This window comes from Abramis brama, assembly GCF_963993115.1.
Source record: "Abramis brama genome assembly, chromosome: 21".
In the NCBI taxonomy this organism is placed as follows: domain Eukaryota; kingdom Metazoa; phylum Chordata; class Actinopteri; order Cypriniformes; family Leuciscidae; genus Abramis; species Abramis brama.
In genome coordinates this window covers 20,099,395-20,347,890 of record NC_139983.1, presented here as the reverse complement: position 1 = coordinate 20,347,890, position 248,496 = coordinate 20,099,395, and the positions used below count along the sequence as shown (strand labels likewise).

Here is a 248,496-nt window from a genome sequence, read left to right as displayed (position 1 = left end):
AGCTAAATAGATTCTCGCTGCAATTTCTCAACATTAGCAGAAGATGGAGACATTCTGTTATAAAACAGTTGCAAAGAAAAGACTCAAGTTTGTTGCAGGCGCGATGACTGGTTGATAGACAAAAAGTGTGAGCGAGCTTTGGGCCACAAGATTAGTGGTTACATCAGTTAAAGATTTACTGTCATTTCACAGTTGCCTTTGTGAAACCATATTGTTTGATGAAAACTGTCTGTCCTGGAACCTAACACTTTTTTCACTTTAGCCTATGTGATTTATTTGTGAGGTGTGTGAGAAGCTGTTTACTATAGGTTTTACTATAGCCAGTGACCCTGTGCCACTTCAATAGTTTCACATGGGAACTCGAAATGTTGCGGCCGGCCGCAACATAGCCTACAAGTTCAGACTGTATAAAGTTCTCCGATTAAACACTGATCATGACATTAGGCTGCAGGACATGGGCGGTCACTTTTCTGTCTATATAAACATGAGCTCAGCACACCTCTTGAGATTAATCACTAGTGCATGATCAGGCACAGCACACATGTCTGAACAGCCACAAGTCACAGTCTCGCCAAGCTGGAGTGAAAGCAGCTCAGTGATGGAGTTCAGAGAGCTGGGAGCAGACGAGAGTTCTGAGGGAGATATGGTGGATCTGGATAGTGTGAAAGCCCTGACAGAGAAACTCAAACTCCAAACGCGCAGACCGTCGTATTTAGAATGGAAGGAGCGACTGCAGGCTCACCCGTGGATTGATGCTACACAGAGTTCAAATGTCAGCAGCCCAGGATCTGTGCAGGAGGACACCCAGCCATCCGACATCTGGAAAGATGGGATGCCTTTTAAGAATATATGCGGCTTTGATACTATAGACGACGCGTTACAGTGGCTCAGAAACGAACTGGTATTGTTTTTATATTTCATAAGCTTTATTTATAAGTTAGACATGGTCATTGTCTTTGGGCTATAAATGATCTATCTATCTATCTATCTATCTATCTATCTATCTATCTATCTATCTATCTATCTATACACCAACAGTGGTTTTGGGATTTTAAAAATTTCTACATGTCTTTAGGTCATTTTAGGTACTCAAAACATTTTTTCAAGTTCTTCTTAAACATTCAAGAAACAATACCATTCGAATTCAGCAAGTACGTATTAATATAATCAAAAGGGACAGTAGTTTATGTTGTAGAATATTTTTATTTTTATTTTTCTATTCCATCCTGAAGATGCATCACGTCGTCCACAAAAATATTAAAGCACATGTAACGCTGCAGTGGCATCTGAAAATTCAGCTTTAATATCACAGGAGGAAAAATACATTTTCAAAATATATTCAAATAGAAAACAGTTATTTTTAGTTGAAATAATATTATTTCAGAATATTACTGTTTTTTTTTTACTATATTTTTGATCAAATAAATGCAGACTTATTGAGCATCTTAAAAAAAATGTAAAAATCATATCGACCCCAAACATTTGAACAGTAGTGTATGAAAATGCCAAATTACTTATGTTAAATAAGTATATATATATATATATATATATATATATATATATATATATATATATATACAGATTATAAAAGTTAAGCAAGCAATTTTATTTGGCTAATAAGCCAGACTGCTGTGACGTGAGATACATGTCAACTCATATTGAAATCTTCAGCATATATACTGTAACACAGGTGACATGTTTCTTGGCATATTACAATTAAATGCCACAGAAACTTGAATATGACTGCTGTTCTGAATAATTTAATCTGATGTACTGCTGGTTAGCAAAGAATCTGGTTTTAGCTGTAGTCCACCAGCGATGTATAAGCTATAAAATCATTCTCTCTCTCTCTCTCTCTCTCTCTCTCTCTCTCTCTCTCTCTCTCTCTCTCTCTCTCACACACATTTTTTTTCTCAGAGGGAGATGCAGATGCAGGATAACCGTCTTGCACGGCAGTTGATTCGCTTACGAGTGGAGATCCACAGGCTGAAGGTGGAACAGGTGTGTCACCGTCACAAAGAGATGTTGGATGACGCCACGTATGAGCTGGAGGAGTGCGAGGAGGACTCAGACCTGCTGTGTGACATCCCCATGAAAGCCGCCTTCACACTTTCCACAACTCTCAAACATATTGGTCTCACCAAAATGAACCTCAACTCCAGACGATTCTCACTCTGTTGAGAGGCTGGGCGATGAGAGATGCCCCTCAAGAAAACTCAATGCAGAACTTTTAATGTATCACTGACACTGGAAGCCAAAGTTTTATTTCATTAAATTTGGACTATAATAATAATAATAATAATAACGTCCTTTTTCTTCAAATCACTTAGCTTCATTGAACTTTTTTAAACTAGACTACTGGTGGTCATATCTGGAAATGAAACCATATCTTTAAACTATTAAACCACTTGTGTAAGGGGACTCACCACACGTCTGAGAAAGTCCTCAGAGTTGGGAAAGAGTTTATTTGAATATATCTGAACTGATCTAAGAATCAGGAGGAACCTGCTTCTGTGTCAAAAGGCGTGTGATTGGCACACACTCCCATCAGTGTTCCTGACTGCTCAGGGGATAGAACACTCTCCCGTCGGCTTGGCTGTGATCCCGAGCTACAGCCTCACAGGAAGTGTGAGTTTGTGTTCAGGCATTTTGTCACCTTGTCTATTAAAACCTAAAAATAACACACACTCTCTGCAGCAAGTAAAAAGCTGTTCAGCCCAGTTTCAGTGGTTGGTCTAACATACGTTTTTGCTGGATGTTCGAGAATGTTGTGCTTGGGAAACTTTCATTTACACAGTAAGGTTATAGATTTAAATGAGTTTAGTGTTCTTTGTACTTCCACAGAACCCATTAAAGTTCAGTTTATTACAAGCACTGGAAATATAGCACTACTTTTGTGCATATACTGTATACTGTAAGTGCTAAAAGCTTCATGATAAGATCAAAACAAATCAAAGAGGACCTTTATATTTTTTACAAATTTCATCTTGGGACTGAATGTGCGTTAACAATTTTTAAAAATATATTATATATGAAATTAATACTTCTATTCAGATGCATTAAATTGATCAAAAGTAAAAGAAAGGGCTTTTACATTGTAATAATATTTCAGTTTTATATATTTACTATATTTTCTGTATTTTAGATCAAAGAAATGCAGCCTTCACTCTAAAAAATTCTGGGTTGTTTCAACCCATGTTTGGGTCAAATATGGACAAACCCAACCATTGGGTTTAAAATTTTAATTAAATTTGACCCAACCATTTTTTTTGGAGTGTTGGTAAGAATAAGAGACTTAATTCGAAAACATTAAAAAATCTTACAGACTCCAAACTTTTGAACAGTAATGTATGTTTTTTGATTAATCAAATACTGTAATTGATGTACAAACTAAAAAATGCTTTAAAAGTTGCCTGAAATTAATAAAGATGCCTTAAAATGACTTTGAAGAGATATTGTGATATCATCCATCCATCCTTATTGAGAAAAACATCCTTCACTGTAACTCATTCACTATAATGAAAATTGATAAATCTTTTGAACATTATTGATGCTTTAAATTTGTAAATATTTGTAAATACATGCATTTAAAATCTTCAAAATGTATTCACAATATTGTGTTGATTTATCAATTTGTGTAATTATCCAAACAGTTCTTTGCAGTTCTTATCTTGCTTTGCCTCTTCCGTCTCGCACATCCTGACAAGAATAAACTCACAGAGTTTTTATGCAGTGTTGTCACATGAATGAACATAGATGGCATTTCTCAGACAAGGCTGAATTTACATTTATATAACAATGGACCAACTGCTTTATCGATTGTAACTGCAGAGACAGGACTGGCTGTCAGAAGGAGCCATGTGACTGCCAAGAAATGATCTCATGCTAGATAAATGCATGGAGAGAGAGAGCGAGCTTTTTCTGCTTTTTTCCCTAAAGCTGTTCTCAACACTGATAATACAAGTTTTTATAGTTTATATCTCATAAGGCATTATGGCAAGTAGGCTACATTCATTGAACATCTCACATGAGGATTACTCCTTTGAAGAGAAACATGAACTATTTTTGTCACCTGAGAAGACACAAAAAGTGGTTAGTTGTGTTCCACATACAGATTCCCTCGAGGCCTAGAATAGAAACAAACACTATACCATGAAAGTGCCCGTATGCTTTGTAGAGTTTAAATGAAACCATCATGATAACCTACCTAAACGTACTTTTATTTTTGACGTGAATTCAAAATGTTGGATTGTTTTGTTACATATATAGATCTGCATATAGAATGAATAATTTCCTGCAAAAAAAATTGGTTGATATTCATAAAGCATGGCCTGCAAAATCCTGCTATAACAAGTTTTTCAAAAGTTTTAAGGCCAAGGACTACCAAATATAATGTGAGGGACCCCTTTTCTAACAAAGCCAAAAATAAACGATTTAAATATTATCTGAAAAAAAGTATTTACTTTATTTTTTTAAGTATCTACATGCAATATGTTTTCAACCCAGTATTAGAATATAAATGAAAAATATTCAAAAAATATTTGCAAAGCAATATGTATAATAATTTATATTACTTAAAATTTTAACAATTATTATAATAATGATAAAAAATTTATTTCTAATTTTTTTTTTTTCAAAAGCAGCTTTACAGAAAATAGTACCGTATAATTAGTGCGCAAGCTAAAGACAACATGGCGAAGAAAATCTCCCTAGAAAGATAAAATTCTTGAATTATTGTTGTACGTGTATGTTGTAAAGAAGGAGAAATGATCATCTATCACATAACTATGCATATTTGCTTAGTTTAGTTTTTGTGTTAAAACACATCAAATATTTTGAATATTTAAAATTTTCCACAGATCTCCTAGAACCCCAGTTTGAAAAGTTTTGGTATGGATTCACAATCTCAAATCATCAAATGAACATTTGCTCTCACAAGAGATGTAACTGTGAATATGTAACTGTCTGTTAAGATGATCTGCCCCCCTCAACATCCCCCCTCCTTCAAACCCCCCTCTTCTCAACCACAAGACCGCCAAAGAATGGAAAAACAATTGTTTCAGTCTTTTACTCAAATTGAGAACCAAAAACGAAACAAGAAATCCAGGATTCGACGTACTGTTGCAAAACTGACCCCATATGTGGTTCATTTTTTTTAGGGATTCTCATTGAGTAATAGGCCAATATATGATTAATTTATTCACTGTATAACATCCCCACCCCTCAACCACAATGAAACTCATATTTTTGCTGTGATCAGTGGACTGCACCACATGAAGAACCTGGTCAAACGTTTCATTTGAATGACATAAATCAAAATAAATAGAAATGACAGAGGAGGCTTGGGCGTCAGTGTCTAAATTAAGATGAGTGTTCCTGCAGTCGAAAAGTTAAGAATGTACCTCATTTCCTTTGAATGTTTGGGCTGCGACTTCCTGCAAATGCATGCACTATCTGCAGCCTGATGCCACAACAAAAGTGTGCGGTCTGCTCGAAGAAAGAGCAAGAAACAGAGAGAGAGACACCGAACGGGTTTAAGAGACAGATAATGAAGAGAGACATGAGATGGGTTAGCATCATCTCCAAGAAGCTGATTGAAAAAAAAAGTAAAATTGACTTTACCTCAAAAAAAACCATTTGCATATTAGTTTATTGCATATACTGTTGCAAATTGCATATTAGGCCTACTCTGTAACAGAGCAAATGATGCTTGATTCAAAGTGAATCAGAGGCTTGATTTGTTTTGTGTGCAAATGGGCACAAATGCTGCATAGAATAGCAATGTACGTAACACTTTTAAGCATGAGTATTCAAATGTTACGTTTTGTGGCTCTATTTAGTACAAGTACAAGCCAAAAACCCATGAGTGCCGTTAACATTTCCACTCTTTGACATAATGGTGCAAAAAAAACAGGTGACAAGTGGAGTCCTGACCCAGAATCCTTCACTCCAATGACACCAGCTGCTCAGAGTAGTGTGCACCTGCTTAAAAAAATGTTAAATATCAGCTCAAACACCTCAACGACAGGAAGCTCTATCATCAGCTTGCTCTGCACCACTGTGGTGTGTGTGCGTGTGTGTGTGAGAGCAAGAGTGATGCTTTCACAAATTATGTGCCTTTGTTAAGGTGGGAAGTCAAACTCTGACGTGACTTACTTGACACTTTAGCAGCACATGTCATCGAAACACGCCGAAGATTTACAGATCTCGTTGTTTTGTTCGTAATCTTGGTTAAAATGCTCTGTGGAAAAATGTGTTCTTCATAAAATATAAAGCTAAAGACATGGCAATGCCTGCTGAACTGGCCCATCACTGATATCAGCATCTTCTGTCAACAGAAAAGGTGAGTTTTACTAGCGGTTGCTACTTTTTCTTCACTTAAATCGAGGCCCGGATGAATTTGAATGAGTACAGGTTATCAGACCGGTAGGCTACTCTCGGCAGTCTACTTTAAATCATTGAATGATTTATTGGATGAGACTTTTTTCAAGGTAAACCTAAACCCTGAGACAGTCTGAGATAGATGGGGCAGATTAGACTATTTAAAAAATCATTTTATAAGGCTTAAAATATAAGAAAAAAAGAAAAAAAATCAAAAAGAGTTTTAAGATTAGCTCATAATATATTTGCTATTTTATTTTCTCAAAAAAATGCAGCAGAACACTCAGTGAATTAATAATGTAAAGTTTAAATGCAGGTATAAAATATTACTATTCTGAAGCAGAAAAGTAGATGTGAGTGTGTTCGGATTGAAATAATATCTCTGCCCAGTTCAAATCGAAATTTCTAGAACACGTTTGCGCTGTCGGCTGCTTAGCGATTAAAATGTGTTAAAATTGTTATTTAATTTGCAAAGTAATTCACAAAGGAAAAAGGACATAGTGATAATATAATGTATGTCATCACTGGTCGTGTTGTTTTCGTATTCGACCTAAAGGTCAGTCAAGAACAATCGCATGATTTTACATTTAAATTTTGATTCCATCACTAGGGGTGATTTTGGATGGAGTTTTCACATAATATTAAAACAGTAAAATAGAAAATCCTCAAAGATTAACAATGGTGGCATTTTTTTTATTTTTTATTTTTTATTTTTTTTTGAAAATGGGATTTTCATAAATGCTGGGGAAGCGATTATAAGAAGGAAAATCCCTGCCTTCCTACTAGGTAAAGGCAGTTACTTTAAATTTTCATTTACAAATTACATTCTTGCCTTATTCCTAATCCAAATCAATATGTGAAAAACTTGTGATTGGGATTCCAGAGGCATTTGATATCTTTGACTTTATTTCAAACCTATAAAAACACATTTTATGCAACAGGAGAATCTGGAGGCCTATGAACACAAAATCATTTGTCATCAGCACCCTCATGTCGTTCGTATGACTTTCTTTGTCCTGCATTTTTTATTTTGAAAAATATCTTAGTGTTTTTTGTCCATATAATAAAGCAAAAACAACATTGGACCCCATTGACTATCCCTTTAAGTGATTGGGAACACCTATGTCATACAAACTATTAACTATGCTTGGTTCTTCATAAAGCAATCTGAACCCAAAACATTTGACCTAGCTGTGCATCTCTCGAGACTCATTCGCACTGATACTGGTCGGGTCAGCTACAGGCCGGAGGTCAGTGGAAAGTCTTGTCTCTGTTTAGAGATCCTGCTTTGATTTGGGCTGTTCTCTCAAACAGTCCCAGGAGCTCAGTGTTCAGTTTGACCCAGAGGGTTGAGCGTTTCCTGACCCAACAACACAGTTTCTCACGGGTCCAAAGCCCACAGAGACATACACATTGTGTTAGCACATGAACTCTGATTATTTGTCTGTTTAATGGAAATGAAAATGCTTTTGGGCTTGTGTGTTTACATATGGATAAACTACATCGCTGCAGTCTTACAAACACTTATGTACATGGATTTTTAAATGAATGTTCTATATTCGTAATACAAAACACATAATGTTCAAGACAAGTGAAAATACACCCAAATCGTTCACTAAGAAAACTGTCTGAAACTTATGTGTCTGAGTTGGAAAAAGGGTCTAGAATTCATTAAGAGGATTAACCTCCTTTACAGATCTGGTCCAGAACTTTGTGTTAATTTTTTTTAACAGACAGCTTAACCCACGGACACAAAGAAACGGTAAAATATATAAACTGAATGTTTTTGGCTCTATTTTTTTCTGATAAAACAGGAAATACACTCTCCATTAATTCCCTCTTTGTTTTAAAGTGAGCAGTAATGTAACTACAGTAATTAAACTCAAAGAGAAAGCATGCCAACAAATAAAAAATATAGCCTACACACAATACATTTCAAAACATTGATTTATTACCCATTTGTTTATTTAGCCACTACCTTTGTTTGCCAGAAGCTAGATCGATTGCATTTACGAATGTATATCCATGAATTTATTTAGGCTATATTACAGTCAGAATTATGAAAGTTGTCATCTTCATCTTCTGTTTTCTCTCATTTTTAGTAAATATGGGGAACTGCGGCTCTTTTGATCCTGATGACGAATTCTCCTACCATCCAGATGAATGGTGTGATCAATGTAACTGTCCAAAGCCTCCAGCCAGTCAGGTACGTTCGTGTCTGCTAAAGAGAATATTATGGCACAGTTAACTACAATACTTCTTTTTTTTCTTTTCACATGCAATTTATATCAATAACCACTAAGTTAGATTATAATTTGGGTTAAACAGACGCTTGCGAAAAGTAATTAACCATAGCAACTCTTGGCTCTAGGATCCGTTTCAAAGTGGAAGGGAAAAAGTATCGGCAGGTATAGCGACAAAGCCTACAGTGCTTTCCTTGTTTTCCACAATATTATAGATTTACACATCACAAAAACACTATATTAAAATTTTTGGATATAAAAAATTATATTTGCCATCATCTCTCACCGCTATAATAGAAGTTTAGACAAAATGGTGATTTCCGCTTCTGAGAACCTCGGAAATGCGAGAAGGGTCTATTCAGTGGTTTGTTATCTAAACCTATGTAAGATCGTTTACGGTTAGCAAGCTGTGCTAGTGTCGTTACAGCTTGAAGAACCAAGATCTCTGCACCCCACAAAAATACCGGTAGGAATCCCCATGGTAGTCATTGAATAATTCACACACTGAGCATTAGAAAAAGTTGCAGGTTTTTTTCTTCTTTTTTTTCTTCAATTGATATATTGTTTAGGAATTGTAAGACTGTTAAGAGCAGGCAGGTTGTAATGTAAGACAGTGACAGAAGTCACTAAATATGTAGGGAGACGAGAGAGAAAGGAAGTGGTGGAGCCGTTCTCTACACTTAAGACATGCATTACAAATTTCTGTGGTTTATAACATAAGGCAAAACACAACAATGTCTCACAAAGTGCTACACAAAGCATTTTTTGAAAAATGCCTTTAGCTGAAACTGAAATGGAATATGCGTGTTTTCAGGTGATCTTTCAATATGAAACGGCAAGATGTTTAATTTAGTCGAGTAAAAAAAATTGGAAAAAGATTTATGATACTGATAAACGACGACCTTTGGTTTGAGAAGGGGAAAAGATGAAAGTCCTTAATGCGTAAGCAAGGCCTACAGTATGTTAACAGACTGACAATCTCAGTAGATCTTCTAAACATGGTTAAATATGGTTGACCACTGACCCCACACTCTTAAAACTGGTGTGATAAAAATAACACAACCCAAGTTATTTTTTTACACATCTGTATAGGGCAACACATTTTGTTTTACTTTTAACTCAAGCAGTGTATTATCCCTTCTTAACACAGGTAGTTTTTAGATTTTACAGACTAATGTTATAATCACACAATTTGTCAGGGGATATCTTAATCTGAAATTGCCTGATGTTTAATTTAGTGTAGTTAAAAAATGTGGATTTCATTTAATTTAATGATTAAATTAGGCTCGAATACACATTCTTTGTGGCTAAAACACTTCCAAAAAAAAAAAAAAATTAATTGTATCTGTTCCTTCTGTGGTCTGTCTGCGATGATGTGACTCTTTGTTTAGATGGGTCAACCCATTCAGGGTTACATAATTTGAGGGAAATGTGCCTTTGTGTTGGTTATCAATTGGAGACTAAAACTTCTAGCTATAAATCTGAGACACATTTCCTCGTGATTTGTTTTTAGAAATTAAAGAGAACAACACATGTTGTTATTGCATAATGAGAAGAACGACGGAATGTTCACTTTTACTGTGGTAGTTGTTTCATAGGCTGTGAGAGAAGTAAATAAGAACAGCTCCACCCTGTTTAAAGGGAAGTGGCTTTGTTTGGTTTATGACATTATTAAATTATTGACATTGATGAAAGGATCCAGATTTTGAGGTTTTGATATCATAAAGAGCTCATTACGGAAATTGCTAATCATAATCAAATAACTAAAACTGCTATCCCTCAGTATTTTTTTTAATAGCTTATTCAATATTTGAGTTTTTACAATTTTAAGCATTATATATATATATATATATATATATATAAAATATTATTATTATTATTATTATTATTTATATATATATATATAATATTATTATTATTATTATTTTTGACATTGTGCTCTCTTCTCTCTCTCACACAGAACTTTGATCCTCTGATTCCGTATCCATCCCAGTACACGCCTCCACCATCATCTCCTCTTCCAGGTGAGATGATACGTTAAACACCTGTCCTACATTTTTCTCTTTAATGTGTGTTTCAGATAGCTCACTCTTGTCATCTTTGTATTCCAGAAAACATAGTGGTAGCCGTATACAAATATGAGCCATGCCACAGTGACGACCTTGGGTTTGAGAAAGGGGAGAAGATGAAAATCCTAAATGCGTAAGCAAAGCCTATGTTAAAACAGACTGACACTTAGTGAACTAAATGTTTCCCTGTTTAAATTTTTATGTGCTTTAAAACACTGTCCTGGTATGTGTATATGTGTGTTTCTTAGCGATGATCCTGAATGGTACATGGCAGAGTCTCTGTTTACCGGGCAGAAGGGATACATACCACAGAATTTTGTAGCAAAACTGAACAGTATTGAGACAGAACCGTAAGTAATGTAAAGTTCAATTGTATTCAGAGCGCACACACATGTATACCCAAACAAATCCACAAATATATGTTTACCCAAACATATCCACAAAATCACAATTAAATGTATGCAGATCAGCTGCTGTGGGTTTTGAAAAGAAAAGATCAAATCAGCTTCCCCCACAATGAGATTTGGGAAATGACGTCCAAAACTGTGGCTGAAAGGTGATTCATTCAGGGTATCCCTTGTCGCTTATGACAGATGATTTACGGGGTGTCAGTAATGGAAAGAGAAGAGAACAAATACTCCCACAAATCACACAAGTTTCTGAGCATCACTATGCTAAACCACTCCAGTACATGCTGATGCCACATTTCTGAGTATGTTCAGTGTCTCTCTTCTGAGCGTGGGAGGAGTGAAACGCCCCAACCCTGTAAACTCAAAATAAATTATCCAAATGAGATACTTAATGAGCCAAAGCCCTAAAAAAATGACAATAATGTTGTGTTGCAGGTGGTTCTTTAAAAATCTCTCCAGGAACGACGCCATGAGGCAATTACTGGCCCCTGGTAACACGCAGGGCTCCTTCCTCATCAGAGAGAGTGAGACCAACCCAGGTGTGAAACAACGCATTGCTTCTCACACAACAACAAAAACAAACACAAAAGCATGAGGCCACATCAGACAGTCCCATAGTCCCGGTGCCAAGACACATGACTTGGGGGGGAGAGGGGGTTACTATATTTCTAAAAAATTCTAAATTCAAGTAAATAATAATATTTAAATAAGTTATTGTGTCAGGAAACCTTTTAGGATAATTCAAGGGTGAATTTTAGAACATTTTCTACACGTCATTAACTGTAAAATGCCTCCAGTCAAGAAATTCTCAGTGTTGTGAAAGTAGATGTGTGACTGTATGTGCACTTGGCAGCCTCTGATTCTCTTCTTGTTCTGGTGCCTCAGGTAGTTTTTCCCTATCTGTGCGAGACCTTGACCAAACACAGGGTGACATCATCAAGCACTACAGAATCCGCAACCTGGACGCAGGTGGATTCTACATCACCACCAAGATCTCCTTCACTTCCCTCTCAGAGCTGGTCAAACATTATTCACGTATGTTTGGGTGTTCATATGTGCCTTAGACAAATCGCTTGTCAGGTTATTTATAAAAGACGTAAGACAAGAACAGTTCGATCAGGCTGTTTATAAGAGCTCAAATGTAGTGTTGTTGATCTGTTTATCTTTGTTTATGTGCAGGAGAGGCTGATGGACTATGCACCCGCCTGGTGAAACCGTGTCAGACCCGAGCCCCTCAGAAGCCCTGGTGGCAGGATGAGTGGGAAGTTCCCCGTGAGTCTCTCAATCTAGAGCGCAGGCTGGGGCAGGGGCAGTTTGGAGAAGTATGGATGGGTAAGAAGCTTTTTACTTCCTATTTCTCAACAACTGAATTGAGTATTTTTACAGTGGGGATTAATGGTAATCGATTTAGTTACTTTCTTGATGAATAAACATAAAGCATATTTTCACATATTTTTATGGACATTGAGACCATGTCAGACCACTTGGAACACCAGTATAAGAATACCCCCCCACCCCCCAAAAAATGCATTTCAGCATCCAGGTGCCTGGCCAGGTCTGTCTGTGCTTGTCTGGAAATGTTTGTGAGTGTGAGCAAACATTGTGAATTGGACCATCATAAAAGGGTATTGATAAACATGCATCTACAGGCTAAAGAATATGTGCTGCTCTTTGAGTGTCTCAGCAACCGCCGGGCATATCATAACTGTAAATACAGTAAGCTTGTTGAAACGTTTGACAAATGTTCAGCATTGAAGTCAGTCAGAGCACTGTAAATTGGCAGATTCAGCATTTTGGTCTCACTCATCCTGTGATCTAAGACAATCATACTCATGGGTGTGCTTAAACTCACTTTACACACAACACAACTAACAACAGGCATTCGTAACTCACCTTGAATAACTTTTAAAGATGAATTTTGGGTGAAATGAACACATTTGTGGTAGCTATTGTATTTATCTATCTAGAACAGAGATTCTCAAACGTTTAGACCGTTTTTGTGTTGGACAAAATTCCTAGCCCCTCCATATAGGCTAAGATATTTTCCTTATTTCTGATGTAATTATGACAAAGCTGCTTGTTTTACAAACAGAAACTCGTAGTATTAATATGTTATAATACGTCATAAAACGAAAGTTCTTTTCTTCTCAATTGTGACGTATATCTGAGTGAAATAAACAAGAATAGATGTAGGGCGGGGCTTGATTTTGTCCACTGAGAATTGAATGGTTTGTTGTGGTTTGCTATAGCTGTGATCTCATGAGTGACAAGTTGTCTTGGGGCCAGTTGCTTAAACAGTCACTAAGTTAAGACTGTGTCTGAACTAGCAATTAGTTAGGGCTAATCAGTCTTTCTTTTTGGATTCAAGTTAGACCAATTTATCTTTTAATGTAATTGACCAGTCTTGAAGAAAAAAATGAGAAGACATTTGGTTCTCAGTGGTTCTCAACCAATGGACCTGAACAGTTGAGAACTGATCTAGAATATTATTAATTATGATGCACATTTTTGTTAGTTACCAACAGGATGCTGCAGTTTTGTGATTACAGTAACATCATCATATACGGTCTATACTCTATATGTTCATATGTCGAGAAGATTTAAATGTGTCCAGTTTTCAAACATAAACAAACAGCAGTGAAATCATGCTTGTCTTGTGTTGACCCTAAAAATAGAACTATGGAAGTCACATCAATACTTGAGTTTTTACCACTTCCTGTCCCTGGTTGCCATAGCAACTGACTTGTTATCATCACTGCCTGTCAGCTCCGTGACCACGAGAGCCTGCATCATAGCTGCCATTTTGTTTTATTTTTTTGCAGTGAATGACTTTCTTTATTCAAATGAAAGAACTGTTCCGTGTAATGGACCGTTCTGTTCATTAAACCTCAGTTATTTTTGTTGGTGAGATAATATCACACAAATCAAGCCCACAGAAATAAAGTCAACCGGTTATCAAGCATTCAGACAATGTGAAGCCAAAGAAACTCAGTGAAGGAAAACATTGTGAATTTCTCACACGGCAAATTCTTTACAAACACCCTTATGCAAAAACACTCTCGTGATAAGGAAGTAGCAGTAGTTTTCACATGGCCACTTATTTCTAAAATCTTTTCTCCAAACTTTTGATCCAAACAGAAAGATTAAATTCAGACCTTAATGAAATAGTTTGTTTCAAGTAAACCATTCTTGGTGAATGAGCTTCTACATTATAGTTCATATGGATAGTTCAAACACACAAAAAATAAAATTCTATCATAATTTACTCTGAGAAATTCTGAGATTTTTTTTTTGTCCATTTACAACGAAAATCAATGGGCATGGTTGGCAACATTTTTCTTTTGTGTCATACAGGTTTGAAACAACATGAGAAACTTGATGACAGAATTTTCATATGGGTGAACTACCCCTTTAAAATAAGACATAAATCACTTATTCTCTCTCTCCTTTTATAGGGCTGTATAACAACAACCGTCGAGTGGCTATCAAGAGTCTCAAGCCAGGTACCATGTCCATGAGTGCTTTCCTGGCTGAAGCAAACCTGATGAAGACCCTGCAGCACCCTCGACTGGTGCGACTTTTCGCTGTAGTCACACAGGAGCCCATTTATATCATCACAGAGTACATGGAGAACGGTGAGACACACAGATGCACTTACACACTCGTTCAAACAAAGGAGGGGAGAGCTCAATGAAATGACAAATCCTTCATAGTACTAAATGATTCATCCCTGCATTTCACCTGAACATTCTTTACAAAACACAGACAATTTCATTGAGTGACTTCCATTTAAATTTTCAGCAGGTTTTCATGATCTAACAAGTCTAACAAGAAGCAGTTCAACAGTTGTGTTCGCTCTATGAAAACAAAGCTTTCTCACGGCTTTGAAGATACTGGCATCTCAAAATGCGTCCCTCACTCACCTGAATGACTCTGTGCAGTATTTTTGAGGGGCAACTTTTTTCGGTCTCTTTCATTGACCGCAGTGTTTTTACATTTACAAACATGTGGTCTGCCTATTTTTCTTACATGGATGAATGCACAGCCAGTGTTGGGGAAAGTTACTTTGAAAAGTAATGCGCTAAAGTAGAGGGCGCTGCTCAAGTAAACCTTTCAGCTGTGCTGCCAGTCTGGATAATAGAAGAATAGGATGCAGGAGAAAAAAACTTTTTCTTATACTTACCTACTTAGATTAAAATCTATAGTCATTTTTGCTTAAGGTTTTACCTGAATCATCGGAGGTCTGAAGCAAGTACATTGGTCAATAAATTTAAATTAAATGCATAAAAAATTATGTTTTATTTAACATATTTAGTTATTGGAGGTTCGCATAGTATTCTGATTCTATATTACACTGATTGTATTCATTTTGAGGAAACTGAATTTTTTTTGTGCAAGTGAGATGAGTAAATGCACGCTCACATTTAGTCTAGAAGTACAATAACCATCATGTTTACACACAACGCCACTGCACTTCAGTTAATTTACCAAATATTAATCTCAAACGGGCGTTGGACATATTTTGTAAAGAGAGAACTAACCCTTCAATATTTTTTTGGGAAACCATGATACATTTTTGGGGGATTATTATTTGTAACAATGTAAAAGTTTCAGTCCATTTAATTTGATTCTTGCTAAATAAATAAAAAATCTTGACCCCAAACCTTTGAACGGTAGCTAGTGTGAATTTTCAAGATTAAGAAGGGACAGGGACCAAAAGTAAAACTTACAGATAATGTCAAACTTACAGTAAAACTCAACCTCTAATCTAAATATTTGGGGGGACATGTCCCCGTCAAGGTGGTAGTTACGGCCCTGATGTTTATTCCTTCATAATGCCAGTCATTGTTCACTAAGCGGTTCTGACGTCTCTCGTAACACTCTTGTAAATAGCATGCATGCAGAGCTTGTGTTTCATATCTGGCATTCCCACCTTGAGTGTTTTATCTAGAACATAAAATGACCCACTTCAGTTTTGTAGAACGCATGTCCAATTCCTTGTGTTTTGTCACATCATTCTATTTTAGTTCTCAGAATGTTGTTGTTGTTGTTGTAATACTCAGGTCTGATGCACATTTGAGAAATTCAATTTCTTCAAAACATTTTTAAACAATTTTCCACCCCTGTTACCACTCCTTTCTTCAGTATTAGTTCACCCAAAATTGAAAATTCTGTCATCATTCACTTAGCCTTGTTCATAACCAATATGACTTTCTTTCTTCTGTAGAACACCAAAGATGTTTAACAGAATGTTTATGCTGCTTTTTTCTGTTGTCAGGCTCAAAAAAGGCATAAAACCACTTCAAATGAAATGGAAAATGTTGCACAAGTCCTAAGGACTACTTTTATGGGGCTTTTAGAATAGTTCTGTCATTTTTGGAGCTTGACAGCCGTTGGTTTCCATTCGCTTTCACTATACTGAAAAGTGCAGCGTGAACCTTCCTCAAAATGTCTCCTTCAGAGAGAAAAATGTGTTCCACTAAAGAAAGAAAACCATGCAGGTTTAAAGCACCATGATGAGCTTTTAAGTCTAGGTGAGCCATTTCTTTAAACTAAAGCTATAATATTGTTTGGTTCCCTTTTATTTTTGCGATATCTCCTGAGAAACCTTTAATCATGAGAAGCAAATGCGCCCTTACAGCAGTTTGTCTCAGAGGAGCTAAAGATCTTAGCTGTTGCGTTATGTTTCTCTAACTACTAATGCATAATAAAACCCTCATACAAGCACAGCATCTCACTGCAACCTACTTAGAACAATGGACAGCACCATCAAAACAGGCCTCACATAGGGTCACAGTTATAGCGTGAATTCCATCACATTAAAAAGAGACAGAGCGAGGCAGAAAGCAGACGGACAGAGAAAGTGAGAGAGCGAGCGAGAGAGAGAGAGGAAAGGGCAGATACAATGCGAGGTATAGAAAGAAAGTCTTTGTTCCATATAAGGCTAGTATCGGGAATGCTTTCTAATTCAGAGCCAACCCAGAAACTCACTATAACAAATCAGACTCCTAAATGGCCACCATGGTCACAGGTGTTCACAGAAAAGACATCCACACCCTATCTTTTCTCTTTTTAACGCAACAATAGCACCTTGGGTCGTCATCACAAGCGTACTGCGATGCACGTTATTCCATATGTAACCCAGTATGGATTGTTTGTTGGTCTCATTGCCCTAAGAGGATTGTTGAGCCTCCAGAATGTCATATTGACGCCGACAGTAACAAAAGACTCTAAGAGGAACAGCCACGTTACTACAACGTCAGCGAGCTGATGGCAGAGCTTGTGAATGCTCCCGCTTTGTGTTCCCTCTTAAAGGAAGCTGATGGAACACTATGCTCAGCTTGTAAACCTCCCAATTGTTTGTTTGGAATCAATGTGATGTGTTTAAAAGTCCAATTGTTGTCTGTGTTGTTATTTTAAAGAAGAGGTTGATGTGCCCCTTTTCCACCCCTCTGTTATTTTAACAATGGAGACAATGACAGAATGATTCAAAAACACTGGAACTTCATCTAAACTTAACCCACGACCTTGTATTTTACACCCTAATGCGATCTGAGATCAAAGGAATGTGTACGGCGCATGATATTAGAGTTCCTAACGGGGCATTTTCCGCTGCACCTTTGTGGGAATTTCCTTCAGGGTCAGTCAGTTCTTCTTTTTCCAACACAGCCTGTCGTCTCAAAAGCAACAACTTTGGCCTTTAACATTAAACGTCTCGCCGACTGATCCAAACCGGCTACACTAATTTCCTGCAGTTGTTATGTTCTAGTTCTTGGATCTAATCTGAGTGCCGTTGTTTGCGCTTCTCGGTAACTTTGAGAAGAGCTTACAGAACGTTTTAAGCACCAAAATAACAGCATTCATCCATCTGCTGTTTCCTTTTGCCTTTGAACTAAAATGACTGATGGTGAGAGCGTGTTTCCGGTAACATTCAGTTGTGGTAAAAGAATGTTTAAAAAAAGGCTGCTGAAGACAAGACAGAAGACTTACGAACTATAAATAAAATGTTTTTAACATTTAACCTTCTATTCAGACTATTGCAGTGCATGCCGGGAGTGGAAAATACCCTGGTCAATCTCACTAGCGCCAACTAGTGTCTAGGTTTCCTAGTTTCAAGCCAATTTAGTTATTCAAGCACATTTAACATTTTATGGTTTACGGTGCAAAGTTTCTGTCATAGCTTGTTTTGCTGTATATAAAATATATGTATGTTAAAATGTCGTGTTGACTTTTAGGCAGCCTGGTGGATTTTTTGAAGACTCCAGAAGGATGTAATTTAACCATCAATGCGCTGATCGACATGTCCGCCCAGGTAGGCTGACCATATCATTTTTGGTGGGGGTGGGGGTGTCAATACTGCGCTCAAAACATCAGGGGTGAGACATTTGTGCCCCACAGGAAACAAACTGTCCTAAATTTCTACTTATTACAAGCTCAAGTCTACATTTCAGACCCTTATATAGTCAGTTTATCACTCATTCCTCTATTTGCCCGCTGTTTCTAAGCTGGTGACGTCAGCATTACTCAGCTACTGTTCTGCTTCCTAATCTTATGGTTAACAATGAGCATGACTGTGTGTGCTGGAACAAGTCTAGACTTTTTAATACAACAACTACCCACACCAATCTATAAACCGACTAGATGAACAGACAATATAAATGTGTTCACATATACTGTAGAAAATAAATTATTTCTTACTTTACATTTACATTCACTGGGCAAACATACAGTTCTTTGACTGTTTGCAGGGAAATATTGTACACAGATTGTGAGGACCTGATTTAGGTTACAGTAATTCTTGACCTAATTAATGACACTCCATGCTTCATTGAGAATATCTAATTACTATGGGAACAGTTCTGGTTGGAACGGTGTAGAGTCCATGAACTATTGACAAACAGACTGTAATTTTCTTAGTAGAGAGTTTGCGCTTTGATTCAGCTCTGGGTTTACTCCTAGAATCGACTGATTGGGTTAAAAATTAGGCTATCAGATGGTCTTGATCACTCATGGTATGAATGTCTTTAATAGTGTCTCATGCGCTCAGTGTGTAAGTGATTGGAGTGTGAAGATGAGAAAACTGATGTTTTTGAGCAGTGTTGCAGGTCAGAGGTTCACAGGGATCGTGTGAAATGGGATAGATGTAAGGAGATGGTCTCTCTCTTTCTTGGTAATGTGAAGAAACGATGGTATCGTTTTTCAAGATATTCAATGAAATTTTGGCGGAGAAAGGATAAGAGGGAAAGTGAGAGATGGAATGTTTTAAAGCATTAAAAAGAGACGTTTTGCTTTATGGATCAGCTTAGATGCCGTGTGATATTTTTCAGCTATTCTTCTCCATAAAGTGAATGAGATCATTCAGGGCTTTTAAAAGGCCCTGCGAACTGACTCTTACATGCCTCTTATCAACACACAGGCACACATTTATGCAAAACTGTCAGGCACTTTCACATTAAACCAACACGTTTTTGACGGTCTGTGTAACACTTCCTTGAACAAGCATGCACATGGTGTCATAGTGCAACATCCTCTATAAAAAAATCTGTACGGCGTTGCAACAAATGCACAATCACACTACCATCATGCATCACCCATAACGCATCTGCACACACACACACGATAGTGTCTGGCCACTATCACAGATCACAGTCTAATTTTATGTGAAAGAGTTTTAGAGCATGGCAGGAACAGCTGATCTGGGAGAACCGTTGTCCTTCCCTCTCATTCTGTGCATCTGGGTCAGAAATAACAGACCTCTGAGAAGCTCAGCAGCCATCACTGTTCTGAGATCAGTCAAGACTGGAGCTAGCTTAAACATGGGGAAAATAAGAAAGATGCAGCATCAGGCATCAGGAAGTATAGCATCAGGCATCAGGAAGTATAGCAGCAAACCAACCTTCTGAATGAAACCTATGGGTTTGTGCAGGGTGGAGAGGAGCAGTGGAGGTTAAAAGTCAAATCAAAGGAAGTTAAAGCAAAACCCTCCCTGTTTCAGGAACTGACCTCTGTCTGTCTGTGCAACGTGTGTTATGTTCGGAATGAAATGCCTACTGCGTACGGTTTTGTAAAAATAGTATGTGAAACTTTTATGCAACAATAAACTGTTATAGAATGCAATATTGCTGTCACTTGACCATGTTGTTGCACATTCCATCATTTACACAAAAAAAAAAAAAAAAAAGGAATTTAATACTTTTATTCAGCAAGGATGTGTTAAACTGATCAAAAGTGAGAGTAAAGACACTTATAATTTTACAAAAGATTTCCATTTCAAATAAATGCTGTTCTATTGGACTTTGTTCATCAAAGAATCATGCATCACGGCTGGTATCAAATCAGCTTTGTCATCGCAGGAATAAATAACATTTAAAAAATATTAAGACACAAAAAAACTGTTGTTTGAATTGTAATAATATTTAACAGTATTACTGATTTTATTGTATTTTTGATCAAATGAATGCAGCCTTGGTGAGAATAAGAGGGGGGTAATTAAAATAAAATGTGTTTTACAGTCATTTGACTGTTTTCTAAAATAATGATTCAAGGAGGAGATATACGATTTTTTTTAGCAAATATTAATTGCAGTTTTTTTTTTACACTGGAAATAGAAGGTCAAGTAAAGCACAGCACATTGTGAGATACAGCATCTAGTGCAGTATTCTCTATTATATACACCAAATGTCGTATGTCATCTTAGTATTTCATGAATACTTTGCATGGTATACATAAATACTGCAGAAATAATTGCATGGTAGTATGCTATTCTAAACATAGCCATAAATCACACACAGCCTTATCATTAACACTTTACTGCTCCCTGCAGGTCGCAGAGGGAATGGCTTACATAGAGCAGAAGAACTATATCCATAGAGACCTGAGAGCTGCCAACATTTTGGTGTCTGATGAGCTCATTTGCAAGATCGCTGACTTTGGCCTCGCCCGCCTCATCGAAAATAACGAATACACTGCCAGAGAGGGTAAGTAGCATCAGCTGCATCATGCTTTGTTCTGTCAATTTACCTTAGGATTACATCACCACAGAATCTCCGTTTATGCGAGAAAGTCTGGCTGCTAAACTTTAAAAGACACCTAAAAATATGCCTTTTTAAAATCGCACAGGTGCAAAGTTTCCTATCAAATGGACTGCACCTGAGGCCATAAACTACGGCACCTTTTCGATCAAATCAGATGTCTGGTCGTTTGGAGTACTGCTGACAGAGATTGTTACTTATGGAAGAATCCCATATCCAGGTAACAAACCACCTTCCTGTTTGACCTCATTTTGCCATATCTCAGAATTTCTTTTCACTGTTACTTCTGATCTTTCAGGGATGACAAACCCAGAGGTGATCGCAAACCTTGAGAGAGGGTACCGCATGCCTTGCCCCGATAACTGCCCAGAGGCTCTCTATAACGTCATGAAACACTGCTGGACAGAGAGCCCAGACAACCGGCCCACCTTTGAGTACCTGCGCAGTGTTCTAGAGGACTTTTTCACTGCCACAGAGAGACAGTACCAGGAGCAGCCCTGCTGAAAAGATTCATCTTATGAACAGCAGAATTTGAAAAAAAATGACAGCCCATGGGGTCACATTAAAGACTCAATGTTGTTAATGTAATATTTCAAAATACAGTTTTAAGTGTAGTAAAAAGACAAAAGAAACAGACATTTTGATGAGAATAAGCCAATGATTAACAGTGAAAATGAAAATTGGGTCATTAATTACCAGACTTTCGTTCATCTTTGGAACACAAATGAAGACCTTTTTGATGAAATCTGAGCAATTTCTGTCTCTCAGTTGACAGCTTCAAAGCTTCAAAAAGATCATAAAATGAATCCATGCGAATTGAGTGGTTTAGTCCAAATTTTCTGAAGACACTCGATCAGTTTATGAACAGATTGAATTTAGGCTTTTATTTCACATATAAACATTGATCAGCGAACAAAAACAGAAGCTCAACCAAACATGATTGACATGCGAGCTTATGCGGAAGCTCAAACGTGCTGCGTAACACGAGAATGAATCTCATTGGTTCTTGCTGAAGCTCATACGTGCTGCGTAACACGAGAATGAATCTCATTGGTTGTTGCTGAAGCTCAAACGTGCTGCGTAACACGAGAATGAACCTCAACGGTTCTTCTCACACGTAAGTGAACATGCTTGAGCTTCCGTTTACCACAAACGATGTGCGAGTTGATGAATGTTTATATGTGAATAAAAGCCTAAATTCAATCTGTTTATCATATAAAACGATTGTCTCTCTTCAGAAAATTTTGGACTAAACTGCTCAATTCATATGGATTTGTTTTATGATCGCTTTATGAACTTTTTGTAGCAGTCAATGGAGGGACAGAAATCAACATTTTTGGATGATCTATACCTTTAAACATGGATTTGTGGAAAAACTTTGGCTACAATTCATCAGTTGTAAGTGTGCTCTCAATGCATGAGTGAATGTCCTGCTTTGTGTTCACCCTTTGAGCTTTTAGTATTTCTGCTTTCTGTGCATTCTGCTATTTTACTTGTCTTTTTATTTTTTTATAAATAACTGCATCATGAACTACTGAACCAGTAAAACAGTCCAAGAGATAAATTGGCCTCATTCTGTCTCGTTTCATCCATTTAGACAACTCTTAAACAGATTCACTGACCGCTGCTTGTTTTATTTAACAGACTTAAAGTGAAATTTCTATTAGTTTCATTCTCGACCTCACAACTTTGATGTTAACAGGTTATCAAAAGGTCATAGGAAAATCTAGAGTGGGTCAAGATCAAGCATCAACAACCCAACAATTCTTACAAGGGCTGCGTTTCCCAAAAGCATCATAAGTTTATCGTAGAGATCATTGGTGGTAATTGTTCTACGATCAACTTAGGCTTACGATGCTTTTGGGAAACACAACCCAGGCTAAAAATTAAACCAGGGAACATCACTTCCTAAGCATAGCCAATTATATTCCTATGAAACAACAGAGCCACACAGCCTTTGAAGAAGAAAAAAAACAACTGTTTTTAAATATAAATATGTAGGCCTAGTAATTTTATAATATAAAATAGTTTTATAAATATTTATCAAAAATTATAGAGACTGTGTCCAAGCAATTCAGTTTTGAATAGAAAAGTCTTTTTTTAATATAAATGTAACAAGGAAACCCATCAGTGCAGAAAATGTAACAAACACGCACATCAAACATGTTCATGAGGTTAATAAAACATGCACTTTACAATAGTACTTGGTCACGCAGTCTGACCCTTTAAGACTGAAGAATAACACTCATCATTAGTGCTTCATTAGATGCCGGAGCACCGCCTCCCTTCACCTGCTAGCCACTGGTCCACTGTCATGTAGTGGTTTTGAAAAGCATGTATTGTTCATGTAATGTTTACTCTTGAATTACAGTTCACTCGTCTCCACAGCAAGTAGGTCATGTTGTTCTGCTGGGTCCACTTCATTTGGATCATCTCCTGGTGGCAGTGAGGTTTCTTCTGGCAGCTGGACACGCACCTAAACCCCAACATTTACATTACATTCAAAGAACACAAAAGGTTTATCAAGTTTAATGTGGAGCTGGCATGCAAAATTGCTCTTAAAACAATCTGTAACCCAAAATGATTTTTTTATATCGAATTCTGATTTGTCTTGATTACACACATATAGTTCTATTTACCCTTTTAGAGACAGTTCTTCTCCACGGGCAGCGCATCCGGAGGAACGACGTGCAGGCCAAGAAACAGCGGCAGGAGAACACAACCTCCACCACTGACATCAGAATCAATGGAAACCATAGGATTAATGTAGTACCCTGGAGAGAGAAATATATTTTAAATATTGTTTTAAATATTGTAAATATATATGGTCTTCATTTCTTTTTTTTAGGAGTTCCTTTCATTTGCTTATTTTGCATTATGTCCCATGGGGTTCCAACACCATTTTACCAATGAATTTCCATGACTTTTGCATGACATTTTATGCATTTGTGAATAGATTTTTTTTTTTTAATAATGAATAAGCAATTTTAGCCAAATTTTTAGAGCCAAGAATAAATACATTTTTCAATTTTAAAATTACATGGCGAAACCTAAGGCCTTATTTATAAAGTCGTGCATAGAATCATCCTAAATGTTAGCATATGTAAGGGATAATGTACATCCAGCCAGTTGTTATCTCAGAATAAACCCAGACAGGTTGATCAGGACCCCGACGTGAAGCGGATGCAAGTTTCAATGATGTGACGATGCCTCAGTTCTTCTAGATTTAGACCGTCTCAGTTTTTTCTGTTTCTTTATGCAATCACAGACTTGATGATTGTGAGATCAGATCTCCGTGTGGAGCACAGGCTGTTGACAGACTCCTTGTGCATACAAAAATCTCACTGGATTAATGGTAAAAGGAATGTTTGGTAATGTAAACTGACATTTCCTACTGACTCACTACAGCAAAAGATATAAATAACTGGCTTAAAACCTTTTTTTTTTTTTTTGGTGTAAATACTAATGTTTTTATTTTAATTAACGATGTTGTAATATTTTAATACTGGTATATGAGTGCAAAAGGTTTATACACATGCACTTAAGTTGGCATACACATTATAACATTTGCACATTTGTTTTTACCTTTATTCCTCACTTTTAACATAGGATCAAATTCAGGATAAAATCTGATCGTACATGAGTTTTATAATATATTTACTTTGCATCTCAAGCCACTAAAGCATTCAAGTCACCAAAACTGTTGCACACTAAAACAGAGAAAGAACTTAAAGGCATTTATGAGACATTTGCATTTGATTACACAAGGACTCATCAGACTGCAGATAAATTGACTTACATAGATGCGTGTGGGGTCAAAGGGGCATTCATTTGTGATGCTGTACAAATTTATGATGGCAGACTGGTTGCAGTGGGCAAACAGATTCTCCCCATCCAGATGTATGACCCTCACTGTAGCAACACTGATTCCCACTGCAGAGGCGGCACCCAAAAGAATAGCCAGGACACTCATAACAAGTAGAAACCAACTCTGCAACAAAGATAGAATGTGTTCAGAAATAAATAATACATGAATACTCCATTTTGTTCTATAGAAAGACTCGTTTTAAAGTGAATGTTTTGAAGTGGCAGCAAATAAACCTCATGTAGCAAAAACACATAAATAACAAATGTGATCATAACAAAAAGGACAGCATTGAGTGTGGGTATGTGTACTCACCAGCAGCTGGTTTTTCTTGTTTTTTGAGAGAACAATAGCTGAAATTCCACCAATGATTGCCTGCAGGTTACAACATGATCCGATGTATGAATTACAGTGTGGATTCATTCAGTGCAAGGGGTTAGTTTAAAGTTTCAACTAACACACCTGGTTATGCCTCATCTACCACATCACTGGCAACTGGATAATGATCACAAACAAAATCTAATGTCCATAACAGAAATGTGGAGATAATAAGCAAGCAATAGGATACAGTTTTGAGGACAGACATACCATGAGTCCTGCCACAAGAGCAATGACATTGGAGATGGGGTAGACGAGTTTCCGGTTCCAAGTGAACACACTTATGTGTCGGAGCACAGCTCCGTGTACCAGTGCCCCCAACAAGAAGTTCACATGACCAACCAGCACCAGTCCCAAACCCATCTTCATCAGGATCTTGTCATCCTTCAGACTGCCACAACAAAGACCTAAAGCAAACACACACAACATCAAGGAACCATAAACACAGAAACAGCAGGACATTGATGATAAAGGACCAGACAACATATCATCATTTAAATTAAATGTCAAGGAACTTTGTGCACGATGAAATCCAGATGAACTTGAGACTACAGTTTTTATGTGCCATGCCCATAACTTCACTAAAAAGCAAATAACTGTTGCTTAATTGTAGACAACTGATTAAATATTTTAAACCAGTAAATGAATGAAGGAAATAATAAATTAATTAAATATTTTTATTAAATAATATTATAAATATTAAATATATTTATCACAATTTACATCTGTATTGTACACTTTCAACCAGGTCATAATTTAGATTTTTAGGAGATAATTTAGGAGAATAATACTATTAAATCCTCACTGTAATGGTTTAATCGTCATTTACTCCACCTCATGTTGTTCCTTTTATGGCACAATAAAAAATAAAAAAATCGTAAATCGTTAAATGCAATAACAGATAAATGGTGATTGAAAAAGTCAATCATCAAAAGGGATGCAAACCCATCATTAGCGACAGCGCAATGTTTACGAACAAGCAAAGATGCGTTACGATTATCAGATTTTACTGCTGAATAAAATATGTTATTGACAAGCGGTCTTTAGGCTTTTTTCTAGAAGAGGAGCTGTACTTGCAATATGACTGGAAATCGAAAGAGTTGGATCGGTTTTGGAGTTTGCATAGACTGTTTTGAGTCAGCGTAAATGTCTGTTTTTAAGGCTCCAGGGGCCTGTTTCAATAAGGAGGTTCAACCAACTCGGAGTTAAAACTTGAACTCTGAGTTGACTTACCCTGAGATGGGAAACTCTGAGTTTTTGGTTTCAGAACAGCTGAAATTAGTTAGTTCAATCAACTCTGAGTTGACTGACTCTGAGTTAAGCGCGTGCACCACAACTATAAAAAGTCATTATCAATGGAGCACAGATATTATGAGTCACCATGGCAACAGCGCCAGACAAAAAGAGGTCTTCATATTTCTTCACATTTTAATTACTGTTATACAGTGATGGGTGTAATTAATTACCAAGTAATCTAAATACTGTAATTTAATTAAAGGGATTACTCTTAATTCTTCCGTAATTTAATTTAAAGTTAAATCTGATGTAATTGTATTAGACTATAGAACAATTCTGTATAGGCTATTTAACATACATTTTTAAAAAGTATATTTTTAATGTAACCTTCTCCCTCTACACACTTTGGTCAATTCAAGAATTATTCATGCAATTGTATATTGTTTATTTGAAAGCATTAAAAGTGCAGTTTCTTGTCTCTCCCTGTATTGTTCAAGTGTTTAAGGTTGACATGGGATTTAGTAATTAGTAATAAGTAGACCAATCATTTCTAAAGATAGTAATTATTACATTAATCTAATTACACTGTTGAAGATGTCATTTGTAGTTAGTAATACAAGTAACTTGCCAAACTGTTATAATATCAGAGTTGAAACTGGAAGAACAGCATGTTATTCAACCTAATTTTAATTTTCATGTAGGTGCATTCAGTCAAGTAAGGCTTGAGCATATCATGGGTATAGGCTACCTGGCTTTACAAACATGTGACATATTAAATAACTAAAGCATCCAGTGTCTAGCAGAGCAGCAGCATTTTTGGCTGAGGGAATTCCTGGACAGACTTCAGAGCCAGTCACTTCCGAAAATCCAAGGGTCTTCATAAAATGTAAGAGGTTTACATGTGTCATTTTTTATATAGGCTATTTTTGATATTTCCATTTATCTTTGGGTTAGGATTTTTGTTGGTCCCAATAGATTCTGATGGTAATATCTGTCTTTTGGAGCCTCCTGTCCCAACAGAACCCCAGGCAGTTGTAAGTCACCTACTCAATACACCAGAAATGATGACAAATAGTGTTATAAAGTGTACTCAACCAAATGCTCATCACATGGGGATAAAGAGTTTCTGCTGCCACAGAGAGGCCTAATGTTAATATTATGTGTCTACACATCAAACAATCTACACATTCAGATTTTTTCACATTTTTATGTGGAGTAACCTATAGAATCTAAGTTTAAATCTAAGTATAAACGGGTATTCTTATCTCTACCCCCGCCCCCAGAGTGTTGAAGAACAGCAGGAGGAGGGTCCATCAACTTCTGTTGCACAGATTAACAGTTCAGTGATTTTCAGTAAATGCCACAGTTTAATTCTGTAGAATTTATTTAGAACTACATTATGTAACTAATCTACTACTGTGTTTTCAGTTGCCAGTTAAAAAAACAAACAAACAAACAAAAAAACAATATTTTATTTATTAATAAAAGATTAATTTTATTAATAAAAATGTACTGAAAGACTGAATGAGGCGTTTAAACACCACTTCCACTTTAAAAAGGGGAGGAGACCGAAAGAAACTCTGGGTTTACTGAAGAAAACCTGCTCCCGACCAGGTTAGGTTCACAGAGTAAGTTACCATGGTAACTGACTCTGAGTATAAGTTACCTCTCTTTCTGAAACAGGCTTGACTTACTCTGCTTTCTCAGGTTTAACATACCTCCCATTCTGAAACAGAAAACTCAGAGTTTCCCTCATTTCAGGGTTAACATACTCAGAGTTTTCACTTAACCTCCTTTCTGAAACAGGCCCCAGAAGGCTTGATGTGTGGACATGAATATGGACTACGTCTATGGTGTTTTTGCTCCACATTTTCAGTTAATTGCATGAAAAAAAATATAGGCTATTATTTATTGTGCTCCACAGAAGTCCTAGGACAGACGTAGCTAAGGGTGAGTAAATGAAGACGGAATTTTCATTTTCTGTGAAGTGCATTTATAATAACACAAAACAAAACAAATCTATAAAAAGACATCAGGTCCGAAATAAACATCATTTATGTTGTAGGCAACATTAGTAGAAATGCCGGCCATTACTAAACTCGAAACATTCAGCGAGAGAGCGCTGCGTTATATATTATCAAGATAAACATGACCACACCCGACCACGTTCGCGAGCCTGTTCATACTCCCTCCTCATGAAATGAAATGTAAAACACTTTACTTGAGTAATGATGCCCAACTCACCCGAATTCACCATTCTGAAGTCCTTCTTTCAGACGAAGTCATAATTAAAGGTTTAACATGTTCAAGGATCTTCTCCTCTTACCGTGCCTCTCAGGCTGTGTTCCTTCTTCCCGTTCACCTGCGTTTGCGTGCATGACCACTCCCTCTCCGCGCGCTCACCTGATGCTGGCCGCCCTGCAGGTGTCGCTGTAACTTACACGAGTTTATAGCGTCTCCAAGGCGAGCACTGTGATGTCATTAGATTGTTGTTTTACATTTTGCTGTTAATTTAGCCTATGTGAATCAGAATTTGCCATATAGGCCTATGTAATATTCTTGGTGGGTTTGCCGGTTTTTTTAAAACAATGAAAATAAGGTTTAGTTTTAATTTATGAATGACAAAATTGGTGTTTACTTCTGAAAATGCTGTCTAGTTTATTAAAAAATCAAATAAACAAAAGATTTAATAAGACAAATAAAGAAGCCCAATCAGTAGCCAGCGTTGATGAGTTGATGAGGTAAACCTGAACACCTGGACTTGATAAGCTGACTCTCATTAATGCATTAACCTGCACGTTGTAATCCTCCTCTCAGCTTCAGTTTAAAGGAAGGCAGGACAAGGAAGACAAGGAAAGTAGCTGTGTAAATTACTTTGTACTTGTTCTCTCTCAGATCAAAACTAAAGGATTGGGATGGCGATGGTTTTTGTCGTCTTCTGTTGCGCTATAGCGTGTCTAGCGCTGCCAGTTACATCTAACGGGAATGATTTTAATGGCCGCATCTCAGCATATTCACCGGGAATGGTAAATGATGTCTGGCATGTTTCTGACTTTCCTGGCATTGCTGAAGATGGACCTTTCTTGGATGGATTTCCTCAGCCTCACACTTTTGATGGGTTTGCATCTGGTTTCCCAATGCCATATGATATACTAGGTCTACTGGAGAGAAGAAATGGTTTTTCATTAAGGATCATGAACTGTATGTTATTAATTATCTTTATCCTATTAGGTGTAGTTAAGTGTCTCGCTATCTAATATTTGTTTTGCTTTAGCATCTTGGAGTGATCCAGCAGATACTAACGTGTTCTACAAAGGAGAGCAGTTGCATCTACAGGTGTCTGCCTCACCTGCCCCTGGTCAACAGCTTTACATCCAGTCCTGCCATGCTTCCTCCTCTCCAAACCCTGCTGAGAAACCCGAAGTTGCCCTTATCATTAACAAAGGGTAGATCAACTCAACAAATGCTGTTTTCTCTACATTTACTTCTGAAATAATTTAGCCTTCACTTTTATGTTTACCAGCTGTGTGGCCTCCAAAGCGTCTTTGGTGAAGTTTGTGTTGCGACGTAGTGATTTAGTCAATTTGGTTGTTCGTACGTCTAGTTTAAAGTCTTCTGAGGTGAGTGTTGATTCCCAGTTAGGATTATTACAATCCTACAAACTGACAATAGCTTGCTCTGTAATGCTCTCCTGTTTGCTTTAGATTTATCTTCACTGCAGAGTCTATCTGTCTGATGTGGGTCTGACATCAACCACTAAATTCTGCAATTACAACAAACTCAAATCAAGGTAAGTTTGAATCTGATATTGCTCTTATTTGGTCTTTGACCTTTGTCCTAATAGGCTTTTGGAACTTAAATAAAAAATAAGCCTCCTGTTTTCAGATGGGTTGACCTGAGTGGCCAAACCTCCATATGTGATTGTTGTGGGAAAAGGTGCAGAAGCTTGGAGCTTGCAGAACTTCCTGGTTGGTATATAGTGATTTGAATCGGAACTCAAATGAACAAAGTACCCATGTCCAGGCTCAAGATTAAGGATGGCCTGCTGAGTTTCAAGCCAGTTAACCATACTATCACTTGCCATTTTGGTTAAATGTTACATTTTGTTTATCTCCTAGTAAAAAAAAAAATCCATATTGGCTCACAGTGCATCAATGTGAAGATGCAACTCCTAGTTGATACTACATTTAAGTAAAGTTAATACATTTAAAAATGTATATGAGAAATTAAACTGCTCATTCACCAAGTATTAGAGCTGCTGGACCAACAAAAAAAAAGCCTGCTTAGCCCTGTATATTTTGCTTTGAAATGAACCTCCACTGTCTCTTTTATGGTTTCTCTAGACCTGAGTGCAGTAGTAAGCACCGGCCCCCTGATTATTAAGGATCAGCCATCTGCACCACAGGCCATATCACTGTCAGACTACAGTGCTACAAAGTCCAGCCCTACAGCCAGAAACTTGTCTGATAAAAGATTGATCATGGCAGGTGCCTCTTTCTCTGGGAGCTCAGTGCAAAACATTGATGTCTCCCCCTGGCCTGTTCAGCCTAGCTTTGGAGGAGGTTTGGTTATAATCAGCCAGGGACAGGGAGGGGATTTCTCAATGTGGCTACCAGACATCATGGAGCTTGAGTTGCCACCAGTGGTGCAAGTGGGAATTGGTTATCCAGAAAACCATGCTGTTGATGTAACCCTTCAAAGTGACGAACCCTTTGGAAAGCTGAAACCAGATGAAAGCACTGAGATGAGTCCGATGGTTGCTGTGGATGAAGGAAAAGCTCAAGTAGAAGCTGTGGATTTGCATGATGTTGCAGAAGACCGATTGGGTATGTGGCATCTTAAAGACGTTGCCCACTTGCATGAGATTGAGGGAAAACCTGTTGTGACTGATGTACGTCACCTAGTGCAGCCTCAACTGAATCTTGAATTTGACTTTCCTTCTAATGACAACTCCCTGGTCAACCCTACATCAGATAAGCTCTCTGAGAGTGCTGAGGATAAGGGTAAAGTTATTTTCAGACAGGCTGAGATGGTCTTTAAGAGCTCTAAAGGAGCCAAATTATTGGAGCCGGTTCTCTACTCTAAACTAAGTCTGAAACAAGCTGCAGATGGATCCAGTTCTCTCAATTATGAAGAACAGAAAAGGCCCAGCATGAGCAAACAGGACAAGACTCCGCAATTAAAGGATGGTGAGAAAAGAGAAAAGGATGAGCGGGTGGAGGACTCCTCTGAAATTAAAGGTCTAGTTTCATCCCTATTAGATCAACTGAGGTCAATGGACTGGTGATTATGATCTTATTAAAGATGCATCAGTGACCTGTGTTTTGCCTTTGTGTGAAATGATTCCAATGCATTTACTGAAATTTCAACCAAAATAAAGCTTTTTTTTTCCATTCAATTTTTCCTTTGTCATTTTATACCTGGATTTCAGGGCACCTTTATTTAGGGTTTTACATGAAATTTGGTAGGGGGAAAAGTAACTTCAAATTGGTTAACATATAGGTGTCTTGTAATGTTGAGTCTTTATGCAGCTTTTCACGTTGCTCTTCAGATGTTCAGCAAACACTGAAGGTTAGTGCTTCTAATGGTTGTTTATAATCTTGACATACTGGTCATAAAGGACAAATTATGTTCTACAATCTAGATTACCCTCTCAAATTCATAGACCAATGTCAGTACATTTTGATTCCACTTCTCAGTAATTTCCAATGCTTAATTGCTTATGTGCAAAACAGCCATGCTGTAGTAGGCCTACTTTAATTTTAACCTTGGAAGTACTTTTCCTAGACTTTGTTTTGTCAGTGACATGTAAATTATCGGGACAGATCTCTTTTTTCTTTTTTCTTTTTTTTTAAGCTGCAAATTTCTTGGAGTAATGCAAAAACATGTTATGCCTTATCACGTCCTTTACATGAAATATCTAAACAACTGTAAATGTCATGGTAAAGTCTACCTGGTGAACTTGGTTTCTTTTTCTGATTTGCAAATATGCTGAACTTTAGCATAAAAGATCAGGTCAGAGAATTATGCTATTTATGTGGGGGTTAATTTTATTTATAAGTCTTTATGATTCAATGAATGTTTGTCAGTATTTTGAGGATGACTCGTGTTCATGTAAAAGAAACCTTGTGCTGTAGACTGCTGCACCCAGATGTCGCTGTTGGATGTTCCTTGTTGAATGTAGGCTACTGTCATGTTACACCGCATGCTCGGTGCGCGTTTTTTTTCTGTTATCCAGAGTGCGACCCTGGCTGCTATTTCCTCCGCTCGAGCTATAAAGTGCCCGTGCGTTTCCCACGCACCCTCTTTCCCCGGCCACCACACCGTGAGTGTATAACTCACTGTTCTTCAGTACCTTTAAAAAAGAAAAAAATAAACATAAAAAATACAAAATACCAAAAACCTCAAAAAATAACTACTTTAAAACAACTTTTTTTTTTTAAAAGGGCAAACTTTTTTTTTTTTAAAGACAAGGTCTCCAACTACCTGGACGATTTCTGAAGCCAGTTCCTCGCGACCGGACTCCATATGCTGTAGCTGTCAGTGATACCGACATCGTTTATCTGGAGAGTAGCGTAAAAGTTTAATAGACTAATTTGTCCCTCTGGTTCTAGGACACTCTTTACGCACTGTCATTTCAGCACTAGACAAAACACACGAGCTCAAAGGCTTGAACGACACCGAGATATGAACGCAGCGACCGCGGGGAGTTATCCGATGGCTTCTCTCTATGTGGGCGACCTGCACCCTGATATCACGGAGGCTATGCTGTATGAGAAATTCAGTCCGGCCGGCCCGGTGCTGTCCATCCGCGTGTGTCGGGATATGATCACGCGGCGCTCGCTGGGCTATGCCTACGTCAACTTCCAGCAGCCTGCGGACGGTAAGACATGAAAGACAGGCGCCCTGTCGTCCTGGGTGACTTTAAACGTGATGCACAGGGCTGTCAGAGTAACGGGAATAATGTGACATGCTTCGTGCGTAAATGTAGGGACACTGGAGGGAGGTGATATGTAACGTGTGTGCGGGCGAGCTGTCTCGATCTCCTGTGTGCTGCTGTCACATGTATTTCTGAGATACCCACAGCACGCTGTTCTTCCCTGCTATAACCATCTTTAACAAATTAAAGAGATCGCTTTATTCTCCTAATATGGCCTATTGTGTGAAAGTCAGGGTTTAGTGACTGCACTGTCACACCGCATTAGCCTATGTCCAGCCATTATGGCAAGCTGCTTTAACATTTTCCTTTAAACGAATTAGTAGGCTATCTTTTTATTATTATTAAGTAATTAACACTAGATTTAGTTTGATTCTGTTTTCAAAAATGGTCTTGAATCCATTAGGTCTGTCACATATTCAGATATAACGTGTTCATACTAGTCGCCATTTAGTGACAAGAACCTATTTCATTGTTATTATTAGTAATAGTTTTGCCATTGAAATCTATGGGGATCAGTGGTTCAGAAATCAACTAATTACTTACAAATATATTCCAGTTGTTGCTGATACATATTCCAGTTTAACTATCCATAAGATACTAGTACTTCTTTCTTAGTTACTAGTAACCATACCAATAGTTACAACTATCTATTCCAATTTCATGTTTCTAGTATTATTTAATATTTTACTCTAGTACTATTTAAAAGAGTAAAAGCAAAATACTAGCAATTCTTTCTCAGTTATAATATTTATAGACTAATATAATTTGAAGACTAATAGTACTAGTATTTTATGTAAAAAGTAAAAAATAAAGTAGCTACTAGCACTTTTTTCTTAGTTACTAGTATCCCAATATACAATAGTTATGACTCTATATTTTCTGTAGCTCAAACAGTAGAGCATGGTGCTAGCAATACCAAGGTCATAGGTTTGATTCCCTGGGAATGTATGAACCAATAAATGTGAACCTTCAATGTGATGTAAGTCGCTTTGGATAAAACCATCTGCCGAATGTTAATCTATTCCAGTTTTATTCATCAGTAGCCTATAGTAACATAAAATAGATGTTATGTTGCTGAAATTAACCAGTATCCAAGGAAGATTTTGTTGCCATTATCACACTTGGTTTGCTCACTCTGGGATTTGTAAGGCACTCACATTATGCGTTGTGAAAAGCACCATACAAATAAACTCAATTGCTTTTAAAGGAGCAAATATTAAATAGAGCTACAGGCTGTATCATTTCCCTTGTCCTGATTTAATATCATCACTTCGATATAAGTACGTGATACAAAGTTTTAATATGCAGCATGGCATGTGTGTATGTATCATTTAAGCTGAGCACCCTGTGAAGGACTGATATTTTGTTCTGTTGAGCTTGCCTTGCCTAGCATGTCCATTCCTGGAAAACATCAAGTTCCAGAGAAAAACATTCAGACATTCTGTTCAGATTCTTCCTTAAAATAATGGCAAAATTGTGAACATTTTAATGGAAAAGCTCAAGACTCAATAAGGCTTAATTATAGCCTATAATCGGAATAAAGAACTAGAATAGAATTGAATGTACTGGTTGACCCACATAGTCAAAGTGGCCTAAATCTACCATAAACCTTGATATGAGACATTCTACACAGAAGCAAACATGAACATTAGGATACCTCAATTTTTTAGTTATATGACAAACTCTAGGGGAACGGTGCTAGTGTGTGTGTGTGTGTGTGTGTGTGTGTGTGTGTGTGTGTGTGTGTGTGTGTTAGCCCACATTTTGCAACCTGGCATGACCTATTTGTGCTATTTAAAGTGTCAGGAGGGGATAATACCATTGTGGAGCACCTTCAGCTTTATTTCAGAATCTAATGATTCAAAGAAGACAAGAATAAGTGTTAACTGGCCATTTTTGTTCATTTTTGTCCTGTCCTTCCTACATTTCAACTTACCTGCACAGTTTTACAACTTTTGAGTAACATACTAAATATGTTTTGTTTTTTTCATTCCTTTCTGAGTTAATAGTCTTCAGGGTAAAACATTTGTTTGTTCAATCAGCTCAAATTATGCAATACATAATGAATTAATGTACATTACTGTTCAAAAGTTTGGGGTCGGTATGTTTTTTGTAAGGTTTTTGAAAGAAGTCTCTTATGCTCTCCAAGGCAGCATTTATTTGATCAAAAATTAAATAAAAACACTAATACTGTGAAAAATTATTACAATTTAAAAAACCTGTATTGTATATTATTATATTTTAAAGTGTAATTTATTTAACAGATAGGTAGTTTGCTGGATCTGAAATATCTGTTTTCTGTGCTATTAAATGCTCGATTCTGTCCTCTTCTTTCACAGCAGAAAGGTTAAAAGGTCAGAGTTGAACTCACTCACCTCCATTTAGAAACTCAGAATGGCAACTGATAGTAAACATGTTTACATATAAGAGACAAAAAACAGTTTGTGATCACAGGATGCACATCTAGAATTCAGGACTTGAGATTGTATTGCGCATGTTTTTGCACAGTGTTTCAGTGCAATAGTATATTGCAACATGCTTGGCAAATGAGCTCAAGCATATGGTTCGGTTTTCAGCATGTAACAGCTGCATTTGTAAACAGTTGCCGGCACTGGTAAGCTTCAGCCACACACATTCCAGTGTCTCAGCCCCATCAATGGACACAGAGCCTTGAACACATGCTGCCTGCCAGCACATTGCTCAAAGGACCCAAACTGCTAAATATAGAGCCAGTGAGGGCTGCCTTCACTGTGCCTGTCTTTTCTGAGGGGTGCTTTGAAGAAACAAGCAGACAGGCAAATTTATGGGACAGCCACACCATGTTTCTGCTTATTCTGTTTTATCCAACGATGAAAGCTTACTACTATTACTTTGACAACAATATGCTGTAAATGCATGTGCATCCTAACTAATAATTCTAAATCCTCATAAAATATAACAAATTTTTGCTTGAAACCAGAAATCGCTACATTGGTGGTAAAAAAAAGTTTGTGTGTCCTGACCTATGTTGGCTGAAAGTTGTTATTTGCTCTCTCTCTCTCTCTCTCTCTCTCTCTCTCTCTCTCTCTCTCTCTCTCTCTCTCTCTCTCTCTCCCTCCCTCTCTCTCTCTCTCTCTCTCTCTCTCTCTCTCTCTCTCTGGATGATCCCACCAGCCCTGAGCTCCATGTTCAATACAATTACACTGCAAACTGCTGAGTGCAGCAGACACAAGGCTGCTCCATTTTGTTCACCAGACATTTTTAGTGCTTAGTGTGTGTGTATGTCGGGGGGAGGGCTATGAGGAACAGAAAGAGAGAGAGAGAGAGAGAAACAGATCATAATGCATTACAATAGGTGACAGGTCCCTCACAGTTTCATATGCCATCAATTTGATTCGAAATTTAGAAAAAACTGACAAACCTTAAACCTGACATTCATGTTTCAGTCATGACTTTTCCAGACGTGTATATTTAAATTTATATTTAGTTAAAGAAATGTCTATGAATGTTAAAGATCTGTAAAAATGTTTTCTTAGACCTATCCACCACCAATACTTTGCCCTGCTGTTGGTTATAAATATGGCGGATGAGTGGAAAAACAATTCACATGATTTAAACAGATAAATATATGTAACTGTAATTGTGCCATCAGTCCACACCAGTAATGAAATACATTTAGCTTAAAGTCCCCCTGTAGTCAATAATGTTATCCCTTAAAACTCATCTTTGATCACCAAAATTACATATTTAAATGTTTTTTGTTTTTTTCTGTGACATTTTATTTATGCGTTAAAATAGCTTGAATGTAACTCTATACCCTTGCTTCATTTAGTATACGCGGATCCATGAATATGCAAATCAGCCCTGCCTACACTCAATCACTCACACCAGCACAGAGATCCACTTGGTCAACTTTACTGTAGTAGACGCTGCGCAATGGCAACTTGAAATACTGGTTTAATTCATCCATATATGTTTGAACCAGAAACTGATTCAGAAGAAGAAATGGAAGAGTGAATTATACAGGCTCGTATACAAGTCGATGTATCAGAATGGTAATGCGTTTTATGTAACTGTATGACACATAACATCAGTTAATATGATTAGCCTTTTGCTTGACTACGTTATTAAACAGCTAATAATGTGTTGCTAATGTTACACGTTACTGTTCGCCATCTCAGAGTCAGACATCTGCCTTCTAAAAATCAGCATCCTCACAAACGCTTTGAACAACTTAGAACATAAGTGGAGAAAGGCATATAGTTTATCATAACATTGTAATATACATCACATAATTCACTCGCTATATTGCTAAATGTACCCGATTTTTCATATCAACAGAAAGGTATAGCGGGATAACCTGGCTTCTCTCGAGACTCCTGCTTCGCAGTCATAGTTAATGATATGCTAAAGCCCTCCGGTACGTTGATGTAATTGGTTACAAGGTGGTTTGTAACGTAAGAAACACCGGCAATTTCAAATCATGTTTCAAACTGTTTTGAAACTATTTTTTCACTGCAGTTTTAAGGTTAAAATACTCAGCAATGGTGTTGACTTATGACTTTGCACATGGTTTGTCTTAAAACATATTAAAAACACCATATAGACATATAAACAACATTAAAAACTTGAGTTTTAGTAACCTATTTGAGTCAATGTGATAAAATAAGGAAATTCGTATACTTAAAAATGAGCAGATCATCCTAAAATATCTGGGCAGTAGCACCTCAACAGTCCTGTAATTATTAGATTACAGTTTCATGAGACTCTCTATGATATGCTAGAATTAGCAAAGTCTCAGCTAACAAGCTTCAAGAAGAAGTGGTTAATATGTTTGAGTATCTCAACATGTATCAATTCAGATTTGCTGGTTAAGACATGTCTTAATCCTCTAGTAATTGTTAGTCATTTAAGTGCTAAGGTAGAGACCAGAGATGTCTTATGTCTCATGTTTTTTTGGTTTCAGCGGAGAGAGCTTTAGACACAATGAACTTCGATGTGGTCAAAGGAAAACCAATCAGAATCATGTGGTCACAAAGAGATCCATCCCTTAGGAAATCCGGGGTTGGAAACGTCTTCATCAAAAATCTGGACAAGTCCATTGACAACAAGGCCCTGTATGATACCTTCTCTGCTTTCGGAAACATCCTGTCCTGCAAGGTGAGGAGTGGCTTTTAGATTTTTGAAAGCTGGAAAAAATAATTGATACATCAAAGGTACACTATGCAACTTTTGGTCCTCTTATAAACAAAACTGCATGCATGGAAGAACATTGTTTTGGTTGTGCTTCGGCTCTGCGTGACTGTGTGGATATAAAACATTCACTACTAGGCTTAAGAGATATAGCCAGTTTAGATGGAAAGGATCTTAAGCTGACTAGCTGAAGACGTTACTGTAGCTATACCCATTGAGAAGCTGTGTAGATCAGCTGTATAAGAAAAGACTGAGGGTATAGACAGCTGTCTTCTCTGAAACACATGGAGTCTTTAACCACTGTGCACCTGATGTGAGCAAAACATTTTAAAAAAATGTAACAATTGATTAAACATTTATGAAACGCAGTCATGTTTTGTAAATGATTAGTTAATCATTAACTAATCAAATGTAAATGACTTATAACTGAATCTACAAAACATACATAAAATAATGAACATATCACTTATTAATCATTTATGAATGCATAGTCATGTTTCGTAAATGATTAGTTAATCATTTACTAATCACTTGCATATGACTTGTAACTGAATTTACAAAACATACATAAAAAGTTAGTATATCACTTGCTAATCATTTATGAATGTTTTGTAAATTATTAGTTCATCATTAACTAACCACTTATAAATGACTTACAACTGAACGTTATTATAAAGTGTTACTTTTAAAATTATTTATAGAAAAAAAAAAAAAATGTATGATTCAATTACTCATGAACCCCAGTCTGGGAAACCCTGACGTAATGTAATATTCAAAGCACTTCATGCATGGTGTAACAAAGAATGGAATATATTTTCTCTCTCTTTATATTTTTATGTCAATATGGTACGGATTATCCTATTCAAATCAATGTGATTAACGAGTAAGGTAAAAAGTGATCTAAAATGTAATCAAAAAGTAGTCAGAATACATAAAATGAGTAGAGATTACATTACTTCTACAATTTTTGTCATGTAATTTGGAATTAGTAACCAACCATCTTACTACAGTAGCCTACTGGGTTGTTTCAACCCATGCTTGTGTCAAATATGGACAGACTTAAAAAATAATAATAATAATCAAAAATTTTAAACGGTTAAAAATTTAAACCAACGGTTGGGTTTGTCCATATTTGACCCAAACATGGATTAAATTTAATGTATTTATTAAAATCTTTCATATTAACAGATTACGATTAAGACAGCTGAGGTTGTCTCATCCCATGTCTGTTTTCAGGTGGTGTGCGACGAGAATGGATCTAAGGGCTACGCCTTTGTGCATTTTGAAACTCAGGACGCAGCCGACCGTGCCATCGAGAAGATGAACGGCATGCTGCTGAACGACCGCAAGGTGTGAGTGTCTGAGCATGAGTCATGTGACAGGAAGGATGGTCATTGGTTTGTAGATTGACCAGGACGATAAGTTGTCAATTACAGATGTTCCAGAGAGGAACTCTAAGTGAAAGTTTGTTGACCAATCAGAGTCAAAGGATCAGAATCATTTACTCAAATTCATGTTGATCCAAAACTGAGTGACTTTCTTATTTCTGTGGAACACAAAAGAAGATATTTTGAAAAAGGTTTTTTTTGCCTGTACAGTGAAATTTAGTGTTTAAATTTAAAGTCAGATTTGTCCCTGCTGCAGCTGTTTCTTGTCTGTGGTTGGTCCACAGCTGTTTCTTGTCTGTGGTTGGTCCACAGCTGTCGGTCTGAGACTGTATTGCATTTCTGTATCAGTCACATTTCTGTCTCCATTGTTATTTGTAGGTTTGTGGGCCGATTCAAGTCCAGGAAGGAGAGGGAAGCAGAGATGGGCGCCAAAGCCAAGGAGTTCACCAATGTTTACATCAAGAACTTCGGCGACGACATGGACGATGAGAGACTGAAGGAGCTCTTTGATAAATACGGTGAGTTTGAGAGTATAAAGGGGTTGTGGTGGTAGTCTTGAGATCTATAATTTTTCTCTGAAGATTTTGTTTCTACCTGCAGGTAAAACACTGAGTGTTAAGGTCATGACTGACCCCACAGGAAAATCTCGCGGATTTGGGTTTGTTAGCTACGAGATGCATGAGGATGCTAACAAGGTACAGTGAATTTGTATTATGATTTGCTGATAATGCCAATCAGCTGAAGCTAAAACATGTTTAAAATTAGCATTAGTGTAAATGACTATATTGATACACTGACATTTTCATTGAACTGGGAGATTGGCTAGATGGATGGATGGACTGACAGTTAAGCGGATGAACAGAAAGGTGATTGATTGTGATGCTGTTTCAGGCTGTGGAAGAGATGAACGGTACGGAGCTTAACGGCAAGACAGTGTTTGTTGGCCGAGCACAGAAAAAGATGGAGAGACAAGCAGAACTCAAGAGAAAGTTTGAACAGCTCAAACAGGAAAGAATCAGCAGATATCAGGTAAATGAATTGCTGTGTTTTGTCTTTGTGTGTGCGCTTGTGTTTAGTTTAGTAATAAAAAACTATTCATTTTGATCAATTAATTTTGATATATTTGTGTTTACAGGGTGTAAACTTGTATATAAAGAATCTTGATGACACCATCGATGATGAGAAACTGCGTAAAGAGTTCTCTCCTTTTGGCTCCATTACCAGTACCAAGGTGGGTCAAAAGTCTATTTCTTAGAGATGCACCGGTCAACTAGCCTGGTAATACCAAACTCTGCTACTTCGCTTTGCTTCGTAGACAGAGTCTGGAAGGGCATAATAGAAAAGCATTTTCTTTCTCGCGGGGGGCGCTTGTCTGAAGTTTAAAATCATTGGTTACCCGTAAGCCAATCACATAACGTTTGGTTATGACGTGTGTTATTCCACTGTAAACACATGTATGATGCGAAAACAAAACCATCGAGCGAAATACCGGAGTAAACATGGCTGTGAACGACTTTTGCAGATTATGTAAATCTACACATCCAAGGTACAATCAGCGTCTACGTCACGGCTCTCAGCCCGCCCTCTGTTCGTTGATTGGCTGGCTGTTTTGAGGCCGGAGGAAAACTGAGAGATAGGTCGCTATCTCAGACTGAGTACAGAAGCGAACTGAAATTGAGCGGAAGTGCGAAGTCTGACGTAGTCAGGCTACCGGTCAACCAGCCAGGGACCAGAATCAGACGATTTTCCGCATGATCCGTTTTGTTGTCAGCGGCACAGGTAATAACGTTAACTGCGCGTTCTCGCTCTCTTCTCTCCGACGGTGAAGTGACACACAAACCCGCCTCCTCTCACTCACTTGTCTCATTCGCTTCGGTTAAATAGTGCTTGTATTGACCTTATGTATCTCCGCCCATTTTCAGCGCTGCGCTCGATGTCTTTTGACTTCCGGTCTGTATTTTCACAGCGATTCTGCGTGTTTATTAATGAACGGCTCGTTTTAAAATATTCCCAGTCGACTGACATTTGTTAAGACATCTGCTTTAAACATTACAGTCCTCAAGATAACTTTCGTTAACTTTACATTAAGTAAATCCACTTCAAAAGCTAATTACTCCTGGACAGCAATGCCATAGAAATATACAGAGCGACCGCAAAAACGGAAGTTCAAAGACAATATTCTAAAGATGGCGGCGCCCTCGTTTCTCTGGCGCATAAGGTCTATAGCGCATCATTTTACTAATTCACACAGGTTTCGTGTTCACACCAAAAACACGCGAAACACTGATCTATATAAGTGGAGCACACATAAGCCGCCTCTCAGTCTCAAGCAACTTTTGAGTCACAAGTACCAAAATGAGTGGCTTACTGTGCTTAAACGGTCAAATACACACAAAATGATGTCAAAATGCCTGTCTTGGCGAGTATTCAGTTAAACACAGTCAGTTTTGGAACCTAGCAATTAGTTGTGATTGTAACTTACTGTAATGCAAGTTACAGTAACAGTATATTGTATCTGTGCAGTAGCTCTTAAAGTGACATCAGCCTAATAAACCTGCTGCTGTCTGTCATGTTAATCAAAGAACAAAAGACAAAGAGAATCACCCTCTGCTCTTGAAGTTTTGTAACTAACTGTAAGCATTGATCTGTATCTAATTTTTACAACAAAGACTATCTAATGTTATTTTACATTTGATTCCTAATTTCTGTAGTATTTCATACCTGAATATACTGTATACCCACCTGAAAAACTTAAAACTTTGTTTATTTCATATTTCTCTTTATTCTATTGCATTTATTTGTGCTGTTGTTTTAAATTTGTTTATTTGTTCTTATTTTATTAGTATTTTTACTATGAAAATAAAATTTTGATCACTGATCCAATTCAGTAAATAATTTTTTCTGGCAGCAAAGGATAGAATATTATAAAATGTTTCTACTAGAAGATGTAGCAATGTGTCCATTAGTTATACCCAACACCAGTAGGACTGGGTCAAAATCCAACTGAAATCATTGAATTTCTCCATTTCACCAGCACCAAAAACGAATACCTTTGCAGTCTATTACATGGCCACAAACAATGCGTTAAAGTACCTATTTTATATTTTTATATTTTAGACACTTAGGCGCTAGAAAGGGGTTGAATTATGCAGTATTCTGCTTTATGAGATTTATATTTTTGGTTTAAACTGTTCTCTGATGGAGGTGAGATCTCATACAATGTACTTCTTGTTGTAGGTGATGTTGGAGGACGGCAGGTCCAAAGGTTTTGGCTTTGTGTGTTTCTCCTCACCTGAGGAGGCCACAAAGGCTGTGACAGAGATGAATGGGCGTATTGTGGGCTCCAAACCATTGTACGTGGCCCTGGCCCAACGTAAAGAAGAACGCAAAGCTCATCTGACCAACCAGTACATGCAGCGCATCGCTGGCATGAGAGCCATGCCCGCCAACGCCATCATCAACCAGTTCCAACCTGCCGGTGGTTACTTCATGCCAGCTGTGCCTCAGGTGGGTGAGCTACAAAAGTCTGAGACAACAATAAAATCTGGGATTTAATTCCATTTAAACCTGGAAAAATGAAATGGTTTAGAAAATACAGAAAAATTAAGTTTTAAGATACATTTTTATTATTTTCTTTCGATATTTTCATTATTTTTACACAACCTCACTGTATATTATGGAATGCCAATTTCTGTCAAACAAGAAAAAGTCATAATTAAGACTTCTATGTCAAAATTATAATTTAAAAAAACTTTTAGATGTTAAGATGTTCAATTAAAAGATTAATAATCTTTAGATGTTCAGTTAAGAGATGTTCAATTAAAAGATTAATAATCTCTCTGATTAATTATATATATATTTTCAAATGCATCAAATGAATTCTATCATGCTTCACAGGCCCAGAACAGAACAACATACTACGCACCAAACCAGCTGACCCAGATTCGTCCGAACCCTCGCTGGCAGCAGCAGGGTGGCAGAGGTCAGGGTGGCTTCCAGGGCATGCCCGGCTCCTTGCGCCAGCCAGGGCCCCGTGCCAACATTCGCCACCTGGCACCCAACGCATCCGGCCAAGGCCCACGCGGGATCCCCACAGGTGCACAGAGAGTGGGTGAGAAAACCCACCCACTAATGATGTGATGCCCTATTATGACAAACTTTGACCTGTTTTACAGACCCAGAGGCCTGAAAAGTTTTTCTGTATCATCTCAGATTCAATTTTTAATCTAAACTTGCATAGTTGGTTGAAGGTGTCAGAGATTATAATTCAAGTTTTAGTTTATTTTAATGTTTCATAATAATAATAATAATAATAAATAATGTATATAAATAATATATCTATTGGTTTTAGTTCATATTTAACTGATCATTATGTAATTCCCTTGAATAACACCACAAACTACACATTTAATGATTACAAGTGTGTTTGGTGTTCATTCTGTCCTGATCATAGCTTTAATACTAATTTCCTCTTCCCACTTGCCCTCTTCCTATTTCCCACTAGGAGGCACTGGCCAACCAATGGGTCCTCGCCCTGCCATGGGGGTGACGACCCCACGTGCCATGCCCCCATACAAGTACGCCACCACCATACGAAACACTCAGCCTCAGGTAGTGCAGCCCATTACACTGCAACAGGTAATATATGCTGATAGATGTAAATAAAAACTACACCAAATATTCACAAATACAAAGCTGCTAAATATGTAAGAGATAATCCATGGCTAGCTGTGCATTAAACGACTTTAATGTACTGACAACTTAAAGCTGTTATTAATGTTTGCAGCACAATATTTGATCAATCCTTGCTGAGAAATATAATGTAGCTATTCAATAGCGAAGCTACATTATTACTAAATATTGGTATTGGATATATATATCTGATATATCTATATATACTGTATGTCTGTCAAAATTTAATTGTGCTAAATTTTTTCATTAAGATTACCTTTGCCATCATCCATTTAAAGTTATTAATCTTTAAAAACACTGTTAAATGTAATATTTATCAAATCTCAATTTTTTTTTTCATAATGTACATTATAATGTAATGCCTAATTCATTTAAAACTGTTGCATTTTAAATGATTGATTTTATTTTTTATTTGTTTATACAGAATTGTATGAATTTTAATACTGGCCATTTGACAGTTATTGGCCAGAATGTGAAAATTATTATTGGCTTCGACAAACACACTAATATTTTGCGGTTTATTGTCTTGGTCAGGCACAGCCAGCCGTTCATGTGCAGGGTCAGGAGCCTCTCACTGCCTCCATGTTAGCTGCCGCCCCTCCTCAGGAACAGAAACAGATGCTTGGTGAGATGAGGAGGCTGTAAGCACGTTCAGCCTTTCTAAACATATCTTTACACTCTCAAGGACGTTTTTGGGCATGCCTAATGAGTATTTTTGGGCAGCCTGAGTATTAATTACTTGCTTATTGTACTCTTCCCTGTAACCATCTCAAACTGTTTATTGTCTGTCTTGCGTGTGCCTGTTCTGTTTTCCCCTTTAGGTGAGCGATTGTTCCCTCTCATCCAGGCAATGCACCCCAGTCTAGCCGGGAAGATCACAGGAATGCTGCTTGAGATCGACAACTCTGAGCTGCTCCACATGCTGGAGTCCCACGAGTCTCTGCGCTCCAAGGTGACAGTCGTTAACTATGATAAAAGCCTCCAGCAACCGACACTAGCTCTGCTGTTATGTGCAATAATGGGAAAAGTCACAAGCTTTTAACAATGCAAAGCATATTGACTGAACCAGGGACATAATATGCATTCATTTATTAAGATTTATGCCTTGCCTAGCACAGACTAGAGATGTAATCTATATATAATAATGGCATTTTATCAGTTAAAGGATTAGTTCACTAAAAAAATTCTGTCATTAGTTACTCACCCTCATGTCGTCCCAAACCCGTAAGACTTCCGTTCATCCTCGAAACACAAATGAAGATATATTTAATGAAATCTGAGATTTATGTCCCTCCATTGACAGTCTACGCAAAAACCACTTTGACGTTCATAAAGAGATCATAAAACTAATCCATATGAATTGAATAAATGAAATTTTCTGAAGAGACACAATTGCTTTATATGATGAACATATTTAATTTAGGCTTTTATTCACATATAAACATTAATCAGCGAACATAAACAGAAGCTCAAACGAAACTGCTTGACATGCAAGAACAAACCTCTTGCAGAAGCTCAAACGTGCTGCTTAACACAATAATTAATCTCACTGGTTCTTGAAGCTCAAACGTGCTGCTTAACACGAGAAGAACCTCATTGGTTCTTGCAGAAGCTCAAACGTGCTGCGTAACAAGAGAATGAACCTCATTGGTTCTTGCTGAAGCTCAAACGTGCTGTGTAACACGAGAATGAATCTCATTGGTTCTTGCTGAAGCTCAAACATGCTGTGTAACACGAGAATGAATCTCATTGGTTCTTGCTGAAGCTCAAACATGCTGTGTAACACGAGAATGAACCTCATTGGTTCTTGCATGTCAAGTGAACATGCTTGAGCTTCCGTTTACCACAAATTATGTGTGAGTTGAATGTTTATATGTGAATTAAAGCCTAAATTCAATCTTTTCATTTAAAATCGATCGTGTCTCTTCGGAAAATTTGGACTAAACCGCTCAATTCATATGGATTAGTTTTACAATCTCTTTATGAACTTTTTTAAAGCATCAAAGTGTCAGTTAGACTGTCAATGGAGGATGGAGGAACAGAAATCTCTCAGATTTCATTAAAAATATCTTCATCTGTGTTCCGAGGATGTACGAAAGTTTTACGGCAACATGAGGGTGAGTAAATGATGACAGAATTTTATGAGAGCCATGAATCTTTGTGGTTAAGATGGCGAGGGCGTTGCAGGACTGATGATTTGTTTGTGCTGTCAGGTGGAGGAGGCTGTTGCAGTTCTTCAGGCTCATCAGGCCAAGAAAGACGCGACACAGAAAGTGGGAGTCACTGCTGTGACTGCAGCTGCAACATCCTGACGAGTAAGTCAGGTTTATTAATTATCAGTAGTATTATAATTACTGTGCTTATAATGGCCAGGCTATTTCTCTGTTTGTTTAAAATTATTCTGAAAAACTAAATTGTTTTAATTTGAAATTGTTTTCTGTAGGGTGAAGCTGAAAGACTGAAGAGAGATCATCCCTGTCTGGTGTCGTCTGGTGGCAACCAATAGGAACACAAAAAAGAAAACATGAAAAAAAAAAGAAAAATACAAAATAATACTTGAACATAAAGAAAACAATTTTGTTGCAGGGTTAATATTTTTTACCTCTGTGATGATTTTTATCACCTAAAGTTAATAAATAAAATAAAAAGTCAATTCTGTGAGGGAAGAGCCTCTGTATTGTGGCCAGGACTGACTTTTTCTATGAGGAAGTGGAAGCTTGGTTCTTCTGTGAGATGTGTGTTTGCTGGTTTGATTGGACCTCACTTGTCCCATGACAATAACCCGAGTGGTGTGGCACTCTAAATAAAGGAATGACTATTTAAAATTAACTATGCTGTGTTCTTCATTTTTATTTACTTAGCAAAGACAAAGGCCATGTTACAGACACTTTTTATCCAAAATGACTTGCGGTAGGACCTTCAGAGGTTAAATGTTCTGCTCAAGGACCCAATAGTGACAGAAATGTAAATAAACATTCCATTTCACCTTTACCTGGGACTACTCACATGACCAAAGCCATTTAACTCCAGTTTGCCTCCTTCTGAATGTTGATGTCTGTCAAACTACTGTAAAATGATATAGGCTACATAGAGCTACCATATTTAATGGGTCTGTCAATTATACAATTATATCAATAATCAATTAATGCATATAAGTTAGTGCATCAATTATATGCATTATCAAGATATAAATCATGATCACAAAACATGTAAACATCATCCAATTTAAGTAACAAATTGATTCACATAAAAAAAAAAAAATTTAGAGAATTGTTACATAAAATAAAAACTAAGCTTTTTGGACTCTGTGGTTTACCAACTTTTACATTAGTGACTGGTAAATATATTTTAAATAAAAACGTTTTACTTTTATATAGAATGGTATGTAGTTTGTTTCACAGAGCGAGCCAATAAGTAAAATATATATGTTTCCACTTAGCTAGGAAAATTCAAGTAAAAAACTAACTAACTAAAAAAAGTAAAGCTGTTAATCCAGAGCTGAACAATTGACACTTATGCCGCGTTCCAGGCAACCTGTGTAACCCGTGTTTTTCCAACTCGTAACTGGGAGTACATCGATCTAGTACGAGTTCACGGGTGGGAAGTCACGGGTTTGACTGCCGTTCCAGTGCACTTTCACGGGTATAAGGTTGGAAAAACACGGGTTACAGGTTGCCTGGAACGCGGCCTTAGTCTTGTGAAATGAATGCCAGTGATGTTATTTGTCCTCCGCATCACTAGAGGGCGAGACAACGACCCGCACTGGCGAACAAAACAGTCAAAAGTCAAAGGTTACAAGCAAGATGGCGTCGAGCAAACGTGTTCTTTATGTTGGTAAGAAAAGCATCAAAATTATAATCAAAATAACAAACCCTTCGTTCTTACATTGCGCTAGTTTAACCCTACAGCCTCGTGCATGTTTAGGGATGCGATTCCGGTTATCAGCTGTAGCCAGGAAAGGGGCAAAGGATTAAATATCAGCTTGAATTGCACGGTCAATGAGTTTTTAACATGAAATATTAAAATTATTGGAATATGTTTTGTTTTTCTCAGGGGGTCTCGCGGAGGAGGTGGACGAGAAAGTGCTGCACGCGGCATTCATTCCCTTCGGTGACATCACGGATATTCAGATCCCGTTAGATTATGAGACGGGTAACTAACACACATAAATCAAAATACACTCCCATCATTATAAATCAAAAACACACTTTAACAAACAACAGAAACAGTTTTACGACTTGAAAATATCGCATCATGCGATGACTCTTTGTATCATGTTTGACTCTTTTTGTCCACAGAGAAACACAGGGGCTTTGCATTCATCGAGTTTGAGCTGGCAGAGGTGAATACGTGCTAAATCTGTCTTCAGTTAAGAACACATCCTCGAATATGGAAAATATTAAGCATTGGAACAACTTGTATCTTTTATTGTTAATTAATTCTGGTTCACTTCTGTAACCAATGTTCCTTCTCATAGTTTACACAAGTCACCCATACATGACTGGTTTGTTTGCCTCTACAAAAAAAAAAGGATGCTTAAATACACCAATAATTCACTTTCTCAAACTTCTGTCTGCTTTTTCCAAGGATGCAGCTGCTGCCATTGATAATATGGTGAGTTAATGAACCACTAATTTCTGTAGTCTCAGAAAACCTGATGTATGTCAGTCTTCCTCAGAGCTGGAAGTCTAGGTTAATATCTATTCGACTTCGTGTCCTGCAGAATGAGTCGGAGCTGTTCGGGAGAACCATCAGGGTGAACATCGCCAAACCCATGAGAATTAAAGAGGGCTCCTCTCGACCAGGTGAGGTTTTTTCATTGCAATGGGTTGCTATAATAAACTCTCACTCATTATGCTGTTAACTTATTTCTTGCAATTCCTTGAAACACAAATCTGAATTACATTTCTGCTCTGCTCATAGTGTGGTCTGAAGATGACTGGTTGAAGAAGTTCTCAGGGAAGACTGTTGAGGAGAGTGAGGAAGCGGAGTCAGCTGCGGAATCAGCCAGTACAAACACTCAGGAGGTGGGAATGTTGTAATAACATTGGTTGGTTTTAGTATGAAATTATATTAAATGTCTTGCATGCCATATTTGTATAACAGTTTATATAAATTTTTGCTCAGTGTCGTATGATCTGTTTAGGTTTCATATTCTGATATTTATCATTAATGTTTTCTGATTGGTATTTTGTGTTTCTGAACAGGGAGAGCCTCCAGCTAAAAAAGGCAGAACTAACCCTCAGGTCTACATGGACATCAAGATTGGCAACAAACCTGCAGGTCGACTGCGCTTCCTTCTACGAGCAGACGTTGTGCCTATGACTGCAGGTCAGACTCTGTAAATTATCTTTAGAGGCTCCTATTTTCAAAATGTACTGTGAACAATTCAGCCATGCATATTTCATTTTAAATTTTTTGGCCTGATGTTTTTTAATCAATTTGAAAACTGGTGAAATGACAGACTCTGGTGACGTATACTGAACTTCTCTAATCATTTAGTCCACATAAACTCCACCTGTTTCTTACAATTGACTTTAAGCTTGCTTTCAGATCTGCCTCCATCCCATCAACAATTGATGGACAGAGCCAAGTACTTTTTTCCGTTTTCGATAAGCTGTTGCACGGTCCTGTTCAGGACATCACAGCACATTATAGTGATGTGCATATCTGAATTCTAAGGATAATCTGCGAGTAATAAAAACTTTCCTTACATCCAAACTTTCCTTGCTTACCACCTAATCTGGTATGGGAAGATTTTCTTATGATTAATAGTTTTCAAAAGGCACTTATTTCCAGGATTTATTGTCAGCTTTTTGACTTATTGATGATTGCTCTATTGCTAACTTAAAGTGCCTGGGAACATGAGTCGGGTTAAGAGTTTGTGGATGACTGGTGGGTGAATGCTATTAATAGAATCCATTCAAGCTCAATATGTGCACAGCTTGGGCTCATACAGTTTAAAATACTGCATAGGGTTCATTATTCCAAAGCTTGGTTCTCTGCAATTTACTTCAACATTGATGACAGTTGTGCTAGCCTACATGTCACGTCATATGTCATTTTTTTTCTGTCCAATGCTTCATAACTATTGGAACAACTATTTCGAGACTGTCCAAAAAACTTTAAATCAAGATTGATGTCTGCCCTACTACTGCATTCTTTGGGGTTCTTAAAGTTTGGACTCTGTTTTCATCAAAACAGTTAGATATACGTGGCTTCACTTCTTTATTGACTAGATGGTGGATTTGATTTTTTTGGAAGTCCACCAATCCTCTGGGTATTTCACAATGGCTTGTTGATACTATGTTTTTTTTTAAACCAGAAAAGATAAGATGTTCTCGGTATGCCAGCTGAGGTTCTTCCCATGATAAATGGCAACACTTTAGAACATATGTTCACTCCCTTCAAACTTTGCCTGTTGACTGAATTTCTTTGAATCATCAGTCCCCTCCCCCCAAATTGTATTGTGCCGATCAGGTGTGGAAATCTAAATCAGAGAAAATCATAGGTTCGGGCGGGTGTATGATTTATTTTTAACAGTGGATTCGGGTGACATTTCAGCTGATCAGCGCGTCTCTATCACATTAGCAGTTTGCCAATTAAATGTTTGGTGCTTTGCTGAAAAGAGAAACTTCTGTTTTGTTTTTGTTCTGCAGAAAATTTCCGCTGTCTGTGCACACATGAGAAGGGCTTTGGATTCAAGGGCAGCAGTTTCCACAGAATCATCCCTCAGTTTATGTGCCAGGGTGGAGATTTCACCAATCACAATGGCACTGGGGGGAAATCCATATATGGAGGCAAGTTTGAGGATGAGAACTTTGTCCTCAAGCACACCGAACCAGGTGAGATGAGTCCTCAGCTTGAGAGAAGTTAGATGTGTGTGTGTTTTGAAAGGTCTTTATTCACAAAAGCCTTTGAGAACCAATGTGTGTTTCACACATACTCCGTTTGCCCATGTTAACTGGTTATACTTATAGCATTCACACTGCAATGCCAGTGCATTGAAGGATTGGTGCGGTGCAGGGATCGTTTCCTCAGTCTGTTTTTTTTTTTTTTTTTTTGTGCTTCACACGCTGAATTAAAGTTATATAGCGCTTGGTTCATGGTCAAAATGAACGTGGATTGACATGAAAATGTAGGCTAGTAATTTTACCATAAATGCATAGAAGTAAAGTACAGTACTATTTTTTTCACAGTCATCTTATAATGGGAGGGAATTTCATTGGATATTGGTGTGGATTGTAAGTTAGTTTAAAATGTTTATGATAGTTTCCCGTAAGAGAAGTAACTTGTTTAAAGGTTTTGCTTCATGCTTGAGCATCTTAACATATAAGTCTATATAGAAATAATAAATTGATTCTAACAGTGAAGCGCACTGCAAACATGTCTCGTGTGAAAGCTCAGTGAGTGTGTGCTGCTACTGCACTACAATACGTAATGCATACATACTGCAAACGGATCATGTGTATGTTCAGGATCAGTTAGTATATTTGTTGATGTTGATCTCATGTTCTCTGACTATGCACTCAGGTCAGCTGTCGATGGCAAACTCTGGTCCCAATACTAACGGCTCTCAGTTCTTCATAACTGTTGATAAGACAGACTGGCTGGATGGCAAACATGTGGTATTCGGAGAACTTGTAGAGGGCATGGACGTACTCCGGGCCATGGAGGTAAGCTGAGGGAGATTGGATTTGCAATCGCTTATGACTTGACTATTAAAAAGTTGGTAGTCAGTAAGATTAAATGTTTTTGAAAGATGTTTCTTATGCTTTCTGAGGCTGCATTTAAAAAAAATGAGAAATACAGTAAAAGCTTTAATATTGTGAAATATTATAATTTACAATAACTGTTTTCTATCATAAAATGTAATTTGTAATGTAAAATGTAAAATGTGATGGCAAAGCTGAAAAACATTTTTGATCCTTCAGAAATCATTCTAATATGCTTGTTTAGTGCTTAAGAAACATTTCTTATCAATGTTATCAAAAATTGATGTTTTTTCAGGATTTTTTGACGAATAGAAAGTTCAATAGAACAGCATTAATTTGAAATAATCTTTTGTAACATTAGAAATTCTTTACTGTCACTTTTGATCAAAAGGAATTTAAAATGCTTTGTTTAAAATATTAAAATTACTTTTTGTCCTGTTTTTTAATGACTTTGTATCTGTACTGTTTCCTCAGGCTCAGGGATCAAAAGATGGCAAAACCAAACAGAAAGTCATCATCTCTAATTGTGGAGAGTATGTGTGAGATCAACATAATGTGTGTGTCTGTCTGTGTGTTTGGGAGTGAGAGAGAGTGTAAAGAAAAGCTGTTCATTTTTTTGTAGTACTTTGTAAATATCTAAATAAAACTTTTATACATATCCTTGTGATTTTTGTCCTGCTAATTATTGGCCTGTATTTAAAGGTGGGGTAAGCTATATTTAAAAGAACTCTTGGACATTTGAAATAAGAAATGGCTGAAGACGCATCATTTTCGACAGCACTTTATCCAGTAATACTAACACATATTCTATTCTATTCTATTCTATTCTATTCTATTATTAAAAAAAAAAAATTACATGTACTGCGTTGGATTAAACTGAGAAGGGTCATAGCACTTGCATATTGTTGTCCTACTGTTAGTTTAACTGCTTCTATTGTTCTCATTTGTAAGTCGCTTTGGGTACGACTGCGAGGTGAGTGCACTAACAATGACGCTAAACACCAGAATGACCTGGCTGGAGCATGCAGATCGTGGTGGTGCTGCACCTGGGCGGGGCTACACCTGTCACCCCGCCCCATACCTACTCTGATTGGCTCCATCGTCTTTCACAGGCATACACAATAGAAAGTGTGTTCATTGTGTAGAAAGGAGTGTAAAACTGGAAAAGCTGTGCAGTTTCACAAAGCCTTCATTATAATGCACAGAAGAAGAAAAAAACATTATCCTGTAACTCGCAATGTCCCTGAAATTGTTTTGGTAACACAAACTTTGTTTAAGGTCTTTGGGCGAAAGCAACGACCCCACAACAAACAAAAAAAATAATTGGTTTATTATCCACAGCAGGAGGGTCAGTGTCTTTAGGTAGAGGAATGAATTATGAATTAGGCAAAATCATTTATGGCATTTTGGTTATTTCATATCATTAGTATGAGAATAGAAATGAAATCGTTATCAGTAACATAAGACATAGGCAGCCTACCGAGTTACAGAAGGTTTATTGTTCATGCAGAGTTGTATGATAATTAAATGACACTGCAATAGGCTAATATGACGAAATCGAGAACATTTTATCTGTAATATTATTTATAGTAGTATTTATAATGATTTGGAAAGAACGCGATGGAGTCTGTTGCTAATGAACGCAACTTCCACGCGCATCTGACTGACAGGTCACTACAGCGCGTTTTTAGTTCAGTGCTGTTGTTAATGTTGTGGTTCAGCAAACAGTTTCGTAAATTCAGCTTAACAGCATCAGATACATTTTTTATTTATCATTCAACTGAACTGTGCGCACGCTCTAGACAATTTGTTTTTGCAGTACGTCCTTGAATAAGCGATGTTTTACTTCTGTTTCCGTTTCAGGTGCGGCCAAAATTAAATGTGAAAACATCACATTTCGACTCAAATTGTATCCGAAAATCTCACAGCCTCCGCGGTCAAATATTGTGATTCACTCTTAGAAGTAGCCTATATTAAATCGAGATCTCCGAGACCCGTGACCGAATCTTTTGAACCGATTATTTTAAATCAAACCATGCACTACTCTGACCTACACCAACTACACAACAACTAGGCTACATCATGTTTGTGTACTTTATTGAAGACGAATGAGCCAATCAGAGTTGACTCCCATTATAAGGCTTGGAAGAGCCAGGACATTTTTTTAATATAACTCCGATTGTATTCGTCTGAAAGAAGAATGTCATAGGATGGCTTCAGGGTGAGTAAATCATGGGCTAATTTTAATTTTTGGGTGAACTATCTCTTTAAGTTAAATTCCCCTGGTGGGATTTTTTTCATTGTGTCTGTTAAATCTGAGAATAACACTATAAAGTTATATTTTAGTAATATTTAGGTCTTCAAGACATATATTTGTTGGATTTAAATTCAGAGCATCTGGTTCTCATGGTTTTTCTGTCATTGGATTAACAATTTGGTAGAAGTTTAGGATGTTTAATTTCTTAAATGTATAATGAATATTACTGACTCCATCCTCTAGATGGCATCAGTGCTCCAGGAAAACCACTGCAGTAATGACACACCCAACAACAGTAGAGCAGTTAACCGTATGATCAGATCTCTCTACAAAGAATATTTCATTTTAATTATTATTAGCATAGTGAATAATAGTTGAGGACCTGAGCTATTGACACTAGGTTTGTGGGTTCAGTCCTAATAAGGAATGACTCTTCTGTCAATTTATTAGCATGGCGCCCTTGAGTAAGGCACTTCACCTCAGGTCAACACTTCCCATAAAGTGTAACAGCTGAATTGAACATGTTCTGCTTCCTTAGATCCCAGAGCTGCATTTATATATATTTTAAAAACTTGGTGAAAAATGAACACAGCTAAAATAATGAACCAGGAAACCAAAAGATATTTTATTGCAACACAGAAACTTTAGTTTGTGAGATATTAAAATGACATAGAGACACTAAAAAGCCATCAAGCCATTTGTTTTAAAAGTATATTAGCTTTAAACACATCAGCAACTCAGCAAGCAATGCCCCACCCACACCCCCCCCATGTGACACTTTGGTTGCCTTGCCAAAAGCATCTTGATTTCAGCTGAATATCTGAAGAGTTTTCCAGTTACAGAATATTAAAAAAAAAAAAACAACTAGATCACGGGTTCTCAACTCTGGCCCTCGAGGTCCACTTTCCTGCAGAGTTTAACGCCAACCTTGATCAAACCCTCCTACCTATAACTTTTTAGTAATCCTGAATAGCTTGATTAGGGTAGGAACAAAACTCTGCAGGAAAGTGGACTTTGAGGGTCAGCGCTGAGAACCCCTGATTTAAAGCTGCAGTCCGTAGTTTTTCCTCTTTGTCGCCATCTCTGTTCGAAATCTGCAATTGCAGTTATTCGCGGAATTATCAACTTTACGTGGGTTGTGCCTCGGCACGGCACAGCGCGGATGAATCCAATGTTTTGAGGAGAATGTGCGGCTGTCAGTCACCGTGCCGGTGTTACGGATCAACTGGGGATCATGTTAACTGGGGGAACGCGCGTGCACGCAGATAGTTTTACCTGGATTTCCAGACGGCTACAGATTCGTCGCAGCCATTTTTCACGGATCCATGATTAAAAACGTATGTTTCACCAGTTGTATACACACTGGTATGCACAATAAAGCGATTTGTTTTTGAAGTGTATATTCCTGCGTATTTGACGCAATTTCAAAGAAGTTTAACATACTTTAGTGTCAAGCTCAGAAACCACGCATATGTTAACATGGGGCATTCGGTTTCATTGGATGAACAGACTTGTCCGCGCACTTCACGTGTAAGAATCTTCTTCTCAACATTAGTGTATCATATTTTCTGTAGTGTGTTGTCATGAGTTCTAATCACAAATAACAACAGATGTAGATTAAATTAAAGTAGCTAGACTACCTAAAAGAAACATAAATTGCAAAGTCATTTACATTTTTTCCAGTTGCATTTATTGATCTGCATATAGCCTTTTATAATGGATTATTATTTTGTATATAAAAACACTTATCAGCTTATTTTACTCTGCTGATTATATTAAGATCTCTTTTCTTAACCAGCTCTGACGCCTCCGTATCCTTTTCCCTGGACATAAAGCAGCTATGCTTATAGGGTCATGAAGTTAATTATCTCATGAACTTGTAACATTTTCAACAGATTTATAAAATAAAAAATAAATAAATAAAAAATAAAAACTAATTTTGACTCTTCTTCTTTCAGAACAATTCTATATAGCAAATATAGTAATATTGAATTGTACATTGTGTCGAGTTTTCCTGTAGCTCAAACAGTAGAACGTTGGTGCTTGCAACGTCAAGTCCATGGGTTCGATTCCCAGGGAAAGCAAGAACTGATAAGAATGTAAATGTGTACCTTGAAATGCAATGTAAGTTGCTTTGGATAAAAGCGTCTGCCACATGTGTACATGTACATTATGCTCAGTAGGAGCATGAACTTGAATGTTGTGTATCTAATGTCTTGTATTGGACATGTAGAGAACACTTTGTCTTTAGTGATTAAAGTCATGTGAAAAACACTGAGAGGCAACCACAAATTGTATTACTGAAATAAGCAAAACATATGATATAGTGATAATGAATTATTACAAATATATACTGATATTCTCTATGGCTAATATTCTCATAGGCCTACATCACTAACCTCTTAATCATTTGTCACCTCACACGATTAGCATGACCCTAGCTCTCTAAAACAATAGGAAATGCTTTGTTTACTTTTTTGCTGACCTCTTTAACAAAAGAAATATGACACAATCTTTTTATGTAATATACATTTAGATTATGCCAGTTCTCTTCATTTGACTGGTACCATGAATATCATTAACATATTCTCTTTACTTGTTATTCATCACATCATGTGCTTTCATTATTGTCGTCTGCTAACCGTTAGGAACAGATTAAAAGGTCTATAAATTAAGTGTCGTTGTTAGGCCATATACTGCCACAGCAAATGGACGCAATTAAAGTTAGACAGATCAAAAACTTTGCAGGATAACCAACATCCCGATCGCTGCTCAAGAAAGGAGCGTGATTATATAAAGAAGGAGATGTGAACATTTCACAATGAAGAGTGATGGTGTGTTAAATTGTTCTTAAAAAGATAATACAACTGTGACATTTATTTACTAATATAACATGATTATATTAAATGGAGAGCAGCATAGGTATGAAGGCCAAACTGGCCAATGGGTAAGAAAAATTTATACATATACATTGCAAAACAAGTAACTGTTCTTCATTAACGTAACTTATTCTATAGTTTGTTCTCCCTTAGATTGAATGTTCAGGATGTTGAAGGTGGGACTGTGTGGTCAGACCTTCCACTGTTGGCAAATACGTCTGTCCTGCATGCATGCACATTTGCCTATTTTTCTTTTCTTCCTTTTGTTATTGTTGCTTTCATACCTGTTAGCTAATAAATATGTTTGTTGAACATTCCCCTGAATAAATTGTTATGATTGTTAAATCATAACAATAATCTGCGAATACACACGCACTGCAAAGACACAATGTCAATAGCATAATTTATTTAATCTACTTACAGTTGTCGTCAGATATTCAATTTCATTGAAACGAATGTAACAAAATAATGTGGGCGTGGTCTGTGTCGTGAAATTAAAACACATTAAAACTTCCCTTAAATGCGTCTGAAACATTCAGCGGAGCAGCGACAGAGTAAACAACAGTGTCCTAATATGATACAAACATTTACCAATAACGTGGAAAGCTTTTAAATCTGCTCAGTGAAAGATTCGCTGTGACGAATCTGTCACCGGCGTTCAACATCTGCTGGAAATCCAGGGCTGCGTTCAGCCCCGACAAAACGTTGCACAACGTTTTTTAAACAGAAACGGTGATGCGTTGAACACACTGTTCTGATGACGCAAGAGTTGCAACTATGGCAGCAGAGAAGGCCATTCTTTGTGTTCTTTGTGAAGAATTTTCGGAGCCTGATGAAGTCGGTATAAATATGTGTTTAATACTACAAAATATGCCCGATGTTACAGTAACTGCACTTGCCGCCCAGAACAAAAGAGAACATCCCAATCGAGTGAAGGGATTGCTGAAACTGAAATGGAAGCACACACCTAATTCAGACTAAAACACATCTATTTAGCCTCACATACTGACTTTATTTGTAGTTCATACTGTTTTAATACCCTGTATTTTCTTTCTCATTTTTAGGAAAAACACTTAATTACCATTGTTTATTTCTATACTTGCAATGAAGCTAAAAATATAAACAACTACATCATTATGTTGATATCCTATATTTTTTACAATAAAACTTTCGACAAACATGTCTTCTAATATCCTCAGTTGTTGCGTATACCGAACTGCATCAAACACATTTGTAAATTACTTTCCTTGAACCCATTTTGCGAGTTCACTTTAATACCGCGTGCTTTATATACATGTTGCTGCTGATTGGACTTTAGTTCTGACACACCCACCAAACAAGAGAAAACGTATCTCAAACCCCGTTGCACACCGGTGCACGCCGTTTCCAGGAAACATGACGTTCAACCCGGAAACCGTAGCAAAACGTTGCGCACCGTTTTGAACTTGAACATGCCCCAGGTAAAACTATCTGCGTGCACGCGCGCGTCCCCAGTTAACATGATCCCCAGTTGATCCGTAACACCGGTGGTGTGGATACTGTCATTTGGAATCACAGATTCTACTTTTTGGAAGTATGACCAACATAAGAATTTTCACCGAAAAATGTCATCTGAACAAGTAAGTAACATCCACTTTTTTTCTGACCAACTAAGGGGGAAAAAAGCATTGCAGTAAATCGCACTGATTAAATCTAACGATCGCTTATGTCTTACCTGTCTAAAAAAGCTGTCTCTGCGTCCGTTTTGAACCCCTTCAAAACATGGAGTTCACGCCACCTTTCAAAAGCCCTTCCGATATTTATCCTTGTTTTCGCATGGGCCCGGTTGCAGTCTCTTTTTTTCTGAAGCCACTCCAAAGTCCGAAGTTTTTTGCATTTTACAACGGGTGAATCTCCAGTTGTCACTGGTGATTGTCGTTTGAACCTTTCTGGATCCACCATCAAACTGATAAGTTTAATTATATCAAGTGCTGTGAGAAAAGGCTATAAATCTCCACCTCCAACATCCTCACACGCAATATAGCCTACTAGCCGAGACTCCTTCTTTATGTGTACAGATGTGACGTAATGACGCAAAGACATGCTCGAATTTCCCACAGAAATCCACCAGTACCACTGGAATTAAAAACATTATTACAAGCTTACTGTTATGAACCGAGCTAAGGCAAGCAGATAGTTTTGAACACTGGCTGTTTATGTACTTGCTCAAAAATTTATTTTGGATAATTTTTAACCCAAAAAAGATACAGACTGCAGCTTTAAATACTTCAAAAGTGAACAGTTGGAGAGCATTTATGGATAATTTGTCAGTGACTTTGAGATGTTTACTGGAATGATGTTGTCTGTATTTATTCAGCTTTGTTAAAAGTGATTAAAGCACATAGGGTTGAGTAAAAAAAAAAGTGAGCAAAACATTCACATTCAAGTTCATAATCATACCAACATTCATGCTCATAATTCAAATTCCCTTAAGATTTTTTCAACAGAATTGCACTACAGAAACATTTGTAAATCCACACCCTCGAACCATTATTCATCTCATTTCCTCCAGAAATGTCTGTTCAGAAATGTCTAGGGAAATACTGAAGCGTGAACAATTATATCTCAGTAAAATACTCCTGGATGCTGAATATCACAATGTGTCTACACAGAATGCAACATCCAAGTTATAAATTACACTATGATGCCTCATAACATGCTATGGACACAATATGAATGTTTTGTTTTGTGATAGTGTCTGTCTCTCATGGGTTCAGCCTGAATTCATAAAATACAACACTCCCTTCTGTTCAAGATTTCGACCAAGTGTGTTTCTCGGGGATAAATGTTAATGTAATTGTAGTCTTCATTAACAGCAGGCTTAATTGCAGTATGATTCTAAATTCATTAATGATTTATACATATCGCATACAGAAAATGTATTTCTAATGAGAATGTAATTTATCTTAATGTTTGTCTGTTGCTAAATCTTAACTGTTATCTTTGGCAATGATTCAGAAACAAGGAACAGACACTCATTTTTTTATTTTGCCTTCTGGACTTTCCTTAATGAAAGTGTTAAAATATCACCCAGAAGAGTCTCAGGAGTAAAAAGCCACTGTGCACGCTGTAATGCAAATACACAGGGTTGAATTTTAAAGTAATATTTGAGTAGCAGCAGTTACAGAAGTCAAAGTCAAGTGCTCTGTGCTCTTAATGTTTCCCTAATGATACTCTAATGTTAGTAAAGGTTATGGCTTCTCCTTCAGCTGCTTTAAGATGTTTTGCTTATTGACCCTGGCTGTAGCAAAGTTCTATAATTAAGAGCTTTTTTTATGTGGTTCAAGAATGTTTTTTTTATTTTTATATTTACTTCAAAATCTATTTGCATAGAACCTGTTGGTAGGAAACAGGGTCGCATTATTACACCATGTGCTTCAGTTGTTTATTTGTGCTATTCATCGCCATTTTAAGGCTAATTCACACTATACGAGACGCCGACCAACAGCAACAGAAACATTTGTTGGGTTTAGTCGGTTTTTAGTAGGTTTAAGTGGAGTGTGTCAGGTTGCGGAATGTCTGGTGATTGTTGGCATTGGTCAGCATCTGTTGATGCAGTATGAACTAGCCTAAATGGATGTTTTAGGGTTTTTTTGCAAATTCCTGTGGCAAAGTTCATTCTAAATGACTATCCAATACCAATTCCACAAAACAAATGAAGGATAAGACTGCACAAATGAGCTATAAATGTACGACTTTCTTCGTCTCCAAAGTTGGAGAGGGGCTATGATTTTAAGGCGCCAAACATACATTTGTTTTTCTTACCATGCAAAGAAACACATTCCAGTTTCAAGCACTACGTGCTGGCTCCTTGAACTTCTCTGGAGACGATGTTTAATCTATAAATATTGACCAGGCATTCTCTTTCTCAAGCGACTCCGAAGGGTCATCAGAGGGATGAAATATCCTACTCATGCAATTCTTCCACCTCTCTCAGGCAAACTGAGAATGAAAGGGAATAAGATCCCTTTGGCCTCCACAGGTGCTTTTAGAGACTCGTCTTTGAATCGACCTCCATCCTCTTCCACAACAAACTGAAGAGTCTGAGATTTATTCACACAGTAGATGCAATTATCGATGACGGCGCATCGAAATGGCAGCATGCAGCCCTGCTGCTGGGAGGCACAGTCATGCCACATCTTCACAATGGTGTTGTATTTAAAGACGCTGATGCCCTGTTCGCGGTTAACGTCGAATCGGTAGATGAAGCTCTTGAGAGCCACCATGTCTGTGGATTTTTTCCTGCTGTTGTTGTAGGGACACTCCTGCCATTCGTCTCTCTTGGGGTCATATTTCAGCAACCGATAGAAAAGAGACCCTCCCGATACATACAGCTCACCGTTACACGTAGTGGCTTCGTGAGCCACTGCAAATGCCCCTTTAGGTAGAGGAGCCACCGCCGTCCAGCGGTCCATTCGAGGGTCATACTTCTCCACCGTGAAAAGACATTCACCGCCAATGGCATACAGGTTCCCATCCATGGAGACAAGCTTGAGTTGCGATCGTGCTTGGTTCATAGGTCGGACTTCGCTCCAGCGGTCTGTGATGGGATTGTAGCAGAACACTTTGTCTGAGACTTTGCTTTTCTCCCCAGTTCCCCTGATCCCGCCGGCCACAAATAAGTAGTTGTACATGGTACAGATACCACAGCCCCTGGTGTTGATGTCGTCCGGCATGACGGTCAGGGTGTGCCAGTCCTTACTGCTCGTGTTGTAGTAGTAGATCATGTGATTGTCCTCAAACGACGTGATGGAGAGGGGACTCTGGGGACGGCTGCTGTTTCTGCTGGGCGGTCTACTTCCTACACGTTCAAACACATCGTTAAGTTCCGCCACCATCAGGCACTTGCGGCTCTCCATCCGTTTGCGCAGGATGAGATCTCTCTCTGAGCCTGTGAGGCGCCCGTAGACCGCTGGATCTCTCAGGACCTGGAGATAGTTGTCGCTCATGAATCGATAGGCGGTTTCTTTCAGTTCATTTAGTCGCTGCTTTTTGGCGATAGTTAGGATTTCGTAGCAGTTCTCAGGTGTGATCTGTGTGGATATGGTATCAATAGCAGCCTGTACCGCACAGGGCATCTGCAGGATCTTTGCCCCTGTGATGACATCCACAACATTGTCTTTGCTTACGCTCATCTGGGAGGTGTAAACATAATCTACAAGCACCAATAAAGTCTTGTAGCTCATTCCTTTTACCTTCAGGATGTCTCTAGAAAGCCTGGCTTTAAAATAATCACTTTTCTCAGCTAATACTGATTTGTGTGCTTGTATTTTCTGTCCACCCACCTCTATGACTAAATTCGGCTCTTCTTTTGCAGAGAGAGCTTCTCTTACTGCAGATCCACTCTGCTTTAACCCTTGGCTCGATTCCAGCCCAGTCTGTCCAAATGATGTTCTGTAGCGGGTCTGATCTGCTTCTTCAGAGGAACTTATAAAGCATCCCAGGGTTTTCTCAAGTGACCTCGTTTCCTGGGAGCTTGAATAGGAATGATTTCTGTCTTCTGTGAAGGAGACATTTTTAATGTCAAACTGACTCGGAACAACCTCCCCATCTCTTAGGGCGTTGGATAATTTGTCAATTTCCTCCTTGTTCTCTGGTCTGAAGCACAGAGAGGGTGCCAAACTGCAAGATACCTTTGTTCCATTCGTTTCTTCTCTAATATTCCCTTGACTTGAAGCTTGACTAATATTTCTCAAACTGAGGTCTAGATTTTGTGCTCTTCTTGAGTCCAGAGACTGAATGTGCTCTTGAAATCCACTGTCGCTAGACACAGTGTCTTGTGCGTATTCGGCACCTGTTATAGCACCGTAGTGTCCCAAGCTCCTGTTGTCAGTCAAACCTCCTGATTCAGACGTATTCCAAGTACCCTGGAGATCCTGCAGTATTTCCATGCTAGGGATACCTGTTTTCCCCATAGATGGGACATTGTTGTTGTTCCCTTCAGTGGGGATTGGTGATTCTGGAGAGTCAGGGTTTGCAGCGTGAAATATAACGTCTGCTTGTACTGTGAACATGTTTCTGTCTTGCAGAGTGTTGTTCATCTTTCTGTAGTTGCGGCACACTGTCACTCATTTAGTGCTTTCAGAGCAATAAGAACAACTTAATTTGTCAGAAGTGTCTCCTTTGCCGACTGTAGAGCTAAATTAATCCCAATGAGCCGCATGAATGACTGGCAGATCCTAATTATTGGGGTAATGATATTTCAGAGACAGCATTGCTAGGAATGTCCTAGTCAGACAGGTCTTATGTTTGTTCCATCAGAGTACATTTCACCCAAGTAAACAAGAAAAATAAACAAAGTTTTCTTATACTGAGAGAAGATTGTGTTCTCAGCTCTGGGTCCAAACCTTCCAAGAAAAGAAAACAATGTTATTAATTTACATAATTACAAACATATAACCACAATTTATATTCCTCGTTCCTAGTATATAACTATCATGTAATCCAAATGATTAGAAAAAAAATGGTAAATATAAAATGAAACATATCTTCTTTTGGGGGGAAGCCTCCTATTTATTTCTTCTAACAAGGCAAATTATCTGTCTGCTGCAATGACAGTAACATATATCGTAAGCAAGGCATAATGAGATACTGTTCAAATACTCCTCGCAGATCAACACCAAAACGCTAAGACACTATAATGCGCACGCGCACTATTCGCAAACCTACTAACAGCTTTAAGGATTAAATCTTAAAGACGTCGAGAAACAGAGAGATTCATTAGTACCTTAAGTTAATATTCTGTCATTAAATAGTCGTTACATGACCTGTTTTATAGATTTGATAAACGAAGGCAAATAGAGAAATTATTGATCACGCCAAGAAAAAGGTGAGGCAGTTTCAGACAAATAAAGTAATCCTTGAAATAATAATATTGAATACATTATAAATTGTTCAATATACAAGGCCCTAGAACCCCAGTACGTGATAATTGGCAGCATTTCTTTGAGCAATTCCTTACACAAAGCGCTATGCAAGTCAGTGACTGTCTATCCAAATGCACCGCGCTGCAGGGAGTCTAACGTTAGACATTTGTCTGAGATTGTCTTGAGTTTTTCTAAATGTAGACCACTTACCCATTCACGTGAATGTACTATCCATCCCCATAATGTAATAAAACGGCAGTTCAGCAAGAACTTATCCTCCTCGACCAACTGTATGCGTCTGAAAGCCTCGACTGGAGAATCAATATATCATTATTTATGCAGATGAAGCGAAATATATTCCACAAAAGCCATCCTGTGCTCCGGATCTGATCGACACCACCTCTCTACCCTCGGAGTGTTTTGCAGTATTTGGATTTTACTGTTAACGGAGAGGTAGTTATTGATCTAAACCACACCCCCGTTTGTGTTCACCCTCTACACATCAGCTGCTGATCAAATCCGCGGTTAGCGCGCGACGTTCCTATAGTCTCGACGCGACGCGCGCGGCCAAATGAAGGATGTTGCGCAACGGTCTACGGGAACTCCCAGCAGCGCAAAGAGCATTTGAACGTTTATTGCATAAAAAAATACGGACGTGCCAAAGCATTTTAGGAGTTTCATTGAACGTTTTAAACACCATTATGCTGCAATAAAATGTAGTGGTTTTCTAAAGCAGAGAAACTAGCCCAATCCGTAATGACAGTGTTTTGTAAAAAAAAAAAAAAAAAAGTCACCATATATTCTATATAAAAAAGCCCACAAAATAGGAAAATTTGTCATTTCAGGCTTTAAATTGTCTAGAACAGATTGACTTGATCTGGCCTTCTCAAATGTGGTGAAGTTTTATGGGCGCATTATAGAGGAGAGGATCATTACTCTCCATCCTGATATTATGGGCTGGACTGCTCTTCAAAAGAGTTACTATGGTAACCACTCAGAGAGAGCAACACATCAGAGTTAAGACTGTCTGTCAGCCTGACAGCACATGGTCATACTGAGATGTCACTATTAGCCCTCTAAATACACACATCAGCTGTTCTCAGTCTGAGGGGACTCACAAATATCCCTGAGCCCGCAAAGGCTGAAAGCATCACATATATATAAGTGTGGCATCCTGTGAGGGAGGAAGTGGAGGGACAGCCTCCTGCAGAACAACTAAATCTCACCCTTTTTTCTTTTTTTTTGGAGGATGCCTATTGCTTTCATAGCATTTTGAGGACTTTGTATCTCAAACATCAGAAGTTTCATCCACTATTAATATGACAAGTAGATATCAGATCAAATATTCTTACAAACACTGAAATATCAGCAATTTTCCTTTGTTAAAGAACTGTAAATACAAGTATAAGAACTCATTTACTTAGGCATTTTGCTAAATGATTATTTTTAGGGGTTGTCTTGATAATTTTTCCATTGTGCAAAAATCTGTATTTCATATAAATCTTAAAATTCTCACCAAGTGCATAGATCAAGTGAGAATATCGAAGCATCCAATAGTAATCAACCATCACAGTCAAGGGATAAACATTACTTTTTTTAATTTCCCTTTTAGGCAGACAACTTGCAAAATGAATATTTGAAGACCATTTTCTCTGAAACATTTGCACCGGGAATATGAAGGGGAAAACAAACACAACCATACATTTTCATCTTTTTTAAATAAGTTCTTTCCTTCCGTCCTTCTTTCCACGTCCAGGTCAATTTTACCGTAAGCTCTAAAATCAGTGTTGTTATTGGTAAAGTGCATTTCATAGAAATCCATCCAACTCCTCTTTCAACCTCTATTCTTCTTGGGTCATTCCCTTATGTGTGAGCTGGCAGTTATAGTCCATCAGAAGGAAAAAGGAAATAAAAGAAGCAAGTGGAAAACAAAACAAAAAATAAAATAAACATGGTTATCTAGTACACTTGCACAGATATACAAAGAATGTTGGTTAAAACAATGGTATATATTTGTTAAGTCAGAAATACATATCACAATGTGTCAATATAAAGCTTTTCCATTACTTTAAATATCGATAAGCATAAACCTTAAATTATAATTATGGAGGAACGCCATTTCTCTTTTAACCGGTAACAGTCGACACCAACTTCACTTTAGCACCCAAAAGAATCTCTGGCCCGCCAGAGAAACCCATACAAGTCATTCAGTCACAGGTTGTAGGCAATCACAGAGGCCAATCTGAAGGCCATGAAACCTCAGATGAGCTGCTGATGCAGCCAGTGTTTTAAGCCCTCTTTTACAAGCACTATTCTAGTGTTGAGATGCTTTTCACAAAACGTCTTCAAGAAAAACAACTAAAATTAAATGAATAACTGAACAGATGCAGGTAAGAGTGTTTAAAATGAGACAAATTAAACAGATTTCTGCTGTTATACTAAAGCATGGCTAGATTTTTTTTTTCTTTGCAAAATGTAATTATTTAACAGTTAGACCTGAATATTTTCACACTGCAGTGGTGCTGACATATTTTCACGAATGTATCTTTTAATTTAGGTGAATGTGCCAAGTGGTAAAACACATTTCTCTGATGCATGGCCGAGTACTTGGTAACACAATCTTTTTCCCTTCATTCATGAATCTTTTTTTTCCCAGTCAGCCCATGACTGAAAGCAAGGTCGGTCTATGGAACTGCTCTCTCTGACATGCAATGCCCTGGAAGGAAGACACACACAGTAAAAGCATCATTAGAAAAGTGAAAGAAAGAAAAGATTGATGGATACTGGTGTTTGTGCAGCTGCATCCAAACTAAACCCTGATCCTCACCGTTGACACATCCATCTTTCTCTCTCACAGGTTGGGCAGTGGTATTTGCCACACCATAATGGTGGACACCATCTCCTCGTGCTTAGACTGTTTTGTTTTTCTGTTGATTCTGCGGTGTCCCAGCCCTCCAGACACCACCAACAATGAGCTCACATTCGCTCTCTCAGTCTGCTTGGCCTTCTGGAAGTGCGCTGGCTCGTTCAGCAAGTCATATATCGCCCCGTCTTCTGGCCCGTGCTCTAAAGAGCCCTGAGACAGAGCCAGAGACCCACATGAGGAGGACAGGGAGTCCTGGAGAACTGGAGCATGTGAGGGAGAGCTCAGCCCAGAGCAGTTTTCGTCGAGTTGGGTTCCCTGCACCTCCTGGGCCCCAGGCTGGCATTGGCTGGGTGTGCTGGAGGTAAGAGTCGCCATGGTTGCTTGGGAGACATTACACACTGCTGTTGCCATGGTGAGGAACTTGACTGGGCCATGGTGAGCATGAAAAGAGACCATTCCTCGACCTGGAGCGAGAGATTCAAACGTTTACAAGAAGTATTCTCAAGCAGAATAAAAAAATAAATTAATTAATTTAAATGCCAGAAGGCAAAAACATGTAGTAAAATATATTTCTCTTCATAAAAACAAAATATATACGTTTTTGATTTTTAGTAATGACATAATATATTACGCAAATTTTAATGTTTTAAAAAACAGATGTCAATAAAAGTATTCATTTAGTATAATTTATATTCTATTATCGTATTTATTCATATTTTAAAACATTTTATTAACATTTATTTAGCTTTAATTTATTTTACTTCAGCTAGTTGTCAGGCTTCATTTAAATAAATGAAAACTATTTTTAATAGTTTTAGTAACAATACTGGTCATAAACTGCATGAAAAATGGAAGTGGTTATCAAAAGCTGAGGCAGAAGGTCATTTCGTTGTTGGGTGTGGTTTGTTCCTGAACTTGTGCTGAGCTGCAGTTTTCGAAGGCCCTTAAAGTACTACAGACTACTGAGTAGCCAATAAACATCTGCCGTTTACACAATTCCACAGCTATGCATTAAAAACGGTATTAATGAATTTCTAAATGCACTGCCAGATGCCAACAGACTCTTTGTCAGGTTTTGTCTGATCAGGGTGTTGCCATGTTGGCATCTGTCGGAGCTTGTTTTCACCAATTGAACACTATGAATCGGCACTTGGCATTTCTGAGAAATGACGTACTGTAATCTGGTGATTGTCTGCATTTGTCTGTGCGGTGTGAATTGGCCTTAAAGGGATAGCGCACCCTAAAATTAAAATTAAGTCATCATTTACTCACCTTGGTGTTTTTTTTAATGTCTCGCTCGTCCATATAATGGCAGTAAAAGGCAAATTATTTTTAATTTTTTTTTATTTATTCTCCTTTTGCAGTCCATAAAAGAAAGAAGGGCATACGGCATTAGAACAACACCAGGGTGAGTAAACGATGACTTCATTTTTCATTTTAGGGTGAACTATCCCTTTAAGTCCTCCACGTGGCAGAATGAATTAAACCCACCTGTAACTTTTGGGATGCCCTGTAGTCTGGGCACAGACAGGGCCACTGTGACCCCGAGATTTGTCCCCACTAACAGCAGACCGTGACTGACTAACAGACTGCTCACAGAGACTCTCTGCTGTCCTGAAGGTGGAAACACACATGTGATAAAGAATTATTTTATGACTTGCACTGCAACCTAAATCAGAGAAAATGCATACTACTAAACACTTGTGGCAAGCATTCATGACTAGAGGTACTTGGTGAAATATTCACCCAGTGGAATAATAACATCATCCACACATGCTAGGCTGTGTGGGTAGGAACACGACAGCATGTGTGGGTAGGTTACTATGGGGATGATGCTGAACAGCAGTTGGTTTCCGAGGAAACCTGACACTATGCGCTCTTAGAAATGAGAGAAAGGTCTCATTAGAAAGAGAAGAATGACAGATGCTCAGATAATTGGTTAAACAAACAACTCTAAATCTGTCAAACACAATGAACATGTACATAAACTGGAATAATTTCAATGAAATAAAAATGATCAAAAGTTCTATTTTCCATAAAATAGCTTCTGAAGTCCAGTCCAGTCACAATCTGGTGAATGATATTAAATCTATTTCAAAATAATTTGGTGATTAAATAAAAGCAATTTAATGTTTAACACTTTTAGCCATTTCTTACCCATTATCAGTAAAGAACATTAAATAAATTGACGCTGAGAAATATATCTAAATAAATACCATAAAAGCAAATCTGTAATTCTTTTATTAATTAAATAGTTCCAAAGTTGGTTGGATGGATGGAAATATAATATTTAATATAACCTTTGGGACCGGTTGAATTCATGAAGTTATGAGGGACAATTAAGCGATAAAGGGATTTTATACACTAGACAGAACAATAATGTGCTTGCAAAGAAAGAATGGCATCAGGCACAGATAAGTTCTTTTGCCACTTATTACACATGAGCAAACAGAACTGCAGGTAAAAAGGAACAACATATAACTTGACCCTGACTATACTCTCACACTGATCTGTGGGTTAACCATCCTCCAAACACCTGACTGGTCAGAACCAGACTGCAGGATTGAAAAGTCAGAGAACAATGTCCTATTGAGCTGTTCCAGTGCTCACTGACTCGTTAGGAAAGGGTTGGCTCATATTTCTGAGCATCGCAGATCATTACATTAGTCATGGAAACTGCTCTAATAGGCGCCGTTACTAAACAATTGAGGAATGAATGAGTTTGCAAAAACATTACTCTGCACAGTTTTGAAGTTTTTTTTTTTTTTTTTACTGCATATCCTGAATATTAGCAGGCCAAATCTGTCACAAATAAACTTTTCAAGGGCCACCTTGTCAATAACTGTTCAGTCCACCTAATGGCTGATGGAGAAAGACCTAATTAGCTTAATAGACTATGTCAATATGCATAAAATCAACCAGTTTTATTTGAGAGTGCTTAAAGGGATAGTTCACCCAAAAATGAAAATTCTGTCATCATTTACTCACCCTCATGTTGTTCCAAACCTGTGCGAGTTTCTTTCTTTTGTTGAACACAAAAGAAGATATTTTGAAGAATGTTGGTAGCCATTGACTTCCATATAATTTAATTTCTTTTTTCCTTCTCTGGAAGTCAATGGCCACCATCAACTGTCTGCTTACCAACATTCTTCAAAATATCTTCTTTTGTGTTCAACAGAAGAAAGAAATTCATACAGGTCTGGAACAACTTGAGGGTGAGTAAGTGATGCCAATTTTCATTTTTGGGTGCACTATCCCACCCCATTTTGGGTGCACTAAAAAAAGAGGGTCCTGTTTATAAAATGAGCCTGTGGTGCATTCTTCTCAACTGGCTGCTGTGGTGTAGCTCCACATCTCCAACATCCAAGAATAGATTTAGCTACGGGCTGCGTGTGTATGTGTGTCTGCAGTCTGACCTTCTGAAGAGGGACAAGAAAGACATGTACATGGAATTGAACTGTTTAAGGTCTCATCCTATTCAACCTCAATATAATAATAATAATAATAATAATAATAATAATAAAAAAAAATAGGATAATGTTAATAAGTGTCATTATTATTGTTATTATAACAATCAATGATGATCATTTAGAAGATGATGTTATTGTAATATAAATGACTGTAGTTGTCTTAATGTTTAATCTAACTCAAGCTGTTGTGATCAGTTAATCGTCTGCTGGTTGAGTGATATTGTAGCTGATGTCTTTGTATCACCATCAAAATACTGACACACTTCACTATAAATCATGTCAAGGACAATCAAAAATGATTTGTCAATTATCAATTATGGGGGTAGATCTAATAAACAGCATGAAAAAAAGACTCTCTGTAACCTATTTTTTAAAATAATATTTAAACAAATGAAATCATAATAACCAGTAGCAACATGGCAGAATTTAATAAGCAGGATGTTAATAATCTAACAGGATGGCAGACAATCTGAAATTGTGAAATTTTTCTGACACTGGGAGAAAAAAAAACATCTGTCCAAGCATTAACCACTAAAGGGGCTAAAAGAGTTTCTAAACCAAAATCCTTTCAATTAAAAAATGAAACGCATCATCCATACACAATTTATGTGATAATGATGACCTCTTTGAACCCCAAGAGTCAATGCAGCTGTTTTTGTGGTGGCTGCTTTGTTTGTGCCATTACTGCACACATGAGTGAGTATTTAGGTCACAAGAGACAAAGCCATCGGAGACAAAGACCACTGTCTGTACCTTCACACACAAACACACACACACACTGATATCAGTCTCATTAATTTTCACGAATGTCACAATATGCATTTCAAGATTTTCAATCCACTCTTAATAGAGGATGACTGTTCTGCATCTCAGACTAAGATTAGGATGATAAATTGACACAAAGAGCTTTGGTACATTACTAATATAATAGGCAAACAACAAATCTTTTACCAGTCGTACGGTTATATCCATTACCAGGCGAAGGGATCACGACCATGTCTGCCAGCCATTTCAACAAATGTTACATAAGACAGCATAATACAGCCCATGCGACGTGTGACCGTCTCCATCTCTACAAGGTCAGGACACAACACAAAGGAATTATGCAACAAAGCCCTCATCCTAAAATCTGCTCTTGCTTTACTGAACACAAATCGAACTAAAAAGGGTTTTAGGTTCCCTCTGTCTGAGGTAACTGCTAGCCATGCAAAATGACTGTATTCAGCTGTACTGAAGTGAAACTACAGAAACATGATACAGCAAATTTCTCTCCTTTTGTAATACACACGTGAGGGAAATAAATGCTTTACCTTGTAAAATAAATGTTTAACAGCAAGGTATTTTTTAGTTTGAGTGTTGAGACTGAATGACTTAACTATAGTGTCAGTTTCACTAAGCAGCAATAGATGTTTCTGTCTTTTAAGGTGATTCAAACTTCACCTCATTCCACTAATGAGCCACTAAACTGCCAACAGAATGATAGAAGATACTCTAAAATCCCAAAGAAAACCTCAGAACAAGTAAAGACACAACACGGCACAGGAGACAACCAGCAGTGCCTTTCATGAACGAAATCCTGCCCTGACAAATAAGCCCCTGAGCTTAAGGAATAGCCGGGCATGATCCAACACACTCAGCACAATAAAGCTGAAGGATTCTGGTGCTGGAATTTAAAAGACAATATCCTGTATTTTAGATACTCAACCAGTACCATTCAAAAAAGTCGCTTGAGTTTAGTCAGATTCTTCCATTCAAAACCCAGTCTGATGTATTCAATGATGCCATATGTCATTATAGAGCAATCCTGATAGTAATCAGTGCTTTTTTGTGTATACCTTGAATAAAATGATTTAAAAAATAACCAAATAAAGCTTGATGGATAGTTTGTAGGCACTTCAAATAACATATTTCTGCAGGGAATTACAGTAATCTGGCAGGTTCAGATCCACCCAGGTGTTTAAATGAGCCTTTCAAAGCCATTAACTGTTAGTCATCAAATCTAGGAAGTTTTCATTGTAACAATAGGCAAGGAAATATGCCAACAGATCACAGAAATCTGAACAATCAGATCAAAGGAAACTCCAGCAGGACTCATCTTGTCCAGAGTGTTGTGTTATACAGCATACGATACAATGATAAGAATCAGGAAGTGTGAATTCACATTAATGATACTAAATGCTAAAAGAAATGGCTCAAATAACCTTTATGGACTATTTTATTGAACTATTAAGTAGATATATGAAAACTATTAAGCTATTAAACTAAAATATTAAGGGTCCTAATTATCACTTAGATAAAATCTGAAATGAACATGTTAAAATACATGACTTTAATGCACTGCTGCAAGTAGCAGTGAATCAGTTTCAGGGAACTACAGTTGTGGTCAGAGACACACCCTTTTTCTCTCACACAGGAAGTCCTTCTTGTGGCTGATGTCTGCATGAAGACAGTTTCCTGTGTGGCAAACTACTGCATGAGTTCATGGTGAGGGACTGCTGAACTCTCCTCGACCCATCCACATTTTCCTTCAAACATTTGATCTTAGGGGAAAAAACCCTCCCAATCCAAACAAAACACTGTGAAAGAGCTGATAAAGCAGTTTCCTCTTCTAATGAAGGTCAGGATGAATATTATTATCACGGACCGTTCTAAACAAATCCCTGATGTATCAAATAGTGGATAAGAAAAACACTGTTCTACAGCTATACAGGAGCATGACATCTAAAAGAGGCCTCTTGCAATGTTCCTAACTTCCTGCTGAACATACGATAAGGAGTGGGGATCATTATTATTAGTGCTGTAATATCGATTAATCGCGATTAATTGCGTCTAACATAAAAGTTTTTGTTTATATAATATATAACACACACACACACTATATATAAACAAAAACGTTTATGTTAGATGCGATTAATCAAGATTAATTGATTTGAAAGCATATTAATTATTATTACTACTAAATACAAATATTAAACAAAATAAGAAATATTACTATTGTGTTTCCTTGTAAAATAGCAAAAAAAAAAAAAAGTATTTAAGAAAAATATAAAAAATTTATTTTACAGTACAGCTGTAAGTCTTAATTTCTTAATTTTTAAGCAATTATTTTGGTGGAAAACTACAGGAAGCCCTTAAAGCGTGATTTTTTGTTGACAGCGGCAAGTTTCCGCATTGTTTTGTATTGAAATGTATTAGAAGTTATTTTGAAAAACGTTCCCTTTTTTGGATGAACTCACAGCACTAAAGACATTAATGATTAAAGTTCAGTCAACTACCCTGGTGACCAATCAATTTGCATATAAATAACAGACTGCTTTCAGACAGCCTGAAGAGTTTGCCGTCATTTATTTAAATTCCCCAAAGTAACGTAGTTACGAATAATGATTCTATCAATTTCCAGGTCTAGAGCATTATACAGACATTAGACATAAAGAGAGAACAAGATACAACATATTCAGTGAGGAACCCCCAACACACAATCAGAGAGTGCCTGGAGTCTCCAGTCACTATGGAGATTTAAATAAAGCTCCTTTATTCAGCTCTGGAGAATAAAGAAACAGCTCTCTTCTTAACAGAGCACGTGCACTGAGTGACTCAAACCCCATCTATACATTTAATGCTTCTGATTTAATTACCAGATAAGCTGTCCTGTTAAAACACACCTCTACATCTCTCAATTCTAAATTTGATCATAGATAGATGATAAAGTCAGATGATGTTACAGTGCACATGTGCCAGAAAAAACACAATATCACTCCAGTGTGCCATTTCCATTTTCTACTATTGTGTTAAATATTTCAGATGAACCTGCCCCCTAAATGGTACATGAAAATGATATAAGATGCAATATGGACCAAAACTAATGCTGTTTAATCAAACGTCTGACTATGCAAGACTATGTTCTCTTTGACTGCATTTTACCAATCACTCAAGAGAAGACATTTCAACAGAGATTACAGATTACAGATTACAGCTTCAGTCCTAAACCCAGCTGGTGTTAAAGTGGCCACCATGCCTGCTGCCTGACTGACATGCGACTGACGCTGGGGGTTATTTTGGGAATATTTGGTGAGGATTATTAAAGCCTGATGTGGACTTTTTAATCACTGAGATCTGAACAGTCAAACAAAACGACACACACACATGCATACAAGCATTAAAGCTATTACGAAGCTACCATAAAAACCAGAAAGACAGAGAGAAAAAAAGCAATGCTGAGGTCTTCTCAGTGTACTGCTCTTTGAATGGCTTCCTGAACACGTTGACTTGTGTTGAGCTACACAAACGGCCCATTCAGAACTACTAATGAAAATGAAACAAAACCAAATGCTGGAAGAGATCCAAACAACACAATGAGTAGAAATGTGAAATACTGCCACACTAAGGAGAGTCCACCTCTGATTTCCCCTAAAAAGCCTAACTGCAAATAAGGTGTAAAAATCTACATGCTTTTTGTAGAAGGGCAAAAAACACTTTTTATGACATTCTTATTTGGCTCTAAGGGAAAACAAAATCAGACCAACATGACCTCATTGGAGTAAGAGAACGAACAAAATCTGGTTTTAAAATGTTATACAAGAGGTTACACAATGTTCTGTGATTCTAGAGGAGATGCTGTAATTGACCTCCACATGAAAGAAAATCACATGAGAAAGAGACACCCACTCATGATGTCATGTTATGATGTAAACACAGAGCTGTAAATCAGCAGAGACACCTGTAATCTGCCTCTGTCTGGGGACTACAAATGACAGGGAGCTGCCTCTGAGTCTGAGGGCTAATCTTTGTGAATCATCGTGTAGAAGGCATTCATTTTAAACTGATATCATTTGAGTGTGCAGTTGAGGAAACAAGAAGTTAAGCGTTGAATTATCACTTCTACTGGTCATCCCTAAACGGATAGTTCACCCAAAAATGAAAATTGTCATCATTTACTCACCTCATGCTGTTCCAAACCCATAAGACTTTTGTTCATCTTCGGAACACAAATGAAGACATTTCTGTCCCTCCTTCGAAAGTCTGTTTACCCGAAAGTCTGATGCTTTAAAATGTTCATATAGAGAAAAAGTAAAATAAATCCTTATGAATTGAGTGGCTTAATCCAAGTCTTCTGAAGAGACACGATCATGATGTATGATGAAGGAATTTAAGTTACTTAAAAACTGCTGTGCTGTGTTAAGTTACGGCACTGCTGTCATTTATGAATATTTTGAGGTGTGAGTTTTGGGTGAAAGACCTTCAAATGGAAAGATTAAAAATACTGTATCTTCATTTGAGTTCTGAAAATGAACAAAAGTCTTATGGGTTTGAAACGACATGAGGGTGAGTAAATGATGACAGAATTTTAATTTTTAGGTGAACTATCCCTTTAAGACCTTGTGTAACCCCTCCTGTTCTACTCGCACCACATGGGATTTAAACCGAGGTTTCCGGCATGGGAGACGGCGTGCTAACAAGGACACTAAAGACCACAGATTCTAGTGTCAGTCGCTAGTGCGCCTCTTGAGGCCAGGGGAGGGAGGTTTGCCTGCGCAACCTTTACTAACTGGCCTCCGTTACCCTAACCCCCCTAAACCTCACTCCCATCTGGGTCACGGCACTTAAGTTACCCCTCCGGTTCTACTCGCATCGCACCGAGCAGGATTTGAACCGCCGTGTCCGGCATGGGAGGCAGGTGCGCTGACAAGGATGCTAAAGACATCAGCCACTAGCGTCAGTTGATAGTGCACCTCAAAGCCAGGGAAGTGAGGTTTACCTGCACAACTCTTACTAGCCGGCCTCCGTTACACTTGGAATATGTATAGGTGAATATTTACAGCACCATCTGTTATGGGTGAGTTTTTGTGTTGAGATATCGTACTATACCTGGGAGTATGTTGTTGACGGCTGTGGTTATGTTGATGTCTTGCAGGTGGTCGAGAGTTTCAGTGTGGAAGAGTCGGAGAGTGGAGCCACTGCTAAAGGATATCCAGATCCCCACACCGGCCACCACCATATGGGACACGATCATTCCCTCTTCTTGATGGGCTTCAAACTGACGCTGTCAACACACATACACACAGTTTTTATTATTTATTTATAAATAAGCATCTAAACTCAAACATACTTTTATACACCAGATTCTGGACTGGGCTGGAAAACACTGGTCTGACTTTGCTTGGCTTCATTTTTGGAAAAGTCTGCCTGTGTAACCTACTCATCTGACGAATGAGGTAACCCAAAAGAAGGTCCAGAGAAGGAAAAGCTGATTCTGATCTGACCCACTTCAGGACGACATTTAGATTCTCATATACTAACTACAGCTTGACGTATTTGCTGGAGCAAACAAATTAACAGGGAACTGCAATGGGAAATTTAACAGGGTTTGTGGAATGCAAATCCCACAAGCACATCAGAACCACAACATTATTAGACTGGAAAAAACAGAGAAACAATCTGGCTCATGCATTTCTGCATATCAGAATCTGTGCTTTTCATCTCATTAAAGATGATCTGAAATTTCACTTTCTATTTGCATCACTGATTCAGATTTCTTTCCAGCACACCTCACACATATTCGTCCGTCACTCTCTTCCATTTGAGCCAGTCATTTGACAGTAAGCAGAGCTGTTGAAGGCTAATGAGCTTAGTGATGTTGGCTGGATAACAGGTCAGTGTGTCAGTGTCTGCGTGTAGGACAGAGAAGACATGGCTTTAATATTCTGAGATCACAGCAGGCCTCTCTGTCCCCATGTACTGTGAGAGTGAATGAAGAAAGAAAGAGTTCTCTCTCTCATAAGATAAACTGCATAGCTGTTAGTAGCATCACAGCTTTAGGTCACAAAAATTTAGACCCACACATATCTTTAAATATGCAAATAATAGCCTATTGCCATTCAGAACCTTTTTCTTATGTTGACTTTTTTTGACTGGTGTTTCCAGTAAAATATGCCTAACAGAATGAAGTACTACAGATATTTGGATTTTATAGTAAGAAAGGGATTATGGTAGACTGTCCCACTGTTTGCTGAACAAAAACTTGGTCGTCTAAGTAGAAACGCTGATCAAAACTGTGAGTGTAAAGTGCTGTACTACCTCCACAGTGTGTGTCTGTGTGCTGATGATGAAGATCTGCCCTCCTGATGAGGCCCAGACGTGTTCACCCACCACCAGCAGGGCTTTAACCGGCAACACTCCCAACTTCAGCACACGGGCCCCTGACTCGACCCAGGAACCGTCTGTGAGGGCGAGAAAAGACATGAAAACAATCTGAATCTCAGATATTACTGTTTATAAATGCAAAGAGAAGATAAGGGCTTGTGAACACTGAATGTGAGAGATTTTGTGTGAGAAAGAAATCAGGTTAAAGGTTACAGTGATGTTTGACACACAAAGGGTAGGGCAGATACTACATCCTGTGTTCCTCACCCACACTGTGTGTGTGGGTTTCCTGCAGAAATATAATGACCTCACAGCATTCAGAGAGCAGAATGGAGGCGTGTTGAGTGTTTGTTTAATTCACAAAGGCACGACTGAAGAGAGACCTGACAATCATTGAGGTGAAAGAACTCCTCTCACAGTGGAAATACTAGTACCACTTTTCCATCAAAATTGTGTTGGATCATCTTTTTTTGGAGCTGGTACCTATGAACCTCTTTATTTTGAGACACATTCTGACATCCAAAGTAAGCTGATTCAGCAGCACATGCTGCTTTTAATGCAATAGACTGAAGTGTAAATATACAATGGATAATATAATGGCAATCAATTAACACACAGGATATTTATAAGTTAAATCATTTTTATTAAAGACAGATGGACGAAAAGTGGCTACAGTCGCTGTGCAATGTGACACTATCATTCAAAAGTTTGTGGTTTTTTTTAAACGTTTTTAAAAGAAAAAAGATTCTCACAAAGCCTACATTTATTTGATCAAAAAGTAATACGGTAAAACAGTAATATTAAACATGTTTGATAACATTGACCCACAATAATCTCCACAAATCACTGATAGCCAGCATGTGTTTCTGCCTGTATCATCCCACCCTCCAGCGTATTTGAGTGGATCTTTATTCAGCTTGTTTGCCTCAAGAGAGTTACATAACACCAGCGCCTACACAGCATTCCCGCTCTGTCTCTTGCTCTGATTCAAATACACTTGTGATGAGAAGTGATGTAAGAGGAAAAGAAGAGTTTTAATGAGGACATACATTTTACTGATCAAATGCCTAGTCATTCTGTATTCAGCTGAATTAGTAAAATGTAAACAAAGACATAGTTTAATTCAAAACACAACCTTCATAATCTGATAATGCTACTGCCGGACGAAAATATCATTGCGTAACTGTGTTCATCTGAAACTGTGCTGCATTTCCGAAATTACTCATCCTGTGAGTATTACTAAACATTAAGTATTACATTACATTAGTTATTACATTATGTGAATGTTAAAGAGCACACTAACTATTTTTATATGCAGTATTTTTGTACAAATTAGCAGTTTTTATACATGCTGATTTGGTGTTCAAGAAACATTTCTCCTTATTATCAATGTTGAAAATATTGCTTAATCAGTTGCTTAATATTTTTTGTGGAAACCGATACAAATTTGTAGGATTCTTTGATGAATAGAAAGTTCAAAGGAACAGCATTTATTTGAAATATAAATGTTTTGTAATGTAACATTATAAGAAAATGTCTTTACCGTCACTTTTGATCAATTTACTGTAATGCGACTGCTGAATAAATGTTTTAATTTATTTTAAAAAAGACTGACTTTTCAACATTATATACTGTATATACTGTAATAATGCATGTGTTCCAACAGTGTTAACCTCATTTGTAACTGTTTTCACCACAGTAAAAAATTGTATGATAAATTACGACAACATAAGTTATCACACAGTTATACAAGATTCAACTCTTTTTTAAGTCAATTTAATTGAATTTAAGTTGAAATGACTTACATTTTTAAGTACAATCAACTTGGATGTTTAAGGCAGCAACTTATATAATATATATATATATATATATAAAAACACTGCTCATTGTATATGGCTAATCCTAAAACAACAGCATCATTACCAAGTCTGTTAAATAAAATTAATCAGAATATTAGAAATATTACCCAGAAATATTACCCAATAGTACCCAGAAATATTTATTAAATATCTGTGTCTCTGGCAGCAGAAAACTGGAGTGAGAGTGAAATGGAATATGAGCTTTCCAGAGAGAAAAACAGCTGTGGAAAGAATTAATGAGAGATGGGGTAAAATATTTTTAAACGTCTCGCTTTCCTTGAGAACTTTCCAGAGCACTCCCCGGTGACACCAACTTATATCAGCATGAATTCTGAAGGCTGGTTTATTATTTTCTGGTTATTTAATGGCATAGCCATGCTGTTAACCAGCAAAACTTAGCTTTGACTGGTTGATCAAGAAAGCCTTGCTGGTTAAGCTAGTCAAGAAGCACACCAGCAACCCATACTGGGTTTTTTACTTTTCCTAATGCCAAAAAAAAGCATTCAACCAAATTTTCAGCATTCATACAACAATCACAGCAGAAAGAAACTCCTTACCATCTGCCCTGGAGAAGACGACCAGAGAACCGCTGACCAGGCCTGCATACAGACACCCACTCTTGTACACTAGGCACGTGACGCTGGACTTATCAGGGGAGAAGAAGTGCTGCAGACGAACCTTCTTAGCGCGTTGGCTGCTCTTATACACAGATATACTAAAAAGAAAACATCATTTTATCAGGTTAATAGACTGAGCATCACAAGACAATGGAGGGCATCACACCTCCTTTTCATCTATATGGTGTTTGTGGATGTTTTGGATGATGTACACACCTGCCTTCCTCCATGCCCAAGCACACAGTCGGTGTGTCATTGGCTTTCCGATCCTCAGGCTTTCCCTCTTCGTTTTCCACGGGCTCATCCAGAGGCACAAACGTCATGCAGAGAATACGCGACTCAACATTAAAACACTCTGTCACTTTGGGATTGGAGTTCTGCAACGCCACAATGGAGACCTGACCCATGTGATTGGTGCAGCTGGCCACCTGAAAAGAAAGAGAAGTTGATTTCAGAATCTACACCCCAGTAAAAACTATTCATTGTCCTGCTGAACTGCTAAACAAAACTGATATGAGTACTAAAGTCTGAGGCTTTTTCCAGAGGCAAAATGGAAAAAAAATTCTCAGATTGATGGGACACTTAAAGGAGTGCAGCTCATCACTATAGGCTCTTACGCGTCTTAGAAAAGGGAATGTTTTACGACCTTTTATACAAAAACCTACAGCATAAAAGCCTCTAATGCAACCTTGAACTCTCACTGCCCACACAGAACAGTGTTTAAAGGGGTCATATAATGCCATTTTTGTACAAGCTAATATGATTCTTTAGGGTCTAAATTAAAAGTTTGTAATATACTTTAATTAAAAATTCTCATTAGTATTGTAAGAAAACACTCATTTTACCTGGTCAAAAACAGCTCTGTTTTCAGCACGCCGTTTAAGTGCATGTGTCTTTAAATGATAATGAGCTTTGCTCACCCCGCCCCTCTGTTCTGTGCGTACACCGTTTGTAACACAATAACACAATACCCATAACGCGTTGTTCATTATAAACGTGGGATTATGAATTATATTGAGAACGTCGTACATCGAAAACATGCCGTAATGTACCCTGAGTGTAAACAGCCGCATTCATCGTGAAGCGTGCAGCAAGCGATTTGCAAAGAGTAATATAAAGATTAATATAAAGGTTAATAAAACGTTACACTCTTCTGGAGGTGCAGCACGAACACAAATAGTTGGTACTGATCCTTTTTTCAGGAGCAGCTTCTTAGCAAAACCAGTTTTATACTGATCCTCGTTTGTAAAGCAGTCTGGTGAAATGATTCGCGCAAACATGACAGCATGGACATTGATCGTGGGGAATCCCGAGGGAATCCCCGCGTCAATGCTTTGGGAATATTCCATCAAAACATCAAAATGACTGCTGTGTTCCTTATTACACCCAAGAACAGAACGCCACAATCGCTTAGACGACGCCATTCTTCTCCAGCATATCAATGCACTATGATGACAGACAGCTCGCTCACGAGCGAGGGCGGGTCTGTGTTGAAACGCTGCTGTCAATCACAATAGTGGGAGGGGCGTCGATTTTGTGACGTCACAAAATCGAACGGCTTGATTTCAGAGAGGGTCAAACATAGAAGGAGATTAAAAAAAAACCACTGGATGGATTTTTATCATTTTATGATGGTTGTGTACAGGCACTGCCAACACACATTTCAGTACAATCAACTTGTAAAAGTGCATGTACCATTATATGACCCCTTTAATGATGCTTTTAGTCTTCAAAACTTCTTTAAAAATAATTGAAAAAAACTTTCAGGTCAAGTACAATTTGGCAACAAACATATACACACCAGACTGACATATTTGCTCCATAGTGAACTCTAATAAGGAAGCTGGACTGATTTAATATACAAGAATTTGATGTTTAAACTGTAAATTGTCTCCCGACTCACCCACACACATCCATGACCCATAACAGGCAGATCCGCAGTGCTGTCAGTGTTCACGTGAGGCTCTGGGTTGTGAACTGCACACTCCACCTAACACAAATACACATTGGTTTCATTTAAACCATTTTTGTTATTATGAGCAATAATGATAATGTAGACATTGTGTGTCACCTTGAACTCCTGTAGTTTGGACATGACCACAGCCATCTGTCTGAGTAAGAGAGGATGGTTCTGCTTCCTCATTTGATTACCATCATCTTCAGCACAAAACCAGCCTTGGATGTTGTCTTCCTCTGTACAAAAACATTACATTAGTGAAGCATTCCTCAGATTCTACAAACCAATGATATTCCCATATGCGTCCTCCAGTTGCCAGTATTATAATCCATTTGTCTGCACTGAAATTTCAGTTCTGGCTCGGCTGAGCGATGATTCACACACTGAACAATATGAATCCAGATGGCACATTTTTTTTTATATTTTACGAACACGTTTATTTACAAAATATGTTGGGAACATCATATTAAGATATGTTTAAATGCATTTTCAGACGTTTTTGAAGCAGTTTTTAGCCCTAGATCTATAATTATAGAAGAGTAAAAGACAAAGACAGAATACGGATACAGGAAATGACACGTACGTAGAGCCAATTTAGCCATCTGCAGATTACTGATCCAAGCTTGCTTGATGGATGGACTGAAAGTATTAAAGACCGCAGTGAAGAACGTGGGTCTACCGTACCTGAAAAGTGAAAATCACAAACAAAGTTCCGATTTTTCTCAGGAAAAGCTTTCACAATAGAAACAATACATGTTTGTCTAGATTCACAGGACATGCATTAGGCGGTATACAAATCTCCTGGGCAGTCTAAATATCTCAGCATGGATTCAGCTGGTCAGACAGCTGGAGAAACAGACAAGGTCCCTTCTGGTTTATAAGGTAACATTGCAGGATATGATTTAACAATTGGCCAGTTTCAATACTAAATCAACAGAACACAGAATTTATAACTTTTCCATATTTTTAAATTGGCAATGAATTTATATTTCTATGACTGTCTACACAACTTCATAGTGTAGATATAAATAATAGATAACGACCAGAAGCATAAGAGTGAGGTCATGTAATCCAGTCAGACCACTCCCACCACAAACTCAAAAAGAAAAGTCAACTGCATACATTTTCCAGCAGTCACAGTGCGTGAGAGAGATTTATGTTATCAGAGAGATTAGTTTGACAGCTGGGAGTCTAAAGATACTCCTATAATCCAGACACTAAAATCCAAACATACAGTGACAATTAATCGGTGTGTGCGTATGTTTGTGACAACTGCACACTACAAAGCCTCTGATCCACAGGAGGAGGATAATAACAGCACAATATTTCTTTGGGGTCTGATTAGGGATTTGAGGTCATTCTTAAACCACATAAAGTCACATGAGACATGGAAGTTTGATCATTTAAAAGCCTGAGTTCCACAGTTTTAAGAAGTGAATTAAGAAGCCTAAATAAATCTGTTTTGGCATATTTGTGCACCCTAATTAATAATAATAATAAAAATGGCCCCTAAAATTAACACATGCACATGACACTATTAAAAACATTAATACTTTAATTTTTGTCTTGTATGAATAAATTCAGCAATGCAGAAACCAATAGACCCCAATGAATACTAAATACATTAAAACTTAATATTCAGCAGTATTACTGATTTGACTGCAGTGACACTATTGAATGAGTCACACTAACTGAACTGAGCTGGATGATGACATCACTGTTACTCCAGAGCTGCTTTATAGCAGAATTGAACTCATTTCATAATTGATGTACTTTACACAGTTATTGACGGAAATTAATCAACCCTGAACTGATTTCAACTGAATAATGACTGTTTACTATTGTCTTTTTAGAGCTGCTTTACAGCAGAATTGAATTCTGTTTGCATCATTGAATTCTTATTTTCCTGTTTATCACTGTAAAGCTGGTTTGAAACAATCTAAATATAAAGCGCTATATAAATAAAGCTGATTGACTTAAAATACATTTGTTATTTTAAATAATATTTTTTTCATGTTTTAATAATAAGAATAATAAGAATAATTCATTACATTTATATAGTGCTTTTCTCTGCACTCAAAGCACTTCACATGGAAGGGGGGAATCTCCTCACCACCACCAATGTGGAGCATCCAGCTGGATGAAGTGACGGCAGCCATACTGCGTGATAAAGCCAATCAGTATATGGGGATGATTAGGAGGCCATGATGATGGACAGAGGCCAATGGGCAAATTTGGCAGGATTCCAGGGTTAAACCCCTCTTTTTCGAAGGACCTGGGATTTTTAATGACCACAGAGAGTCAGGGCCTCGGTTTAATGTCTCATCCAAAGAACGGTGCTTTTTGACAGTATAGTGTCCCCATCACTATACTGGGGCATTAGGACCCAGTAAAATTCAGCTTTGCCATCACAAGAAACAAATTACATTATAAAAATATATTAAAATAGAAAACAGTTATTTAAAAATTGTAATAACATTTCACATCATTACTGTTTTGACTGTATTTTTAATCAAGTAAATGCAGCCTTTGTGAATATAAGAGACTTCTTTCATGAACGTAAAAAAAAAAAAAAAATGTATCAACCCCAAACTTTTGGATGGTAGTGTATGAAGGGTCAAGCTGAGGTCACACATACTTGTCTTGCTTCCCTGGTAACTGTAGTTGTATCCTACAGCGATCAGCTGCACGAATCTCCTCCTCTTTCTTTAAAATGAGTCGCTGGAGACCTGAAACCCAATCCTGAGCAACTGTCCCATTAACATTCTGGAGAGAGAGAGAGAGAGAGAGAGAGAGAGTGTGTGTTAAATTGACATAAGTGGCAAGAACTGCGTGCATCCTGGTTTCAGCAAAACAGTGAAATGAACACCTCACCTGATAGTTCCCCTTCAGACTGCTGATCATGGTAGAGATCTGGTTCACCAAACTCAGGTCATGGATCAGGTTCTGTAGGTCCTGGTACAGCTGCCCTGGACCCATATACAATTTATCTGCAAATGAGACAAAGCCGATTGAAGAAGTTAAAGTCAAAGTAGTATTGATCATCATCTGAGGATTTTATCCAGCTTATAAAATATCACCATCACAGTACTATTTGTTTAGTTTGGCTCCATTTTCTACTTTACTAGCTTTGAGCATTACAGTTGAAACTGATTGATATTATACAGCGAATCATTAAACACTTGTTCAAATTAGAGTCATAAAGACTGTCCTGTGTGGATCTGACTATCTCCCAAATTTTGTCCCATATAATAGACTGCTTTGTGCTGCTCTGCTCTTTCAAGATAAAGAGATCGAGAGAGAGAGAGAGAGAGAGAGAGAGAGACAGACAGAAATGTTGAGTAGAGAGTGAGGGGGAACAGGAGATAAAGAGAGAAAGACAAAAAGAGTGTATTTTCTTTTAGGTTAAGCTGAAGTAAAATGGGAGTCTCACATATACACAAATTTTCTAAAGTAAATTAAAAACATTTGTAAGCATTTTGAAGTAACTGAAGTGACATGTTCGCTAATAAATATATAAAAATAATGTTGCCATTAGACAGTATTCTATGAAGAGCATCTAAATGAGTCCAATAATGTCTGGCAGTACTATACATCAGCATGCAGGAGGACAAGCATAAGCAAGTTTTTTTTGTGAGTTTCAGGTTGCTTTAGCATGGATACACTAAAGAAACATGAGACATGAGGCTCAGGAGGCAGGGGCAGCCATAGACTCTGTGTCAATATAAGAACACACAGTCTGTATTTGGCTGCGTTTGTGCGTTTACGTTTGTTCAGAAGTGTCAGGCTCTGCAAGTATACAACATTTATCTTTTGAAGAGGTGCTTAAAGATGTGTGGGGGAAAAAGGATGTTTTATTCTCCCTAATGTCAAAGTTTTCTAAAAGGAGGACAAAACTAACTCCTTGTGCTTAAAACCGTAAACTAAAACCAAACCTTTCTGAAAATTGCTTTCAGTAAACTGAAATAAATAAATATTAAACGAAAAACTTAAACTTAAAAAAATGACTAATAATAAAAACATCAATGCTAAGAAGATAAGATTACTAAACTTAAACTAAAATTAAAATGAAAACTGAAAATATAAAAATAAAAGCTTATTCAAAATATTAATAAACACTATAATAGTATATAAATAATTCTAAAATAACATTGACGAAGACTAAGGCGGTACTTCAGCACTTAATTCAGTCTTACATACTAATAAACTTAACTAGAAAACTAGACAGAACATTTAAACATTTTCAATTTGAATAAAGTTTCTGCAAAATGAATACATGTAAAATGGTGCTCTGGAACTTCTCTGAACCTTTTTCACAGAGTTTCCAACAGTGACATCACTCTTGGCAGCTTTATTCTCCATGGTTAATTAGAATAGGAAAAGTAAAACGAGAGAGAATAAAGAAAGAAAGGGTCTGGGAATGCAAGAGCTCTTGATTCAGTGCTCTAGTCTGAATCAGAGCAGCTCCTGCACACAGAATGTGTTTTCAGTAACCATAGAGACAACACCAGTCTTTTTCGACCACGCTGAAAAGTGATTTTTCTATCTTCCAACATTAGAGGAATGGCACAGAGAGTTCGGTGCGTTTCATCTGTCTAAAACTGTAAAAGTTAAACTAGCATTCAGATGAGATTTACTTCTACAGTGTGGGTTTTTTGCATAATGTCTTGTAAAATCCCACCGGAGTCCCTTCTTTTGTCACCTCAGCTGTGCTGAATAGAGCAGACACAGTGAAACAGGAAAAACAGTCTTTCCTCTTTTGTTCAGTTTCATGAGTCAGTGTGACCCGTTTCCTTCAAACCACAAAAACAGAGCAGACTGCCTCCGAGGAGAGAAAAGACGTCCTCAACGGCAGATGATTTTGAGAAGAATTGTTGTGTTATTAGGGGTCAAGCACTGAAGGGCTGTTTTATTATTATTCTGCGTTTTCTGCATTGGAGTCTATAACAGCTGCTAGAATCCACAAAAAACACATCTCTGTAAATCAGGACAACATTATGAATATTCATCATGCATTGCATTAAAACCCCTATTTACAGATGCGCTGGAACAGCAAGAGGTCTGAAACAACTCTGTCTGAAATCCCAGAGGAAACAGGCAATTTACCAAAACAGACGACTTCTAGCTGACTAGCACAGCACTAGCGCTAGCTAGGCGAACACTTCAAAGAATCCTGTTTTGCTAGGTATAATGAGGAGAAATGTTGTGTATAACATCCCTTCTTTAAGCAGAAAGAGTTCTCTCTATTATCTTTTCCTCTCCCTATCCCCATCTCTCTTGCTCTCTCTCTAGTTATCTCGGTCTTTCCCGTTCTCCTGACATATTTCCATCAATAATTCATTTTTAAGATCTAACATTAAAAGCCAGACTTCGATGACGATTTTGTCAGATGTGACACTGTCTGGAAAGCACAGTAAACAGTGTCTAACACCAGTGTTTTCAGTGTCATATTTTCCATGGAAACTTTATCTGTATGTGTCAGAAATCTGACCATGTATTTTTCTGAATAATTGTGAGGTTTTTTAAATGTCACATCTCTGCTCGTGCACGTTTAAAATAACACGAGTGTATTTTTGCTTAAGAATGGATATCTCTCTGAGCACTTCCTCCTATTGCTTCAATCACTTGGCTATGTTAAGTTGTTTGATTATTTTTGAATCAAGCAGACATTTATATCCAAAACAACTTCCAGCACACAACAGCGACAGCAATATTTCATCTGGAAAGCCTCATTTAAGGACACAGTCGGTGGTCTTGGTGGTGATCTCGGTAGTAGATGGACCATAAGCTCTGTACTGCGATATATTACATAATATATTTCCATATATAGGAAACTAGTGCTTATATTTTTCAATATACTGCAATATATGCATTGACCAAATATTTATAAATGAATATAAAAATAGCATTACATGTAATATTCACAAAGTTTTATCCTTTAATGTGTACATATATTGCACATACATGTTCCCATATAAATGTGAATGCATGTTCACACATATATATACACACACACACATTCAAGGAATGAGTTACAACAGATTTCTAGTTCCCAGCATGCTTTGCTTCCGACTGTTAAAGGAGAGCAAATGTTAAAATTAAGTGTTATTTAATGTGTTTTGCTCAACATTAATATACGGGGAATCTGTTAAATCTGTTAGTGTTTAATGCTCTATTATTTTAATTAAAAATGTTTTCTGGTATGTCTGAGTTTTTGGGGTTACCATTGTCCTGAAGAGTAGAACCTGTGGTGAAGTTGACGATTGGCCGAAGACCATTACGACTATAATTACTATATTTTAATAGTGATGGTTGTGCACTCCTCAGCACAGTGATAGTCTCTTGGTTAAATACTTTAGTACATGCAGGTGTGCTTGTGCTTTTGACAACTAGCTTGAAAATATGAAACATTTATAATGTAGATAATTAAAAAATATAAGAAATATAATACATTATATATTTCTCTATATATTTGTGATTACACATGCAGTACCATATCTGATCACATATACATCTATATATTATGAAGTGTATCACTGAATATAAAATTACATAAATTATGATATAGTAGTAAATATATTGTCACATATTTTTCAATATATGAAAGGCGGCAATTCCTTATGTATTATTCAATATATTGTAATATATTAACACAATATTAACACTATATTTTTCTGTATATTTTCAAATATACCATTAAACCATTTAATATATTGATCATTCATATGTGGGAAATATATTTTCATTCCGCAAGGGCAGCAAGTGCTTGAATGTGAAAACTTTGAGTTTTTAACCCAGAACCTGAACCACCATTTGACCTTGACCTCCAGTAATACCTGAAAATAACTCTTTGCACCCAGATTCAGACAGATTTTTAGTTAACTACTGAAATCTGGCGCAGAGTAGATGTGTTTGAATACATATTTTTGTGTGTATAACAAGAACTTACTAGGTTTAGCATTGATGACGACTTTATCTCCTGAGTGCAAGGGGGGAAATCTGGAGTCGCCCATCTCTTCGCTGGAGCCAAACTCCACGACCTCCACAAAACTCAAAGGCACACTCCACTTGAGCAGGAAGCGCTGTCCTGAGGGAACACCTTCACCTCCAGCTCCCACACTCACACCATCCTGAGAGGGGCTGGAGGAGAGAAACACTGGTTTACTCAGATGGAGGAGGGATTTGTGTGGAGGAAGAAGGTTTAACTCTAAATATCCAGGATTAGATGTTTTCTGAGTGATGCTGTGCTAAACAGTTTAGACTGACAGTAATTGCAGATAATGTGTAATGGTCATACCGCTGATTGGGGGTGGCACACATGAGAACATCATTCAGAAGAAAGACTCTGCGTTCTTTAGTCTTAATGATCTCCCCACGATCATTATAAACGGTTTCCACCACGTCATCAGAACAAATAAGATAACGACTGCCGCTGCTTAGCAGCTGAGAGAGAGAGAGAGAGAGAGAGAGAGAGAGAGAAAGATGAATGGAGAGAGAAGCAGAAACAGCAATAAAAGGGTTGAGCTGGGGATTAAATATTTAAGGGTCCTACTTTGTCACAGTCACTCATCAGATGATCCTGACCACACACATATTTGTCCAATATGGACTGCGGGATGATTTGAGGTGAATAAAATGGACAGTAAAATATGCTAAATATACCTACTTATTATTTCATTATGAAATATTCATAATGTTATATTATTAGCTAAAACAGGTCACAGAAGTATTTTAATCTGTTTGCAACAGAAACTTTCTATTTTTTTCTACTTTCAATTTTTATGAATTCATGCTTAGCTTAAGAAAAAAATATTCCCCCCTCCACTGAGTGATTATTAGATATGATACATCAATACAGATTCAGAGGCAGGGACGTGCACAGGGGGGTTGCTCAGGTTGCCCGGGCAACTGCCCATATGCCCTTCTCGACTCACGTTGCCCTTCCGAGGGGGGGAAATAAATAAATCGTACAATGGATGCAGAATTTCACATAGGCCTAGATAAAAAAAAATCGCAAAGCCTCATTCACTTCCATTCGGGCACCGAAAATGAAAGTCAGTAGGGGAAGGGCAAACTCTGTTTACGTGGCTGCAACGCTGCACGCGACCGGTGTAGCAGTCGATTCTGTTCCCTACCGGAATTCCTGTTCCCTTTACGCAATCATTCTACAAATCATGCGTAGTTGCCCAGTTACCATATGTACCATCAGAACTGAATACAAGCAAGATGCACAACTGAATGTACGGGAAGCCAAAAGGTTAAAAAAGGATTGTATTTTTTCCTGAAATTTAAGCTTTTTTTTTTTTTTTTAATTAGAAGCGAGTTTTTCCCCATCTGTCAATTCAATCCAGATTATTTCTTCTCAAATTTAAAACAATAAAAAGCAACAACAAAAAATAATAAAAAAAAACAATAAACAATAATATGAGGAACTCTTTTTCTCGTGTATTTTGGTGACATTTAACATATTGTTAATACATTTTGTATACTGTTTACAATCTCTGACGTTTTGCAATCTTTATAAATAATAATAAGACCATAATATGACTCAAGTCATGTTTTTCTGTGTTATTATTAGTAGTAGTTAAGGTGATTGAGTGCTGTATTTCAGTGTTTTACTTCTTTGTGTATATATATTTTAATAAAGACCCTGTTATTCTCAGTCCTTCATATAGCCCATATAACCTTTTTTCAGGTTAGAGCAACTGCCCCTCAAAATTCCTGTGCACGTCCCTGTTCAGAGGTGTCAGAATTTAACTAAGAAGCAGGCTTGTAAAGGCTAGTTAGGCTTAACTTTCTTCATGTTTGGCTTCAAATGGCTTATTGAAGCTAAAATTATGCAGTGAAGAGAGATAAATGTTTTCAGTATTATAACAGTATTAAAACAGTATATTATATTAAAACAGTAATACTGTGAATTAATGTCAATTTTGATCAATTTAATGCACTCTGAATAAAAGTATTAATTTCTTTAAAAAAAATAATTAAAAAAAACTTGCTAACCCCTAACTGTTGAAATGTATGTAATCTAAAATAGTCTGGTATATGACATCTTTTTGTTTTACTCCAGTGTTGGTTCTTGAAGCTGCTAGTTAATAGTTGATTAAAGCCTTTATTAGCTGTAGGAGAGCATGTGTCATGTATGTGCTCCTCATGGGTATACTATAGTTTAACAAAAATAATTGGATGCTATTTTGTCCATCTAAAATCCAAAATGCGTTTCGTACCTTATGTTAGATGGAAATTAAACTTACTGTAAGTATATTTAGAGAATAAAAAACACCTATCCATCCACAAGAAAGAGCAAGCAGTCAAAGAGTGCAAAGTTAAGCAAAATATATCAGAGCCCCAGATGGTGTGGACCGTTCAAGCTGGTTCTGTTTACAGTATTGGCTCAGTACTGACTTCATATGAGTGACAGCAGGGCTCAGACACACTCTAGGTTTAACTGCGCTGTGTGAAACTCCCAAATGTCAAATGACATATCTGACTAAGCACCCACACGTTCATGCAACGGGTTTGAGGTGTACAACTGCGATCAATCAGCAGAGGGGCTTCAGTACCTTGTTGAGGTAATGTTCATTCATAGCCTTAGCAATGTGTCTGATCTCACAGCGCTGGTCGGCCTCTCTTTTCCTCTCGTTTAATTTTTCGGCAAGCGTTTCCAGTTCAGTGAGAGCCATCTGAAGCGGAAGACGATCGGGATGGCCCACTGGAGTGTTTTTTAACATGTCCTACAAAGAGACGCAGAAGATGTTATAGTAGCCTGTGAAAATTACACCAAAAGAAAAATGGAGTGAATGAAAACTTAATCGTCAATGAAAGTTTTGCCTTTTATGCGAGTTCATGAACTACATGAAAGTGACTCTTGATGTGATGTGGATGAGAAAGAAAGAGGCGCCCTCTTCAGGAGATGTCAAGATTTTTTTGTGTAACTGGAGCACATGTATTTTCTTAATATTTACAGTACTGAAAGAGCGTGTGAGGTAAGACGCACTTGCAGCAGCAGTATAAACTGAGGGAACCGTTGAATAGGCTTCATCATCAGTCCATAGAGGGTCAGATGGTCTTTATTAGTCTCCTGACGGTGCTGTGAACATAACACAAACAGCATGAATAATCTTGGAGCTTCTTCTGCTTACCAAAGCTGCACTTATTTTATCAAAAATACAGTACAAACAGAAATATTGCAAATTATTATTCTTATTATTTAAAATAACTGCTTTTCTATTTGAATATATTTCAAAATGTAATTTATTCCTGTGATGCAAAGCTGAATTTTCAGCATCATTACTCATGATCATGATCCTTCAGAAATCATTCTAATATGCTGATTTGGTGCTGAAGTAACATTTCTTATTATTATCAATTGTGAAAACACTTGTGCCGCTTAATATATTTGTGGGAAAGGTGAAGCATTTTTTCAAGATTCTTCGATGAATTAAAAGTTATTTATTAAATTTTTTGTAACAATGTAAATGCTTTTACTATCACTTTTGATCAATTTAACGCATCCTTGCCAAATTTTTACTTTTTGATCACATTGATTTATTGTTTAAAGGAACAATATTACATTTACACTGAGTAGTTGTTATTTTTGCAATCCAGTCAAACACTGCCGGCACCCACTTTTGATGAGCATTTGACCTGAATGTGTAAATTCACCATTGAGATCATCATCATATTTTGCCACCATATTGGCCGATTTTGGATATTTATTTTAATTCTGCCTGTTTTAGGATTTAGATCATCATCTAAATAAGATTTAAAACTTATTATTGTGAATTACATAACAGAAAAGTGCAAAACTGTTTGACATGTAATTACTGCACCACAGGAACATTCTGGACTCTTTTGGGATGTCTAACCTTGAGAAAGTCGAGGAAACAGGGCTTAGATGCACACGCCTTCCGCACCACTCCCATCGCCAAGCTGAAGTTATTCACATACTCACTGTAAGCGTCCAACACCATAGACTTAGAAAACTGCAGAAGAGACAGAGGTGACGGCACAAATATAAGAGTGGAAACCATGATACTTTTAAATTGGATAATTTCTCTCATGAACTATAGGTTTTTTACTGTTGAAGATTACTTTGAGACAACAGATGGTTAAGGGTGGAGAAGGTTTGTACATGTAAAAAACATAAAAGTTTAGGATTTAAGACTTTAGATGCATGATGTTCATGCAGTTGTTTTCGCTTAGAAATAGAGGCATTAAAACTCTTAAACTCTAAAACTTGAAAAAGTAACTGAATCTTCAAGATGATCAGTGCTGTGTATGTCCTCCCACAACAAATCAATTAAATCATAAAATCAGATATCTCACCGATGCTACAAACACATCTCCGATCATCTCCAGCTCGTCCCAGTCAGACACACGACTGGCCAGCGCCATCTGGAACAGGGCATGGCACTGCAAGATCTCCCGAATCCGATAAAACACCACCTTAAGCTTGCGGTCGCTCAGTAACCGAGGCTCAATCTCTACCAGTGGTTTCTCATATTGCTGTTTTGTGCAAAGAAAAAAAAAAATTTACATTATTGGATGATGAATATGTGCAGACAGTCAAATGACAAAAGGTTTTAAATTATAATGCATTTAAAAACAAATTCTCCACTGCAATGTAAAGTAGCACAGGTAAAACAGACAAAAATAGTAAACCTCTAAAATTCTCTTCAGAGCTTCCAGATAGTTCTTCTCACTCTCTAGAATCATCTCCAGAATACATCTCCTCATCAACTGTTCATGCACACACAAAAACAATGTACAAGGGCACTTCAGTCAGACTCAGAAAATGTATGAACGTTTGCACATTAAATAACAAAACATAAAAAACAACTGGCTTTTAAAAAAAAAAGAAATATTGCACAAACACTTTTTAAGCAAAACCTAAACTTTAAGCAGAAGGATTACTTCATTCACTACTGATGGCGTCTGAACAATGTTTTTAATGTTTTGCAAAGAAGCTGCATTTAACTGAGCAAAAATACTGTAAAAAACATAATATTTTCAAATATTACAATGAAAAATAGCTGTTTTCTGTTTTTATACATTTTAAAATGTAATTTATTCCTGTGATTGAAAAGCCGTAATTTTAGCAGCCATTACTCCAATATGCTGATTTGGTGCTTAAGAAACATTTCTTATTATTATCAATGTTGAAAATAAAATCCTTAGTGGCGCCAACCTTTTATGTGTAAAAGTTGGTAAAAAGTACCTGGTGTTGAGAAAGCCCATCAGGTGCGGGTCTCAGCACTGGGTCAACATTAAAACACTCCACCTCTATGAACAGATCTGACTCTTCATCAAAACAGCTGGGTTTCTTCTCTGAGGAAAGAATGATGGATTCATCAAATAAATTAAACAGAAGAGGCATATTAATCAATCCTCTGTGAATTCATTACATTGGAGGTTGTGCTCTTACCATAACAGAGAGATCTGGTGCGGATGAAAGACCGTCCCTTTCTCACCGCGGCTTTGGTTTTTTGCAGACCATCTTTAGTTCCATCTTTAGCTGCTTTTACAAGCCGCTGCATCTGTAGCACATGCAACATTGTTTTTGGAGTGAGCTCACAAAATCTGTGCAGAAAAATGTACACAGTGTAATGTTTATTGAATAAGATGGAGGTTTTGTGCAGAAAACCCAGACGCAAAAGCGGAGCAACTCTTTAGTGAATTCACCCTTGATATTTCATATCAATTTGATAGGAATTAACAAGATGAACCCATCACCATGGAGAAGAACTATCCAACTTGAACATAGGATCTCAAAAAACAACAAAAAAACATGCATCCTAACTAAATTATGTTGTGAATAAACACACAATGAAAAGATCGACACAGACACCACATGGGTAAAATGAGAGATGAGGGAACATTAAGTTTGATGGATAAATAAGAGAAACAACAACTGCAACTGCAAATCTGTGCATGCAGAACTCAACAGATTTTTCTGATTCAAAATCCCTTTATTCAAATATTTAATAAATGTTGTGCCCTGCTGTGGCAGTCACTGAGGGAGAAAAAATCATATACCAACAATTTTAAACACAGAATGACATGCGAAGCCACACATGAAGTGAGGATGAATGAGGTCAAAATGTGTACAACATTCAGTCGCCACAGATGACAACAGCTATATCTATGGAGATGCAAACAGATGTTTAGTGGGGATGACGGAGGTCAGAAGAAGCCCAACACCAGCACTAGCACAGAGAAGAAAGAGCACCTCTAGAGACGTCAGGCTAACATACACGCTCTTGTTCTTTTACCTTCTGCTCGTGTTTGTGTTTGAGCTGCTGTAGCTCTACTGTTCCCACTGTGTTTGCCATGAGATCTCGCATCTTTCTCTCATAGTGCTCTTTCAAACGCGTCAGATCTTCAGACAGCTGAACAGGGGGCAGAGAACGAGTTACTGCATAACTCCATCATTCCCTTGTTTGATTTAGAAACTCACTCCGTTAATATTCATAATGTCTATGTGGCATGCTATTGTTTACCATACAAAATAACAGGGGTGCACTGACAATAAAATTCCATAATATTTCAATAATAATTTGACAATTATTTCTATAATAATTTTTTTCCCCTGTTATGGGTCAATGATCAATATTAAAAATACTATTAAAAACACTACCATAAAAAACAAATAAATAAACAAACAAACAAACATCAAAAGAATCAAATTAATTCTGAAATAAATGTTTAAAAAAAACCTATGTATGTTAAGTAGTGCTATCAAATCGATTAATCCTGATTAATAGCATCTAATAAAAGTTTGTTTGTATAATATAAAATATGTGCATATATATATATTATATATTTGTGTGTGCATGCTTGTCTGTGTATGTACATCTACACACATGCTATATATATATATATATATATATATATATATATATATATATATATATATATATATATATATATATATATATATATATATATAAACATATATATAAACAGGTGTGCACACACACATATAATATAAAATAATATATAATATAAAAACACACATATAATATATATATATATATATATATATATATATATATATATATATATATATATATATATATATATATATAAAAAAAATAATTTTATATATATATATATATATATATATATATGCTATATATATATATATATATATATATATATATATATATATATATATATATGCTATATATACACACACATATATTATATAAACAAAAACTTTTGTTAGATTCAATTAATCACAATTAATCGAATTGAAAGAGCATTCATTTTAAGTAATATTAAGTATAAAATTGTGACATAAGAAAAAACTTTTGTTGGTTGCAAACAATGGCATGCCAGACATATGATTCATAAATATTACATATGATTCTAAATATTAAAATCTTTGTATATTCCTTTAAAAGAATTTCATTTTGGGCGCTTCCTAACAATGAATCTTAGACCTTACTCTTTGTAAGAGTTTAAGAGTGTGTATGTGTGTGCGTGTGGCACACACATACACACTCTTAAACTCTTACAAATCCCTCTCTCAAAAAAGGTTTCAAATGATCTGACTCTAAATTTGTTCTGCCAGTTCAAAAATAAACCAATTCCCTGGCCAGACTTTGAAATAAACACATACACACACTCACTCAAATAAACCTCATCTACTAAATCAGCGCCTACACATACAAACAAAACCAAAACCATTATGGGCAGATTAAAGACTTTTCTCATTGTTTTTAAATATTACTGTGGGCAAATGTTAAAAAAAACTAATGATCCAGACATCAGATCTGACTACACTGACACAATGTTCACACCAAAGAAACAGCTGCATTTTATACTACAGAGAAAAAAAGAAGAAGAGAGAGAGAATGAGAGTGAGACAGTGGTAGTGTAAATACACACATGTGTTTTCTTGCTGGGTGCACGGCCCCTGACGAAGGCATCTGGGAGACCGTTCTCTCCATGTCCGTTCTCTGTGTCACTGGCTTCCTCATAGCTCTCAAACTCACTGGAGCTCCAGCCGTTGTCCAGCGAGCTGCTGCCGCCCTCCTCCCCGAACTCAACATCATCATAGATCATCTCATCTGGGTCTGACATGCACACAGTTTTCACATTTTACAAAAAAACAGTCCAAATTCATTCCCTCATGACTGTCATCAGCCGTAACAGCAGAGCTGTCAGTCACATGACACTGTCTTATTGCTGAGAGGGCAAATTTTACTCTCAGTTTTCATTTCACTCACATTTCCATAGCCAGGCTGCAGGGGTGGGGGATTTACAGATACAATTCTGGATCTATCAACTAATCTGAATTTGAATATAATTATTAATAATTGTAGTTATTAAAAATAATATGCAGGCCAAAACAGATACAAATACTGTATATGCTATGTGGTGTGGAACCACAACATGAACGTATTGTGTACCAGTAATATAATTACTGTAAACAGTAATAGTAATATATCAGTACAACTATTATATTACAGTAATACACACACACACACACACACTCATACATATACACTGACCCCTATTAGGCTGTACATGCACTGCATTTTGGCAGTTAGCTGATAGGTTAATAAATATCTTAACAGACATGAACAAATGCATCACACAGTAAGTTAAGATAAAGAAAATGACCAGATACTAAACCTGTAGTGGATCCAGAGTTTTCTCTCGGTACATCATCATAAATCACTTCATCTGGACCTAAAACAAACAGAAACATGCAAACAAACACACATGGCTTACAATTTCATATGTGCAACCGAGCCAAAACAGCGCAGTGGGCATTAATATGCGTTAATGAAAAAGGCTGAGCAGTTCTTCAGAGAGAAGGAAGGAAATGTCTGAGATTCTCTACAGTAACAGGAAACACAGCTGAACAAGGCAAACAAGCCTTCATTCATACATTCACAAACTAAATCCAAGCATTTTATCAGCCTAGCAAAATGCTAAGTACTTACTCTCCATCCAGGCTGTGTTTGCTGGGTCTGATACCCACTTAGTAAGAGCATCTTCCTCTCTGATGACTGGACACTCTTCACTAAAAACACTGGACAAAACATTGGAATTGGTATATATATACAAACTTCCCTTCAAATTTCTATATTTGTTTGCATCAGAATATTGACAACAACAACACACAAATACAGAAAAAAAGTACTTTATATACAAGATGTTTCATACAGCATAAGGACAGTAATATGCATCAGACATCTTAGTAAAGCAGTACTACACTGCATCTGTGCGGTCTCACTCACCTGTCCACTGGGGTATTTCCAGCTCCCACCACAGTCACTGCAGGACACATCAAAACAGTTCATGCATTAACAGATAAACATTCAACTGAGTCTCAAAAATGTTCCAATCGGATCAAGTTTACAGCTTGAAAAACATTACACCACAAGGGGACAGTAATGTGTTACTGAGAGTCTCCTATAAAATTCAAGCCAATACTTTTGTTTTTCTCCCTCTCATCTCTACCTACACTCGCAGTTTGGACACACTTCCCTGAATATATAATTCTCATAACTCTAAAAACTTTAAAACTAAAAGGATAAAGCTTAAATGGTTGGAATTATAATTATCAATTGTGCATACATATGAATTTAAAATGGTAATAAAACACTCACACACACACACACACACACACACACACACACACACACAGTATATTGCATATACATTATATACAGTGTTATTTTATATATATATATATATATATATTATATATATATATATATATATAAATAATTTCATTTGAGAACGCAAATGTAGAAGTTTAGTTAATATATATCTATATCTATCTATCTATCTATCTATCTATATATATATATATATATATTTCAAAAACAGATACTAATTATGTCTGCCAAGAATGGTTTTGTGAAATATGTATACATTTGAGAATGGCTCTCCAACTGTTCGCTTATGCTACTGAGGTTCGTTTATTATAATAGAGGTTTATGGACCTAGCAAGCTTTTTGACGTTGGAATGTATATATATATATATATACACACATTTGGCACTGCATTACTTTCTTCATCATCATTTCATTTGAGAACGCAAATGTAGAAGTTTAGTTAACATTCAGGCCACTTTAGAGAAAAAACAGGAAACTTCATCGCAGCCAAAGCCACAGCTAAATTTATCCCCAACTTCCTCATGGCAAAACTTCAGAAAAAGAAGAGACAGAGAGCATGAAACAAGACAGAAAGTGTAAAGAGAGAGGGTATGTATGGTGAGTGAACCCCTATTCCAACCAGACCAGCAGAGAGAATAAATGAAAGGGTAACAGATGAGAATAATCTCTCGTTTTACCATCTTCATCCATAGAGAAGTGTCGGATGATAACTGGGGTTGTGTAGGTTGGCCGGATCGCCGGCACATTTGAGGGCGTTGCATAACCACAGGGCACTGGCACTGAATACCCAGAGGGCAACCCTGGGCTACTGGGTACATCCTGAATGTCTCTTTCACTCTCATTGGCTGGGGGAGAGGAGGGAGGGCCGCTCTGCTCTGACAGCAGCTGCTGCTGCATAGGGGCGATGTCAATCACAGAGTAGGGGCTGACTTTGGACACAGAGGTGGGAACCACACCGGCACCTCTGCTCTCTATTGATCAGAAAGTACAGGGACTTGTCAAGAAAGTTTGAAGTTTGTAGGAGAGCAGGACATAGAAATCTCACGTGTTGTTTGTTTAGAGTTTAAGCAGCTATTCTAGTGAATTATCTTTGTCCATTTATATTATCTTAGGTGGGACGGATTCATGATACAAATAAATAACTCAAGATTATATCTACATTAACAGTCAGAAAGAAAGAGAAAGACTGAAGGAAAGAAAGAGAAAGATGTAACCTCAGAAACCGTGCAAGCATTTACAAAACAAATAGCAATTTGATGCAAAGGGCGACCACCCAAACGGCTGTAGATTTGATTTCCAGTCAGTAATACACATAGACATCATTGTAGAGGGCAATCAATAACTGTACACAACATACTTTTTTTTTTCCAGACAGCCAACAGTTCATTGCATAAAACTCATTGTAGTCGATACTAGAGTTTTTAATGGCAAGGACACACAAATATGATGATCGCCCTGTGAGGAACTCTTCTCATTACAGACAAAAAAAAAAAAAAAAAACATTTTCATGTAAAGAAACCCCATTTATACTGTGTGAGAAAAATATTGTTTAATATTTTGCGGAAGATAAAATAAAATAATTGTTTCCAAAATTAAATAATTGTTACTGTATTAAAGCAAATTGTTAAAAAATACTATCTGGAAAATAAGTATTTTTTGAAGCGTATCTGAAGCGTTTTGAAGCGGGTTTTTTTTTTAAATCATAATCTTGCGGGTTCTTAGCAGTCGTTAGAAAGCAGAATTAACAAATACATTTTTAATAAATCTCATAGATAAAAATCATAATTTTAGTATCCACTGTACACTCACCGTCCTGCTGTCTGTGTGCAGCAGCTCCTGTAGCGCCCTCTAGTGCTGGTGGAGGGTCTCTGTCTTGGCCTTCTGCTGCATTGTGACAGAGCTCTATGGGAGGAGGAGGTAGATCACCCTGTGGGAAGGGTTCATGAGACAAAGGGCTGTTATTAGTGTGGCAGTTATGGGGTGGAGGGGGCAGATCAGCCTCTGCAGTGAGTAAGTTCTCTGGGTATGGACTTGTTCCATTCACGGGTGCGTCTCTGGCTGCTGATGAGCAGGGTGGAGTCACGGAGATTCCCTCAGGGTCAGGGGGTGGCCGATCCGCCTCGGGGACTTCATCACTACTGCTGTCAAACTCAAACCTCTCACCTTCATCTACGTCATCCAACACTAAAGAGAGACAGAGAGACAGATACATGATACATATACACACACACACATATATATATATATATATATATATATATATATATATAATTATATATGATTTCTTTTTTTATATTTCGTAATAGAAATACTTCATTATCTAAAATATATTATACACTCTGAACTTGTGGTCACATGAAAATATGTAGTTTTGCACATTTCTACTAGGAGAGCACCACTAAAACAGACAAATGATAAGTTAGAAATGGCCCAGCAAAGTCTGTGAATGGAGTATTTTGTGGTTGAGGTTTGTTCCCACCCTCCTCTTTGCCCACCCAGGGTTCACGCAGACACATGTTCAGATTTCTGAGAGCAAACTCTAATTTTAGGGCATGTACAAGAACCCTCTGCTCAAACTGCCTCTCAAAGTCAGAGTTACACATGGCACAAAGTTGTAAGGGAACAGAGAAGAAGAAGAAAAAAAAAAGAAAAGAAAAAATCAAACACCAAAACCGACTACAGGAAGCACATTTATGCTGAAAGGAAACGGGGTCAAAACATCACACTGCTTATTTTCCACAGCTTTGAAGTGATAAAGAGAAAACATGTCTACTGGGAGCAGAGGACAAAAGACAGAGAAAAAAAAGAAGTAAAATATAAATTCATTGATCAAACAGGTCTTACTCATGTGGTTTGGTTTGTACATTACAGGCTAGCTATGACAAAAAAGAAAATGCTAACACTAAATTTAAAGAAGGGGTGTCCAAACTTGGTTCTGGAGGGTTACTGTCCTGCAGTTTAGCTCCAACACCTGCCTGATGTTTCTAGTATGCCAATAGACCTTGATTAACTGGTTCAGGTGTGTTTAAATGGGGTTTGAGCTGAACTCTGCAGGACAGTGGCCCTCCAGGAGCAGGATTGGACAGCCCTGATTTAAAGGGATAGTTCATCCAAAAATGGCCAAAAAATCTTGGTTTGTGTTCATCTGAAGAAAGAAAGTCATACACATCTGGAACGGCATGAGGGTAATCAAATGATGAGAGAATTTTCATTTTTGGGTGAATTATCCCATTAAATTCAACTATTGACTTGCTAGTTGAATGAACTACTTTTAGGATCCTTTCATGGTACTTTTGTTCCCTTTTAAGCTTTTAAAACTTAGTTAATTTTAGTTAATTGTTAACACTATAATTCTTGTCCTTTTGTGTAAGATAAAAAAAGTCACAAGTTTGGAACGACATGGAGCTGAGCAAATGGCAGAATTTGAATTTCTGTGTGAACTGTCTCTTTAAGGAAACTGAGTTAGTTTTTTTCCTTCTGTCTTTAATGATTCTAGATCAGAAACTCAATGGCAGCTTTACAGTATAGATGAAAGATGTGCAAGGTAGAAAGAATGGAGGGCTGATGAATAAGAGAAGAGACCGGGAGGGAGATTTACGGGGTGAGGCTATTATGAAGCAAGCACTTGGCAGTTCATGGATTCTCTTGACCCAGTGACTCACTCTTCAGAAATGTGAGTAATGTGAGAGTTCTTTTCCTCCATTCAGCTCTGGACCCCCTGTCCAATCGCAGCCTCCCTCACAGGGCTGAAGCACACACAGTGACCATTATACTACACTACAGTAATTAAGCCTGTTACAGTTTATTTACAAAACAAGACAGTATCCGGACAGTAAGATCTCTAAACCACTGAAATTCATTACATGGAGTCTTAAATAATGTTTGTTTTTCCTCTCACAGGGATAATGTGAGGAGTGGTAAAACTGAAAGACTCTGGAACACTGCCCAGGAAACCATGTTTCCGCTGACGGAAACAGTTATCTCTTAAAGTCGATAAATCCACCGTGGCGCGCTGGTAAGAGTTTGTTCACTGGAATAGCAGAGATTCCAAACATAGTGAAAACATGTCGTCCTCCCACTTCAGGCTGCAAAGTCCAAAAACAACTGACAGACCAATTTCCTTCGCTGACTTCCATAAGCTAAGCATTTCTCAGTCTAAGCCACTTAAAGCCAGGTGCACACGTCTCGCTTCATTGCCATCTTCTGAGAAAAACTTTGTGGAGCACAATTTGTGAATACATTCTCTTTCCATAATGCAATAAAACATGTCAAATAAAAAATTATTTTACATTAGTTATTGCTCTTTATAATGTTATTTCAGGAGCTCATGTTTTGATAAGGAGATTTTCTTTTCAACATTTGTGTTGTTTAAAGTGTTACATTTCACATTATTACATTATATTGTTGTATACACTACCATTCAAAAGTTTGGTGTCAGTTATTTTTTAAGAAATTACTTTTACTTAGCAAGGACACATTAAATTGATCAAAAGTGACAGTAAAGACATTTATAATGTACCAAAAGATTTGTATTTCAAATAAATGTCATTCTATTAAACTTTCTATTCATCAAAGAATTCTGGAAAAAAAAGTCATGGCTTAGACAAAATTATTATGCAGCACAACTGTTTTCAATATTTATAATAATATGAAATGTTTCTTGAGCACCAAATCAGCATATTAGAATGATTTCTGAGCGATCATGTGACACTGATGATAGAAACAAAAAGAAAACACTTATTTTAAATTGTATGAATATATATTATTTCATAACATTACTGTTTTAGTGTATTTTTAATCAAATAAAATTAGCCTTGGTGAGCTTCTTTAAAAACTTTTTTTTTTTTCAACTTAGACACCAAACTTTTGATCAGTACATGTTACATAAAATAATATTTTATTATATAAAGTTTGATCTGGTTCAATTCTACACAATATCCTAAAACAAAAAATGTTGTGGAAATGCACACTTGCTTCCACCCATGATCTCACGGGAATCACATCGTACAATCTGACAAGCAACAATTTTAAAGGACAATAAAACTGTACAATGTGAACCCATCTTAAAGTAGTTTGGTTTACCACTGTTACTTGTTGACAGATGAGATGTCATCTTTATTCAGTGTGAGCTAGTAGGAGCGCCGTCCTTGCATGCCTTACAGCTACACATGACAGTCGGCATGCAAACAAAAACAATCTCCATGTACCCATTAACATGACATTCAGTAATGTGAATGAACAATTTACAACTAAACAATCTGACTCCATGTTAAAACAGCATCAAAACTACGACCTTTGACCCCCCATGAACTTCGTTCAATAGAGTGCCAGATTTCTATAGAGACTTCCAGACGAAAACCCGGCTAAAACACACCGTAAACCGGCCTTAATATGTAGCGGAAAAAACACCCAATCTGGCAACACCAGCCACCAGTGTCCACTGACTCTCTTGTTCGATCTCGTTCATCAAAATGAACAAATCTTTTTTCGAGTCATTTCGTTCATTTAAGGGGCTTTAAATGTTATACTATTAACTGACAAATTCCCCGAACACATCCACCTACGCAATCTTGATCATATACTGAATTAAGAAATCATTATAATGCAGTAAAAATCGTTTACAGGGAACATAAATAATTACTTTACCTTCCGAGTCTTTCGTTCATTTGTCACGTGACAGACGCAATGAATGGATCGTTCATGAACGACTCATCACTTACGTTACAAATCAAAACAAAAAGCAGCAAGGAGGCGTCGTATGATCATTTAAACGAGTTTTATGACAAGGTCGGTGAGGATGGGAAAAATCTGACGCATATCTTCAGTGTTAAAACTGATAAAATAATTGTCTGTGGTTCTATATGGGCCGTGGCAATCATTTTGAAAAATAATATCTCGCAGCAACATGGAAAAAAAGAAATATGAACTAGTTAATTTTTGGAACTGTGAACTTAGTTCAAAATTTTGAAGTATGAACTGAACTAGTTCATTTTAAAATTTGTGAACTGAACTTTGAACTAGTTCATGTAGAAAGTGAACTTTCCCAACACTGCTGGAGTCACATGGACTTTTTTAATGATGTCTTTACTACCTTTCTGGGCCTTGAAAGTGGTCGTTGCTTTGCTGTCTATGGAGGGCACAGAAAGCTCTCGGATTTCATCAAAAATATCTTCATTTATGTTCTGAAGATGAACAAAGGTCTTACGAGTCTGGAAAGACATGAGGCTGAGTAATTAATGACAGAATTTTCATTTTTGGGTGAACTAGCCTTTTAACTGTGTAATGGGAAAAAAACACTAGTTTGAGAAAGAATCACTGAGGCATGAACAGAGAGATTTGAAAGTGGCTTTATCAGCTCTCAGTGTTAATGAATGGAGTAAGAGAGAGATAAAGCACGAGGGAGTTTCCGTATATTCCCAAAAACTTGAACGACGGTGAATATTCATGCAGTAATAATGTGGAATGTGTGCAGTTTTAGTTTAAACTTTAACATTAGCTTATCGACTCAAATGGGTCTCATTCCTTACGATGCAGATTATTCAGTTGCTGTTTTGGAAAAGATCTGCTGACAAAAATTAACCTTTTATGGTTAAAAGGGCTTATGGTTTTAAAATGTTATACTGAATAGCGGCAGACAGATATATCACATTTTACGGAAATATTGGCTTTCTTAATTTATCGATAGACAGCGCTGAGAATGCCAGTGCCGGAGTGCAGACGCACAGGACCTCCATTCTCTTCCTATAAATTATTAGACAAAACTTTAAAAAATAGAGAAATTAAATGGTCTAATACTTTCTCATATACTGTCGGCATTTAGCAAATAAGAATCTTTATCATTTAAACAAGTCTTTAAAGACCGAATACATATTTAGTTCATTAATTTATTCATTATCATTTTTAGTAAATATAAATCATTTAAATTCAAAGTTTAAAATCAAACTTCCTCATACCAATGTGTGTAGACTATTGCACAACGAAAATTACCTCATAGAATCAAAGTGTCTAAGTTGTGAATAGGTATGTACGAAGACATACAGATCTGGAATGATATGAGCGAGCAAATGACAATCATTTTCAACAATCCCTTTAATTACAGCACTACTTTAATTAGTTAAACTAATATTTCGCTCTTCTGTCATTCTCTCTGCATCAAGACACACTCTCTGTTTTCTGGCTGCTTTTTTTCCACCTCCCCTGCATTCGTTCTGGCGTTCCTCCACTCTTCAACCCACACGCTTAGTGGCTGAGCCATGGAATGTGTTTACACTGTTCATTCTCTTCTCCTCTCCTCTCTACCCTTCAGGCTCCTATAAGCATGACATTCCTGTGCATTCGACACAGTGAGAGTGAATATGACCATGATACTCGCCCTGCTGCTTTTAGATGCTTTGACAAAAATTGGCATTCACATTTTTGTGCCAGAAACACACGGTCCTCTTGTCAAAGTGAACAGTCTGTGTGCTGAGAGCTGTGAGAGGACGGATCTGCTTACAGTCTGGTGGAGGAGGGGGGAAATCCTCCACGTCCATGCTGAACACGCTCTTCTGAGACACACACTGATGATCAGGGAGAGATCCTTAGCCAACTTTAACAAACCTACAGGAACAGAGAGACAGCGGTTAGCCACAGAGACAGAGTTCACCCACACAAACACACACAAGAATGACCTCATAGCTTAAAGCAATAGCTCATGCAAAATCACAATTATGCTATTATTTACCCATCGTCCTCATATTTGTTTCAAAATCATATGATGTTGTATTTTCCAGGAACACAAAAGTTAAAAATTTTAAATAATCGTTATGCAGCACTTTGCATACAATGGCAGTTCATTGTGATGATCAGGGACCATCAAGCTCCAAAAGGACAGAAAAAGCACCATAAAAGTTGTCATCATATGATTTCTTTGAATATTTAAATTTATATAAACATTATAAATGGGAGACACTGGGAATCATTCACTAATAATTGCGTACACTGTTCGCATTTGTACGCACATTTGAGCTTCTCACGAAAACTCTCTGCCTAATTGAATTTGTTCTTAAAGGGATAGTTCACCCAAACATGATGGGTGAACTGACTGCAAGTTTGTATTTGTTTTTGAGTGCAATGCCCACATCAAAATCCAATTAACAAGCGATAGACAGAACCAAGTAACACAGATAATCTGTTGCACTAGGGATGTATTTCACAATATGGAAGTATTGAAAAATATCTGCCCTTACTTCCATTTCACTGCAATTTTAAGGTTTTCTTTTTAATAATTTCCTTCTTTTAAAGAGGCTTTTTTTCTTCATTGTGATATCAGGACACTTTTACTTCCGTGACATTTTATGCCACCCAAAAATATCAAATTGAATTTTAATTCAAAAATTACAAACATTAAAACAAATAATAAAAGACTCATCCTGACACAGAAACAATGGGTCAACCAATGGTGTCAGTTAGGGGCGGGACTATCTGTTTTACTAAACAATAACTTTAACCCTAAGCGGAGTGTTTGGAGAAACCTGAATGGAAACAGTATTTTTTTTCCATTTGGTGCACAATTACACACGCATCAGCTTTAAATTTCCAAGTTAACAAAAACTCAGCTTTAAGTTTACAAATACAAAATTAGCATACCTACCAAATTTAAATAGTTTTATTAAATGAATTTGATCTTAACTGTGCTGATAACTCGGAGCAAATCATCTCAGTCTCCTCACAATTCACCAAACCATCACTTCTGCTCTGACTTACCGCAGTCGTATTCAACCCTGATGACTCTCATAAGCTTAACCTTCAGTCCACAATCACTCAGAATCTGGCCTCTGTTTGTTCATTTTGCACTGATATAACTTCTGTTATCATTGCAGAACACTACACCACCAGAACATACTGGGCTAAAGATTTCTCCCCACCCCATCAGAAAGCGACACAGTATGTCAAAGTCAGATATGTAATCAAGTGTACCAGGACATTGGAGTGGCAGTTCGTCACTGTTGGCCAACTTATTACATCCAAACTGGAAAAGCACGCACATGCACAGACATGAGTGACACCGGACAATCTGTGACAGGGAGGGATAGAAAAACCCTTTATCTTTTTCTGCATCTCTCTCTCTCTCTCTCTCTCTCACACACACACACACACACACACACACACACACACACACACACACACACACACACACACACACACACGCAACAGTGCTTTCCTCTCAGCTGTGTTTTCAGACGAGGGTCAGTGGAACAGTGAAGTCATTCTGTGGAATAGAGGAGTTTCTCATGAGGCTCATGTGTGTGCGACAATGAAGGTCAGCGAGAGACGAGGCGGACCGACTGACGCACGACTATTATCACACACAATAAGATCCTGGCACAGACACGCAAGCTGTTCTCTCGTTATCACAGTACTTTCTACACATAACGACTCACGAGTCACGAACAAAACATGACGAGAAGAAAATCTGTTTTGCTGTTCAGTCATTGTAATCATTTGGAATGACAGCAAAACTACAAGTGACAGCCCAAATTGTTTAGCAGCATTGGATTCAGGAGTATTTTTTCCCCAATCAATTAATAAATAAAAACAAAAATGTATGTAAACAAACATGTATATATGAAATATATTGTAATGCATCTAACTGAATTTTGATTTATTGACCAAAATTGACAGTAAAGACTTTTCCTAACTTTCTGTTCATCAAAGAATCCTGGAAAAAAAAATGTATCACAGTTTCACACAAAAAATATTAACAAGCAAAACGATTTCAACTTTGATATTAAGAAGAATTGTTCTTATTCTTGAGCAAATGATCATATTAGAATGATTTCTGAAGAATCATGTCACACTGAAGACTGGAGTAATGATGCTGAAAATTCGGCTTTGCAATCATACATGTTTTATATTACTGTATGCTGCCTTGAGCATAAAAGACTACTTCTTACCTACCAACTTTTGAACTGTAGTACACACACCCACACACACACACACACATTCTTGTACATCTATCTTTATGAGGATATTAATTGACACAATGCAATCTCTAGCCGCTTACCCTAACCTTACCCATCACAACTGAGTGCCTAACCCGAACCCTGACCCTAAAACTACCCTTAACCTAATTATAACCTTATCCCTAAAACCAAGTTTTGACCCTCAAACAGGCCTTTAAAGGAGTCTCAGAAAGTGAGGACTGGCCAAAATGTCCTCACTTCAATGGTCTAAAACTCAAACTGGTCCTCACAAAGTCAATAGTTGTACAAGTACACACACACACACACACACGGCTTCAATACAGTGGCATATACCATGTATTAAACTGAGAACTCATTGTAACTCAAGGTTATGAAAGTAATTTTCTCTATGGAGAAGATGAATGACATTTTTTACTTCCAGAACTTGTGCACTATAACAGCATATCCTCATGACACAGTCTGTCAATGAGCGGGAAAAAAAGTCAGGATGGTGACTGCTTGTTTAGTCTACACACTCTTTTAAGCTTATCTTTTTCTCTCACCCCACAGACTCCATATGCCATAACAACGAAGAAAAGAGATAAGAACAGATGTCTGCCTAACTCTGAGTGGAAAAATCAGACAGACAATAAAAAAATAAGTCAAGGTGCAAGTATTCTGCATGTTAACTTGTTAGTAACAACTATTACAACCATCTAAGAGTTTGATAAAAACTCTGTAGTGTAAAAAATTTGTCCCCTGATATCAAATACTTAGATCTGACAAAACGTATCTTTATAGACATTTTGACATTTATAGAATGTATTCTTGAAAAAAAATATTTCTAAATAAGGAAAAACAATAAAAAAAAGAATAGTTTTTTTTTTAATAGTGACCTGTAGCGTTTATAATTTTATTACCTTCTTATTAAAACTATAGAAATGTATAGTATAATATAACATAATCATAATATGACTACATAAATGCGTGTGAAACAATTCCTGATCAACTGTATTTTGAGGGAAGAGAGCAAACACACACAGACACACAAAAACTGTGTTTTCATGTTTTAAACATATACATAAAAATATTTATTTTTATACTGTACAAACTGTATTCTATTCCCTAACCCTAAACAACCCTCACAGAAAACGCTCTGCATTTTTACATAAAAAAAAAATAACATTTAGTATTTATAAGCCGTTTTCCTCATAGGGAGCAAACAATTTCTCCAAGGCCAAAATTTCAGGTATTACGCCCCACAACACAGGGTTTACCTGAACCACGCACACACAACCAACAGGAAACAGAGCTATGACAGAATGTGTGAAGCTTGAAATAACAAACAACACAAGAATCAGAGCCGTGTGTGCAGAAACACTAATTTATGGATCAACCTTAACAAAGCACATTTGCCTTCAGAGCATTATGACACCATGACAATATATCACTTAAATGACAAGTAGTTAACAAGAGGGAGCTTTAAATGACAAGTTTCAGAGGTCTGTGGCTTAGGAAAAGGCTGCGATGGGATATAAATTCAATCCTACATGACAGTCTCAAGCTTTATTTCTCTGTTCTGATGACACAACAGACAGTAAGTTTTACAGACCACACTACTAAACAAACTCACAACCACACCGCTGGTGTGAAACTATACTCAAACAGCGTTCATTATAGGAATCATAAGGATATTTTAATTACAATTATATTAATAATTGTCTGAATTTTTACTTCAAATATTACCCTGAAAATGTTTTTACAAAACACATAAGATCAATTGTGTTTACTGGGCTTGTGCAATGTGCATGAAACATCCAGAGAGTTGGGAGTGTCAGCATTGACCATGATGAGCTGATCAATGTTTAGTTTGAGCTTGACTTCAGGGTGTGTAATTGTGCAGGGCAAGGGAAAAAACCCTGATGTTGAAATGTGGCTTCAGGGCTTCTGCCAGTCTGCTGCTTCCTGAATCACTTCAGACATGTCTGAGAAAATGAAGTCTGTTCGTTAGTGTAATACACACTGCATTACGCACTCATTGCGCACATTTACCTTAATTTTTAACACAAATCTATGGAATGTGTGAGTCCAAACCATCAGAATTCATCTTATCATGCCACACAAATTTAATTCATACAGAGTAAACAAAGTCAAAGAGGACAACAGACACGTGATACAGAGCGAAATTTAAGTCATCGTTCACTGATAATCTTCTCCTACACCAGACGTGAGCTGCATGACACAACGCAACTAAATATAATAGAACCCATTATAATCAGTTATGCCATCCACACTGGATGTGAAATGACACAACATGACAGGACAAATTCCTGACAGTGAACTGATGCTCCGTTCTTTTCTGATGTACTCCAAGCGCTGTGTTACTTCTGACAGGAAGGACAAATTAATTTGCGACGGTCGGTTTGCCACGTCCAGTATGGACAGTTTCCAATTCTTGCAGAACTGGGAACCGCTGCAATGGGAACAAGGGAACTGGATTTGTGTACTAATGATTCAGAGCGATTTTGTGAACTAAGATCAGACCCAAAAGAACAACTTTTGCATAATGTTCTTTTGTTTTTTACAGAAAAAAGATAGTTATACCACAACATAAATGTGAGCGAATAATGAAGGAATTTGGGGTTTTGGGGTGAACTTTAACATTAGCAAACAACTGATACTTAAAATCTCTATGTAGTGAAAGTAGCAGCCGCTATTTTCTTCTGCATTGTGACGTACCATATAGCCTATTAAACGGATTATCAAAAAAAAAAAAAAAAAAATGTAGGGCGGGATGTGGTACAACCCACCAATTGTTCATTGGACAGAGAGATCAAAATCAAACCAGAGAGAAGTCACCGAAAGATCCAGTTATGAAGTTTTGATTAAAAATTATTATTATGGCTTATTGGAGCCTTGTGGTGCTTCAGCCGACCCGAGTTCGAGTCCCGACTCGAGGTCTTTTCCCAATCCTGTTCCCCTCTCTCCTCCCATTGCTTCCGGTCTCCTCTATCCAATAAAGGAAAAAGGCCAAAAATAAATAATAAAATTATTTAAAATTATGGGATCAAAAAATTTAAAAAAAAGGAAATAAGATAAGATCAAAAACATGCATGTAGAAAATAGAATGAATTTCCATTTCATGTGAACTTTAAGGAATGACTGCTAACGGTATGTAAACATCTCACATAACACATTATCACAATAAATGCCTTAAAGTCTTACCATTGAGTCTGCAAATATGTCTAGACTGCTGTTCAGGGTCAAAAGTTTAATTCACAGTTAGAATTCCTGACAGAAGTACACTTTACAAACCACTAAATAATGACCTGGAAGAGCAAACGCCACATGCCATCCATCTATTTTCTCCTATAAACCAGCTTGAAATGTGTTAAATACGGACCTGTAAAGCAAACTCTGCGACCTCAAGCAAACACACCCAATGAGAACACACACACAGGCAGGTCAAAGCTAGTCTAAAATCCTGCTGGGTTAGACATTAAAGACAGAGGATGAGGAGGCGAGAAATTAAAGTTCACTCAAAAATGTTCACAAATGAAAACGATATTTTGAAGAATGTTGGTAACCAGACAGTTGACGGTAGCCATTGACTTCCATAGTAGGAAAAAAAAAAATACTATGGAAGTCAATGGCTCAACTGTCTGGTTACCAACATTCTTTAAAATATCTTCTTTTGTGTTCAACAGAAGAAACTCATACAGGGATGCGTTTCACAAAGCCAACAATATGGTCGCAAGTTCTGTCGTTACCAACAGAGTTCAATGGAAATTGCGATCATAGTTGGTTTACAATGCTTTTGGGAAACACACACCAGGTTTGGAACAACATGAGGGTGAGTAAATGATGACAGAATTTTCATTTTTGGGTGAAATATCCCTTTAAGTTTGATGAAGTCTAACATAACACATCCATGATATACTGTTATCAGCATCACCATGTTAACAAAAGAACTGCAAATCAGATATGAAGGCTAATAATGTTTAGATTCCAAGTTCACATACATCTTTTATGTATCATTATTTACTCATCATCAAGTCATTCCAAAACTGTATGACTTCTGTGGACCACAAAAGAAGATATTTAGAAAAGTTTCTCTTTTTTGTCAATAGAATGAAAGTCAGTGGAACTCAGGGCTGTTTTGGGCTCCACTGACTTTCATTATATGAAAAAACCCCCACAAAATTCCACAAAATAAGAAAGTCATACAGGTTTGGAACAACATGAGAGTAAGTAAATGATGATAGAATTTTTATTTTTGAGAACTATCCCTTTAAAAGTTTCAGAGAAGGCAAATCCGTAGTGCTTAACTGAATGAACTTTGAGAAGCTGCATCCCTCCTGGCATGTTTGGCATCTCTGTGGTTTCTCAGCGGATTTCAGTAATTCTTCACAGAACACACAAGCACATAGATGGACACGGGAGATCTAACAATTAACAAACATGGATCCCAAGTGTACTGCTTGACCACAATGTTAGATCACCCAACAAAACATCTGCCCTGACTCTGTTAAAACAACCCAATGAATATGAAGCAAACTAAGGGTTTTTTTCCTCTAACTTCTGTCTCCTTCTCCCACTGTTTCAAGTCCCCCCATCATAAATTCCATTTTCCTTGCAGATTCCTGAAGGAAAGCCGTGCCACTCATTCGTTCCTAAAGAGCACACTTATACATCAACCTCTGCACATGTGTAAGCACTTCTAGAGAACAACTCAAAGAAGCTGCAAACAAATGTTCGTTTGGATGCGGATTGAACCAATGTTCAGCAAGCTTGAAAACAAAGCTTGTAATCCACAGTCTTTATTTACGGAGCAGATCACTGTGGGAGGAGAAGCCCCCTGCTCCAGTGGTGTGGCTATTTGCTAAGCAAATTGCCTGCAATCTGAGCAAATCCTGTCCTCTCCTGCGCTCTGATGCAAAGTGAGTCGGACAAGCATGGAGCCAAACAATGCAGTCGCACATGAGAGGGCTCTTCCCCCGTAACACACACACTCATCTAGGAAAAGGCCAGAGGGCCTCAGATTCCTGAAAGCACTGCAGCTCCCAGGGAAGGAAATGATGCCATAAAACTGAGAGGAAGTGGAAAAGTTTGACTAATTAAAAAGAGCATTCCTTAAACGTTTCCAAACTTTTGATCCATGTTTAATGGGAGGTATGAAGCTAAGAACTGAATAACACACTGTGTGCATGAGAGCTCAGCCCTTTACTTGGGAACTGTTCGGCAACCTTCTCTCCAACAGGCACGCTCTAGTAAAGAATGCCAGAAACTTCCAAAAATGTCAAGAATGAGTAGTCAAACTAAATTTATGTTTTCATACTGAAAGACACTATGATAAGCATTTGTGGTATTAATTTTTATTTTTGGAAAAGTAAATTGATTGTTGTATTCTAGCAGGGTTTTTTTGAGCAATTGATTTCCAAGATTTTTTTCAGATTTTTTCCAATTATTTCTTTAAAAGTACGGTGCAGTTGTCGTCTACATTTGACAGGTTCTAATGTATCCAAGTATCAGCACCCATTAGTGTGGATGCATCTAGTGTGTGTGGACTTGCTGCTGCTGGTTTTGCCGTGGGCTATATTTTTTTATTTTGTTTCATTTCATCTGCATTTTCTTCTTTACTGCACACATCCATATAATAGATGGTTTCTAACAGATCTTTATATGGTTCGTTTGAAATTGTTTCATCGCTCCAGCAGGTGTCTTGTTTGGACATTTGGACTCATTCTGTTCAAATGACTTCTATAAAGTAAATATAGGAGTAATATTTCAGACATTCAGTCAATTACATGACAGGACGGGTTACTGTATGTGATGTCAACATTTCGGGGACCAAGAGGAGGGAGCCCCTCCATTCAAAATAAAAAAAAAAAATTTCTAGAAGACTGATATGATTGGAGTCTTCATCTTACATGAGTGTAAATCATATTAGTCACATTTCTCAAAAGTTTGGTTAATTTTTAAACTTTTTAATAAGATGGATTTTTAAAATAAAATGGAGTGCACCTTTAAATCACCACAACGAGCCATTACTAGGTCATAACTGGAACGATTCCTAATCATGAAAAGAATCCAAGACCACATTAGAATATTTTTTTCCTAACTTTTCCAGGCTTGTAAATCACAATTTTATAATTCACTGATATTTCCAAGACGTCTTTGAACGTGCATCAGCATCACTGTACAACACGTTTTAGATTAGATTACACGATCACCAGGTATCAGGCGGTTCTTGTGAAAGCTCGATGTTTACTGAATTATATAGATTTTTAATATAATCTAACATGACTGTGCGGAGTTGTCACTTGCCACGTAAAGCGGAATCCAACAGGAAAAGCGCAGCCGCCCCATCAGGCGCAGATGTTGAACACTTCTCAGTTTATGTTATTAAAAAGATCTGATCACTGCGACAGCGCTCAGACAATAAGCTTCATTGCAGGGTGAAATCTGCACAAAGGTAAATCAGCATCACGCTGAATTTGCGCGTTACAAATTAAAAACTTATTTCACTCATAACAGACTTTCAGTGGAAGTGTTTGGAAATTTCATACGCATGCTTTACCTACTCACCATCTTTCTGGATCTTTGAAGTAAATTAAGTTTAAATCCCGTCTATGGTGCGCAACACCGGTTAGTTGCAGAACAGACCCCAACTTCGTAAATATTCACTGTATCATTTTTAAAGACAGTAGGCAACTTTTCCACTGCTTTTCCCAAACGCGAGCCAACCGCTCCATGTCTCCGCCCTCCACTCCGTCCTCATTGGTGGAGGCTTTTGTTGCCCGGTCTCTCATTGGTTTCAAGACACGTCAGTCAAATTTCTTGCGTTTCTCCGTGTGGATGGACACACGCGTTCCAATGTGTGTCACGTGATGCGTGTGAACTAACCGCTCCGCTGCACCTTCTGCTTCACTCACATCCAGAGTCCCACATTAATTAGTATAAATAAATGAACGCATTTGCTGGGAAAAACAGTGCTTGTTGTAATAAATAGGTGAAATAAACACAAATTAAATGCAGGATTACCGCATTTCACATAATTACTTGTTTTCCTAGCGCCTAATGAAAACAAATTATAATCAAATCATGATTATTTTGAAGTAGGTTGTGAAACGACTCTAAATACAAAAACACACTAAATCGTTTCATTCAGTAGTATAATATTATTAGGTTATCTTGCTCTAGCTCCGAAATCACACAATTTTTTTTTTAAATAATTTGTTGCCAAAAATATATTTCGTGCTAGTAGATCCCTTTCACAAATGTCCAAAGTTACATAAATACAGTTTGGCAAATATTTGCAATGTTTTTGTGGTACTGTACTGCAGCCTAGTGGTCACACACAAACTGCTGTATGCTTTCAAACTTTAGTTAGTGCCGAGTGATCAGTGTTTACCACTCATCATACCCTTATCGCTGATCCTAATTCGGTATTGTTTCCTAGGTATATTTGTTGGCTAGCCTATTTCAGCTGCCCTTTTTTCATTTCAATTTGTGTGGGGGATTACATTTCTGAATTAAATGAAATAATAGTAATAATAATAATTATTATTATTTATGTAGTAAATAACAATAATCATTTGAACAAATCGAACAATTTGAAAGTTTAAAAAAAATAACAATGTTTTGACACAAGTAGCCGAATTAAAGGGATAGTTCACCCATAAATAAAAATTCTGTCATCATTTATTCACCCTCAAGTTGTTCCAAACCTGTATAAATGTATTTGTTCTGCTGCACACAAAGGAAGATATTTTGAAGAATGTTTGTAGTTTGTAACTGTTGTGGGGCACCATTGACTTCCATAGTATTTGATTTTTTATTTATTTCATACTATGGAAGTCAGAGGTGCCCCACCACAACTCTTTGGTTACCCATTCTTCAAAATTTATTTTGTGTTCAGCAGAAGAAAGAAACTCAAACAGGTTTGGAACAACTTGAGGGTGAGTAAATTATGACCGAATTTTCTTTCTTTTTGGGGGGTGAATTATCCCTTTAAGGGTGATTGGACTTTGAAACAGGACATTGACCCTGAAATGCATCAAGTGACAATGACACACACACACACACACACACACGCAAAAAAAAAAAAGACAAGAGTTTGCTAGTTTTCATAAGGTCATAAAATGGTCATAACTATTTGACACAAACCTTTGATGGAAACATGAATATGATGCACTACAGCAACAAAAATAAGTTTGGTCGATGGAACCAAAAAGGTTTGTGACCGCATTATGAAAACTAGAAAAGCTTGTCATTTTCCTTCATGCATTTCAGGGTCAACGTCCTGTTTGACGCCTGCCCGTCCACCTACATGATGTCACAAATGAGGACATCCAATTTTGGCTCAGTTTACATAAAAGGGTATGTCAGACATCCTTTCATTATAATAACTGGTTCCCTGGTCAAATGGATAGGTAGCATCTTCAGTTTTACAGAAACGTATCGTGTGTTGGGCTGATGTTTCTAATTTATGGAAAGAAGCCTTAAACAAGACGGAAATTCTGTCCCAGTCACCCTTGATTCACACTAATGAAATGGAATCCAAAACTATTGGTATCTTTGATAATTAATAATTGTACAGCTGATAAAACACTGTGGATCATTCACTTGTCTAAAGTTGGTAAGTGCAATCGAGTCGCACCTGCTGCATTGAACTGTAAAGTTTTAAAATGGACACAACACTTCTGCAAGGCAACGAAAAGTTTCTATAGTGAGAAAACAAACAAACATATTTTGGGGTAAAACTTTTATTAGTTCTCTTTTTTTTAAACAATAAATCCTAAGAGCATCAACAGCTTACGAGCTTTAAACCTATATTTTAATTAAAACAAAGACATTTCAACAGAAATGTGCACCCAATATAACACTGATTAATATTTAAATATACAACAGATTTCCAGTCAACATACTATAGTCAATTGTGGAAACACAGGCAGTAGTTTGTTGTTACAGTTTAATATTGTTGAAACTTAGAATTTGAAATTAACTATGAAATGTAACAGGAATTTAAATATAAATAATCAAGCATGACTTTGGTATGCATTGGGGGGGGGGGGGGGGGGGGGGGGGGCATCACCCTCACAGCACCCTGAGCTGATACAGAGGTCAAGCACTGTTTTTTTCCTTTATTCATATCTGGCAGTAGCATTGTATGTATACATACACATACATTTGACACTATCATGTTTTGCCTTGTCTGTTGTATTTGCTTGAAATATGCTGTATGCCATTAATGTGAATTTTCTGCTTTTTTGGCTCTATAGCGCCTTCTAAAGAAACAAAAAATATGACAAAAAAGGAAGTATCAAGTTTAACAAAAACATATACACTGAGGAACTCTACACCAATATCTAGTCCTCAAAATGAAATAAAACAACTCTTTTCCATCCCTTATCCTTCCCTGGTACGCACATACACACACATTCCTTCCTTCAAAGATAATTCAGTCAGTCAGAACAAACCCTATTTATGGAGAACACAAAGAGTATAGTCAAACATCCACAAATGCTCACTAAACGAAGCCTACAGCCATTGAACACCAATGCACTCTCTGAAAGAAAAATCCTTAGAAAAACAAAAAAAAAGGTCTGATGGCTTTGAACTGAAGTTTCCAAAGCAGATACTGAGTGACGTTTAGTGAGGTAGAGAGTGTTTGAGTTGACCGATCATGTTTGGTCATGATGCAGTTACGATTTTCTTCATCATAAGACAATGAATTTCTGGGAGTAACAAATACGAGCCTATGAGATCTCCTGTACTGCACCTACTGCCAGTGTACAAAGAGATAAGAGACTCAAACAGCCCCTCCCAAAACACTCAAACACACGTACAGTAAATGGCTTTTTCAGGACACCCAAGTAAGTTGCATGAAACAAGTTGCAAGTTGCATGAAACGGATCTCATGATATTTACAGGCCCATAGAAGTCCCCCTGAAACATGCATCAGAATTGTAATACTTTTTAAATAGTTAATAATAAATTAATTAAAAAAAATTAAAATACAATTTTAATTGTCATGATTTACTCACCTTCATGTTGTTACAAACCTGTATGACTTTCTTTGTTCTGTAAAACACAAAAGATGACATGACACAAGGCTTTTTGTTCCATAAAATAAAAGTCCACTTGAGGTGTTGTTTTGGACCCCATTGACTTTCATTGTACAGACAAAAAGAGTTCCACAGAAGAAAGCAAGTCATCCAGGTTTGGAACGACATGACGTTGATATAATGATGACAAAATTTTCATTTTTGGGTGAACTAATCCTTTAAATATAGAAACTTTACCAAACATGCAATCTGTGTGCTTACGTTGTAGTGGTTAGTGTAGTTGTTAGTTGTAGTAGTTAGTGCTAAACCTAAAGCTCTTAAACAAACCTTCAAAACAATACACACTAAAAGCAACACACCTGCACAAAATTGCCTAATATCTCTCTGCTCCCATCTGACATTTATAGCTGCAGTCTTCCTCAGACTGTATTTCCCATAAGGCCTTAAGCTTGCCAGTAATCAGCTGGCATGGGGTTTGTGTCGTGCCTGGTCTTGGATTGGTCTGTTCTCTGATGTGGGCATGTTGTCAAAGTTCCAGTCCACAGGATTGAGAAGCTGCAGGGTTTTCTTATGCATCCAAATGGGGTTCAGGAAGAACGTGAGCAGGAAGAGGCCTATGAAGAACAGAAATCTCTGAACCAGAGGGATGTGTGTGTTCATCTCCTCCCAGTGATTCCAACATACCAACCACATGTAGTAGGACAGAACCATCCGGCAGTGGAACATGTGAATCATTATCCACTGGTTAGCTTTCCAGAACAGAGTTCTGGACCAGCCCGCCTTAGAAAAGAAGAGAAGGAATGTGAGAATTCATTTATAACCAAGTTTAAAACAGGGTCTTATTAATTCAAATGTGGTTTATTCATAATTAGCTTCACAGGGGGAATATCTGAATCACTGAGCTCTAATAATCTCAAAAAATCTAAAGCGAATGACAGAACAATTAAACTCGGTGTAGTTCATCCAAAATTAAAATTGTCATCATTTACTCACCCTCACCCTCAAACCTGTATGCCTTTCTTTCTTTTGTGGAACATAAAAGAAGATATTTTGTAGAAAGTTTCATACATTTTTGTCCATACAATGAAAGTCAATAGGGTCCAAAACAACTTTTATTGTATGGATTTTTTAATTATTATTATTTTTCTAAATATCTTCTTTTTTTAAAATCCACAGAAACTCATACAAATTAATAACAACATGAAGGTAAGTAAATGACTGAATTTTCTTTTTTGGGTGAACTATCCCTTTAAGTCACTCAGCAAGAGTGTCTTCAAACTGTTGATCCATCAAGACAATAGTTGACTTGAAAAAGAAAACTTATAGATAATATACTATCCCTTGCGCCAATGAAGAGAATGCAATGCATATTTATGTTACGAGTCCAGAGACTAGGTCTAGACATTTTTTTCTTTAAAAGTCAATTTTCTTTTAACTTCTTCGCTGTCTTTTTAGAATGCTGTGTCACGCATGAGACTCTGCAAGACGGAAGGTGATAAGTTCACAGCTGTTCACACCATCACAGCTTTCCTGAAGACATTGATTAGCTTGTTCAGGTGTTTGATTAGGGTTGGAGTTAAACTCTGCAGGACCGAAGTTGCCCATCCCTTGTCTAGCACCTGCAACACCTTAAATGGCTAAAACTTGTCAGCGAAAAAGAAAAAGTTCCTCTTTCTAAGAACATTGTACAAATATTGCAGAACTATAAAAGTGTTCTCAGCGACCAAGCATGATAAATTGCTGAGTAGAGGAAGAAAAACATGTTTCCCCCCAGACCAAAATAAAAGTGAAACTGCCCAACAGGTGAGAAAGCAGAGGCGTTTCATAAGATCACTACAGTCTTCAGTTTATTTGCTCACAAAATTTTTCCCTGCACAAACATTATCAATTAACAAACTGCACTAAATCTCACAAACTGATTAAGTTTTCAAGAAAAAACATTTTCTCTTGACTGTTGCGTCTCACCTTAAGCAGCATCCAGGAGATGCAGGTGAAGGGTGTGCTCATCTCCATCAGCAGGGTTACCATAGGCAAGAAATGACCCAGCCTGTCCCACACAACTGCCCCAACAAACCCTGACAGGGCAAAGAAGTGGTGCATAGCTAACGGCAGATCGAAGGACCGGAACGCCGCGTTTGACCCATGAAGGGCCACGTTTTCAAACAGAAAAAAGCCAGTAGCGGACAGCACGTTGAACCATGACCAGTCCTCCTGTCCGAGAATCTTATCAGAAAAGACAGCAGAGTCCTCCATGAGCGCTCGAAGCCCTGCCACCATGCTTTGGATGCCAAACACAGCCCGTGTCGCAGCTAGATCCCAGAAGACCTTGAAGCAAAGATAAAGATTGTAATGTTAGGAAAATAATCCAAATGGCAGAATATCATATCAACAAAAACTGAATCTTTTATGAAAAGCCAACCATTACATTAACATATTAATGGGCACCTTTTCTTTGGCTGACAATGAGCGGTAGGTGCGAAACAGCAGTTTAGACAGGATGTGACAGAGGATGAAGATGAAGGTGTAGAAGATGAAGCTCAGGCAGATGATTTTCAGTCGAATGTCCATGGAGGAGTAGTCCATGCTTAAGCTGTGACCCGAGGACAGTATTGAGTTATCTGGCTGGGAAGACATAGCTCAGATTTCAGTCAGTTCCTAATGGAACCAATTACTAGTCTAGAAAGAGAAAAACAATAATTACATTATACAGACACACCCTCTGTCCCATTTATCTGCATTACTCACTAAGAGAAAATACTCTGCCCTTTACTGCCGTGTGAAACCAAATCTTGACTTTAAACACCATGTGGAGTAAAAAGTAGATGATGGAGACTAAACATCATTCATATGTTCAGTCTGCTCTCAGATGTATGCCTTCTACAGCTCATTTACTAACTAAACATCTTTTCGACGTTACAAGTTTCTGCTTAGTCTGTTGTTTTTAAAAGTGTTGTCTTTGTTCTTACCTCTTGTAGACGAAATAATGGCCAAGAAACTCATTCTTTCCTGCGTATGAAAGAGTTAAACTAATAATGTTTTCTTTTGACAGGAGCTCGACAATAACATTGCTCACATTCCTTCACCGGCGTTCTCACACTGTCTGCTTCATATTCAAACGCCCCATATACCGACAGACATCACGTGACACCATCTAGTCACATGACTATAAACGCTGCTCTGTCGCCGTCTGCTGGCAGGGAAAAGCAGAAACGGAAGTGCGATTTTTAATAATTTATTTTATTTTCCAGTATGAATTAGGCTACCCATAAACATTCAAGGATTTTTTTCTTCCAGAAACATTAAATTAATAAATGTTAAATTAAAGTGTCACTTACGTATGTTTCATTTTGATTTCATTATATTGAATTAACTTTAAATTTAAATACTTTCCTCAATTTTAAATATATTTACATATATTATATAGTTAATACATTCAAATTAATATTTCAATATTTATTTTTATTAAGTAAAAAAAATTACGGTGGAAACTGTGTAGTGCTAAATGTCTTTGATGGATGTATTGCTTTGAACTTGTTTAGTTAATGTGTTTAGTCAGATTAGATTTGTATTTATTTATTTATTTTTACTCAGATCAGGGTTTAAATTAGTGATAATTTTTCTGTTTTGTCAAAACCGGTAATAAAACAACTCTGAGACAATTCTGTTAGGAAAAGTTAAAATCATTGTGTTGATAATGTTGTGTTGTGTTAAAGCAATTCAGTTAATTCAAGACAATCCACATAACTCATTTCCTTCAAAAATTTAATGACTGAATTATTTACAATGTATGATCATAGCAATAATCAAGTCATGAAAAGAAACACAAATAATCCAGATGACCAAGAACAAAAAGTCAAATTCGTAACACAAATTAATAACACAATTTAAACATTTCATGAATACATACAAAATAAACTAAACTGATAAATGTAACAATAAACAACATTCAAAAAAGGGATTTGGAAAAGCATAAAGCAATGAAGCAGAAAAACCCACATTCAGCATCAGAATGGTGCATGCCACCCAAAGAAACTCAACTCAACCAATAAGGAAGAGCAGAAAAAAGTTTTGCTTCAACAAAGGATCAATTATGTATTTATATTATATATATATATATATATATATATATATATATAACTATTTATATAATTCTGTACAAATAATGAATATTTGGTATTATATTCACCCTTCATATAGATATGATATACAGTTTAATAAATTAAAATATTCTCAGCTAAACAACTACCTTTTTCATTTGTTATTTTCACTAAGATTTTATAATCTTTTCACATTCTGAGATCCAGGATTAGTCCAGTCCCAAGAAGAAGAAACCAAGAACTGGGGCATCTCAGTCCGCGCCGGTACCAAAGGCCCGTTGGCTGTTTTTCAAATACTGTGGTTCGGAGGCTAAATCATTTTGAATGAATCATTTCTTTTTGATAAATACTGACATACTGTATGATTTAGATGGAAATAAATGAAGCAAATGTACAAATGAGTAGCGTAAATGTACATGAGGTTAAACAAGATGACCACCCAGTGCAACCCTGTTGAGGAAAATATGGCCATCATACAAACAAATCAACATTTGATAATTGACTCCACTGTTTTAAAAGGTGGGGAAGTGAGCATTTATTCTTCCAGGTGGTTTATTAAAGGTCAGCTCAGAAACATGGGGAAGATGGTGTGTGTGAGGATCTATAAACAGCAGAAGCTGTTCTAACATGTGGCACATAAGCATATTTGGCATATAAACACTGCCTGCATTACTGGCATGTTTGCATATTGATAATTGAGCAGAAAGGACAGCTGCCACACTGCAGGACCGGATAATCAACCATAATTACTCATGATATAGAGAAAAAAAGAAAAGTAAAACATGATTTAAAATAATCATCTCAGAATCCACTGACTTCGCCATGATGAAAAATGAAATATCATATAATCAGGATGAACAAACAATGACCAACTATATCTTAAGCAAACTTTAACAAAGTATATTGCTCATTGTTAGCTCATGTTAGTTAACGCATTAACTAATGTTAACAAATGAGACCTTATTTTAAAGTGTAACCCATCAGTTTAGAGTGTATTTCAACAGTCTTGACTAGTTTGTAAGGCCAGGAAAGCGTCAGCAATGACCTTTGGATTTCTGTAAACGCTGAGGGCCACGAGTCACACTACAAAGCCGTAATTTGTTTCAAATAATGACTAGCGAAATAATCAATCAAAACTTTTGTTGGTGTAAAATCGTGACTTTAGATGCAATCTACAACTGAAACGTTGTGTTTTGGCTCACGTTTCGAGAAAATACTTCCAAAATTTCCTCTAACGTGAAGTCATCTTCCTCGATTACAAGCCTCTCTTGGATGAAATGCTGTAATTGTGTTTGAACTATGACTTAAAGCAGAAAAGTACAGAGCGCAGAGAAATTAAAAGAAAATATTTGCTCCTAAAGGAAAGCTCTTCTCAAGGTCATCTCGTGAAGGAAATTGAGAATATAAAGCTACATGGAATTCGTGTGGAAGTTATCAAACTAATCTCCTCTAATCTTTGGCCTCTTCGCCTTTTATGACGCCAAGGCAAAAACCACAGAAAGTGGGGGAAATAGTTTGACATTTGAAATGAAATGTGACCGTGCTTGATAGACAGTCCATTTCTGTAATGATATGTTGTGGATAAAATATGGCAATTAAAAAAAAAGTGTTACGGCTGAACTGCTGGATGTTTAAGCAGAAACTAAAATCTCAGGAACAGAAAGTGGGTATCTTTAGTGATATATTCTGAATGAAACCTACATTTTAAAACAAATTCAATGATTGTATAACAATCCAAAGCAGCATTGACCTTCGGTTTTGATCATCTAATATAATTAACCATCCTCCTGTGTACTGAAGTCACCTGTTCGGACAAATGCCATCAAATAGACTCAAGAACAGTTCTACTTTGATTATAGAGTTAAATTTAACTTATCATTCTGCACACTCTCACAGATGTGTGGTATTTGGACCACAGGCAGTCCAATAGATAAAACATATATCACCAACCGCCAAGCCATCTAGATAATTATGGGAACACCCGACATCACCTTCAACCGAGACAGAATCATTGATTCTCTGTCAAGACATACAGAAAGGACATAAAAATAAGTTTTTTTTTTGTTTTTTTTTGTGCAGAACATGGGTCAGATGCTTGATAACAGCATATGGAGAGAAAAATGGTTCAGTAAAAATAAATGCAAACTGATGAATGACCATGTGAGGCATGAAAACATTCAGAGACCTGAAACGATAAATCGATAGTCTCACAAAACCTTGCAATTCAACTGCAACAATATCTTTTAGAACTTCATTTCCCTTGGAAATACATACAAACATACATTTAGAAGAAGAAAGTGCAAAAATGCATTTTTGAACCTTTACATTGTTGAATTTAGGGTTTAAGCAACTGCACCCAAAATCCTACAGTAATTCCTCTAGAATGACATAAACCATAAACATCAAATATGTAGTAGTGTGACAGCTGTATATTTGATATCAGTAAGTAGGAGAATAATAAAAACTAATCTCTAATCTCTCTGACAGTGTAAACCCTCAGGCTGAGATTTAAGTTTGCCCATAACAGTGTGACCAACAATGTTTTTTAAAAGGCTGTGATTGTGACTGTCCGCTCTGGCCTACGGCTTCAGTCTAAAATGTATGATTGAGGTATTTCAGCACTGGCACTTACATAAATGCTCACAAGAGAGTTCATGAGAAAAATACTATGAACTTCAATGGGAAGAGAGAAGGAAAGAAAAAAAAAGAAATACATAGATAAAGAAAGAGAGAGAGAGAGAAATGAAATGTAACCATGGAAATATAAAGCTACAAAACTTGAATGGATGGAACCAGATGGAACCGGACCTAAAGACTTTTCTTCAGGTTTCTTCATTTAATGAAAATAAATAAATAGTTTAGATTTGAGGCGTAAAAATGCCATTTTTTCCATTTTGAAAGTGCTAAATGGATGTCATAAAGACAAAGGGATCATCAGATTGGACTTGATATTCCGCTGTGATTAAAGCTTAAATCTAAAGTTTTGCTTTATCAAGCAATGTCATTATCACGTGGGTCTACAATTGCGATATGTTGTGCAATATGTTTATTTTGGTGAAGTATGTTTCCCTAAAAAGGATAAACTTCACATGGATGTTTTAGGCAGTTCTGAAACAAGTTACAAAACCCTTTTGACAGGTACGAAACCCTTGTTTCTTTTGATTCGCTTGATGAATGTATTGTGATAGTTCGAACTGGCTCTGTTACTGAGAATGATGATGATGGTATTATAAAGGTGTTCCCTGTGACTCTCAGAGCCGTGTTTGGGCCTCCGGTATATAGATCTCGATGCTGTCGGCCCGCTCTGATGCTGAGTTTTGGCGGAATGAAGCTGCGCGTTTGGCCGCCATTAGGCGTCGTCGTGCCTCCAGTCTCTGACGATCAGGGAGATCCAAAGATTTTTCCCTCGTCACACTCTTACGCAATGTCTTCTTTGGTACTGGCGGTGGGAGCTGGAACAACAACAAATAATATCCAAACACAAGATTTGAATGTACAAATAAATGTGTGTCAGGTAATATCTGCAGCAGACTAGAGATATAGATACATTACATATTTGATTTAATTAATAAACTATACACTACTGTTCAAAAGTTTGCACCAAGACTGCAAACTGAAATATTACCCTTTAAAACAACTGTTTTCTATTTTAATATATTTTAAAATGTAATCTATTCCTATGATGGCAAAGCTGAATTACTGAAAACAGTTGCGCTTCTTAAAGGGATAGTTCACCCTAAAATGAAAATTAAGTCATCATTTACTCACCCTGGTGTTGTTCTAATGCCATATTACTTTATTTATTTTTCAGACCACAAAATGAGATTTTTTTTTAATTTCCTTCTCGCACTCGTCCATATAATGGTAGTTAATAGAGTGTCGCAGGGATGACTTCAAAACCTGGAATACTAATTCGCCAGTGGTTTCCTCTTATCTAGTTACCTATTAGAAACATTTTTATTTATTTTTAATAAACATAACAACTTCAAAATTTGTGTTTTCAATATGGGTGTGTGTAATTTACGTTTTAGACCATAAGTATCGTCAAGTTATGTTCACCATAGACCTTATTTTACTCATAAATTGAAAAACCCATAGGAAAATTTTTAGGGGACCAGGGGTGAATTGTTCTTCCGGGTTTTGACTGTAGTGCTAATAGAGTCTAACGAACGCATAGCCGTTCACAGAAGACTAAAAACAGAAAACTTTTAATGCATTCTGGCCGTTCATTTACACAACAATGGCGTTTTGATGGCCTGAGAACACAAACTTTGAAATAGGTTTTAAAGTGCACATTTTTGAAAACCAGTTTTGAAAGCGATAGCGTTATCATCTCTGTGTAAACTTCAAAAACGTGAATCTGTGAAAATGGTGACAGCGCGTTTGAATGCGTATGTGCGTGGGTGCGTAGTCTTTCTTAACAAAATGACATTGCCAATTACTTGTCTGGGATGCATAATACAGCATACAGTTTTATTTAATAAATATTCACTTTAATTTTGAACCCTGATCGTCTTCATCTTCATTGGACTTTAATATAGCGTTACAATCATATACCCCTTAGAACACTTGGAATATATGAGACGTGTAGCATCGGACCATTTTGTGCTACTTTTGTGTCTTTTTTAAAAGCTTGATGCTGGTCGCTATTCACTGCCATTATATGGACGAGTGTGAGTGGAACATTGTTTTTTAATTTCTCCTATTGTGTTCTGAAAAAGAAAGAACATCATACTGCATTTAAACAACACTAGAGTGAGTAAATTATGATTAAAATTAATAATTTTAGGGTGAACTACCCCTTTAATATATTTTTTTGGAAACTGTGATTTAAAAAACTCAGGATTCTTTGATGACTAGAAAGCTAAAAAAAACAGCATCTTGAGATAGATTTTTTTGTAACATAATTAATGTAAATATAAAAAAATCTTACTGACCCCAAACTTTTGAACAGTAGTATATGTGCCAATAAAAAATTTTTTATCAGTACAATCAGAAGCATGAAATTAGGTTTGATGACATTCAAAAGTCCTTTAACCAATCAGTTCTCACCTTCTTCACAGGACTCTCAATAAGCCTCCAATCGTTGGACTTGATCTTCTGCAGCTCATTGAATTTGGAGGTAACATCATCGATGGAGAGCTGCAGCAGGTCCCAGAACCCGGCCAGGTCCTGAGAGGTGGGCCGAGGCATGGCACTGGGGTCCTGCAACGAAAAGTTGACATAAACATATTTGTTCAAATTCATGTTAAAATAGTTAAATATAACAATAAATAATAATAAACTGGAACATACTTTTTCAAATAAAAAAATTACCAAATACTTTTCCTTCTCCATTTGCTGATGGAGTTTGCATGAGTGAACTGCATAATGACATTTTTTAAGTTATAAATGTATAAACAAAAGCATTTGGCAAATACATAAAGAAAACTAATTTAAATGCTTTATTAAATGCCATTTAAAGACGGCATTTATCAAATTATTATGTACTGTTTTGTGAAATTTTATTTTTAATGTGAATTTTAAAAAATGTAACATGGTAATTTAATTTAATTTGTTTATTAGTACTTATAAAGCACATATTAATGCCTCATTCTGCATGACCATATTCTATATCCCTTAACCCTACCCCATGCCTAAACAACCACTACAGCAACTACCTTACTTACTGTACTATCAAACTATTATAAGTTTATTGAGGGAAAATAGTGAATATGTGTTCCATAATCTAAAGTGTTTCCTTTACTTTGAAGTGGCACATCTAATCCTCCACAGATTGCACAGCTTTATAATGTGTACAGATTTCAGGGCTGAAAACTGTAAGAGCTTGAAGTCAAGCTGAAGTGTTACCATTTTTATTTGATGCAATGACTACATTTTTTATCATTTGTTGTTATTTCATAAATCTGTATGTGGCCTAATCAACCACTGTGAGTGTATGCCACTGAATAGAGTATTTTATTCAGGAGAATTTAGGTTGTTTTCTAAAACATCGCTCTACTTTGTATGCCACGGTACTTGGTCATTTATGTTCTCTGCATGCCTGGCTCAGATCAGCTTATGTGCTGCTGTGTATCATATCTAATAAATATGACAGCAGAACAAAAGGCCGTCAAGTACACCACGATTACTCCAGCACAGACAGCCCCCGTGGAAGTGCAGTGGTGCGTCGTGGGTAGAGCTGCCGTGAGTACAAAGCGCAGCACAATAACATAAATAGAACACAAACTCGTGTACAAATTGGCATATGTGCACTGATGTTACTTACTAGGTTCTGCTGGCAAAGCCAATAAAATTGCTGGAATTTCTGGGACATCAAGAGCTGTGCGCTTCCTACAGCACTCCGGATCTTCCCCAGGACTAATACACAAACAGGGAAAGAGAGATAAATATTTAATAATCATGAGAGCTATTGAAAATCTCACACATTTATACAGTTAATAGATTTCATACAGTGTCTGACTGTACACTCATATACCGGCGAACTTGCACATGATCATGCATATGTTTCTGCTAGAAAGCAGAAAATGTGAAATCTGTAAGTATTCATGTAGGCAAAAAATACATGTACACAACTGTTCAAAAGTTAGGGGTCAGTAAGATTCGATAGATAATACTTTTAGATAACACTTGTATTTAGTAGGGATGCATTAAATTGAATAAAACTGACAGTAAAGACATTTATAGTGTTATAAAAGATTTCTATTTCAAATAAATGCTGTTCTTCAGAGTCCTACATTTTTTTTAATCATGGTTTACATAAAATATTAAGCAGCACAACTGAATGTTTCTCGAGCACCAAATCAGCATATTAGAATGATTTGAGTAATGATGCTGAAAACTCAGCTTTGCCATCAAAGGAATAAATTACATTTTAAACTATATTAAAATAGTTTTTATATTAAAAATGTTTTTAACATATTTTTTTTTTTACAAAATAGGCCAATCTTGGTTGGCATAAGAGACGTTTTTCAAAAACATTTAATAAAAACTGACCACAAACTTCTGAAAGACAGTGTACTACATTTGCTGTTTTCAAGTTTAAGTGCTGTAGGTAACAAGAATGTTGTTGCTTATGGAGAAATTGTACTTAACACCCAATTAAATGGTCTTCATGGATTTTAAACCAGCTTAACCTAGTTTGTTGGTGTTGGCTGGTCTCGCAGTCTTGGGTACTTTTCAGCTGGTCAGGCTGGGAGACCAGTTGGCCGACCAGCAAAACACAAACTGGAAAGCCATGTTTAACCATCTGAGATCAGTAAACCAGCTTTTTCAACAGGGTCAAAGTACAATGGGAACATGACAGATGCAGTGCGTAGTAATTGTGACTGCCAAGAAGCAAGCTCTTCTTCAAATTCAGTATGTGAATACTCTCATAAACTCCACAACACAAGTGATTCACACTTTCACACTCATACTCCAATGCATTCTTACACATTGATTTCTGTGCATTGTCTCTCTTCTCAGTCTGTTGTTCAGAGCCTCAGCGCTGCTTTGAGCTCTTTGCCATGGAAACTTGACAGATGTTGACAGAAATAATTGCTCACATGGCAGCACTCTCAGTGTGAGGCTCTAATAACCTGGAGCTCTGCAAAAACGTTTCATGGTTAAATGTGACACTTCTTTGGATTCATACCTGACACTTTGAAACCTGGAGCCAAACTCTCCCCCAAACAAATATTATAATATAAAGATTTAACGGCTCATGAAATCGGGGCTGTTAACTCACTTTCCTCTGACATATCGTTCTCTTCCGCCTCTCCCTCCAGCTCTTTGCACCACCCCTCCATCTTTTTCGTCTCCGTGTGCAGCAGCTGCATGAACCAGCTTCCGTCCCTCCTGCATGAGGGTGACGCTCTCCCCGAATCCGAAGGTTGGGGCGGCGTCACTGTAACCGCCACGGTGGCGACAGGTTCCCGTGGCGAGGGCTCCAGCCAGGGCTCGGGGCTACGCTGGGGACTCGGAGGCTCCGTGGGGGTGCGGTAGTCCTCACGGTAGCTGAAGAGACCCTGGGTGCGGACGGTCCGTACGGCGCCGTACTGCGTAGGGGTGCTGGGCTCGCTGTGACGCTGGAAACCTCCGCCAAACTGAAGACCTTTATCCTCCATTAAAGGAAAACCCTCCAACTCCAGATCAGCCTGAACGGCGGCGGTGACACTGTTGGACCGCTTAAATCGCCCCTGTCTGTATAAGAGAGAAAGATCTCAAATGAGACAGTATTTCACACTCAGAGACAACAACATTTCACACTCAGAGACAACAACATTTCACACTCAGCTAGTACTTCAGCAAATCGCACCTCACAAACCCTTCAGACATAGAGATAAAACAGATGTGCTCTGTATTTACCGTCTCTCGTCTTCCACTTGAATCCCAACAGACTGATACTCTCTAGAGCCTTTGCTTTCACACTCAGAATCAGTCGCTGCTTCCACCTACAATGACAAAACAGACCTTTAACTGATGATTATTGACCATGTTCACACTTATAATGCTTCATCACAAATTATTTGATTAGCATTACTCTTGTGATCTATAAATTGTGCAGAATATGTTGCATCATAACGTTTTTGTTTATTAACTCCTCAAACAAATTTTTAATTCTGTATTTATAATTCAGTGTCAGACTTTTGCATCCCATTGTATGTGCACATGAATGGGGTAGCCACTGATCCTAAAATTGTAAGTTCAGTCCCAAGTCACGAACCAGTGCAACCTGCTAATGCAAAAAATAACAGCTCAGTGTGATATACCAGGTTGAGTCTATAGAAACTTAGAGATAAAAACTGCACACCCACATAGTTTCAAGTCCACAAGTAGCTCAATAAATAATGCATAATGTGCTATCCAAACATTTCAAAAAGAGTAGGAGAGGCTCATTTTTAAATAATTGTATTCATTATGTAATGTGGCATAATAAATAAGAAGGTTTTAAACATTGATTTAGTGAAAAATTCTCTTTCAAGTACAAAAAAATGCCCCATGCCCAGTCAAGAGCCACTGAGGAAGCTGGTGGAAACTCAAGCCAGGCGGTAATAAACTATGAGAAATGCATTTAACTCTCGAGAAACTTAGAGTGACTGTTTTGGAGTGAGAGTTGTTAGTCAAGTGAACCATAGGTCCAAACAACTGCAGCACAGACAAAATATTTTAAATAATTGTGTCTGTGTGTGTGTGTACATATACATTTACAGTACACTATATATTGCCTATGTAAGGATGCATTAAATTGAGACTAAAGACTTTTAAATTGATACAAAAAAGGGCCAAGTTCAAATAAATGCTGTTCTTTAGAACTTTCTGGTCATAAAAGAATATGACTGTATCATGTTTTTCACAAAAAACGTTCACAAAAATATTAAGCAGCACAACTGTTTTCGACACTGATCATAAGAAATGTTTCTTAAGCACCAAATCAGCATATTAGAATGATTTCTGAAGGATCATGTGACACTGAAAATTCAACTTGTTATTTTAAAATTGTAATATTTCACAATGTTTTTACTGTATTTTGACCGAATGCAGCCTTTGGTGAGCAGAAGAAACACTCTTACCAACAGCAAACATTTGAGCAGTAGTATGTATTATTGATTTTATTTTTAGCAGTTATTTCTAACAATTATCACTAAATGACAATTAAAATGATCTGCAGGCAGTTATAATACATTCCTGAGATGGTAAATACATTTAATTATGTAGCTAAAAATACATTCTGTAATAACTTGAATACTGTAATAACGAACTGAAGGTCAATCTTTCAAGTATATCAAAAAAAGATGTCTGTTGCTTAGAAGTGTCTGTCACTACTAAGAACATCAGACCATCTGAAGAAAGTGTGACTCACACAAGCGATGGAGAAGGACAGGAAGGGAAGGGTGACCTCACAATCAGAGAACAAGATGATTCACATCACAGATCAGACAAATCAGCTGACCCTGATCTAACGGTCTGACCACTGAAAACGTCAAAAAGCAGGAAGGCTGAGCACAGGAATTCTGTTTGAGTGAGTCAGACTGTCAGGCATGAAAGAACAAGGGTCAGGGTATGAGGTTTCTTCAGACACAATTCACTCCATAGGGATTACGGCTAGGTGAGCAGTGCTTCCCTCCACTGTTTGATAATGTGTGAGTAGAGCACACTGTGGTCTCGGTTGCTTCATAGATACAAAACTGTATTTTGGACTGCAGCACTCTGGAGTGTCACTTCATTCATTGTGTCACATTTAAACAAATCTCAAAACTGGTGTGGTAAAGGTGCAAAGGGTTGACAGTAACCAGGGGCTGTCAGTGTCAAAGTAAAAAAGGACAAAAAAGCACCATATGACTCATGCACTATATTCAAAGTCTTCTGAAGTCATTTGATAACTTTATGTGAGGAAGAAAATGACAAGAAAGCAATTATGGGGCTTCAGGTGACTTGGAATCAGTGTTAATCTTGTCGATAAACAAGTAAAGTTGCGATGTAACAGAAGTAGCAACAGATCTTTTCATCCATATTGTGATGTAGATCTGAGTAAAACGGCTTATCAAAAAAATTAAATAATAATCCATCAGTTGTTGATTGGATGGAGGCAGTTGCTCCATGGGTTGACCCTGGAAGAGGTGTTAGTGAGGCCAGCAGGGGGTGCCGGGGACACTATACTGTACCAAGCACAGTCCTACAGAAGAGACATTAAACCCAGGTCCTAGCTCTCTGTGGTCATTAAAAATCCTATGGCACTTCTCGTAAAGAGTAGGGGTGAAACCCCGGTGTCCTGGCCAAGTATCCTGGCGCACTGGCGCTGTTGTTCTGTGGCTGCCGTTGCATCATCCAAGTGGATGCTACACACTGGAGGCGGTTGAGGACAGAAACCCTCATTTGACTGGAAAACGCTTTGGGTGAAGAGTAAAGTGCTATATAAATGCCTCATTCATTAAATAGTCAACTACTGTATAATTAGATGCCATTTTTGTCAGAATAAAATGGCCTAAAATGAATTAATATGTCGAAGACATTTGGACAAAATCTAAAGGCTATTTTCATCAAAAGTTAATGTACAAAAAAGCGATTTACTTTTGATGTTCCACCAAAAAGTAAAAGTATGGATTTGTTGTGACAAGAGGCTGAGTAAATAATGGCTCAATTTTCATCATTGGGTGATATATTCCTTTACTAAACGATAGGAATGAGTCAACGCAAAGTGAATTTTGAATAAATTGAATGATTTCCAGCTAGGAAGGAATGATTTCAAACTAGGAATCAGGAAATAGTGGATTATCATCAGTAGACTGGCCGGGGAAATGAGTTTCAGTCAGGCAGGATAAAAAAGGGGGATGACAACTGACGTCTGCTTGCTTTTCTTTTCCTGTAGATCTGATCACATTCATGACACAATCCAACACAGCTCACAAACTACAACCCCTCTGCGTCTACCTGAAAGGATACACCAAGGCTTTCCACTCTGCACAATCTGAAAAATATTCACATAATATTGACGTTTAGTGTAGTATTTCTAAATTCTACACCAGTTTTGGAGAGAAAAAATTGGTAAATAAACCACGGGCTGGTCACTTTATTAGAAAATGCAACATGATGCATGATTAAATCCAGACGTATTAAATCAACCAAAATAGTCCCAAATAGCACACTTCATGTGCACTTGCAGTCTTGTGAACTTACAATGGTCGTCGCGTATGCATGTACTTTAAGTCCACAAGACTGTAGAGTGTCCCGTTTGTCATTTTAGGTTTCAGAGGGGTGCTTTCGAGCGCTCCCTTTGCCAATATGCGCCTTCGATGCACACTTTTCCAGAGCCCGCGAAACCCGCAGACTTCGAAAGTGTGGACTCGAAGGAAGATTTTGAGGGTTTAGTGTTCCATTTGGGACAGGGCCATTGAACAACAGAGACTGGCTCATCTTGTGCAGTGAGTGACAGAGACTTGTGCTGTATATGCAAGGAAAACAGCTAAATAATTGCAGTCTGGCGGGCAAACATATTTTATTATAAAAATAATAATGCAAAATTCTGTTTCATGCTCGGTAATAAATATTTATGGACTCAATTCACCCCCATTGGCAGTTAATTGTGCTCCCTCTACGCATAACCTCTAGGGGGCAGTGTGGACAATGAATGGAGGACAGATGCACCAAAGGGCTGAGGGAGGCAAACCCATTTAACATTATTAGGACATGATCTCAACACAGATATTCACAAGGCAAAGTCAGATAACTGCTGGCGAGAGACAGCAAGAGAGAAAGGGAGGGAGGATGAAAGAAATAGAGATGGGGAAATAGGGAGATTAAGGGAAGAAGAGAGAGGGAGAGCCCATTCAGTGAAGCCTGAGTTGAATGTTAATTAATGGATTGCGGTATGATGACTCACAGGAAGCTATTTTTAGCATGACAACACAGACTGGAGGTGTATGGGTTTGTATATACTTCAGTGTTTGGACTTCAAAATAACCTACATTGCTTTGGTTAGGTAAGATTCAGTTTGCATGGGTGCTTGTGGGTTACATTTATCATTAGTCAGCACATTCAAGAATATTTTGCTCACAACAGACAGACGGGAGCTCAAAACAGCAGAGAAGTGGTAAGAAAAAGCAGCTTCCTATTCAGACCAGTTAAAGCTGAAGTCACTAAGAAGAACTGCAAAAAAGTAACAAACAAAAAACAATGACTGTCTGCAAACAGGTTTTCCAAACACCCTCCATTTCCCATTGGTCAACAAAATGGGGAGCCCCGCCCCCAAAACTCATGCTATTGGTTAAGCCAATATTGTTGTTGTCGGGCTGAGAGAAATGTTTCAAGACCACCTATAGACTTCTCAATGAAATGAACCTATGAATGGCATACCTGTGGTTGTCTGAATATTAAATAGGGAAAAGATAAAGCTTTTAGAATGTATATAATATATAAACACTGTATATATGATATATATTTCACTCAAAAATGATAATTCCAATGAAAAATGAAAGTTCCAAATCTATATGACACCATGTCTACTCCGGACGTGAGCGGCACAATGCGACGAGACAAAAGACTATCGAACCCATTATAATCAGTGATGTTGTCTACACTGGATGCGACGCAGCGCAACAAATCCCCGACAGTAAACTGATGCCTCGTTCTATTTATGACGTACCCCAAGCACTCGCAATACTTCTCATAGGAAGGACAAATGGATTTGAAACAGTCGCTTTGTCGTGTCCAGTGTAGACACAGTTTTACTTTCTTCTGTGGAACACAAAAGAAGATATTTTGAAAATGTCTTCTTTTTTTTGATGCAGGATTTTCACACTTCACCTGTATTCCTATTGAAGACCTTGGTGTTTTTAGGTACTCTTCCGCCCTGGACACCAGCACAGCTTTATCACAGGTCATTACTGAGCTGTGGCTGTCTGTGGAGGGGTGTCTCTTTCCTGCCATCGCCATGGCAGCCGCTTCCATGGCAATAGTGACGGCCTTGGCGCTGTCCAGACTGTCAGTGGAGTTATAAAGTGCTCGACCCAAACTCAGACTCAACCCATCAGAACCCCAGAGGCCTGTGGGATAAGCATAAAGAGAAGATGGTGTTATTTTGAGGACATATAAAGAGACAGTGAGGTTGTGAATGATGCAATGTTCAGAATTAAAGGAAAATTCCTTAAAAATTAAAGAAATATATTAGTGGAAAAAAATTATACCTTTATTGCGTATCAACGTGATTTTAGTATGAAGGAAATCGCTTACTAGCCTTTACGTTAAATTTTACAACTTCATTACCTGGACAACATAAAGGCTAAAAACCTAAAATGATAAGAACATTACAGCTCAAATTTTAATGTAAGTGCTTTTATTAAATGATAAAGCTTCACAGTTTCCCAAAATTTGCCTTTTTGCTGTATATATTACAAATGCCTCACTATAACCAACTATAGCCATGTTTGTTTTGTTTGTTTTTAAAGCAAGGGGTGGGTAGAATTATTTTGTGTGGTGATCAACATTACACAACAAATGCTGTCGATTGAGCTTAACTTGTATTTCTATCATGGCAACTCTCAGAGAGATTGGCATGGTAATGGTAATGGATATGGTAATGTTAATGTATTTGGTCTTGGCGGTATAGATCTGCCACACTGCTGCTGCTGCTGCTGCAGAGGAAGTACTGAGACTTGCTATTGCCAATACTTTCACAAACATGCTGCTGTGTGAGCATGTAAGACATGCTGCAGCTGCACATGTAACATACATGAAATAACCACCGCAGCAGATCTATACAGGTGGAGCTGGGGAAGGTGGAGGGTTTCTGAAAGCACGCTGAAGACTTGCAAACATTACCCGTATTTGAATGTTGAGCCGCAGCTCATTGGCCGCTGATGCAACAGCAACCAATCAGCTGCGCTATGTAGATAACGATGTGATCCCTACCAAATTAGTTAAGGACCTATCAGCTTGCGCCATCTAGAGTTGCATGCCAGGTTGGTATTAAACCTGGACGTTCCCTCAAAGTTTGCATAGTCAGAAGTATGGTAAACGCATGTATTATTTAGCTGTTATAATACAGAGTTGTTATTGTAAACTAAAACTAAAACTATTAAAATTTGTATTCGGGTAACTGAAATAAAGCTAAAATAAAATATTAGATGAAAAACTTAAACTTAAAAAAACCCCATAAAAATAGAAATGCTGCCTTGGCAACAAAGTTGAAGTACTAAAATTACTAAAAATACAATTTAAAAAAATTAAAAGCTATGTAAGATTTTTATTAAATGAATAGAAAAAACATAAAATCACACAATAAAATTAAAATTAAAGCTGATAATAAAATAAAAAGCTAATAAATAATGCTACAATAGCACTGTCCACCTCTGGCCAGCTGTCCCTCGTGGTAGGCATCCTGCGTGGACTCTGTGCTGCTCTGCGCTGTGATGGAGATGAGGGGTTTCGAGGTGGAACGAGGGGGCACGGGTGGAGGGGTCCTCTTATAGGTGGGTGTACTGGGTGTGTAGGTGACCGCTGTTAGAGGGAGAGGTTTAAAGTCAAATATCTCCTGTATATCAACATGATGGTACCAAATATTCAAGATCGGCGGTAGACCAAATGTAAAACTTTAAGAAACGGCCAACACCAAATTAATCGGCAACTATTCTGAATATTGAACATATTGTAGTACAAAAATCTTTAGAGCTGATAACTCATTCAGAATGAAGAAAATGTGTCATAAATGAGCCTACTGACTTAATTATAGCTAGTTATATATATACATAATTATAGCAAAAACTCCCTCTTCATTAATAAGGGAGAAAAACAGTGAGAAATGGCACTCTGATTACTCTTGTAAACAGACTGTGAACCCTGCCATGCGTTCTGATGAGCAAAAGGTTATCCACAAATCTTTTTCTGCTCTAATCCACACAGCTGGACCAGGCAGATAAATGGATCTTTGATTTGGATGTGTCCTCTAATTGAGTTAAGTGTTTCGAGGAGAAAATGAAATATGCACAACCATTCAAAAGTTTGGGGTCAGTATGTTTTTGTTTTCCTTTCTTTCTTTTTTTTTTAAAGAAATTGACAGAAAAGACATTTAAAATGTATTCATCAAAGAATCCTGAACAAAATGTATTAAACCCTGCTAAACCACGTCTCATCACATCAGCCAGCTTTAAAAACTCACAGAAAGGTCATGTGAACAACTGAATCAGAAAGACTGCTTGAATGAAGGAGAGATAAGGAGAGATTGAAAGAGAAAGATGGATCGTAACAAAGTGGTAGTGGAAGAGAGAGCGAGGGAGCGAGAGAGAGAGAGAGAGAGAGAGAGAGAGTTTGAAGGGCCGAGAATGAATGAGAAAGGAGGAGAAGGAGAGAGCAGAGTGATTCAGCAGCACTGGTACAAAAATAGATGTTACAGCCAAACAAATAACGCAACAGGGACTCATAACTCTCTCTGTGCTGCCCGTTTTATCAAATGAGCTAAGAGTGATGACACCGTGCTTTCATCGTTACAAAGAGAGAGGAAGGGAGGAAGGGGGAAATGAGAGAGAACGAGTTTGTGAGAGTGCTTCACACTGACTAAACTAGTGATTACAAGGTTGCAAAAGAACAGTTTTAAAGTTAATGACACTCATCTTGTTTTAAGTTCGATGCACTCAAGAATCATTAGACAGCTGTACATGGTGAAATTTAGGCAAGGGAGACCTGACCAATCACAATTCAGTATCCAAATAGATGTGAAGAAATTAAACCAATCACAGTTCTGTATACAAATACCACAGCGACATCACTGTCAGTTAGAATATGAATGCTGAACATTCTTATCAATAGTCTGTAGAGTGCAACAGTCGGGTCCCGGAAGTAAAAATTCCATAATTAAATTTTTTTTGGACAGTGGATTTTTTTTTTTTTTTTTTTAAGCCATCAGTCCGCAATAAAAAAAAAAAAAAATAATTGATTGATTATTAAATGATTCCTGGTGAAAAACTATATAACCCATGATCCTGCAAGAAAATCCACCAGAAATTTTCCACCAATCAGAGAACTGAGACAAACAAATCTTGCCAAAATAATTCTTCATGGAAGTGTGTGGGAACACTCCCAAGAATTATTTTGACTAATTATTTTGGCACCGTGAATGGCATAGTCTATCTTTATGCTCCTAAACTACTAAAATATTTGTATAAACATTTATTGTTTCTTTACATAATCAACATCTTTAAATCAAAAGTTTTTATATTTATCCAAGGTTTTTACTTTGATTATATCATTCATAATAATTCATGGGATTATAAGTCTTTCCCTCATTAAAGATTTTTTTTAATTAAATTTTTGCTTCAAATTTACGTTTGTAATGCTGTGATTCACCTCTTAGCTGGTTAGTTTGGTTTGTGGCTTATAACTCTTAAACAAAGGCTGTTTTAAAATTCAGAATAGGCACAATGATATACAGTATTTAATTATGTTGATGCTGGTACTTGAACATGAACCCTATTGAAGGAGGAATATGCTGAGTTAAAGCTATAATGTAAAGATGAGTGGTGTCTGTACCTGGTGGCTGTTGGGAAGGACGGTCCACACTGCCTGAAGAAGGGAGATGGAACTGAATTCCTATAAGCAAACATACACATAAACCTTTTGAAGCCAGACCACACTCACACACAGACATACAGACACAAACATACAGACACAAACATACAGTACATACATACATACAACATTTTGAGCTCAGTACACATACATCAAAACTGAATTTTGCATCATGGGATTTGATTTAAACAGAGGTAGTTTACAGTTAGAAAATAAAAATTAATAACAAAACACCTGATGAAAAGTGATCATCTTTTGAATAATAATAATAATAAAAAAATCTTCCACTGTGTATTTAAGAGACCACATACATCAGACCCAAAACCACAAAAAAAAAAAAAACAAGTCACTTCAACCTAAACTAAACATCTGTATTTTAGTCAGAAAGCTAAAAAGTTTAGAAATGAAATCATAATGTTGAAACTGAATGCTGCAATCTCATGAAAACTGCATGAGTTCAGTGCTGCTTCCAGAACCTTCTGATCAACTTGTTCTTTTGTGTAATGTCACATTGAATTATTTGCAATGACATCTAAAGTGTCACTGCTTGTGGTAATTTGATCAGCTATAAACTTGTCTACCTGCAGGGCCTTTATTATAGGAAATTAATATTATTATTACATCAGATCAAGTAGTATAATAAGGCTTACAAACAAAAGGATGCGTACATGTGAGAACTGAGCAGAGAGAGGTACTGTAGCTTACAACAAAGTGTTTAAAAACACCCCTGGTTCAGAGTCCACTATACAACGGCCTAAAACAGTTGATGTTCTGATGTAAAAGTTCTTGTTTTATTATTTAATGAAATTAATAACATTCACTTAGTTACAGATCATCATGATTGCAGACATTTAAGTTGATCTCAGAAAAACCAACAATCAGCTGACAGAAGTGAAGATACAGAGAGATAAAGAGGCTCGTTTTCACATGGTTTTTCAGGCTTCAAGATCTCTGTGGTTAATATTCGAAACCTTAAAGTCCAGGTGGTTTCATTCTGAAATTTTGAAGCCATTAAGAAAGAGAAGAAGAAAAAAAAATCACAGTGGCACAACAATATTGAGGCTGGGTGGTTAAAAGCCCACATTCATGAGCCAGACAAGGCACACAATGCACAAGCAGCCAATGAAATGTGCAGTACCAGGAAACCCCTCAAAGAAACACTGCTTTTACTACACTTAAATGACCCATAAGGCTCTGTCACATATTTCCAACCCACTGAAAAGACTTGCAATGACTTAATATAGTGGGGATGGGACCAATGAGCATCTTAATGTGTTTATTTGTTTTGCTACAGTCAGTTTTGTCCTGCACTTTAAGCACCTGTGGGTCTGTTCTAGATATGTATGTAAAACCCACTTTTATTACTTAAGATATAGCTCTCCAGCACAGCAGAGGGCAATGTGTGGACAATGCTTAAAATAAGGCCTGAGAGCTCCGGTATGAATAAAGGAAGACCTGTTAGCAATGGCTAAATCCCAATACGCATGCTAATTGTACGATATAGTATATAAGATAAAGATTAGTGTCCACTGAATCACAAAATTGCATACTATTTCTAGTGAATGTTCAAAATATGCATCTGCCTGTGCTTTGTAGGTTAATATTTCCCACAACCTCTTGCGCTACACAAGAAAATCGTGCTCGACGTTTGTAATGACTCTTTGATGCTGTATTAAGACCATTTTATGACCATACTGTATACATAGTTTTGGTATGCGAACTGGGAATTAGCCAAGATTTCCATTCTAACATTGAATATTTACAGATTAAAGATATGTTGCCAAATTTAATTTGTAGGGAAACACATTTAAAGTCTTTATAAGCTTTTAAAACCACCCAATATTTGCACTGTTCTCAAAACTCACTGTAAATGTCTGTCAGTTGGCTGGCTGACTAACAAAAAAGCAGAGAGCCCTGAAAGTCCAGGCTTTAAATAAATAAATAAATAAACAAGCAAATAAATAAATCTAAACATAATTAGATGAATTAGCTACAACCACTTGATTAAAAAATACTTTCACTACTACTAATAATGTAAAACTGCAATCTCAACTACATTAACTACTTCAAGAACTACTTCAGTTTTAGTATGACTCTGTCATACTAATTAGATGTAAACTGTTGCTAATAATTAGAATGCTAATAATTTATCACTGTATCCGGTTTCAAAATTTCCTCTGATTGTCAGATACAAGGTCATTGCATTACATTTGTCGATACAAACCAAATCTTAATTGTTAGAGATTGCCTTTTGTATTTTCTTTAGTACCCTGATATTCCCTCGCATACATGTACATAATATTCTTAATAATACAAACAGACTGTTGATTTGACATTAATAGCTTCAGTCACCATATCGGCACAAATAAACTGGCATCTTGTATTAAAGATGGGGAGCTCTCATAGCAGTTAATGAGAGCTGCGTGTGTCATGTTATTCATATTTGCAGGAAAGATCACTGGATACAATAGGCTGTACATTTAAAATAATACACGGAATCACTAGGGAATATATTATATGTGGAAATAATAAGGATGCACAGTATTTTGTATCTCATTTATAATACTAGGTGTGGATTTGCAAGATTAGCATCGATTTGTAAGATAATTAATTTTGTTTAAAAGGTTACAACTAACTGTACAAGTATACCAGTTACCTCAAAGTGCGTGTTTATACCACAGGTCTTCATTCCTTACCCATATGCAATTTTGTGGTCTGCAGATCTATATCCCATTTTTACACATCCCATGTTCATGTAATCCCAGCAGATTAACAGAGCGTCAAACATCAGTAACCAAATTCCTTAAATGTAATTCACCTTAAGAAATATCCATTTAATATTAATATCTGATATATTTCCACATTATATTATGAATATGCCCAGAAAGAGAATCCAAAAATATCACATTCAACATGTCCTATTTCCCACCAGATCTCTATAAGATTTGAGCAAAAACAAAGAAAAAAAAAGAAAAGAAACAGTAGTCACTTTCACAGAGTTTCGTAACATAGACGTTGTATCTTTGAAAATTTCACAGTAGGCTACTAATCTGTCCTCCACTTTAACAGTGAGACTTTGGCTCTGAAGACATTGAGTAAAATGGAATAAAGGATGCCATCATTCATACCAGAGAAACAACCACTATATTACATTCAGAGAAAAAAAAATGATTAAAATCCTTAAGATGTATACAAGCGATATGCAGTTGTTTCAGGTCTTTGGTCGACATCCACTTTATACTCTGTTTTGTTCCATCTGAAAAAGTATTCTCCCTACCCCCCATCCTCTCAGAGCATGACCAAGGAACAAATTTCTGGTTTAACCGGGACCAGTTCATACAGAGATTTATTTTACAGTTTACTCTGTATTTCTAAAGTTCATTGGAGAGAGAATCTTGACTGGAAATCTTCGTTCTCTGCCAAAAAACAATCACAGTATTTACTAAAATACATTTCAGTCTCTGTAAAGCCAGAGAGTGTCCCTGGAGAGGAGTGAAGTTCAAGGTGACTCACCAGTTTTGCAGTATAAATAGGTGCTGAATATCTGAAGTACACTAATGCAGTCCCACTGCTGTCATCAGACATATTTTAGCTACAACCCCTCTCATGACTTCATCCATGCCTTAATTGTAACAATGTCTTATCTCTTCTACTTTTTCCCTTTTAACACTCTCTACTTCGCATTCTCTCTTATATAATCACAAACACATTGGGGGAGACAGACCTGTAAACATCTTGCTACATAACCTAACAGTCTTACATTCTGTCTATAAATATTATATATGATTTTCTATTGCACACCCCGTGTAGCTCCATGCACTTTTTGGTGAGCTCAGAGTGACAATGACATATAAGACATCACTGAATTGTTTGAGTATTTCTTGTGGTAAATTTCCATACTGGCACTCCGTGACATTGGCTGCCGTCCACGTGCTTTCCGCTGCCATCGAATCCATAGGAAATCCCTACCGGATAGTGAATGAGAAGGGCTGCTTATGGCTGCTGTTCCCTTTGGTGACCCATTATCACTTGTTTCGCTCTTAGATACGTCTAAAGCTGACTGGAGCTCCAACAGGGATAAATTGAAGGGGTGCACAGTCGCTGGGTCTATGGTAGCAAGTCCAGGTGGATTCAGCTCATGTGACGTTGGTTCATCCATGCTAGTGACTTCGGGATCAAACGTATCTGACTCAACTGAGCACAGAACGGCAGAGTAGAGAGTCTCAGACTCCAGGTGAGCTGATTCCACAGTGTCTGGATGTATTGGGAAATTTATCATCGGGTAAGGAGAATCAACATTCTGGCCTTCTTCTTCTTCAGAGTAGGACTCTGGGATGTTAATGGCACTACCTTCTTCAGCAAAAACCATGAATGTTTCCTTTTTGGACCACAAAACAAGAGCCTGAGTGTCTAGTTCATGTGCAGCTGGCTTTTGACAAGTAGGAAAATGAGGTTCAGGACTTGTTGGGTTTGATATGTCAGACTCTGTTCGGGATTCAGGCTCTGGAGTGGCAGGTTGGAGATAAATGGTGTCCAGTAGTTCTGGAAAGGGTGGTTCTTGTTCTGTAGACTCACAGGAATATTCATAGACAGTTTCTGGGGTTGGAGGATTTGGCAGAGCCAGATCTACAGGACCTGGGCTTTGAGAGCCAGAAACATTGAGCTCAAGAGATTCTAAACTTGGCCATTTTAAGTCATGAAGATTCATAGAATCTGGGGTCATTGGACTCAGGACAACAGAGTCCAATTCTAGTGATGTGAAGTCCATAGGTTCGTCGTCTGTGTGACTCAACAATAATGGTTGCATGGATTCTAGAACTGACTCTTCCTGTGTAGACGTGCTACCAAGGTCCATTGTATATGGACCAGGTTGTTCCGGAGATTCTTGAGAGGGCCGATCAAGAGATTCTTGGGGTGGAGAGCCAATATCATCCGGATCCAGTTTAGGCCACTGCAAACTGGCCAGGTTCACTAGTTCTACATTTGTGAAGTCTAAAACAATGGATTCCACATGCTCAGGAGTTGATGACTTCGTAAAGCAATACGGTTCTACCTCTGGCACTGGTTCTGGGGGATCTGGAGGAGTCATTGAGTCCGAATCTAGATCAGGCCAACAAAGTGACGCCACATCAATAGGATCTGGAGGGGTAAGATTAGCAAAAGTAGGGTCATCAATCTCTGCTAATTCAGAGTTGGGGTCAGTTTGAAAAAATGGTGAAGAGGCCGAGACGTGCAGGACATTTTTATCTGCAGGTTCTGAGGGAGACATGGAAAAAACATTGGGATCAACTGGTGAGGGGCAGTTAACCGCTGCGTCTGCCGTGTTCTGTCGCACCAGTGTCTTGCTTCCTGCCTGGGTGCTGACAGACACTTGAGGAGCAGCTGTCTGGGTTTCTCTTACCCAGCTCGGTGACCAGGTGCTGTAATGTTGCGTAAAGGTGGAAAAGTTCATGTTAAAGGCTCTGAGCTCTGTGCACAGATCCTTTCTGAGATCGGCTAACTCCTTCCGCATGGCTGACACATCATCCCTCCACTGCTGGCTGATGGCCAGGGCTAGATCTGCCGTCTCCTGGACACTTGACTGAACAGGGCGCGGCCTGATGGGTGCACTCGTTTTCAGCGGGGGTAACGAGGGAGACGTGGTGGGTGAGCTATTACCATAAAGGGTGCTGGATTCATCTCCTCTCCCACGGAAGCCTGTATCCCCACAGGCCATGGAGGTTAAGTCTGGCCCCTCGCTGAGTAAATTGTCCTCATTAAGCAAACCAGTGCCCTCCAGCACATCATTTCCCTCTGGAAGAAAAATATAAAAATGCCAGTGTATATAATGTGCCCAGTGGTGAGGCCAGCTGGGGATTTGTGCTGTTTGCAGGCTCCATTTAGAGTTCAACCAAACATGTGTGAGCCAAAATCAGTTTCAGGCCAGATCAGGGTTAAATCTTTTTTGTGTGAATGATGTTATCACACAGGTCAGATAAAAATTGTTAACAGTCCATTGCAGGGATATGGGAATTAATTATTTATAAGAAAAAGTGAAGTATATACACACTTTAAATGGAAGGGCTTTGTAAAATTGTACAAATTTTTTTGAGGTTTGCTCAGTATGCAACAAACGCAATCTCAACTCCCTGTTTTCAGGTGACGGGAGCTAGTTATTGTGAGTTATTGTGATCACGCTAGCAAATAGATCCCATTTTGACTCACAGCTCTGTTATTACTCTGCCTTCTCACTCCATACGTTATTTGCATATTCATCTCTCAAAGCACAAAACAGAGAACTGAAGCCTGAGGACACCTGCAGGGGATAATAACAACGGCATCTCATAGAGCATTACCAGGTCCCTCTGACAGAGCAGGTCTGTGCTTTGTGCCTTGAAAGGAGGCAATTGCGAGCAAAAGCTTTCCGTTTCTTTTTTTTTGTGTGTGTGTGTCTCAACAAAGCAGGTATGAACCCTATTGAACATGAGCGGTCCACTGACCAGGTCTTTACTGGGGGAATCATTGTCTTCAACCGGTACCTCGACACACAAACAGCCAAATTCAAACAAAAAATTAGCTCATTGCTTTATCAATAGTTTAACACATGCAATTTTTGTGATCAGTGATTGTATTCTTTGAAATATTCCTTGCCCAGTCACTGTTGCAAAATATATATGAGACTTACTATAATGGATTTAGTCAAATTAAGCTCAAAATCAAGTGTTTTTAAAGAGATTCCCTTTGTGAGAAAGCCAATATTGCTCGTTATACTGCAAGCATATTTCAGTGAGAAGGCAGTGCAAAAAAACGCTAGAGCATATTTACTACATATTTTCTGTCAAAAAATTTTGGCCTTAATTCACAATAACACTTAATTATATTTATTTAGGAGGCTTGTTTCACCACTGACCCTTAAACCGCCTGAAAACTCAAACGCTCAAGCACGGCTTCAGTTGCGGACCCTGTGGGAGAGAGAACTCAAAACTGATACGTTTAAAACCAGCTTCCATAGCCGGAAGAGAAAGTGAGAGGGAAAGAGAGAGAGAGAGGTAGAGACTAGGAGATGTGCGAGAGTGAGAAACAGAAAGCCCACAGAGTGACAATCATCCGACTGAGAAACATTTTGGGATCGCAATACACACCACCTTGTGTCTCCATCATTGTTTTTCACCCCCTCCCTGTCTGTTAGCCAAGAGTCAACTGAGGCAGAAAATAGGACAAGGTAGAGATCCAAATTGAAAATCTTGAGAGACAAAACACACAGTGGAAGAATAAAAAAGGTCATATCTTAATTTGGACACAATATTACAAAAAAAAAAATTGGATGTTTCACTTTTCACCATTTTATTTTTTGCCAAAATATTTGGGGATTGAATTCAATAGGGTTCATATTCTTATGCTCTGAGGCACACCAGCACTTACCTCTAGGTTTTGAAGCCTTACACAAAACAATCACTCTGCAGTAAGCAGTTCACATGCATGCATGCCATGCTACATGTAAAACGATGCATTCATTCAGAAATAACCATTTGAACAGCTTTTCCACTGATCTGAATCTAACTGGGAAACACCATACTCTTCAATGCTTTCATAGGGTTCAACATTTACGCTCTTAATAATTAAGTCATGCAGATTTTATATTCATGAAATTCATGAAATTATGTAATCACTGAGCTAAGCGCTTTTGTTTTCAAACTGACATTTTCTTAATTAAATTGCTCATTCATCGTTTTGAAGGTTACAATTGTATTACCAGAAACTGTATTCATAAAAACTGATTCAGGTATGCCTTAAAGCTTTTAAGATCAGAATCAGACTATGTAAAATCAAGTTACTTATCAGTTGGCCATTAACTTTAATAGGACATGTGAGTCAAATTGTAAATAGCAAAAGAACCGTCAATTGTAATATATATATATAGCATTCACAGCTATTTTTGTATTGTTAAAGGCAAACCTAAGTCACTGAATACAGTAAGTAAGTTATCTGGAATACTGCTACTGCCACAACTCCTGCTTTGAGACAAACACAAGCCGAGACCAGACAAAGGTGTGCATGGTTATCCACAAGGAAAGCCCACTTACCTGTGGTGGACCTGATGGTGGAGGTTACAGTTGATGATGTCATGGAGGGGACGCAGTCATCGTCCTGTGAGAATCCAGCCTGGATGGCTCGCAGGTAACTGTGGCTGCGTGTCCTGAAACAGCCTGGCAAGTCCAAAGCATCCATTGCCTGAGACTCCACCTCGCTGAACACGGATTCACACACCGACTCAAACTGTCCATTAACCTCGGTCTCGCTCACCTGCAGAAACAGAAAAACCGAGTCAATATATCTCAGCATGTTTCTTCTAACCATCCACCCTTACTTTTTTCATCTGGCTGCTTTCTTCCATTTTCATGGCTTTATTTGCTGTTAGGCCTATATTTATCCCTCAGTCCCAGTGTTCAGTCTAATCTTATCTACACAGGACTGTACAGTACGTGAGATAAAAATTGTGATATTGTCACGGCAGAATCTCTGCAGATCAAACATTAAGTCTTCCTGCAGAAGACGGAGGAAATGAAATGCTTTCTTTAAATCCTTCCCATTCCTGAGCAATAACTGGTTATATCGACTTGAAAAATCTGAGATGAGCATCTTTGTGATAAAGCGATATATCTAGTCAAGCTGAACTTGCCTGATAGGATTCTTACTAGCCATCAGATTCCCATTTAGCAATCTCTAAAATCCAAGATTGCCATCAAGTTCCATTGAAAGGGAATTATCCTCTAATGACCACAGCAAGCCACTGATGGTGCTTAGAAATCCAGAGCGAGCGAGCGTGTGTGCAAAATGTGGGTCCGAAGAAATAAAAACCATGTTGTAAGACCTCGAGACAAATCAATACAACCCACATTACTTCACTTTCAGAGAGATTTAGATGTTAGAGGCTGATAAATCTGGCTATTTAGAAACAGACAAACACGATAACACTATATTGTATATAAATGGGAAAATGGGGCCTAAATCCTCCGTAAGTGTCGTATTTTTCTGCACTGTTGACGAGTGTGAAAAAGCCTAGATTACTTTAAGCTATGTGAAGCCGAGCAGATGTGACTCTCACCTGGCTGACTTGGCTGACGCAACTGGCCTGGCTCAGGGTGCTGACCGCTCTCATGTAGCTCTGGTTCCTGGAGCGGAACTTCGGCGAGTTGTAGTTGGGAGATGGTTCCAGTGTGATGCTGGGATGGATTTCCCTAGAGGTCTGAAGATGGTAGCTTTGACTATGCAGTGAGACATGCAGTGAAGATGACAATGAAAGGAAGAGAAGGTAATAAAAAAGAAAGTGAATTATATACTCACTCTATCTATCTATCTATCTATCTATCTATCTATCTATCTATCTATCTATCTATCTATCTATCTATCTATCTATCTATCTATCTATCTATCTATCTATCTATATATCTATCTATCCATCTATCTATCTATCTAATAACAACTAAGGCTTACTACATAAAGGATCATGTAACAACTTTTACATTATTTATCTATTTCATTTACAGCCATCCTCTCTTTCTGATTCAATGCAAACTAAAAATGGCATTTCGATTGGCTGTGCTAAAGCATCCAATCAATGCAAATTAGAGGCTACTTAATGAGCCACTGTACCTGTGCAATACTCAATACTACCTAGAAAAAATACAACATCACATGACTCCCCAAAAGAGAAAGACAGGGGAAAGGAAAAAAAGAGTAATGCTATTTCACAAAAGTTACTCAAAATACCTTTAAAGAGATTTTATAAAGAGTTATAAAATTAGTTTTGAGTTGTCTTTACTGAATAACTTGTATTTAATGACTTTTATTGTCTAAGCATACATCAAAGTCTACACTACCTTTGCAAGTTTTGAGCAGCTAAGTGTGTGTCTGCTCATATTCACCTTAAATCTGCAGTGATATTGGTGAGGTATTTGACCATGTCCCGGCTTGACTTGTCCAAACGGTACGAGCTGTGAACAGAGGCGAAAGACTTTTAAGGGATGAAAGAAGGATTGAATGACACACCGACAAGTTGATTAGAAAATCTAAATGGTGAAAGTAACAGTTAATAAAATAGTTTAATAATAAAATAGTCTGGTTGTGTCTGTCGGAGTTTGGGATTAGTTAAATAATCGTTCCCGCACAATTCACACTGCAGCTATTTCCCTCTAGGAATATAATCACACTTTCTCCCACTCTCTCTCAACTCCAATCTCCTGAGATCTGCAGAAATGTGCACACAAACACATTCCTGAACCCTCAGTGTAGATCGTGGTGACATTTTTGCTGTGAGATTCTGCTGGGCAAGTAAGAAACAGACCACACAAGCAAAGCTCAAATGATTACCATTCAGCTATTGTTTAGTTGCTGGAGAGCCAACAGACAAAACCAAGGCTCATTCGAATCTGAGATCTTAGTAAGAAAAGATGGTTGGAGTGTTTGCTGATGAAGTTACAGAGCGTGAAGAGACTCTTCAGGACGCAGGGACGGATTTGATGCTGCTGTTGGTGATGGTTGAGCTCTGAGCTCTAAAAATCAATACGATCAATGTGTCTCCCTCGGTTTGCACGGTGTGAGTCCTTCTCTGCTGCTGCGGGGGACATTTCTAAGGCTCTGCCTCATGTTGTAACTACAACACACTCTGAACCTCCACAGTTAAACTGCAGAGGGCAGATGTTCAGCATGTGTAGAAGCTCATCTCTGCAGGGAGTTTCATTAGAGCTGTATCATGTATTAAGTTATTTTGAATCTTTTTTAAAAAGAAAAGGAAAACGATGCATTAATTTGCCAACACAATGAACTTTTCTCAATATTCCCAGCAGGCTGTTAAAAATCTAAGCATATTACAAATATACTGGGAGATTGCAAAGGACTCTAAAGCAGTTATGAGTGGGTTGTACTCATTTCATGGTGCCATTCGAGACCACTGCACTTTACAGTGCTGTATTGAATTGATGATCTTAACACTGATTGGTGATGAGCTCAGTGTATCTCTTCATTTTGCTGAGCTTCTGCTAGCTCTGTGTCGTCAGCACCCTCTAACAGTCTTCCTATATTCTCTGGGGATTTCCAACAGCGGGTCTCGGCCACGCAGAGATAAATGATGCTGTTTTAAGTGATCAGCTTGCATGCACTCTAAAAGCTTTGATATGTTGTCACTGCATCATGACATCCCTTGCCCTGCCAAATCTGCACTGTTCCATCAGAATGTACTGCTGTGCTGTTCTTTCCTTAGTGGAAAATGTAGCATTCGATAGTGAGCCAACCTCCAGCATTTTACTGTTTGTAAGACTGCAAAGTTGTTCTAAAAGGATTGGCTAAAGATATTGCAACATTTTATACCTTTTAAAATGGAAAAACAAAAACAAATTATAAATACAGTTTTTATAATTAAAAACATTAAAAAATAAATAAAGTCAAATCAGTGGGCAAATCAAGGCTCCAAAAATATAGAAATATATTGACAGACTCTGTATATTTTTGGAGCCGTGGTGTGCCGACTTTTATTTATGTGTTTACTATAATTAATAACATAACAGAGACAATATAGGGTAAATATATATAGGGTACAACAGGGCTAAAGGCGCACAGGGGTAAAAAGCACATTTGACTTTATTCTCTTTTAAACCCCAAACCTCTTTTAAATTCTGCTCAGTACTTTTCTTTTGTACTTTTTGTACTTTTAGTACTTCTCAGTACTAACCGCTTTTGATTTTTTCTTTAAAGGAGTCATAACCTAGTATTACCTTGGATACCCATGCTCTATTATAGTCTTTTAGGCCCTTCTAAAAAAGAAAAGTGGAAAAAAAATAAACACAGAGCTCCTCTGACCCTTATTTCTGAAGGCATTATTGTCTCGTGAGATCTGATGCGATATTTTGGCTGTCGTGGACGTCATTTTAATAATGCAAATGAGGGGCGCGTTGATTGGTGGCAGGAAGGAGGGGGGTTGACACCGCAGGTAACTTCAGCATATCATTCCAAAATGACATCATGGCGCAAGTTGTGAATGAACCCGACCTGGCCGCGACCTACGGAATTCAAACGTATATGTATGAGCCAGACTCTGAACCTGAGCTGGAAAGGGAAGATGTAGAGTCGATGGAAGGACGTCTACATCAAGGTGTCTCTGAATGGTAAAGACAATCATTTTGACTGAGACATACATTATACCTTTTATTTAATGTAGATTACATTAACGGAGATGTAGTCTACTTTTTTTTATCAGCTTACAGTGGTTATTGAGATCAACGTTTTTGCCTTGTTTCACGTTGTGGTTTTTTAGACATTCAATATTTTTCTTCTACAGACATGTAACGTGATCTTTTTCTTTATGTTTATTATTACTTGACTGTTTGTTTTATTTATCTATCCTTATCTATTCTATAAAAAAATCAATACAATTATATGTTGTCATAGTTATATAATGAATTGATAAAATGATTAGCACAGACACCTAACGTTAAGCCAGTGGGAAGGGTTGTAGGAACCGCGTCATTAAAAATGAAGCTTGGTCCGTTCTTGGGAGAGAAAACACATTTACATGTTGATTCTGGCAGTCAACAACAGAGCAACTCACATGTGCACTACGTTTCTGCATCTTTCGCGACTGAATATGAGGGGGAGAGGGGCAGGGCGGGCTTCCTGCAGCATAGGTCTGCGGTGTCCATATATGGTATATCCTGCCCCATCTTGACGTCAAGTCGGGGCAGAAATTAAAATCTCGTATTTGAGTGCGCGTGCACGTGGGCTGGTTTACGAACCCAGGGGTAAACAAACGCTTCACTTTTAAATATCGGCTTCCCGGCCAGTGTATAATCGTTAGGCAATCATAACATACATTGATTATCGTGGAAAAGTAAAAATTACAGGTCATGACTCCTTTAATTTGGCTGATTCTTGACGCGATCACTAACAGCAATGCAAAGTTGATTGTGCGCTAATTTGATCTAATATTTGATGTTTTTAAAAATGTTTTAAAAAGATTTATGTAACAAATGAGAAGTGATTAAAAATCTTGTTAATGTTTTTTTTTTCTTCAGTTTTGTTCAAGGTAATTAAAGCAACAGTTTTTCAATAATGGAAGAATATGTAAAAGTATGGTATTTGGGGTAAAAGGCACCCCTGCTGTTGGGGCTAAAAGCACAATAATTAATATGATAATAAATAGCTGCCTGACTTTTCCTTTGGTTGACATAACATGGTAAGATTCAGATGGTAAATATATATCAAATTGGGTGTCCACCTTAGAGAAAATCACCATATTTATAATGAAATCATCGTATTTAAAAATATGATAATCATTTCATGTGAATAAAATATCATCTGTATTTTCTACTACTGTAAAGCTTTATTAAATTATTGAGAGAATGCTTTCAGAATCTTTTTTTTAAATAATTTTGTTTCTGTATTATTTAAAATGAACTTATATTAATGACAGTATATTTTTTGTACAAAAATGAATTATTTTATTTATCAAAATAAACCAAAAATAGTACAAAGCTAAAGTGATTGTTTTGAACAAGTATTAACTTAGACATTATTAATGCCAAAGCTGGATTTTCTTTGTCACTTGATCCTTCAGAAATTATTCTAATATTCTGAATTAGTGCTCAAAAACATTTTTTATTATTAATGTTGAAAACAGTTGACAGAAACAGAAAACAGTGCTGCCTAATATTTTGTGAACACCACTTTTTTTTAAATTAAGGATTCTTTGATGAATAGAAAGTTCAGAAAAACAGCATTTTTTAGAAACATAATTTTTCATGTAAGAATGCAAAAGTCTTTACTGTCCCTTCTGAGCAATGTAATATGTCCTTGTTGAATAAAACTATTAATTTCTTTAAGTGCAAGGTTTTGAAACAGAGACATTTGCTGCTTCCGAAAGCTTAGGCGGCTGATTTGTTGCCTTGCTGCTTTAATCAGGCATGACTATGAAGGCAGCGTTTGCGCATGAAGATACTTCACAAAACTGATTTCAGACAAACTTCAGAGGCAGCGTAAAGTTTTAATGATCTACAACAAAATAGAGAGAGCTTTGGTGATAACTAAGCGAATATTTAATTACTATAACAGTAATTTCACGCTAGAAATTACATCAAAAGTGGGACAAATATAGGTAAAAAATGTACATTTACACAAACTGACCACCAACCGCATATTGTCAGATGCCATATTTATTTTTTGCTGAACTGTCACGGGATTGAATGCTCAGGATTGTGGGATATCAAAGGCAGCAAATGATTCATCTATGATGTTTTCAAAAATCCATTAGATAAAGGTATCTCAGTAGACAGGATACCTTGAGTAGAGCGATCACTGGATTCAGACCTGCCTTATTGCCGTCCTACCTCTGTATTCGGACGCAGCCATTGAGTTTTCAGCATATCAGTAATCTACAATCAGTAAGGGCAATCAGAAATGCTTAAGCATGCATCACACAAGATGGAAGATCAACAAGAGCATATTTAGGCAGATTGCTGGCCTACAACATCATCCTGCACATGTTGTTTGGAGCTGATCAGATGGCCTGTTGAATCTTAAGCTTGTCTTCTCAAGTCTGATTTTCACAACAGAAAGCAACAGTGGGTGACTCATTTCCTCTAGATCCAATAGCTTGGTTTGAATAGACAAAAAGTGCCAGAACACGGCCCAACATTTAGTTTGTTTGTGCAGAATCATTTCTTGAGTGACTGCTGAGACGTGGATCAAAGGATCTCCAAAGGAATGAGCATTAATTTTAGATCACAGTGAACTCACACTAAACTAACAGAATGAGAGTTTAACACAATGGTCAAATATCACAGTGGTCTCATATGGTGAGCTCACAGCATGAGTGCACTGTGAACTCACATTGTGATCACAGTATGAGTGTATCCCGTAAGTTCACAGTTTGAGCACATAGTGAGTGGGCTGTGACCTCACATTGTGACCACATCAGTATCCTGGGAGCTCATGGTGAGATCACTGTGAGATTAAATGGTTGACTGGGTTGGCTTTCCGCTGCGCATGAATAAAGTTTTACAGATAAATATATTCTTCTTGGTAGAGATTACATTTCAATAGAGCCCGACCGATATATCGGCGGGCCGATATTATCGGCCGATATTAGGCATTTTCCAAACTATCGGTATCGGCATTTATAACGGCCGATAAATGAATATTTAAAAAAAGCGGACGAAACACCCTGCAACCATGTTATGAGTGTTGGCGCTGCATAGTTTGTCCACCAGAGCGCACTCTACAAGGAAGACTGCTAACATAAATGAGCTTGGAAATCACAACGAACTTATTCTGCCTAAATAAAGTAATGATTACTGTATTTATAACTAGCATATCTGTTGTTCCAGTCCCTGCATTGTAAAACGTAAGTTAGGCACGCGAGGAGTGAATATTTAGACAGAGAGAAAAAGTATCAAACATAGCAGCTAGCCTGTGCATAAAAGTTAGCTTTTCTTTTACACGTGTGTGAAATCCAAGTGTGCGTTACTGTAGGGGTAATTAACACATGGTTACCGAGTTGATCGTTCCCTGGGATGCGTTTTCATGAAAATCGAATGTAAAGAGTTTTATCTCTAAAAACAGATGATCTTATAACGCTAGTATATGGGGCACAGAGTAAGTAAAAGTAAATCGCTAGTTAATACCACTAACAAGGCTCAAAATAGCCTCACACTAACACGGTAGCATAATGAGGGTCCCTACATGCAAACCGAAGCATTGAGAACTTTGTAAGTGTACAAACAGTTTAATAAGAAGATACTTTATAAAGACAGTACATTACGCGTTTACAGGCATCATCTAGGAAAACAGACTCGACTAATCGAGTCACGAACGCCGTGCTAAGTGAGCTGGTCAACAGGAATTACGTTTGTGAAATCTAACGTAGCACGGCGTTCCTGACTCGACTAGTCGAGACTGTTTTCCTAGATGATGCCTGTAAACGCGTAATGTACTGTCTTTATAAAGTATCTTCTTATTAAACTGTCTGTACACTTACAAAGTTCTCAATGCTTCGGTTTGCATGTAGGGACCCTCATTATGCTACTGTGTTAGTGTGAGGCTATTTTGAGCCTTGTTAGTGGTATTAACTAGCGATTTACTTTTACTTACTCTTATATACTAGCGTTATAAGCGATATAGAGATAAAACTCTTTACATTCGATTTTCATGAAAACGCATCCCAGGGAACGATCGACTCGGTAACCATGTGTTAATTACCTCACATAATGTATTTAGTACATCACTAAGTAGTAGATTTTAGAAGGCAGGCAGCAAATGATGATTGAAAATGGTTTGTTGTAGCTTGATGGAATAGATGGATAGAATTAAGAGTGACCTTTGTCTTGTTTAATAATAATACAGATGATGATAATAATAATATCATCATCATTGATTTTTTTTAAATTATTACGGTCAATATTAATAATAATAGTTGATTTTTTTTGTTCAAAGGACTTTAAGTTTCGTATCTTAAGTTTGTATTTTTAATATACATTATATTTATCAGAACTTTAATATATTCTGTTCTGTTGTGACAATAAAGTTAATTTAAAAAAAAAAAATATTATTTTTAAACTGCATTATATTATTTTAGTAAGGCTGAGGACTACAACTACAAATAACTAATGTTAGGGAAAATCTGTTCATGTTTTGTTACACGTTTCTGGATTTAAAAAAATATATATATATATCGGCCGATATATCGGAATATCGGATTTTTAAATCACCAAATATTTGTATCGGTATCGGCCTTAAAAATCCTTTATCGGTCGGGCTCTACATTTCAACACGTTTAAACATAAATCACAGTCACGTACTTGAAGTCCCCCTGTGGTAAAAATCCAGCTTTTAATGTTGTTTATATGTCTATGTGGTGTTTTAAATATGCTTTAAGACAAACCATGTGCAAATTCATGTCAACACCATTGCTGAGTATTTTCTCCTTAAAACTGCAGTGAACCAAAGACAGTCTCAAAAACACAGTTTTGAAATCGCTGGTGTTTATGACGTCACAAACTACCTTGTAACCAATCAGGTCAACGTGTGATCGTCAATGAGTGGATCTCTGAGCTGGTGTGAGTGAGTGGAGGCGGGGCTAATTTGCATATCAATAGAACCGCGTATAGTAAATGAGGCAAGGGTGTAGAGTTACATTCAAGCTATTTTAAGGCATGAAAAATTTTGTAAACTTTTTGTAATTTTGACGATCAAAGATGAGTTTTAAGGGATAAAATTACTGGGGGACTTTAAGACAGATTTTAACACTTTTTATACTAAGATCTAATCATCTTACCCATAAAGATATTAATTGCTTCTTTTCTTAAAATGGCAACAAAAAACAGCTCTCTGGAGAATGAATGAGGTCTACTTTTATTAAAGGGACTGTGAAATTCTTAAAAGTAGCCAGTGATAATAATTTCTTACCTGAATGTGACGCTAACTTACAGTGTAGCTAGAAATAATGGGACACATCTTTATGTGGAATCTCTGCCGCCTTACAATCTTAATACTGTATAAATATACTTTTTCATGAAACATGATGAATGCACTGTTCCATAATACATGATGAATGCACTGTTCCATGCACCTACTCAAGGGAAGAGCTCATTTGATGTGCTACACTCTCTTTCATTAGATGTACTTTGAGAGAGGCAGTCTTGCCAAATTTATAACATCATGTTTCAGAGCTCTGCATAATGGTGTACAGCCCCTGTAATACAGAGCAGAAAATAATCCTCACGTCTGGGGGAGAACAAAGGCACCAGGTGGTATTGTGCGAGAGAGCGAGTGCAGTGTAACAGGAATATCCCAAATTCAATGCTGGCAGAAAATGGTACAATATCTGGAATGTTTACAAAAACTAGGATAAAAATACTCAAAACTTTAACTTCTTAGTGTGCTTGAAATGTATACACGTGAAACAAAATGAATGTGACTTTTTTTGTTAGCAGATATTACTGAAAGTTTAGCTTATTTATGATGTATATTTAGCATCTGGCATTCAATATTCAGTGCCTGACATGACCAGCAGACTGTAGAAGGCTCTTGCCTTAGTCAGAGATGTCTGACTCACTCTTGCTTTCTATAATAAACAGGATTGCTTTTTGATATGAAGAACGCAGATGCAGAGAGTTCAGTTGCAGCAGGTGTCAGTGTGTACTGAATCACTTTCAGCAGCTTATATGATTATATGCGTGTTTGTCATCTTAATTGCTTCAATTTTTCACTCAAATGTACCGGTATTGCTAAATGCCGGTTTCAAGAGGTAAACCAGCCTGTCCCGTTTTCATACCGAGAGAGTCTATAATGTTCAATCTGTGATGTGACTGCAAATCTTTCATGATGGCTCATAAAAACTAATTTGCATATTCAACAAAAAGGATCTCACATGTCGTAGAATGTGGGCCTCTGTGATTGGGGATAAATAACTGGTTAATGATTGCATGCCTGTTTTCTGCTTCATGACTTTGTGCATTAATCACTCTAATCTCTGATTATATGGGCTTTCTAATGAGATTCATGGGCTGATCAAAGTTCCTACCTCTGGTCTGAAAGTTGTCTCTGCAGCACGGATTTGACGAGCGCGTCGGGTCGCACGCTTTTCTGCGGGGAGTTTTTAGGGCTGCCGTCAGAGTCTCCGCTGTCCTGATCGCCCATGGCTTTAACATAACTGCTGCTCCGCATCCTTCTGCATGGGATCTCCTCATCTCTCCCTCCCCATTCATCCTGAGGGACCTGTGCGTACACACATACTGTTTTCATATAACAGATATATAATTATAAGTTATTAAAGCATAGACACACCTACCCCACATACATATATATTGTCACAAAATACTGCATGTTGGACAGAAGGATAAGAAAGATAGAGTTGTTAGAAAATCTGTTCCCTAGTACCTCTGTTCACCTACTATTTGTTAAGAAAAAAAAACTTTTTGTTTTTGAACCTTTTCTATCAAGGCTCGGGTTTGATCGCTCTTTTTGTTCTCTTTTTTTTGTTCGTTTTATTTCTGTCTCTTCCGCATGTGACTGCGCTCAGCTGATCGCATTCTGCAATTAGCCTGTTTGCCTCCTGGAAATCTCTGGTCTTGGACAGTTCTCCTGGTTTTGACCATCTGACCTGGTTCTGGTTTTGGAGTCTGGGTTATCAGTACACTGCTGGCCTGCTTGGACTGTCTTGCCATTCTGATTAACTGTGAGCTTGGATAGACCTCTTGTTTGATCTCTCTGTTCGTCTGACCTCGACTCTAGCCTCACGATTGGATAATATATATGCTGATGGACTGATCTGGATTTCGACCCCAGCCTGTTTGACTTTCCCTTTGCCCACTGTCTAGAGTTGGTTCTGACAACTTTAAGTGAAAATGGAGCATCTTAAAAAGTAGATATGTCTGTTTACGAAGCAGTCAGCAAGACCAAGAAAATAAGAACAGCGTATGCAGTAAACGGCCGGATGCTCATTAAAACAGAGTCCAACACAATTCATTGCCAACACCGCTAACATGGTGACATTGTCACGACTGTTATCCATCACCTATACTGGCTGACATTTAATTCTTGGCACTTTCCCCAAGAACATCTTCACAGAAACCACTCATCACAGGCTATCTTTACATGTGGACAGTGACTGAGTAATATTACCATTGTTGTCATGATCTCTCTTCTTGTGAATGGACAATGTCTCATTGAGATCTGATAAGTGACTGAACGATCACATGTCAGAAACAAGGCACTGACACATTTATGATGTGTCATTCTTTCACACTAGCAGAGAACAATTTTGTCACCTAGCAACCGTTCTCATCCTCATAACCTTCATAACACTACTTTACATTAGTACTCTGAAAACATCCTCTCAGGCCAACACATCTCCACATTTTTATAGGCCAAGAGATGAATTCATTATAAAATAGTGACAGAAGAACTCTACAGTGCTCTAACAGGAATGTTTTTTACTCCTGTTGTCCAAAACTCTTTTTTTCAGTGGAACATAAAAGGAGGATCTGGAAGAACTGTGCTGGTCACTCTTTTCCATGTCAATACATTGAACGGAGACCGGAGATTTCGAAGCTTTCAAAAGGAACCCAAAATCACCATAAAAGTGATCCATATGACATTCCAAGTAATTCTATAGGTTTGAATAAAAAGCTATCTTAAATTTAATTTTCTATTCACTGAAGATCTTCTTGGAACATTCATAAAAGTTCAAACAATTTATTCTTCTTACACTACTATTCAAAAGTTTGGGGTAAGATATACGCACCTGCCTCGTATCTCTCACAGAGGAGCTACGGAAGCATAAAAGGAGGACCATCGACAGTGAAGGACGAAAGAGGACCAGGCCTGGACTTTACATTACGTTTTGTTTATGTGTGTGCAGCAGTCGTCCATGAGGGGCTGTCGCTTTTACTTTCATTTTGTTGTTTGTTTATTTTGGAATTAATTAAAGTATGTGAAATGTTCGCCGGTTCTCACCTCCTTCTTCCCTTATCAACATACCTTTTTACAATACTTTTTTTTTTAGGTGCTGTTCTTTTGAACTTACTATTCATCAAATAATCCTGAACTGTTTACAACATTAATAATAAGAAGAAATGTTTCTTGAGCAACAAATCAGCATATTAGAATGACTGGATTAATGATGCTGAAAATACACCTTTGTCGTCACATGAATAAATGTAAACAAATATATATATTCAGATAGAAAACAGTTATTTTAAATTGTTATAATACTGTATTTCACAATATTACTGTTTTTACTGTATACAATCAAATAAATGCAGCATAAGAGTCTTTCAAAAACATTAAAAAACAGTTTACTGAATCACTGATCTGGTCACAGTGGTTAACAGCTCACTGGAGGTGATGATTATTATCGACTTAAATTTTGGTCGACAAGCACAATTCTTAAAAATGTTCTTTTCTACTACAGAAAGAAAGTCAAACAAGTTTGGAATGACATGAGGTTGAGTAAATGACAATTATAGATATATATTTTTTTTAAATAATTATTTTAACATTAAAAAAAATAGTGCTTCAAAGTACACAATTGTTAGTGAATGCAACACATTTCATTAAGGATTTGAATCAAGTGAACCACAGTATACAGTTGTAATCAAAATCATTCAACCCCCATTGCAAATCAGGTTTATTGGCAAAATTTACAGACTTTTAGCTGTTTGCAATGAACAAATCAAAATAGCTCAACACAACAAATGTTTCAAGTGGTTTCCCCAAATTCAATTGAAAATGCCACTTTTAATGACTTCTGCAGTCTCAAAATTATTCAACCCCTTCATGGCAAGCATCTTTAGTACTTAGTAGAACACCCTTTTGTTGTTATGACCTGTTATGACTACTTCAATGAATCCATCTTGCCTTCCACATACTGCAGGTTTCCAGTGGCAGAGGATGCAAAGCAGCCACAGAGCATCACTGAGCCCCACCATGCTTAACTGTAGACAGTGTTCTTTTCAGCATATGCTTCATTCTTCTTCCTCCAGACATACCACTGATCCATAGGGCCAAAACGTTCCAGTTTTGTTTCATCGCTCCACAGATCACAGAATCCCAAAACTTATGTGTATTATTTATATGATTTTGAGCAAATTGGAGCTGACTTTTCTTGTGTCAGTAGTGGTGCACGTCTTGGAGTTCTGACATGCGTTTAGTACGCGCCTTACTGTGTAAGCTGAAACCTCAGTGCCTGTTGCCACCAAGTCTTGCCGCAGGTCTTTTGCAGTCACTCAAGGGTTTTTCTGAACCTGCCTTCTCAGAAAACTGGTTGCAGCAGTTGATAGCTTCATTTTTCTACCCCGCCCAGGAAGTGTAACCACTGTTGCTTAAACTTTGAACTTGCAAACAATGCTTCCAATGGTGTCTCTAGGAACATTTAGTGCCTTTGCTATCTTTTTGTATCCTGTTCCTTGTTTCTGAAAGGCGATGATATCTTCTCTTAACTTTTTGGACCATTCTTTTGACTTCTGGCCATATTTCTAACATGCAGTCAAACGTGACACTCAACAAACCTAGCCAGTTCAGATATTTCATGTGTTCTAGCTCAAGCACACCTGGTGCAATTAATGAAGCCCTTGATTAATTGCATCAGGTGTGCTTGAGACAACACCTGTTTTGAGGATTTGTGCTGTTTTGAGGGATTCTATTCAGTGGGTTTAATAATTTTAAGACTGCAGAAGTCATTAAAAGCTGCATTTTCAGATGAATTTGGGGAAACCACTTGAAACATTTGTTGTGTCAAGCTATTTCCATTACTTTTGTTTGATTTGTTTATTGCAAACAGCTGAAAGTCAGAAAATGTTGCCAATAGAACTGATTTGCAATAGGGGTTGAATAATTTTGATTACAACTGTATGACATTTAAAATAAAACAGCTTTATTAACTCTGTGACTGTGTGTCCTTTTACCAAAACCTTTTGTTTATCAGCCAGCCTCTCGTCCTGGTCACAGGGGCACATTTCAATGGCCTTGTGGTCTTTAGCATTCTGCAAGAAGAATTATTCTGATCCAGGAGTCAATGAAAATTAGTAAATGTCACAGACACCCTTGTACACACACCCACACACATAATCCATAGAAGTCTTTAGGTTAATTAAGTCTTGAAGGAGATTGATATTTTTAGACATTTAATTAACCAAAAACGCCAGAGGACAGACACAATCTGTGATGTAAAACTCTTGATAAATCACTGAGATTTGAGTCCCGCTCCCCCAGTATGGATGGCCCATATGACCAGGGCTGTAAACAGTGTGACATATAGGCTATGTCGCACGTGCCATGAAAATATGCGATGAATAAATTTGCCACAGCAGCATGCGTGCGATACAGTTTTGCATGTATGTGAGACAGAGCCGTTTGTTTTGTGCTTGTTTGTGTGCACAATTGACCGAAATAGCGATTTGGCTTAGTGTTATCATGGAATTGCAAAGGCAGTGATTTTGATTAAATATATGCACAGCGTGTTTCATGGTGAAGTGCAGTACTGGTCAGGGCAGATTAATTGGTTCATGTAAATGCTGCTCCTTCTCTACAAGTTTGTGTCACACATGCATTTGAAAAGCAACATGCACCAAACATCTTTCCAAACTTATACTTGTACAAAAACTGTTTTCCAACAAAAGATAAAATGTAATGACATGTTTTTACTGCAAACCCCCTTTCATAACGTCGAGTATTTGAAATAACTTCCTTTTTTGATCTGACATGGCTTCATATCATAGAATGAGGCAAAAATCATATAATTGTATAGTACTCTTTACAGTGATGAAGTCTATGTTGATTAGCATTGCATTATAAATATACTTTATTCTTATGAAAATACCAGAGATGTCTAAAACAACACAGATAAACCATATATTGTTGCAATCGTATGTTTATTGTCTTCATGTTTCATCAGTCAAAATGTCTCTATCTGCGTTTTATTCTGCTACAGCGATATTTGGATGCCTTTGTCCATTTAAGGGGTTTCCTAAAACGTCATAAGTTTTATGACTTCTATGAGTCTCACTTGTGGACGCAAGGGCGTCCTTCGGCTACCAGTATGAAAGAAACAGACTGCTCACAGTCACACCATCCCTATTTATAGAGAACAGGAGTTTTTTTCTCTCAGTAGATACTTTCCTGTCCACAGATTTTTGTCATTATAATTTATAATAAAACAATAGACCTTTCTAATGAAGAGGTATTTAAAGTGCTCAACCAAAATGGATGGATGTATTTGGATTGTGATTATTGATATTGGCCAATAATATTGTTTACTTAATGTTAAGCAAGATGTGTTATGTTCCTGCTGACAGTATGCCATTTTTGGCAAATAAAATGTTTGTCTGAAGATATTTATTGTTAAGGTTTGTATTTGTTGTGCCCTGTATGGAACATTGTCCTTTGTCAGTCACATGCCTGTTCATGTGATGAACTGCACTACTTGTGGTTGCTTTCAGAGATGGTAATAAACATCTACATTTGTGTGACCTGTGCTACAAAACTTTTTCTGTAGCACCAATGCTATATGCAAAAAAAGTTAAAAGTTGCAAGGCTTGTCCGAGACACGTGCGTGTGTTTTTTAAGGGACAAGTGAAAGAGAATTGTACCCAACCGGACAAATGCCCTGATTAAAACAATTTTCAATATCAAAAAAATAAAATAAGAAATAACGTACTCGGTTACTAACGTAACCTCAGTTCCCTGAGAGTAGGGAAAGAGTATAGAGCAGTGGTTCTCAATTCCAGTCCTCGTGACCCACTGCTCTGCACATTTTGTATGACTCTCTTATCTGACACACTCAGTTCAGTTCATGGAGTCTCTCCTAATGAGCTGATGATCTGGTTCAGGTGTGTTAAATAAGGGAGACATACAAAATGTGCAGAGCAGTGGGTCACGAGGACTGGAATTGAGAACCACTGGTATAGAGAGTAAAAATTAGGGAAAGAAATGCCCTTTATAAAGCTAAAAAACATTATTCTGATAAGAGTGTTTTCCAACAGTGATGTAATGAAACACTGACAATTTAAGTTTGAAGGGAGTAAAGCCTCTGTTTAGGCTGGAAATGTAATTTTGACAAAAGAAGAACTTTTATTTTAAATCAATCTTAATTTTAAATCAGCCTACTTCAGTGTGATATTTTATCATATTATCATGCTTAACACTGAGAATTTGAATAATTGAAATGTGATGATCAGATGCAGATATCTAAATCAGAGAATATCATAGGTTCGGGAGGTTGGCGGGTGGATTATTTATATTTAACAGCAGATTCGGGGGACTCAAAGTGCACCAGATTAATGAATTTATCTTTAAAATGTAAAAAAAATTCTTCCGGGGGGGGGGCATGCCCCCGGACCCCCCTAGAGGTACCGAGCTCAACCCACAAAAATACTGTGGGAAAAACAGTAGGCTATGATGGTCTACAAAAAATACACATTTAATTATCTTATTTAAATACATGATCGGGATTTTAGCACCTACACTTCATTTTGAGCCAGGAAAAACACGGATTACTGCTTAAAGTTAATGCTCAGCGAGAAAAGTTAATGCTCAGCTGCAAAAACGTTAAGTAAATGAAATTATAGTATTATATGAAATAAATAAATGAATATGTATATTATTACGTTTTTTTTTTTGGGGGGGGGGGGGGGACTTTTCCCTTATAAGACATTTAAATCACAAAATACAAAATATTGCAGTGGTGAAACAACATAATTAAATTCAGAGAAGCACTGAATGTTAATGCATGGGATTGAATTCCTTTTTTGCTCTAATTCAGTTTAAGCCATTACAACAAGTTCAATATTAAAGCTAATTTACGTGTATGTTTGTTTTTTTGAACAAGTGTATCTGATTATCTTGTCTGAAAAATCAAAAACGTTTAAGCTCATTTAGGGGACAAACAGCAAAACAAATAGCATCTGCTGTCACCAACATTCCCTAACCCATCTACGCACACACACACACACAAACACACTCCAGCTTTTCCTGACCTCTTTAGTTGTCTGACTCTCACAATTTATTGAGTTGTTGTCGAGACAGAGTCTCTTTGAGTCTCTCTTTGTCTGTGTATGTGTGTGTGTGTGTGTGTGTGTGTGTTTAAGGGTTGCTGTTTGGCTCCTGCTGGCTTGTAAACAGTCTTATTAATTGGTTATTACATTCACCTCTACTGACCTATCAGAAAATCTATTCAAATACAATCCTCTCTTCTTTAGAGGCAATTGAAGAATACAGAGAGTGAAGGAACAAGGTGGAATCATAATGAGAAGAGTAAACTATGTGTCAAAGTTTAAAAGAGTTTGCGGTTAGACGCTGCAAGGCTTAGTTCAAGTTTATGCGCAAATGCGAACTTCACGTCAGATTCATAGTTCATGCAAGCAAACGGCAAGCACGGACATTATGTATGCTCAGATAAAGGTGTATTCTCGTCACAAAGGACTTGAAAGGTCGTAAGGAAGATTCAAAGACTTTTTCCCTTTCTCACAGCATGCAGCCAACGAGTTTTCACGGTGAATTTGGAGAACAGTCATAAATCATATTCCAGAGGGGCCAGTGTTACCCAGTGTGTCACCCCATGCCACCCCTCTAGACACGCCCCTTATGTTATTATGAGCAATTTCAATGTTTTACATGATTTACAATGTTTCCACATACAGGAATACAATCAAAAATTACATGTGGAAAAACCATGTCAGAATTATAGTTGTTTCAAGTTAGTTCTTTATATTCAAGATATGATGTAGGCTATTGTGCACTGCTGCAATTTATATAAAAACACATTATCTTTGTGAATGCTTATTTTAGTAGGAACGACTTTTTTTTTTTTTGTAATTACAAGCAATCCATCTAATTTGTGGTTTTCAAAAGTTATTGCCAGTTACACAGCCAAACAACAATGTTAAGGAATCCAGAATTAGAAACACTTACTAGCAACCAATATTACAGCAACTTGAATATTAATATAATATTAATAATATATTATTAATATAAAAGTTTGAGATCAGTAAGATTTTTTCATGTTTTTGAAAGAAGTCTTTATTTGATAAAAAACTGTAAAAACAGTAATATTGTGAAATATTATTACAATTTAAAATAACTTATTTCTTATTGCTTGCTATCAATGTTGAAAACAGTTGTGCTAATTAACAAAAATGTGAATTAAGAGTATGCAGTATATATGAATGGGTCAATATTACAGTTTTATTAGGACGCAGAGCTAAGGATATCAACATGGTGGTAGCTGATATCACCATAAAAGTCATACTGAAATATTTAAAATGAACACAACTGACAGTGAAATCATTGCTACGCTTACATGCATTTTAATAATCCGTTTGTAATCTGACAGAGTTCATAGGGAATGAAAAGCCTTAATGTAAACACCTCATTAGGGAATAATCCGATTCCGATTAAGCTAAAGAGGTGGTGCAGATCTGTCAGCAAATGATCTAAGGAAAAACACTTTTTCAACCAACAATAATCAAGCAACTTTTTTAAGATATTTGATATAAATATAAATAGGATGTTAGGTAGTTACATTCAAAATCTACGTGAACCCACTTAATGTTAGGGGCCCGTGTGAATGTTCATAACATTCAAACAGAGCGCAACTGGAACTGCTATCCAGCAAGGATTCTGTCCACAATGAACTGATGTCCTCCTCATAACATGATTGATGATTTATGTAAGAAGTGTTGAAACGTGGAGGAAACCCTTGCCAAAAGTCATCTCATAAGCAATTTAGCATTGATTTTTATCCAAATCACAATCTCAGCTAATGATTGAATCTACTCACGACATGCAATCCATGATGAACACACACCAAAAATAGCTGCTTTATTGCTATCGTTCGGCTGGCAGTGTTCAGGACACGGGGCTATCAGAGTGAAGGGGCGAACGTCCCTCCCGGAGAGTTTGCGTCACAGCTGGCTGCATCGATAACAGCAGCCAAAAATAGCACCAGCGTGATAGACGGCGCAGGCTATTTTTGTTAGGGTCGAGAGAAACTATTAAACGCCTGACCCAGAGATGCATCACAGTCATTGACTGCTGGATGGTTTCTGTCCCCTTTCTGCAGGCTGATGTTTAATCCATTTCGGCATATTTGAAATACAAACACACTTAAGCTAATTGGTGTGCTAAGAAAGACAGATGGGAAGAGTAGTTTTCATCCCTCAGTGAAAGTCCACATTTTTGTCACAGATGCATTTGAGCTGAAATTAGAATTAGGAGTGATTACTGATGAAAACCAATTAGCTTTTTTGAAAAATGAATGATGAAAGTTTTCCACTTTTGCTAAAAGAAAAATGTGTCTTTTGTACAAGTTTTGAGCATTTTGCATATTGTGTGACCTGTAAAGGTACAATTTTGTCTTTATATAAAGGTTGCTGTCAATAACTCAACCATCTCCATAACAAGCTTAACCAAAATGGTACTGACAAATTGGATTTAGACATATGGACACAAGAAGTATATACAGATGAAGGGTGGGAACAATTTCTGCACACTAATCAACAGTCTTTCCGTTTTTTACAATCACAACCTACACAACTATTAACCTCACTGACCAAAGTATCAGCATAAAAGTAGCAGATTCACTTCAGGATAATATCAGGCACATTAATCTTCTGGCACTGCCATTGTTGACAGAAAAAAAAAAGTGCATAGGATATAGACTCAGAATTGTCTAAGATTACTCAATGGGACCTGAATTACATCTCCACAAGCCTCCAAAACGTAAGACTAAAAATATTGATTTAGGTTCTTTCTGGGAACTCTGGATTCTTTCTTTCCCTGAGGAAACACTCAGATCCATCCATTCATTAATTATCTCAATGGGGCCATAAGCCTCACTGCTTCTGCTGTGCTGTTGCATAAGTCCAGGACTGGTAGATTCTGCTGTGTCAGCAGATGTTTACTGAGGGTTTTTCATTGTTCCTGCTGATCTTACTGCTTGAGTCAGACCCCTGCAACACTAACTAGTTCTGACAGACCAGCATATGTTGTATGTTGACAGTAGATTCAGAAGGGGTGCTGCTGAATAAGAAGTGCAGGAAACTATTCTGTCAGCTTTGGCAGAACATGGCATGAATTTGGCATGTGTGAGAACCATTAACACAACCAAGTCCGGCATACAACACCGGACAAAAAGCCTGTCATTTCAAATTGATTTAAAATTACAAGGTCAAAAAAATGATCATCATATGCATGAATTAATCGTTCACAATTAGGTCAATGTCATGAGTTTAGAAAATAGGGTGAATTTTCATTTTACTGTCAACTTTAAAAAAAATGGAACCAGTTCTGAATAAGAATAAAGCATTATCCTAATTTAAAGTGAGGCTGAAACAAGTCAAATTTTAACATGAGATGAATTAACTACTAAAGCATTATCACTGTCCTCTTTAAAGGTACACTGTGTAGTTTTTTAAGTATTTTATTAGCTAAAATCAATGTCTTTATTCATAAATATGTCCTCATTGGTGTAAAATTACCTGACTTATCTGACTTATCCTCGTAAGCGAAGAATTTCTTATCTTTATTTACATGGGACGGGTAAGTCCATGGAGGCTTCCATGTCGTTCCGCCATCTTGAAAAACTATAATAGCAGAGAGGGACAAAAAGCACTAGCCTACCTCAACGCACCAGCTGAAACGGACAAGGATATCAGTGAGAGGCGCTTGTCACTGCCCCGGCAAATTTGAAAGGCTGCACTGCACTGTACTTTATAATGCAGGACCATAGTCATTTCGAGCCACAGGAGAAGGAATCCTCGTTGCCAAAAAAGCAAAAAAAAATATTTAAAAGGAAATGTGACCGGCAAATTCAAAAAAACGAGGGTAAATATTGGGATAGCTTTTCCCAGGTGGAAAGAGCTAATGAAGGATAAAGACTTTGAAAGGGACGCTGAAGTTGCCTGCTTTCCTCTCGACAGGTAAGTCAATGTTACGGTCTAAATTACAAGCTTTTTTTCATTGCTTGGTTGTGTAATTCATTATATAGGCAGCATAACAGTAGAACATGTATAGTTAAACTCGATGAAGTGCTATTGGAAGATATGTTGTCATAGCTTCTTGGTACATAATGGCTACCGTAGTTGTAACACACATTTGAAAAAGCGAGGCGCTAGAGAGCACTATTCGTTTGAATGCAAAATACAATTTCACCGCTAGATGGGAGAAATTCCTACACAGTGTACCTTTAAAGTAGATCTAGTACTATTAAAACAGCATGGGCATGTACTAAAACACAATAATGGACAAGCAATTTCCAGAAGTATTCGCATAGTAGCTGTACTCTACTGTGACAGATATGTGATTAATTTCAGCAATTTTGGAAACGGATTGCATTTTGCTACAATGCTAACCTGTGACAATCCAGCATCCATACATAGGATAAACAGGCCTAATTGAACAAATGAACTAGAAAACAACAAGAAGCTATTTACAGTGGTCTGACAGCACCATGAATAATGAATCCCAATGAAATGTGATGCATTCGGAAAATCACGCATTTGCACAGAAAGATCAATGCTAATCAATATGACTCATTGTTAGCAATAATTCTGTACATAAACAACAGGAACAAACTGGTCTATTCAAAGTGAAAAGACCAATAAATCTGCCTCTCAATTTAGCACATTAGCACCTCACAACAACAACAACAACAACACACACACACATACACTTCAATCAGGCTATATCTCCATCAGCAAAAACAAACATATTCCCATCTATGTAACAACCCTTTCAGTGGACTATTACTTTTGACTCTGCTGGGAACCCTCTGAATGCTAAACAACAATCTACAGGCACCAATAAGCCATGGATCAGAAAGCAGCCACACAGAGGTTTGTTTTAAAAACGAATAGCATTACTCCCCACACAGATGCAAACACTGAAACTGATCTTAGAGCAGTGGTTCTCATACTCCAAGGGGCCCCCATTGTTCACTTCAATATTCAAATGCTTCTTCCAGGTGTTTCCATGATTCTTCTAGGTGTTTATAATTTTTTTCTGAATAAAAATTAAGGACACATTTTTTTTAATCACATTATAAAATATGTTAGTACTTGGCAAAAATGTATGCTCATAAATAAAAATGGCCATGGAGATGTTATTAATGCATGACTTTTCTAGGTTTAGAATCACTCTTTTATAATTAGGCTACCTCATTCAGTATATCCAGGTTTTTCTAGATTTTGGGAATCCTGGTTCTTCAAGGAAAAAAAGTTTTTGTGGAGGTGAATTTAAAATAAGAAATGCCTTGCGTTTTAGTTGTTGTAGTTTACTTAAATTTAAATTTATTGAGGCCCCCTTGGAAGTTTGCTGAGGTCCCATGGTTGAGAACCACTGTCCTCACCAGCAGTCACATCTTCATGCAAGAGATCTCACCTGCAAATAATGACAAGGCCTCATGGAGGACTTCAGATCTTGAGGCATGGTCGGTTTCTCTAAGTTTAGGGAAGATTTGCGATAGGCTTCTTTAGCCTGGCTAACGGTTAGCGTCGACCAAGAGCTGCGCTTCATAAATTTGCCCTCCGGGGCCATAGCGATACTCTCGCATGCCGAACATTTTACGTCGTTGTTGCTTTTGGAGGTCTTGAGAGAAAGGTCGCCAAAGTGCCCATGGTCTGGGTAACAGTGAGTAATATGATCTCCGTGGTGCCGACTCATGATGCTGGGAGTCCGGTAGGTGCTGTCGCTGTCCAAATTGTCATCAGAACTCCACCAGCCAGCTATCCCTGAGCGTTGCTTGGAGTCTGATTTGCGTTCCTTGCTCTTACTCCGTTTGCTGTGTTTGTGATTTCCATGGTGATGTCCGTGATGGTGGTGGTGGTGATGTCCGCTGTCTGAGCGAGAGTCTCCCTTGGTGCCATTCATCTTAGACGACCCCTCGAGCGAGTGGGATTTGGTGAAGAGCTTCTGGACGGAGTGCACCAGGTGGCGGATGCGCCCAGGACTCTCGTTGCGCTGCTCACTGCTTGTGGTGGTGGCGGACGTGCGCTGGTACTGCAGCGTGTGGAAACCGTCTCTATGAATAGGCAACTGCTTCTCAAATTGGTCGAGGAGGTTCGCGGGAATACGGTTCATCTTCCCGGACCCGCCGCCCCCACCGCCGCCAACACTGACACCGACCCCTCCACCGCCGTTGCCACCGTGAGAAGTGGAGCCGTCATCCCGCGAGCCGTCGTGGTGTGAACTGTAGTGCATTCTGGGAAAGGTGCTGCTGGAAACGTGGTCAGATGCCATGGAAACGGGCATCACCATGCACTCTGAGTGGATGGAGCTGCGGGGCGAGCAGCGGTGCGGATCCAGAGGGAAGCTCTCGGTCGGACTGAGCAGGTAGGGAGAGCGAGGGTCGGGGCCGACATGCTGCAAGTGATCAAGGGACTGATCGCAGTCTGGCAGCCCACAGGTGTGTCCTGATGTGAAGGTGAGCTGAGGACGGCCGCTTGATAAACCTTTCATATTCCTAGGAGGGGAGGGGTAGCTGTCTTCATCGAAGTACGGCGGTGGAGACCATGAATCTAGCTGATCTATGAAAGACAAAGAGAGGAAAAGATAAGAGAGAGTGAGTGAGTGTGGCATTCAGCATCAGTTTAGAACTTGTTCAACCTTTCTGCAAACTAAATTCCGGGACATTTCCCCATGGGCATGTAAGAAGCACTAATAGATGTTTGCAAAACAGTGTGGTGGGATTAAAACAAGCTGATAACTAAATCACTGAGTTTTCCTGAATTCAAGAGATCCTCTTGAACCTCTGTACAGTCATGGAAAACCCAACATTTGAATGAATGGAATGAAATCAAGTTGTCTGGACAAAAGCACGTCCCATAGCCCTCCGCCGATCCTCCCCATCTGGTCCTGCCAGGCCTTACAAGGACAGAGTTGCAAGCCTTGCCATTTATCCAATGCAAAGTAAAATAATAGCCTATCATTTCAGAACCGCTGGGCCATCCGTCAAAGCCGGCTCCGGAGAGAGGGGGAGCACTTTGAGGTGCTTCAGCGGTTGTCCTTGAGAGACATTGCTCAGAGATTAAAACCACATTCACTGTGATCTTTCATCACAGTCACATATGGGCAGCTTGCCGCTATCTTCATCAGAGCTAAGGCTCAGAGATGCTGTTTTTCACATCCAGCCATTTGCCCTTTCTGACACGACTATTTCATGCTGCTGAATCATATGTCATTTCACACAGGTGATTAATGGGAATTTTCATATTAAAATAAAGGTCATTTTTCAATTGATGAAGAAAAAAATACTGTCACAGAACACGCCAGGTTTAATTAGTTTTACTTGTTAAATTCATTCTGTTTGAATCTCTGGGATATTTTTAACAATTTGAAAGTTTTATTTTGTATCAGAGTGAAAAAAAAAACATAATTTGGCAAATATTCACATTGCATTTAACCTCCTATTTTATCTACATAGGTATTAAAGCTGTTTAAAAAAAACAAAGCAAGCCAAATTATCCCTGGTAATGTTCTATTAAGTGTTACAAGCTGGTACAGACTTCTTGATGACCACAAGAGTCAAACATGGTAACAGTATCATGGTCAGTACATAGTCAGACAGAAGATTATTTCCCTTAATTTTTAGCGTTACATTCATGTGGGTTGTGCCATGGCCAACTGAATATTACTCACTTTATCTCAATAACTTCACTCACACAACATAAATTAATCATACTGTAGCTGATTATAAACTGAATTTCTACAATGGAATCGATAGCTGAAAGATTTCAGGGTCAGTACATGCCCAAGACAGCTGCAATATCGGCCAGTGCAACACAAAATTACTGAGTGTTCACTTACATCTCTCTTGAAACATCCATCGACAAGTCAAGAATACACTACCTTTTAAAAGTTTAAAGAAATAATACTTTTATTCAGCAAGAATGCTTTAAATTGGTCAAAAGTGACGTAAAAGACATTCATAATGATACAAAAAATTATATTCATCATATAATCACATAAAAACATATAATCCTGGAGGAAAAAAAACGTACCAACCCCAAACGTTTGAACAGTAGTGTATTTCTAACAAACACACAGACTCCAGAAAAGAAGAACGTATGCATATCTGATTCACACTGGCAGCAAGGAACTGGGTCCAAGACAAAAGCAAAAACATCTTGGTGTGAATTTGGAAAGCAACCAATTCAAAAAGTCTCCCTTGTGTTTAATTAGAGCACAAACAGAGTACTGACCCATAAGGAGATCTTTAGCTCAGGTCAGCACACACCATAATGATGCCCAAGTCCATCTTGATTGAAGAGGACCTGAAGGAGAATGTCAAGTTTGTTTATTCTGAGTGTGTGAAAGAATATTCTAGAGTGATAGCGAATCACAAAGAGGCACTTCATTAAAATTAAACTTTGTGAGAGGCTAAACAACACAGAGAATCGCATTAAAGCAAAGCCAGAACAAACAGTTCTATTTGGATCAACATCTGTAAACACCAGCCAATACAGCCGCTTGATTACGTTCTTCCAAAGGTTAAAAGCAAAGAACCTCCAAGGAATCAGATTTGTTCATCAGAAAATCGAAGCAATGCGACTGTGTCCTTAACTCCCAGAAGGCTCTGTAATAAACCACACTGTTACATTTCTGAATCTGAGGGGACGGATAAAACTGACAGGACCAGAATGGTTCTGGTCTCATTGGAGATGTAATAGTCTTGCAGCAGCCTGTTGTTGGTTATTTCTCCTTCATCCAAATCCAACACAACTGCAGTGAAATATCTGGAGACAACAACAGAGAAGCACAGATTGCAGACTGAAATTAACAAAGCACAAAGTCCATGCCAAAGGGAGTGAATCTCTCCAACAACAACGGAAAAAAAAAACCTGCCTTGAACGCCTCGTTTGTAGTCCTGCTATTATTTCCATAATGTAGCTACGTCACCATGTAACCCATTTTGCATAATACATTACCGCCTATTGACTATTTACTGTAAAAAAAAAAAAAAATAGTTGAGCTAACTTAAAAAAATAAGGCAACCTATCGCATTCAACTTTTTAAGTTATTTCTAATTTTTAAGTTATTTCTAACAAACTAATTTGCTCCAGTTAAAGTCAACTTTAAAACTTTTGTGCATGAAATGAGTAGCAGGTAGTCTTTTTGATCTATATATATATAGTCTATATATATATATATATATATATAGTCTATATATATATATATATATATATATATATATATATATATATATATATATATAGTATGTGTTTGTATCTGTGTGTATTAATTGCCTGGTTAACTAAATATAAAGAATCTATAATCTATCTATTACAACAAAACACAGATTTAACTCTCACAAACTTAAAGAGCAACATAACAGTAAGTTACTTGGTTTACTGTAAGTCAAGTCACATATGACCAAAAGTAGACTGTTGAAGTGAGTGAGCAGAGATCTGACTCATCACTGACTTATTCGTGAACCAATCTGACCAGTTAAGAGGAACTGGCTCGAAAGATTCATTCATTCGTGAATCGGACTACGGGGTCATGCTGCATGTTTGTTGCTTGGTGAGTAAGAACCAGTTCTCGATTTTCAATTGTATAAATTAAACAACAGGGTATTTACCAGGGTAACTGTTGAAAACTTTGAAAATAAGGCCTGATTCTTGCCCATTCTGATATGGGCCTTCCTGTGATTGCTGGAGAGGGCTCTTGATCTCAGTACGGGTTCAGAGGAGGTCATCAGAGGCTCTAGATGTTTGTGTGAGTGTTATGGCACTGCTCGCCGGTGCTCTACAGCCTCAAGCATTTCCTGTCACCTCATCTCATGATTTCAGTATTCTTACCCTGGACGGTCCCTGCTGAATAAATACGGCTTACTGCAGCATCCTGCTTACTAACAGCATGAGTGCAATCAGCCACAGGCGCCTTCGCATCTCTCCCTCTTTCTCTTTCTCTTGTCTCTCTGCAGGGGGCAGCAGGTAGAAGCTTTATTTTGCTGACTCTGTCGCTACAGCAGCGCTAGTGAAGATAAATGATCCATCCACCACATTAACACTAGAGAAAGGACCTGATGGAACTGTTAAAACCGCACAGCCACGACAACAGCCCTGACAAAACAAGTGAGCTCCCTATAGACTACATAGGGATCATTCTTGCCATCAAGGATCCTCATAACTGATTTAAATGGATTTAGATGTTAGCAGCATAAGTAATAACATGAGCATAAAAATACATAACACAAAGTATTGTGTAAAGCAATATTTTTTACTACATTTTTGACAAACTTTTCCAGAATTAAAAAAAAATATATATGTATTTTTTAGCGTTGAAAAGAAAAAGGTTTATACAGTATATAAGATTATATATATTTATGTCTGCCATCATCTCAGACCTTATTACAATGCATTCTGGGATTACATGCAATGCTGCTTTAGAATTTGCCTAAAATGAGGTATCTTAAGAGGCAGAATAATTATGCGTAAGAAACCATATGAATGCAGGAGATATCTCTCTTTTGTCACTCCAACATGCTTCATTAAGTAGAATGTTCCCACAGTGTCCTATGTTGTTCCAGCTTGACAATTAATCCTCCAATTAATCACCCTCCTCAAAAGTGATTGTCACAGCAGTCCTTTTCTTGCGTCTCAAACAATCTCACTTCATATGAACTCACTTTTAGAGAGCAAGGACATCATTCTCTCCTGCCCAGGAGAGTGAGAGATTCCTAGAGTCTGATAAGCCCAGTGAGTTCCTGTTAAATGCTTATCGTTAAGGAGTGAATTAGCATTACTGTGACGAGGGCTATTATCTGTGCCTGGTTCTGCTCAGCGTGGTAAAACATGCCTATTACAGCAGACTAAAGACAAATATTTGGCAAATAGACAGGTTTGTGGACTATAAAAATTCTATAAAATTTTAAAGCACCATTTGTAAAAATTAACAAATCAATTCTCACTTAAGGGGTGTTTACACTGATACTGATTTTTAGTGACATAGCAACAAGAAGTCAATCGTTTTCAATGAAAGCTGATTTCTGTCGACATTAGTGACTGCTGGGTACTGACATATGCCATTATTTGAGATTAACAAGTAAGCAAATCAGCAAATTATGCAATTCATTTGATTAATTTTAATCGATTAACAGCCTTAATTAAAATGATTCAAATATACTTTTAATTAGGACTGTTATTCAGTTGCTGAATAAATACTGAAAAACATTAAAATGTGTCTTTGTAAAATTTTGGGAGGTGAAATGTGTTTCATAAATCATGACGCTAAACCCGTAGCTGGTGGGTCCACACAATGCAAACACAGAAATACATGAAAAGGACACAGAACAGTTTGCTATAGGAAATCATTCAGGAGTAACTAATTTATGTGACATTCAAAGGCAGACTCCCAGGCAAATCTTTAAAGGTAAAAAAAAGAAAACTGCACAAAAAAATTTGCAAGTTGCCACAGTAACCAGTACATAAAGTGTCTTCAGCTGTGTCATGTGACAGAAATGGTTTCAGATCTTTGCAGAAATGCCGTCAATTTATTAAGTATTAATGATACAAAGGTAGTGAAGTCAGAACCCAAAAGAGGGATGTTTTACAGATCCATGCACCTATTGTACAATATTTCACATTTTTAAACCTAAAAAGTCAAAAACTTGCAAATACTGCTTATCTCAGCTCTTCATAGGGATGGGAACCGAGAACCGGTTCTTCTTCAGAACCGGTGCCCAGTGAATCGATTCCTTGGAACCGTTAGCATGCCTGCTTAACGATTCCGCTTATCGGTTCCGCTCGTTCAAATGTGACACGACGTCACACACGTGCTGCGTTGTTTTGGTTCAGAACGTAGCAAACACTATGAGCAAACATGGCATCGAGGCAGAAGCGCTCTGACCGCGTCCTAACTACATGCGACGCGACGGCGCGACACGCGATAAAAAGTATCATTTTCCATGTTAATCAAAGTTTAACCAGCCGCGACACGCGACGATTCTATTTGAAACGATACTATTTTACTGCGACGTCGCGCTGGAACAACAATCTCGAAGTGTGGCAATGATAATATCAGGTACTATTTTTGTGCTTTATTTAATGTTAAAAGCGTGTATAATGTGACTGAATATCATTTAGTGCTCCCAGCTTTGTAGCTGTAAAAACAACAATGGATAAGTCACATCAGATCTTGAAATTAAACAAATGGAAACAAAAACGTTCAAAATGTGAAGAAAACCCGTGTATTATTTGACAAAGATTGTTTTAGTAACTCAATAGCCTAATCCAAATGAGCACTGTTAATATTCCAAAAGACACAAGCTCTTCCTAAACTGTTTTCAGTCTGTGTTTTTAGTTTTTATGGCACATAAATGGCAGTTTTATTTATTTTTTTGTCCGGACCAATGAATGTGAAAATTGTCAATTTCCTAATCCTAAGGCACTCTTCTTGATAATCTTTCAAGGCACACAGGTTGAGAAACACTGCCCTAGGCTATAGGTCCCTGGACTTTACTTTGAGAAGTAGCTCACCTACTTTTAGGTTTGTTCTGAGGTTGCTACACATAATTTGTGTATACTCTGTGCTGTGTCTTCTGATCAGATATTAAAGCGAGTTAATACAAACAAATTTGTACTTATTCCCTCACCCAATAAGAATCGATAAGAGAATCGATAAGGAATCGGATCGATGAGCAATATCGATAATGGAATCGGAATCGTTAAATTCTTATCAATTCCCATCCCTAGCTCTTCAGCAAAGTTATTTACCGTATCACATTAAAAAAAGCTGACAATCACATCACTAGCATTCACAGTTGGGGATGTCCCTAAGGATTTCACCAAGTAACCATCATATATCAGGCGTACCACGTGCCCCAAACCAGATCCAACTAGTTATGACTTCATTCTCAATATTAATTGGCATGGAAATCCACCACTTAAATTATAAACATATCTAAAACTTGTAAGAAAATAATGTACATTCTTGAAACTCAAAGCTGTGTAAAAGCAGCTTGCTATACATTTCCAGGACCATGGACAGCACCTCATCGTTTAAGCTTGATTTCATAACAACCACTGCAACTACTGTACTTTAAAAGCTCTATTGTAATCATTTAGAGAACAATGCACTGTGAAGCACTGTTAGATCTTTGTAATGCATCTAATATCTATAATCAAACTAATAAGAGATCAAGCAGAGAGGACCAACATCCCTGGTCTCACTCAGATGATCTGACATCTCAAAATATCTAAATACCTACAAAATGCCTACACTACAATTAAAAATTATTAATTTGCGATCAAAACAAATGGTACCTCTGAATGAATGTCAGTTTAAAAAGAAGATACAAATACAGACGCATAAACAAAGGTACGCAAGCAAACAACATGCATACCAACAAACAAGGGTACACATAAGCAACCAGTAAAAAGTAAACACACACACAAGCACACTATAATAGAGTTTATATTTGTACCTGGAGGAAATGTGAAATCTTGTTAGATTAAGTGCCGTGTCTATTTTACTGACACAGAGATCAAGGCAACACAATTGACCTTAACCTCAGGACACACTAAACCAATCACAACAAAGAGAATTTACACATTAAACCAATCATGGCAAAAACAAATAAATACTAAACTTACAAAAGCAAAGAGACTCTGCAGCACACAACAAACACAGAACGCAAACTCTTCTCGATCTAAGCTGTGTAAAGCAAAGGACTGTCAGTGCGCAAACTGAATTTATCTGTGTAATTTTAGATTCCTAGATCCAGCAACCTTTTCATAAAGGCTCCCAAAGGGTAAAAACAACCACCATAACCCAGAACCGGTGATTCACCAAGCACTTTGGGGCAACCTTATGACGCTTCTCTTTAAAATGAATCTTTAATTCATTATTTATTAAAACACACACTCACACACACACATTTATTAAACATCCGTCTTGCACACACTCTCTGAAGCTAATGTACTGGTTTTATCTGAGTATGCTGTGCTTCTTTCAGAGGAAGCTGTCATAACATTGTACTGCTTGCTCTACAACAACAGTTTCACAGTATTTTTAAGGGGGCTGAAGATAAGAGCAGAATCCACTTTTGCTCAGCTTCAGTGACAATATTTCTACAACTTCTTATAAGAGAAGTCTTTAACAAAGTTTTCGGTAGCACTTTATTTTACAGTCCCATTTTGCATTAACATACTATGTACTTATTGTAGTAATGACACTAACTGAACTAGATACTAAACCTGAACCTACCCCTAAACCTTAACTTAACCCATGTAGTTACCTTACATTACTCAGTACTTTTGTGGGTAAATACACTGTAAGTATACATTGAAAGTGCACGCACAATATAGTGCAACCAAGTTTTGACTGTGGTACTGCAGAGGGTACAAAATCCAATATTAAGCTAAACAAATGCAATATTAAATACAATATTAATTTAATAAGCTGAAGTTCAGCTGAACATTTCACTGTCCCTTCCACAAAGAAATGTATTAAAGGTGCACTATGCAGGATTTTCAAATAAAGTATAGACTCATACAAAATAATGCCTCATGGTCCACTAGAAGTGTGTGGTGCTGCCCTGTTCCTGTATGTTCTTATTTTCTTCTTGCATTCCTGTGTTCGGGATGTTTCTGGGCTGCAGTGGATGTGTAGCCCCAGCGAATAACGACGCATGGCGCAGGCGAGGGTGAGACTTTTTCGTCTGGAAGCACCTCTAAAAGTCATCGTGCCTCAACACAAAAACAGTTCGCTAATGTTGCTATTGCTTTATTGACTGCTATCTGTAACTCGACAGATTACTAGGCATTGTAATTACGTTTTTATAATGACACGTAATTATTGTTTATTAGCGAGCTAGACTGACTGTAATTTGCGAGTGAGTTTAATAATCTTTATTACACTTCCTGTCTTTAGTTCTTGTTTGCTTTGTGCCTTGTTAGTTTCCATAGTTACCCTCATCTGTTATCATGGCTACTCATTGCTTACACCTTAGCCCTTTGTTACCTTGTGTATATAATTCACAGTGTTTCTTCTGTTCGGTGTTTGGTGTTGTCCTACGTGGATGTAATCTGCGCTCTGTTTAGTTCTGTTCATCTTGTGTTTGGAATCTCCTGTTTGTTACCTGGATTTACTTTTATTGTTTTGTTTTATTAACTCTTTCCCGCCAGCGTTGTTTAAAAAAAGTTTCCAGCCACTGCCAGCGTTTTTGATCATTTTCACAAAAATTTCATGGCCACCAGAAAATTTTGTTAAATGAATATCTGAACATGCAATATATCAAAAGAGAGAACATACCCTCAGCTTTATTCTAGCATCATTCATTCTTTTTATCAACACTTGAATGTGGGTTTCATAAAAAGCAACGTTTTGAGCAAAAAGCATAGAAAATCGCGTTTTTGTCAAAGATCGGATTCAGAACGATGATCAAAAAGTAGACGGAGTAGATCGAGTCCATCAACCCCCCTAATGCTTACACAGTCCTGTAGCTAATCCTGGGTCGACATTTCATTCAGTAACATTACGCAGTTTTGATTTATATGCTGTTTAATGTTGATGATTGCATTATTTTACATATGCTTATGATTACATAGGATAACGCTCGTTTCTGCAACTTCTTTGCATGTGTTTTGATCAGGAGATTCAGTACTCTTTCAGAAGATGTGTCATAGCGCCCCCTACCATATAACAGTGAAAACACGGAAAGCCGGAAAATTCTGTCAATGGCGGGGAAAGAGACACGATATAAAAAAATGTGCAAATTAGCTTATCACTCATCTTCCCGCAGGTAGTTTAAGTCATTTGGGCTGCGTCCTGATTTTGACGAGTTAGATGCTTTCCTGGGTCAACATATTTTGTTGGTCCTTGAACAACGTTCCTGTCCGAAGATGTAATCCTAACCATATACCTACCCCTAAACCTAACCCTACCCATACGTTATCCCTAAAATCAGATGGAAATGATAGGTGATTAACACTGCAGTTAACCCTGGTTGTAAGCCTAAACTTGACATAAACTGTAAACTTGTCCCTCAAATCTGATTGGTTGATTGGAATGTTGTTCCAGGATCAACAACGATGTTGATCCAGGAACATGTTGTACTTGTTGAAATCAGGTTCTGCTATGCAATTGATCAGGGGAGAAGGCTTGCACTTCTCACTTCGCACTTACAAACAGTAACTGAAAATCCAGCATTATGCACCTTTAAGCAAGTGCAAGTATATGACTCTCTACATCACTAATCATTATTTTAATGGCATAGCAATATAAGTAATCTAAGTGTGTGAATACATTAATATGGTACTTTATTTGTGTTATTATAGGCCAGGCTTAAAATGCAACACTCAATTTCACACAATATGTAATGGGGGTCACTGCTCTTTGGCTCTTCTCACCAAGGGATCCTTGAAAAGCTTGACAAGGGTAAAGACCCTGTATTATAAATTTAGTGTGGTTCAGTTGATAATTGACATGCTTGAGTGACCATGACTCTAGACGCACCCACTCATGATACTCAATGCAGACATGCATTTGTCCTGTGCACTCTGTCATTAGCTATCAGTTCGAATGAAGGCCAAATGAAAGGTAAAGGCTGATGAGAGCATTCTCTCACAGAATGAGAGTCACTATAATGAGGCAGCATCACACATTTGCATCTCTTCTGATTCAGGGTGAGTTTAGTAATTACAAAACATCTGCTGCCTTCTACCAGGCTGATTGAAGTCTCTCTGATGTCTTTTTTCACCCTCATTTGCATTTGTAACACCAAGGCCAACTGGGAGTCTGATGATGACCTCACTTCCTGTCAAATTATGATTGCCCTTCAGAGTTGTTACTGTCCTTTAATAGGTTTTAATAATTAATTTTAGTTTTAGCTGGGCGTGTAGATCTATCGATCTATCCATCCTTCCATCCATCTGTACTGTTCAAAAGTTTGGGTTCAGTAAGACATTTTTCGAAAGAAATTACTACTTTTATTCAGCAAGGACGCATCAAATTTATCAAAAGTGACAGTAAAGACATTTATAATTTTACAAAAGATTTCTATTTCAAATGAATTCTGTTCTTTTGAACTTTCTACCTTTGAACTTAATATTAATCCGAATTTGATCTATCTACCAACGCATCCATCCACTTTAAAAAGTCATACAGGGGTGCGTTTCCCGAACAACGACGTAACTCGCTGCTTAACTACCATAGTACGATGCATCGTTGAAGAAATCAACTAGCTAGTCACGACCATAGACAGTAAAAGAAATGGACACAGCGACCCCATTGGATTCAACGGAGACAAAGTGAAGCCAATTAGAAACTCTTACTTCCTGGGGGTCCAGCGTACTGTGCAGACTCAAACTGAGCTTGACGCCGTAGATGTGACGTGAGCAAACCGTCTGTCTTCTAGTAGCTGTGCCAAGAGAAATCTGAATCATTCCCTTCCGAGACTTGCAGAGACTGAGAGTGTGAGTAGGAGCTGTCTATGAGCTAGGAGCAGGAGAAACTTTTAGTAGGTGTTCTGATTAATTACTTTGTCATTTTGCCTCCACGTCCTCCCGATTGCCCGCGCGCTTCTCCTCCTGTCCATACGGTAATTTCCTACTGTGCGACAGAGAGTCGCGTGGCTATGACGCAATCGTTAGCCTATTTTTACAAAAATTGCTTCTACGGGGCCATAACGTAAGCTACAAGGTAATGAAGCCTTTTATACATTTTCGTGTTTCTTTAGAAATAAATAATGGACGAATGGAGTCTTTAAACGCCTCAGATGTGAAGTTATTCGCTGTCAAAGTGACGCCAAAATGAATGGGAGTCAATGGGATGCTAACAGCAGGTGGGGGTCCGCTAGCCAATGGCGGCGCCCGGGGGTACCTTCAAAATAATAGAAATCCATGCCCCCCTGGTCACGACTGTTTCCCGAAACCGTATTGTCGCAAAGTGGTCGTTCAACCACGTTATTTTATGACGTCACGCTCGTGGTGGAGTAATAACTTCTTTTAATGAATCTGTTTGAGATCGAATTAACGCTAGATGTTTTGCTATAAATTACAGACATGGCATCTGAGGACTATTTCTATTTTGCTTTATTTCCAGATTCAATCGTAGGCTCATTCTTACATAGTAGCCTAGAGCACGTTCACACATGCGCACTCTTCAAAAACGGTGCTTTAAATCTCTTAACAAACTAAAAGACGTAAATGACATTTGTATGTATTCTAAATAAAAGACACAGGTTGTACTGAATGTCAGCTTGCTTATTTTGCTCAAGATAAGGATTTATTTAGTCCACATGTCATGCAAACTAGAAACTATGCTTCTAACCACAGGTGGAGAGCTGTCGTTCCAACTACTCAACTTTGCGATGCTGTTTGCGAATGTTCGTTAGAACGATGGTTTCAGGAAACAATGACATGTTGAACTATGCTGATAACGACGGAACTTGCGAACATAGTTGGCTAATGATGCTTTTGGGAAACGCACCCCAGGATGACATTTTATATAATCATAACTAATGACTAGAAATCAATTTACACATTTAAAAGCTAAGAAAAAAGAAATGTATTTAACTTAAAAGTTATATATTTTTAAATATGTACATCAGATAGATCTGATTTCTAGATGCTACTCAAAAACATATCATTCATCAAAACTGCTAGTATACAGGAATAGATTTAAGGATGTAGTACCACAGAAACATTTATTACAAATTACTGGTGGTGTACTTGATTTACCAGAAAATATATTAAGCACGACTCCCTCCACAGTCAATCTAATGCAATTTAATACTTAATTATGTTTGGCCTGTCATATTTGATGCTGGATGAATCTGGGTGAACACTGGCAGCAGTGAGAGACAGACCCGCTACAGCTCACCCGCTCAGGGCAGCTCTCTTATCAAACATAGAGCCTCATAAATGGAAAGCCCTGAATCTGTGAAGCCCTGATAGTGCAGACAGAATGGATGCAGATGCCATAAGAAGAGGAAGAAATGGTTGCTAACAAATCAAACTACAGCATTTGAGCCCATACAGACAATAAAACTTCAGCTTCATCTTCCTCCATAAGAAGCATATGATTGTATTGGCTGTGCAAATATTGATTGTGTACAGTTTCTGGTTGTATTTATTGACTGTGTGTGTTCCTGCTGATGACTTAATCTCTCATAGATGGCCTGTGGTTGAGTTCCTGCAGAGGTCACATGACACACACTAAGGACCTTTGTATCAGACAATGAACACACACACACAAATAAAGCTTTACATGATGTCACACACACACTGAAGGGTCTGGTCTGTTGTTACCGCTGGACATTTTCTGTGCTCAGCACACTTAGTCTTTGATAATCGCCTGGCTAACAGCAAAACGCTAAAAGCAAAATGCAGAGGTCAAATAAAGGGGGAACTCAAATACACACTGATAAACTCACAAGTGCTAAATTTAAAAGCATTGAAGTCCAGTTCAGATGACTGTTAAATATCTTCGAACACGGATGATAAAATAAAACGCGGATTATCCCTTTTTACCACTTATTTTGTATAAAAAGGACCAACAAATAGTGAATAAAAATGTAAAACATAAAAAATAACCAGGAAAGTACAAACAGACTTTCTTTGTTCCCTCCCAAGAGGTAGTTCACTAAAGTTTTAAAATGTGAGTCTGAGCATGCAGATAACTGGAGCAATTTGAAAGGGGGAAAAAAAGCAAATGCAGGTGCAGATGCATATAGGTACATATCAAGTTAAAAATTCTGGTCAACACCGAAAAGTTGATAATTATTGTCATGTTATGGCCAATAGCCAGTTAAATGGCTGACATTAAAACATTTTACTATTTTGATAATTAAATAAAAATTAAACATGAAAAACTAAACAAAAATCAATTGTGTTGAATGCTACATGTGAATTTATGCATCACAACATTATTAAATAAAACATGAAAAATGGATATTTATTTTGAGATTTGCTAAAGATTACTAATCAAAATTATGTGTTTTTAAAGATTAACTTTAAAAGTGTTAGATGGCATGAAATAAATAAAAAACGAATGGCTGTTAATCACTGATATATTGCGCATCCATGCATTTGTTAATGAGAATCATTTTAATTTGACTACCAATTATTGAGGCTCTGGAGAACTACAGACTAGAAAAGAAACTAGCTGAAAGATAGAGCGAATCGAGAGAGATCAGGATAAAGAGCAGTGACCTTTATGAGCAATGAGAAGTATTTTTCCTTTTATCCAAGTGACTTAGACCGCCTGTAATACAGAGCCGGTCCTCTTGGAGCAACCCGAGGTTAACTGCCTTGCTTAGGGGCACAGTGGGGGTACAGTATCCCATGAATCTCCCCTTATGGGGACTGAACCTACAACCTTTGATTTATATGCCTACATCTTTTACTTCAAAGCCATAGAAATGTGTGTGTTTTTAAGAACCTCTTACCAATGTAAAAAATAAAAAAATAAAAAAATTTTTTTTTTAATTTTAACTGTACAAGACTGTAAAAATGTGACATAGTAAAAACCTGTTAATTGGTAAAATAGTAAGTTCCTTAATAGATCTAAACTTACATTCTAGTATGTACAATACAAGTACAATATAAGCATGACGATAAGGTACAATAAGGTACCTTATAATATTACTCCAGTCTTCAGTGTCACATGATCCTTCAGAAATCATTCTAATATGCTGATTTGATGCTCAAGAAACATTTCTTATTATTATCAATGTTGAAATAGAATGTGCCCATTCTAAATATTTTATATAAATATATATTTGAATGTAACAATAACAAAAAATATATTTTAAAAAGAACTTACTGACACCAAACTATATTTATTCTGCACTATGAAAACCTACATCATTCAATCACTAAAATAAGTGATATAGGCAAAAGTTATTAAGAGTTATGAATTTTGAGCATGCCACTAAAGTTGCCCCTGGAGCTGAAATCATTGTTGCAGTACTTGATGGAGGCCTGTATGAGCTGAACTGTATGAGTTTGCCCTGCAGCCTGGACTCTCCATATCTGAATATCTAAAGTAGGACTGTGTGATCCCCATTGGGCTCCAATAAAAGCACAAGGTTTCTGTGCCCATCAACAGCTGTGTGTATGTAATTTCAAACATATATTTAATTCAACAGATTAATTAAAAAACAAACAAGTAATTCATGTCACAATGTGCAAGTTCTCAGGAAATACAAAAAAAAAATAGCAGATGTTTTTTTCCACCCCCATTTTGTCAACTGGTTTTGTCAAGCTATAGAAAAACATAACAAACACCAAAAATAAACTGATTATGGGTTTCAAGAACGTCCTTATGCCATTTTAATTGTGTATGGCCATTAGTCATTTTACACATTAATTAACTGAGATCATTCTTCCGCCTCCCTTTCTCTCCTTGATGAACATGATTGACATTAAAGAATATGCTATTTGCAGTCAGCAATGACAAGTTCACTCCATGAGCAAAAGTGATCAATAACAGGGGGTTTATTGAGATAAAATGAGAAGTATTCAGCTGGTCATGATCTCAACATGACGGCCTCCATTAGGTGACCCCCTCCATCTAAAATATATTAGTTTACTGATATGACAGGAGTCTTAATCTCATGTGAGAGAGAGTACATCATTTTAGACATTTTTTTAAAGGACTATTATTTTTATATATATAAAAAAAGGAAATGGAAAAAGGTACTTAGTTAAAAAATAATAATTTCACTGCAAAGAAGAATAAAATGTGTATCCAATTAAGGCTAAATCAAAAATCACTGCTTCTGTCTTGCAAGTTAGAACCAGTGCTATTCGCCAAACAGATTTTTTAATGTTGACCACTATACTCAAGGGTCTTTAACCTGCTGTCAACATTTAAAACATGTCCCATCAGGCTTCGCTCCTTTGTGGGTGACAAATGTCATTTGGATGGTGGCCCTTGTGTGACATTTGTCACGGCGGCTCCTCTGCACTGATTGCATTGGGGATCCCAGAACTGCCATGATCCAATCCCAAGACTTCATCTCTACAGCTCTGAAAATTACACCAGTAGAAAACCCTTAAGGGGAAAGTAAACATGTTTATGTGAGCTTATAATGATGTTCTATCATTATAAGTACGTTCAATATACGTTCAGATTATCTAGCCAATCAGTGCGAGAGGAGGCTTATATATAGAGCCGACACAGCTCTGTTCCATGACAGTTTTTCCACCCCAACTCCTCACTCCCGATTATTCCTATCCAAATACGCATATTTTATACTAATTACAGTATATGTAAGTGTGAACTACAAAAATATATAGGCCTATAAATACACAGACATACACACACACATATTTAATTATAGAAAGTATAGTTTTAGTTATTTTTAATTTATATTTAATTTATATCTATATGCGCACAATACTGGTGTTGCATCTTATAAAATTCCACCCATTAACAATGTTTATCCTTGTATACAAAATAAAACTTAAATATTAAAAAATTTCAGCAGTGAATGTTTCAGAAGGAACCACTGATGCTGCATGTCTCTTAGAACCGAGATAGCATCAACTTTCTCTCTACAACACGTCACCTTCAGTTGGCCTCAAAAGCAAACCTCAATCCATTCATGCAGGCATGTCAGCCAGCAGCGGAGGGGTTCAGAGATCGATGTTTGAGATGCATCTGTAATCTTCGCCTCACCGTGTGGGACAGATATGTCTCAGCAGAGTACAGAGCTGGATAGATTCAATTACAGGAGCAGCACTGAGGAAAAACAGCTGTCTGGCTAGCACGGCCCAAATCTGGTTAAAAACCATTAGACGGCACAACTGGAAAGGTCAATGATAGCATCAGAGAACGTCTCCTCTCTCTGACAGAGAAAAATGTATCATAGGAAGTGGTGTTGTCACGATACTGGAATTTCCAACTACGATACGATACCTTGAAAAATATCATTATTCGATACCATTTTCGATACTACGGGGAAAACTGCCATATATTCTGTCAAACAGATAATTGGTTGTTATCATTTTTTTTGATAATTTGGGTAATTTTGTTGCAACAAACAGCTTACACACAGAACAGTGAGGCTTTATTCGAATCATTGAGCTAAATTTACAACTAAACAGACAGTAGTAAAATAAGAAAATTAAACAAATTGCAAATGATAGCACAAATAAATAAAATAGAATAAAGAGACAAATGAAAGACATCTTTTCACATCAGTTTTTCAGGTGAGTCTAACAGTAGTTTCATGTAAGAAATACTACAGAAATTAATCACACAAAAAAAATAATACAGATTAATGCTTACAATTAAAGTTACAAAAGTTATTATGTCAAGAGTAAAGAATGTCTTTCTTTTGTCTTTTGTTCTCTGATTAACAGGACAGACAGCAGCAGGATTATTAGGCAGCTGTCACTTTAAGAGTTTAAGCACGGATCCAATGGAATGTTACATAACCGACTGTATTTACCTGAATACTCTGCAAGACAGGCATTTTGACATAATTTTGTGTGTATTTGACCGTTCAAGCGCATTTGGCCACGAAAAAGAAGTCAATACGATACTCGCGAGCTGTTTGAGAGGCAGCTGTGAGCACCACTTATACTGTATAGTTCATTGGAGCGTGCGCTTTTGGTGTGCGGGCGAAACTTGCGGGAATGATTCAATTGGAGCAAATTATACGAGTGACGGTGCATAATTTCTATGAATTAAAACCGTAAATTGACAGGAGATGGTTGTGTGTCAATTCGCCATCGGAGAGAAGTGAGAGTGAACGCGCAGTAACAGTGTATTGATACTGCAGAAAGGAGTATTGGAACGTTTCAAATATTTTCGTATCGATACATATCGAAATATCGATTTTTTTACAACACTTATAGGAAGAAAATATTTCTCCTTATTCCTTCAAGATTTAGCATATGTACTTCTCTGTATAACAGCTAAACAAGTCATGAATAGTTTGAAAATTATATAAAATTTAAAGATGCACCAATATTCAAATTCTGTCCCAAAACCAATTATACTTTCTACTATGCCAAAATAAATTAAAAACACTAACTCAAAAAAAAAAAAAAAATCATTTTAAATGTTACTGTTCACGTGAATTTAGGCATCACGGTATTATAATATACAGTATGGAAAATGGATATTCATTTGTTAAAGATTACATCTCCAAAAACAAAATCTGATCTAATGCACTGATCTAATACAACGCTTCCCAAAGAGCGCAAGCTCTGATCTTAGAGGTTTTATGAGGGCATCCCTAAACAAGACAACTAGTACCGGTGAGCAAAAAACTAAATCAAATCTCAAGGAAATAGAGAGAGCTTGAAGCAAGTGAAAGCAAAGCATGGTTGATGTCGCATGCACAAGCCACTGGCATCTCAGACTGCTGTAGGAAATCTGCCACTGTGAATACAACTAGCAGACGCATGTACTTACACATTTTTGACTTCAACTCATATCAGGATTTGAGCAAGTTCTTGCTTTAGAGGCCAAGCTTAACTCTCTCTTAACTCTATCTGTGCCAATTCAGCATAAAGTCTGGTTCAAAATGAATATTACCCTGAGACCCGAAAACTGTGTAAAGCCAGCCAATCGAATTGTATATTGAGATTTCAGACAGATTTTACCTTTTGTGTGTGCAGTATGCATCAGACGGTCAGTAAACTGACTGTGAGTGGTCAGATGCTGAGATTAGGGAATTGCAACTGACATAATATGTGCACTTTATTGTCCTTTATGACACAAACCTATATTTTCAAACAAAAATGGACAAAACTATATATATTGCTAGTACATTAAATATATATATTTAATAATATAAAATAAATATGTTTTTGATTAGTTTTGTCTGTGTAAATTTCCTTATATTTGGGCAATTTTATATATATATTTTTTAAAATAAATACATTTAAACTGAACAAAATGTATTGAAAAAAAAACTTAAAAAAAAACAAAATTTAAATTATTGTCCCTTGATGTAGATTTTGTAATATACAATACCGTTTCCAGAAAAGTTGGGCCATTTTGTAAAATGCAATAAAATCAAGATTCTGTGATTTGTTCATTTTACTTTAACGTTATTTAACTGACAAAAGTACAAACAAAAGATTTTCAATATTTTCACTGACCAACTTAATTGTATTTTGCAAATATAAACAAATTTTGACTTAAATGGCTACAAAACACTCCAAAAAGGTTGGGACAGAGGCATGTTTACCACTTTGTCACAACACCTTTCCTTTTAATTTCACTTTTTAATCATTTGAAAACTGACGATACTACTCTAATTCTTGCAGTTTTGCCCAGTCATGCCTGATACAAGACAGCTGCTCAACAGTCTGTGGTCATCGTTGTCTGATTCTCCTTTTCATGATGGGCCATACAGTACATTTTCAATAACCGACAGATCTGGACTGCAGGCTGGCCATTCAAGCACATCCACTCTATTGTGTAGATTGTCTAAGAAACCCCTCTGTTGTAGCTTGTGCAGAATGAGGCCTGGTATTGTCTTCCTTCCCAGGCAAGATGTAATCTTGATGGCAGTATATATCTCTGTGCAATTCCAATATACGTCTCCACGTCAGTGGTACCTTCACACATATGCAAGTCACCCATACCGCTTGCACTGATGCACCCCCATACCATGACAGCTTTTGCACCTGTCACTGATGAAAGTCTAGATGGTCCTCGTCTTTATGACTGAGAACTCGATGTCCGTTTTTTCCAAAAACAAGCTGAAATGTGGGCTCCTATTGACCACAGCACACATATCCACTATCTTTTAGACCATCTGAGATGAGCTTGGGCCCAGTGAACTTGGTGACATCTCTGCATAGAATTGATGTGCCCTCTCCTTGCGTAACAGAGATTCAAGTTGCATATCTTGATGCAGCGGCAGACTATGTTAAGTAACAACGGTTTTCCAAAGAACTCCCGAGCCCATGAGGCTATATTTAACATAGTAGCATGATGGTTCCTTATGCAATGCCGTCTAAGGGCTTGAAGGTCACACACATTCAACAGAGGTCTCCTGCCTTGCCCTACACAGACTAAGATTTCTCTAGATTCCCTGAATCTTTTCACAATATTATGTATGGTAAATGGTGAAAGAAAGACCTAAATACTTTGCAGTCTTGCATTGAGAAATGTGATTTTTTAATTGTTTGAAAAGTCTCTTATGACATTTGGCACAAATTGGTGATCAGTGAACCATCTTTGCTTGTAAAGACTGAGCCTTTGGTGGATGCTCCTTTTATACCCAAACACGATACCCTCACCCATTACCAAATCACCTGCAATTGTGGACTGTTTCAAAACAGTTTAACTTGGTTATTCTGCAGATCTTTTCACTTTTATTTTGCCTCTGTCCCAACTTTTTTGGACTGTGTTGCAGCCATCAAAACGTTTTTATATTTACAAAATACAAATAAGTTGATTGAGTACAATTAAGTTGACAATAGACATTTTTTACATGACTGCCCGCAATGGAGCACAACAGTAGGGTAAGAAGCAAACATCTCATTCTGTTTCTCCATAGAGAAATGTATTTTTTGTGAAAGATCAATGTTAGGTTGTTAAAGGGGTGGTTGATTATGATTTCACTTTTCTAACTTTAGTTAGTGTGTAATGTTGCTGTTTGAGCATAAACAACATCTGCAAAGTTACGACGCTCAAAGTTCAAAGCAAAGGGAGATATTTTCTTTTTTTTAAATTGCTTTTTAAGGACTACAACAAACGGCTGGTAGGGACTACACAACATTCCTCCCGGGTTAGTGACATCACCAACCCTAGAATTTACATAAACCCCGCCCCCTGAACAAGATTTATAGATTATCAAGACAGAATATGCTAATCAATGACTAGAAGATAACTACACATCAGCTACATAAATTCATCAACTAACCATTCAGAAATGTCCTGTTGCATTCTACATGTTGTCACTTCTTCTTGAGTCTCTCCATCATTGACTCTGTTGACATCATCTGACTCCAGTTTGAACATAAAAGGCAAAAAGGTTTTGAAAATTTCATTGCATGTTTGTGTGAGGTAATAGGACACAAGCTGTTGAAGCTCCGCCCTCTGTGCCGGGAGCAGCAGCTCATTTGCATTTAAAGGAACAGACACAAAACGGTGCGTTTTTGCTCACCCTCAAAAAGTGACAACTTTAACATGCTATATAAAAATATCTGTGGGGAATTTTGAGCTAAAACTTCACATACACACTCTGGGGACATCAAAGACATATTTTACATCTTGTGAAAAGGGCATCATACCACCCCTTTAAATAAAGGTTAACAAATACCACATTCTTTATTGCATTTTACAAAATGTCCCAATGTTTCTGGAAATGAGATTATATTTTGGCATTTGAAGTTTTAAACAAAACTATATTTTCAAAAAATATATTTGCTTAAGCCATGTCGTTTATAGCATTTATTTTGTCCAGAAAAACAAAAACAAAATTGATGCATGGGGTAATAGGTCTTGCGGAATACTAGTACAAAAAAGTACCACAAATGTAAAATAGCCTGATAATATTATGCAAATTTCGGCACCTGACTACATTGTGCTGCTATTTAGAACAGTTCTGCAGTTCAAAGAGTGTAACATAAAGCATGAAAGCTAAGGTAACATTTAGGGGTGTAATAATGCATTAATGGATCGAAGCAGTACATTTAACAAGCCAGTCCTATTAAGAACATAAATGTAAATGTGCTGTCAATTCAAATGAACAAAAAAAAAGTTCCGTTTAGCAGTTTTTAAAAAGTAAATAATGTGCTCAAAACAAGAGGTCAGAGTGGCTGCAGTGCATTACATATACCTTTTTCAGCTAAGAGAGACTTTCAGTGACATTTTACAGAGGTGACTTTGCTTCTACTCAGCTCTGTTTTGCACCTTTAATGATCTGTGAATGTTCTCTACCGCTACTGAATTCACATCCCTATTCCAGAGATACTCCAATCTTCTCATTTTTATTCTCTTTATGCTTTATGTGTAATGCATGGTAACTTTCTGACTCTAAAACTGCAGGAAATGAATGCAAGTTGCACATAAGGTGAACCTACAATACAATATACTTTGTGTACTGTATGCATATTGCACAATATTAAAACTGATATTCAAACACATCTCTCTCTCTGACCTTACACAGTCATGCTGTGACATTCATGCATCTATGCAGATATATCTGCAAGTTTTTTCTAGTTTTAAGGACTATTCTAAACAAACAGAAAGAAATGTAAGCAATCACACCTTCTCATCATATATTGTTTTGATGGTAGCAACAGCATTTATCAGGTGCATCTTAACTCTTTATATCATGTTATATTTCATATACTGCACTCACTTTGCATTGCCTACTATACTATCTATACATTTCAGATTTTCTGCATGTAATTTGCCAAACATTCCTTCAAATCTTTTAAATAAATCCATTATTCATATTTTTACTCATTGTCTACTTGATTTTACATGGATCAGTAAGACTGCTCAACAGGAGTGCAGAGATTGAGAGATTTTCCAGAGACAAAGCACTATGCAGTTAAAAGCTGGTACAGAACATAAACCTCTTAAATAGATTAGTAAAAGTCAAGGTTTGCTGTAAAAGCTATAAAACTGGCCTATAAGACAAAACTCAATCTATGAGCACATGAGTTTATGGTCAGATGTATCCCTGAACTTGATTTTAGTCCCCAGTTGGTATTTGGCAGACATCTTGTCCATCTCCCCTCTAATCAATGTAAATGGATTTTTAAAATAAAAAATCTATGCTGCCCAATTCAGTGTGAGTTGATGTATCTCCTCACAGAGGGACTGTGCATTAGTGTATAATACCATTACAGACAGCTGTGGGGCAAAAGCAGACTGGTGGGACCTGCTTAGATATCATGTGAGGACAGGGCAGAAACCAGACCACTATCCGCCTCCTTATTACTGTCTGCATGATGACTAACGAGAATGCCAGATTTTATCCTCATCACTGGGGTTTATGGGGTTTCACCGAGTTATGACAAGACACTAATGTCCATTACTGCCTACTGTCCACTGAAGAACACTGGACATTTGACAGTCTACACTCTCAGAAAAAAAGGATCAGTTAGGTTCTACTGTATATAGAAACCTATACATTTTAAAGAAGCCTTTATGGCAAAAAGGTTCTATTTAAGGTTCTTTTTAATGTTTAAAGGGTTATTTCAATGTCTACAAGCTGTTTAATTCATAGAAATGAATTGAAACAAATGAATTAAAACTAAATCTGTAAAATCTGTCATAGGCCATGTATTAAAACGTTTCATTCCTGAATGAATAAATGAAGACTTCAGATGCAAAAGCCTCTAAGTGCCATCTGAAATTTTCTTCTAAAATGAGTATTTTTATCAAGCTTCTATATTTAAGTTCAGTAATTTCACTTTAATGACAATTAATAGGTCATTTTCATTGCCATTAAAGTGAAATAAGTGAACATAAACACACAAGCTTGATAAAAATGATCATTCTAGAAGGAAATTTCTGATGGCACTTAGAGGCTTTTGCATCTGAAGTCTTCAAATGTATTTTGTACAAATCGCATGAGCCAATGATTTAAAGACTCACACATTATGGAATATGTAAGTTTCGCCGCTAGAGGTCGCTTATTCAAAACAATAACAAAGGTTTAGCTTGATGACGCCATGAATGAGCATGGAATCATGAACCTCCATTGTCCATAAAAAGCAATCTGATGGGAGTCGAGGCAGAAATCATGTTCATGGATGAGCTAATGTATTCAAGTTTTATTACCATACTGTTGTATGAAGTAGGACGGGCCGAGAGTGGAACTTGACCGGTGGAGCGAATGCTAATGAGAGACACCTGCGTGACAAGTCGGCCTCGAGTCCCATGGAGGAGCTCCAGAAGGATATACAGTAAGAAGGAATGATGGCAGTGAAGGGTCGAGAGAGGACCAGGTATCGGACATTTTACGTTGCTGTTTTTATTATGCTTATATGCCGTAGTTGTATGCTTTTGTTACGTTGTTTATGTCTATTGCAATTAAAGTTATGTTTAATGTTTAATTCAAAATGCTGCCTCCTTCTTCCCTGAACTTGAACTTTGTTCCAGTTACGTTTGATCACTTAAATTCACATTATTTTAACTCATTCTAATGAAATAGCCACGAGTGCTGAATTACTCATACAGGTCAATTTATTAGACAAATTAAAATTGTGGGGTAACACAGCACTGTTTTACTTGGTCAAAAGATTAATACTAAAATACATTAGAGTGTGTTGAAATTTATGTTATAACATTACTTTGTGCGTTAGCTCGGTGGCTGGTATGATACACTTGTTGCACATTGCAGTAAGCTAGATCGATAGAATATTATATTAATAAAAGATAGATGACTTGTGTTGCTAATTGGGGCGCAGATCATTTTAAAATATATTGTACAGTGGAGAAAATGCTGTATTACTAGCTCTTTTTGATTATGCCATGTTATCTTAGGCATGGTACACATGTTACTTGCAGTAAATAAAAGAAAACAAGAGATTCAAACAATAAGACTAACCGTGTTGCGCTAGTATATAACAATGATTAGATTTCTGTCAATAAAGTTATCCAAACAATTGCTTACCTGTCTAATAAAACACATAATATATTAAAGCATCTCTGGTGTTTCCATGGTTTTTACGAAAGTAGGACCGGAAATCAAAGGTAACACAGATCCGACGTCATTGACAAGCGACGCAATGACACGGGCCGTTACACTAGTTAAAATTGTGAATTTATCTGGATTTAAACATTGTTGGAAACATTTGGGATAATATAAGTACACAATTGAACAAAATATATAACACTGTGCTATTGGTTTTGGGATATTTTAATGCAAAAATTTTACATATTGTGCCTTTAAAACAGTCCTGTTTCAATTCTGAATGAATAAATGTTTTGTACAAACCTGTTGCGCAAATGATTCAATGACTTACTCATTAAACAGTCACATGTTTCATTGTTGTTGCATGAATTGGTAATATAAATGACTTATGAAAACATCTGTCCGGTGGCACATACGGTACATGAAAATCATCCGAACCGTTCGGTTCACTTGTCTCGGTTCGGTGCGTGTGTCGCACGGTTCCACGCATGCGCAATGTAGCCTCGTGCCCGTGCTAATACAATGCTAAATCATAAATCAGATGTATGTAGAATAACATTATGATGTCCAGCATTCGATTTAAATAGTGCACTGGGTTTACTTAGACATTTAATGAGATCTACTCCACTATATGTTGTTTTTTCACGTGAATAAATACATAGATCGACTGTTTCACGTATGTAATTTAATGGTCCAGTGGCAGAACTTTTGCCAAGCATGTCAGTTCTAATCCGCACTCGTATATATATTTTTTCTTTTTCATCAAAACCGATATGTTTATCAGTGGTTGTATATCAAGCAGGGACAGATTTGTGTGAATTTTTTTTTGTGATTTCACCGGAAAGAATAGAGAGTCTCCACAACGGAAGGAAGCGCGCGTCCGAGTGAAGACTGTGCGGCGTGCGCGCGAGCCACAAGAGAACACTGTATCAGCGCCACTGATCGCAGCGGCAACGAGCACTTTGATCACTTGATTAAAAAAAACACATTTCAGCACTAGATTGCTTCTTATTTAACAAACGAACGAAAAGAATACTTTGCTAGTTAACTGGAGATGCTTTATTTATTTGTATTGGTACATCCGCGCCGCGAGATGTTTCAAAAGTGGTGGGGACAATATCGACCCTGGCATGTCCCACCCGCAAATTACGCCTATGATGATGAGACACGAGGAGAAATTGACAAAGAACTGTCCAACACAGCCCACATAGCCATTACAGATGGATGGACCTCCAGGGCCACTGAAAGTTTCCTCACGGTAACCGCTCACTACCTCACTATATTACTTCGAAATGGGAAATGAGAAATTGCGTTTTGCAAACACGCCCCATTTATTAAATAAATAAATTAATAATTAGATAGGCCTAATTAAGCTATAGCCTATATCATATGCTGAAGTAAATTTTTGGAGTGTTAAAGATTAAAAGAAAAAATAACAACAAGAACCGTACAGAACCGAAAACCGTGACCCTAAAACCGTGATATGAACCGAACCGTGGGTTTTGTGAACCGTGCCACCCCTAGTCACCACCTAGGTGTAACAGGTATAGAAATTATACTGTTAAAATGTATGTTATGTTAAGTAGAATTCACACAAAATTGTTCATTTAGATATACCTGATGTAGCTGCCTGATCAAAATAAGTGCTTTCCCCCTTTAATTGTTGTGATGTCATGAGCCAACATAATTTCCTGTTCTGTCTTTTCCTCCTCCCTTTTGTTTTGTAACTGAATGGGAGAGGTAAGTTTAATTTGTTGTCTGATAATCTCATTTAATCCTTATTGTAATTATTGCTTTCATATATATATATTCACCCCAATTTATGTGTATAAGGCTATTTTACTCACATGTGTGATTATTTTTGTCATTTTACCCTTTTTTAGTTATATTTTTGTCTTCTGCTGAATATGTGGAAATGAGAGCACATGGTGACAAATGCACATCATATTTATTTTATAGAGAACGTTAAGGACAATTCATTCAAAGAGGCTGCTTATTTGTTCTTTTATACCAGGTATGTTTTCTCTGTTGTATTTTCTTGTTTTTTTCTTTACTCAATTTATGTTTCATGCTCCTTTTTGTCCCTTTTGCATTGTAACTGAATGGGAGACAGAACGTTAAGGGCAATTCATTCAAAGAGGCTGTTTATTTGTTCTTTTATATCAGGAATAAAAGATCCAGTGAAACTGCCACCTGCTGTCCCGTGTCTAACTCCACAAATCTACACAACACAGAATAAATGTATCATAAATGGTGTCGCTGGCCGCGCATCACGCTTGACATCGTGAGCCACCAGTTACATGTGGTGCCGTGACCCAGATGGGAGTGAGGTTTAGGGAGTGAGTGTAACTGTCATAGGCCAGTAAGAGCTGTGTATGTAAACCTCACTCCCCTGATCTCAAGAGGCGCTATAGCAACTGACGCTAGAGAATGTGTTCTTTAGCCTCCTTGTTAGAGCGCCCGCTGACCGCGGTTTGAATCCCGCTCGGAGTGGGTTGAGTAGGACCAGTTACACAGGCACAACCTGCAAAAAGAGTCTAAAAAATCCCAACCAGATTGAAAAACCTAATAGAGGATCACGGTCCGGGTCTGGACCCTGGTGAGATATAACCACAACAGTAGCACAATTTTGACCAATTCTACAGTTTAAATTGAGCAGCGCATCAAAACAACAGAGTGGTACTCACCACAAACGCTCAGAGTCATTTATGGTAATGATCCTTAGGCGCTATATTCTCTAATATTTTTATCAAGAGCCAAACACGCTTCATTCAAGCCCTTTCCGTTCCATGCACGTTATTGCTTCTCTCTCCTGCCACATTAAAAGATGCAGATGACAGGGTTTTTTAACAGTATCAAAAACACAGTGAACTGCAAAACAGATTAGCCTTATACTTTTGATAAAACACTGCAATGAGAATGCAGCAAATACAAATATTTTTATCTGTCATACATACAGTATATGACCGGTCAAGTAAACAAGTTTTTTGACAAGACTTTTTTTTTTTCCCATCTACACCACATTTAGCATTTCATAATAAACAATATTATAATTGGGAAAAGTATTTGTAGATGGCAAGGAAAGACAATTTAAACTTTAAAATAACTAACTTTGTTTTCTGCTCATGATTATAAAAATAGAGTACTTTAAACTTTAATTGAATACCACACATACACCGCAATGCTAATTAAATTAACTGTTGTAAAAAAGTTTTTGATCATACTAAACAGTTAATAATATTAGTTTTCATTGCATTTAATGTCTGTGTTTGCATTATACTGTATGTCCTTTTTTTAAAGACAGAAAAGTCCATATCGGGAAGAAGTTAGTGTCAAGTCTTGAGTGCCATCTTGTTTTCCTGCCAATAAATTCAATAAAGGGCCCTGTGGTTCACGCGCACAGAGAGTGTGAACCAGCTCTGGAGCTGGGTCAGGATAAAAACCTTGTTTACAGTGAAGACACACGTCTCCCCTGGCAACACAGCGGGCAAGAATTCTGCCAGCACAACAAAAAAGCAAAGTGATGAGACACTTAAAGATCTCATAAATTAAAAAGAAGAAAAAAAATAAGAGGAAAAGGGAATCTTTCATGGCTTTAATTGAGCTCTCTCTCACACACACACACACACACACAAACCCACGACGCCACACAACCCCTCCTTCTGAGTACTTGCTTCTCAATATTCTAAAATCACTCGAGCAGAAGGATCTGTGAAATCTAGTTGGACTCTTGTGAATCGATTTCAAACATGATGCTCAGTGAAGTGAATAAACATTTTCCATACAGACATTAGCTGATGCTTCTCTCTCATACTGTATTTTATCACTGTCATGTAACAAAGGAAAACAATTTCCATCAGAGAACATTAAATAACTACAGCGAGAACCAGAAACATGTTCATTTGAATATTTAATTATTATGTAGCAGGTTTAATTTCCTTTCTGATTGCTCTCTGCAGTTTATCAGAAAGCACTCTGGTAACAGTAATGCTTAATGAACTACATTGAACTAACCTTGATCATTCAACAGCACAGCACTTCTAATGTTCAAGTTCACGTTCAAATTCAACAAGGTTATATACAAGAGAGTGGTCAGGAATGAGGGATGAAAATGTAATCAGAGTCTGTCATTCTAATTGGATTGTGGTGTGCAATTTAATGCAGAAACAATAAAGTCATAGGCTCTGTTTTATGTTTTGACTACATAATGAGGCTGGGTTGGTTTATATTTGCTGCATAACTGGATGAACAAATGGCACAAAGAAAACGGATACAGTTTGACCCAGATTAAGGTTGGATCGATAGCAAAACATTGGCTGTGATACAATACCAGCCTTTGTATCGATACTAAATCGGTCAAGTGATAGTAAAGACAAATGATATTACAAATGTTAAAAATTTTCAAATAAATGCTGTTCTTTGAAACGTTTTATAAATTTTATAAAAAAGATTAGGCAGAAGACACTTTTGTCACGATCCCCAGCTGGAGTTCCCTTGTTGTTTGCCTGTGTTTTGACCTTTACCTGTTTTTTGGATTACAATTGTGCTTTACCCTTTTAATAAATACTGCGTTTGGATCCTCAACCCGTCTGTTTCGGAGAAGTATGTCAGCTTTTCATCACTGATAATAAGAAATGGGTTTTTTTAGCACTAAATCAGTATATCAGAATGATCTCTGAAGGACATTTTTCAGTAGCAATTTTCAGTAGCTATTTCTTCGCCATCACAGGAACAAATTTCATTTTATAAAATATATAAATAGAAAGCAGTAATTATAAATTGTAATAATATTCAATATTACTGTTTTTACTTTTATTTGATGAAGATGAACGAATGTCTTACGGGTTTGGAACGACATGAGGGTGAGTAATAACAGAATTTTCATTTTTTGGGTGAACTAGGCTAATCCCTTTAACGTCAACCTTTATGCTTAATATGTGCCAAATGCTCACCAGAATGTAAGATACAGTATAGAGCTAAATGTTAATACTGCTAATGTTGACTGTGCATGTTCAGGTACCAAAATATGCAAAATTGTGATAACGTACTACTGAACATAGCACATACTTCTGCAGTTATAGATTTCTTCCAGCTGTTTAACTCTGACCAACGCAGGCTCTATGCCTCCAAAACGTCTCTGCTGCCACTTGGATAAAAAGCAGGTTTTGATGACTGTTTGGATTAAGATGTTGTTGCCTCTAGCTTGGCAAACTGTCATCCTGTATCTCATTCTCTATATGCTTTTAGAATTATCCAACTCTTCTTCAATATCATCTTTTACACTTTCCCTCCCTCTTTCCTGAGGAAAGGTATATAGGTAGGTAAATGCAATTTAAATGCAATTTATTATCAGGTTTTATTATACTGGTGCCCTTTATTTAAAGCCATATCACGTCAAAAAAAGAATTTATAAAATACTGATACATTTTCAGCCAAGCCCCATTTCCAACCTCCGACGCTGTATACTTTATTTACTGAGCTGAAGCCACATAACTTGTAAATGGCTGTCCATCTTTCTTAGCAGTTTTTTAAGTAAAAACACTTTGGTCACACTTTACATAATAATAATAATAACGAGAAGGCACCGCTAATAAAGTATGCGTCTAAAATCCACAATGAATCCACAATTCTGTACTCTGTAGGCTATTTGAGTCCTTGATACGGTTACGTTTACAACACAGACACAGTACGGTTATTTACGGAAGGGGCTAACTGCATTCTATAACCGAACTCACACCTAAATTTTCAGGCTCACAACCGCAGTCTTGGAAAACCCACGCTGTATGAACGGAACCAGACTGGACAACTGTACAGTGGGAGTGTAGGCTATGCTATGACGTAACGCTGCACAAACGCCGTGTGTTGCATGTTTTCGTGTGTGATGGCGAAAAAGCTGCTGTCGCTTAATGAAGATTTGACGGATGTACTTGGGGTAGGGGTAACGATAAAGGTTAAATCTTTACGGTCTGTCGGTTAAACTGATAATCATTATTTTGCTCACATTATAACCGCGATTAATCATATCATAGCCTATAGACCACAAAGAACTAAATTCTCGTCGTTGTGTTTTTTTCTGGTAAAACTTTTAAAAAGCTTATTCTCTCAAAAGCTAAAATGTGAGAAAGTGACATTTTTAATATTATTTTCCAATAATAAATAACTTTTGCTATGTATTGTAGCACAGAGGTTGCATAGGTGCATTAATTCACCATCCATGATCGAAAAAAGAAAACCATTAATCGTTTAAAAAAAACTCAGTTTTATCACTGTGTCTGATCTTAGCAGGTAAATATGTAGGCCTATGGCAATGTATAGCAGATAAATATGTGTGGAATATGGTGAATAAATGGTGAGTAAAGAAATATTACTCTTAGTGAAGCCTAACACAGCAAAATCATAATCACTGTCATGTTTCAACACCTCAATCACTAAAACAAATCCAGCACTAAATTCACATTAAAACAACATGCAAAACACAAAGTCTGAATAAGGAACCTCAGGTCAGATCAAAGGGAAGCACAGGATGATATAAAAAAATTGAAAAAGAAAGAAAGAAAAGAAAGTGATTAGTAAATGAAAGCAGATTAGCAGGTCTTCTGTTCAATTTGTTTGTGAATCAGTCACGTTAGCAGCGGTGATGCAGAGAGAGACACAGCCTCGTTTCTACTGAAGCACAGCCAGCTGTGATGATGCAAGCAGCGAGGAATCACAACACAATTGACCGCCAGCGGCTCAGCATCATGATGAATTTAAGCATTTAAGCATAAAAAGTGCATGTGCTTTCTGAACTCCCCACCGTGCCATTAGAGCCCACAAACACAGTCTGGGTTAAGTGTTAACTACCACACACACACAGTTCTGGAGATGAGGAACACACTCACCTTCGGTCTCACCACACAATGTGCACTGTGACTCTACAGAATAAAAAAAAGAGAGAGAGAGTGAACTTTGAGCAAACTTTTACATACCCAGAGTGATATGTTGATTGCATTATAGTGTGAGGACAATCTCCTTGTTGAACATTTAAAACCCTTAAAATTACATTTTTCATGATTGGGTGTCTTCGAGGGGTTGATTTATTTTTAGAGCTTGGTTTTAAATTTAAACAATTAGCAATATAGAGCACACTCGAAATCTGATATCATATCTTCATATAAATTAAATACATAACCCAAATTGCTGCATAAGTAAATGCATATTTTTGAAGTTTTCTGAATGTCCAAATATCATAAAAATATAAATGATTAAAACTATGATAATTTGAACAGTAAAATAATCATTTTTAATACAAATATTTAATTAGTAAGTTAGTGTGAGATTTGAGACCATGTGTGAAGAAAATAAATATATACTGTATAGCATATGCACATAACTGCATGCATATACTGTATTTCAGTGGACAAAATAAATAAAACTATAGAGAGAAAAAGTGTGTACCAAGACTGTTTTAAGTGCCCATAGCTGAAATAATAAACAAACACCCAATTATTCATACAGTAAGTAAGCATTATTCCATTAAATAATCAGTCTCACCTGCGTTAGGAAATCTCAGGATTTCCCTACTATTAAATCAGTCTGCATTCTTAAATGTATTCTCTTACCAGTATTTTGGTAAAATATTTTGTACTCCATAATCATTATTTTTGTGGCCTCAATGTGCAAAATCACAAACAAATACTTTTGGGTTCAATTACAATCTACTTACACAAGCTTGCACACACAAACACATATTTGCAGCCGAAATGCAAACAAAACATAATTAAAGCAAAACTCCAATATAAATGCATGCAATTTACAATATATGCAAAAGAACATTACAGTCTTTTCTTAAAAAAATTAAAGATTCTTAGCTACATAAATACATAAAATACAATTTTTTTTTTTTTTTTCAAGAAAACAGCTCTATTCATCTGTAAAACATGGGCTCTTCAAAAGAGTATGCCATAAAAAATTAAACACTATACAAATTCTGTCATGTAGCCTCTCAATTAAATTAAAAAGAACCACTATAGTATAAAAGACCTTGCGGCGCTACAGCAGAGATTTAAATAGCCATTCTGCTGTGTTGAATGGATGATTCAGTGAGTATATGATTAGTATTCATTCTATAGTCTATTTAAGCCATATTCCCATGCCGTTAATTAAGAAACAACTGACATTTGTTCATAATCATGTTGAGAGATGTGAACAGGCAACAAACTCAACAGACCAATCTTCTCTCCAAATATATACAATCCAGTCCAAACGTCATAAATTATGCCTAAACTGGTGACATGATTTAGTATCATTCCAAACACAAATGCCCAAAAATTACTTTGGCAAATGCAGTGAAAATCCATTTATTCCTTTCTGGGCCTTTATTGGCATGATGACTGGAGCTTTTAATTCCTGAAGTTATTAAACTCCCTCTCTGAAAGTGAACCAATACAACCTCAGTCTATACAGTGACACCACATAGGGTGAATTCAGGTTGATTGGGACACTTTTTCCCAGTCATCTCAATGGCAAAAAGTGTTCCACACAACCTGAATTCACCCTATTTGCCATGTTACTCCTCCACATTTTGAAAGAAGTTTAATTAGGACTTAACAGTAGCTAGAATTGGACGCCAAAACAATGTGCGCGAACTGGCTTAGCGTTTCAGTTCATTCCACAATGAAGCATTCCATAATTAACACCAGTATTTGCATATTAGCCTTGTGAGCTCACACTCTCTGCTTTAGCTGGCGTAGTGTTATAAGTGGGAGTGTCAGTGGTGATAATTAGCTTTTCTGTTCTGGTCTTTTTTCACAGGCACACAGAGGCTTTTCTTCAGCTTTGTGAGGAGACGGAGTGTTAATGCCCGATTATATCACTATAGAACGATTCAAAATACTATTTTTTGTGAACTCCTAATCTCATTTGATGAGGTCATGAGAAACAAATTGATTAACATGAGCAGAATCATGTACAGAGATAAACGAGTCAGCCTATAGTTAATAGAGGTCAGTTCAAAGATGATCAGTGCAGATACAATATATTGACAAGCTTCCTGGCTTGTGTAAACACACAGAAACGCACATACGTACGCCTGTTACTCTATTTAGATTACTATTGATTTCAGTTTCTGCACTCCAAAATAATCCCTCTTGTGCTTGGCTAACTGCTCCTGCAGGAGCTGACAAAGCACTTCTGTACTTTCAGATCGTATCAGACTTTATGAAGACTGTTAGCACTCAGTCTATCATAAGCACTCTGCTTGTAAGAGCTCTCGTTCCCCAAGAGTAAAACAGATAACAACACACCAAGTGTGCAAAAGGATGAGAGAATATACGACATTCAGATTAACAGCACGTGTATTAACGATTTTTTTACTTTAATACTTTTTAGACAAAATATTGCCATTACCTTGTCAAATTTTGCTCTGGCAACAATAATAGTTCCAAACATAGCGACGGTGAAATTAACAGTCGCACATCAAACAGCACAGTGGTGTTTTGTTCCTGAATAAATCCATTCAGTGGCTGCGTCCAAAATCGCATACTCTCTTGAGTAAGTACTTGTTTTGTCATTACTTCACTACCACTAAAAAAAGTATGTTCTATATAGAAGGAATGTGTGTAGTATGAATGTAGTCTGAACATTCACCATGTTATAATTTTCATTTGAATCATTTGAATCACTTTGAATCTCGCCAGTAGTAGTAGATCCGGGTACTTTTTGCCTATTCTTTTATGAGGACTGTGAATACTTCTTTTGTCACATCGGCCTACTGTTTTTCGCCTACTAAAACAGTAGTAGGGAAGTATGCAATTTTTCGATGCACCCAGTGACTCTTTAATGAATCAGCGTTGTTTCATGAATCGGTTGAGTGAATAAGTCAACGACTCACTCATAACTTGTTTTGTTTCTGAATGAATCAAGTGTTTTGAACGTAACCTGCAGAAAGTCACTTACTGTAATCTACAGTGTTAATGTATCTAGTTATATGCCACCCTTTCTTTCATCTCACATGATGAATTAATTTAATCCCAAATTAATTAACCCTGTCTAGGTTTATTTTGCAATCATCAGCTGCTTTATCCCTTACTGCAAAGTTTTAATTTTAAAGTACACCTGCATTTCTGCTCAAGCTGCAGACTCGGAAGCACAAGCATCTCATATTTACCTCAGTATTTCCTCTGGGGCAAAATATTCTAAATCAGCATGAAGACCCAACGTTAAGGATCCCAGTGGTGCCATTATCCGCTAGTCTGCAAGAGTAAATCATTCAAGGCACTTGACAATACAGTTCGATTTCAGAAGACCCAGTGTTCAATAAGGCTGAGCTCAGTATGGGACTACATTTAGAAAAATTGAGAGAGCAGTTTTGATAAAGCTGTCAACTCATTGACACAACAAGGGACATTCTGTCATATCATTACACCACTAGAGCTCCAGACAGAGGACTTGCCAGTTTCTTCAAGAGGGCGAAGCTGGAAAATCTGTACATCTGCTCTTAGCCTTTAACAGTGTTTTAACAGAGCTTATCTTTTTTTCCCATGCATGCAAAGTTATCTTAGTCTCTTTCATCGTTACTAAGCTGCTCTTATCAGATTAACGGCTGAACATTATGAATCTACTAATAAGCAAATTAGATAAAAACCTTGTTTTTTGTGCATTCAAATGGTACTTTTTCAGATTTTTATGGCATCATTTTATCCTTGAGAAAATGCTGTAAATATGTGTTTCTTCACAAACTTTGTCTCAGAGTTTGTTTTTTGTTGTTGTTTTTTTAATTGCATAACATTTTAATAGGAATTTAATTAAATAAATTATAACTATTATTCAATATTTTTCTTTTTATCAAGCGTAGCGTTAGTTCTGGCAGGTCATGTTAGTCAAGCTCGCATCAGCTGACTCTCAGCTGATCCACGTCCACCTATAGGAATACGACGCCTATCACAGCATCTACAGTATATATAAGCTCCTTCAGTATTATCAACATCTATCGCGTTTCTCCGGAGCTAATCACCCTCCTCCATCCCCAGCTCCTCCTCTCTTCAGTCAGGATTTGGCATTCTGATTCTGTCTTGTAAACTTTTACCATGTTTTCAGCATTTACTTTTGCTATTCTTCAAATGTCCTTTGAAGTAAAAATCAACATAATTTTTTTGTGCACCATTTGCAATCAAGCTGCAATTTTGTCAAATTATTAGTGTACAAATATTATGTAATTTTGTGTTTATTTAGGATATGTGTAATGTTAGCTATGCATTAGGAAGACAAAGCAAGATGCCGTTTTATTCCCTTTTTTTTTTAAAATGTCATTAACATCACAGAAAGCTGTTAAACACAATACATCGTTTAAGATGTTTCAGTTACTCTATTTTATTAAAGTTCTAATAATACAACAGACCATTAACCAATGTAAAATAATCAAATGAATAAAAAACTGATAAAAAAATTATAACAAATGAGATAAACCACACAAAGAAAAACAAATGTGATGAAACAGGTGTGATAATAATGACACTGTGGAAACAATATTCATGACATTCCGGGAAAAAAGGACCAAAATAAAAGATACATTAACATTGAAAACTATAGAGATTGGGTAAAGTGTTGTGGCGAGCAGGACGAGGCCGTGAGAGATACGAGACAAAACAAAGTATGAACCTCATCTCTTACATTAGAGCAGACTTGAGTTCTTGACTGGGCTGTTCCTCTTTTCCATTAACCATTTGCCTTAAAACATGGTGCGACAAGTACAGAACAAAATCATTACCTCTCACAGAAGACAGAACTACTAAAGTTCTAAAATTGAGAAGTGTGAGCGTGTGTATTTTGAAAGTGTGAAGGAAGGGTGTTAGACTGTTGATTATTTTTTGTTCTTTTATATTTTTCCACGTTCTCAGAGGCACAGAACAGACTTGTCATAAATTAACATCCAGCATCTTAAAATAAACTTGGAAAGATCACATAATACACAGAAGAGCACACACAGACAGGAAAACAGTTAATGTTCCTCTGCATATGACCTTTTGTGTACCCTGAATGTAAACATTATCAAGTGTTGTTATCTACCATACAGGTCTCATGACTTTGGGTATTTGAATTAGTTTAAAAGCTTCCAGCATTTACCCCAATCTCCATTTAATCTCATTTGAAGGGTATCCAGCAAAGTAAATGTTGTTTTAGATGATGCTGAAGATTCTTCACATTTCTTTAAAAGCTGTTCTGTAATGGACCTGTTTTCCATCAAACCTCTTTGATAATGTAACAAGCCTGAGATTGGCAGAAATGTAAATGCCTGAAATGGAAAACATTAAAAATGCCCCTTACGAAAATGTACTGTCATAGTACCATTGTACATTGCACTCCTATACTTTAATGCCGACTGATTAATGATTGATTTAATATACCATGATATGCAAAGGTACTTCAAAGAATACCATGGTACTGTATTATAGATGCATTAAAATGTCTGTGCCTTTAAACAGAATATGTTATCAGGGAAGTTGCTATAACATATCGACTTGAACTAACCTCCTTAGAAAAATTCTCTTTGATCTGTTGCCGTAATTATCATTATAGAAGCTGCATATAAACAAATATGCATACTTCCGTACCATACAGTAACTGATTACATGTAATCTGGATTCCGTAATCACATAAAAAAAAATTTAGTACTTGTAATTAGATTATATTACATTTTAAAATACTTGACTACAGTTACTTTTTTATTGATTGCATGATTACCTGTTATTTCTTTAGAAGGCTTTTGTATTTCAAACACTTTAAAATGTACAAATTCACATAATTTTATATACATTTTTGTCAGCTGAACTTCTTTGACCTAATACATTTACTTGAAGTACCCCTGAGATTTTAATATAATAAGTTAGGTCAATAATAATATTAAACCAATAAAAATGTGTAATATAATAGATTGTTACTAACTACAATTTTTGTCATGTTATTTGGAATCAGTAACCGACTACAATGTGTAAGTATTCTACCCAGCACTGGCGAAAAACAGTATGTATAAACGGTAGTTTGTCCAAATTCACAGTATTCATAAAAAAGTAGGCAAAAAGTATCCGCATTACGAAAAACAGTATATGAAAACAGTATGTATGTCCAAATTCACAGTATTCTGAATTCCAACTGAATGGCAGTGAAGCAACTGACGCTGTAGGCAATATAGTATTGTAATATTGCTAAAAATGTGATAATCCAAAAGAGTAAAATAAGCATATTTAGTGAGTGAGTTTCCCCCAAAAAAGCCAAACTTTCGAAAAAACATGAGACGTGTAATGTGTTAAGAAAAATCGAAATAATCAACAGAATATTCTTATTACATACACATTTGTGCCATACTGTATAGAACAGTTAATATCAGTTGCAAATTAAGTATTTATTCAAAAGAAGTACCTCTTTAGAGAGAATGCGATTTCGGATGCAATTAAATAGAAAATGCCACTTGCATTCACATTATAAAAGAATCATGCAAATAGATAAATATAAAACTTTGACGCCACAGGAGTAGACCGAAATGGATTGCTGTAATCAACACTTTTATCAATTAGTTACCTATATCTGCTGTAATCGTAATCTCGTTTATTTATTGATTAACCGCGCGGCCCTATTGTGTGGTGAGTAAATGAAGTGCAGCTGTAGTCCTGAGAAATTCTGTGAGCTTGGAGGACTGATGAAATTCTTCACGGATGAACACCCTCATGTATTATAAGAGAATCTTTCATGAAGCGTTTGTTCTGCGGCCTCTCCTTTCCACAGCCCTTAATGATGTTCTCTCACTGCACTCCTCCTCTCTTCTCTTCCTGTGGCCTTCCCTTTCTCTCATTTTTCTCACTATCTCTATTTCACCCCTTTCTTCTTTACTTCCTTGCTCCCTCTCTCTTTCATTCTTTCTCTCTGTTTTCATGAATAGGCTCACTGAGGCGTCAAGTGCAGGACTAGGTCTGTACAGACCTCAAAGACAGGAAGAGAGAGATGACAGATGAGGAGGAGGAGAGTGAGAGAGTTTGGGTTGACATGAAGGGTCACTGCAGTGCTCTCCTCTGAACTGTGAACATTCAGTGCTGATGGAAATGACAAAGTGGCATAGTTCATAATGCTATATGAACATCTGGAAAGGAGATTTCTTGTTTCGAGACTATTTCCAAACTGGCTCCTTGCATTTGTCAGTCGATCAGTGGTGCTATTGTAAAGACATGAAGGACAATTAATGACTAAATGAGTCCAACAATATTAGAATCCAGTGTAATTAACGGCAAGTTAGGCTTTTTTTATTTAAAACTGAAATCTCTATAAATTATTCCATAATTTGTAATTTTTCTAAAAGGATAGTTCACCCAAAAATAAGATATTTTGAAGAATGTTTCAACTGTTGTTGTCCATACAATGGAAGACAGTGGGATCCAAAACAACATTTTTGTCCATTGTATTGGAAGATTTTCCCCTAAATATTCTTTAGGGAAATTTTAAATTTTACAAAAGATAGAAATGAAAACAGGCTTGCAATGACGCAAGAATGAGTAAATAATTGCAAAATTTTCAATTTTGGGTGAATTATCCCTTTGACTGGGAATGATGGAGAATATCCTCTCATTGTTTACTCACCCTCATGTTGTTCCCGAGAAATATACTGGCCGATCTTTTTAATGCAAAGGCATCCATGAGATGATATATTTTTTAAATGAACTAATGTAAACAAATGATTGAGTCAGATCTTTTCAATTCATATGCATCTTTTACATCCTTATGCATCGCTTTCTGCCAGGACTTTTACGTGCTTTTCCCAAACCATTGAAGTGATGTCGACGTCCGGGTTAGCAGTAGCATGAGCCGTCAGGCAAGTGTTATTTAAATAAACTCCTGATGTACTTACAAACTTTCCAATGCCTCGTTTTATGAGTACAGAACCTATTTCTACTACTGTATAAGTTTGGTACCATTCTGGGCATTATTAGTGGGGTAATTTACGAGATACATCATAGGATCCATTAGCGCCTGCACTAAGCCATCCGGGAAAAACCAAGGGAAAAAAGGCTTCCGGGGGGGGGGGACCCTAGGCTGATTTTACTCCGAAACATCCCTTTAACAGCTCACTGTGGAACAAAATTAGGGTGAATAAACGATGAAAGCATTTTCATTTTCAGATGAACTATCCATAAAAGTTTTCTAAAAGAAAAGAAAAACGTACTGTTTTTTATTTATTTGCCCCAAAGACGAAGTCAATTGCAAAACAAATACACCATTACACATAACATAAAATAACATACTGTATGCTATCGATGGCTGGTACAAACCAACTCGGTTACGATTCCCCAAAATATAGGCACTCTACTGACATCTAAATGTCACATGTAACTGACTGGGCTTAACTCACAATGAGTCAAAGTGGTGAGTGAAAAGCCTAACAGATAATGACAATGAGGAATGCCATCTGTGCAGTGCCTCCTTGAGCTGCTGGTGTTGCATCAGACGTGCTTTACAGGTGAGACATTACTAACAGAATGTACAGCAAGAGCACAGCCTGGCAAATCAACTGCTGCCATGGATACAGGGACTTCTGCAATCTCAGACAGACAGTTAGCTAAGACTGGCGTTTATATGATTCCCTAGTATGGTTTCATTAGTAGAGAGAGACAGAGGGAGAGAGAGCAGATGTTTGTGCACAGTGAAATGTGACTTACTGTCAAACCTGCTATCAGTCTCTCATTCCCCCCTTAGTGTTCTGAGCTGGAGTTCTGGTCCAGTCACACACTCAGACAGCTGCAGGCGTGTGTGTGTGTGCCGGCTTAATGCCTGTCATTTATTTAATAAGTTGCTGGTGATTATGAGACAGGCCCGGGAGAAATCTGACAGGAACGAGGGTGCTGTTCATCCTCGAACCCTAAAGTTACAGGAACACTCCAGAGGAATAAAGACACACATCTTCCTGCTCTGGACTCGTGTGTGCTTGTGACTGTGTGGTAGATATAAAATGAAACAGTGTGCATAAGAAAAGGAGAGAAAGATGGAAGGATGTATTATTATTATTCCCTTCCTGTTCCTGCAGTTATTTACTTGTTAAGTAGCCATGTATATGTGGGATAATGCAGTCATTCGGTCACTATTGCAAAATAAATTCATTCATGGTGATACAAGGCCTCATGGTTATTTTTCATTATGATCGCTAAGATATATACTTTACTTGCTGTATACTGTATATACAACAAACAAATGCTGCTTTCACATACTTCTTTCACAGGGCAGCTCTGTGGACATAAGCGTCTAATGCCCGAACTGGGCAAAGCAAATTTTTTCTTTCTTGGTCCGCATTTTGAAAAGGAGGAGGACAGAAGGCCTGCAGAATAATAGGCCTGGCCACATTAGTGGGGACCTTAGGGATGTAACCCGGTCTTGGATGCAGGAAAGCTTTGACCATACCAGGTGCAAACTCTAAGCATGACGGAGCAACCGACAGTGCTTGAAGATCCCCTATTCTCTTAAGAGAAGAAATAGCTAGAAGGAACAGAGCTTTCAGTGTCAGGAACTTCTCCGGAACCTCCTCAATAGGCTCAAAAGGGGCCAGGGAAAGGCCTTGCAGAGCAATGGACAAATCCCATGGAGGCACCCTAGAGCGAACTGCAGGCCTCAGCCTCAAAGTGCCACGAAGGAAACGAGATACCAAGGGGTCTTTCCCCACAGACATTCCACCCAAAGGAATGTGGTAAGCACCTATGGCCACCACATAAACCTTTAAAGTGGACGGGGTCAGACCTGCAGTGAACCGTTCTTGCAGGAACTCCAGCACTGTACCAACTGGGCAGTTAACTGGGTCCAACCAACGGTCACTACACCAAGAAGTGAAAACTCTCCACTTCAGGGCATAAAGTTTCCTCGTGGAGGGAGCTCTGGACTGTAGAATGGTCTCAACAACCTCAGTTGAGAGACCTGACTCTATGAGCTGGGCCCCCTCAGAGGCCAAGCCCACAGGTTCCACAGTTCTGGTCGGGGGTGTAATATCGAGCCCTCCGCTTGGGACAGAAGGTCTCTCCTGACGGGTAGCTCCAAAGGAGGCCCGTCGAGGAGAGACACAAGATCGGGAAACCATACTCTGCCTGGCCAGAGCGGGGCTATAAGAAGTAGATGGACCCGGTCCCTGCGAACTCTTTCCAGAACTCCCGGGAGCAGAGCAACTGGGGGAAAGGCGTACAGACGTAGCCTCGGCCACGTCTGTACCATAGCATCCAGTCCCAGAGGAGCTGGATGCGTGAGGGAGAACCAAAGTGGACAGTGAGACGTCTCTCGAGACGCAAACAGATCCACTTGTGCTTGGCCAAACTCCCTCCATATCTGCTCCACCACCTCGGGGTGGAGCCTCCATTCCCCGGGCCTCAGCCCCTGTCTCGACAGAGTGTCTGCTCCTATATTCTGGACCCCAGGGATGTAAGCTGCCCTGAGTGACAACAGCTTCCCCTGGGACCACAAGAGGATATGGCGTGCCAGATTGCATAATGGGCGTGAGCGCAAACCCCCTTGGTGATTTATATAGGCGACTACCGAAGTGTTGTCCGTATGTACTAGCACATGGTGTCCCCTGAGATCTGTGATAAAGCTCCTCAGAGCCCGGAAGACAGCTAACATCTCTAGGCGATTGATATGCCATGAACGATGATGGTCTTCCCACAGACCTTGAGATGAGCGACCCTCTAGAATCGCTCCCCAACCCGTGAGGGAAGCATCCGTCGTTAGCAGTTTGCGACGACAAGGAGCTCCCAACACTGGGCCTTGGGACAGGAAACAAGGTTTCTTCCACATAACCAAGGCACGTAGGCATCGCCGCGTGACCTTGATTGTGTGAAATGGGTTGCCCCTCGGGGGAAAACCCCCTGGTCCTGAGCCACCACTGCAGGGACCTCATGTGCAGCAGTCCAAAAGGTATCACGTTGGAAGCTGCTGCCATGAGACCCAACAGTCTCTGGAACTGTTTGACAGTGAGTAGCTGGCCTAGCTTTACACTTTTCACAGCTGCAAGGATGGACTCTATACGTGGCGGTGACAGGCGCGCCTGCATCGACACTGAATCCCAAACCACGCCTAAAAAAGTGGTCCTCTGAAGTGGAGAAAGCACACTCTTCTTGGCATTCAGCCGTAACCCCAACTCTTTCATATGGGCGAGGACGACATCTCGATGCCGAACAGCCATCTGATGCGACTGAGCTAAAATCAACCAATCGTCGATGTAGTTCATTATGCGAATACCCTGAAGGCGCAAGGGCGCCAGAGCTGCATCCACGCATTTGGTGAAAGTGCGGGGTGATAAAGCTAGACCGAATGGAAGAACTCGATATTGGTATGCTTTGCCCCCGAAAGCAAACCTCAGGAACTTCCAGTGACATGGACGGATGGAAATATGGAAATATGCGTCCTTGAGATCTATCGTGACAAACCAGTCCTCGGACCTGATTTGTGGCACGATCTGTCTCAAAGTCAACATTTTGAACTTGAGCTGCATGACTGACTCGTTCAGAACTCGAAGATCTAAAATGGGACGCAATCCCCCGTCCTTCTTTGGAACTATGAAATACTGGCTGTAAAACCCGGTTTCCCTGTTGGAGGGAGGTACATATTCTATGGCCCCTTTCTCTAACAGAGTGTTCACTTCTTGTTCCATGACCAGAACCTGCTCTGGGTTTACCACTGTGGGTAGGACCCCCATAAACCGAGGTGGGCGTTTCTTGAATTGTATTTGATACCCTTTTTCTACGGTCTGCAGGACCCATCGAGAAACATTTGGCAGTAGCTTCCACGCTGTCAAAGATTCTACTAGAAGTACCAGTCTCTCGAGACTGGCTTCTGGACTTTGTTGTTGTTGTTGAGTAGTCGGTTCGTCGCCCTGTAACGGCGCACCGGCAGGGAACGACTGAACGGACTGCTCTAAAACCCTCCTTGGAGGGGGCGGGCATCCCGAGGCCACTACGTTTCCGGGTGGTCCTTGAGATATGTGCTCGCCGGAGACCGCTGCGCCCCTGAAGCACCGGAGGTGGCAGGGTTGGCAGAACGGTCCCCTGAGGGCACCGAAGGGAGACGGGCACCGTAAAAAGAGGTGTTGACCGCTCTACTTCGGGGGGGACTACCCTCATTGTCCTGAGCCCTCGAGCGTCAGGACTTTTTCCCCGCAGCCTTCTTGGCGATAATAATGGTCCGCAGATCCGTTCTACCCCTCGAAGACTGCTGGGTTTGAGCGTGCCCTCCGTGTCCCCTTGATTTTTGTGGGGGAGCACGGGATGACACGCTCTGTTTTTGAGTGGCACGATGTTCAGAGCTCTTTCTAGATGAGTGAGGCCTCATGAAAAGATCGACGGGGAAGAATTTTTTGTAGTGCAGCTGATTGCTTAGAAGCTTCTTGGAATTTATCTACAGCAGTAGTAACAGCATCACCAAATAGACCCGAAGTAGAAATGGGCGCATCTAAAAGAAAATGTTTCTCTTTTTCTTTGATATTAGATAGATTGAGCCACAGATGCCTCTCAGTGGCCACCAGGGCTGCCATAGAACGGCCAATGGATTTAGCCGTCTCCTTGGTGGCCCTGAGAGACAAATCTGTGGCTCTGCGCAACTCGCATACCACTTCGGGACCAATACCCCCGCCCTCATCGAGATCTCCCAATAATTCCGCCTGATAAGCCTGCAGCAAAGACATCGTGTGTAAACATGCTGCAGCCTGACCAGACGCAGAATAAGCCTTGCCCACCAGAGAAGATGTAACTCTGAGGGGCTTATTAGGCAAAACCGAACCCTTTAGGGAGGATGCCGACGCTGGCGAGAGATAGCTCGCAAGCGTCTCTTCGACTTTCGGCATCCCCCCATAACCATGCTCTTTATACCCAGCTATAGAGGAATAATAGAAGTTTGTGGATTAAACACTCTATATGATACTGGTTTCTCCCACGATCTCGACACCTCGGTATGGAGATCGGGAAAAAACGGCAGGTTACGGTGTTGTGGTTGTGCACGTGACGGCAGGAAGCGTTCGTCAAGTTTACTTTTTGAACGAACGTCCTGCTTATCGGATGGCCACTCAATGGAAAGTCTTTCGACTGCTCTTGTCACTACTTCGAGTAATTCTTCAAATGCATGAGACTGAGGTGGGGCACCCTCAGACTCAGCGTGAACACTAACAACATCCAGTTCCTCAGAACTGGATAATTGCAGTGTTTGTTCCATCATCGGGGCGGAAGAAACCGCATCGCGTGCTTCCGAACCCTGATGAGAAACACTGGATCTATCAGACAAAGGCTGAGATAGGGCAGAGCCCATCTCAAACCCCGCTGATAGATCCATTTGCGAACCCCAGGACTGAGATCGCCGCTGTGCCTCGGCAGCAGCGGGACCCGAGCCCTGGGGAACGCGAGCTTCCCAGAAGAAACTCAGCCGGGATCGGAGCGTGCGCATGGACAGCGCCTCGCAATGCACACAGCCAGCACCCTCGAGTGCTGACTGGGCATGCTCCTCTCCCAAACAAACAATACAGAGAACGTGCGTGTCCCCATCCGTAATATAACGCAGGCAGGGATGCACACACATTCTGAACTGCTTGCTGGCCATTATATATATATATTTGAGTGACAAAACAACACCAAATAGACAAAGACAGATTTCACAGAGCGCTACTGAAGACACAGAAGCTGCCGCTCTCTGTTTTCAAGCAGGCTTTATAGTTTCCTGGTACGTGACGTCACCCGCATCTGACGTTCCGCCACGCCATTGGACTGATTTTACATGTGCTTCAAGACATCATCACGCAAAGCGTTCCCATAGCGTCAATCTCGATGCAACGCGAGTTCCCTTGAAAGGGAACTTATATGATCAATAAGTTATGACAACATATGTTTTTACATTGCTTTAACTCATCAAAATAAGTTAAGCAATTTTCAACTTTTTAAATAAGTTATAGCCTACAAGATTCAACTCAGTTTTTAAGTCAGTTTAATGTATATTAAGTTGAAATGACTTAAACATCAAAGTAGATTGTGCATCATTTTTTTACAGTGTAACTTATTGCAGATTAATAATAATACCCTACCGTTCAAACATTTGGGGCCAGTATAGATTTTTTAAAATGTTTAAGAAAGAAGTCTCTTATACTCAACAAGACTGCATTTATTTATTTATGATTAAAAACAACAGTAATGTTGTAAAATGTTTACTACAATTATTACTACAGTCTTCAGTGTCACATGATCCTTCAGAAATCATTGTAATATACTGATTTGGTGCGCAAGAAACATTTCTTATTATCAACACAGAAAACAGTTGTGCTGGAAACTGCGATACAATTTTTTTCAAAGTTCAAAAAGACATTCATTTGAAATAGAAATGTTTGTATCATTATACATGTCTTTACTGTCGCTTTTGATCAATTTAACCCTCTGGTGCTCTTCAAAATGTTTTACTTTTTTCGGAATGGTACGAGACTTGGTAAAGGTTTTGGCACTTGTGTTCACACAAAAAAATTCAAAAAGGGTAAATGGTCCTGAAAAAAATATTCACACTTGTATTGTTCGCATCAAAAAATGACCGCATTGGAAATGAATGGGGGTGAATTTCATCTATTGGAAACGTTTGGTACTGCGCACAAACTTATTCTTACTGAAAGCAAATTTATATATGAGATATCAAGCTCAAATTTGGAAAACAGCTTGTTTAGATTTATGGCTTTGATTTTCTCACAGGTATAGAGTAAAACGTGTTTTGGAAAATATATATTTCATATAAACATTAAAAATATATATTTTTAATAACAATAAATGTGTTGGGAATTCCATGTCCATCCTCAAAAAGTGAATAAATGTAGTTATGAATATAACTACAGCATAAATGTACTTTAGTACCATAAAATCTGCTAAAAATACAAAATATTAAATAAAAAACATTATCCAACTAAATATAGTACAATCATTTCATTGAAATAAAATAAAAAATCTGTCATTTTTGACTGACAAGTGAACAGTACTAGAGGGTTAATGCATCTTTGGTGAAAAAAGTATTCATTTAATTATTGTTGCTAGCCAGACTGTTACATTGCTATGGACTGTTTAGTCTTACAAGTAATACAAAATAATTTTGGCTTAAATCAATATTTCATATCCATGTATGTATTATAAGCAGCTACAGTATGTAATAAGTGGGATAGCATACAGTTAAGACTGTACCTCGTTTCTTACAAATTTCATGTGCCCTAAAGAAGAATGCAAAGAAACGTCCCAAAAATGTCAATTACCTCCATTAAATATGCAGCACCTCTGTTAAGGCAGCATTAACAGCAGGATTTCTTCATGAAAAAGTCAAAAAACAATCCTCCATCTGCTCACATACTTTCCCTCTCCAAACGCTGTCCACTCATTCAAAGACTCGCAGTAATGATTAATTGGCAGAACGCACTAGACTTTCAGCTAATGCACCTGCTACCCCTGACTGTGTCAGAAAGCGAGAACAGCGGGCACCAGATGTGAAGCCTGCATCCACCCCAACACACAGCATCATTTCAGACTGACCCACTTTCAGTTTTTAACTGTAATTGCTGCTTGGAAAAATTAATTACATCCAAAGATGTCATAAATAATTATTATTATTTGCTGAGAGAGAGAATGTGTGCCTAAAACCCCAACATCTAAACTGATCTGAACGTTCCCTCACCATTTAATAATTGTAAACAAAAGGAAAGCCATTGAAGAAACTGTGAATCAAACATAATTGTTTAGTGATGTTCAGTTGCCAAGCAACAACTCCTACATGCATCAACACTGTACCAATGACAATCTGAATGGAGAACTACAGAGAAACTGTTAGGAAGAGCATGATTCTAGTAGAGAAAATGTATTAAACAAAATCAATATCATAATAAAATTTCTAAAGTTATCAATCTCATTCTCAGCTATTTAATGGAACAGTTTAATGGAAAAGTTAAAATTTTCTCACCTTCATGTCATTCCAAGCCAGTAGGCCTATGCTGTTATTTTATGTTACACATAAAGAATTTTGAAAAAATTTACAAAATTGCAAATGGAGAAAATTGTCAGTGAAGTATCTGTTCCTCACTTAAAGCTACAGTATCATATGGCTTAAAATATTTGAAATAAAACATGAATCATATGGTACTTTTATAGTTTTTTGTTTTTTTTGGAGCTTGACAGCCCATAGACACTACGAACTGTCATAGTATGGAAAATATGTATGTGAAATTTTTCAAAATTCTCTTGTGAAAGAATGACAGAAATGTTGGCTGAACCCTTTAATATAATGTCAGCAAGTTAGTTCACTGTTAAAGGAATAATTCAGCCAAAAATGAAAATTATCCCAAATAATCCTAGATGTTTATGACTTTCTTCTCTCAGCCGAACACAATCGTTATATACGTCGGGTCAGAGGAACTTAGAGGAACCAGAACTTAACTCTCTCCTGAACGCGCGGACGGCTATTGCCGGAAGCCAGTGATTACAGTTTATAAAGTTTTAAATATGGATATTTTTCTTACAGAAACACATTGCTTTGCTTCAGAATCCATTTTTTTATGATGGATGGATGCGCTTTTTGGAGCTTTAAAAACCCGATTCTATTCAGTGCCATTACAAAGCTGGGAAAAGCCAGTACATTTTTTAATATAACTCTGATTGTGTTCGGCTGAAAGAAGAAAGTCATATACACCTGATGACTTGAGGGTGAGAAAATTATGGGATGTTTTTCATTTTTGAGTGAACCATTCCTTTAACTGCATATAAATGCATGTGGAATTGTACACAGTACTTGCAGGTTTGTATTTGTTCTCAGGGGAGTTTTATTATTTTATTTTTTGAGAACTCTCAACCATCACTAATTGCACCCTCCACTGAGCCTTTCTGCAGCTTTTAAGCAAGAAAACATCACAGGCAAAGTTTCCAGAAAACAGGCCAGAGGCTGATGATGGGGGATGCTGTGTGCGTTCTCCTCACAAATCTCAATTGATCAGCCTTATGCTTGAATTTTGTTCTCTGTCTATGTTCAGAACTCATCTGAATAAGTATGGAGTCAGTATAATGCCAAAAGAATAAAGTAAAATAAAGTTTTGCAAAACAAAAATATTTTTTGTTATAAATAACCGTTTTTCCTTTGCGCTTCACTTTTCTCTGCGGTTCTCTTCATGGCGCTGTTTTAATGTGGGGGTGGAGTCAAAAAACCCTGCGAAGTCACGTCATCATCAGGAGACGCAGATCGCAACAGTTCGAGTCACCATGGCAGAGCAGAGGCATGCAGGTGGATTCCAGGTATGTACAGTTGATTGTTTCCCTTTATTTCAATAACATTTTTTTTTTTTAAACTAAATGCGAGTAGTATTAACGCCGTTTGCCAAAGTTTAATTGCTGGTGGCGGTCTTTTCATCATGAGTGCTGTGTAATGCACAGGTGTACGGGAATGGTGACTTGCCGTGAAGGCCTTATTGTGCCCTTTATTCCCTGCTGTCACGTCTCGGCTCCTTTATCCTGAACTCAGATGCCGCTGACTACTCAGATCGCTCTTTGTGTATTTTGTTAAATGGTGTAATTGTTGTTGTCTACATTAAATGTTATTGATGGGTTGTTCTTTGAGCTTTTGTATAGTCTCTTCTTATCTTTAATAAAATTTATATTTTTCTGTATCCACATCTCCCGCCGATTCACTGTGAACTAACCTGTGTTGCCTTAATAGGAAATTTAATTTAGTATTATCCCTGGCAAGATTCCAGGGTGGCGTAGTCGCTAGCTGTCAATCTTCAATCCCTCCGTGTATCGCCACATATACATTTCATAACTAATTGAAGACACTGTTATTTTGTAGGTCGGTGGGCACAATGATGCCACCAGGGTTGAATTGGGGCGAATGGTAATATAGAGACTGCTCTCCAAACTCCAGTGTGCAGTGAGTCGCCAGCCGCTGGACTTAGATTACTTGCAATTTATATGCAGTCATGAACTTCTTTTCATTACATCCATCCGTAATCAAATTACAATCCCAGACGGATTCCTTAATGAACTATCCAACTTAAAAAACAGTGGAGAGGCAAGTGGAAAACAATAGTGTACCCATAACTGCCCTTGAAGTGCAATTTGGAGTGAAGGGACCTCCTGAAGGGACTTTGTATTGTAAGAATATCATAATCAATAAAAGTAAACAAAGTAATCAATCAACAGCATAAAAGCGGATATCTAGCAGATGCAAACTTTTTCCAACATGTTCACGACCGCTTAACTGATCCCTAACTTCTTAAACTTTGGCAAACGCTGTTAATACTACTCGCATTTAGTTTAAAAAAAAAAACAATGCACATTTTAATGTTAGTGAAATAAAGGGAAACAATCAACTGTACATACCTGGAATCCACCTGCATGCCTCTGCTCTGCCATGGTGACTCGAACTGTTGCGATCTGCGTCTCCTACTGACGACGTGGCTTCGCGGGGTTTCTTGACTCCACCCCCATGTTAAAACAGCACCATGAAGAGAAACGCAGAGAAAAGTGAAGCGCAAAGGAAAAACGGTATTACGAGCACACACTTGACTGAAACGCAGAATAAAAGCAGCATTGCAAATAACTTAGTAGGTGCGAGTATGGAAAATATGTTGCAGAGAAAAAATAGGATTACAGCTGTCATTGATTTTTGCAATTAATTATATCTTTCTTTTTGCAGTACTTTATTTTATTTTGCAATTCTTTATTTTTGTTTGCAAAACTTATTTTTTTTCTCTCTATACTTTTTTCCCCCTTTGCCATTCTTTATTTTTGTAAGCAAAACATTTTTCTTTTGCTCAATACTTTATTTTTGTTTTGCAAAACTTTATTTTCTTTTGCGATACTTTATTCTTTTGCAAAACTATGTGGCATTATATTGACTCCATAGACAAGGACCTGAGCTTCGGATGTCATTTGAATTTAGCAGCGCGTCAATAAAGAGCTCTAAAGTGCTCTCTCACCTAATAACAGACTCTATGTTAAACAAGGGTAGAACAGCCATCTGAGACTCTCTCAGTCCTTAGTAGCTTAGCAACCAACGCCAACACAGTTTGCCATTCAGACCAATGCGTACAGCTTATGGAAGTCCTTAAGTCATTCGTAGGTGAGGGGAACTGTGTCTCATTACCTCAGGCGAAGAACGAGGTGTAACCTGAAAGTATGTTTGTGCAAGTGCTTACCTTGCATGAATGGGTCAAGATGCAAACAGAATAAACCAACAAAAAAAGTGTTAAGATGAACGTTTCTGATCTAGTTGCCATGGTGATGTTCAGAGCTGAGGTGTTCCTGAATGTTAAGCATCTCCCATTGCATATGCTAATTTAATATGATAACACACAAATGCTATATGCTAATTCCTCAAAAGAAGCCTTGCAGACCTGATCTGAATCCTGCATGTTTAATAAAAGATCTCTTCATCTTCTCAGATCACTGTTTGTGCCAAACATCTTCATGCCTGAGGGAGCTGGACCTGAGCCAGAGGTTAAATTCAACCTGTGTTAGGCTGCCATTACAAGAAACATTAAAGTGAAGTTCAGCTAACAGCCAGCGGCAACTGGATTTGCACAGCACTTTACAGCTCCATCACACAATTCAGCAGAGATCCACAGTGCAGCAAAGCTGGAGAAGCTTCAAGGAGGGATTTGCCAGGAAAGGAGATGGTTTTATCTGGTATACTGTGCGAGAAAGATAAGCTCAATGTATATTGCATATTTAAGGATACTGTATATACATACAATATACTGTAGTATATGCACAGCTGTTTGGCTCAAACTGTTCTGAGTAAAACATTATTGATGGAGGCATGGCAATGAATCAAAAATGTAAACCAATCAGAAACACCAATCCAGAGCTGTCACACTGGTTTTCAGATAATTTCAGTCTATCTATTTAGACCAAAGGGTCAAGGTTTGGCTTGTTAGCACGGCCCAATCTTCAGGGTTGTGCAAAATTCAGAATTGAAGAAATGACTCTTTTTCACATCTTGATTTGGAATGTGAATATAACAAAGTTGGATTCCAGAAGTAAAAATCCCATTAATTTTCTCCATAGGGAACTTGATTTTTTACAATAACTTATAAACCTTTAAAGCCAGACCTTCTGCGAGCTCTGAGGTTGGTAATCAAAAGTATATGGTTTTGTTGAAGCCATCAGCCCACATTATTTAAGCTTCATTTTTAAATAATCATGCTGAACAGTGAAGTCCTGGTGAAAGACTACACTACCCATGATTCAGCAAAGAAGTCTCCACCAGAATTAAAACAAGCAAAAATCGGCAAAAATAAATTTTAGTGTCCTTCCACTCCCATGAAGCACTCTCCATGCTATGTAAGCATTTTGCATTTATATAAATATTTTGCAATAAACATAAATTGTGATGTTGTTTTTTTAATTCAATTATGTAATTCCCAATGCTTTATGGGATTGTAGTTCTGTCCCTCATTAAAGCCTTTAAGTGCACAAGGTGCTTCTCATTTCTTATATGTGATTCCTCCCTTCCTAACTCCAACCCCCTTAGGATGCGAGGACAGGATGCAAGGAAAGAAAATGAGAATGGAAGAATTGAAGGAAAGCTTATTGGAACATTGAAATATTCTTGATCACTCACTTGTCCCTGTTTTTAAAGTTCAGTAATTTAAGAAATTCATAATAAATATTAATAAAGCAGGATGCCCTGTTGAAATATTTGAGATGTATGGTTTATTTAAATTTCAAATGTAAAAAATAGATTTTTTTAAATTATTGTGACAGATGTGAAGGGAAGGAGAATTTATACATGTGTCAGCTTTTTCGACAAGAAAGATTTCGCTGTAGGACCCTTGCATCCTTGCATCCTTATAGCTCCTCTGGAAGCTTCCTCACTCCTCATTCCTCATCAAGGTGCAACTAGAGAATTGATATGTCCTTCAAGAGGGCTTACTTTGATCGGTTTCCGAATCCCAGGCTGGAGGACGGAGGAACGAGGAAACAAGGAAGGATCCATTTGAATATTGAGAAGTACCCACAGTCTTGTACCTTTGTCTTTTTGTCAGATTTTCCAAATACCTTTTTTGTTTCAAATTAAAGTTTGCAATGCTAACACTGAATGCTTTAGTAAATCGGGCCCACATGGTACTGGACATATTACAAAAGAGTTGTGCACTAGCATTGAGAGAGCTCCAAACCCAGCACACACACAGCTCTGTGTTGTGGGTGTCTCCCGCTGTCTGTACAGATGTTCAACAGGCTGATATCAGTGAGCCCTGTGTGGATACAAAGCTACTCAAGTGCAGTGAGCCATACATTCCTCTAGTTGACCTTAATCCTAGGTGAACATTTTCAGAGGTGGACAGTAACAAAGTAAATTTACTTGAGTACTGTACTTAAGTACACCTTTTGAGTATCTGTACTTTACTTGAGTATTATTTTTTCTGGAAACTTTTTACTTTAACTTCACTACATTTGAAAGACAAATATCGTACTTTTTACTCCACTACAATTCTGTCAAGGTCCTCGAGTAGAAAGTAACATCAGTCAGTGGATGATTTTGGTTGCAGGGGTTGCATTTTGGTTGAAAATGAAAGTCGGGTTGACGTCAGAACCCTGCATCTGATTGACATCAGAACCCGACGTCAGATTGACGTTGGATATTGATTGAAAATAAAAGTTGGGTTGACGTCAGAACCCGACTGATGTTGGTTTCTGACGTCAACCCGATTTTCATTTTCAACCACAATACAACGTCTGTCCAACGTTGGAGATCAACGTAAATCTGACATTGGATTCTGACATAAACCTGATTTTCATTTTCAACGTTGGGTTTGGTCTTCTAAATGCGAATTTTGTCACTTTTTTGGAGCACACTAGCTTATAGATAACAGTAAGGCTAACATATTCATACTAAAAGCCAAAAAACTTTAAATAGGGCAATATTTGAGGGAACAGCCATTTGAGTGTCCGAAACCATTGTGGATGTTATTGAGTGACTTATTCAATCTCACATTCAATCCCACTACTGGAACTGTGATCTAGAAATAAATGTGATATTGATATACTGTAAGTGCAGGCATAGATTCAAAGGCATAAGGTACTGTAAGTATTACACACAACAATGCAACAATAATAAAACAATGCATTGACATTTACTTTTTACTTTTGATACTCAAGTACTTTTAAAAATGAGTACTTCTGTACTTTTACTTAAGTAAAAATAGGTCTTTACAACTTTTACTTGTAACGGAGTAATATTTGACCAGTAGTATCTGTACTTTCACTCAAGTAAGGAAGTTGTGTACTTCGTCCACCTCTGAAAATTTTCACCTAAATCAACATTATTTACTCACCTTTATGTTATTCTAAACCCATCCCATACTGATAATTTTTTTTTATTTTTTTTTGGAAGAATTATTGTGAAGTTCTTTCCAAAGAATCACATTTCTATGTGATCAGAACTGTCAAGCCCGGAAAACTATGAACTATTCTTGTATGTCAAGAGCCGCATGCAGAAATTTTCATTTCTGGGCGAACTATTCCCTTGATAATAGTCTGAATTATTTACATAATGTAACAGATTAAGCATGCATTATACTTGTGACACATATAAAAGAACCTCACCAAAAACAATGCCGTAGAACTTTCTGATCTACCACTGTGCTATGATATTAGCTGCAAACCTGTTAAGTGTAACAGCATCCATTAGCCTGGGTCCTGCAGTGGTTCTGGTAGAACAGGCAGCATCTGTGTGTGCTCAGACACATCCAAGAGGACATGGAGAGATTAGCAGTCTTTGCTCTGCCATGATTAGTGCTAACAGCCATGCAGCAGCACACAAGCCTAGCATCTGTTCCTTACAACAGCACTCCATTCAGCTTCAGCTGGATTCATTAAAAGGGGGTTTCTTCATCGTTTACTCTGGCCCGAGCATCAAAAGCTTTTCTGGAAGCCTGATTCAACTATGACAACTATGGCTTTCTGCAGACCATATCACTTGGTCATAACGTGATTTAAAGCCCTTCTCAGTGGGAGTGGATAAGAAAACAAATGGAGTCAAGGTATCTTTTCAAAGAGCATTTGGTGCAGTTTGAACCTGGTGATTGATATTAATTTTCCATTTGAAAGGATAAAAAAAAAACAGAGTGTCATATCAAACTGCTTTAAAAAAAAGAGCAGAACAGGATTATTGACATCCAGGGGCCCCAAACAGTGACATGTTTCCATCACAGTTTTACAGAATCACTAGTAAAATCATAATAATGGTTCTTAGACTCATCTCATCTTTTGATTAGTTTTATAGGTAGGGATGCGCTGATATTACAATTCCGATAATTATTTTCTTGCTATGACCAATAACTAATAAATGGCTGATATTAAAATTCTATCATTTTGATAAATAATTGGATTTTTTTTAATATTTGCTAAATATTACATATAAAAGTATGTGTTTTCATCTAAGTGAGCGTTAGATGATGGCAAAGTTAATCTAAATGAAAAAAAAGTTGTGTGAATATTTAAATATTCCATATGATCTGATAGACCAACAGACAGACAGAGATAGATAGATAAAATAAATATTGCCTATAACCAATACCAAAATATAATGTAGTCGAAGCTCTTTGTACATACAGAGAAAAAGTTCCTTGTTCTACACATTACAGTCTTGATGGAAGATATATCGTCAATTTACTTAATATCAAACATTATACTATATGAAATATCACAATATTTTTGATGAAACAGCTTTGTTGATTATAAAGACTATGCAGTTTCACACATCTGTTATGAACGTTGTTTCAGCTGGTTCTTCCTGCAACGACTGACGCAGCATTTTTTCAGAGTGGCTTTCTTACATTCTCAATTAAGACTCCAAGGAGGTTCCTCACTGCACCAAACTCATATCAGCTCAAACAGCTCCTCGGGGAGCTCATGCCACCCTCCCAGTGGCCACATGTTATGGAAGGCATAAAACTGTAAAGGCTAAAAACTTCTGCCTTTCATGTTCACAAATTAAATGTATGTTAATGGTAGATGCTTTCTTATCAAAGTGAAGCACAAGAAAGAAGTGCAAGTAGTTAAAAACACAGCTGGGAATTTTCACAACTTATTTAGTTGCGGCAATTAAGGTATTTCAGATCAAAAAACCTGCATCTTAATAATATATTAGTAAATTAAATTACCAACAATCTTTAAAAAAAAATACACCTTTCTATATAAATTAGACACAGAGATGTAAAAATGGCTGAATAATTATTTTCAATTTAGGCATCATATTATAATGTACATGAAAATTATCATTATGTTTTAGATTAGCTAAAGATGACATTTTGCAGTGTCATTAAATTATTAGCATTTAAAGACTGATTATAAACAGATACTATACTATTTGCTATATTTTACATAAAAAAATTCAACTAAAACTACTGTATACAAGTGCAGTACTTGGACAGAGTTATCATATCACGGAATATCATGTACACAGCAGTGAGAAAATTGCAGTGCTGTTAGAGGAATTTGGCAGACCCATAAGTAGGCTATTTTAGTAGGTCAGTAAGTTCAACTTGAAAATTTAAGCCTGCTTTTAACTGTCATTGTCTGATTAGTGTTCTGAAATGTAACCAGAGCACAGCAAATCCATCATTCCTGTTTTTGACAGAGAAGGAGATTAGAGGAGAGGTGGGATGCGTCACAAAATTAGTGGTTTTTAAATTACAAATGCTACGTGCTGAATTGCCTTTTGCAGATGAAAAAAAACAACAAGAAAACAAGTTTTCTCTCAGTGCAAGAACTTCCTTAAGTTGTGACACGTTTATCTCCAACAGAGCTGAAAGCAGTGAGATATTTTTCCCCCTCATTTGAAGGGACATGGAGGAGAAGCGTGTCAGATTATATCAACATCCTATTGTGCCTGTTAACAGTACAAACTTTTCCCTAGAGTCACACAACCATCTTAGAAGACAGAACGGGCCACAGCCGGGTCACACACACATCAATAAAATCAGCATCTGAAAAGAGGTCAAAATAAGCTTGATTTGATAATCAGAAATGACTTCAACCCACCCGCATCCATGACACCGTCAACCGTTAGCTGAAACATTATCTGAACTGAAGCATTTCTGAACAGCTCAGGCTGATTTATTGGCATAATCAGCAGTGTTACAAATGACACATGCACTAAACTAAAGAGTTAATCACTCTATCATGCATTCCCGAGGATCTAACATGATCTATTTGGCCCTTGCAAGGTCAACAGAAAGCTGTCATCCGCAGAGCCCCAGAGCCCTAATAAATGTCTCAATTTATCAGTCTTCAGCGTAACTGTGTGGGTGTGTATGTGCTCTCTGGAAGGCTGCAAGCTGCTGCTTCTCTGCGTCCGTTAGTATTTGCCTGTTTCATAAACATGGCCATGTGGCTCTCGCTGTGCTGCTGCTGCCCCACGCGGCAAACCACTCAGCCTCTTATTTCCCAGCATGCATCTGGCAGCCGTCACAAACTATTTCAGTGAGGGGGGCTCGGAGTGAGATGCCAGAATGCGAGCCAACTTGCTTGTCCTCCTGACTTTCACAAGGAGATACATTTATATATTTATGCTGTTAAACTCTTAGCACACAAATACATAACACTGGTTCAAAAGTGTCTGTGTGTGACGATAATAACTGGGATGAGGAAGATGACTTCTCAGATGAAGACGAATTTGTAAACTGTCATAGCGTGCCTGGATTAAGAAAGAGACAGCAGTTCTCAATAATTGTAATAAAAATTAAAATAAAACATTTCATGTTTATGTGCACAGAAAAGGTTCTCACACAAAATTTATATTAGAGCAGGAGTGTATACACATAAATCACACATAAATGTATTGATAATACACAACACGCACATAGATTTATTCAAATGTTGATTAACCCGAATTATTCTAAATGATGGAGCACGCGGCTGCGGTTAATTTGCATAATACATGGCCAAATTCTTCTATATCTGCCCATAAGGGCTTTCAGCATAACCTGTACAGTCATTCATCACTCTTAAAAGAAAATCTTTACACTCGTGCCCCAACGAACACTCTTTACATAGGCCTGGAGTACAAGTGAGCGCTGTCCCATCCCAGATTGAGCTGTAAAGGACATCATTTTTGAAAAAAGATATACTGTAGAGTCACTAAATTATTCAGTTTTTAAAAATAATAATATGTCATTATAATAGCATTTATTTCTGCTTAATACATTCAATTCAATTGTTTGCAGTTTTAGTTGGCTGGCTCTAAATTTTAGGGGTTGATAAGAGGTAAGATCAAAAGTCTCACTCTCACCAATGCTAAATACAGTAAAAATATATATATATATAATAATAATAATAATAATAAAAAGTAATATTGTGAAATAATATTACAAATAAAATTTCTTCAAGATTTATTTATTGAGTAGAAAGCAAAACACCTTATATACTGTATATATTCAAATCCCTTCAAAATAAAGTGCAAGTTATAGGGAAAACTTAATAAAGTACAACTTAAATGTTAAGTAAAGTGCAAACTTACAGATGAGTCATGATTCTGACAGCATTCGCACAAGGTCTTCCGCAAAAATACACCGCAAAAACATGCACATTTAGTGAATGAGACCCAGTGAGAGTAAATCTATCGTAGCTGTTGAGGCATGTGTTGTCTCTGAAAAACAAATCAGAACAGAATCAAATTTTAGATGCCCTGAGACAGATGACATGCGAGAACAGAATAATTATTCATGAGAGTAACTGCCTTGGGAAAAGTGGTAATTACAGAGAAAGACCAAAATATCCCCCAATGTGTGGGAAAACTACGTAAATATTTAAACAAAATAGATTTGTCAGTTTGACTAATTTAAAAAAAGGACTATACCTCAGTTTAGTTGGGCTCCTGCAGCCTTTATTGGGTGAAGGATATGTGTGGTGTCTGTCAGGAGTTAGTAAACAGCAATAAAGCACAAGAGACAGGAGTAGCAAACTTCATCCATCTTGTTTACTCATTTCACTCCACGCATCTAACACCACACAATAGCCTACTTCAAAATAGTAGTCAAAAATGTACAATTCACTTACGAATACAACATTTTCCCATTTTTTAAAGGGGAAGTATAATGCTATTTCATGCATTATGACTTATTGAAAATTTTAAAGAGCCAAATACACTCCTTCAGGATTCGTATAAGTTTTGGAAAGTTTTTTTTCGAGTATGGCCCTGTATGACGTCATAAAGGGTGGAATTCCTTGTTTGGGCACTTCCCCTGGAAGAGCACATGCACACATCAACCAGAACAGGAGCAAGAGTCACTAGAATGAATGAATGAATGAATGAATGAATGAATGAATGAATGAATGAATGAATGAATGAATCAATGAATGAATAAATGAGGCATTTATATATATCGCTTTCATATGTACTACTGTATACCCAAAGCGCTGTACAATCATGTCAGGGGATCTCTCCTCAACCACCACCAGTGTGCAGCATCCACTTGGATGATGCGACGGCAGCCACAGTACAACGGCGCCAGTGCCCTCACCTCACACCAGATTTAGGTGGAGAGGAGAGAGAGTGTTAGAGCCGAACGTGCTTCGTTCGGGTTACGGAAGCCGTCGGCAGCGCTGTCCTTTTGTTTTTAGACCACGAAATCAGTGTGTTTTTGGTTGTGAGGGAAAGATAACCTTGTTCGGCTTCCCAAAGAACCCAGCATTAGGGGAACAGTGGATACAGTTAGTTTTTCCAGGGCAGCAATGGAGTTGTGCAAGTGTGCAAGTGTGGATTTGCAGATCATTTGAAACTGAAAGATGGAGCGATAAAAGGTCACGGTCATGAGTAAGAATTGCAGGCGGTAAGTAACGTCAAATGTCTGTGTTTTGTTGGCAATTGTGTGCATATAATGTAAACTAACAACACGAACGTATAGTGAATCAAAAGTTATCCAGGGATAGTGTGTGACTCTTTAGCTCCGCCCACAGCACGCCTCCAGGAGCTCGGCTGTTTTCGGAAAGAATCGGTACAGAGTATCTGTCTTTAAAAAATCTGATAAAACTAATGTGTAGTGAGTAGTGTTCTCAGCTGGAGTTGTTGGTGTGCATGAAAATGCAGTGAGATGGAAAGCATTCCATGTCTTTCCATCACTAAGAATGCATGTACCCACACTCAGTCTTTTGGCAACCCGGGAAAAGATCAGTAAACTATCGGTGTCACTTAGGCTGCATTTACACTGCAGGTCTTGATGCCCAATTCCGATTTGCTGACTATATCTGATTTTTTTGACGACCCGCTTACATCATCTTTTAAAAGTGACCCGTATCCGATATTTGCATTTACACTATACACTGCCAAAACAACCAAATGTAGACCTTCTGGCCCGGAAAATTAAGTAAAACAGCTCGATATGCAATGGATGCAGAAGCAGACAAAATTATTATAGTGATGCGCGGATCGCGGTTATATCCGCGGGGGCTCTGCAGATAATCCGCGGATCGGGCGGGTCAAGTAGGCTAATAAAAATAACATTCTGATTAATTTCGGGTGGGTCGCGAAAATATTAACTACATTCTCTAAAATATGAGCATGTTCCATTCCAGTTTAAGTTTCAAGGGAGTAAAGCCTGTTTATGCCATTACGAAAATGAAATTCTGTCAAATAAATTCTGTTTTAAAGAAATGTTAATTTAAAAGCAGCGCTCATTCATTGTATTAGATGCGCGCATCAACCGTCACCTCGAGTCCGCTGTTGAAGGATGATCATCCATTTATCCTCACGCGTAACAACACATAAGAATAATAACTTTGACCATCGGGTGCGGATACTTAAATCAAAGAAAATTATTGGTGCGGGTGGATGATTTGTTTTTGGCTGCGGATTCGGGTGACGTTGGAGCTCATCCGCGCATCTCTAATTATGCAGTTTTGCTTTCTGCACTATTTTCAATGGTCAGCAAAACATTGCTCTCGTAAGGTGTAGAAAAAATGACTCCACTGTGTTGAACCTTCGACCTCCATCGCCTTAATGACGTACGACTCGCATTTACTGGGGAATATCCGATTTGTCTGCTTACATGGCACACGCAAATGCACGTATCCGATTCATATCCGATTTATTACCACATATGAATGAGGCCTGAATCCGATCTGAGAAAATCGGAATCCATGCGTTTTTTTCCTGCTTACACGTTCACCGGTCATATCCGATCTGTGCCACATGAGAGGAAAAAATCGGAATTGGGTCACTTGAACCATGCAGTGTAAATGGGGCCTTAGGAACATGCAACAGTTTCCATACCCTCACTTTATCCCCCTCATGGAAACAAAGAGTGCGAGCAGTGCGCTTGGCATCGGTGTATTTGTTCATTTTGTGTTGCAGCTGCGTAACCCTTCGGCAAACAGTCGTGTCAGTTGGCGGGTGCACAGGAGCAGATGGCAAAATAGTCAGCCTTGTGCACATTTGCCTGCCATACAGGAGCTGAAAGGGTGAAGTACCAGTTGCAGCATGTGGAGTGGCACAGTACACCTGCAAAACTTTGTTGCCACAGGTTTCCATGGCTTTTGTTGCTGGATGGCCATTTGGACAGTGTGCTTGAGCACAGAGTTGAACCTCTCTACAGCACCATTAGATGTAGGGTAGTAAAGAGAGGAATGTACAACATCAAGAACCTGAGTATCCATCACTGGCCTCCGATAGAGATCACAAAGGCGTTGTTTGGTTCTCACCTCTCCCTGATGTGAAATCAGCCATGAGCCTCGGACGATAAAGTTGTCCTTCGCAGACAGTTCTAATCGCAGTTTATAGTATGGCAACATCTCAACGTCCAGTCCCTTGGGTGAAGGAGGCCAACCATTAGAAATCTGTGTACGAAGTTTGGTTAGAGCAGGACAAGAAGCACATGCAGCATCAGCAGAAGACAGAGAATTACAGGCAGCAGATAGAAAAGCAACAAACTCCTCATCAACAGGAACTGGAGCTACAGCATTATCTGCAGGAGAAGCAGGTAAGGGCAAACCTGACGGATAAACAGCAGGTGCATTTTAAATCGCCTTTGAAGATCCTCCACTGAAACAGTATGACTTAAGAACAGCAGGTTGGTTTGTTGGAAGTGACACTTGTCTTCATTGAGCTGCAAGCCAGCAGCTTTTAGTCGTAGTAAGACCGCTTGAAGTGCTGTTTCATGCATGATATGTCATGTCAGAGGATGATAATGTCGTCCAGGTAATTTTCAACCCCTGACAAGCCAGTCAGGATGATGGTCATCATCTTCTGAAATGCCGCAGGCAATGAAGCAGAGAGAATGAATCTGTAAGGAACACGGAAAAATGGAACAGTCCGCCATGAGTAATAGAGGCTGTGAGGTCACGTGAGGTCAGTGCACTGAAAGATTGGCAGAGGAGAAGCAAGCACAGGAAGAATATTAGGAGACAGGACTTGATTGTTTTCAGTCCTCACATGTAGTGCAGATATTAGATCCCTCCCCATGAGTCGTGTCCATTTGTCCACGAAGAAGAACATCGCAGGAACTTAGTGGTCATGTAGGGAAACGTTCGCTGACAAACATCCAGCCATTGGAATTTGGGTTTTTGAATAGATCACAAGCATTTGCAGATTCAAGCGGTAGCAGATTCAATCTGGCTTGCTATCGTAACAGCTCTGTCCAGTGTGAGATCAGTTTCTAGTAAAAGTCTTTCACGTATTAGTGGACTAAGCGCATTCTCTACTAACTGATTGCAAATCATTTCATCAGTACTGGCAGCGAACTCACATGAAACAACAAGCTCTCGCAAAGCAACAGCGTGCTGTAAAACGGTCTCATGAGGCGCATGAAATCGGTTATGGAAGGTGGAAAAAACTAAAAACTATACTAACGGTTACGTCCTGTGATGTATTTTGTACTGTTTTGTGGGCAGTCATGTGTTTTTGTTTTTCTCTGTTATGTTTTCTTTTTCTTTTCTCTTCTATGCTGCTGCTCTAACCGGAGCTGATTATTAGCTTTTGTTAGTATGTTAGCTTTTGGCAAGGAGTAGGAATTCAATGCATCCTTATACGTTGTACCCATGTTAGGCAATGAGTAGAAAATCTGTTGTCTCTGTGCCAAGGCAGAAAAGCAGTACAGCTCACCATCTTTCGTCCAGCCATGCATGTCCTTTAGCATCAATAACCCGTAGATAATTTTCAAATATTTTCAAATAAATGAAATGGCATAGCAGGCTCACCAGGACAAAGCAGGTTAGCAACAGTTATCTTCGTGACCAAAAAATGCCTAATCCTCGCTGCCAATTTGCAATATCTGTCAGAAGTTAATAAGCAGCAAAAAGCACACGAGACAGGAGTAGCGAGCTTCATCCATCTTGTTTACTCATTTCACTTCCGTTCTCCACACATCACTTCAAAATAGTAGTCAACAATGTGCGATTCACTTATGAACACAATAATATGATTGTCTGCAAAACTGTGTGGGACAATTTTCTTTCTTGCTCTGAAGCATGTCAAATAACTATTTTCTTGCTACCTGAGTTTACACTGACAGAAGAGAAATTGTATTACAGCCAGACTCTAAATTTGACAAAGAACATTTCCAGGAAAAACTATGAGAGGGAGATGGCATTTACCTTATTCTTACTCTTGAGATGTCAAACAGCAATCTTTCGTGCCTGAACACTTCAGTATACTGGAGGAAGTGTATATTACTGTGGTCTAAAATGCAGCTCATGTTCCAATATGGCTAGGGTCAGATTACCAGTATATGGCCAAGACCATTACAGCCACATCGATTGCTGTGACAGTGCTTCTATTGATATGGTGTTTTACTCCACTTTCAATATGTCTCACAAGTTTTATATATTATCAGCCAGTGTCTGTGTGTTAAAGATCGTTTGGAGTCCTTTGGGGCCATGAAAAATTTGTATCTACTGTAAATAGATTTTCAACTAACAATTGCGTGGTGTCTCTTAATAGAACATATGTTAGGGCCTCCACCATTAAATATATTGTATCGGTTACACTTTATTTTAAAGTGTCTGTGTTACAGTAAAATTATACATTTAAGTACTGAGTAATTATACGTAATTAACTATATGTACTTATTTTAGGGTTAGGATTAGGGTTTGGTTAAAGGTTAGTTGCATATGATTATGCATAAGATATTATTATTACTACAGCTACTACATGTAACGTGTAATAAGATGTGTAAAGTGTTACCATTATATCCATCGGTATGCCCAAATACTCTGTGCTATTAATGGACTCCAGATCATTTTAAAAACGGTCTTTAGTGAACTGTAATTACAACAATTTAAGTGTAGCATTCTAAGCCAGCGGGCTAACGGTCAGATAATTGGTATATTATCAACTCGTTAAGCTCAGAGCTTGTTAAACCCCATGAAATCGATTGACAAGCACAGATTTCCTTAATTTGTTGATGTATTTCCTATTGAAACAAGAAGTTGGGATGATACATCAAAGGAGAGGTATTTTCATAATAGAAATTAAGAATAAAAATACTAGAATTAAAATGCCATTCTGAATTGAACTGAGAAATCTTTTTAAATTCCAATACAATTCCTGAATTAGAATTTAATATAAACTAGGGATGCACAGATGTATCGACCAATAATCAGTATCAGAAAGATACAGTACAACTTACAAAAATATCTCTCATGTTATCACTCAATCAGTGTTTCAAGTCATGAAAAGACATCAATAAAACAGCTTGGGTACATGTCACTTAATGTTACATTTACCTCAAGAAAGTTATCAAGTGTTTAAAGTTTGTTAGTTAATTAACTATAAAAAAAACACTAGAGAGATTATTAACGTTATTTACAAATGAATCAATATTGAATCAAATTGTGTGTAATACCGTAAACCGTAATATTTTCAGAAATTGTTATCGTCTAAAGCGCAAGCATTGCGAATTCAATAGCTAATGGTAAAATAGCATTCAAAAAATTTAATAAAAAATAATTCATACAGCACAAAAGCAAGATATTACAACCAAAATATCTGTATAGATTAGTAGATATCTTTCTGAATAATTGTATATTGCATCTTCTCAGAAATTTAGTATCAGTGCATCCTTAATTTTAACTGAGGTAGCAAAAAGGACTGGAATTTGAATGTAAGGAAGTAGAATGGAAATGAAAACTTCCAAAATCTTTAAAATTTGAAATAAAAAATCTCATTTTTAATAAGAAAAGCAAAGTTTATCAGGACTAACCTTGAATGTTGGCTTTAAAATGTTTTGTTTTAATGGATGGATGGATGGATGATAAACAGATGCTGTGTGTGCTGGATGTGTGACCAATATTATTTGGTCTTCTTTCCTGGAACAGAAATATTGTACATTTTACACTAGTACATAGATGGCCAAAAAGCTAGACTAAAAATGGATTAAAAGGCTCTTTAGCATCAGCTGAAATACATCACAATGTATTATGCTTGCTTGTTTTAATGACTGAAAGGATTTCAGAGGATAAAAAGCAGTCACCTATGTGCTTTATCTATTTATACAATTACAACAGCAGCATATAATAACGAGTCGTGAGAGAGAGAGAAAAACTCAAAATAATAAGAGCTCTTACCCAGATTCATTTGAGAGTCGAAAAAGCACTCCGAATACATCAGAATATATATATCACAGCATGTTAAGTTCAGTGATTTTCCGGCAGCCGTGCTTCTGTCATGAACAAACAAAATGTAGGGCAAATAAGCCCCCAAATCCATACTGATTCTGAAGTTCTGCTTATGGCATTTTTGCTACATTCAACAAAGTAACTTCCTCTAAACTACACTGCATGCCCTCGTCAATGCCCCATCATGCTTTACTCTCTGGGTGCTGTCTGGTGGATTCACAGTGTGCCAGTGAGAGGGTGAAGAGAGTGTGGGGGGGCGTATAAGTGCCAGAGAATATCCCTCTGGTCCTCAGGGTGGGCAGCAATGAGAGTCTGAAAAATAAAACAGTAGAGGCCAAAGCCATCTATCATGTTTTATGAACTAAAGTCACTGTTTTCTAATGGCATAGTTATTATGTTTCTTTTGTCGACTCGAGATACAATCATTTAAATGGCAACTGCCATGAAAACTTGATTCCAAACACATTTCATTTGTTTGACATATTTTCTTCGACAGGATTACATTTATTCAAACATGCGCTACCGTTCAAAGGTTAGGGGGAGTTAATATTTGTTAATGTTTTTGAAAGTCTCTAATACTCTCTAATACCAAACAAGGATCCATTTATTTGTATAAAAATGTATAATGGCAAAGCTGAATTTTCAGCATCATTACTCCAGTCTTCAGTGTCACATGATCCTTCAGAAATCATTCTAATATGCTGATTTGCTGCTCAAGAAACATTTATTATTGTTATCAATGGTGAAAATAGTAAAGCTGCTTAATATTTTTTGGAAACCGTGAAATAAGATTCTTTGAGGAATAGAAAGTTCATACGAACAGCATTTATTTGAACTAGAAATCTTTTCTAACAATGAAAAAAAAAAAAAAAAAATGGATCAATTTAATGTAACTTTGCCGCTACAATTAATTAAAAAAAACTATTGACCCCAAACTTTTGAATTATAGTAAATATTAAATAACTATGTCTATGTCAAATGCATTATATTTAACTTATGATTAAGTGCATACACTGTATGTATCATATTTACAATTTTAGCGATATGCTCTTCACTGAAGTTTGAAAGCTTTTTAAAAAAAATACCAACATTTGTCTAAAAACGGCCCATTGAGACTTACGACTCGTTTAGATGGAGCGCATCACATATTATCTATTACTATTTTTTACTTTATATAACCTGCATTCATCGTGGTATTACATAATCAGGAACATCCTGCTAGTTTAAAATGTATTTTACTTTCTATTTAATCTTTTCTTTCCAGGTGAAAAGATATGCGAGGTCGTGTCAAAGTGTTTTCAAGCTAATGCTAATGCTAATGCTACAGGGTGAATGAGAGATTTTCCTGCATCATTAGTCGCCCCGTAGGACCGAGAGATTATACACAGAAAAACAAGCTCCTGTCTCTGCACACACACACACACACACACCCACCCACACACATCTCTCTCTCTCTTCTCCAATGCGCGCAAGGATGTGTGACTTTCCCACCCACTCTTTCGTTCTGTCTCTCTGTCACCTCCTCTTCTCTCTGCATGGAAGAGAAAGAGTTTGGCTTGCAGCATCTCTCAGATGCACATACAGCACATGCTGATACACACACACATGCATCTAGAGAAACACACTCCTCTGCCCCGTTCATGCACACACCCACACACCAGTATGCGGTAAGTCCTAAGAAGTAGCATCGCGGCTCGGCACGTATGCAGAACCATGCGAGAATCGCAGACTCTGCTGCCTAGCTACATCTCCATGGCAACAAGAGCAGCACAGCCCTGTGTAGCACCGTCAAATAACAGGAATGTAATCTTCGCTAGAGAGAGAGAGTAAGAGAAAGTAAGATTTAAAAAACACTGAGATGTGTTTTTACATTTCTGAGAGGAACAGGACTGATTACCCGATTCCTCTCATCTCTGAGTCATTGTGGGGGACAGACCTGTCCTAACCTATCCCCTCTTCCTTTCTTTTGCGCGCGCTTTCAAGCCCTCTCTTTCTTTTTCTCACGCTATTCACAGTTTAACTCACTTTCTCGCAGCACAGTTACAGTAGAGTGACGTCCTTGAGGAGGCAGATTCCATCAATTCTAAGAGTGTTTTTAAACGGAGCCTCGAAAAGAGCTTTCTCAGATAACATTCTGTTCCCACAGCTCTCGTGTGCGTCAGAACTTCGACTCATCACCTGCTTTTGGTCAAAGTCTCTTCCTCCTCTCACCATTTCTGCAGAAGAAGTCTGCGGGAGTCTGAGCGTGTTTGAGCGTATTTCTTTTACACCATCAAAGCGTCCTGCTGTGCTTCTGTTGTCTTAGACGCTTGATTTTAAAGGGATAGTTCAGCCAAAAATGAAAATTCTGTCATCATTTACTCACCCTCATGTCATTCCAAACCTGTTTGACTTTCTTTTTTTTCTGTGGAGCTTAAAAGGAAAAATGTTGATGAATGTACTTGCCACTCATTGCTATGAAAGTGAATGGGGAATTGAGCCGCTGAGTTCCAAAATGGCAAAAAAAAAAGTACCATAAAGTTTAATAAAGAGACTAATTCTAACTTTATTTTAATTCTGTACAATTAAATGTAATTATTCAAGGGATGCACAAATATTACAATTCTGGTCAAAACCAATAAGCCAATTCTTATTTTCATGCTATGGCTGATAAATGATAAATGAATGATATTAAAACTTTATTTTGTCTAAATGAATTAAAAATAAAACATTAAAACTAAACTAAACCGTCAATTTAGCCATTCCAACATTATACTGTACAGTATGAAAAATGTACATTCATTTAGAGATGTGTGACACATCACTGAGAGTGAGACACACTTATCCATTAATAATGATGTGCTTGAGGACACTGGGATGTGACAGGGAAGTGTGTGTGTGTGTGTGTGTGTGTGTGTGTGTGTGTGTGTGTGTGTGTGTGTGTGTGTGTGCTTGTTTAACCTACATTGTGGTGGTAGATTTACTATTTAACACAAGGAAAACCTGAAATCACCTACATTGTGGCGGCCAGCCAATGGTACCCATGACGGAAATGGATTAATAAACATATTAAATCATGCTTATTTGAAAATGTACAAATGGTGAAAGTTTTCTGTGATGAGTAGGTTTAGGGGATAGAATATACAGTTTGTACAGTATAAAAATCATTATGTCTATGGAATGTCCCCATAAAACACGGAAACCCAACGTGTGTGTGGGTGTGTGCGTGTATGTGTACTAATACAATTTTGTATACAAGGTCTGCTAATAGCCATTAGGTACTAAATACACAACTAAATATATATTGTAATGTATACTAAATACATTGGTAACATCAAAACAGTGTGTGGAAGTGGTGTATTTAAATCGTGAGACCAAAATATTTCAATACACATACCAGTGCAAAAAAAATATATATATATACTTTTTCCTAATCAGTATATTTTTGTATTGTTTTCCAGTAAAAATAACTAGCTAAACATCTTTAAAATAAGATAAAACTGTTTAAAAAATATGACAATTCATGTAAGAAAATTGTACTTGGATGATACTTGTTTTCAAAGATTATTAGAATAATAATTTTATTAATATATTTAAGTATATTTTTCTTACTTGTTTTAGCTCACTAAATGCAGAAACCAAAACCCCCCAAAAAAGAAAATAATAATTAAATAATAAATAATTGTAAAGAGTAGGCTAATTTTAAAATGTAAGATAATAAAAAATGTAAAGAATACAATTTTAAATAAAGTAAGTTTGTAGTACTGTATGTGTAGTAAGTAAGTACTGGAAAACAACACAAAGAAAATTTCATACCCTATTTTAGGAGGTTCTTTTGCTTTTGTTGGCTTTAAAGGCCTTTGGTAAAAGTGATATGGAACTGTTATACGGTCAAGACCTGCCTACTTTAGCTGTGCGTTTCCTTAAAAATAATTGCACACCTTAAAACATTTGTCAACCAATCAGATTCAAGCATTCAACAGCCCCATATTATAATAATCTATAATCACTATAAACACACACACACACACTGCAGTTCAGAGTAATCCAGGAATGAAAACATTGATCTGTCTTTGCCACTTGATCAAATATATGACAACTCTCACTGAAGCAAGTTTGAATTCCCCAGTCCTCATATCTATGTTTGAGTGACAAGACTACAGAGAATACAGAGCGTGTATATGTGTGTGTGTGGGTGCGTGCGTGAGTGTGTGTGACACCTAAAGAGAGAGGAGAGGAGGGGGAATGCACTGCAGGAGCAAGTGTTTAGACCTGCAGTGATTCCTCTTTCATTCCCTCTCTGTCTCTCTGCTGATATATATGCTAGGACATTGACAGAAAGTGCAGTAAATTCTCTGAGGGCAATAGCCAGGAGCACACATACACACACACACACACAAACAGGCACACACACATACAATAAAAGTCCCGTTTGAGTGAGGGTCATCTCTGGTTATTAGCATAGATCCACTTAATGTGTCAGTAATGGGAGAAAAAGACTGGCTCATGAAATATCTCTCTTATTTTATACAAACTTACACAGATAAACTCAAAGATGTGCTTCCCTGAGTCCGTTCACCCACACACATGGATGATGTCTTGCAGCCAGTATATTATGAATAAACTCCTCACCCACGGCTCAGAGTCTGTTACGTGACCCTGTAGAGGACGCCCCTCTTTCACGAGCAAAAACTGCTTATATAAAGTCACCAAACCCACTCCCAGAATGCCCCAGAATAGGCTCACGAGTCGAAAAGCATCAGAATTTCCCATTCAAGACTGGCAGAAAGTGCAAGTATTCTACACTCAGACCAAAAGGGGTATGACAGGAACCTGTGGGAACAAAAAAAAGAAGCACTTCCTGCTGAAATAAATGTCATTCACACCACAAGTCCCGTTTCTGAACATCTAGCGTCCCAAACAAGCTGCCCACCAACCCTACAAGTCCCGAACCTGTTCCAAATGATTATCTCTTCTGAGCAAGCGCAAGTGTTTCGGAGCTCCTGGTTTCTGACCGTGAGATTAGATGAAGGGACTCGCGTCTGCCTACCTGTCAGGTGACGAACGAGTCCGTTTGGCTGTGTTCAACTCGATCACAGACAGGCACACGGTCATGGGTGTGGAGAGCTCTCACTCTTTCTGTTTGACTCACTGCAGTACGCTTGGCTCTTCTGTCACACACATAGTGTCGTCCTTTCCCCTCGATCCGTCCTCTTTCATTCAGGCACTCCAAGCATGATTTTAAAAAAATGTGAAGAAAAATAAAAAAAAAGGCAGGGAGGATGCAATGCCCTCCACGGAGAAGTAGCAGTTGGCTGAGCGAAGCGCTCTCTACTGCAGCACCACGCAGGATACACACACACACACACACACACACACACACACACACACTCCACACACGCTCTGACTGATCTACTGAAACACAGCCACAATGAAAACCTGGAGATGGAGTCTAGGAATGGTGGCCAGAATCTTGAATCTTAATTAATCTCGTTTAATTTGATTTGGTTCCTTCCCCTCACATCTTTCTCTCTCTTAGAAAGCTCTATAATTTTATGCCCACTCAAGACATGTCTCACTCTTTCTTTTTGTTCTTAAATGTGACCGTCCCCTCTGAAAGCAAACCACAAGTGACATTGCTTCCATCCTAGTCCAAACATGGGCAACTTCCTAAAGTCGAGTGTCATGATAACATTCGGAAAGGGGGCGTTTTGAGGGAAGAGAGAAAGAGTTGGAGCCTGTATCTGTGCCACTGAACATGAAAGAAAAACAGCTGAACGGAGACAGGCATTTAGACCAGATTTGGTGTCCAAGGGGGCAGTTTACAGTAGTGCGGCCAGAGCCATGAAGATGACATGAATTCATAAATTCATTATGGCTCAGCCAATACAAATGATTAAGCAATGAATCACAATTGTATTTCTCGGCATTGATACTTTAGAAGAGACAATTGATTTTTTCATTTATTAATGTGTGTATTCACGTTTTCTATGGCTCAGTGAATGAAGATGCAGGCTGTCGAAATGAATGAAAGATTTGAAATGTAATTTAAATTGTGAAAGAAACAGTTTTCAAGTTTTGAACATTTTCTTTAAAAAGAAACACCATGGCAAGAAATATTTTACATTCTATTTCATGGCCGGTAACAAAAAATTGTGCCATTTAATTTGTGACATTGATCCATTGTACAAACAGTCAGATGTTCTTGCTTATATTGAGGCACAAGAACATTTTTATAAAATTATACTAGTTAAACTATTATTTCAGTACCAGCTTGTATCATTAAGCTGATAATTATTTTCATGTTATGGCCGATAAATTCTTGATATTAAATTCTTTATTATTCTGTCTAAATAAATTTCAAAGAAAACACAAATGAAATTCTAAATTTTTGTGTTCATATTTTAAAAAATTCAAAAAATAAAGTGAATTTAGATATCACAATATTATAATATACAGTATGAAAAATAGATAGATTTGCTAGAGATTACATTTAACAGTGTTATTAAACTATTAGTGTTTTTAAAGATTAACTTTAAGTGAGCATTAGATGATGGCAAAATAATCAAAATGGAAAAATATGGAAAATTAGCATGTAAAATGTATCAAATATATTTATTTAAAAAAAAAAAATCACCTGATAGCCAATCATGGCCCCAATTTATCGTGCATCACTAACTTTGTGGAGGTCGATTAAATGATAATAGGTGACATACCAGATATATACAGATTCCGAGCTTTTCACTCAGTGTCACTCATCATTATCATGATGATAATATAAATATTAATGCAAAACAATGAATATTCATTTAAAAATAGAGGGATATGGTTAGGACTAAATTGTTAGGAATGTTGTTCCAGGATCAACAAAATATGTTGACCCAGGAAAGCATCTAACTCTATGGACGTGCCCCACACACACACACACACATTCCTCAAGGCTTCCTTTCATGATTAAAATTGAGTGACAATTAAAGTGACTGACGTCCTGCCAATCCAGGCATGTGCTCGGGCCAAGAGACCAGCGTGTGCTGTTAACATGCAAATGTAGCGACCCAGGCCATATTTACAATCTGAATCTGCACTCTCTGCAGGCTTGACTTAGCACACTGATCCAAACTCATCCTGGGACTATAAATTATAACAGGAGGAAAAGCAGTAGATTATTTTGAGTATGTAGTGCATTTCAGAAATCAGAAAGATGACCTGAGTCACTAGCAGACTTACTGATTAAACATCTAAATACATCAATGATAACATTGTAATCATTGCTCTCTATCAGCTTCTTTGTTTATTCAATACGCATTGAAATATGTATTTAGAGCATCAACACTCATTAATAGTAAGGAGTTGTTGGACTCTATGTCAGGAGGTAGATAACAAGACCTCTACAGTTTTCACTACCATTGAAAGTGACTGAATTGTATCACTGCATTAAGTTGAACTCAATGTAACTTTTTGCTCATTAGAGTTCAGGTAGAAAAGGAGAGCTGTTTGGTAGACCAGTGTTAGTAGAGGAGAGGTAGAGGACAGTTAGTAAAAACAATTGTCATTAGAAAAGCATTAGTAGAAGAGTGATAAGATAGTGTCTTACCAATTGTTCAGCTGATTTTTAATCTTAAAAACATTCACATAATTGTTTATTAATCAAATGGTGTTGGTGCACGCAACTGTGTCTGTCAGCGGGTGAGCATTAACAACCCTGCCAACTCAATTCCCTGCTGAGTTAATGGCCCTCCCAATTCTGTTCACAGACTCTGAGAACAACCAACCAGTTCTGTGCGCAATTCAGAAGTGGATTGAGAATTTTTTTATGTTTTAATTCAATTCCTGAATCTGAATTGTATTTGAATTGGCATAGCAAATCAGAACCAGAATAGAAACACAAACTTAAATTTAAAGGAGTAGAATAAGTGTAATTTTTAATAAGAAAAAGGAAAGTTTGTCGACAAACTTTGTATACTGGCTAGAAAGTCTTGTTTGAAAGTTTTGGTTTGAAAGTTTACTTATAGAACGACAGGCAAGTTTATTACGAACATTTAAAGGGGTACTTTACCACTGGAAAATGGGCTTTCAAAAAAACATGGCTGCCTATACAGTAAAAAGATGGGACATTTTTTTAAATCGGTGCTACCTGACTAGAAAAAACAGAGAAAAAAGGCTGTTGTTTTCCTTTTTGCCAAATAGGAAGGAAAACTTCAACACCCATAATGCACTGGGCATGTTGCCATCAAAGGCCACTCCCAGTCCCAGCAGTCTGCTATGGATACGCTTACCAGAGTCAAATACTGCCTTGCTTTAGAAATAATACAGTACTTAGCAAACTTTTAGTCTTAATGGTGTTGACTTGTATTGTTCCCCAGTGCAAGAATTCAAAGAGTAAACATTTAGTGGGAGTAAATTACTTTTGGTTTCTAGTGAAGGATTCAGTGCATTATAGGCAGTGGCTAAAGGCTGCAAAGAATCGTAAATACGGAGAGAAAGCCATGACAGAAAATCTGAAAAACATCTGTGATTGTTGTCAACATTTCAAACTGGATGACCATGAACACAGGCCAAACGAAGGAAAAAACTTAAAGAAATTGCCGTTCTGTCAGTTTCGCCCAATCCCCTGGAGCAAAAATAAGCCATGATGGACAACCTGTCACTCACATGATCACAGCAATAGCAAACCACAACGATCTAATGACCCAGTCAATTCCAGATGGACAAAATCAAGCCCTGCCCAACATTTTTGTCTTGTTAAAGAATCCATTTCACTTGGATATACTTCACAATAGGGAAGAAAAGACTATCGCAACTTCCGTCTCATGCCGACTTAAAACTGAAAGCAAGCCAATTCTTAAATCTGAATTCTGTACAACCTAGCAATCAAGATGGAATTCAAACTTCAACTTAAAAGCACATACCACAAACTCTATACATCTGTTGATCCATCATGGAATCATTTTGCTGGAGTTCATCTAAATTAATTGATCAATAAATCTGTGTGTTATCTTTTTCTCATTGTAGCTGGCAAGAGCTCCAGCACATGAAACACTTATTGTGGCAAGCCCCGAAGGGACAAATACACATCACACACCTTCACAAAGCAAAGTCACTCTATGAATTCTTCTACAATTCTTCACATTTGCATAGCACAGCTGCTCAAAGTTTCACATTGATTTTCTGCCAAAAATTGGAACATTGCAGTACATGACCAGGATTCTGTAAGAAATGTCAGCGACAACATTTGATTAGTCTGGCTTTGTTTTGATTTTTTGGCAAATGCATTTCAGTCTGAATGTTTAGATTGGATTTCAAGTAGTTTTTTCAACATTCAGGACATGATTTGACTAACTTCATACACAAAGTGACAGTGCATACAGCTGAGTCTGAATTCACTCATACATTGTGACAATATACTAAACAGTGAATGAGTATGCAAGTAGTTTCAGACTAAAAATATGTATGAATACATACACACTAAATCATTAAAAAAAAGAATGCAATGAACTAAAATTAAAATGAACTAAATTAATTATGCCCCCCTGACCGTATAATTTCCCTGTACTAATTTGCACTTACCAAGAACTAACAGAGCGGTTAACACAGAACACATCAAGATAGATTTAGCATCAGCAAAAACAAATCAGTTTTCCATCCTTTTTTCCACAACAGCAAAAGTCTCTTAGTATCATATTGACATCATTATATAGAAAGTAACTGATTTAGATGTGTCAGATATTGATTTCATCAATTGAAAAATAACAGCTCTGACAGTCAGTCCGACAGATCAGTTTTAAAAAACAAATCAGATTTATGTGCAGTATGAACAAAGCCTTGGGCAAAGAATACCAGCTAAAAACCTAGCTTGTGGCTTTACTGTATAGTTTATTGGGAAGAATGGATGAATTAGGAAAATAAAACCCTTACGCTTTCTTTGATAATCACTCTCTTTCTAGTCACTACTGTACACTCAACCTTTTTCTTGGCTCGATCTCCTGTGACAGTGTGGACCCCAGAAACAAACCTATGATAATTTACTGTACTTCCAACCTACTGTTGGCTAGCATTTCTCACAGTCTTGTGGCGTAGCAGTGTAAAGGGGATATTCCAGCAGAGAGGACAGAATAGTACGAACAATAGAAAATGGAGGCCTTAGGCACAATGACAAAGAGGAAAGAATGACTTCTCCACATGAAAGAGCAAGCACAGAGACAGTAGCAATTCAGTTCGTCATGTTTTAATTTCAAGGTGTATTACCCTAAAGTTTAAAATTTAAAGCTTAATAACTTGTATGCATCTGTAAAGACATGCTAGCCGTGTATAATATCCTGGACTGACACCATCTGCTCCTCCTGCCTCTATGAAAATCTGAATGAACCTGAGGCCGTGACATGCCGATGTGCTAACCTCAACTCACCTCACTAGCGCATTATTACAGTATTTGTGTATCTGCCTAACCTTTTCAGGAGCTTTGTAAACAATTCTCTTTTTTCAAATGGCAACGAAGCTCTCAGCTTCAATTATTTTTCCTATTCAAATAACAAAACTCTGCCAGGACCACATCGTAAGCGGATAATTCACACGTGCCTCAAAGTGGACACGCAGTGATGTATAACTGCGACATCTGACTTCAAGGGCTAGTTAAACAGTTTTCCCACACACACAATATGTACGGGTTTAGCACTTGTAGTGCTACGAATACTGATTAGAACCAAAGAAGCTCTCTTTAAGTCTTACTTAAACACATTTATTTATTTATCTATTTATTTAATTAGGGAGATATCACTCTCTCTGCTGAAAGGCACCTTAATGAGAGGGATAAATTGAAATCCATTCAAATTTTCTTCATGGTTAACAATGCAAGAAATTAGCGAATGCAATTACTTTCAAGCACAGTTTGATTACAGGGAAATAAATGGATACTGAATACCAACATATTCACAAACTGCTATCAGGAGGTCACCCAGCTCATTCACATCCGAAAGGCCTTCGCTATATCTCAAAACCCAATGAACATCAACAACAACAACAAAATCAATACATGAAAATGATTGTGCTAAAGTCAGTGATCCTGATTTCAGATGATGGTTTGAGCTTTAGCTCACAAAGGGAGCTTAAGATTAATGAACATCCAACAGGATGGCTCCTCTGACTTCATTAGGGAGTCTGTGATGCAGCAAACGGCATCGTTTTATGATATTTACCCCCACATCTGGCGCCATGACAGCCTGATGGATTATGGTTAGTGTGTTTATCCTGACAGGGGACATTAAAACGAGAGTTTATTTGTTTATTTGGCACTGGTTTGAATCTTTTTATGTGTTTGCATATGGGATCGACAGGTCTAAGGAATCATATTATTCCAGTTCACTGCAGGACTTTTCACTCTAGCTCAGTGGCTCTCAGCCTTTTTGACTTGAAAGCCCTCTGTAATCCAACACAATATTCAAAGTATATACACAAATATATCCAAATATGCTATTATATTTCCGGTATTGCTGGCTGTAATTAGGACAAAGCTGCTTGTTTTCAAACTTTTTTATTGATATATTGAATCAATATTAATGTATTATATTAA

At 37.5% G+C, this 248,496-nt stretch overlaps 10 protein-coding genes across 20 annotated transcripts; 5 read left to right on the top strand and 5 right to left on the bottom strand.

The window, feature by feature from the left end:
- Positions 1 to 441: 441 nt before the first annotated feature.
- On the top strand, positions 442 to 3,730 carry fam167b (family with sequence similarity 167 member B). Its single transcript, XM_084096778.1, has 2 exons — positions 442 to 901; positions 1,918 to 3,730. Exons 1-2 carry the CDS (start codon positions 542 to 544, stop codon positions 2,179 to 2,181), a joined length of 624 nt encoding a protein of 207 aa, XP_083952904.1. The 5' UTR covers positions 442 to 541; the 3' UTR covers positions 2,182 to 3,730.
- Positions 3,731 to 6,015: 2,285 nt separating this feature from the next.
- On the top strand, positions 6,016 to 22,703 carry lck (LCK proto-oncogene, Src family tyrosine kinase). Its single transcript, XM_084096767.1, has 13 exons — positions 6,016 to 6,343; positions 8,484 to 8,587; positions 10,585 to 10,648; positions 10,736 to 10,826; positions 10,942 to 11,043; positions 11,539 to 11,642; positions 11,989 to 12,138; positions 12,283 to 12,435; positions 14,559 to 14,738; positions 18,339 to 18,415; positions 20,927 to 21,080; positions 21,223 to 21,354; positions 21,433 to 22,703. The coding sequence occupies exons 2-13, from the start codon at positions 8,489 to 8,491 to the stop codon at positions 21,636 to 21,638; spliced, it is 1,512 nt and encodes a 503-aa protein (XP_083952893.1). The 5' UTR covers positions 6,016 to 6,343; positions 8,484 to 8,488; the 3' UTR covers positions 21,639 to 22,703.
- Positions 22,652 to 32,862, bottom strand: tmem54a (transmembrane protein 54a). 5 transcript variants are annotated; one of them, XM_084096772.1, is made up of 6 exons: positions 32,739 to 32,862; positions 25,588 to 25,784; positions 25,315 to 25,374; positions 24,934 to 25,125; positions 23,774 to 23,908; positions 22,652 to 23,610 (listed from the first exon to the last, which is right to left on the bottom strand). In XM_084096772.1, the coding sequence occupies exons 1-6, from the start codon at positions 32,818 to 32,820 to the stop codon at positions 23,500 to 23,502; spliced, it is 777 nt and encodes a 258-aa protein (XP_083952898.1). In that variant the 5' UTR covers positions 32,821 to 32,862; the 3' UTR covers positions 22,652 to 23,499. The 5 variants fall into 5 exon arrangements, with proteins under 5 accessions (XP_083952898.1, XP_083952901.1, XP_083952900.1 ...); XM_084096775.1 differs by lacking the exon at positions 32,739 to 32,862 and adding an exon at positions 29,632 to 29,753; XM_084096774.1 differs by lacking the exon at positions 32,739 to 32,862 and adding an exon at positions 28,940 to 29,104.
- On the top strand, positions 29,381 to 32,036 carry zpcx (zona pellucida protein C). Its single transcript, XM_084096766.1, has 6 exons — positions 29,381 to 29,814; positions 29,888 to 30,059; positions 30,137 to 30,233; positions 30,318 to 30,403; positions 30,499 to 30,581; positions 30,957 to 32,036. Exons 1-6 carry the CDS (start codon positions 29,529 to 29,531, stop codon positions 31,898 to 31,900), a joined length of 1,668 nt encoding a protein of 555 aa, XP_083952892.1. The 5' UTR covers positions 29,381 to 29,528; the 3' UTR covers positions 31,901 to 32,036.
- A 54-nt stretch (positions 32,863 to 32,916) lies between the features above and the next one.
- On the top strand, positions 32,917 to 47,634 carry pabpc4 (poly(A) binding protein, cytoplasmic 4 (inducible form)). Of its 2 annotated transcripts, none has more exons than XM_084096762.1 (14): positions 32,917 to 33,496; positions 38,499 to 38,692; positions 39,962 to 40,077; positions 40,492 to 40,631; positions 40,714 to 40,808; positions 41,005 to 41,142; positions 41,249 to 41,344; positions 43,351 to 43,620; positions 44,011 to 44,209; positions 44,618 to 44,751; positions 45,340 to 45,430; positions 45,627 to 45,757; positions 47,019 to 47,120; positions 47,249 to 47,634. In XM_084096762.1, exons 1-13 carry the CDS (start codon positions 33,301 to 33,303, stop codon positions 47,115 to 47,117), a joined length of 1,899 nt encoding a protein of 632 aa, XP_083952888.1. In that variant the 5' UTR covers positions 32,917 to 33,300; the 3' UTR covers positions 47,118 to 47,120; positions 47,249 to 47,634. The 2 variants fall into 2 exon arrangements, with proteins under 2 accessions (XP_083952888.1, XP_083952889.1); XM_084096763.1 differs by having other exon boundaries at positions 32,955 to 33,496; positions 44,011 to 44,224.
- Positions 47,635 to 48,500: 866 nt separating this feature from the next.
- Positions 48,501 to 53,178, top strand: ppie (peptidylprolyl isomerase E (cyclophilin E)). Its single transcript, XM_084096660.1, has 10 exons — positions 48,501 to 48,639; positions 48,859 to 48,957; positions 49,104 to 49,147; positions 49,393 to 49,419; positions 49,529 to 49,610; positions 49,729 to 49,832; positions 50,013 to 50,136; positions 51,465 to 51,650; positions 52,339 to 52,481; positions 52,995 to 53,178. Exons 1-10 carry the CDS (start codon positions 48,609 to 48,611, stop codon positions 53,061 to 53,063), a joined length of 909 nt encoding a protein of 302 aa, XP_083952786.1. The 5' UTR covers positions 48,501 to 48,608; the 3' UTR covers positions 53,064 to 53,178.
- Positions 53,179 to 59,989: 6,811 nt separating this feature from the next.
- On the bottom strand, positions 59,990 to 65,167 carry kbtbd11 (kelch repeat and BTB (POZ) domain containing 11). Its single transcript, XM_084096221.1, has 2 exons — positions 64,772 to 65,167; positions 59,990 to 64,042 (listed from the first exon to the last, which is right to left on the bottom strand). Exon 2 carries the CDS (start codon positions 63,734 to 63,736, stop codon positions 61,607 to 61,609), a length of 2,130 nt encoding a protein of 709 aa, XP_083952347.1. The 5' UTR covers positions 63,737 to 64,042; positions 64,772 to 65,167; the 3' UTR covers positions 59,990 to 61,606.
- Positions 65,168 to 66,134: 967 nt separating this feature from the next.
- On the bottom strand, positions 66,135 to 115,833 carry arhgef10 (Rho guanine nucleotide exchange factor (GEF) 10). 4 transcript variants are annotated; one of them, XM_084096216.1, is made up of 30 exons: positions 115,643 to 115,833; positions 106,606 to 106,709; positions 100,920 to 101,294; positions 99,788 to 100,081; positions 98,727 to 98,763; positions 98,430 to 98,518; positions 98,116 to 98,172; positions 97,366 to 97,553; positions 95,745 to 95,861; positions 94,898 to 95,009; positions 94,691 to 94,800; positions 94,135 to 94,212; positions 93,799 to 93,978; positions 93,339 to 93,455; positions 92,468 to 92,560; positions 92,034 to 92,204; positions 89,768 to 89,913; positions 89,420 to 89,610; positions 85,345 to 85,460; positions 85,109 to 85,236; positions 83,054 to 83,154; positions 82,585 to 82,706; positions 82,417 to 82,503; positions 80,730 to 80,941; positions 80,454 to 80,611; positions 77,972 to 78,114; positions 76,763 to 76,937; positions 68,919 to 69,041; positions 67,389 to 67,891; positions 66,135 to 67,277 (listed from the first exon to the last, which is right to left on the bottom strand). In XM_084096216.1, the coding sequence occupies exons 2-29, from the start codon at positions 106,640 to 106,642 to the stop codon at positions 67,413 to 67,415; spliced, it is 4,236 nt and encodes a 1,411-aa protein (XP_083952342.1). In that variant the 5' UTR covers positions 106,643 to 106,709; positions 115,643 to 115,833; the 3' UTR covers positions 66,135 to 67,277; positions 67,389 to 67,412. The 4 variants fall into 4 exon arrangements, with proteins under 4 accessions (XP_083952342.1, XP_083952343.1, XP_083952344.1 ...); XM_084096217.1 differs by lacking the exon at positions 115,643 to 115,833 and adding an exon at positions 107,856 to 107,951; XM_084096218.1 differs by lacking the exon at positions 95,745 to 95,861.
- Positions 115,834 to 117,810: 1,977 nt separating this feature from the next.
- On the bottom strand, positions 117,811 to 122,237 carry cln8 (CLN8 transmembrane ER and ERGIC protein). Of its 3 annotated transcripts, XR_014603978.1 has the most exons (5): positions 122,091 to 122,231; positions 121,570 to 121,800; positions 121,090 to 121,449; positions 119,484 to 119,904; positions 119,004 to 119,140 (listed from the first exon to the last, which is right to left on the bottom strand). XR_014603978.1 is itself a non-coding variant. In XM_084096941.1 (4 exons), the coding sequence occupies exons 2-4, from the start codon at positions 121,705 to 121,707 to the stop codon at positions 119,584 to 119,586; spliced, it is 819 nt and encodes a 272-aa protein (XP_083953067.1). In that variant the 5' UTR covers positions 121,708 to 121,746; positions 122,091 to 122,237; the 3' UTR covers positions 117,811 to 119,583. The 3 variants fall into 3 exon arrangements, 2 of the variants coding, with proteins under 2 accessions (XP_083953067.1, XP_083953066.1); XM_084096941.1 differs by having other exon boundaries at positions 117,811 to 119,904; positions 121,570 to 121,746; positions 122,091 to 122,237; XM_084096940.1 differs by having other exon boundaries at positions 117,811 to 119,904.
- Positions 122,238 to 126,252: 4,015 nt separating this feature from the next.
- On the bottom strand, positions 126,253 to 242,217 carry dlgap2a (discs, large homolog-associated protein 2a). The gene is made up of 15 exons (XM_084097709.1): positions 241,981 to 242,217; positions 203,238 to 203,270; positions 171,165 to 172,309; positions 158,812 to 159,005; positions 150,167 to 150,235; positions 149,347 to 149,506; positions 148,325 to 148,544; positions 140,223 to 140,282; positions 138,048 to 138,197; positions 136,506 to 136,744; positions 131,571 to 131,656; positions 130,951 to 131,405; positions 129,490 to 129,581; positions 128,274 to 128,426; positions 126,253 to 126,673 (listed from the first exon to the last, which is right to left on the bottom strand). Exons 3-15 carry the CDS (start codon positions 172,239 to 172,241, stop codon positions 126,473 to 126,475), a joined length of 3,156 nt encoding a protein of 1,051 aa, XP_083953835.1. The 5' UTR covers positions 172,242 to 172,309; positions 203,238 to 203,270; positions 241,981 to 242,217; the 3' UTR covers positions 126,253 to 126,472.
- Between the last annotated feature and the right edge of the window lie 6,279 nt (positions 242,218 to 248,496).

Excerpts from the sequence above, each read along its gene's own strand:
- fam167b (XM_084096778.1), top strand. The coding sequence starts at position 542 with ATGTCTGAACAGCCACAAGTCACAGTCTCGCCAAGCTGGAGTGAAAGC. Across the intron at positions 902-1,917 it reads AGTGGCTCAGAAACGAACTG|AGGGAGATGCAGATGCAGGA; the intron begins GTATTGTTTTTA and ends TTTTTTTCTCAG.
- arhgef10 (XM_084096216.1), bottom strand. The coding sequence starts at position 106,642 with ATGGACGTGGAGGATTTCCCCCCTCCTCCACCAGACT. Across the intron at positions 95,862-97,365 it reads CACCCAGCAAGAAAACACAT|CTGTCTGAAGATCTGACGCG; the intron begins GTGTGTATTTAC and ends CCCCCTGTTCAG. Across the intron at positions 83,155-85,108 it reads TTACCAGGGAAGCAAGACAA|GTACGGTAGACCCACGTTCT; the intron begins GTATGTGTGACC and ends TTCACTTTTCAG.
- lck (XM_084096767.1), top strand. The coding sequence starts at position 8,489 with ATGGGGAACTGCGGCTCTTTTGATCCTGATGACGAATTCTCCTACCAT. Across the intron at positions 8,588-10,584 it reads CAAAGCCTCCAGCCAGTCAG|AACTTTGATCCTCTGATTCC; the intron begins GTACGTTCGTGT and ends TCTCTCACACAG. Across the intron at positions 10,827-10,941 it reads AAGATGAAAATCCTAAATGC|CGATGATCCTGAATGGTACA; the intron begins GTAAGCAAAGCC and ends TGTGTTTCTTAG.
- tmem54a (XM_084096772.1), bottom strand. The coding sequence starts at position 32,820 with ATGCGGTGTAACATGACAGTAGCCTACATTCAACAAGGAACATCCAAC. Across the intron at positions 25,785-32,738 it reads GCAGCAGTCTACAGCACAAG|GTCTTTGTTGTGGCAGTCTG; the intron begins GTTTCTTTTACA and ends TGTTTGCTTTAG. Across the intron at positions 23,611-23,773 it reads GAAGAACTGTCTCTAAAAGG|GTGCGTGTCCAGCTGCCAGA; the intron begins GTAAATAGAACT and ends GTTGGGGTTTAG.
- pabpc4 (XM_084096763.1), top strand. The coding sequence starts at position 33,301 with ATGAACGCAGCGACCGCGGGGAGTTATCCGATGGCTTCTCTCTATGTG. Across the intron at positions 44,225-44,617 it reads CACAGGTGCACAGAGAGTGG|GAGGCACTGGCCAACCAATG; the intron begins GTGAGAAAACCC and ends ATTTCCCACTAG. Across the intron at positions 44,752-45,339 it reads AGCCCATTACACTGCAACAG|GCACAGCCAGCCGTTCATGT; the intron begins GTAATATATGCT and ends TGTCTTGGTCAG.
- kbtbd11 (XM_084096221.1), bottom strand. The coding sequence starts at position 63,736 with ATGAACAACACTCTGCAAGACAGAAACATGTTCACAGTACAAGCAGAC.
- cln8 (XM_084096940.1), bottom strand. The coding sequence starts at position 121,758 with ATGTCTTCCCAGCCAGATAACTCAATACTGTCCTCGGGTCACAGCTTA. Across the intron at positions 121,450-121,569 it reads CATTGTCAGCCAAAGAAAAG|GTCTTCTGGGATCTAGCTGC; the intron begins GTGCCCATTAAT and ends CTTTGCTTCAAG. Across the intron at positions 119,905-121,089 it reads TCTCCTGGATGCTGCTTAAG|GCGGGCTGGTCCAGAACTCT; the intron begins GTGAGACGCAAC and ends TTCTTTTCTAAG.
- dlgap2a (XM_084097709.1), bottom strand. The coding sequence starts at position 172,241 with ATGAAAGGTTTATCAAGCGGCCGTCCTCAGCTCACCTTCACATCAGGA. Across the intron at positions 138,198-140,222 it reads TCCTTCCCAACAGCCACCAG|CGGTCACCTACACACCCAGT; the intron begins GTACAGACACCA and ends TCCCTCTAACAG. Across the intron at positions 129,582-130,950 it reads GAACGATATGTCAGAGGAAA|TCCTGGGGAAGATCCGGAGT; the intron begins GTGAGTTAACAG and ends TTTGTGTATTAG.
- ppie (XM_084096660.1), top strand. The coding sequence starts at position 48,609 with ATGGCGTCGAGCAAACGTGTTCTTTATGTTG. Across the intron at positions 49,420-49,528 it reads CTGCTGCCATTGATAATATG|AATGAGTCGGAGCTGTTCGG; the intron begins GTGAGTTAATGA and ends CGTGTCCTGCAG. Across the intron at positions 51,651-52,338 it reads CCTCAAGCACACCGAACCAG|GTCAGCTGTCGATGGCAAAC; the intron begins GTGAGATGAGTC and ends CTATGCACTCAG.
- zpcx (XM_084096766.1), top strand. The coding sequence starts at position 29,529 with ATGGCGATGGTTTTTGTCGTCTTCTGTTGCGCTATAGCGTGTCTAGCG. Across the intron at positions 30,060-30,136 it reads GCCCTTATCATTAACAAAGG|CTGTGTGGCCTCCAAAGCGT; the intron begins GTAGATCAACTC and ends TATGTTTACCAG. Across the intron at positions 30,582-30,956 it reads GGAGCTTGCAGAACTTCCTG|ACCTGAGTGCAGTAGTAAGC; the intron begins GTTGGTATATAG and ends TGGTTTCTCTAG.